This window comes from Furipterus horrens, unplaced genomic scaffold (genome assembly GCF_987537825.1).
Source record: "Furipterus horrens unplaced genomic scaffold, mFurHor1.1.pri manual_scaffold_8, whole genome shotgun sequence".
Taxonomy (NCBI): domain Eukaryota; kingdom Metazoa; phylum Chordata; class Mammalia; order Chiroptera; family Furipteridae; genus Furipterus; species Furipterus horrens.
In genome coordinates this window covers 60626896-60915253 of record NW_028327178.1, presented here as the reverse complement: position 1 = coordinate 60915253, position 288358 = coordinate 60626896, and the positions used below count along the sequence as shown (strand labels likewise).

The window sequence follows — 288358 nt, the reverse complement described above, 5'->3', positions numbered from 1 at the left end:
GTTTTCAAAAATTTATATGGAACCAAAAAAGACCCCGAATAGCAAAAGGAATCTTGAGAAAGAAAGACAAAGTAGGAAGAATCACTATACCTGACATCAAACTACATTACAAGGTCACGGTAATCAAAACAATCCGGTACTGGCATAAGAGCAGACATATAGATCAATGGAACAGAATAAAGAGCCCAGAAATAAACCCAGGCCTCTATGGTCAACTAATATTTGACAAAGGGGGAAGGAGCATAAAATGAAATGAAAATAGCCTTTTTAACAAATGGTGTTGGGAGAACTGGACAGAGACATGTAAAAAAAAAAAAAAAAAAAAAAGACAAAAAGAAACTAGACCATCAACTCACACACCATATACCAGAATAAACTCAAGATGGTTAAAAGACTTAAATGTAAGCCATGACACCATAAAAGTCATAGAGGAAAACAGGCAGTAAAATCTCAATATCCTACACAGCAATATTTTTGCCAATGTATCTCCTAGGGCAAGGGAAATAAAGGAAAAAATAAACATATGAGGCTACTTCAAACTAAAAAGTTTCTGCTCAGTGAAAGGAAACATCAGCAAGATGAAAAGGGAACCAACTATATGGAAAAACTTATTTGACAATGATATCTCGGACTGTGTTTGATCTCCAAAATATATAAAGAACTTATATGGCTCAACAGCAAGAAGACAGACAATTTAATTAAAAAATGGGCAAAGGACATGAACAGACACTTCACCAAGGAGGACATACAGAGGGCTCATAGGCATATGGAAGGATGCTCAACACCACTAGCCATCGCAGAGATGCAAATTAAAACCACAATGAGATACCACTTCACACCCATCCAAATGGCCATCATTAACAAATCAACAAACAACAAGTGCTGGCAAGGATGTGGGGAAAAGGAAACCCTAGAGCACTGTTGGTGGGAATGCAGACTGGTGCAGCCACTGTGGAAAACAGTATGGAATTACCTCAAAAAACTAAAAATGGAAGTGCCTTTAGATCCAGCAATTCCACTACTGCGATTATACTCAAAGTATCCTGAAACACCAATTCAGAAGAACCTATGCACCCCTATGTTCATAGCAGTGCTATTTACAATAGCTAAATGCTGGGAACAGTCTAAGTGCCCATCAGTGGAGGAGTGGATCAAAAAAGTGGTACATTTACACAATGGAATACTATGCAGTGGAAAGAAAGAAGAAACTCCTACTTTTTGTGACAACATGGATGGAAACGGAGAGCATTACACTTAATGAAATAAGCCAGGTGGTGAAAGAAAAATACCATATGATCTCACCTAATATAGGAACCTAATGAACAAAACAAACAATCAAGCAAAATAGAAACAGAGGCACGGAAACAAGGAACAAACTGACAGTGACCAGATGGGGGTGGGGTTGGAGGGGAGAAGAAGGGAAAGAAAGGGAAGGATCTAGTCAAGAAACTAATATAAATAACCCATGGACCTGGACAACAGGGTGAAGATTGACCGTGGAGGCGGGGGGAGTTAGGTGGGACAAGGGAGAGCAATGGGGGAAAACTGGGATAACTGTAATAGAACGACAACTAAAAAAATGAAAAGAAAAAAGAAGTAACCACCAATGAATGCATAAATAAGTGGAACAACAAACCGATGTCTTTCACTCTTCCCCCTCTCCCTCTCTCGCTCTCAATAAATAATAACATTTTAAAGGGTAAATATTAAGGTATGTAGAGTCTGTCTCAATTTTTCAAAACTAGTAAAATTACTAAAAATAATATCACAGCTAGGATATTGCTACTGGTACAATCTACCAATGTTATCCAGATTTCCCCAGTTTCTCTTGTACTTCCAGTACCCTGTTTCTACAAAAGGACTTAAGAAATTATCATGAAGAATGTATATTTTTAAACATAATAAAAATCCTACAATTATTTATAAGCTAATTCTTACAGCTGGAGTCACAACCCACAATTCTCATTGTAAAGATGAGGTTTATAAAAATTGCCCTTGGTCCATATCATAACAAAAAATGCTATTTTAACTGAACACAATTCATCAGTATTTCACCATCTTAACACATAAATCTAAATTCCTGGGGTTCTTTTTTGTTTTTTAACCAAGACGCAAATTTATTTCACCTTAATTATGAACACATTTACACCCTGCTTTTCTTTTTTAATGTCTCATTTATTATAAGGATTTTGCATATTACTTTCCAAGTCATCATAAGTATCCCTTTGTCTAATTACTATGTCGTACACCTGAAGCTAATATAATTTAAAAAGTAAGTTAAAAACAACAACCAAACAAGCAGAAAATAAATATTTCTTTATAAAGGGTGTGGAATATTTCATCCCATGGCCGTATCATAATTCCCATAATTATCCCCTCATGGCTGAACATTTAGCGTGTTTCCAATATTCTTGCTGCAAACTGCTAGAGTGGACAATTTTATTTTCTTCTTTCGGATGATTTCCTCTGGATAATGGGTGGGGTTACTGCTTAAAGATTTTTTAAATTTATTTATGAGAGAGAGAGAGAGAGAGAGAGAGAGAGAGAAAGGGAGAGAAAGGGAGACTGAGACAGAACCCCCTACTTTGGCCTGTCAGGGCGACGTTCTAACCAACTGAGCTACCGGCCAGGTCCACTGCTTAAAGATTTTTGAATATCTTTCTGGCTTTTGACAGTTGCTCCTTGGCACAGGATCATTCTTCGCATTCCCAGTTTCCCGTTAGTCCAGAGCCGTACTCCACAAAGCCGATGGGCTGGCCCCTCCCCCACTACCCCTCCTCCGGCTCTGCTGTTCTACCTTCACCAGCGTGTCTCTGCCCCAGCCCCCGGCGGCTCCTCTCCGTTCAGCGGGATCCTGCTCCTCCTCCCCAGACAGGCTGGTGCCACGCGTCGCAGCGCTTAGTCATCCAGACTCGGCTTTGCTGTAGCCAACGCAATTTAGCACACTGGCACACACCGTCGTTACCTTGGCCTCGAGGTGTCCCGCCGAAGTCCGGAGAAAGATAGACCCTGGGTGGTTTCATTCTCCCCTCTTCCCATCTCTTCCCACCCCCAGCGCTAGGCGGCGCATCTTGATAAATACCCAAAATATTTAAAAAGCGCATTTAAGTTTTTATGCTGATCTTTTACTTTAGTTAGATTCCTCAAAGTTAAATTACAAAACAATTTGCAGCAGGAGCATATGTAATAGGAGGTGGGCAGATATATTTAATAATTATAATAGCAAGTTCATGCATTTATTCAACAAGTTTACTGAGCACCTACTATATGCCTGCCACTGCAGTGAATTAAAGGCAATAAAAGCAATAAAGTACAAAAGGTGTGTTTGAACTAGGGAGGAAAGTCAGGCCAGGGAAGAGGACTAAACGTGAGGCGCGGCTAGAGAGGCCTCCCCGATAAGGCAATAATAATAGATAACATTAATTGGGGATCTACTGCGAGCCAGTGTGCTAGGGCCTCACTTCCGAAAGCCAGTTTAAACTTACGCCACAACGCAATGAGACAGAGACTATCGCTACTCCTACTTGACAAATAAGGTGAGCATAAAGTGCTGACCCGGGGTGCCCGTCACTTAGGATTCTAAGGCCTTCCCCTTCTCCCCCATACCGCGGACCCCTAGCCCCAAGCCTTTTCCCGGCTGGAAGAAGGTTAAAGCCGGACAAAGCCCTACAACTGTAATATGCGCATGCGCGGAGCGCGGAGTGCGCTTGCGCAGACCGCAGGGTTACGTGGCCGGCCGGAAGTGATTTGTGTAGAACGGCCCTCAGACCAGCGCTTGTAGTAGCGGCGGTTCAGCATAAGGCAGCTGTTCTGCGCCCCTGCCGGCACTATCATGCTGAAGAAATTTGACAAGAAGGACGAGGAATCGGGTGAGGGGCCCAGGCCTGAAGTTAGGCTTGGGGAAGGCTGGACCATCGCGCAGGCTCTCAACACCCTCCCTGGGAGCCCTCATTCGGGGCTTCTGTCCTGACCAGAGGCCGAGGCCCAGTGAAGGACAGAGGCTTGTGCGAAGGTCCACGGTTGGTCAATGGCAAGACTCGGAGAGCCCGAGCATGCTCCACTGCCCCCCATTCGTAAGCTGGGACAACGCACGATTCACTGGGTGACCCTGGGCGGGTGACGCGCCCTTTTGGGCTTCAGTTTCCGCATCTGTCAGGGAAGTAGCAGATGTTCCTTTGCCCCTTTCTCTGTTGGATCTCTTGGGGTTCGCCGGGTCTGCATTGGTGCTGGCCAAACTGGGGCGTTCTCTGAGGAACCAGTGTCCTGCGGCTGAGAACCTGGACTCATTTATTTTTTTAGCTAACACTGAGCACTTACTGTGCAGTAGAACAAGTGAGGCACTCACAACCTATGTTGTATTAGAATGGTCACAGGGATAGTGGAGGAGAAAGACATAAACAAAATAATTAATAATAAAGCGTATAGTTAACTATAAATGTGACGTCTACTATGAAGAAATCCTAGTCACTGGGAGATGGTGGTCCCCAGGTGTAATAGGAATTCAGTTAAGTACTATTTGCATAAATGAATATAAGACAATAAATACACTATGAGAGTCACAGAGGGACTGTCCCAGGGTTGTTGGGTGATTGTAAGTGGTTTGGGGTAGAGAACGACCCTTGCAGGAGAGTGATATGATTTATGCACAGGTTGTAGAGTTTTGCTATTCAGAGGAGCTTGAACTTCACTATTGACTAGGCAGACAGTAGGGATATCTGTTGCTTATCTATAGTAGAGTTTTGAGATTTATGGTCACAACTTGTACTCAGCCTTCTCTGTTTTCTGACTGTAGGTGGAGGCTCCAACCCATTCCAGCACCTTGAGAAGAGTGCAGTACTCCAGGAGGCAAGTGTCATTTGCTCCCCTCTATCTTTCATCATAATGTCCCAGATGGATGCTATTGAGATGCTAACACATTCAAAGTGCTGGTATAAAGAACTGGGGAGAAGCCTATTTCTGGAAAGACAGGAAAACTTTGTTCCTGGAGAGAGTTCATTATGGTAACATTTTTGCTGTTCTTTATTTCTTTCTGGTTAACAAGCATTTACTAAGTATATGTTAGTAAATCAGTATATTCCTAACTAATATTTAAATTAAGATTTCAGGAGTTCTTAATAGATGAACTAAAGAAAAAATTCTCCTTGGTTATGAAAGTAAGCTTATCTAAGTACCTCTCAGCTTTTGAATGTGCTTGAAAATAGTCAATGGAAGGGAAATAAACTGGGCTAGAAAGTAATATCCTTGGTCACTTTTTCTTAGGCCCGAGTATTTAATGAAACTCCCATCAACCCTCGGAAATGTGCTCACATTCTCACCAAGATACTTTACCTCATAAACCAGGTAACAGGATGAGGCTGGGGGTAGGGGGGAGAAAACAGTGTTGGGGGATGTTGGAATACACAAGTGAAATAGCCCTTTGGCTATTCAGCAGCCTCTGGTTGTAGCCAAGGGCCCAGTTCTGGGACCCCTCAGTGTCCAACTTTGATGTATTGCTTTTAGTGGAGCCTCTGCAGGGTATGAGGATCTGGCCTGGACTGATCCAACAGGAAGAGCCTTCTGGCTTCTCCATCCCAAGCTCAGACTCTTTTCTTGATTAAAACAGGGAGAGCACCTGGGGGCCACTGAAGCAACTGAGGCCTTTTTTGCGATGACCAAGCTCTTTCAGTCCAATGATGTAAGTGCCCCAACCCCAGCTTTCCTTGAGAGAAGACAGCTGTGACAGGGTGGTGGGAAGGACCAAGGGAAAGTGAACCCACCAGTCAGTGTGGACTGCCTTTGTGTAGTCTAGAGTTTTCTTTTTCTAACCCTCGCCCTCATGCTGGGCTAGAGGTCCTAGGGCTTTTTCCATCTCTTTCCCAGTCCACTCTCCGTCGGATGTGCTACTTGACGATCAAGGAGATGTCTTGCATTGCAGAGGATGTCATCATCGTCACCAGTAGGCAAGTCCTGGGTCTGTGGATGGTTCCTCTGATGGTTCCTCTGATGGTTTCTGTTGATACAGAGGCCATTTTTTCTCATGTGTACTAGACAATGAGACTTCTGATTGACTCCCTCATCCTTCCTTTACTGCTGCCCATCACATGGCAGCCTCCAGAGTGTGCTGTTTTCCTTTTAATTCTTTGGTCTTAGCTTGAGCACAAATCCTTCCGTCCCTTGATTCCTCTTAGTCACCTGAGCCAGCCTGGTACTCTTATAAAGACCTTAGTGGGTACCAAGAGAGAAAACAAGAAAAACAGACATAGAGAATGCAAGGGGTATACAAATAGGCTTCCTTACTAAGTACTGGTTTCTACATTAGGCTGAGTGATTCAAGGGACAGATATGACTAAAGAATAATCCCTGCCCTTAGAAACTGTGGCTTAGTTTTCTTATTGCTTGTTAGTTTCTGGAGGGGTTATGGAGGTGTGTGTCATATATTCATTTGTAAGTTCATTTACACAATATTGATTGTCCATTAGTCCCTATGTTTAGCTCTGGGAATAGAGCAGCAATCAAGACAAACATGGTCTCTGCAACCCCAGAATTTACAGAGAAATAACCAGACAGGCTGTGAGAGCAGACCAGAAGGGCAACCAACTTGAATTTGGATAAGAAAAACTGTCTGAATGGAGTCCTGAAGGAGCAGTGAGAAAGAAGTGGAGGTGAAGGGGTGAGGAGTTCTCCAGGCTAAGAAAACAGCATATACAAATGCCTGGAGAGGAGAGATTGCACAGCCTGTTTGGGGACATTTTTGTTAAAGAGTTTATGCTTGATGGTAATGGTAGTAGGAAGCCTTGGAAATGTTTTAGTAAAAGCAGGTGAGTGACCTGGTCACTTTTGATTTTTATAAAAAAAATCCTCCATCTGGCTGCTTCATAGAATGTGACTTAGATGGGGTAAAAATAGAGAACACTAGTTAGGAGACTTGTGTAGTCCAGGTAAGCGTGGTGCTGGGAGCTATAGAGGAGTGGGTGAGGACTTGGGCATGTGGACAACTTCTTTTCCCCCTGCAGCCTGACAAAGGACATGACTGGGAAAGAAGACAACTACCGGGGCCCTGCAGTGCGAGCCCTCTGCCAGATCACTGATGTGAGTCTCCTGTCCCTACCCAGCCATCTGTCCTTTCCCTGCTTTTCAATTAAGATTCAGTCTCATCCTTTGCATTCTTTAGGTTTTCCCCGTCTGCTGGGCAAAGGAGGTGAAAAGGGGTTCAGTACAAAGGAAACATGTTTGCTTCCTCCTCACCTAACTTCTCCACACCCATACCTGCATTCCTAAAGGTTACTGAGGATTGATTGGGTCCCCTCTTGTCACCTCCTTGTCCCCACAGAGCACCATGCTGCAGGCTATTGAGCGCTACATGAAACAGGCTATCGTGGACAAGGTGCCCAGTGTCTCCAGCTCTGCCCTGGTGTCTTCCCTGGTGTGTAGCTGTAGCCGGGGTCCTGCAGGGCCAGGGGTTGGGACGGTAGGATCAGGAAACTGAAGAGAATATCAGAATTGCTTTCTAGTAGGTAATAAAAAGGGTTTCTGTATCCCCAGATCTGAGAGTCCCACTAACCTTAGTGAAGAGTGCTGGGGAATTCTGAATTGATTGAGGAGAGCAGTTGAATGGCCTTGATCCATCCTTTAGGATGACAGATTGTTGGAGTTTGGGCCTGGGAACAGGAGGATAGGAGCTGTCCTATGCTTGTATGCCATCTCAGAAGACCAGGACAATGGAGAGGGGCCCTGGGCTTTGTCTAAGGAAAGAACCAGGGCCTGGCTGAACTGGGAGTCAGGCCCAGGATATGTGATGGGATGGCTTCTGGCCTGCCTGCCCTTTAATGTACCCTGTTGCCCACAGCACCTGTTGAAGTGCAGCTTTGATGTGGTCAAGCGCTGGGTGAATGAGGCCCAGGAGGCAGCATCCAGTGATAACATCATGGTCCAGGTGAGGTGTGAGTGCAGCAGTGGTATTTAAAAGACTTAGACACAGATGGCATGGCACTGGCCAGTCCGAATGGACTCTCACCGCAGAGATTCTGGTGGTCCTTAGCTGGAGCAGGCTTTGATCCTTTTGTCATTGGATTGTAGGGAGGTTTGGAGGGTTTTGGAGGGGGGTGGTGGCTTGGGTTAGAGACTGCTTATCACCTGGTTCCAAAATATTAAAGTATTTTGATAAACAGCTAAGTATCCTTTTGGGGTATGTGATATAGCAAACCTTGCCCAGGCAGGCAGAAGGCCTTTGCCAAGCTGGCTTTGTTAGTGATGCATGGAAATATCTTAGTGGCACTTTTGTCTGCAGAACTCTTCTTGAGTATTCTAGACCAGGAATTCCTTTTATCTCTGTAGTTCTCAGTTTGCTTGTCTGTAAAATGGGAATGAAAGTTTCTGCCTCACAAAGCTGTGAGGATAAAATGAGACAACATCTATAACATCTGACGCATCTGGTGCATACCTGTAGCCCGTACCTCTGTGTTTATCTCTTTTCTTTCTCCTCACCCTTCGCACTGTTCCCATCTCCAGAGGCAGCTGGGCCCCTCAAAACACTTCCCAGGGTCACAGAAGCTTCTCACATAGAAGGCACCCACAGCCTTCTTAGCACTTCAGTGCCACTCTGGTAAGAAAACAGAAAAGAGTAAAAGGGACAGGAAATAACTTTGTGCACCTTACATCTCTAGAACAGTCCCTGGGTTTCAAGTCATTTAGATCTTGCTTTGCCAGTACCAGCCATGAGTCTGTGGGAAAGTCAGTGGGCTAAGAATATCTACCTGTGTAGGGTTTACCATCATAAGGCTGATATATGAGGTGTCTTCCATGACACCTTACAACACATGTCCATGCTCAGGGCCCAACTCCCTCTTTCCCTTTCTTGTCTAAAGACACTGGGTTTCCTCCCATTCTTTCATCTCTGTGGTGTCTTCTTGTCCCCCTTCACATTTGTATTCATGATGTCTGTCAGGTCTCTTGCCAGAATTGGGGGCAGAACAAGAACTACAGATATACTCATGGCTTGTTGAGGATTGTGTTAGGAGCCATCTGTATACACTGTCTGGGGGACTTGTCTGTGAGGCAGCTACTATGATGCCCATTTTAAAAATGAAAAGGCTAAAGCCCAAAGACATGCAGTGGCCTGCTCAGGGCCACACAGTTAGTAGACCTAGGCCTCACATATTTGTACTCTGCTGCTATTTTCTGTCCACCAGTACCATGCACTGGGGCTTCTATACCATGTGCGTAGGAGTGACCGCCTGGCTGTCAATAAGATGATTAGCAAGTTCACCCGGCATGGCCTCAAGTCTCCCTTTGCCTATTGCATGATGATCCGGGTGGCTAGCAAGCAGCTGGAGGAGGAGGACAGCAGGTAATGGCTCTTGTCTCCCCTCACTAGGTAATTCCTCATTCATTCTGCCATGCTAGGCCATTTCCAACTTCTTACCTCCTGTGTTCTTTTGTAGCCGTGACAGCCCTCTGTTTGACTTCATCGAGAGCTGCTTGCGCAATAAGCATGAGATGGTTGTCTACGAGGCTGCCTCAGCCATTGTCAATCTGCCAGGCTGCAGTGCCAAAGAGCTGGCCCCAGCTGTGTCAGGTTACCAGACATTCCTTCACCCCTTATATCTTTGATTGCTAGAACTAGGCCCTGGGCTAGGGGTCAGAGGAAGAAAGAAAATGCCCTCAAATAGGCTACAGTCTAATGTTAACCCTTTGAGTGCCAACATTGTTGTGAACGACGCTGACAAATTTTCCCAAAAGTGCCAGTGTTGTTCCCAGCAATTTTTTTTTCCTATGGCTATAAATGTAAATAACAATGGAATAATTCGTATTTTATGTTTTGTTCTCTTTTTTTTTGTACCTCAGGTTATATATATTGATATAATTTTTTTCTCATGTTGATCCAAATTTCGAATTACGCATGGCACTCAAAGGGTTAAAAAAAGGAATTAGTACCTAGTAAGCACCTGCTCTGTGCCATGCACTCTACTTGAGCCTCTCTCATGTGTTAACATTTAAGGGGTGGTATACTTTTAGTTCAGTCTTACCAATAAAGAGGTTGGGGCTCTGGTAAGTGGCATAGGTAAGGTTCACATCTGCTGTGCAGCCTGACAGGTAAAAAGTCCTGGTGGAAGAACCCAGGATTTATGAAACCAGTGCATGCACCCGAGGGGCTGAGCTGTCTCAAGTAAAGGAGAAAGCAATTCAGAGGGGTATTTCATAGCGTGGACACTGGAGCCTGATAGTCAGGGTGTAAGTCCAGGCTCTGCCAGTTAGCAGCTGAATGAGCCTGGGCAAGTTGTCCATTCTCTCCATGCTTCACTTTCTCTAGAATGTGAATGGTATCGTGCCTGTTACATAAGGTTATAGTAGTCAATAAACTTGTGTGGTCTATACAAATGGCTTAGAATAGAGATTAGCACCATGGTGAATACAGCAAAAGTATTCTTTGCTGTTATTATGGAGAATCTACCTGCCTCGAGTTTTTTGGATCTAGTCTGAGTGTTCATTGCTTCATTTGTGCTGGTCCCTGTGCTAGGTGTTACTATTTCACTGTATATCAGAAGAGCAAGCATGTGGTGTGCCAAGTGGTTGGTACTGGAAAGGAAAGTGGATACGTTGAGAAGTTAGAAAAGGAGAGGTACTTAGGGGTACTAAGTGTCAGAGAGGGGAAGGGTGTCCTAAGAGGGACAAACCCAGTGAAAAGCCAAGATGTTATGCCAGGAGAGTTTGAGTTGCAGACATTTTGGAATGAATAGACCAGTTTTTCTAATCTCTGTAATAATGGTCTAACCTGGACAGGTAGACAGATTAGGTTCATGTGTGGAGAGAGAAGTCTCCCTCCCTTCTTGGAGATAAAAATACAAGAACTAAATGAATTTACTCACTGATTTGGGTATTCATTCATACTTATTGTATTCCTCATATTTCCAGAATAATGAAAGACATAAATAAATAAGATGGAGCCTTCAAAATAAAAGTTATTTTAAGAAAAACAAATAAATTCTGAAAAAGTGTAAGAGAATAAAAGCCAAGTTATAGAAAGAAACATGGACACCTCAGAAAACAGTTCTGTAGTCATGTTTACTGTTACTCTGCGTGCAGAACTGAGCCCTGATCTTTCTGACAGTGAATGTATAGGGAGGGATACACTGCCTGACATGCACAGGCATAGTTTAGGAACTCAGGCCATTATTTAAACTGGGACTCAGGAAGTTCTGTTGGTTTCTGTATGTGCCTCAGGAGAGAGGAGTGGAGTTGTGCCTCACAGGGATGCACAGCTCAAGCCTGTGGTACAAACAGTCCTGGATTTCAGTCTTGTTTCTACCATTTACTGACTGCTAACCTAGAGTTACTTTAGTTTCTTTACACCCTTGTACCTCAGTCTCCTTATTTATTAAATGGGGAAAATAATTGGCTGCTTCTTCTAATTGTGAGGAAGCAGACAAGACATGACAGCTCCTTAGCATAGTGCCCGGCACACAGCAGATGCTCAGTAAACAGCAGCTCTCATCATTCATGAGACCCATTGGGCTGTCACATGCATTAAGGCCTCTGTGCTCATGGCTCAGGTACCCAGGGAAAGAACTTCCTTGACTGAGGTGGAGGTGCCAGCAGGAAAATGAGCTGAGCAGAGGGTTTGGGTCTGAACAGCCTCAACCCTTGCATCCTTATGATGCCCTGTTTCTGTTCCTCCTCTGTAAGCCTACCTGGGTTTTTCCTAGCTGCCAAGCAGTAAGGGCAGCCTGACACATGGCATCTGTCTCCCACAGTGCTCCAGCTTTTCTGCAGCTCACCCAAGGCAGCCCTCCGCTATGCTGCTGTCCGTACCCTCAATAAGGTAAGGGTCCAGTGGTGGGCAAAAGAGGGGCCTGACCGTCTGAAAGGGTCAGGGGAGGTGACCTGATCCAGCTGGAGGTACTTCCTAATCCCTAACCTTACCTGGATGTGTGTAGCCCCAATTTCAGTTACCTCAAGATGAGTTCATCCAGAGGACTTCTGACCAGCAGTGGAATGACAGAAGTCCTATTTTTTATCTCTTCTTCCTGTCGCCTTTATCTCGTTCCTCCCAAAATAGGTTGCCATGAAGCATCCTTCAGCAGTGACAGCCTGCAATCTGGACCTAGAGAACCTGGTCACAGATTCGAATCGTAGCATTGCCACACTGGCCATCACCACCCTCCTCAAGACTGGCAGTGAGAGCAGCATCGACCGCCTCATGAAGCAGATCTCCTCTTTTATGTCAGAGATCTCAGATGAATTCAAGGTACCAAGGATACCTTGGGAACACCCATAGTCCCCAGAGTCAGGAAGATGCTCTGTGTCCCCTCTCCATGTTCCCTAGTCATTGGGCTAGGGTTGATCTGGGAGCTGTTCAGGCTTGAGGGCTCAGAGAAGGCTGGTACAAAACTGTTCACGGGTTAGGCCTTGGGAGATGTGCATAGTCCTGCCTCTGGTGTTTGTCTACATTGTTCCTTCGTACAGCCAGTTAGCAGGGCATGATTGAGGATCAAGGGAGTAAATGTTGTCAAAGATGCTGCTGCTTTCCAGTTTGGATTGATGTGGTGCCATTGGTCAGTTTGGAAAGGTTATGTCTTAGATGAAGGAAGAGGAAGGTAATGATGGTGACTGCAGACATGTTATGTTTATGGGCACTAGGTGGAGTTATCTGGTAGACATTTGGCAGCACTGAACTCAGACAAGAGACAGAAATCTGGGAGTCAGTGACATAGAAAAGGTGGTTAAAACCATGGGAAGAGATAAGATTGCTGAAGGGATGGGGAGGGGCAAAGGTTGAGAAGGGGATACCCAAAGAGGAGCCAGAAAAGCTGACTGAGGGGAATCTCAAAGGAGTGGGGAGGTGGTGGTGGTGGTAGAAAGAGAAGCAGGGCAGGTGACATGGAGAGGGGGTTTATAGACTTACCTTGAAGTCTGAGTAGCAAAACAGAGTTTGGGGTCCTATAATATGGATCCAGGGCTGTTGGGACTGCTCTGCGTGCCACCCTGCCCTGGATGGGCTCAGGGACTGCATGCTCCCTTTGGGAGGGGATGGAGTTCCTCTTGTTTCCCTGCCCTGTGTCACATCCAGAGCCTTGCCTTGCCTAAGGAAGGACATCATTGGCACTTAGTGAACTGAGTAACTTCACCCTGAAGTGACAGGAGGCTGATGCTTATGCATGTCTGTTTGACTCAGGTGGTGGTTGTCCAGGCCATCAGTGCCCTGTGTCAGAAGTATCCTCGCAAACACGCTGTCCTCATGAACTTCCTGTTTACCATGCTGCGGGAAGAGGTAAGAGTAGGGGGCCAGCAGGGCATGCAAGGGCTCCTGGTGCTGGGAGTGACTTGGCTGCTGGCTCTATGTCAGTTTGCATGTATGCAGATCGACTTGTTAACTGGGCAGATATCCGGTTCCTGTGGTCATTTAAAAACTCCTCATGAACTAACAGATAAGTACGTAGCAGTTACTAGTAATTATAATAGTAACTATAATGACTCAGTACCCTGGCTTTAAAGACACGGTAGGTGCCCTGAGGCAATGCCTGTGCAGATGACAGGAAAACATGTTTTGCACTTGTAGCTAGTGTAGAAATATGCTGGAGCATTCCAGGAGCTCCGGGGGTGGCTGCTTCTGAAACTGTGCTAATATTGTGACATTTGTTCTGTTTTTTATCTTCCTGATGTGAATTAATGATTCACTAACACCACCTTTCTTGGATGTCTCAACAAAACTGGTTAATTTGGAGGAGCAGAAGCGAAGTGTTTGTGGAGTCAGTTTGGTCCCCAGATACTTGATGTGCCTTTGCAGCAGCCCCAGAGTGGCTCTTGGACCAAGGCACTAGAGGAGCCATTGCCTTATGTGGCTTCGGGGTTCCCAAGAATATTGGAAGGGAGGAGAACACTGATGCTTAGGGAGCTTTCAGCTAATGGGCCTGGCACTTTGGAGACACTACGCAGTGTACACAATCTTGTGATCCTCATAATAGGCCTTGTCCATAGACATTACTTTCTCCCTTTAAAAATCAGGGATTTGAGTTTCAGAGACGTGAACTAACCTACCTGTGGTCACCAGACCTATACATGTCTGAGCCAAGATCTGAAACCAGATCTCTCTGTCTCCAAAGGCCATGATTTTCTATTAGATCTCCTTTCCTACCAGCAAAATTCATGGTTCCGTGTAATGGTTGAGTGTAATACCTTCACTTACTAGAGTGCAGCACTTAGGCACTGAGACCTTGTCTTCTAGAAATAGGTCTGTTTCTAGCTTTCTACGAAGAGGCTTGTCATTCTTTAGTTAGGCGGCTGCCAGCAAAACCTTGATGCACTTACTCTGAACTTAGTGCCCACCAGGCTTGCTGACTGGCTATAGAACTGATAAAATAGTGCTTGAAGGTTTACAATGTACCTAGTTATAGCATAGCCTTGTTGAAATGTACAAATGCATCTTATTTATTCTTCAAAATAACATGTGAGATAAACACACTAATGATCCTTATTACGAAGGAGTATGAGGTTCAGTCAAGGAAAGTGGCTCACAGCCATAAAACAAAGTAATCTGAGAACAGGGGCCAGATTTGATCCACAGTTAGGTTTTATTTGGACTGTATAAAGCTTTAAACATTTCAAATTAGTAGCAATTATTTAAAAATCAGGAAAACAACTACCACCACCATTGTAACAGGTTTCCAGTTTCTCCTGAAAAACTTGTCAGATCTGTCAACACAAGGCTGAGTATGATTTCCCTCTTTAGATGGGACAGACACTGGCTGTTGCCCCACTGTTCCTATTCAGTCTGTTTCATGTTGCCAGGTTACATGCCTGGAACCTATAGGCACCTCATTTGACACCTTTGTCATTAAAGTCTAAGTAGCAGCGCATAGGTTTGATCTAGGCTCTTCTGGCTCTCCACTGCCTTTTTTTATTTTTAATTGTGGTAAAACACACATGACAAAATTTACCATCCTAACCATTTTTAAGTACTAAATATATTCACATTGTTGTGCAGCAGATCTCTTTTTTTATCTTGCAAAACTGAAACTCTACCATTCTACTTTCTGTCTCTATGAATTTGACCTCATATAAGTGGAATCAAGCAATATTTGTCATTTTGTGACTGGCTTATTTCATTGAGCATAATGTCTTCAAGTTCCTACCACATTGTGGTGTGTATCAAGATTTCCTTCCTTTTTAAGGCTGAATATTTCACTGCATATGTAGACCACATTTTGTTTATCCATTCATCTGTCAGTGGACACCTGAGTTGCTTCCACCTCTTAGCTATTATGAATAATGCTGTGTGAATATAGGTATACAACTATCTCTTCAAGACCCTGCTTTCATTTCTTTGGGGTAAATACCTATAAGTGGAACTGAGATCATATAGTAGTTATATTTTTTAAAAAATTTTAAGGAACTGCCATACTGTTTGCCGTAGCATCTGCACCACCTATTTTGCCTTTTATCTCAAAGTTAGGAAGAAAATAAAACTCAAACTCTTTCTATTACACCAAATACTGTTAGAACTGGAAAGTGCCCAGCAAATATTCAATCCAAGGTCTTTAGTTTTACACAAAAAGGAGGTTGAATACAGGGGCCAGGTCCTTTGTCTCTAGATTCTGTGTTTGGACCACTGTCTTGGGTCTTAGTTAGACTCTGAGCCTCACAGCTTCTTCTGGAGAGAGCACCTTGTTCAGCCTAACCCCTTCCACTGCAGGGTGGCTTTGAGTATAAGCGGGCCATTGTGGACTGCATCATCAGTATCATTGAGGAGAACTCCGAGAGCAAGGAAACAGGACTGTCACACCTGTGTGAATTCATTGAGGATTGTGAGTTCACTGTGCTGGCCACCCGCATCCTGCATCTCTTGGGCCAGGAGGGGCCCAAGACCAACAACCCCTCCAAGTACATCCGCTTCATCTATAACCGAGTGGTCTTGGAGCATGAGGAGGTCCGGGCAGGTGGGTCTGAGCCAGGGCTGAATTTGAGCTCTTAGCTTGTTGTTAAGTAGACTGCCCTGGCAAAGGGGCCTGAGCCCTAAACGAGGACAGGGCACTTGGTGTTCTTGCCTCACAAGCTCAGTTTTTGAGAATATTGCAAAAGGACCTTAGATACTTTGAGGTCATCTAGTTGAATGGTTCTTAACCCCTATTTCTTTTACTGATTTTTTTTTTTAAGTCTCACTTAAACTGTTTAACTTTATTTTTTTTACAATAGCTGTGAGATGTAATACCATAAAACTTACTCTTTTAAGTGAGTGTGCAATTATCATATTAATTTTAATCTGTTCTTTTCTCCTCATACCCACTGGACAGATTTTCCTCTTTCAGCAAGTCATAATAATGAAGTAATAGTTCATTTTCTCATTGATGTTAATCTAGTGCTTAACTGTGAGTTAAGGCCATTTTGATACAGAAACTGAGAAGCCTGAAGTTGTGGCCAGTTTCTGGGCCCTCATCCTAGTTAATGCTGAAAGTGGCTCCTGGATCCCTAGTTTGGGGCTGCTTTATCCATAAAATAGATGAGAAAGTCAAGGCTGGTTGGTGCCAAGATCCACCCAGAGCCTTGTTGTATTAGCTCTGGTACATCAGCTATATCTTATGTGCTTCATAAACATAGGTGCTGTGAGTGCTCTGGCCAAGTTTGGAGCCCAGAATGAAGAGATGTTACCCAGTATCTTGGTGTTGCTTAAGAGGTAAGTCTAGGCTTGAGGGCCGCTGTTGGGTGATAGAGTTCCCTCAGGCTCAGGCAACTTTCTTCTGTCTGTTTTTAACTATAAAGGGGAGGGAGGGCAGTTATACAACTATGGATTGTAGGGGAAAAATAGAAGACACAGAAGAGCATGACAAACGATATACAAAAATGCCTACACCCAGATGTGACCATTGTTTGAGTTTAAGAAAATATCTATATATGTGTGCGTGTATATATATGTGTGTGTGTGTGTGTGTATGTATATATATACATGATATATATATTTCCTGAGATATAATAGTTGAACCTTATAATTCACCCATTTAAAATGGTAGTTTTTATTATATTCACAGAGTTGTACAGCCATCACTACAATCTAAGTTTAAAAAATTTTTATCACCTCAGAAATAAATTCTATATCCATTATTAGTCATTCTCTACTCCCCTTAATACCCCACCACCGCCAGCCCTAGACAAACAAGCACTAATCTACTTCCTATCTCTATGGACTTGCCTATTTTGGATATTTTATATAAATGCCATCATACAATTTGTGGTCTTGTGTGTGTCTGGCTTCTTCACAGTGTTTTCAAAGTTCATCCTTGTTGCAACATGTACCAGTACTTCTTTCCTTTTTATTGGCTGATATTTCATTGTATGGCTATACCACATTTTATTTATCCATTCATCAGTTCATGGACATTTGGGTTGCTTCTATTTTTTGGTTCTTGTGAATAATGCTACTATGAATATTTGTATATGGATTTTTGTATGGATGTATGTTTTCAGTTCTCTCGAGGGTATAACTCACTAGGAGTGAAATTGCGGGGTCATATTAAATATTTTTTTCACATATGCTGTTGGATACAGGTGATTAGTTGCTTCCCTCATTGGGTGGGCTTTAGGGAGAGGATCCAGGGAATATGATTATGGTCACCTCCCATTAATAAGTTAGATGGCTGGAAACCACATCTGGAGACTGATCTCTCAGAGCTTTAAGAGACCAGCTTTCTCTCACTGCTCTGATGAAGCCCTGCCGGATCCCTTGTGTAACTCCTTTGGGGCTTCAGTCAGATGTACCTTATGTTCTGGCTCCAGGTGTGTGATGGATGATGACAATGAAGTCAGGGACCGAGCCACCTTCTATCTCAATGTCCTGAAGCAGAAGCAGAAGGCCCTCAATGCAGGCTATATCCTAAATGGTGAGCCTTTCCCTGTCTGTCTTTGACTCTATCAGAGCTGCGACCTTCTTTATCACTACAGAGCTGGACAGGGGTAATCTGAGGCAAGACACTTTCTGGACTTTTAATGGCATCCCTGTGAACCCAGGAGACTTTGGATCATGTGGTTCACACCAGTGTGGGAGGATACAGCCCAGTGAATTGAAACCCTAATCCTTAATAAAAAACCTCTGTTTGGCACAGTGCTTTACCCTTTATCAGTCACTCCTGTATGTATGTTCCCCACAGCAATCCTAACAAGGAGGGTGTGGATAAGGAAGTAGAGGCTCAAAGAGTTAAGTGGCTTTCTCAGGATCATACAGTCTAGGGCCTCCGTTTTTCATTGGGGAATTCCTGGTGCTCATTGTGTCATGCGTTCCAAGCAGAGTGACTTCTCTCCTGTTGGCCTCTAGGTTTGACTGTGTCCATTCCCGGTTTGGAGAGGGCTCTACAGCAGTATACACTAGAACCGTCAGAAAAACCTTTTGACCTCAAGTCTGTGCCTCTGGCTACCACGCCCTTGGCTGAACAAAGGACAGGTAACACATGGAGGGTCTACATTGGCTGTGAAGCCACTAAACGTAACCAGGATGGATGAGGTTGTGCTGAGAGGAGGAAATAATACTTTTTGTCTCTGGCTCCAGGAAATGGAGAAACACATAAACACTCTTTCTCACATGTCATATACTCAGGAAATTATAATCCCTAAATAACAGCACCATGTTCAATGTCACACTGCCCTTTTACTGTGCCTCATTAGTGGACTTGTTCACCATGTGTATTTGCTCCTGCAGAAAGCATCTCCATCACAGCAGCCAAGCAGCCTGAGAAAGTGGCAGCTACTCGACAGGAGATCTTCCAGGGTGAGTAGCAGTACTCAGTGGGGCTCTCAGGAACAGGACTCAGCATCCTCAGCTTTGGAGTAGTTGCTCTCAGGGAATCAGAGTAAGAACGGTGTTTATTGGGTCTATTCTGAGCACTGGACCCTAAAAGTGCTTTAGACAGTACATTTGATCCTCATTTGGAGGATATTAGGTCCATTTGGAATCTGAGCAATTCAAAGTTCAAGAGAGAGTAGTTTGTCCAAGGTTGCAAAACAAGAAAGTGAAGGGGCTGGAATTAAGATCCTAATAAAACTGTCTCAGAGCTCTCAGCCTTGATCTGAAGACTCAAACCCCTGGGACCCAGGCCAGTTTAGGATGTCTGTTTCGGCACAGTTGGGGTCTGTAGGCACTGGTACTTTTTCCTGGGTTCCATATGTGTTCAGACTACATTGTATTGTAACATTTTGTTTAAGCATTTGTCTATTCCTCTGGTCTTGCATTTTTAAGGGGCAAGGCTGTATATCTAATTGCCAGACCATTTTGTCCGTGGAATTCCTACCTTCAAGGACTAGCACCTTGCCGTTTCTACTTTCTGGAGGCCACCTACATTCCTTGTGTAGTGACCCCTTCCTCCATCTTCACAGTCAGCAGCATAGCCTCTTCAAATCTGACTCTGACCCTCCTGTCTCCCTCTCATAAGAACTTTTGTGAATACATTGGACCCACCCAGGTAATCCAATATAATCTCCCCATCTCAAGATCTAACGTAATTATATCTGCAAAGCCCCTTTTACCATGTGACAAAATATTTTCACAGGTTCTGGGAATTAGCAATCATTCTGCTACACCTTCTGAGGAAGATTTCTTCTAAGCCACCTAACATTTATTAATCACATGATAAGTTCCAGGAACTTTGCTAGATCTTGACATTTATTGCTTCATTTATCTTCACAACAGCCCTGTAACCAAGAGTATTTTATCTGTTTTATTGATGATAGCTACTAGCAAAATCCTCGGTAGTAAGTGTCAGGTCTAGAAACTTGAGGCCCAGTAAAATGAATTTCCACAAAAAAACACTCTGGTGGCTAATCGTCATGGTAGCCTAAAAGTCCCTCCTAATATCTAAGCTGACTCTTTCTGGGCATCTAGTATGGCCTATCCCTATTTGCCACAGCCAGGTTCCAGCAGTGGGCTGGGTCCTGTTTCCTGCACACTTTTTTAGATATGTTCCTTCACGCTGCAGAGGGCTGAAGCAGTCACATAGACTCTTTGTGGCGAGGAGGAAAGCAAAATAATAACAATTATGCCTACTTTCTGTCTCTGTCCCTGAAAACGAATTGAGTACCTACTAAGTACAGGGCAAAATATCAGACCTCTGGCATCAAGGTACAATTCCTGTCCTTAAGGAGTTCAGTTTAATTGGGAAGACAAATTGAAAGTCTTAGAGCAGTGGTCTTCAGATATCAGTAGGTATCAGAGTCATCTGAGGAACTTGTTAGAAATTCAGATTCCTGGGTCCTAAACCAAGAGATTCTGATTAAGCAGGTTTGTGGAGATGGGTACAGGAATCAGAGTTTTCAATAGACCTTCACCCGTAGGTAATTCTGACACAGGTAATCCATGACCATAGTTTGAGGAATCCTGCCCCTGCTGTAGAACAGGGAAGTGAGCAGCAACTTTAGCCATCACAGATGGACACCGTATGCAGATAGCTGCCAGATGCCTCAATCACCTGGACAGACCAGGATGGGTATCCGTAGGGCTAGGCTTTACCAGATGCCCACAGACCACTCTTAACTTGAGTTTTCTGCAACACTCTGAATCTGAAACATACCTTTTTTTAAAAAAAAATGTATTTTTCAATTATAGTTGACATACAATATTATATTAGTTTCAGGTGTACGATAAAACATTTTTTTATTGGTCATTTGTCTTAGCTGACAAATGTGCAGGACCAGATTATTCTTTTACCTGATTCTGGAGCAGCATTCATCCCATCCTTTTAGTCTTTTCCTACTTTCCATCTTCTTTTAAGAAACTGCTGAGCTTCTGAAGTTGAGGGGGGTCTCCAAATGGATAATGCCTAGAACATTAGGGTATCCCAGTTAGTTTGTTGCTTCTGAGGTCTTTTGTAGACAGAGGGTAAGAGAATATTCATAGTGGGTGGTACAACTTGAGCAAAGTTAGGGAGATGAGAAAATGTATCAGTAAATATATTTAGGAAATAGTAAACAGTTGTGTATGTACATCTACCCATCTCAGTAGGATGAAAGACCTTAAGAATTGGGCATGAGCATTTATTAGAAATCATCACAAGGTGGTTTGGGAATTGAGAAGCTGAGTAAATCTGTGGCCTGTGGTTTTCAGAGCAGTTGGCAGTGGTGCCAGAGTTCCATGAGCTGGGGCCCCTCTTCAAGTCCTCACCTGAGCCTGTGGCCCTCACTGAGTCAGAGACAGAGTATGTGATCCACTGTACCAAACACACCTTCACGGACCACATGGTGTTCCAGGTGAGCAGGGAGGGCTGAGGTCCTGCTGAAGCATCCTGGGACCAGGGAGTGGTTCCAGGTCTGTTGGGTCCTATAGGCTCCCCACTCAGTAAGTTGGTGACCAGGACTGTCACAGCTGGTATGTCTCTTACATCCTTGACTGAGGCCCTTTCTGGCTCCTGAGTGTCAGGATGGAGACAAGGAACCTGAACAGGGTGACCGGGATGGGAGTCAGGTTGGCCCATGGAGTGAGAGGTAGAATCCCCTGCCTCTTCCACTGCAACAGAGCTTAGACCTAAAGCAGTGTCTTAAGTAATCCCTGTATCCCCTGGTCCAGTTTGACTGCACAAACACTCTCAATGACCAGACCTTGGAGAATGTCACAGTGCAGATGGAGCCTACTGAGTCCTATGAGGTGCTTTGCTATGTGCCTGCCCGGAGCCTACCCTACAACCAGCCTGGGACCTGCTATACTCTGGTGGCACTTCCCAAGGAAGACCCCACAGCTGGTGAGTCCCCCTCCAGATACCCTCAGCATCAGAATGGGCTTGACAGCTTGTGCACGAGTCATTTATCTTTATTCAGAGCTTTAACTCCTTGATTTCAGTCCTAAGGAGAAGAATAAGAATGGCTAAGTTCCAGGTACTTTTCATTTTCTCCTCATAGAAGACCTATGAGGATAAGTATTGCCATCCCTATTTATAGATGAAGAACTGAGACTCAGGTTAAATGGCTTGTCTAAGTTCAAGTGCCTGGTAAGAGGCAGAACCCAGGTCTATGTGGTCCTCAATCCAGTACCCTTTTATTATACTATGAAAGAGTACAAAGACAGACACAAACACCAAAGCATCCCAAATCTATTTCTCCCAAGGAAATCACCAGCTGCTTTTTCCGGCCTCTGACAGTGAACCTCTTACTGCTACGTGGATGTAGCCATCCTATGTCTGCTTTCCTCTTCTTCCTTCCCCACAAGAGGAAACATCAAACACATGACTTTACTCTCCTTCAACAAGGTGTTGCCTTCTGTCCAGATTTGTGGGGTTGGATGGCATGTTGCCACTACTGATAATCTGGCAAAGGTCTAGAGAGCCAGCTGTTGTCACCTGCCCTGTGGAGGAGCTCATCCCCTGGAGTAGCTAGGGACATTCTGACCACCCAGCCTTTCTTTCCCACAGTGGCCTGCACATTCAGCTGCATGATGAAGTTCACTGTCAAGGACTGTGACCCCACCACTGGGGAGACCGATGATGAAGGCTATGAGGACGAATATGTGGTGAGAAGCCAGGGTTAGGGGGCTCAGTTTTGTGCCTGAAGCCGAGAGCAGCTCTCCAGAAGCCGACAAGCAGATGTGAAGCATTTTCTTGCTGTTCTGCTCTTTATAGCTCTCTTTGAAAGAAACTTTTTAACTTGAAAAAATGCATGCTAGTGTGTAAAAGAAAACTTAAGAAATATAAAAACAAAGTATAAACCAATATTACCCATAGTTCTTGGGCATTATTTTGGGGTGGGGTGGGGAGTTATATAATTGAGGTCATTCTGTACATTTATAGGTCTTGCTGTTTTCACTTGAAACCATAGTGTATTTTTCCGTGTCATTACAAATACTTCATAAACACAATTTTAATGACTTTAAAATACTCTTAATAGCTATATCATAACTCACTTGATTCCTTTAATATTGGGCATTTGGGATTTCACATTTTTACTCTTTATGAATGCTGCATTAAACATCCCTTTGGGTACAAATTTTTATCTGCATTTCAGATTATTTCCTTAGGATAGATTCCTAGAAGTAGAATAATTGGATCAAAGGGTAAGGATGATTTTAAGACTTTTCTATTCATATTGTCAAATTGCTTTCTATAGAAACTGGATGAGGCTGCATCTGCTAGCCAGTTTTTTTATGCACTGAAACAGCCCTTCCAATTCCACCTTTCTGAGCTTTGGTGGAATCATTTCAGGGTTTGACCATGGGGCAGTGGCTCAGTGCTACCTGAATATAAACCATGAGGCTCAGTTTGGGACTGGAAATTGTTAGAGCCCCAACTAGAGGGCCAGTCATTGAAATACAACTAACATCACTGTTGCGTTGTGTTATCCTAGAACCACTGAGGAAGGGCCTTCCCTGAGCCAACAATGACCCCAATGGGCGGGAACTGTCCTAGGACCAACTGAGCTCCTTGGGATGGCTGGGTCTGAAGCATTGCTTCTATTGTAGGAGCTAAGTCTTACTTATGCACACCTTAAACATCTGCAACAGTTGGGGCTCAGTGAAGATCTGTTGGTTGGTTGAATGAATGGGAAACCTTTATGTACACTTAGTCTAAGATGAGGGTGGTAATTATGTGTCCTGTTCCGAGAACACACAGCTAAGATGGAGGTATGGGTCAAATATATGTCAGACCCAGAGGACACAGCTGAGGTTAAGGGGAGGACCTATAGGAGTGACAGAGCCATAGGAGTCAGACTGCAGTGAGTGCTCTTGTACAGTCCCTGGATCCTTGAGGACTGATTTTAGGCAGACTTCAGAAGGGATGTGATCTTACAGCTAACACCCTCAGGTGGGTACTTGGCTCGAGGTGTTTTCCAAGGGACTACTTGGCTGTGAGCACCTTGAGGACAAGTACCTGGTCACATTGCTGTATGTCCCCAGGGCCTACCACAGTATTCAGCAACCTAGGAAGTAACTGCTCAATGTATTGCAGGAAGGTGTGAGTAGTGAGTTCAGAGCAGAGGCCCAGAGGTGTGCAGAGCATGGGACTCTCTCCACTTGATGTGTGTGCCTAACTCTTAATCTCCCATCTCCCCAGCTGGAAGATCTGGAAGTCACTATAGCTGATCACATCCAAAAGGTCATGAAGCTGAACTTTGAAGCTGCCTGGGATGAGGTAGGAGATGAGTTTGAGAAGGAAGAAACATTCACCTTGTCTACCACCAAGACACTTGAAGGTAAAATCCTTGGCTCATGTTGAAGTACTTTTCATATTCCTTCCCTGACCCTGCTTCCCCTAGGATCCAGGGCCATGTCTACAGCACATACTTCAGATGCCACTTCAGAGCAGGGTTAGGGGATGGGGTAGTTGTGATGGCACAAAGAAGAGACATCTTATGTGACTTAACTAATACAAAGTAATATTGAGTGTAAACTAATTGAATGATGAAATAAAAAAGAAAAAAAAGATATGTAGCTTAATGATATAGGATTTCTCCCTACAGAGGCTGTGGGAAATATTGTGAAATTCCTGGGAATGCACCCTTGTGAGAGGTCAGACAAAGTGCCGGATAACAAGAACACCCACACATTATTCCTGGCCGGTAAGCACCATTTACAGTTGAGAAGGACCTGGGTAGTCTGCAGCCTGGATGCCATTGCATCCTGGACTATGGGCTCCCACTGGGAACACGGGGAGTCCAAATTCATGGTGTTGAAAATTCACAAAGTTAAAAAAAGACCTGAAGTGAAATGTCTCCCTCCTGACCCTTGCTGCCAATCAACCAGTTCCCTTCCAATGGGCAACCATTGTTATTATTACAAATAATCCCAGTGTGTCTTTTCAGTGATATTTTAAAAATATTTTATTTATATTTAGAGAGGAAAAGAGGGAGAAAGAAAGGGAGAGAAACATTGACGTGGGGACCTGGCCCACAACCCAGGCATGTGCCCTGACCGGAATCAAACCAGCAACCTTTTGGTCCACAGGCTGGTGCTCAGTCCACAAATCCACACCACTCAGGGCTCCTTCCACTGCTCAGGTGGTTGCTGCATTGTCCTGTAAACCAAAAGGTCATGTGTTCAATTCCCAGTCAGGGCACATGCCTAGTTTACTGGTTCGTTCTCTGGTCAGGAAGCATACAAGAAGCAACTGACGGGTGTTTCTCTCTTTTTCTCTCTTCCCCTCTCTCTAGGATCAATGAGCATGTCCTTAGGTGAGGATTAAAAACAAAATTTTTATATAAATTTATTTTTTTTGTTTTTCTATTATAGCTGTCCCACTTTTTCCCCCATTGCTCCCCCTGACATAGCCCACCCCTTCTTCCACAGTCCGTGTCCGTGGGTTATTTATACTAGTTCCCTTAAAAAATTTTTTTTAATAAATAAAATTAAAAAATTCAAATATTTATGTACAAATGGTTTTATTTTTCACTTTTAACAGTTCATCTTGGAAATCTTCCCTGTCAACACATAGACTTTCCTGATTTAAAAAAAAATTGTGGTAAAATATACATAACACAGTTCAGTGGCATTAAGCACATTCATATTGTGCAGTTACTGCCATCATCCATCTTCACATCTTTTTTATCTTCCCAAATTGAATCCTTGTTCTTTTTTGTAGCTGCCTCAAATTCCATTGTGTAGATATATCATAATTTTATAGAACCAACCTGTATTAAGGAACATTTAGATTGTTCCAGTCTTTGGCTATTACAAACAATGATACAGTGAATAATCATATAAACACATGTGTACATATACATACATACTTTATTTTGCTTGTGTGCACTGAGGTCAGAGTGTATTTCTCATTTTGATAAATATTTCCCGTTGTCTTCCATAGAAATTGTATGCCTTTCTTCCCATACTCTGGACAGTGCAATGTGTTATCAAACTTGATGACCTTTGCCAGTCTGGGTGCAAAATGCTATCTCAGTATAGTTTTATTTTACATTTCTTGTATATTGAATGACATTAAGCATCTTTGCAAATGTGAAGTACCATTTGTATATATGTCCTGTTTTGTGAGTTGTTTTCATATTCTTTGTCTAATTTTCTAAGAGGAATGGAATTTTAAGCATTCATTATGGAAATTTTTGAATGCCAAAATATTGAATAGTACAGCAAAAATATTGAATATTACAGTGAAATCCCATGTGCTTATCTTTCAACTGCAACAACTACAGCATCTATAGCCCCACTCATTGTCTCCCTCCTGGATTATTTTAAAACAAATTACAAATGTAGCATTATGTATGTAAATCTTTCATATCTGTATGTTCCTGTAAGAGATAATGACCCTTTATTTTAAGGTGGTGGGTGGGGGGGGATACATTTATCAACACCTAACTCATGAACAAAAGGCAGTAGTATTTTTTTGCCGAGTATTTATAAACAGGGTTGGAAGGTAACTCTGCTTCAGTGCCCTGCTCACAGCTGACAGCCCCCAAGCCCATGTTTCCGGCCACAGTGAAGCAACCCAGTCCCCTGGGTCTTGCTGACACCTACTCTGTGGTTTGGTCATGGTGGGGCTGTCCCTTCACCTGTGCTCTTAGATTCATCCAACATGTGTGAGAGCCTCTGTGATACCAAGTAAACCCTTATATGTCCATTAATTCATATGATCTATGGCAGAAGCTTAAAATATGATTAATATTGTCTCTTCCACTTTCTGTTTGAGGATGCTAAAGCTCAGAGAGGCCTTGTGCAAGGCCTCACTCAGGGATTTAAGCCCAGTTTTCCTGTTCCCAGACGTACTTCTGCTTCACTGCCCCGGAGCTGCCTTGATCAGTCGCTGCAAATGCCACTTCAGTATAACATCTGCAGCCCGCTTCTGTCTTACACACCTGTACTTCTCTCTTCCCTTCTAGGTGTGTTCCGGGGTGGTCATGACATCCTGGTGCGTTCCCGGCTGCTTCTTTTGGACACAGTTACAATGCAGGTGACAGCCAGAAGTTCAGAGGAGCTGCCAGTAGACATCATCTTGGCATCTGTGGGCTGAGGCCAGCCTGCGTAGACCCTACTCCTACCCTTTCCCCCCAGCACTGTGCAGAAGTCACACCTTCCTCATATGCCCAGTGGAAACTCCTTCCTAAGCCTCTGTATTCAAAAACAATTAGGAATGATTGGGGTTTTTTTTTTTTTAACTTAAGCCTTTACCCCAGGACTGTTAAGGGGTAACATTTTTTTCTTTTTTTTTAATTTTAAGGACGATTTTAGCTTATACTAGAACTTGTCATCACAAATTAATAAAATGCATGTATCTTGAATTTATCACCAGAGAAACCAGCTTATCCCTATAAATAAATCAGCATGTATTTACTGAATGACTGCTACTTCTGCAGACTCATGTTTAGCAGCTCCACCTTCCCCTTCTGGACTCCCCACCAGCAAGAACCCCACTCTATCCCCTTTGCATCTATAGCCCTTTGACTGCTGTACTTACCATGAGGCAGTACCCTCTCCTACTTATTCATCTCTGTCCAAGCCTCACACCCAGGAACAGGAGCAGCACAGGTTTGCTGAGGGAATGACAGCAGCTAACAGGCTTTGAGTACATGCATTTATTCTTGCATTTTCACAAACACTTCTACGTGGTAGATGGCAGTCCCAAAGGGTTTTGGATTGATGACCATCGGGTCTGAAGTAGAATGTGTGCTGGGGTTTACTTACTCCCACTTCAGTCCAATTCGTGGAATGCACAGAAGACAACAGCCTTTAGAGAGCACTGTTAGCTCCAGATTGAGAAATTCCTGGTTTATGCCCAAGGGAGCAGGCTCAGAGGCCACCTCAGCCAGGTGGTTTACCAACTTTGTGGCTGAAATATACCTAAAAAGCCCATTTTAAAAATCCGGGCCTCACCCTTGGAGATCCAGACTGGGGAGGAGGGATGAAGGTGAGGGCCGTGAGAGGCCTCATTCTGGTGCCCGCTGAAGTTTAGTTTTGTTATATTCATGAAAGGTTTCCTGGTGGTCCAACTTTTTGCCCCAAACTATGAGACAGTTAATAGAGTGTGAAGTAAAGAAAACGTTTTCTGATTTTACCCCTATCATGGCTTGGTTCCCTAGAATTATCTACCATCTCCGCCAGTGCCCTTGGGATGTACCTCGTCCTTGCGGATCCTTCCCTAGCCCCATTCCTTCTCTTTACTTCGGAAGGGCAGTTAACCTCTCGGGGCAGACGAATGTGGAGGAAAGTGGAGGTCCAGCAACCCCTAGTATCAAGGAGTGCCCAAAGGCAACCCTAGTCTTCTGGTGCACTTTATAAGACTGAGATTCCGGGGACGACCTTCCCTCGACGTGATGCCCTTGGGAAAGAAGCCTGAGTTGCAGGGCTTTGGGAACAAGGGAGCCGCCCTCCGCTTGGAGGCGGGGCTACGCTGCGCCGCTGGGGGCGGGGTCCGGGTTGCGGCCTGCGCAGCGCGAGAGCAGGACTGCGGCAGAAGGGCGCTGCGCGAGTGGGCGGACGCGAAGGTGAGGGGGCTCGGGTGGGGGCGTTGGAGCCTTCTGGTGCGGACCGAGGTGGGGCGAGGCGGCATGGAAGCCGGCCGGGGCCAGGACTGAGGTGGAAGTGGGAGTGAGGAGATGTGGGCGGCAGGTGGGTGTCGAAGTCGAGAGGGGCGGTGGGGCTGTTGGCAGGACCCTGGCCCTGGCGCAGAGGGCCCAAGTGGCACCAACGGGCGACCTCGGGGCCACAGTGATGCTGAGACTTGCACCGGGCTTGGGGTGGGTGTTGTAACCTGGGGGGCGACCTAGTACTGGAGAGCAGAGGAGCCACGATGGACAAGGAAGAGGCTGAGTTTAGATACTACCAAGGGCTGGCACCCTCGCGGCCTTGGTTGCCATCGAGATTAGCGGGTGCTCGCTGGTGTGAGACTCTAATTAATCCCAGGAAGTGAGAAAACGAAAGAGGACTGAGGACGAGACAATATGGACAAAAAGAGTCACCCAGAGGAAGGGACTAGTGGCTCAAACCTTCTCCTAATGTTTTGTCATCTAAAGGTTGTGAGAGGCAGCGTGGAAGAATGTGTGGGCGAACATCCTGTCATTTACCTAGAGATGTTCTCACAAGAGCTTGTGCCTATCAGGATCGGCAGGGCCGGCAGCGGCTTCCAGAGTGGCGACACCCTGACAAGTATTGCCCCTCTTATAACAACAGCCCTCAATCAAACAGCCCAGTGCTTCTGTCTCGACTACACTTTGAGAAGGTAAATCACTTTATCTGCCTGGCGTTGTGTTGGTCATCTACTTTACGGTTGACCCTTTGAACAATGCAGAAGGGGTTCGGGTGTAGGGAAGCTTATAACCCTCCCACCCCCGCAAAAGTCTGAAAATCTACATATAACAACTTCTGACTCCAAAAACTTTACTAATAGCCTACAGTTGACCGAAAGCCTTACCAATGACACAAACAGTAATTAACACATTTTCATGTGTTATAAACCGTATTCTTACAATACAGTAAGTTAGGAAAAGAAAGTGTTATTAAGAAAATTATAAGGAAAGTACATTTACAAAAGATCCGCATATAAATGGACCCATGCAGTTCAGACCCGTGTTGTATTTAGTTTGGTGTGTATGCTCAGCCTCTGAGGTGACATTAAAAAAGTCTTTATTTTGCCCACAGTTGAGAACCACTCTGGGCCTCATTGAAATGAGTTTTATTGGTATCTTCTAATCTTGGAAGATGATTCCTTATCCTTCAAGCTCAATTTAAGTGCCTTCTTTATACAAGGTACTACCCATAATGCATGTCAAACTTATATGACCCTTGTATCTGAATACATTTTTTAAGACAGCATTTTTCCAACTTCACTGACCATCAGGGTCATTTGAGTATCTTTAAAAAAAGAAAAAGAAAAAGATTTCCATGTCCCTTACCAGTTGTGCTGAATCAGAATCTCTAGGCCTAAAGCAGAATTAAGACTAGCTTATCCAGAACACCTCTGATGTTCCTTGACAGTTGAAGTTTATATTCTGCTTGTCTTTTTAATATTTTTATGTTTATCTTTTACTAAAGTTAGAAATAGATGTATTTGGTTTGGTTATCAGAAGTTTAATTGCATTCATTGTGTTTATAGTATTTACCTATTGTAATAGTGGAGTGACCAATATATAATCATGTTTTGGTTCTTTGCTTTATTTTTATTACAAGCATATGTGTGATAAAAATGCTTCATTCCAGAAATTAATAGTTTCTCCATGTCTTTTTAAAAATTTAAATATTAAATATCTTTGCTATGTTGGTAAAAACATGATTGTTTCCATGCTGGATTTTTATTCTTTTTGATCCATAATGTTTAAATCGCTTTATAAAGCAGATTATACCACTGCTATATATTCTTCAGAACTCTTGTGATAATGTGGTTGTCAAAAAAGACTCATTCTACATTACAGGGCTCACATTATTTTGAAGTACGCAGACAAATAATATTGACCTTTTTGGTTAAATGAAGCTATTTACATAAAAAAATTTATTCTTGGGCCGTTTAAGAAAGCTTTTTTTTTTTTAATGAGAGGATAATCAAAATAAAATTAATATCAAAGGAAACCTTTACTGAAAGGAAACAATAAAACGTGCTTCAAAAGAAGGTGTCATTTGAAGTGAAAAGAGAGGGATTAGGTGAGTGAGATTTACTCTATTAGCCTTGGTTCTTTTTGTACCACCTCTTTAGAATTATAGAATTACTGTTAGCTGGAAGAAAAATTTGTTTAACAGATGTAAAGGCAGAAGAGCAGAAAGATTGTGACTTGTCCTAGGTTACCCAGTCAGTGATGGATAGAGCTGGGACTGAGCTCTATCTGAGGTCTGAGGTCCAGACCACTGTCCCCACTTCAGTGGATGATTCCCAGGTGGATGCTTCCCAGAATTAGGAATGGGGCAGGTGGAGACCCTAGCAAGTGTAGCCCTCCTTTTCTGTCAGGGATATGAATTTGCTGATTGATATTGTGTTTTGATTCCACATCTCTAATAAATTATATTAAGATTGATAGGGTTTCATAATTTTGATAAATAGTTGAGGTTACATTTTCCCCAAACCTGTAAATTATAAAGCAAAATTAGAATCATTTTGGCAGTTCATTTAACCCATACTATCAACGGCTAGCACATATGAATAGATTGCAACATTTGCATTTGAAACCACTGGTTTGCTAATCGCTTCCTTTTTCATTTATCTACCCCAGGGCTACCAGCTCTTCTGGTCACAGTTCAAAAAGATAGAGGAAAAGATGACTAGTATTGAGCAATATTTTTAGTATTTTGGCTTTGCAGCCACTTTTTATTGATTGTTCCTAGTAGAGGGCAGCCTCACATTTGGGTTTGATTTACAATTATCTGTTGAACACACTCAAGTTAAAGATGATCCCTGTAATTTGTAAGAGTAGGATTTCTCAACTTTGGCACTATTGACATTTTGTGCTGGTAAATTCTTTGCTGTGGGAAGCTGACTTGTGCCTTGTAACATGTTGGGCAGTATCACTGGCCTCTACCCACTAGATGCCAGTGCATCACCTGGTCATAATAATCCAAAACGTCTCCTGATATTGCCATATATTCTCACTAGATGTTGCATGTGCATGTGTGTAACAGAACCCCTGGGCTCTCCGTTTTGAAACAGAACCCACGGGCTGTTTTGTTAGGGGCCCGATTGCCCGCCGCCAGAATCATAACTCTCAATACCAAAATTTAGTGAAAAGAAAAAGAATCGTTATATAGATTTAGATTATTTGCGGATTTCTGCTGTTAAGTCTTATTTTCTTTAAAACACCCACAAACACATAGTTCAGCCTCCCCTTACCAAACCAAGCTAGTTTTAGAAAAGTTAGAGATATCATTTCCCTACTTCTAGACACAGTTCAGCTTTACCAGTAGCTGCCAATCATTCGATTCTGATTGGGGAGGCCTTGTCTGTTATGGTGTCCACCAGCTTTTAATCCAGAACCTTGTGGATTCCCAGCCTTTCCTTTCCAAAACCACAAAGGTATTCCCCTTTCTCCAAGCCGCAAGGTGTTCTCAGAGCTACATGGTGTTCCTTCCTTTTCAAAGCTGCATGGTGTGTGTAGTTAAAATGTCTGCTGCTTATTTTTAAATCCCTGACTGCGTCCTGTGACGCAGTGGGCATAGTACCCAGTTCTGACCATTCACAGAATCTCACGCAGGCTCTGTGCGCTCTTTCCATACCATCCCCCGGTCCAAGACCCCTCTCATCTTCCCAGGCCTTGGATGCATCAAAGCCATTTGTGTAACAAAGACACCAGCCACCAGCCACAGGCATGTGAAGGCATCCTGAAAGCTGCTTCCTTTTCCCCATCCCCCAGCCGCAAACTCGAGGGGGGGGGTTTAGACACCCCCATTCTGTAACATGTGCACACACATACACCTGCAGCAGGTTTTGGTGGTGATAGTGGTAGGGTGGGTGGATGTCAGAATTGCCCTTCATTGAAAACCTCAGGTTTAAAGGTATTGTCTTGCAAATTTCTGATAAGAGATCATTTAGTTGGCCATTAATATAATTTATCTCTTGTATTCTCATTTCTGCTTTGGGCCAGGGTCCCTTCTGCTTAGAAGGCACATTTGATTCTGGAAGAGAAGGTTAGGGTTAGGCTTACAAAGGCCCTGTGTTTTCACACATTCTTTCTTCTTCCTCCTATCCCTGATGAGATGAACACTTGGGTTTATATCTTCTAACATTTCTTCCAGGGTTTTCTTTTTCTTAAGTTACCCTGCACACATACTATTTTTTTTTCTTTTGGCATACAGTTATCAACCAAAAGTTGCTGGTGTCAATTCAGCACCAACAGGAATCCCCAACTTGGGATGTAGTGAAGAAGGAAACTTTATTCAGTGCAAACAGCTCAACTATGACACAGCATGACTATAAAAACACATAACTATTTGGTGGCCCTGAGACCAGGCCCCTCTCCAAGTAGACAGCTCTGCTCTTCTCTGGTCTGCTCTGCTTCACTCCAGCAAGACATCTTCAGTGTTTCATCTTTGATGTTTCAGCTCTAGGAAGGTAAACATAGTGTTCAGTCTTTGGTGGGAAAGGAAAGTGGCTCTCAGAGCCAGAGGGGAGCTAACTTATATAGACAGAAGTAGACAGAAGTCCCTGCCCCTGGTCCCTGATTGATCTGTCCTGATGCAAATGAGGATACCAAATTCTCGCATTTTGGTCCAAAAGCCACTGTTCTGACTGGTCAGAATAGAGCCACTCTGATTGGTGGGTGAAGAAGCTGATGGCTATAGCTGTGCAGCTCTGATGGGATAGGGAAATCAGTCTTATTGGTTGAAATAGGATTCCAGGAACTCATTTATAAGGACTGGCTCAGATGGCAGAAACACAATGCCAGCATGCAGTTCTGTGCAGGAAGCAGGCAGCTTCATGCAGGTTTCTCCCTGAAATGAAGTTTGCATGAGAGGCTCCTGTATAGAAATGGCTGCTAGGCTCTGTTTTTTAAATTTGACTCTATTTAGCCACCCAGAGCCCATCTTAGTATCTTCTCTCTCAGGTTCCACACATATCTAGGCTGCCTCTGTCCTTAGAAGGAAAAATACACACACACATAGTTGATCCTCATTATAGATTCTGTGTTTGCAAATTTGCCTGCTTGCTACATGTATTTGTAACCCCCCAAATAATACCCATGTTCATTCATGGACAGTACAGGTGATGAAAATTTGAGTCACCTGATATACACATTCCCAATTGAGACTGAATAAGATAAAGCTCTTAAAAAACAAACCAAAGAAAAAAAGGAAGTTCTACCTTCTTGTTTTAGCTATTATACTATAAACAAGTGTCCTTTTTGCAATCTATTTAGTGTTATGTTTTTTGCATTTGTGATTTCACTGTTTAAAATTGCCCCCCCCCCCAAATAAACTGTCCCCAAGCATAGACCTAAAGTGTTTGCTGGTAGTATTCCCAAGTGTAAAAAGGTTGTAATATGCCTTACAGAGAAAATACATGTGTTAGATAAACTTCATTCCAGCATAATGTAGTGTGCTGTTGGCCATGAATTCAACATTAATGAATCAACAATATATATGAAATAAAGTGTCTTTAAACAAAAATACACATAAAACAAGGTGATGTATTAATCAGGTAATGAAAATATTGTCACCATAGGCGCATGGGAAACTAGCCCTGTATTTCCCCTAAGAGCAAAACTTCAGTATTCGCAAATTCAGTGTTTGCACCAACATTGTAGAACCTGTCGTGAATAATGAGAATGGACTCTGTGTGTCTGTGTGTGTGTGTGTGTGTGTGTGTGTGTGTGTGTAGAAAGGGGATTGACTAACATGGGCAAGATTTTGAAAGAAACAGGACAGGATCTTATCAAGAGCACAGTGGAGAGATTAGCTTTAAACAAAAGGGAACCCTTCTGAGATACCACTACTGATGATTCCTTCCTTGACTTTTCTCATTCTACTTTTTCTAAGTACTTTTTCTTGGACTCTACTTTCCCCTTCATTTCTCCTTTTCTGTTTTTGTACCCCTGGGTTAAATTCTGTGTTTGATTTACTCCTTAAGAACTTTATCCTAAATTGATTGAAACAAAAACATTAAATAAAAAAATAAAAAAGAAATTTAATGGCTTTACCAGTCACCTTTATAATTCTAAAAATACTAAACTACAGTTTGTATCTATATTCTGTGTCACACATTTTTAAAACAAAACTTTATTGGTAGTTTTCAAATATGTTTACAACAACAATGTTCAAGACGAAGTCATGTCTTCCAGCACAAAGGTTGAATCAACCTGCGCCCACCCCAGGCCTGAGAGTTCCTCCTGAGATGGGGAAAAGTTATAAGAGGGACAGATTTAGGGTTGAATAGGGGCTACCCAATTTTCTATTGGGAGAATAAAGCACAAATGGGGTAAAGGCGTGATAGCTGATAGCTAAGCAGAGTAGTGCCCAGGATTGGGGGGAGGAATCCATGCCACATATTTAAAAAAAAGATTTTATTAATTTTCAGAGAGGGGAAGGGAGGGAGAAAAACATCAATGTGAGAGAGAAACATCAGTTGGCTTCCTCTTGCATGCCCCCAACCAGGGACCTGGCCTGCAACCCAGGCATGTGCCCTGACCAGGAATCAGAGCAACAACCTTTCGATTCATAGGCTGGCGCTCAATCCACTGAGCCACACCAATCAGGGCATGCCACATGTTTTAATGATTCTGCAAGGCAGGTATTCACTCCATTTTGACAGAAAAGGAAAGTTGAGGAGGGTCCAGGAAGTTGAAACTAATCCATCTTCATAAGTAGCAGAGAAGGGATTTTTGAATCAGGGTCTTACAAAGGTCTTATTTTTTCCTCTATACCAGAGGTTGGCAAACTCTGGTCCTCAGACCAAATCTGACCCACTTCCTGTTTTCGTAAATAAGTTTTATTAGAACACAACCACAGTTATTTATTTGTTCTTTGGCTGCTTTCACACTACCAGTGGTGGCAGAGTTCAGTTGCTTGAGTCATTGCAGCAGAGACTATATGGACTCACAAAGCCATAAATATATACTGTATATTTTTGACTATATACTAAAATATATACTATATATTTTAGACTATATATAAAGTCTCTCTACCATGCTGCCTGTCTCCTAAGCTTTAAATCCACACACTTTTGGACATAGTAAATAGCTCTATTTGGATTTTATTCTAGTGACTTCAAATAACCTTTATTATGTTCATCGTAAGTAATTAAGACAAAGCATTGAAGTTTGATTTGTCTCTTCCCTGAAGTCTGGGGTCTCAGCTGAAAAGACTTGGTATCTGGCGCTGGAATCATCTAGAGCAGAAGTCAGAAAACTAGAGCCCTCTGACCATTTTTGTAAATGAAATTTTATGGACCACAACAATGTCCTTTTATTTATCTATTGTATATGTATGCTCTGTCCCTATAACAGCAGTTATAGTTGCAACAGGGACTGTTTGTCCTGCAAAGTATTTAATATCTGGCCTTTTATAAAAACATTTGCCAACATCTAATGTAGAGTCACCTTAAGTCACCTGTCTGGCAGTTGATGTTGGCTCTTAACCTGGACTCTTGACCAGAGTACCCACATATGGCTTCTCTACACAGCCTGGGCTTTTTCACAGCAGGGCAATTTTAGGGTAGTTGAATTTCTTTTTTTTTTTAATGTGTTTTATTGATTATAATATTACATTTGTCCCAATTTCCCTTCCCTCTGCTCCCCTCCACCTGGTGGTCCCCCTCCCTCTAGTTGTCCCCCCCTTTTAGATCATGTCCATTAGTTGTGCATATAGTTCTTCTCAACCTCTGTCTATTCCATTCCCTCCTACCATGATTCTTAATTCCTATATCATCTCCCTCCCTCTCCCCATTCCCCCTCCCTGTTGACCTCCCCCCAATATGTTCCCCGTACCTATAGTTCTTTTTCCACTCTCATTGTCTGTTTAGTTTGCCTTTGTTTCAATTCCCTAGCTTCTGTTGTTTCTTGTGATGCAGTTTTCATTTTAGATTTCATAGTCTTGATCCTCCTTTTTCTAAACCAGTCCCTTTAACATCTCATATAACAGTGGTTTGGATCTAATGAACTCCTTCAGTTTTATTTTGTCCTGGAAACACTTTCTCTGCCCTTCTATTCTGAATGACAGTTTCGCTGGATAGAGTATTCGTGGTTGTAGGTTTTGGATTTTCATTACTTTGAATATTTCTTGCCAGTCCCTTCTTGCCTGCAGGGTCTCCCTTGAGAAGTCAGCTGATAGTCTAATTGGGACCCCTTTGTACATGATTCTTTTCTTCTTTCTTGCTGCTTTTAGGATTCTCTCTTTATCTTTAATTTTTGACATTTTGATTATAATGTGTCTTGGAGTGGTTCTCCCTGGGTCGTTTTTTTGGAATTCTCTGTGCTTCCTGGACCTGTAAGTCTATTTCTTTCCCCAAGTCTGGGAAGTTCTCCTTTATTATATTTTCACTCAATTTTTCAAGTTCTAGTTCATCTTCCTCGCTCTCTGGTAAACCAATGATTCTTATGTTGGGCCTTTTATAGCTGTCCCAGAGGTTTCTGATCCTCTCATCGTTGCTTCCCATTTCCTCTCGCTGCATTGGTTGACTGCTTGTTCCTTCTCCATATTCCGGTTTGTTGAAATGAACTCTGGATTTTTTTTCCTCACCATCTGTCTCGTATGTGGTTTTGTTCCTTTCGTTATGAGTGTTTTTCGCTTCTTTCTCATCTTTTTCCAGATCTTTTGTTAATTCTGTAAGCCACCTGATAACAATGGCCCTGAACTGAGCCTCTGACAGGTTTCTTATTTGTTCATCTGTCAGATTCCTCATCTGTTGCCTGGTGAGCTGTGCCACCGGGATTTCTATAGTTGTCTGCCTCATTTTGACAGATGCGTTTTGTTTTCTTGGGCCGGCAATAGGAGGCAGTGCCTGTGTACTCGTCACAACCCAGTGACCGGCGCCTGTCCGCGACCTATTTCGCAGCCCTGTGGCGCTTTCTTTGGGGGTGGGGGTCCAAGATGGATTCACACAGTTATTCCGCTAGGAGACCGGGATCCGTCCTCCCGCCCCCCCTGGGCCTCACTGTTCAAGGCGATGTGGTGGCTGCTTTCCCCAGCGTTGGGGTCGCGAGCTGCCGGGGGTTCGACTGCAGCCGGGATTGTCTTCCCTGCCACTGGGATTGCTCTCCCTGCCGCTGTCCCTGGTGCAACCACAAACAGCACCGCCCCCTTTCGCTCCCCTTACCTGCCCAAAGGGCGCCGCTGGTTTATAACTTCATACGTTGGGCTTCCGTGTAGTTTTATTTTCTGGAATTTCTAGTTATCCTTTGTTTTGAAGTAGTTGTATTCCTCTCTAGTTGTAGAGGGAGACCGAGCGAGTCCGTCTAAGCCTCCATCTTGGCCGGAAGTCCAGGGTAGTTGAATTTCTTACATGGCAGCAATGTCTGAGCTAATAGGGAGGAAGCTGATAAACCTTTTCTGATTTAACCTTAGACATTATAGTGTCACTTAGACACATTCTGCAAAGTCATATAGACCCCAGCTCTCAATGGGGAAAATGATAAAGATTTGTCGACCATTTTTTTAAACTGCCACAGTCTTGCCACTATTATCAGAAAGTCAACATGTGATCTTTCCCCAAATCAAATCCTTCTTCAGATCTTTTGTTCAATAGTGCCATCATTATTTCAGTCTTTTGGGCCTGAAAACTTAATCATCCCTGTTTTCTTTTAACAATTGCACCACAAATTTATTTTTTTCTATCCTTTGGTTGTCTTTTATTTTCAGTACTGTCGCCAGAGCTACTATATCCTTATCATCAGATCCCTGAGCTATTGTAGTAGAATCCAAAATGCACTCTCTACTACTCATTTCTTCCAACCTATAGCATACTGTACTATGCAGAATAGTATATGTGTGCAGTTTAATCTAGATTTCATCAAATTCTCAAGGGACAAATACCAAAAAAAAGTTGAACAACCATGTGTTTAGTGACCCCAAAACTAATGAATCTAATGGAGATTCATTAGAAGGACTTAGCATATAATGCATATAGTAGTTAAGCTTTATTATATTGAAAGGTTACAAAATAGAATCACCATGGGGACTTCCAGCCAAGATGGAGGTGTAGAGAGATGCGTTGCATCTCCCTCCATAACTAAGAAGGAATACAACTACCTCAAAACTAGAGACAGCCAGAAGATTCAGAAAATCAAGCTGCATGGAAGTCCAACAAACAAAGATATAAAGAAGAAATACTCATCCAGACAGGTAGGAGGGGAAGAGCTTGGGCGGAGAGGACACGGTGTGGTGGTGGCAGCAGTGGCAGCAGCGGCAGGCTGGTGGAAAGCACAGTTACACATTTTAAAAAGTCAGGAGGGACCCCTGGTGTTGCATTCCCAGCTCCTCACCAGACTGCACAGCTCACGGTCCCAGCACTGGGGAAAATAAAGCCTCATTGCTTCTGACTGTGCAAACAAATGGGGGTTGGGGCAGAGGCAGAAACTGCCTTCTCTCAGCAGAGTCCACTTGTTTAAAGGGCCCCCACGGTCCTGGAACATCCACAGACCCACCCACTCTGGGAATGACGACCAGGGCAACAGCTAGAGGGGCACCAGTCCCACATGGAAGTGGGAAAAGTGCCTGGAAAAGGGGCGAGTGCTGGGCAAGCAGCATTGTTCCCTCTCAGACCCCTCCTCCACATATAGCACCACAATGTGGTGAAACAGTTCACCCTGTACTGACGAATTCCTAAGGCTCTACTCCTTACAGCGTAACAGGAGCGACAGCTCTACCTAAAACGCAGAGGCAAACAAACACAGGAGCCTGTCAAGATGAGGAGACAACTTCCGGCCAAGATGGAGGCGTAAACTGACAAGTTCCGTCTCCCTCCACAACTAAGAAGGACTACAACTACCGCAAAACCAGAAATAACAGAAGTTCCAGAAAATAAAGCTACATGGAAGTCCAACATGAAGTTATAAAGGAGTGGTGCTTGTCTGGACAAGTAGGAGGGGCAAAGCCGGGGCAGAGAGGTTAAGCTGTGCTGGCGGCTGCAGCTGCGGCGACAGTGGCAGGATGGCGGCGGGATGGCGGTGGGACAGCGGTAAGCACAGACACCTGTATTTAAGGGGAGGCGAGAAGTGCCTAGGGAGCACCACCAACTACAGGCCAAACCTATCAGCTCTCAGTTCCTACGCCGGGGAAGGCAGACCCCTCAGTGCCTCAGACGGTGAGGGCCAGAGGGCGTGGGGATGGAGGAGGAGACTCCCGGTCTCTCAGCAGAGAGTGAACAGTGGGAATCCATCTTGAACCCCCGCCCCCACACAGAATGCCACTGTGTGGTGAGAAGGGTTGCCCGGTTGTGACGAGTGCACAGAGCTCCATCCCTATAGTGTAGGAGGTGTAGCAGCCCCACCCAGGAAGCAAAGGTAAACACAAAACTGTCAGGATGGCACAAATCATGATAGAGATCCCAATCATGCAGCTGACCAGATAGCAAATACCTAATCTAACAGCTCTGCAGATAGGAAATCTTTCTGAGGCACAGTTCAGAGCTTTGGTTATAAAAATGCATACAGACCTAACAGTAGATCTTAAGCAAGACAGGGAAGGAATGAAGGCTAGCTCTGCTGAAATGAATGAAAACACATACAAAACAAGTGATGAGGGAAAGAAAACCAGGGATCAAATCAACAAATCAGAACATAGGGAAGGAACAAACAGTCAACCAGTGCAGAAAGAGGAAACAAAAAGTGAGGAAAATAAGGACAGGCTCAGAAACCTATGGGACAGCTATAAGCGGGCCAACATCCAAACCATAAGGTTGCCAGAAGGTGAAGAAGAAGAACTAGGAATTGAAAAATTATGTGAAAAAATAATGAAGCATAACTTTCCTAACTTGGGGAAGGAAATAGACTTACAGGTCCAGGAAGCACAGAGAGTTCTGAAAAAAACTGGACCCTGGGAGAACCACACCAAGACACATTATAATCAGAATGTCAAAAATTAAGAATAAAGAGAGAATCTTAAAAGCAGCAAGAGAGAAGAAAAGAATTACATACAAAGGGGTCCCAATAAGACTATCAGCTGATTTCTCAAAAGAAACTCTGCAGGCAAGAAGGGACTGGCAAGAAATATTCAAAGTAATGAAAAGCAAAAACCTACAACCACAATTACTCTATCCAGCAAAGCTGTCATTCAGAATAGAAAGGCAGAGGTGCTTCCAGGACCAAATAAAATTGAAGGAGTTCAGCAGATCCAAACCACTGTTATACGAAATGTTAAAGGGACTTGTTTAGGAGAAAGAGGATCAAAACTATGAACATTAAAATGAAAACTGTATCACAACAACCAACAACAGAAGCTAGGAAATTGAAACAAGGCAAACAGTAGGAAATGAGAGTGGGAAAAAGAATTATAGGTATGGGTAACATTTGGGAGGGAGGTCAGTGGGGAGGGGGAAGAGGGGCAAGGGAGGGTGATGGTACAGGAATTAAGAAGCATAGTAGGAGTGAATGGAGTAGATAGGAAGGTGTTGAGAAAAACTATATGCACAACCAATGGGCACGGACTAAGGTGGTGGGGGACAACGAGGGAAGCGGGTCACTGGGTGGAGGGGAACAAAGGGAAAAGAAATTGGGACAACTGTAACAGCATAATCAATAAAGCATATTTAAAAAAAAGAAACTAAGAGAAAAAATGCAAGTAGGAATCTGGAAAATTTTGTATACCTGCTTTCTTATGTTCTCTCCTTGTGAAGGGACAGACTAAGCACATTGCTTTTCCAGCAATGAAAAATGTAATACGTGTGCAGTTTTTCTGCTCAGGGGAAAACCATTAGAAACTCAGGGCCCCAGGTTTTTATTGGGGGCTGGTCACATAAGCACTCTGCTTAGCAAGTATGAAATTCCAGAATCCTAGAAGGAAAGCAGGTGTTCGGCATAAACCTCATTTTTTGCACAAATTGGTCACAGAAAACCATTCTTAACCGTAAGAGCAAGGTGGGAACACTGGAAATCTTATTTCCCAGATGCTAAACAAAAGCCAATCTTATAAGCAGGCCCTCCTAGAAATAGTATCCTCACACTTTTGTGCACAAAACCACTTCTTGCGTATTCTTGATTTGGTCTCTTTGCTCGTATAACTTCATATCTGGTCTTTCCTCCCGTCTCTTCTCTGTTTAAATCCTATACAGCTTGTGGGATCCAATTCAAGAACCATCTTATCCTACCCCCACCACTTCTGCCCCTTCTAAGGAGCTGATACTTCTCTATTTCATCCCTCACAGATTACTCTCCACAGAACTGCTATGATACTCATTGTATGTACCACTTATATGGCCCTTAGCCTACTATTTTTATGTCTTTGTGGGTTCACATTTTATAGTGTAAGCCCATTGAGGCTAAGCATTTTTTCATATGCCTCCATATTACCCTGTGTATTCCTTAATCACAGCTTGTACCTCATTGTATTATCCTTGTCTATAACCTGCTGGGACTACATAAAGTGCAGAGCCTAGCACTATGTCGCTCCCTTAGTAGGAACCAATTAAGTCTATGCAGGAACAAAACCTCTTTGTATCCCCTACTCTACCCAAGCAGAATCTCTTAGATTTTAATAAATATGATTGCTAAAGAACACAAGTTATATCGTGATAAATCACTAAAATTATTTTCAAGTAGAATCCCTTTTAATAATCTTCTCTCTATTCTTTGTATTTTGATACTAATAGTAATGTGCTAAATTTTGCTTTTTAAATTTCATTATGATCTCCTCACTGAATCTTAACCTTTTTCCATGGCAGGATGCAGACTCATCTGAGCGTATCATTGCTCCCATGCGATGGGGGTTGGTCCCATCTTGGTTCAAAGAAAGCGATCCTTCCAAACTGCAGTTCAACACTAGCAACTGTCGTAGTGATACCATAATGGAGAAACCGTCCTTCAAAGTAGGTAGCTTATCTAGGGAAAAGACCTATTCTGTTCTTTTTTTGAACAGAACTGTTAGTGCCTTGTATACCTGAAAAATAAAATAAGGTTCTCTTTGGAACCTCCCTTAAGGTCCCAAATGTGTTCCCTGTTGTTGAGTTCTGTTTTATTTATTACTGTGTAACAAACTATGCCAAAATTTAACAATTTAAAACAAATCAACTATTTATATTATATTATTTCTTACATTCTGTGGGTTGCCTGGTCTCAAGTGGACAATTTTCACTTGGAAGGTCTTGTGTAGTTATAATCAGATGACAGCTGGGGTTGGATGTCTAAGATGGCTTCTTCACCCACGTGTCTGACACCCCAGTGGGCATGGGTAGAGCAACTGGAAGCCTTTCCATGTGCCTTGCTGGGGGTTGTCAGGGTAGTCAGGATTCTTACATGGCACCTGGCTTACCCAAAGCTCATGATCCAAGACGGCAGGGCAGAAGCTGCAAGGCATTGTGACCTAGCCTTGAAAGTTGCACAGCATCACTTGTATAGTATTCTGTTGGCCCAGCCCAGAATCAGTGTGGGAGAGAACTATATGGGATGTGAATACAGGGATGCATGGTTAATTGGGAGCCAGCTTTGGAGACTAGCTACCATAAGTACCTATTTGTTAGAGAGCTATTGCTGTTGTATACATTGTTTAATCTTTTCAACATCTGTGTGAGTAGTGACTTTATACATATGAAAAGTGAAGTACAGAGGATTTAAATAACTGCTCCAAGGTTACACCTTGATAGAACTTAAGATTTTAACTCGTCCATGAAACATGATTCTATCACTAAGACCGTATCTTACATTTTCTGTCAGGTGCCTCTGGGAAAGGGAAGACGCTGTATTGTTTTAGCAGATGGATTCTATGAGTGGCAGCGATGCCAGAGAACAAGCCAGAGACAGCCGTACTTCATCTACTTCCCCCAAATCAAAATGGAAAAGGTATCATCATCAGCACTTACAGTAAGTATTTAGAAAGGTTCAGAGTAACTAATACAAAGAAGGGCATTTTTTTCTTCCCTCATAGATATATATTTTAAAGATTTTATTTATTTACTTATTTATTTTTAGAGATAGGGGATGGGAGAGAGAAGGAGAGGGAGAGAAACATTGGTGTGTGAGAGAAACATCCTTTGGTTGCCTCTCCCATGCCCCCCATTGGGGATCTGGCATACAACCAAGACATGTGCCCTGACAGTGACTCAATCCACTGAGCCACACCAGGCAGGGCTAGATGTTTTTTTTTTTTTCTTCTTAGATTTCTTTTTTTAATAATAGCTTTATTGAGATATAATTCACCTTTTTAAAGTATGCTAGTCAATGATTTTTTTTTTTTAGTATATTTAAAGTTTTAGAACATTTTTATCACCCCCAAAAGAAACCCTGTATCCATTAGCATTCACTCTTCACTCCCTGCTCCTCCCAACCCTGGCAACCACTTTCTGTCTCTATACAAGATTTGCCTGTTTTGGACATTTCATATATATGGGATCATATAATATGTGGTCTTTTATGTCTGGCTTCTTTTACTCAGTATAATGTTTCTAAGGTTTATGTTGTAGCATGTATCAGTACTTCATTCCATTTTATGGCTAAATAATAGTCCATACCACATTTTTCTTATTCATTTACCAGTTGATGGACACTTGGGTTGTTTCTGCTATTTGACTGTTATGAATTATGCTGCTATGGACATTCATGTACAAGTTTTGGTATGGATATGTGTTTTAATTTCTCTTGAATTTATGCCTGGGAGTGGATTTGCTAGGTTGTATGGTAACTCTATGTTCAACATTTCCCTCATAGAACTTTCATTTTAAGACACATAATAAATTTATCCTGTTCACATAACATTATAAGGAATGTGAAAACAAATCAGCCTTGCTAACATGTTTTTAAAAATTGGATTTATTACTTTGACACTGCTAAAACATTTGCTTTCTCACTGCAGTTTGCTTTGTTAATTGTTCTTCAGATGATGTGATCTCATTTTGGGGACTTCTCATAGTCAATAGTTGCCTCACTCTCAGAAAATTCCCTCTGTAACCAATCTATTAACACACGAATGATTTGTTAGAGGAAAAGATTGTTAAACCTATAAAAATTAATATCTTTTAATTATAATAGTTAAATATTAAACATATACTGTGAGCCAGGTACTCTTTCTAGGAACTTAATGTGTATTTATTTAGTACTTAATAAGCTATATATATTTAAAAAAAGCTATGAAAAAAGTACTGTTGTTCTCATTTCAGGTGAAGAAACTAAGACATAAGAGAAAATGTAAAAACTTGTTCTCCGAGACTCCTATTTTTACTTCACCTAATGACCATTCGTTCATCATACAATGGTTAAAGCTCTTGCTTCTGAGTGGTATGGGCAAGAAACAGGAATGTGTGCTATTTTATAGTAAGAACCAGTGTATGAAGTTGATTGTTTAGGTTTTGGGGAGAGAACTCGAATTAGAATGTTTTCAATCTTATGATCCCCTAACTTGGTGCTTTAACCTTGGTTTACAGAATGAAATTTTTTCATCCCTAATAGTTAATCCTTAATGTGGTTAGTCAGTAATATTCTGTCAGTTGCATTGTTTTGGGGTAAAAGATTGTTAGTTTGTCCAGAGGCAATCATTGTGATGCTTTTTCAGGAGATTTAGCCTTCAAATAATTATTGATCACTTATTTTCCCCACTTAGGGGGTTTCCTGTACTCATGAGCATATCTATCATGAGTGAACGGTATAGGCTAAGGTGGAAGTAGGAGTGGAGATGAAGTTTTCAGAGAGGAAGAAATACCAGTTTAAAGAATTTTTATGGTATCTCTTTTCCCCTTTAATTTCAGTATGCCACTCTTATTTATATTCAGATTAATATTTTTTATTAGGTAAAAAGTCACATAACATAAAATTCACCATTATAAAGTATATAATTCAGGGTTTTTACTATACTCACAATGTTGTGCAACCATAACCATTATCTAAATCCAGAATATATTCATTACCCAAAAAGGAAACCCTGTCCCCACTGAGTAGTCTCTCTCCATTTCTTCCTTCCTCTATCTCTGGCTACCATTAATCTGCTTTTTGTATCTACAAATTTGCCTCTTCCGAACGTTTCGTATAAATAGAATCATACTATATGTGTCTTTTTATGTGTCCAGCCTCTTACCATGATGTTTTTAAAGTTCCTACATATAGCAAATATCAGTATGTCATACCTTTTTATTTCCAAATAATATTCCATTATGTGGATAATACCACATTTTGTTTCTCCATTTATCGGTACATGTGCCTTGTTTCCACATTTTGGCTATTATGAAAAATGCTGCTTTGAACATTGGTATACAACAAGTATTTCTTTGTGTCCTCCTTCAGTTTCTTCCAGAAGTGTATGAGGGTTCTGGTTTTTCTACATACTCGTCAACACTTGTTATTTTCTGGTTGGGGGGTGGTGGTTTATTTTAAAAAAATTTTTTTTTTGCAGTGAAAATAAGTTCATTTTTCAAATACATCAGTTCAAATGGAGTCAGTGCCTATTTTCTGGACACCCAACAACTGTTCCCAAGATGCACCCCTCCCTCCCATCACCCCTCACTGGTCTAGCCATAGCGCCCCCTGGGCACCGTGGAAGATGAGTCCGTGATGAGTGAACCCAGTAATATGCAACTGCTACACTGCATATCACTTCCTATGGTGCAACTTTAATACATTGTAAATGTTCTCAGGAACTTAGAAGCCTGCCATTTAACAGTCTGGACCAGAGGGCTGGAATCATTGCCCTTTTCTTTTTCTTATTTTTTTTTTTTAGGTATATTTTATTGATTATGTTGTTACAGTAGTCCCAATTTTTTTTCTTTGTTTGCCTCTGCCCAGTACCCCTCTTCCCTCCAGCAATCCCACCCCCCTTAGTTCATATCCATGGGTCATGAATATAAGTTCTTTGGCTTCACCCTTTCCTATATTATTATTAACGTCCCCCTGTCTATTTTGCACCAAACGATTATGCTTCTTAACCTCTGCACTATTTCCCCATTTCTCCCCTCGCCCCTCTCAGATGATAACCCTCCAAATGATCCCCATATCTATGATTCTTTCTATTCTGGTTTCCTTAGTTGGATTTTGTTTTTATTTTTTAGATTCAGTTGCTGATAGTTGTGAGTTCGTTGTCTTTATTTTTTTTTATAATACTATTTTTTTATTATTATCTTTCAGATGGTATTTATTTATTTTCATAGTGAAGGGAAGGGAGGGAGAAAGAGAGGGAAATATCATTGTGTGGTTGCCTCTCATGCGCCCCCAACTGGAGACCTGGCGTGCAACCCAGGCATGTGCCCTGGCTGGGAATCGAACCAGCAACACTTGGTTCACAGGCTGATGCTCCACTGAGCAACAGCAGCCAGGGCCGAGTTTGTTGTCATTTTAATGTTCATAATTTTGATCTTTTTTTTGTTTGTTTTTTTAATATGCTTTATTGACTATGTTGTTACAGTTGTCCCAATATCTTTTCCCTTTCTTCTCCTCCACCCTGTGACCACCCCCCCTTCCTCCAGTGTTCCCCTCTTCTCCAGACCATTGGTTGTGCATATAGTTCTTCTCAGCATCTTCCTATCTACTCCACTCCCTCATACTATGCTTCTTAATCCTGGACCATCTCCCTCCCTTTCCTCCCTTCCCCCTCCTTGCTGACCTCCCCCTAATATGTTCCTCATACCTATAATTCTTTTCCCACTCTAGTTGCCTACTTAGTTTGCCTTTGTTTTGGTTCCCTAGCTTCTGTTGGTTGTTTTTGTGATACAGTTTTCATTTTAATGTTCATAGTTTTGATGGTCTTTCTCCTAAACAAGTCCCTTTAACATTTCACATAACAGTGGTTTGGATCTGATGAACTCGTTCAGTTTTATTTTGTCCTGGAAGCACAATCTCTGCCCTTCTATTCTGAATGACAGCTTTGCTGGATAGAGTAATTGTGGTTTTAGGTTTTGCTTTTCATTACTTTGAATATTTTTTGCCAGTCCAATCTTGCCTGCAGAGTTTCTTTTAAGAAATCAGCTGGTAGTCTTATTGGGGCCCCTTTGTACGTGATTCTCATTTCTCTCTTGCTGCTTTTAAGATTCCCTCTTTATCCTTAAGTTTTGACATTTTGATTATGTGTCTTGGTGTGGTTCTCCCTGGGTTCAGTTTTTTTGGAACTCTCTGTGCTTCCTGGACCTGTAAGTCTATTTCCTTCCCCAAGTTAGGAAAGTTATGCTTCATTATTTTTTCACATAATTTTTCAATTCCTAGTTCTTCTTCTTCACCTTCTGACAACCCTATGGTTTGGATGTTGACCCCCTTATAGCTATCCCATAGGTTTCTGAGCCTGTCCTCATTTTCCTCACTTTTCATTTTCTCTTTCTGCACTGGTTGACTGTTTGTTCCTTCTCTATGTTCTGATCTGTTGATTTGATCCCTGGTTTTCTTTCCCTCACCACTAGTTTTGTATGTGTTTTCATTCATTTCAGCAGGGATAGCCTTCATTCTTTCTGTATCTTGTTTAAGATCTGCTGTTAATCTGTAAGCATTTTTATAACCGAAGCTCTGAACTGTGCCTCAGAAAGATTTCCTATCTGCTGAGCCATTAGATTAGGTATTTGCTATCTGGTCAGCTGTGTCACCAGGATCTCTATCATGATCCCTGCCATCCTGACAGTTTTGTGTTTACCTTTGCTTCCTAGGTGGGGCTGTCACACCTCCTACGCTATAGGGGGCGGAGCCCCATGCATTCGTCACAACTGGGTGAACCTTCTCACCACGCTGTGGCATTTTCTGTAGGGGTGGGGGTCCAAGATGGATTCCTGCCATTCACTCTTTGCTGGGAGCCTCCTCCTCCGTCCCCACCCACTCCGGGCCTCACAGTCCAAGGCAATGGGGGTCTGCCTTCCCCGTCCTTGGAATCGCAAGCTGACGATCTGATCTTTAGCCAGGGGTGCTCCCCAGGCACTTCTTGCCTCCCCTTAAATACAGGTGTCAGTGCTTACCGCCATTCTGCCGCTGCTGCCACCACTAGCACAGCTTGATCTCTTGGCCTTGGCTTCGCCCCTCCTACCCATCCAGATGAGCACCACTTCTTTATAACTTCATACTTTAGACTTCTGTTTATTTTCTGGAACTTCTGGTTATTTTTTGTTTTGCAGTAGTTGTATTCCTTCTTAGTTGTGGAGGGAGACGGATCGTGTCAGTCTAGGCCTCCATCTTGGCCAGAAGTTGTCTCCTCTGTTTTTTCTTTAAGTACATTTTATTGATTATGTTGTTACAATAGTCCCTATTTTTACCCCTTTGCTCCCCTCTGCCCAGTATCCCCCTTCTCTCCAGCATCCCACCCCCCCTTATTTCATGTCCATGGATCATGCATCTAAGTTCTTTGGCTTCACCCTTTCCTATATTATTCTTAACTTCCCCTGTCTTATTTAGTACCAACTTATTATGCCTCTTAATCCCTGTACCATTTCCCCATTTCTCCCCCTCCACCCTCCCAGCTGATAACCCTCCAGATGCTCCCCATACCTAAGATTCTATTCCTATTCTGGTTTGCTTAGTTGAATTTTGTTTTTATTTTTTAGATTCAGTAGTTGATAGTTGTCAATTTGTTGTCATTTTAGTGTTCATAGTTTTGATCTTCTTTTTCCTAAGTAAGTTCCTTTGACATTTCATATAATAATAGCTTTACACCTTGTCTGGGAAGCACTTCATCTGCCCTTCCATTCTAAATGATAGCCTTGCTGGATAGCGTAATCCTGGTTGCAGGTTGCCTTTCATCACATTGAATAGTGGTTGCCAGTTCCTTCCTGCCTGCAAAGTGTCCTCTGAGAAATCAGCTGATAGGACTATAGGCACTCCCCTATAGGCAACCCTCTGCCTCTCTCTTGCTGCCTCCAGGACTCTGTCTTTATCTTTCACTTTTGGCATCTCAATCATGATGAGTCCTGGTTTGGTTCCCTGTGGGTCCAGCTCTCCCGGGACCCTCTGTGCTTCCCGGATCTGTACGTCCAACTCCTTCGCAAAATTTGTGAAGTTTTCCTCATTTTTTTCAATTCTTTCTTCCTCATTCTGCACTGGTTGACTTTTTCCTTCCTTTTGTTTCAAATCATTGATTTGCACCTCAGTTTCGTTACCTTCAGCATTGGTTTTGTGTGGATTTTCCTTTGTCTCACTTAGCATAGCCTTCACTTCTCTCATGCGTTTGCCACTCTCAAGCATATCTGTCAAGCCTGTGAACATCTTTATCACCAGTGTTTTGAATTCTGCGTCTGTTAAAAGTTGTCTAATTCTCATCTGTGAGGTTGGCTATCTCCTCGTCAGTTAGTTCTCCCACTGGAACCTTGATCCATTCCCCATTTTGGGCCATACTTTTCTGTCTCCTCATCTTGGCAGGCTCCTGTGTTTGTTTTTCTCTATATCTTAGGTAGAGCTGTTGCACCTGTTATGTTGTAAGAGGCAGCCTGTTTCACCACATTGTGGCGCTGTATGTGGGGGAGGGGTCTGAGAAGTAACAATGCCACTTGGTCAGCACTTGCCCCTTTTCCAGGTACTTCTCTCACTTCTGTGTGGGACTCGCGCCTCTCTAGCTGCTGCCCTGGCCGTCGTTCCCAGAGTGGGTGGGTCTGCGGACATTCTAGGATTGTGGGGTCCCTTTAAACAAGCAGACTCTGCTGAGAGACCTGCATTTTTTGCCTCTGCCCCAACCCCCACTGGTCTGCACAGTAAGAAGCAATGAGGCTTTATTTTCCCTGGTGCTGGGACCGTGAGCTGAGAGGGCCGGTGAGGAGCCTGGAACACTCCCCAGGTGTGCCTCTCGACTTTTTTAAATGTGTGACTGCGCTTTCTGCCAGCCTGCTGCTGCTGCCATTGCTGCCACTGCTGCCGCCACCACACTGCATCCTCTCCACCCCGGCTCCGTGCCTCCTACCTGTCTGGATGAGTGTGTCTTCTTTATATCTTTGTTTGCTGGACTTCCATGTAGTTTGATTTTCTGGAACTTATGGTTATTCTAGTTTTGAGGTAGTTGTATTCGTTCTTAGTTGTGGAGGGAGGCGCAGCGTGTCTGTCTATGCCTCCATCTTGGCTGCAAGTCCTGTTTTTGTTTTCTTTTTAATTATAGCTATCCTTGTGGGAGTGATGTAGTATCTCATTGTGGTTTTCATTTGCATTCTGCTGATGACTAATGACATGTGATCATTTTTTATTGTTCCTGTTGTCCATTTGTGTATCTTCTTTAGGGTACTATCTACTCAAGTTCTTTAAGTTGAATTGTTTGCTTTTTGTTTAGTTGTAAGCCTTTTTATATAGTCTGGCTACTAGAGTTTTTCCAAATATATGATTTGCAAATATTTTCTTTCATTTTATGGGTTGATTTTTTTTTTTTTTTTAAATACTCACTTGAGGACATTTTTTTCATTGCTTTTAGAGAGAGGGGTTGGGGGGGTGAGGGAGAGAGAGAGAAGTACCAATGTGAAAGAGAAATACCAGTTGGTTGTCTCCCAGATGCACCCCAACTGTGTATTGAACCCACTACCTAGATATGTGCTCCTACCAAGAATCAAAAGTGCAGCCTTTAGGTGTGTGGGATGATGTTCCAACCAACTGAGCCACACTTGCCAGGGCTCTGTGAGTTGTCTTTTACAATCCTGATAATGTCCTAAAAACACAAAAGTTTTAAATTTTAATGAAGTCCAGTGTATATGTTTTTTTTATCCTTCATTGTTTGTGCTTGTGGTGTCATATTTAAGATTCCATTGCACCCTGGCCAGGTGGCACAGTTGGTTGGAGAGTCATCCTGTACAACAAAAAGTTGCGGGTTCAATCCCTTGAAGAGATCCAAGATGGCAATGGAGTAAGTGGAAGCTACACTAACCTACTCCCAGGACCAATCTGAAATTACAACTTAATTGTGGGGAAATAATCTGGAATAACCAACTGAACATTAGCTGGAGAAAAGCCATGGACAGACAGAAAAGGCTGCTTCGTCACAACATGACTGGTAGGAAGTGTGGAGATGCAAGAGGGCTGTCTGCGCTTCACTGGGTGTCAGCCGAATGGACAGAGAAACATCTTAGCAGCCATGGGTTCCCCTGAGAAGAGTGGGGTCTAAACACCCAGCTGGGTTTCCCAGCCTACAGCAACAGAGCAGAAGGTAAGATAGCATCCAGCTTTAAAAAATGAAAAGCTGTGGTTTTTTTTTGCTGGTCTGAGAGAAATGGCTGGGGACAAAGAACTCTTAAAGGGACCATGCATGAAAATGTATTGACACCCACTTACCCTGAGCTCCAGAAGAGGGAGGGCAGAATGGACTAGAGATGCTGAAGGAGAATTTCGGATGGTGGCTTTAAGGAGAGAACTGAGGAAACAGCCAACCGGGTCCCACTGCTGATTCATTCCTGATACTGGAGGCAGACCACTCCCCTCCAAGTGGCGTCAGCCTAAGGGGAAGCAAGAGCCCCGGCCACAGGAATTAATCCACCCCTCCCTCGTGCTTAAGCCTGAGGGCTGATCACAGATTGAATAGATTAACAACTAAAGGAGACAGACGAAGGCAGTAGATCTCTGGTAGTTTTGAAGAGGCTGCCTAGGACCAGAATGGGACATATCTGATGCCACCAGGAGCAGATACAGAGAGTAAAGAAAGTGCACCTCTACAACAGTATATAAGAAGTGGCACAAGGAGTGTTCTCAGTCGGCTAGCTGGAGGGAAGGACCCACCAAAGAGCAACACAACAACAACCAAACCCAAGTACAGCCAGACAGCCCAAATAAATGGCATAAAGAGCATCCCAAGAGAATCAAGTTCAGGAGCTAAGGAGACAGCACCACTGAATCCCATAGGTCTCCTACTGCAGAAGGTCACACCATGAAGGCAGGAAGTCAAAGCAGATCAACCCAAGAATTAGAAACAAACAAGAAGAACCACAAAAACGGGGAGACAAAGAAACAAACCCATACGAAGGGAAAGGATGAATCCCCAGAAATAGTGCTAAATGAAATAGAGGTAAGCAAACTATCAGACATGGAATTCAAAATAATTGAATGATTATAGGAAAGTCCAATGAGCTCAGCAAGCTCAAAGAAAACTACAAAGAACTCCAGGGGAACTACAAAGAACTCCATAGACGCTACAAGGAACTTAACTGAGAACTACACCAGCATTAAAGAGGACATGGAAACTATCAACTTGAGCCAGGAGGAAATGAAGAATACAATTTCTGAATTGAGGAACACAGTAGAAGGAATCAAACAAGGTTAGCTGAAGCAGAAGATTGGATCAGTAAGCTGGAGGACAACAGGGAAAAATTCTCAACAGTGCAACAAACGAAAAAAGACTGAAAAAGAATGAAAAGGTTTTAAGAGAGTTGCAGGACAACATGAAACATAATAAAATCCATATCATAGGAATACCAGAAGGAGAAGAGGAGCAAGGGATAGAAAACCTGTTTGAAAAAGTAATGAGAGAAAACTTCCCTAACTTGATGAGAGAAAAAGTCATGCCAAGTCCAGGAAGCACAGAGGGTCCCAATGAAGATGAACCCAAGGAGGGCCACTCCATGACACATAATAATGACAAAACTCAAAGACAGAGAGAGAATCCTAAAAGCAGCAAGAGAGAAACAGCTAATAACATAAAAGGGAACTCTGATAAGGCTATCCTCAGATTTCTCAACAGACACATGACAGGCCAGAAGGGAATGGCAAAAGTATTCCAAGCATTGACAAACAAAGGCCTACAACCAAAACTAGCCTAGCTAGCAAGGCTCTCATTCAAAATGGAAGGTGAAATAAGGGGCTTTCCAGACAAAAGAAAGCTAAAAGAATATATCTCCACCAAACCAGCATTGCAAGAGATGCTAAAGGCTCTGCTTTAAGAAGATAATGAAGAAACAGAGCGACAGAGAGGAACACAAGTACAAAGTGGAAAAATCGCAATGAATAAATACCTGTCAATAATAACCTTAGATGTAAGTGGATTAAATGCACCAATCAAAAGACATAGGGTAGCTGAATGGATTAGAAAGCATGACCCACATATATGCTGTCTACAAGAGACCCACCTCAGAACTAAAGATCTACACAGACTGAAAGTGAAGAGATGGAAAAAATATTTCAAGCAAATGGACATGAAAAAACAAACCTGGGGTAGCAATACTTAGATATAACATATTTCACAACAAAGGACATAAAAAGAGACAAAGAAGGACATTTCATAATACTTAAGGGAACAATCCATCAAGAAGATATAACCCTTATAAACATATATGCACACAACATAGGAGCACCCAAATATATAAGGAAAATCTTGGAGGAATTAAAGAAGGATATAGACAGGAACATGCTCATAGTAGAGGACTTTAACACCCTATTGTCAACAATGGACACAACTTCCAAGCAAAGAAACAACAAAGAAATTGTGATGTTGAACAACACTCTAGATGAAATGAACTTAATCGATATATATAGAACCTTTCACCTCAAAGAAGCAAAATATACATTCTTTTCATGTGCACATGGAACATTGTCGAAGATAGACCACATGGTAAGATATAAAACAAGCCTCAACAAATTCTAGAAAATTGAAATTATATCGAGCATCTTCTCAGACCACAATGACTTGAAACTAGAAACAAATCTCAAGGAAAAAACTCAAAAATATTCAAATTCATCGAGACTTAATAACATGGTATTAAATAATGAATGGGTTAACAATGACATCAAGGAAGAAATGAAAAAGTTTCTGGAAACAAATGAAAATGAACATATAACCTATGGGACACAGCAAAGGCAGTCCTGAGAGGGAAGTTCATAGCAATATAGAATTGTAAAAACCAGCTACGAACAACTATATGACCAGAAATTCTACAATCTGGGTGAAATTGACAAATTTCTGGAAACATATAATCTTCCAAAACTGAATGAAGAATAAGCAGAAAACCTGAATAAACCAATAACAATAAGTGAAATTGAAGCAATAATAAAAATATCCCTAGATCAGATGGCTTCACAGGCGAATTTTAACAAACATTTAGGGAAGAACTAACTCCCATCCTTCTCAAATTACTCCAAAAAATCCAAGAGGAGGGAAGACTCCCAAACTCTTTCTATGAGGCCAGCATTATCCTGATTCCATAACCAGGTCAAGACAGAACAAAGAAAACTACAGATCAGTATTGCTGATGAACATAGATGCTAAAATCCTCAACAAAATATTGGCAAACCAGATCCATCAACACATAAAAAGATCACACACCAAGATCAAGTGGGATTCATCCCAGAGATGCAAGGATGGTCTAATATTTGCAAATCAATAAATGCAATACACCACATAAACAAAATGAAAGACAAAAATCACATGATCATATCAATAGATGATGAAAAAACATTTGATAAAGTTTAGCACCCATTTATGATAAAAAACTGGGAATAGAGGGAGAATACCTCAACATAATAAAGGCCATATATGAGAATTCTGCCACCAATATCATACTCAATGGGCAAAAACTAAAAACATTCCCCTAAGATCAGGTACAAAACAAGGATGTCCATTCTCTCCACTTCTATTCAGCATAGTGTTGGAAAGTTCTAGCCACAACGATCAAACAAGAAAGAGGAATACAAGGCATCCAAATTGGAAAGGAGGAAGTAAAACTGTCATTATTTGTGGATAACATGATAGTGTACATAGAAAACCCTATAGACTCCACCAAAAAATTACTCAACCTAATAAGTGAATTTAGCAAAATAGGAGCGTACAAAGTCAATATTCAGAAATTGAAGGCGTTTATGAAATATCAGAGATAGAAACTAGAAAAAAAGTCTCATTTACTATAGCAACAAGAAAAGTAAAGTACCTAGGAATAAACTTAACCAAGGATGTAAAAGACCTGTACTCGGAAAGCTATGGAACACTGAAGAAGGAAATTAAGGTAGATACAGATAAATGGAAGCATATACCATGTTCGTTGATGGGAAGAATCAATATCATTAAAATGTTCATACTACCCAAAGCAATTTGTAGATTCAATGCAATGCCTATTAAAATACCAACAACATATTTCACAGACCTAGAACAAGTGCTTCAAAAATTTATATGGAACCAAAAATGACCCCAAATAGCCTCAGCAGTCTTGAGAAAGTAGAACAAAGTAGGAGGAATCACAATACCTCATATCAAACCATATTACAAGGCCACTGTAATCAAAACAATCTTGTGTTGGCTTAAGAACAGACAAATGGATCAATGGAGCAGAATAGAGAGCCCAGAAATAAACCCAGGTCTATATGGTCAATTAATATTTGACGAAGGGGGAAGGCTCATAAAATGGAGTGAAGATGGCCTCTTCAACAAATGGTATTGGGAGAACTGGACAGGGACGTACAAAAAAAATGAAACTAGACCACCAGTTTACACCATACACCAGAATAAACTCAAGATGAATCAAAGACTTAAATGTAAGCCGTGACACCATAAAAGTCCTAGAGGAAAGCATAGGCAGCAAAATCTCAGATATCCCATGAAGCAATGTATCTCCCATATATCTCCCAGGGCAAGGGAAATAAACAAATGGGACTACATCAAACTAAAAAGTTTCTGCTCTGCTACAGAAAATATCAGCAAGGTGAAAAGGTACCAACCATACGGGAAAAATATTTGCCAATGACACCTCGGGCAAGGATTTGGTATCCAAAATATATAAAGAACTTATATGACTCAGCTCCAAGAAGACAAACAATCCAATTAAAAAATGGGCAAAGGCCCTACCAGACACTTCTACAAGGAGGATGGATATACACAAGACCCATAGGCATATGAAAGAATGCTCAACATCACTAGCCATCAGAGAGATGCAAATTAAAACCACAATGAGATACCACCTCACACCAATCAGAATGGCCATTAACAAATCAACAAACAGCAAGTGCTTGTGAGGATGGGGAAGAAAGGGAACCTTAGTGTACTGTTGGTGGGAATGCAGACTGGTGCAGCCATTGTGGAAAACACTATGGAATTTCCTCAAAAAACTAAAAATGAAACTGTCTTCTCTATTCCACTGCTAGGATTATACCCAAAAGAATCCTGAAACACCAATTCAAAAGAACCTATACACCCCTCTGTTCATAGCAGTGCCATTTACAATAGCCAAATGCTGGAAACAGCCTACATGCCCATCAGTCAATGAGTAGATTAAAAAACTGTGGTACATTTTACACGAAGGAATTCTATGCAGGAGAGAGAAAGAAGGAACTCCTGCCAGTTACAACAACATGGATGGAACTGGAGAGTATTATGCTTAATGAAATAAGCCAGGTGGCGAAAGAAAAATACCATATGATTCACCTAATACAGGAACCTAAGGAACAAAACAAACGAGCAAAATAGAACCAGAGGCATGGAAACAAGGAACAGACTGAAAGTGACTAGTGGGGAGTGAGCGGGGAAAGGGGGAAAGAAGAAAAAGGGTCTAGTCAGGGAACTAATGTAAATGACCCATGTACATGGACAACAGGGTGGGGATTGACAGTGGAGAGGGGTGAGGTGGGTGGCGCAAGGAAATGCAATGTGGGAAAGATGGGACAACTGTAATAGAACAACAATAAAAAAATGGAAAAAAAATAAGAAATTTTACACTTACCTTCATTTTAGCTATTTCCATGGATCTTCACTTCTTTCTGTGTATCCAGGTTTCTTTCTCTCTGGTATCATATTCCTTCTGCCTAAAGAATTTCCTTTTAATATTTTGTGTAGTGCAGGTCTGCTGGTATGGATTCTACTTTTTTGTTAAATACCATAAAACTTACCCTTTTAAAGCATATATTGGTTTTTAGTTTATTTAGAATGTTGGGCAACCATTATCACTATCCAGCTTCAAAACATTATTCACCCCCTGAAAAACCCATTTCATTATTAGTCACTCCTTGCACCAAGCATCTGGCAACCACTGTCTGCATTTTTTAAAAAGATTTTATATATTTATGTTTAGAGGGAGGAAGAGAGGGAGAGAAACATTGATGTGTGAGAGAAACGTCTATTGGTTGCCTCTTGCACACCTCCTACTAGAGACCTGACCTGCAACCCAGGCATGTACCCTCACCAGGAATTGAACCAGTGATCTTTTGGTTTGCTGGTCAATGCCCAATCCACTGAGCCACACCAGTCAGGGCCCATTATCTGCATTTCTGATAAGTATTTTCACTGTGTTTAGAATTTAGGGTTGTCAGATTTTTTGTTTTTTCTTTCAGCACTTTAAAAAAGCACTCAATTGTTTTTGGCTTTCATAGTTTCTTGAGAAGTCTACTGTAATTTTGGGGTTTGGGTTTTTTTGTTTTTGTTTTTCCTCTGTTTGTAATGTGTACTTCCACCACAACTTTATTCCCCAATGCTTTTTTTTTAAAAGATTTTATTTATTTACTTTTAGAGAAAAGGGAAGGGAGGAAGAAAGAGGAGAGAAACCTCGATTGTTACCTCTCATAGCCCCCGCAACTGGGGACCTGACCCACAGCCCAGGCATGTGTCCTGACTGAGAACCAAACTAGCGAGCTTTCAGTTTGCAGGTGGTGCTCAGTCCACTGAGACTCACCAGCCAGGGGCCCCAGTGCTTTTGAGATATTTTTTAAAGGTTTTCTCTGTGGTTTTCAACAATTTAAATATGATGTGTGTGTGTGTGTGTGTGTGTGTGTGTGTGTGTGTGTGTGTGTGTGTGTGTTTGGCATGTTCTCTGAGCTTCTTGGAGTCTTTCATAATTTTTGGAAAATTCTCAGTCATTATTCAAATATTTCTTTGCCACATTTTATTTTCTTTTTCTGGGATTCTAAATACACATGTGTTAGACAATTTGCTATTGTCCATAGTTTTTGGATGTTCTCTTCTGTATACTTCAATATTTTTTTCTGTGTTTCAGTTTGGAATTTTTATTGACCTGTTATTCTTTCTAATTTTGCCAAAATTCCTTAATTGTTCATGCATGTGGTCTACCTTTTCTACAAGAGCCTTTAACATACTGATTTTACTTACTTTAAATTCCCTAATATTTTCAGCATTTGGGAAATGTAATCTCTTGAGCCTGGTTCTGTTGATTTCTATCTCTTGGGAATTGATTGGCTGTTGTTTTGTTTGTTTGTTATGGCTTTTTAAAAATGTGTCTTGTAATTTTTGATTGTTTGCCATAGTATATAGCACAGAGCCTGAGAGAAATAATATGCCTGGAAATGGATACACTTATCCTTCTATTAGGCCATTAACATGTGAGATTGAGTGGATTATATCAGCTGAACTCGATTTGGATTTTGTTTTTATGATTACCTTTGTTCACCACTGGTTTTAAATTTCTCTGATGTCACCTTGTGTTTAGAGAAAGGGTTGATTTTCCAGAGGGTTTTCCTCAGTAGCACTGTTCCCTTCAGCTATAGTATTTCCCTTTGATCCTGTGCCTTAGAAGGGATCTCCCCATGCTCTTGCCCCTTATCCAGAATTAGACTGCTGTTTCTTGTCACTTGGTGCCACTAATCTGAAGGGGGGTGGAGTATCCTCTCTTGTCTTCATTCAGCCTCAGTTATATGCAGAACTATATCACTAGCTCTTAGGATCCTTTCTCAGTGATCTTGCTCCTTTCCCAGGGGAATAGAGGTTTCTTCTTCTACCCTTCCGTAGCCTCAATGAGTCTTTACCTGTATTTTAGGAGGGATAAGGTTTATTACCCTTCCCCTGACCCCTTAAGACTTTTATTTCTTAGAGGAAAAGTGATCAGGTTAAACTTCATGCCTTTCCTGAAACAGGAGACTCCTTCTGTAGCCATGCACCAGCAAGGAAGGCTTTCTCCAGTCTCCTGCCTGCCCCCAGCCTTTCTTGTGAGCACTTGGGAAGTCTGTGGAGAAGAGTCTGTAAGCTGATGTAAATGCCCTGTTGTCTGTTTTTCCCAGGGATTCTGTCCTCTCAGGCTAGCCCACACTCTGCATTTAGCAATTCAATGATAATTTTATCTGAATTCTTATCTACTGTATGAAGGACTTATCTTCCTCCTGCTGACACTGGTAAGCCAGTGTTTGTGTCTCTTCTCCACTTGGAGGTCCCTGTCTCTCCATAAAGTTCAGACTAATTGGTTGCCCTGTGACCTCAGTTCTCTAATGAATTTTAGAAAAGTTGTGATTTGGTAGATTATCTAGCTTTTTGTGCTATTGTTTATAGTGAATGTGACACTCTTTCTAGCTTTTTGTATTCTAGGCCTTGAACTGAATCTCTGTAGGAATTGGCATGATAAGAAAGGGTGGGAAGGACATTTTGGATAGGGGAATGTTGTTTCAGCAAGACAGTGGAAACAAAATGCATGGTAGCTTCATTTACAAACAGCTAGGTTTGGTTCAGATTAACATAGAAAGCCTGAATGCCTAGTGAAGGTATTAAATTGTATTTTGAAAGCGTTGAAGGAGCCCTAACTCTATATATAGCTTTGATGGGTATTTGCAACCAGCCCTCTTTCCTTTGAAAGGGGAGCTGTTAATAAGGTATGGGCTAAATTACTTCTAAAATGATTACAATGTTCTTAAGTCTGTAGTAGTGCCCAACCTGCATATAGAAGGAGTCTGTTGAGTGTGTAATCTGCCCATGTATTTGTTTCCAGTCTGGCAGCATTGGTGCTGTACACAGTCCTGAGGATTGGGAGAAAGTCTGGGACAACTGGAGGCCGCTAACAATGGCTGGGATCTTTGACTGCTGGGAGCCACCAGAGGGAGGATACTGCCTGTATTCCTACACCATCATCACAGTGGATTCCTGCAAAGGCTTGAATGACATCCACCATAGGCAAGTTAACATTTCTTATCCCTGGGTTCCAAAGGATTCATGGGAGGATTTGTTCTCTTTGCTTTTTAGATAGGTTGCTTTTGGAATCTTAAGTTTCTCCATGTAAAAATGTATACAGTAGGAAACTAAGATAGTTGCTTTGCAAAATACAGTTACAGTCAGGCTATAACGTGACATGCATTCCTAAAAATCACCACATTATGCAAAATTATACAATGAAAACCACAGAACTTATGGGAAAAGTGGGGTTAAGAGGACTACACTTAAAACTTTATCCATGACACATTTAAAAATAATAGAAATTTATTAAAAACGATCACAGTTTTATATATTAAGTTAAGAAATACATAGATACTACAATAAATGTGGTACTTTACCTTAAAAAGACCCAGAGTTTGCTTGTGAAAGCATCAAAAGAGTTGCAGCTTATAATTATTCTGCGAGCTAAGTGTCGCTGGTTCGATCTTCCAGTCAGGGCACATCAGAGAAGGAAATCTCTGACTCCAAAAAACCTCCGCTGCCTTGCGGCATACCTCTTCAGGGGAAAGGCTAAGGGAGTAAACCCCGACAGAAAATCCGGAGCCGGAGTCCCTAAGGCGGTTTGACGTTGTAGTCAACACCGGCAACTCCTGCGGCGCACCTGAAGCCAAGCTGTATTGACTCCGTCTTTCCCTTGGACCCTTCAGCTGCAAAGAGAGGGGGGGTCTGCTGCATGGGCAACAGCAGACCCTCCATATCACCCTGCCCAGGCTCTGTAGCTTCAGCTTCACTGGAGAGGACACTCCAGCGTCATCGCAAGATGTCGATTCAACACGGGAGGAGACAGATACCGTGTCACTCCCGAGTCGGACTGCACAACCATTCTCGGCGGTGCAGATAGACTCTTAAGAAGCTACACCATCGTCTCTCGAGACGGACAGCTGCCGACGGTGTGGAGGAGGGGTCTGAGAGGTAACAATGCCACTTGCTCAGAACTCGACCCCTTTCCAGGAACTTCTCCTGCTTCCCATATGGGACTGGTGCTGCTCTAGCTGTTTCCCTGGCCATGGTTCCCAGAGTGGGTGGGTCTGCAGATGTTCTAGGACCGTAGGGACCCTTTAAAGAAACGGACTCTGCTGAGTGACCGGCAGTTTTTTCCTCCACCCCAACCCCCACTGGTTTGCACAGTCAGAAGCAATCAGGATTTATTTTCACTGGCTCTGGCACCGTGAGCTACATTGTCTGGTCTGGTGCTGGGAGCGCTCCCCAGGTGTCCCTCCCAACTTTTCTTTTTTTAACCTTTTTAAATATGTTTTATTGATTATGCTGTTAAAGTTGTCCCAGTTTCTTTTCCCTCTGCTCCCCTACACCCTGTGACCCCCCCCTCCCTCCAGTTGTCCCCCCACTTAGGCCATGCCCATTTGTTGCACATATAGTTCTTCTCAACATCTGTCTACTCCACTCCCTCCTACTATACTTCTTAATTCTTGCATCATCTTCCTCCATTTCTCCCCTTTCACCTCCCCACTGACCTCCCCCCTATATGTTCCCCATACCTATAATTCTTTTTCCACTTTCCTTGCCTACTTAGTTTGTCTTTGTTTCGATTTCCTAACTTCTGTTGTTGGTTGTTGTGATACAGTTTTCATTTTAATGTTCATAGTTTTGATCCTCCTTCTTCTAAACACATCCCTTTAACATCTCATATAACAGTGGTTTGGATCTAATGAACTCCTTCAGTTTTACTTTGTCCTGGAAGCACTTTCTCTGCCCTTCTATCTTGAATGACAGCTTCGCTGGATAGAGTAATCATGGCTGTAGGTTTTTCATTTTCATTACTATGAATACTTCTTGCCAGTCCCTTCTTGCCTGCAGAGTTTCCTTTGAGAAATTAGCTGATAGTCTAATTGGGATCCCTTTGTACATGATTCTTTTCTTCTCTCTTGCTGCTTTTAAGATTCTCTCTTTATCCTTAATTTTTGACATTTGGTTATAATGTGTCTTGGAGTGGTTCTCCCTGGGTCCAGTTTATCTGAAACTCTCTGTGCTTCCTGGACTTGTAAGTCCATTTCCTTCCCCAAGTTAGGAAAGTTCTGCTTCATTATTTTTTCACATAATTTTTCAGTTTCTAGTTCTTCTTAACCCTCTGGCAATCCTATAATTCGAATGTTCGTTCGCTTATAGCTGTCCCAGAGGTTTCTGAGCCTCTCCTCATATTCCTCACTTTTTGTTTCCTCTTTCTGCAGTTGTTGACTGTTTGTTCCCTCCCTATGTTTCGATTTGTTGATTTGATCCCTGGCTTTCCCTTCCTCACCACTTGTCCTGTATGTATTTTTGTTCATTTCAGCATGACTAGCCTTCATTCCTTCCCTGTCTTGATTAAGTCCCGCTGTTAGGTCTGTAAGCTGCCTTATGACTATAGCTCTGAACTGAGCCTCAGAAAGATTCTCTATTTGTTCATCGGTCAAGTCCCTTATTTGCTTTTTGGTGACCTGCATGATTGGTTTTTCAATTATTAATTCTGCCATTCTGACCATTTTGTTTATCTTTCCTTTTTGTGCGGGGCGCTGTCACACTGTTTACACTATATTGGGCAGAGCCCCATGTACACATCATAACCTGGGAACCTTTCTCACCACACTGGTGCTTTGCGTGGGGTTGTGGGTCCAAGATGCATTTCTGCCATTACTCTACGCTGAGGGACTGGGAGCCTCCTCCTCTGTCCCCACGCCCTCCGGGCCTCACAGTCTGAGGCAATTGGAGTCTACTTCCCCAGCGTTGGAATCGCAAGCTGATGAGTCTGGTCTGCAGCCAGGGTTGGCTCCCAGGCAATTCTCTCCTCCCCCCAAATATGGGTGTCCGCTTACTGGGTCCCACTACTTGTTGCTGCAGCTGCCGCCTCCAGCACAGCTCGCTGTTTCAGCCGTGGCTTCACCACTCCTACCCGTCTGGACGAACATCACTTGTTTATGACTTCATATGTTGGACTTCCATGTAACTTTATTTTCTGTAACTTCTTGTTATTTTTGGTTTTGTGGTAATTGTAGTCCTTCTTAGTTGTGGAGGGAGACAGAACATGTCGGTCTAGGCCTCCATCTTGGCCAGAAGTCTCCACATTACCACATCTTTATCCACTAATCTTTTGATTGGAGCATTTAATCCCTTTACATTTAAAAAAATTATCAATAGGTATGTAGTTATTGCCATTTTATTGTTTTATGATTTTTTTCATGGTTCTCTGTTTCTTATTCTCTTAGTCTATCCTCTTATAAGTTGGTGACTTTCTGCAGTGTTATATTTGTATTCCTTTCTCTTTATTTCTTGTATATCTTTTGTAGATTGTTGGATTGTGGTTACCATGTGCTTCATATATACCAAGCTATGTTTATAACAGTCTAATTTATGTTGATGGTCACTTAAGTTTGAACACATTCTATAATCATTACACATTTTAACAAACCTCTCCATATTTATGTTTTTGTCATCATCTTTTAACTGTTTATGTGTGTTTGTATGTATCCCTTAATTTACTGTTGTAATTACACATGATCTTCCTACCATTTTTTGCCTTTTAACCTTTGTATTAGCTTTAGTGTTGGTTGATCCCTCGCTAATATAATATCTTTGCCTTTGTCAGTGAAAACTGTTTTTCTTTGTGATATCTTCTCATTCATATTTTTTATTAAAAAAAAATTTTAAGTCCCTTTAAAGCCCTGGCCAGGCAGCTCAGTTGGTTAAAGCATCCTCCCAATACACCAAGAATTGCGCATTCAAGCTTTGGCCAAGGCACATATGAGAATCAAACAATGAATACCTAAATAAGTGGAACAAGACTTCCGGCCAAGATGGAGGCCTAGACAGACATGCTGCATCTCCCTCCACAAGTTAGAAGGAATACAACTACCTCAAAACTAGAGACAACCAGAAGTTCCAGAAAATCTAACTGCATGGAAGTCCAACAAAGATATAAAGAAGAAATACTCGGGAGCAGGGGTGGGCTGGGTGGGGGGGAGCATTGGGGGAAAAATGGGACAACTGTAATTGAAAAACCAAAAAATAAAAGGAAAAAAAAGAAAAAGAAATACCCAGAAAGGTAGGGGGGATGGGGCTGTGGTGGAGAGGATGTGGTGTGGTGGTGGCAGCAGCGGCGGCAGCAGCAGGTAGGTGGAAGCGCAGTCACACATTTTAGAAAGTTGGGAGGGACACTTGGGGAGCGTTCCCACCACCAGACCACACCACGCAGCTCACGGTCCCAAGCCGGGGAAAATAAAACCTCATTGCTTCTGACTGTGAAAATCAGTGGGAGTTGGGGTGGAGGAAGAAACTGCCAGTCTCTCAGCAGATTCCACTTGTTTAAAGGGCTCTGACAGTCCTAGAACGTCCGCAGACCCACCCACTCTGTGAACGACAGCCAGGGCAATGGCTAGAGAGATGCCAGTCCCATATGGAAATGGGAGAAATGCCTGGAAAAGGAGCAAGTGCTGAGCAAGTGGCATTGTTACTTCTCAGACCCTTCCCTCACATACAGCACCGCAATGTGGTGAAACAGGTTGCCCTATACTGATGAATACCTAAGGCTCTGCCTCTTACAACATAACAGGTGCTACAGCTCTACTTAAGACACAGAGAGAAACAAACACAGGAGCCTGTCAAGATGAGGAGACAGAGAACTATGGCCCAAAAGGGGAAATGGATCAAGATTCCAGTGGGAGAACTAAACAACAAGGAGATAGCCAACCTCACAGATGAGGAGATAGCCCACCTAACAGACGTAGAATTCAAAACACTGGAGATAAAGATGCCCACAGGCTTGACTGATATGCTTAAGTATGACAAACGCATAAAGGAAGAAGTGAAAGTTATGCTAAATGAAACGAAGAAAGATCCACACAAAACCAATGGTGAAGGGAAGGAAACCGAGGTTCAAATCAATGATTTGGAATATGAGGAAGAAAAAAATAGTCAATCAATACAGAATGAGGAAACAAGAATTTTAAAAAATGAGGAGTGGCTTAGGAACCTCTGGGACAATTTTAAACGTGCCAACATATGGACCATAGGGGTGCCAGAAGGAGATAAGGAAGAGCAAGAAATTGGAAGTTTATGCGAGAAAATAATGAAGGGAAACTCCCCAAATTTGGTGAAGGAAATAGACATACAAGTCCAAGAAGCACAGAGTGTCCCAAAGAAGCTAGACCCAAAAAGAACCACACCAAGACACATCCTAATTAAAATGCAAAAGGTTCAAGATAAAGAGAGAATCTTAAAAGCAGCAAGAGAAAAGCAGAGCGTTACCTGCAAAGGGGTACCTATAAGACTATAAGCTGACTTCTTAAAAGAAACTTTGCAGGCAAGAAGGGGCTGGCAAGAAGTATTCAAGGTGATGAAAAGCAAGGGCTTACAACTAAGATGACTGTATCCAGCAAAGCTATCATTTAGAATGGAAGGGCAGATAAAGTGCTTCCCAGACTAGGTAAAGCTAAAAGAGTTCATCATCACCTAGCCATTATTATATGAAATGTCAGAGCGACTTACTTAATAAAAAGAAGATAAAAACTATGAACATTAAAATGACAACAAACTCACACCTATCAACAACTGAATCTAAAAAAGAAAAACAAAATCCAACCAAGGAAACCAGAATTGGAACAGAATCATAGTATGGGGATCATTTCGAGGGTTATCAGCTAGGAGGTGGAAGGGGGAAATGGGGAAATGGTGCAGGGATCAAGAAGCATAATTGGTTGGTACAAAGTAGACAGAAGGAAGTTAAGAATAATATAGGAAAGGGAGAAGCCAAAGAACTTATATGCAGGATCCATGGACATAAACTAAGAGGGGTGGGATTGCTGGAAGGAAGGGGTGTTCTGGGAAGAGGGGAGCAAAGGGGGAAAAAGTGGGACTATTGTAATGAGTTGGAGCTACCTCCAACGTCCCGGCTCTGTTGGAAACTACTTTGTCCAGCAGAGGTTTCATGACCACAGCAGACCAAATTATCCAGGACACTGTATTTTTTCTGGGGGGTAAGGGAGGTGGCTGTTCCCTCTAGTGGAGAAAGCACATGACCTCTGTTCCTCATGCTTTTTATTCAGAAGAGTATGCATGGGAGATACAAAGTCAAAATTCATAAATCATCAATTAGCATTTAGATGCCTGGATTACAGTCGACAGTTACAGATTACAAGTATCAATATAACGGCATGCTGACCAGTCTGTGTCAGGGTCTATTAAACATCTTGACACCACACTGGCATTAGGTGCAAGGTTTCATATAATCCTTGCTAGATATTGTTTATAGTTAACTAAGAGATAAGAAAAGCAGAGCAAGCTCCAAAATGTAAGAAGCATTCTTTAAATACAGTTCCTATGGAAACCCTCTTGAGTGGCCTTCGGTCCTGTTTGTCACATAGCCTCTGACTATTCTGTTGAGCTTCAGAGGTCTCCTGGGGGGGCCTGGCTCATGGCTTGGGCTACAATTCCTGAAACCACAAGGAACAGTTCCCCATATCTCCCCCTTTTTTGTTTTTTATAACACCTATAGTAGAGAGGCCTGTAAAACTTGCTACTTGCTTTTCTTAAATATGATCATGGGTAAACAGCTTGTAGACACATCGGAGGACACAGAGTATAACAATAACCAGTAAACATCCAGCTGCTTCTTTTATTCATTTATGTAAATTTAGTCCTTGGAACCAGTTTTTAGAGTTAAGCCGTTGAAGATTATTACTTAGGGTTTGAAACACTTTTTGTTCAGCAAGTGGCTTAATGTCCATAAGATGCTGATGGAGTTTAAATTGTAGCCAATCAATTTGGCCTTTAAGATTGGTGGAAAAGGCATTTTGTAGATGATGTGTGTTAGCCCACAAATGCTGGCTAGAGTTCTTTTTTAACAGGGTGACACATAATCTTAAGAATCCAGGGTTGCAGGCAACCTGTTATCAGCTGACCAGGGCATCCTGTCATTCCCCCGCCACAGTAGGGCTGATTCTGTGGCTGACAGTCAAGCTAGGATTTTCTGATTAATATAGGTCTGTAACAGGACATCATAGGGACCAGTCTGTTGTTTAGTCAGCAGCCATTCAGGGCCTTGAGTCTTCCAGGTCTTCAGTAAGATTTGTTCCCCTGGTTGGAGTGGGTGTAGGGGCTTGTCAGGCAGATAGGTAAACCTGTAATGAGTAAACTTGCACAAAATGGTTAATTTACATAATAACTTACAAACCAGACTTTGAGTCTGTAAGACTGTGGAGACACCCAGTTGCAGGGCCTTTGCTGGAATGATAGCATTTTTGATGGTACAAACCTAGGACTTTGTGCATGTAAAGCAGAGACAAGCCTATTTCTGTAATTGGGGAGTTAAACAGTGGCAGCTATTCTTGGTGAGGGTGTTACGAGTGTAGAGTGTCCCCCAGTTCCTGCTTTGAGGCTAGAGAAACAATTTTATTTTTTGAACGCTTACTGCATTCCTTTAATGTGCTTAAAAGTGGGCTGTTTTCATTATCTAGTGACCTTGAAAATTTACACAGAGGCTAGAGAAGGCAGGGAAGATAGCAAGCTTGGCAAGGCTTATTCCTGGGACTACAGCTTCTAGTTTTACTATTTACAATGTTTTAAAAACTTAATGTTGCAGTAGTACTTTGTGGTCGAGGGTGCGGAAGTAATTCCAGCAGATAGAATGCGAGATGGTCAGAGGGCTGCCGCTCGCTTAGGCAGGATCAGCACTGAGCAGAGCAAGCACCTTCCTTTTATTGGATTTTTCAGATATGCTAATTAACTGGGAGGGTCCAGGAATGAGCTCACAGGCACATTCCAGGAATGTTTACAATGTACTTGAAACTTAGAACAGAGGAAGTTCAAAAGGTCAACTGAAGAGAATGCTTCCTGACAAACAAGTCTATATAGCATTCATAGACAGAAAAACAGGAAAACAGAAATCCAATCACTTATTCTTTTAAGGCTAAGGAAAGGATGCACTGTTCAGAAAGCAATTAAGGTTAAACACCATTTGTACTTAGTTTTGTTTGATTTCCTTATCAACATCAGGGAATATGGAGTACTCAGCAAGATTCTTTTTAAGTCACAGGATGTCTTTAAGATCCTGAGGCCTGAGCAGTCAGAGATTGTGGGCACCAGTGAGTCCAGCTCCCTACTCAGATCATTAAACACCTGGGCCGAGAGGCATGTAAACATACCTCAAATTAGAAGTCTTGATTTCCAGCATCAATTTAATATGCTTACTTTTCCTTCTTATTTCTTTTGCACTTTCATTTCTATTTTTGAGTTACCCACTCCAATGTCCTTCCTTCCTATGCCTTGCCAGTCTCTTTCCTTTATTCCTTCTTACCCTTCCTTTACCTTCTTAATTCCTTCTTTTTCCCTCACTTTATTTTTTCCTTCCTTCCCCCTACACAATCCTTCTTAAACTTGCACAGACCATCTACAATTTACTCGGACTTTCTGCAACATACATAATTCTTTTGACCCAACATTCTACAAGAAACATAATTTTTTTTACAACTTGTCTAATTAGGTTGCTAAATTAGTTAGATTCTTTGGGGAGAACTCCATACTTTTTTGTTTTTTAAGAATATTTTTAAAGATATGATGGGCTTTGTAGCCTGATTTATTATCAGTTTTTATTTGCTGTGGTTGGCCTAAGAAATTGAATGCTTTGAGCTAATATGCTTAAATATGCTTGGCTAATTCAGTCAGTAGAGCATGAGACTCTTAATCTCAGGGTCTTGGGTTTGAGCCCCACGTTGGCCACCAGATGAGGCAGAACTGCCTCCAACGCTCCGGCTCGGTTGGAAACTACTCTGTCCAGCAGAGGTTTCATGACCACAGCAGAACAAATCCAGGACACTGTATTTTGTCTGGGGGGTAAAGGAGGTGACTGTTCCCTCTAGTGGAGAAAGTGCAAGACCTCTGTTCCTCATGCTTTTTATTCAGAAGAGTATGCATGGGAGATACAAGGTCAAAATTCATAAATCATCAATTAGCTTTTAGATGCCTGGATTATAGTTGACAGTTACAGGTTACAAGTATCAGTATAAGGGCACGATGACCAGTCTGTGTCAGGGTCTATTAAACATCTTGACACCACACTGGCATTAGGTGTAAGGTTTCATATAGTCCTTGCTAGAGATTGTGTATAGTTAACTAAGAGATAAGAAAAGCAGAGCAAGCTCCAAAATGTAAGAAGCATTCTTTAAATCCAATTCCCATGGAAACCCTCTGAGTGGCCTTTGGTCCTGTTTGCTGCATAGCCTTTCACTGTTCAGTTGAGACTCAGAGGCCTCCCGGGGAAACCTGGCTCATGGTTTGGGCTACAATTCCCGAAACCACAAGGAGCAGTTCCCTTCACTTAACAACATAACCAATAAAATATACTTAGAAAAAAATAATAAGAGAAACAACAAACCATTGTCTCTGTCACTCTTGCTCTCTCTCACAGATCAATAAGGTAAAAAAGAATTTGTTTTTAAGATCTTTAACATTTCCTGTAATATTGGTTTGGTGGTGATGAACTCCTTCAATTTTTTATTCTCTGGAAGCTCTTTATCTATCTGTTCTTTTATTCTAAATAATAGCCTTACTGGGTAGAGTAATCTTGATTGTAGGTTTTTGCTTTTCATCACTTTGAATATTCTGTGACAGTCCCTTCTGGCCTGCAACGTTTCTGTTAAGAAATCAGTTAAGAGTCCTATGGGAATTCCCTTGTATATATCTGTTTTTCTCTTGCTGCTTTTAAGAATCTTTGTTTTTAACCTTTGGCACTTCAGTTATGATGTGTCTTGGTATAGTCCTCTTTGGGTTCATCTTGTTTGGGACTTTCTTTGCTTCCTGAGCTTGTATGTTTATTTCCTTTACTAGGTTAGGGAAATGTTCATTATTTCTTCAAATAGATTTTCAATCCTTTGCTCTTTCTGTTCTCTTTCCGGTATCCCTAAGATGAGAATGTTGTTATACCAGATGTTGTCCCAGAGGTCCCTTAAACAATCCTCATTTTTTAAATTCTTTTTTCCTTTTTGCTGTTCTGATTGGGTGTTTTCTGCTGTCTTATCTTCCAAATCACTGATTCTATCCTCTGCTTCATCTAATCTGCTATTGGTTTCATCTTTTAATGCCTTTTTTTATTGTTGTATTACAGTTTTCCCAGTTTTTCCCCCATTGCTTTCCACTGTCCCATCCATCCCCACTCGCACAGTCAATTCCCCTGTTGTCCATGTCCATGGGCTGTTTATACATGTTCCTTGACTAGACCCTTTTCCTTATTTTCTCTCTTCTCCCCACACCTGCTGCTCTCTGGTCATCTAATGTATTCTTCATTTCCAACTGACCTTTTAAATCTCTTTTTAAATGTTTTTTTTAAATCTCTTCATTAAAGTCCTCACTGACAGTATCTACTCTTCCCCTGTGTTCACTGAGCATCATTATAACCAGTGTTTTGAATTATGCATCTGATAGGTTGCGTGGCTCCATTTAGTTAGTTTATTTATTTATTTTTGAGTTTTGTCCTGTTCTTTCATTTGGGACATGTTTTTTTGTCTCCTCATTTGGGCTGCCTCCCTGTATTTGTTTCTATATATTAGGTAGATCTGCTACATCTCCCAGTCTTGGCAGAGTGGCCTTATAGACTAAGTGTCCTGTGGAGCTCAGTGGCACAGCGTCCATGTTTACCTAAACCAGCTGCTCCAGAGGTGTGCGTTGTGTGGGTTGTGTGTGTTTTTTTATTGTAGTTGACCCTTCATTGCTCTTGGCACATCAGTGAGTGGGGGTTGACTCTCAGGCTGACTGATTGAAGACCATCTGTGACTACAGTGGATGAGCTCTTGAGGGGGTAGGGGGCTGACCCCACAGAGCAGGATTTACTTTAGCAGGGCAGTCATGCCTGATAAGCTTGCCCTTTGTGTGTCTTCTATGGTACTAATTGGGTGCTGCTCTGGTGTTATCTGAAGCCAGCCAGTAGGTGTGTTGATTCTTGGGAGGGACTCTGAGGTAGGCCAAGGTTAGCCATTGTCTATGTCCAGCCTGGTAGGACTTACAAAGTGATTTGCATTTGGTAGCTGCCTACACTGGGCTTGAAGAATCCTAACAGTAGTTATGCTGTGAACCCAGGCCAGCGGTCACTAGTGCCAAGCTTGGGGCCACTTTGCAAGAGGTACAGGGCACGCCAAGACCAGCTGCCGATTGTTTGGGGTTTATAGACTTTTGAGAGATTTTAGGGAAGTCTACCACACGGGCCAGGCCTGTGCATTGGGGAAGGGTCTCAGAGAAACACCAGCGTGGGGCAAGAGCAGCATTACCCAAGTTAATAGAAACTCAGATTTGGCAACTCAGATTTAGCATCTGTCCAGCTGTTTGAGGTGAGGGCTCAACAAAGAAAAAATGTCACCTGCTGGCATTTTAGTCCCAGACATAGCTGTCCCTCCAGCTCTCTCCCTAACATCAGACAGTTCAGTTTCTCCCTGTATGTCCCTGGTGCTTTCAAGCTGCTTTCTCTTCTTTTGAGCTTAGGGCGAGTGTTTGTGAACAAGTGAGTCTATGTGCAGGTCCTTTAAAAGGGTGCCTGGGTCTAGAGTAGGCAGTCCTTCATCTCACCTGGACTGAGTTCTTGCTGATTCTCATAGCCAGCTGTTGTGGTGACTCCTCTACCCAGCACTGCTTCTCAAAGGCTGGGAAGCCCTATGTGGGGCAGGGGGGCCTGGTGTGGGGCTGGGACCCCTTGCTCCTCAGTGGGGGATCTCCACAGTCGAGAAATCCCTTCCTTATTCTTAACCACTACACATGCGTGTGCAGCCTGCTAATTTCCACCCCTGCTGCCATTCTTGAGGAGGCTACTTTATTTCCTTAATCGTGGGAATTCTGTTCAGGTAGCCTTCAGGTGGTTCTCAAGGTGGCCGTTCTAAATTTAGTTATAATTTTGATGTCGTTGTGGAAGGAAGTGACCATAATATTTACCTACTCCCTGTAAAATATTTTTTTAATATGTTCAATTTGTTGAAATGCAAATAATATTAAAACAGATGTTTATGCATTTATCTCCTAAAATCAACTGTACCACTCACCAGTGAAATGTATACCATGTTCTGCATTGGCTTAGGACATTAAAACTGGAGGCTAAACAAAGGATCTTTTCCTAATATCTTCCTGGATACCAGGATTCATCTTACAGCCTCTTTGCTTTCAAAGGCATGGTTTCCTTTTATTCAGAATTATGTGAATAACACTTGCTTCCTGTAAATCAGTCATAGATTGTAAGACTGGAGAATATTGTTGATAACCAAGTTTCCCAGGATCTATTTCTCCTTTAATTCTAGGCCTGGGCATCATAGAAAAGTCACCAGTTTGGTAATGTGTGTACTGGAGTGCACTGGATCCACCCATAATTACTATTCACTGTCTTTGCCATAAAAATTTATAAGCTGCCTCTCCTAGTGTTGAATTTTGTGCCCTGCCAAGTTCTTGTCAGGGACCCTATGGCAGCAATCAGTACGTGAGGCATAGAGGGAGGGCAAACTTTTCCTTATGGCGATTTGTGCTATCAACTGATTCAAGTCTCTCTCCCTTCTCTCCCTACCCTCCCTCAGCCTCTTCTAACCAATGTCTTGACCTCCCTGGTTAGGATGCCTGCCATATTAGATGGAGAAGAAGCAGTCTCTAAATGGCTTGACTTTGGTAAGATCTCAACTCAGGAAGCTCTGAAGTTAATCCACCCCACAGAGAACATCACTTTCCATCCTGTCTCTCCTGTGGTGAACAACTCCCGAAACAATACTCCTGCGTGTCTGGTTCCTGTGGACTTAATGGTCAAAAAGGTAGGGGCCTATACTCTTAACACTTCTTTTTGAGCTTTTCTCTGTCAGTACAGGATTTTTTTAAAGGACATGGCCTTTTACAATCAGAGCTTTAATTTATATCACCCAAAACTCTTTTTTTTTTTTCACAGCAAGAGTAAGCAGAGCAGTGGTTCAAAGCTGGCTGTGCCCTGGCCAGTGTCGCTCAGTTGGTTGGAGCATTGTCCCGTATACCAAAAGGTTGTGGGCTCAGTTCCCAGTCAGGCATATATGTAGGTTGCTGGTTCATATGGGAGACAACCGATAGATGTTTTTGTCTTTCTCCCCCTTCCCCCCTCTCTAAAATCAATAGGAAATATCCTCGGGTGAGGGTTTAAAAAAAAAGCTGGCTGTAACTCAGAGTCCTCAGGAGAGCTCTTTCAAAATGTAAATGCTAGGCCCTATCTACATCTACTGAGTCCAACAGTATTCAGGAGTGAGCTTGGACTTTTCTATCATTAAGAAGCTCTTTAGTGAGTCGGTAATAAGTCAAGTTTGAGGGCTTCTCATCTAGAGGGTGATTGTGAAAAAAATGAAGGAGCCCTTGACCATAATTTTATCTTTGTCTGTAACCAACTATGTGATTTTTGATATCTCCTCTGTACCTCTGCTTTCCAAACCACAAGTTGGAAAAGTTCCAGTCCTTGTTCTTGCTTCAGGACAATTTGAGAACGAACATTTCTGCCATAAACTTTTAACTTCTTAGAATTGGTAAGGGTCCTGAGATGTATTTTAAAGGGAAGTTGAACAAGCAAATGGTCTGCATTGAGGAGGGGAGCTCCAGAGCAAAAAACTAGCCCCTACTGACATTCAGGAAAAAAGTTTAAGAGTCACAACGGTCTTTAGGTGGCATAGAGGAATCTGAAGTAGGACATGCCTCTGAGTGTTCCAAGAATAGGCATCTTAGAATGCCTGAGCACTGTTAAGGATGATGCTTGCAAGAACAGCTATTCCCTCACGCTCCCATTTTTCTTTAAGTTTTTAGTTTTCCACACCCATAGTCGGTGTCATCTTTTTATTTTTTTGGTCTCATTTCTCAGCAAACTCCTGCAACCCTGATACTTTTTTTTATTAGAGGTCTCTAAAAATGATTCATTTTGCACTAGACATTGCCCCACTTCAGCCATGGTCTTTCCCTTAACAGAATTCACATTCTGGAGAGGTGGCATTATGTGAATTCAGAACCTTCAGTTAAGGGTGGGGGTGCAGGTAAGGGAAGCTGAAAAATAGTGCTGGGCAAGAAGAGGCTGTGCAGAAGGGCTCCATGGTATGGAAACAGCCTGTTTAGCCTTAGGCTGAATCCCTAATTCTGGAGGCTGTTTGAAGCTATATCTTCCCAGCTTCATTTCCCAACTCTGCCTGGTCACTGAATTACATTCTTTTTCCTGAGAATGCTTCATTTTCTGCATGTTTGAATTCCTGTCAATGCTCTTCTCTGAATGGCCCCACACACCTCTGCGAAGTCTTTTCTAAGAACTACTCCCTACCCCTAAACCCCTTGGAGCATACTCAGTTGCTCCTCTCTTCCCACTCCTGAGTAGTCGGTCCTGTCTGGCCCTCAGTAACATTTTCTACATCTGAGTCAGCACCTTGTGTCTCTTCCCCTATATCTTCCCTTGGAGTTGTCCTTTTCCCAAAATCTTGAGCTGAGTGGGTTGAGCTTTTTTGTCTTTTTCCTAGGAGCTCAAGACAAGTGGCAGCAGCGAGAAGATGTTGCAGTGGCTGGCCACAAAGTCACCCAAACAGGAAAATCCCAAAACATTCCAAAAGACAGAGTCAGACATGCCCCAATGGTCCAGCCAGTTCCTGCAGAAGAGCCCATTCCCCACCAAGAGAGGCAGTGCTAGACTCCTGGAGCAATGGCTGAAGAAGGAGAAAGAGGAGGAGCCAGTGGCCAAGAGGCCTCACAGCCAGTAATGCAGGGCTTTGAGAGACCAAGGTCATGGTGTGCTGCACTGAATACTATTGCTGATAACAGATTCTTGCATTGTGTGTATATGGATTTGCTTTGGGAGGAGGTATCACAGTGTTACTTAACAGTTGTGGGTTTATGGGGGAGTGGCTATTCCAGCTGTGACCAGGAACCCACAGTGGGGCTATAGATAGCCTGGGAAGGGGAGGATCCACCTCCATCAACTCATAGGGGTTCATTATGCCTGCAGCCTTCTCTTAGTAGGACTGGTGGAGCCTTCCCTCAAAGCTTGACCCTGCTGGCAGTTCTCAGCATCAACCTGACCTGGTGCTGCTAGTAAATTGGCAATTTTCTACTCAGCCTTTGGACTCTTTCAGTCTTTTGGAATTAAGTTCTTAACATGTATTTTTTTCTGAATAAATTATATTTGATATACTGTCTACATTTCAGAAAATGCTATTGGTGGGGTTAGTTCTAGATCTTACTATTTCAGCCTTTCTGTGGACAAAACTGCTTTTTTTGAAAATAAAAGACTAGGTGAAAGAAGATTCTTTGTTGAGTCTCTTCTCTCTCAATCTTGAAAGTTGTCTGAATCCTTTAGCTTAAAACCAGCCTGACTGCATGCCTGTCAAATACAAGGGACTGGAGGGAGAGAGAATAGGGTAGAGGCCAAAACCCTGTCCTTACAAAGGGAGCATAGAGTCTAGGTGAGGAGAAATCCCATAGTCCCAGCCCTTGAAGCCCTACGCAGATCCCCAGCCTCTGGGTAGAGCGCAGGGCACAGAGGACAACTTGGGCTTGCAGTGGAGGTGGGAGCTGACCATCTGCTTGTCCCAGCCTGGTCAGAGACCCTATGATTTGCTGCTACTCCTTGACACTGAACCACTTTATAGTTAGATATGTATTTGGGGTAGTTATCTATTGTCCCTCTACCACACAGACCATTCATTCTATGAAAGCACAGATGCTTTTTCACAGTTTTGTTTTCCCAGTGTTAACAGGTGTGAAAATATTTATTAAACGAATGTGAGCACTTATTACATGCCCCACTTGGTGCTAGGCAAGGAGCCACAGGCATTAACCAGATGTCACACCTGGCAATTAAGCACGTGTGTGAGTGCGACCCAGCCATGGGGCTGTGGTATGTCAGGAATGGACCTTCCCAGGGGTCCCAGGCGAAGGAACCAATGAAATTTTCAGAAGCACCAGGGCTGATCCACTTTTTAACTTTTTGGAGCATTCAGGCCCTGCAGAATGCTGTCCTGTGCAGCTGTGTGGAAGCAGACCCTGAATCTACTGGAGGGTAGGCTGAGCCACTGCCACCCCACCCCGCCCAGGGGTCGAAGTTTTCACCAATCAGGGAAGCTCCAGTGCCTCTTGGCAGGGGTGAGGGGAGGGTGGTCTCTCACTCAAACCCTTGTGGTGACCTCCACCCACCTTGCCTTGTCTCTAAATTTATCTTTAGATCACCATTCCTGTTGAGGAGGCAAGATTAGCCTGGTGGTGGTTAGTACTCAAGAACTCTTCGCTGAAGGTCAGGGGTGCTTTGCTTTCACTGTGGCCTCCAGTTTTGTTTGAGCTGATTTGCATGGAGTTTTGGTGGTTTTACTGAGAGACTTTAAAAATACAAATAATTTACCAGAAGGTTGGCTGTTAGGACTTTTGTCATATTTGCTTCAGGTTTAGTAAACGACAAAAATGAGATTCCCTTTATTTTTCATTACTATCGTCCCACTGTCAGGATTGTGAAACAGTTTGGCAGGGTCTTTTCATTTTAATATGAAAGAATAGAAGGTCCCCAGGAGTATGTTCTTTTTCATTTAGGTTTTTAAACTTTCATCTAAATGTAATGTTAAAAGCACATTCTTATATCTGAGAACATTTTGTGATTTCAGGTTTACATAATGGTATCCTGAACATTTCATTCTGCAATTTTCTATCTGGATCATCAGCTTTACTAGGTATCGCTAATTACTCTCCAAATTTTCACTTATTTCATGAACACGCGAATTCCCATTTTCCCACCTTTTGCCGATAATTAATCTTGCTTACTAGAGCAATGATGGCATATAATCCTGACCTTTGTTTTTAAAGAACAAATCTCAGGAACAAACAGGGAAGCCTTTATCTGCCTGTCTGTGTATAGCCAAGTCAGGCTGGACCATTGGGACAGCCCCAGGATATGGCTGTCTGGCTCCTGGGCAGGGCTCCCAGATGGCAGTCCATCTTTACTCCCCACTCTATGGGTACAGTGACCAGGCTTGATTCTAGGCCTAATTTAGACTGCAGGCCACATTGAGCTCACACATGATTTTGTTTGGCCCATATAGTATTTATTCTTATTTGTGGAAAAATACAGATAACATAAACTTTACCATCTCAATCATTTTTAAATGTACAGTTCAATAGTGTTAACTATATTCACATTATTGTGCAACCAACCTCCAAAACTTTTTCATGTTGCAAAACTGAAAGTTTACCCATTAAACACCAACTCTCTATTTGCCCCTATCTCAAGTGCTGGCAACCACCATTTGACTTTATACCTCTATGAAATTTGGTTAGATATTTCATATAAGTGGATCATACAGTATTTGTCTTTTTGTGTCTGGCTTATTTCAATTAGTATATTGTTCCCAGGATTCATCCATATTGTAGCTTATGTCAGATTTTCTTTCTCTTTTTAAAATCCTCACCCTAGGATATGTTCTTATTGATTTTTTGAGAGAGAAACATCAACGTGAGAGAGAAACATCATTTGCCTTCCGTATGCACCCTGACCAGGAAGTGAACCTGCAACCTAGATATATGCCCTGACCCACAACCTTTTGGTGTATGGGACAATACTCCAATCAACTGAGCCACCTGGCCAGCGTAAAATCTCCTTCCTTTATAAAGCTGAATAATATTCCATTGTAAAGATAGACCACATTTTGTTTATACATTCATCCATCGATGGACGCTTGGGGTGCTTCTACCTTTTGGCTATTGTGAATAATGCTATGAACATGGGTGTACAGGTAACTCTTTGAGACCCTGCTTTCAATTCTTTTTGGTGTGTAACTAGAAGAGGAATTGCTGCCTCATGACTGGTAGAACTGCCTCTGGCCACATCATCCAAGGTCTGATACTTAGGACAGAGATATCAATACCTTGTGCTGAGTGCTGAGACCTCCCAGCAGGTCTCATGCTCAGCACTAAGCCCTACCACGGTAGAAGGACAGTTTCAGCTAGGTTGGTCCACGGCTGTCAATTGGATGAATTGCTGAGGCTGCACAGCCTGGAAAGGGGTCTTTCTAGTGCTGGTAGCACTGTCCTCCAGCCAAGAAGTTGGATCTAGGGACCCAGAAGGTAGGTCTGAGATCCTTAGGAGGTTCACTGGGAGGCAGGGTAGCAGCAGTAGAAAGCACTACACCCAGGGGTATGTGAGGGTTAGAGGCAGGAAAACCTGGAGACCCTGGCCAGATGCAGTGTTCAGGCCCTCCCTGGTTAGATGAGGAAAAGAAATCTTTCTTGGCTGTACTTAATAGATGAAAAAACTGAAGCTTGGGGAGTACTGTCTTGCCCCAGACCAAAAGACCATAATGAAGCTGGGCCCAGAACACTGACCTCAGCCTCCAGGACCTGGTCCCATTAGACCTGCCTCCTGATAAGTGGATGCTGAGAGGTGCACCAGCCTGAGCTGTTGCTATATACCTTGTCCTTTGCTTCCTCACTGCACTGGAATCACCTCCCCCAGGAAGCCCTCCTCCTGGGCCTTGCAGTATAATGTGCCTTCAGTGTTCATCTGGAATTGAGGCTCTGTGAAGCTGAGTCCAAGAGACACAGTAGGTAAATGGTGTATCCTGGGCTCCCCAGCTCCATATAAGGAAGTGAGTGTGGTGTCAAGGCAGAAAATAACCCCCCCAGTCTGAGCACCCACACCAGTAAGAATTTTTGAACTCCTTCCCACTGGGACAGTCATGAGTCTAAGATGATGCCTGTGCAGCCTTCCTCTGAGTGCCTGGTACACACTGAGTGTTCATGTGGGGCTGATTATGGCCATCCATCTTTCAACGTAGGGTGCACGTAAGAGATGTGGGATCCACCCACAGACGTGCAGCTTAGCTGAAGGTCTTAAGTGAGCAAGCTGCAGAGAGGAAGGGAAGGGCCTGTGGGTACAGGGTGGGACACTGAAGAGTAGTTTTGGGGGAAGAGCAATTTGAAGAGATAAGGTCCAGGGTGTGAGCATAGGAGGGTAAAGTGAGTCAAAGGAGTGAGACAGATTGTAAGTGACAGAAACTCAATTCAAATTAGCTTATTTAAAAAGCAATGTATCAGTTCACATGGCACAGGTCTAACTAGCCTCAGGCATGGCTGGATCCAGAGGCTCCATTCATATTCTCAGGCTTCTGTCTCTCTGTTTTTCAGTTCCCATGTTCTGTCTTGGCTCCTTTTTCAGGTGGGCTCTCCCTATATGTTGACTAAGATGGCCACTGGCAACTCTGGCCCCATGCCCCTCCCCTTAGTGGTCCTGGGGGAAAAAACACTCTCAGTAGTTCCCTGAAAAGTCCCAGGACTGATTCTCAGTGAACCCACTAGGATCAAGAACCCATTTCTGACCCAGTCATTGTGGCAAAGTGAACAACTGACTCAACCCTTATTCCCTACATTTTTGGGTCATGTACCATCCCCAGGACTGAAGGGGTCAGACCCCTAGAACAATATGTCCTGAGAATAGGGTAGGTTGGGTCCTCAGAGAAAAAATTAGTGTTCTTTATTTTCAGAGAAGTGAAAGACCTGCCCTGAGGGCTGGTCTACTGGGTGATCCAGTGCTCCTGGAGGAGGCAGCCCTTAGGGTGGAGTAGACAGCAAGCCAGGGACCCAAGCTATCAAGGGAGCAGAGAAGTGAAGACAGGACAGAGCAGTGTCACATCATCAAAGAGGGAGGTCACTGGGAGAGCAAGGAGGTGTGACCAGCCAAGGGAGAATTTTGGTAGGAAATATGGAAAGGTAGTGATGAATAAGGATGACTTGAAGGACATTTGGGGTGCTCTAGTGTTCATGGGATGTCTTCAAAGGAAACAGCAGGGTGGGGGGCTTTGGTTAAGTAAGGCTCCAAAAAGGGGATGGAGCTCAGTGTGAATTGCTAGGCAGGAAGGAGCAGTATGCAATGCAAGTGTCAGGTCCCTGCAGTAGACTTTTCCAACACTCTGAACCCGAGCCACCTGAGAGTTGGTCACAAAGCAAAGTTCCAGGCCCCACATCCAGATTCCAGCTTGGACAATTGGAGGGAGCCCAGGAGGCATCTAGGCTGGGTTTCTGGTTTATGGAAGGGGAGTATAATATGAGGGATCACATTTAACTTATCAGGAACAGCATGCCCTAGAATCCTGAGTAGGCTGAGGACTCTAGCTTCTGTGCTATTCACTGGCTCTGCAGCCATTATGTATGGAACAGGTCATAAACTAGCACAGTAGCCTAGCAGGGCAAGAAGCACATTGCCCCCCCCCCCTCCCCAATCAAAACAGCAAAGTAGAGGATGCTGTTACTGATCAGCAAATGGCTAGGATATGGGCTGGCAGGGTGGGTGAAGCTGTCAGCCCTGGCCCACTACTGTCTCAGTCTGCGACTGTTTCCTGGATGCCCAGTTCCTCAGAACCAAAACAGCCACAGCCAAGTCTAGCATCACATCTTCCCTGCCCTAATGACACTGCTTCCTGCAGTCATCAGTCACATCTCCACACTCAGGTGAGGATCCTATCTTGCACTTTGAACTTATACCTGGGGAACGATGATGTGCTCAGCAGTTATGTCAGTGATAGGAAGTTAGTTTTGCCCACTGCTGTGTCCTTCGGGCCCAACACAGGACAAAGCAGGTGAAACACCAGCACCTGGCTCTGCAGTTCCCTAAGGCAGGAAGCAGTGGGCAGGAACCCCCAAAGGAATATAGAGAGACTTGAAGACAAGAGAGGAGTGGCCACTTGCCCTCGTGGGGTCTGCAGGGTGGTAGGTGGTTGAGAGGTCTGCCCTGTGACCCCACCTTGTATACCAGGGAAAAGTAGTGACTGACACGCCAGGGTCAGGGGTACAAGCAGGCCAGAGGCCCTTCTCCAGTGGTGCTCCCTCCCTTCCCCCAATCCATTGCCCCTCCCCTCTACGTGTAGTCTACATAGGGAGTCAAAAAATCCGCTCCATCTCTTCACCTAACCCCACCTCAGACCTCCCCAACTTTGTACATGTACTACCCACTATTCCAGAACATTCTACAAGTTTTAGGGTTGTCTAAAACCTGTTTTTACAGGGTTGTTTTTTCATAGGAACATGTCAGAACAGGCCTCAGCCTGCTGCCCAACCCTAAGTACAACTATTCTGTATGCTAGACACCAGAGTGTCTCAGGGCTGAGGGTGATTTTCTCCAATTTACCCACACTCCGGATGTATCCCTGTCCTATCAACACTAAGTCACTCAGAATTCAGAACATCCATAAAAATCCCAGCCCAGTGTACCCTTCTAAGAGCCGAGGAGTCCTTACCAGTAAACCTGAACACCACCCTTCCCTCCCGACCGAGGTCACTGTCAGGAACCGAACCAGCCTATCTCCAGCACCTTTACACCTGTGCTTACAGGACAACAGTCCCAAGTATCTTTCTAGGATGAACCACCAGACCCCTAACCTGCAGACTCCTGGGACCCACCATCCCACCCAAGTTTCGTGCCCCCCGCTAGTCCACTCATAAGAAAAATGAGAGTTCAAAAGTTTAAACAATTTATTGTGCCCCCAAATGTGGACGGGATGAAGGGAAAAGCCAGGCAGTACCGAGCGACTGTTTGTCACGCACCCAAAGGCCGGCAGAGTGGAAGGCCTAACAGGGAGAGGTGTGGTGGCTCCGGCCATTCGCGCCTAGGGACGGGTAACCATAACGACAGACATTGCCAAGGCCGTTTCAAAATCCAAAGCAAACGTTAAAAAAAGAAAGAAAGAAAAAGAAAACACACTACCACAGCGGGCGGGGGACGGGAGAGCCGAAGTGGCTCCGGGCCCCTTGCTGCATTGAGAGAAGGTGCAGCAGCCCAGCCCCAGAGTAACCGCGTAAAACTACATACATTTGGGGTACAAAAACCGAACACCCGCCCGACCAGCAAATCGGCGCGCTCACTTGCGGCCTTTTGGCACTTTAGGGACGCTGGGCTTTGCGGCCTTCTTCACCTTGCCTCCGGCCGCAGCCTTCTTAGCCTTGCCGCCTTTGTGCTTCTTGGAGGCGGCGCCCTTCTTGTGCGATGGCTTCTCAGGCTTCTGATCCGAGCGCCGGGGACCCGCCGGGCCCAGGACCGCCTTCTTGGTCTTGTGCACGGCTGCGGTTGGGGTCGTGGCAGCCGCCGAGGCTCCGCGCCGCTCGCCACCGCCTTCAAACTTCTTGCGATTTAGCTTAAAGGAGCCGTTGGCGCCGGTGCCCTTCACCTGCAGGAGTGTGTCGTTCTGCACCAAGGCCTTGATGGAATACTTCAGGTAGGTGCGCCCATTCTGTTGGTCGAACCACGCCACCTTCTTGGCCTCCGTGTAGATCTTGGCCAGCGAGGAGCCGTTGCGCTCGCCCAGCCTGCGAATGGTCTCCACCACCAGCTGGCTGTACTTGCCCGGCTGGTTTTTCTTCTTGTTCTTCCTCTTCTTGGATGAAGACAGCGCCGCCGGGCCGCTAACCTTGGCCGCCTTCTTGGCCGTCCCCTCGGCGGTCGTCAGCGGCAGGGCCTCCTCAAGCTCCACAGACATAGTGGCGAGCGGGTTGGTGGCGGGCCGGACGCAGAAGCCCGGGGGCCGCGCCGGGAAGAGAAAAGCGAGAGGCCGAGGGGATGCCGGGGGGCTTGGGGCGCGCGGCGGCTCCAGGCGGGAGCGGCCGCGGCCGGGCCTGGAGCCAGGCGGCAGGGCTGAGGCGGGGGCCGGGCCGAGGTGGGGGCCGGGCTGGCGGGCGTCCCGAGCCAGGCCTGGGCCGGAGCGAAAGGAAGAACCCAAGCAAAGGACCGGGCCAGAGCGGAAAACCCGCCTGAAGGAGTTGCCGCTGTTGCTAGCACTGCACGCACCGGAGCCCTCTTGCCGTGTGCGCCGCTCTCGGAAGGAAGAAGGCGCCCCACTTCCCTTTTATGGCTCTGTGGCGGACCACGTTGAGAACAACAACAGCCTGGTCCGGAGCCAGCTCCAAGTTGTGCTTTTTGGAACCCCTTCCCTGGCCACTGGCTTCCGGGACCGCGCCTCCACGGTCTCGCTGCGCTTGCCGCTGTGCTCCCTGGGCAGAATCCAAGCCCCATGGGGCAGCGGAGAGGCGGTCTGTGCTTGGGAATGGGCCGGCATTGGAGAACGGAGGGGGTGCACCCTAAGCTGAAGAGAGCGAGACGAGGGTGGGACCACTTTGGAGAAGAATAGCACAGGTCCCGGGGGAGGCCACACGACTGTGAGCTTCCCTGCCGGCAGCCAAGAATGCGCCACGGGCACCCAAGCCCTGACCGCGTCCAGGGACGCCCGGGCTGTCCGCAAGGCCAGCTTTAATTTGTTTGAACTAACACAGGGCACGCCCTCACGTGGTCGGCTGGAGCACTATGATGTGAGCTAGGACTTCGAAACCGCGGCCTGGAAGTGCAGTGTCCCCCTGGGAACATTTTCTTGTCGACCCCCAATCCCCACTGCTGATGCTCCAAGTACCTCATTTTGTGGGTAGCTTCCACCCTCCTCCTGCCCCAAGCCAAATGGCAGGTCCTGGGTGGAGCGCAGTGTGGGTGTGTAAGGCCGCGGGTGAGTTGCTTTTAGTTTCCGGACACACTGCTCCCCTTTTTCTGGGAAGGGAAATTCAGAGTGGGTCCTGGAGAGAGCCCTCGAAGATGTCCTCTAAGGCTGGTGGGCGTGAGCTTAGCTGCACCCAGTATTGAGGATGCGAAGGAGGCGCGTGGGTCAGTCTTGAAGCCAAAGAAGCTTCCGCTTTGAGGAAGCCGAGACCGCGGGGAAACACTTGGGTGAAGAGCTGACACTTTTGGAGTAAGTGGTTTAAGGCCCGGGACCATGGGAGCCAGGGCAGAGGCACAAACAGGAAAGAGTTCCCTAAGACCCAAGCAGAGAGGAGGGGTGTGTGGATAGGAGGCTAGAGAATTAGGGTTCCAGGGTACAAAGAGCTGCAGGCTGTGAGTTCCCCAAAGGGGCCTTCTACCCCAGCAGGTTCCTCTGAGTGGGCGTGGTGGTCCCCTCTTGTCGACTCTCACCCCTTTCATAGCGCTTGCACAGACCCCATTGGCCCTCGAAAGAGCTAGTGCATAAGCCCCAGGAGAGGCCGGGAAAGGTGAAACTGGGTGGCGTTTTTTGAAGTGTGGTGGTGGTTCAGGAGCATGGATCCGTGAAAGGACTTCTGCCGCCCGGGGCAGTGAGTACACGCCATAGGAAAGGAAAGATAATTATAGTTCAGGTTCCTGCCAAGAAAACCAATCCCCTCTGGTAGCAATGAGGAAGCCCCGAATGGAACTATCTGCCGGGTTTCTGAAATTGCTATAGAGCTGAGCCCTGGAGGTGGCACTCGAGAATGGGAATCGTCGTCGGCAGCCGTCCGTCTCGAGAGACGATGGTGTAGCTTCTTAAGAGTCTATCTGCACCGCCGAGAATGGCTGTGCAGTCCGACTCGGGAGTGACACGGTATCTGTCTCCTCCCGTGTTGAATCGACATCTTGCGATGTTGCTGGAGTGTCCTCTCCAGTGAAGCTGAAGCTACAGAGCCTGGGCAGGGTGATATGGAGGGTCTGCTGTTGCCTATGCAGCAGACCCCCCCTCTCTTCGCAGCTGAAGGGTCCAAGGGAAAGACGGAGTCAATACAGCTTGGGTTCAGGTGCGCCGCAGGAGTTGCCGGTGTTGACTACAACGTCAAACCGCCTTAGGGACTCCGGCTCCGGATTTTCTGTCGGGGTTTACTCCCTTAGCCTTTCCCCTGAAGAGGTATGCCGCAAGGCAGCGGAGGTTTTTTGGAGTCAGAGTTTTCCTTCTCTGATGTGCCCTGACTGGAAGATTGAACCAGCGACACTTAGCTCGCAGGCCGACGCTCAATCCACTGAGCCAAACCAGCCAGGGCTCCGAGAATGGGAATGGTTATGCAGATACTGCACTGCTTGAGCAAAGACCTTGAGTTATGAAATACAAGGCGTGTGCTGGCTGGGGTTTGGGGTCCAGGATTCATGGAGGATGAGTGAGAACAGGCAAGATGCAGATATCAAGACCCATAGACAAGTGTCTACCCAGGAGCAGGAGCCTTTCAAGAACGAGCAGAGGGGACACTGGGGCAATAATCCTCTCCAGGTGGGCCAGAGTGCCTAGAGATGGGACGGGAACAGGGACACCCAAAAGAGAGGTGGCCTGAGGAAACCAGGTAGAGAAGAGGTGGCCAGATAACTGGATGAAAGGGGCTTTAGCTTGGCTCTCTGAAAGGTCAGTGGGAGAGCAGAGGGTAATACCCCTGATGGAATCCCAGTGTGGGCAGCAAGGGCACCTCCCAGACTGACATTTGTGCCACTGTCACCAGAGAGAAGGTCGCTGAAAATGTGAATCGAACTGGTGGCAGCAGCATGCCAGGTGAGGTAAAGGGAAGATGTGGGAATGGCAGAAAAGAGAAACTGATCCACTGGAGTCAGAGGAAGAATGGCCAAAGAGGAAGAAAGAAACCAGGTGTCGCTGGTGTCACAGAGGCATAGGAGGAGGGGGTTTGAAGAATGGCGGGCTGATTCGTCGCAGTGCAGCCCGCTCAGAAAGTGCATTTATCACCTGAGTGGACAGGTTCGGCAGAGCTGAAGATACTGTTATTTAACTCAATGTTTTAAAAAACAACCCTAAATTACCTCCAGGATTTAAAAAAAAAAACTCAGATAAAAATGCAGTTCAGACTTCCCTTAAAAAAATCTGATTTGACTTGGATGGGGAGAGAAGGGGTGGGACCTCCTCCAGGAACGAGACTCCCAGAACCTGGTCAGTGAGGAGGTACAGCCATTGTGGGGCAGAGGGAAGGTTCTGGAGCTCTGGCCATGACTGGAGAAGATATCAGTGGAGGTAGGCACAGCAGCCCAGGTCATGGGTAAGGATACAAGACACTGTTCAGAGTCCATGCCAGCCCTGATATACCCCTTGGTCTGCCAGTAGAGGGGGTGCTTTTGCCAAGACGGGGCTTGCTGCCTCGGTATGAGGGCTCAGGAAGACGATAATTCCAGGCTTTGGGAGCTGGCAGGGATCAAGTGGTTTCATCTCACTGGCCTCATTATACAGAAGAAGAAACTGAGGCCTTGAGGAAGGAGTAGTTAAGTGGCCAATCTGGAGGAAGCTCAGAGAAGGTACTCTTTCCCTAGGTGAGCTTATCCAGTCCTGGGACTCCACACATCATCCATAAAATGATGACACTCCCTTTCTGTCTCCGAACCTGATTTCTTTCTCTCTCCTGACCATAGACTCTGGCATCCAGCTGCCTGCTGCCATTTCCACATCTCTTCTGTGTAGTGACGAAAACTACTGATTTTTTCTTGCAAACCTGCTCCTCCCCAAACTTTCACAAACTGTACTAGCTAGAAAGCATATCCCCTCTGATTTCTTTTTTTTCCTCTACCCTCACTCAGCCAGCCCTTCATCAGGTGACCCCGAGTTGGGCCCCACATTCAACCACTTCTCTTCAAGCCACTGTGCTCTCTACCCTTCCACTCTGGCTTCTCTAGTCCTCTCCACACATCAGCAGAGGGAGTGGCTAACAGAAGTCTGATCCTGTGTGTCCTGCCTCAGCTAAAAAGCCTCCAATGAATTTTCATCAAACTTAGGATATATATGCACTCAGCCACACTGGTCTTTTTGTTCCTTACAACTACCCAGGGGGCCTTTGCACTTGCTGTGTGGCTGGCTCCTTTCATTCAGATCTCAATCCATAAATACCTCTTCAGAGCAGCTTTCCCAGCAGCTGTGCTTAAATACCTCCCTAGAATTCCTGTCATCACCCTATTTTCTTCATAGCACTTACCACCTGACCCTATTTTGCCTATTTACTTGAGTACTGGGAGCTCTCTAAGAGCAAGACAGAGTTCCTTGCTAGGCCTCAACCCTGGGCACATCTTGCCTGGCTGCTCATGCAGCACCTGTGCTCCTTTCTGGGCCTGAGGACAACACAGGTTTGCTCGAGAAGCAGCAACAGGAAGGTGGACTGGGAGTCGAGCCTTGCTTGGATTGGACCCTGGCTGTCCCACAGACTCCATTGTGACCCACTACTCCCACCCACACTGCCCAGCCTGGGTTCCTCAGTTTGTGAGGGGTTGGATGTGTGGAGTTTGACCCTTCCAGCTTTGACTGTCTGATTCTGGACTTCTGAACATAGATAGATGTGCTTGAAAGAAGTGAGAACCCACAAGAATACAGCCTGGCTGGAGGATGCCCAGGTGTCAGGCAGGGCACAGTGGGAAGTCGAGAACTGGGACTGCACAGCTGTGGTCTCTGAGTCTTTGTGGGCCTCAGTGTTATCATTTCTGAGAAGGGTATATACACAGGAGCTCATAGAGGCACCTCCACCTGCAAAGGTTTCTGAAAGCCTGGGCAAGAGCCAGGAGATGGGGGTGGGGGACACTGAGGGGTGCTGCAGAAATCACCAGCCCAAGGGACAGGGTTCAGAGGCCCTGCTGCTTTCGGTCCCCTGGCCAGGGAAGGGCCAACTGCTTGGGCCACACTGCTGAGGTTAACAATCTGTCATCCCAAACTGTTTTAAACAGATTGGTTCCAGCCTGTGCTTGGGCTGGGAGGGCAGCAGGGCCTCATTTGGGATTTAAAATGGAAACAGGAATTTAGTGCTTTTTAGCATTTAAGGGGAGACAAAGGGAAATAACCAGACTATGGGAAGGTTGCCTTTAAGATGCAAATGTGTATTTTGAAGCCCTGAATGGGGGACTTGGTTAGGACCCTTGGCCCCATGCCCTGAGGCAGGGTGATGAGCTGAGGGGGGAGCCTGAGGGCCTGAAGAAACCTGGCAGATGAGCCACAGATAAAAGGATCAGATTAAGTTGCTGAGGTTCAGAGGATGCAAAATGCAGAGATTGGGAGGTCCAGCTTCGAGGGAGCCTCATGGCTCCTTCCCAAGTGGGAGTGAAGGTTAAAAGAGATACTGGGCCCCAGTTCTCCAGGGGGACTGAGAAAGGTGCCTGGGATAATGTACTCCCATCCACCTTCCCTTTTCGCACCTGCTAGTGTCCAACCACCCATAACCTAGGATCTAGGGCACCACCAGGAAAGCCGGAGCCCCGCATAAGGTTTTAATATATAGTAGGCATTTTTAAAAGAACGTACTTAGTACTCATTATGGAAGAAACCAGGCCTTGCAGAACTTCACACAGCATCAATACTATTTTTCTTGGAACCACACTAAGGGAGTGCCCTGGCTGGTTTAGCTCAGTGGATTGAGCGTCGGCCTGCGAGCTAAGTGTCGCTGGTTCGATCTTCCAGTCAGGGTACATCAGAGAAGGAAAACTCTGACTCCAAAAAACCTCCGCTACCTTGCGGCATACCTCTTCAGGGGAAAGGCTAAGGGAGTAAACCCCGACAGAAAATCCGGAGCCGGAGTCCCTAAGGCGGTTTGATGTTGTAGTCAACACCGGCAACTCCTGCGGTGCACCTGAACCCAAGCTGTATCGACTCCGTCTTTCCCTTGGACCCTTCAGCTGCGAAGATAGGGTGGGTCTGCTGCATGGGCAACAGCAGACCCTCCATATTACCCTGCCCAGGCTCTGTAGCTTCAGCGTCATCTCAAGATGTCGATTCAACACGGGAGGAGACAGATACCGTGTCACTCCCGAGTCGGACTGCACAGCCATTCTCAGCGGTGCAGATAGACTCTTAAGAAGCTACACCATCGTCTCTCGAGACGGACGGCTGCCGACGACGACGACACTAAGGGAGAGGGGTTTGTGCCTCAGCCCCCAGCTGCCACAGGCCACATACACACATCTACATTATTCAGTCTCAAGGGAGGGCTTCATTCCAGGATGCTGAGTTAAGAGCCCCCAACCCAGAGACAGGACCTGAGGTCCTGAAAGAGTTGTGGACAATTGGAGGTTCGAGCCTGTCAGACTTAGCGAGAACTGTAAGTGGGCTGGCCACTGTGGTGGCACAGGAGGAAAAGGGGGTGGGGGCCCCAACCCAGCCTGGGCCCGGTCCTTGCTGTAAATCACACTGCCTTTCCCTGGGCATTTTTCCTTTTCATTTCTTTAAAAGGTCGTTAGTTTTTTCTTAAAGTTATTCATGGTATAAAACTCAAGTGGTATAGAAGGATGTGACGTGAAAACCAAGTCCCCAGCCTTACTCCCGTTGCCTGGATAGGACTGCAGCTTGTGCTGGGTGTGCAGCCAGACACGCACGCATCTGTGAACAGCACCCTTGTGTTTCTTGCAAAGGGATACAAATGTGCACTTCCGCATCCTGCTTTTGTTTACTCAACTCTGGGCATATCCATCACTTCATCTGGGTGTAACTTGTTCTCTTGAGTAGCTGCAGAGTCCCACAGCTGGTTGTGTCTGAGTTTATTTAACCAGTATGGGCATACAGTGCTAGTATAATGGTGCAAGTACTGTCCTTTCTTTACTGGCCAGAAATGTCTACAGGATTTATCCTTAGCAATAGGGTTTCTCCGTTAATGAGGAATGTTAATTCTTGATGCCCTGTGCCTAGGCTACCCACAGAGCATACACCCTCCTTTCCTCCTACCTGCCTGTGTATCCATCTGAGGCCTGTTTCTACATATCATGCCATCTTGCTGTGAGCACTGAGACCTCAGGATTCGTTTTTCATCCCTTTAATGATTTGTGACTCTACCCAGCTTGGTTTGCCTGTGCTCTCCCCTAGACCCCATTTCAGGTGCTGCCATCACTGCCAAACTCTCAGTGACCTGGCCACCTCCTCCTTTGCCTCATGGTCTTCCTGCTTGTGCCCTACTCCCATTGCCATCTCTTCTGGGCCACTTCATAGTTTCAGTCACCAACCTTTCTTAGGGGGTTTGAAAGCATGTGACTTCATGCCCCCTTTGCAGTTTTTTTGCCGACTTTTCTAACCTCATTTCCCATTCTTCATTCTTCTAGAAGTCAGCCTCTGTCTTCTTTCCTCTGTGCCTCCCCCAGAAGTCTTCCCAGCCCTCAGCATCCTGGAGCACAGAACTAGGGGTTTTGCCCGGCTTACCAGCCTTTGGGCGGCACACAGCCTGGTGCTGGAGCTTAAAAACTTGGACCAGGAGTGAAGGGATAAACTAGAAAATGGCTTCTCCAGGCCCTGCCCTTGAATAATTTGCCAGGCATGAGTCAGGGTAAAAGAGTTCCTGACCTGGGTCATCCTTGGGTGGAACAGTGGACAGGGAAGCTCAGAGGAGTTCAATCATTTAGTAAACATTGAGGAGTAAAGGCCTTGGGAAGAGAGGGAAGCCACACTCTTGCAGCCCAAGAGAGGCTGGCTCCCAGCCCCTACTATGTCTGCCTTCAGGGGATTTCCTTTACTTTAAGGGCTAGGGTCTTCTGGCTACAATCCTGAATGTTCTCCGACCTGAATGCCAGTTTAAAGGCTCAGAAAGAGCACTGGCTTGGCTTCCACTGTAGGGCAAGTATTGTCTTCCAGCCTCAGACCTGTGGTATTAGAGCTTGAAATCTCTTCTCCTTAAGGCCCAAGAAGCTAGGACAGGATCAAGAGACATTCTGATAGGGGGCTCCAGGCAACCAACACAAAACATGACAGCGAAATGATCTTCCAGCATCATCCTGTGCAGTCAACCCTGGGCAGCCTGCTCTGACCACTGCTGCAATAGGATCGCTCTTGGTTGAGATGCAGGGAAGAGAATTTTGGCTTTATCTCTTTCTTCAAAGAGCTTCAGTTTTTGGAGACTGTCTTGCTGGGGAAGAACTGAAAGTCATAAAGGGTGTGGGAACAGCCTAAAGCCCCATGCTCAGTGGACAGAGCTGGTGGGGGGGGGGGGGGGACCATGCAGCATGGTCTACTTGCCAGGAATTGCACATTCCCACGTTGGGGTGTTTATACCTCCACTGTCCAGATGAGGAAACTGAGGCTTAAGAGAGACTGGGTAATATTCCCAATGTTATACAGCCAGGAAAAGATGGCAAAGCATATGATGTTTACCTCATTTTAAAGTCACCCCTCTGCTACACCCCCAGTCACTTTCTAGTATTTTGTTTTATACCACTTAGCACTTTCTGAAGTTAACCTGTTTCATGCCTGTCTCCCCCAATAAAGGAGCGACCCTAACTGCTGCTCAAGGCCCAGCACATAGCAGGTCCTCAATAAATATCTGTTGAATAAATGAGACGGGATTCAAATCCAGCTCTGGCTCGGTATTCTTATGCCTCTCACAACTCTAACCCTACACAGGTCACTTTCTGAAGTTAACCTGTTTCATGCCTGTCTCCCCCAATAAAGGAGCGACCCTAACTGCTGCTCAGGGCCCAGCACATAGCAGGTCCTCAATAAATATCTGTTGAATAAATGAGACGGGATTCAAATCCAGCTCTGGCTCGGTATTCTTATGCCTCTCACAACTCTAACCCTACACAGGTCCTAACTCAAAAGTGTCTGTGTGCTGGGCCCCTAGGCTGCTTGCCAGAGCAGACAGTGGCTCCACAGGGGTCTGACACCGTTGAAAAGCTTAGTGGAAAGCCTACTGATCTTTGCAAGGCTCACAATGTTATTTCATACAGTTGTTCCTTGTCCAGTCTTGGGGATCCTGAAATTCTCTACTGGTCAAGAACGAGTAAACAGCCGACTTGAGAATTTCCTACTGAGATGAGAGGTCCTCAACCTCAAACCAGACTGTTCCCTAACTGCCATTATCTAAGAGGGGCTGGAAGAATTGGGACATCATGTCTACATCAGGTAGGGAGTAGCAAGGGGACTTGCCAGTTCAGGTGGCTGCCAGCACACCTGGCCTGTACTACCATCCTCTTCTATCTGGTCCCCCTACTTCCTCTGCCTTCCTTCCTTCCAGTTCACTCCACTTCTTTCTCCACTTAGATGCAGCCAGAGTAGTCTTTTAAAAAGTGAACCAGAGCCCTGGCCAAGTAGCTCAGTTGGTTAGAGCATCAAACCAATATGCCAAGGTTGTGGGTTTGATCCCGAGTCAGGGCACACACAAAGATGAACTAATGAATGCATAAGTAAGTGGAACAACAAACTGATATTTCCTTCTCTCTCTCTCTCAAAACCAATCAATAAAAATACTTAAAAAAAAAAAAAAAAGTGAACCAGACCTGTTGCCTCCTTACTCGAAACTGTCACTTTATTTCCCTCTCATCAGGTAATAATTCTTTAATGAGGTGGCCCTTGAGAAACTTTGGAACTATTGAGAGGTTCAATGGTTAAGGATCCTCAGACACATCTTGTTGTCCTGTCTGCCCCCAACCTCACCCCCGCATTTCACACAAAGAAGCTGAGGTCCAGAGACGAAGCAACCATTTGGATTATATCCCAAGTCTAATTCCCAGTCTCGTGCTCTTGCCCTACCTGACTCTCTTGTCTGTCCACTTAGCTGAGCACTGGGGAGGGAAAAGCAAGGCCAAACAGCAGCCATAGGCTGGGAACAGGCATTCAGCTCTTGGCCTTCCTTGTTTGGATGCAGAAGACAACCATCAGAAGGCTGTCCAGGCAAGGCCCTAGTTCCACACTTCACTGGGAACAGACCAGGGAGCTGTTTAGACTTAAGAACAGTGAGGAGGAACTAAGCATTCTCCTGACATCTACATTTTAGACCTGCCCATTTTGTGCAATCTGCACCCAGAAGTAAAAGCCTCCAAGTTGGCCTCTTTGTGCCAGATCTTCAAAGAGGCCAAGGTTTTCTCAAAAACCTCATTGGATCCTGCCTGTCCCCTGCTCACTCAGGTGGCTTCCCATCACACAGAATACAATCTAAATATCATCCACAACTCTGAAGACTTGTCAAGGTTTGGGCCTTGCCAACCTTACTTGCATTCCTATCCCACTCCTCTTTGCTGCCTGCCTTTCTGTCCATGCTTGCTGAGCCCAAACTCACTGTGGTACCTTTGTGCTGTTCCCTCTGTAGACCCGCAGGTCCTATCCTTTGTTGCCAATCAAATTAATATCACCTCACCTCCTTAAAGAAGCCATCCCTAAACACCCCATCTGAAGTAGGATTGCCTCTCATGTTTCACCATCACTTTTCCATGTTTTTCTTCATAGCACTTAAAACTACTTGGAAGTTTTTCCATTTTTCCTAGTCTCTCTGTCCCACCCAAAGGTCAGCTTCTCTACTTTATGTATCACCAAATCCTCTGTACCTGGCACACAGAAGATGTTCAATAAACATGTCTGAATAAACGAAACATGAAGGGCCCTAATGGAGTACAGAGATTTGTCATGATCTTTTTTGCCCAATGTGTTGAACTGGGTATCTGGTGAGCCAGGAAGTGAGGATCAAAACAGCATCTTCCCCTGCCTTTCCTACCTGGTATCTTAGGATTGCAGGTGAGCAGCTCACCCTAGTTGAGGACTGAGCATTTGGATGGAGAGGACTTGGTCTACCTTCCCATCCCCGCTTTATGCTCCCCTGCAGAGGGACAGGTGCTCTGCGCTGCGTGAGTGCCTGCTGTGCAATGCTGGTTTGAAGGGTGGCTTGGAATGAACGTTGACAGAACATGCACACTAGGTGTGGCATGAGGAACACCTTTGGGTCCAGAGAACTGAACTGGTTCTCGAGAAGGATGAAATCTTCAATCCTACGGTTAAAAATGACCCGTGATAATGTTCAGTGAGTTAAGAACCAAGGTCAGTCTTTTTGGAGGCCTCTGGGGATATAATGAAAAAGATACATAGTATACATATGAAAGATGTTTAGTGTTGATTCCTAAATATTCTGGACCTCTAAAAGGATAGTTAATCTGTTTCAAGGGGGACTGGTAGCATGTTCCCAGTTATCGCCACTTTTAGCTAAGACCAGAGCCTCTTCAGGATGGGAGGGCTATTCCCCCTATTAGCCCCTGCAGTTTCAATGGTGTACCCCCACATTGCTTAATTCAGTGCTCCTGGGCAAGCAGAAGGCGCAGTCCCTTCCTGGCCTTTTTGCGGCTGCCCTTGCCCAGAGGGGGGGCAGGGCCGGCCTTTCTGTTGGTTGCTTCTCTCCCCTTCACTGGCTAGAGCCTTTTCATCCCCCTTGCCGCACCCACACCACCAACCTCCCAACGGTCAGACCCTGACAAGACAGGCCCCAGGGCTGGCACAGGCTGCGCAGCGGCAGCGCCTTGCCGCCTCTCAGATCACTGGGCTTGGCCAGGGTTCCGCGCAGCAGTTAGGCGTTGGGTGCGCGACCCTCCACCAGCATCTCAGAAGCGGCCTCCCCCACCCAGTCTCGTCTCCATGGAAACCAGCAGGCATCTTGGCACCTGCTTCCCAACTGCAGTGCCGGAGGAGGCGTCCACCGGAGTTGCAAGCCTTGCCGTGAGCCTCAACTGACTCCTTAGATGTTTCTGGGGTCGGTGGGCTGGCGCCTTCAAGATTTGCCAGATCCTAAAAACCACCAGACACGCTTGTTAGCATGCACACTCCCAGGGTACCTTCTCTAAGGAGTGTCAATCGGCTCAGGGAGGGGCGTGGGAATTACCTTGTTTTAAACAAGGTCAAAATTGGGTAGGGTTGGAAAGCCTAGAGAGTGGGATCCTGGGGTAATTTTACTAGTGTCTAGGACCTCCATTAGAGCTTCTCTCCAGGAAGATTCTCTGCCTGAGGCGTTACTAATGTTTCCCTGGAGTGGGGCCTGAAGCTTTGGGAACTGCCTCCCCACCCCCTTAAATTCTAGCCAGGCCATCACAGTTCTGCAAAGTTCTCTTTGATCTCCACCTGGGAGTCTGAAATTACATTCTAGCACCTGCTAGGCCACATCTAAGCCTGCCAAGGAGACCAATTGCTGGTCACCTCACAAGACCCCTGCACAGATTTTCAGATATCCAGAATTCCAAGAGAAGCCAATAAGTTAAAAATATACCTGAAGGCATAATTCCGTGGTGATCTGGCAAAGTGAAAGCTGATGCATACCTGACTTGCCTGCCTCAGAGCCAACAGCTGGCTTCCAGAGTGACCTTTTAACTAGTACCCGACTATTCCTGATGCTGCTTTAAAGGCCTGTGCGGTACGTACCATCAGCTCCTTTGGTTATTATACTGGACGCTGGCGACTGGTGTTTCTCAGACCTGTCTGATCATACCACCACAAGAGACATAGTCACAGGTAGAGCTCCCACACTCCACAAACCTTTCTTGACCATGCTGCCTGTACCTGTCTGGAATGCTTTTCAAATTTTGTCCCAGGAAACAAACAAAAAAGATGAAAGAATTTATTTTTATATGTCCCAGAGTCTACAAACTTGTGAACTGGTGAGCTAAAGGGTAGAGTGGACCCATGAGGGGCAACTAAGGCCAGCCCCAGCTTGTGCCAAACAGAAGGTAGGCCCAGGGCTAGAAGCTATTCTGAAGAGAAGTGGACAGTGTTTGTAAATATGTAATCTTTTTTTTTTTTTTTAAGCACTGGAGCATTCAAAGTTCAGATTAAATTAAAAATTCCAAGTAAAATACATCTGCAGCTCTGGGTTGGCCCACAGGCTGCCTGCCTATTAACAACCCTGGATGTCAGTGCAGATTCAACCCTGTCTGCCCATGACCTTATTGAAAATTAAACAATCCATGTGCTGACCCTCAGACACCGTTCTCTGTATGTGGTTGGTGCCACAAAGATCCCTCCATGTTACTGGGGCTGCCTGCTCCACAAGTCTATGCACACTCTGCTTTACTCAGCTTCTTGACATGGTTCTCCTTCATGAATGCCAGGAAACCTACTGCTCACCGAGCAGTAGCAGCTGGCCAAATATTCTTTACCAAACTGATTCTGGAATCCAACCTGGAAGGAGATGGCCATGAGAAGAGGGAGCCGGCCTGAGGTCCCTCAGTGTCTGGGCCTCTCACCACCACAGGGCATTCTGCACTGCGAGACCACCAGGGTGCTCTTTTCTCCCTTTAACTTTCCACCCCAGATGTGGAAGCTAACTTTCTCCAAGGCCCCGCCTAGCACTACTGAACCTAGAGATCAGAGGAGAAAGCAGCAAAACAGAAACCTGGCAGTGCAGCTCTGCAACTTCCACAGGTCTGGTTCACTCTCAGCTCTGATTCTCCAGCTCGGTGCCAAAAAGCTAGAACTAGTTCTTGGGGTACTTTTTGCCCGGTTTATGTGCTAACTAAAGAACCTGCCTTTTTTTTTTTTATCACCCAGTACGCCACACAGGTGCACCAGTAGTCAGCTCAGGGGCTGCGTTGTTCCAGGGAGCTCTTGCCTACTCCAGATACAGACTTGGCTTCCCAAAGGGATGCAATAGCTGTAATTTCCTCCAGCAACCATATTCATTTGCACACAAATAAGGGGCATGTGAAGAGCAGTTCTGCAGGCTTCCCATCTTGATTTAAAAAGAAAGGATTTCTCATTTCCTACAAAGAAACACAAAACTAGAATAGAAAGAAACCTCTTATCTCTTGCCAACCTGTTATCTCACAAGGCAATGGACGCTGGAATAGTGACTCCAGCTCCTTTTAATAGTTTTTGCAAGGAGCCGTACATGATCTTAGGGAAAAGGCTTTCAGTCTTTCAACAGTGGGTATGATGTTTCCTGTGGGGGTTCTACATGGCTTTTAATATGTTAAGGAAGTTTGCTTCTACAGCAATATGTTTCCGTGTTTTTATCATGAAAGAATGTTGAATTTTTTATATGATTGACATATAACAAGTTTTTTTTCCTTTGTTTTTTAAAAACACAGGAGCCAGGCAGGTAAGTTTTAAATGAGGTGGGTCCTCAATTACTGATCACTACAGGGAATTCAGGAATGAGTAATTGTTGCATTTGCTTCCAATTTTGTAAGAGAGGTTAGAAAACTGAATTTTTTTAAAAATTATTTTTAGAGGGAGAAGGGAGAGAGAGAGAGAGAGAGAGAGAGAGAGAGCAAGAGAGAGAGAGGTTGATTCGTTGCTGCTCATACACACCCTGACCAGGGACTGAACCAGCAACCAAGGCATGTGCCCTGACTGGAATCGAACCGGTGACCCTTTGCCTTGCAGGACAATGCCCAAACAACCGAGCCACACTGGTCAGGGCAGAAAACTGGATTTTGTGTGGTATCTTCCAAATTTAAATATTGATTGGATGTGTGTAGGGTAAGTGGGTCAAAAATCTGTGCAGGATTACAACAGTGGTGGTGGAGGGAGGGTTAGAGGACATTTGAGATCTTTAATTTTTTTTTAAAACCTAAAATTTTCATCTCTTACAACATAACAATGGCCCTCAGACATAAATGTAGCTCAAAATACTTAGGGAAATATTTTTACATCTGTTAAACTCTGGCCACACATTAGAATCACCTGGGGAAGTTTTAAAAGGATACCTGGGCCTCCCAGGCTTTCAGTTGATTCTAATACACAGCCAAGGCTTGAGAGAAATGAACCTTCTCTCAGCCAACTTTCAGCAATCAAGTTGTTTTCTCCTCTTTACAGAAGGAAGTTTGTACCTTAACAACTTTTTGAAGAACTAAAATGAGCCAGGAAAGGGGAAACCCAGCAAGAAGGTAGTGTTAAGAAAGAGAAGTTAAAGTTAATGACAGACATGAGAGCTACTATGCAGATAGGGTATGTTAAGGGCTCTATGTGTCTCTCCCCAAATTCCTGCATTGAAACCCTAAGCCCCGGTACCTCAGAATTCAGACTTTATTTGGAGATAGGTTGTTTAAAGGTGTAATTAAGTTAAAATGCGGTCATATGGGTGGGCCCTAAACTGGACACCATTCTCTGTATGTGGCTGGTGCCACCAAGATCCTTCGTAAGACTAGGAGATTATATATACCTGAAACTAGTATTGTACAACTGTAAATGAAAAATTCAAGTTATTAAAAAAAAAAAAAAAAAGTATTAGGACTGATGTATGAAAGGAGGATCATGTGAAGACATGGAGAGGATGCCCATCTACAAGATAAGGCTCTCAGAAGAAACCAATTCTGCCAACATCTTGATCTCAGACTTCTATCCTCTAAAATTGTGAAAAACATTGTTGTTTAAGCCTGTGGTATTTGAAAAAGCACCCTGGCTGGTTTGGCTCAGTGGATTGAGCGTTGGCCTGCGAGCTAAGTGTCGCTGGTTCGATCTTCCAGTCAGGGCACATCAGAGAAGGAAAACTCTGATTCCAAAAAACCTCCGCTGCCTTGCGGCATACCTCTTCAGGGGAAAGGCTAAGGGAGTAAACCCCGACAGAAAATCCGGAGCCGGAGTCCCTAAGGCGGTTTGACGTTGTAGTCAACACCGGCAACTCCTGCGGCGCACCTGAACCCAAGCTGTATTGACTCCGTCTTTCCCTTGGATCCTTCAGCTGCGAAGAGAGGGGGGGTCTGCTGCATGGGCAACAGCAGACCCTCCATATCACCCTGCCCAGGCTCTGTAGCTTCAGCTTCACTGGAGAGGACACTCCAGCGACATCGCAAGATGTCGATTCAACACGGGAGGAGACAGATACCGTGTCACTCCCGAGTCGGACTGCACAGCCATTCTCGGCGGTGCAGATAGACTCTTAAGAAGCTACACCATCGTCTCTCGAGACAGACGGCTGCCGCCGCCGACGATTTGAAAAAGCAATCCTAACAACTAAGACAAGAGAAGAGCAAATGAAAAGGAACAAGATGGGATCTAGAGGTGATGGTAGCAGAGAACACAGGAAAATGCCTCTAGAAGGTCACCTCATGGTCAGGTACAGAGCTGGCTTCACAATCAAGTTCAAGGTGTGACAATGATCATCAGGGTCACAATGAAGGTAAAAGGGAGGGCAGGTATCAGAGCCAATGTTAAGGTCAATTTTAAGGATAAGATCATTTAATAACTGGAATGGGTCAAAGTATAAATGATGGGCCTGTAACCAAAGGATGGTTAAGATGAGGGTCAACGCCAAGTCTCAAGGTCAAAATGGGTCATTTTCAGTACAGCAGCAGGATCAGTATGAAGGTAAGACTATTTTACAGTCAAGCTGAGAAAGGTGAGGATCATTGTCAGTATTAAGGTAAGGATCTAGAGCAGGGTCAAAGGTTCAAAATGAAAGCAAGACATGCCCATAAATATTCAGGGTCAGAATCAGAGTCAAATTCAAGAAAAACGAATCCAAATCTACTTCCAAGTCAGGGTGGCTCAAGGTAAGGAAGACTTTTAGTGTAAGGAAGAGGCTCATGATGACAATTAAGGCCAAGTTCAAAGTGAAGTTAAAACTTAGGAAAAGTTATAGTCAGGATGCTGCTTAGCGTTAAGGGTCAAATGTCTGAACAAGGCTAAGGATTAGGGCCAGGGTCAAAGTCTTTTATGTTCAGAGCAGCTCGAAATCAGGTCTATCATCAGTGACAGAACAGAGATTCAAGATCAAGGATAAACTTAGGAATAATATAGCCAAGACAATGATCAGGGTGTTTCAGACTGAGGTTAAGATCATGGAAAGTATCAGTGTCAGTGGTTCAGTATCACAGCCAGGGTCAGTTTCAAATTTCAGATAAAGTTCATGGTTATTTCAAGGTCAGGGAATGTTAAGGTCAGGTTCATTTTCAGTGTGCAAGTTCAAGATCAATGAAGTCATATTCAAAGCCAAGTTCAAGATAAGTTAAAAAAGGGGTAGACATAGAACATTAGTGGATCAAGGTCAGGTTCCATGTTAATATCAAAGCTAATCCAAGGTCACTTCAAGGGGATAATGGTCAGGATAGCCAGTACCCGAAGGACAAGACTGGGGTCAAGAAGTTCAAGGTTGAAATTAGTGCCTCACTGTACAACACTGTCAGGATGGAGTCAGAATAAGAATCAATTTTAAGGCCAACTTCAAGATAATCAAATCCAAGGATATGCTCAGCATGGACCTTGGTTAACATGCCAGCACCAGGTTGAAGGTTAGTTTTACACTTGATCTTAGCCAAAAGGCCGAGAAGCGATGAAGGTTAGTTTTAAGGTTAAGTCCAACTTTATTCCAAGGTTGTGGTAAACAGTGTGACATATAGGGTCAATTTCAGGTCAAGCTCAAAATTAAGGCAATTCCCACCAGATGAGTGGATAAAAAAGTTGTGGTACATTTACACAATGGAATACTACACAGCCATAAAAAAGGACCTCTTACCTTTTGTGACAGCGTGGGTGGACCTGGAGACTATTATTATGCTAAGTTAAATAGGCCAGTCAGAGAAAGACAAATACTATATCATCTCACTTATACATGGAATTTAATGAACAAAATAAACTGATGAACAAAATTGAAACACAGGCATGGATACATGGAACAGACTGACAGCTGTCAGAAGACAGGGGGAAGGGATTAGCCAAAGAACATATATGTGTAATTCAAAGACAAGAGATTAGTGATGGCCAAAGAGAAGGGGTGGTGGTGAGGATGGGTGATGGGCAAAGAGTGGCGAAATGGGGACAGCTGTAATAGTGTCAATAAAAATAGTTTTTAAAAAGTTAGGGTAATTAATAAGAAACATGATATTCAGTGAGAGGAGCTGGATCAGGGTCAGGATCAAGGTCAGTTTCATAAGATTAAGTTAAAGGTCATTTCAAACCCACTGTAGGTCAAGATCAGGTTCACGGTAAAGATCCAGTTTCAGGTAAAGTACAACATCAACTTAAAAATAGTATGAGCCCTGACTGGTGTTGCTCAGTGGACTGGGGTGTCATCCTGCAAAGCAAAAGGTCATTGGTTTGATTCCTGGTCAAGGCACATGTCTGGGCACAGTCCTTGGTTGGATTGCGTATGGCAGGTGGCTGAGCAATGTTTCTCACATCAATGTTTCTCTCCCTTTCACCCTCCCTTCCCCTCTCTATAAAAATAATAAAAATCTTCTAAAAATTATGAAAGCATGAAACGTGGTCATAATCAGAATGAGGGTCAGTTTTAGGGTCAAGTTCAAAGTCAGACATGGTTAGAATGAAGAGTTTCAAGGTCATTTTAAGGCCAGAAGTGTGAGTTCCAGGAAGACCTTCATAATCACGAAGGTAAGAGGTTGACAAGTTCCATGATCAAGGTCAGACTGGGGGCAAAATCATGGATTTTTAGAGTGTATCTGGCTGAGCATCAGAGTATGGGTTAGGATTAATGAAACAAGATAAACGTAAACTCAGCAATATAAATTCACCTCAACAGCAATCTTTTACTTAAGAGTTTAAGCCAATCAGGATGAGTATAATTAGCGGTAATGAAAAGAATCCCTATTAGTGTCAGCAGGCTCAGTCTTAATCACTCAATTTATGTAACTTCTCATTGCATGTTTGCGTAAATCAAAATGGACACAAGCAGTGCTACGTATGTTCATCTCTATGGTACATTCTTACTGTGAATAAATTAGTGCTATTGGAAGGCATAATTAATAGTGCAAACAGGCTCAGCCTCAGACATTCTTCTCCAAGCTTAAACATTATATAGCTAGTGTTAACTAACATGAACATAAGCAGCACATTAATCTCAAAGAAATTGTCTTAGAGTTAGGAGGAATTAGGATCAATCTGGATAGAAGTTTGGATAAGAATTCTTCTTGTTAAGGTAAAAGATCTATACTCAGAAAATTTTAAGATACTAAAGAAAGAAACTGAGGAAGATACAAATAAGTGGAAACATATACAGCGATAGCTCGGCTAACGAAGATAATTTGCTCCAGAATCACATCTGTTAGCAAAATCTTCATTAGCTGAAATGTGATTTCCCGTAGGTTTCTATAGAAAATCATTTAATTCGCTCTGGATGCTGCCCATGGAGCATGCACTGTGCTGACACTGGTATGAGAAGTTTCTTTCTGTGGCACTCTGGAAGCCCCTCTCTAGAAGGTCAAAGTGATGGCCCCCTTTCACCTTCTGATATACTATATATCACCATCAAATCCAAAGCAGCTTATGTTATCAGAAGTCTCACTTCTCACTGTCCTGAATGTAAACAACCCAGTTGGGTGGGTGGGTGGGTCTCCCCTATGTGATGTGCTCAGCTCATTTCTTTGTCACACACATACAGACAGAAAAGATAAACTCCTGGAATGGCCCGACTGTTCATGTTTGCTGCTTTATGTTAGCGTCCGCCTCCACTAAAACATTTGTTAGCCGAGTCCAAAAAACAGCAAAAAAAATTCTGTTAGCCAAAAAACGTGTTAGCAGGGTCACTCATTAGCCTAGGTATCACTGTACAGTGTTCATGGACAGGAAGGATTAACATCATTAAAATGTCGATGCTACCCAAAGCAATCTATAGATTCAATGTAATTCCCACTAAAACCAACAGCATATCTCACAGAACTAGAATATTCCAAAATTTTATATGGGACCACAAAAAACCTTAGAAATCTTGAGAAAAAAAGCTGCAGTTGGAGGTACCACACTACCTTGATATCAAACTATACAAGGTCAAAGTAATCAGAAGAGTATGTGACTGGCATAAAGACATATAGATCAATGGAACAAACACACTCCTATATGGTCAATTAATATCTGACAAAGGAGGCAAGAGCATACAATGAAGACCGTCTATTCAATAAATGGCATTGGGAAAACTCAACAGATACGTGCACACACACACAAAGAGTTGGCCAAAAAGTCCATTTGGTTTTTTCTGTAAAAAGACACAATTTTCACCAATAATTTTATTTGCATATTTTAAGTATGTTGGGTCTCTCCCGCGCTGTAGAATGTTGATTGTTCTCAATTAATGCCTTGATTTGATTGCTTTCAACTTCAACTGTCTACCTGACTGTGGAGCATAGTCCATCATGAAATCTCTAGCATGAAACTTTGCAAACTGCTTTTGACATGTTTGATCAGTCACAGCACCTTCTTCATACACTGCACAAATCATTGTTTTGCGTTTCAGTTGCATTTTTACCTTTTTTGAAATAACAAATTATAATATGCCAAAAATGTTGTGTGTTTTCTTCCACCTTCAAAAAATGGCTGCACAAAAATTCACCAATTTTGGTATTTTTTAAAATGCATGCTGATATGACAGCTGTCACCATAAATCTTTTAAAAAATCGTTTCTAATGAAATTAAAGACAACTTAGCACTACTAGAGCCATCTTACAGGAAAAAAAAAAATGAATCTTTTGGCCAACCCCAATAACTAGACAACCAAATTACAACATATACAAGAATAAACTCAAAACGAATTAAAGACTTAAATGTAAATCCTGAAACCATAAAAATCCTAGAATAAATCATAGGCAGTAAAATCTTGGACATATCTTTTTGTTTGTTTACTTATTTACTTATTTAACTGAGAGAGAGAGAGAGAGAGAGAGAGAGAGAGAGAGAACCACTGATTTGTTCTTCCAGTTATTTATGGTTTCACTGCTTGATTCTAGCATGTGCCATGACAGGGAATTGAACCTGCAACCTTGGCATATGGGGATGATGCTCTCACCAACAACTACCCAGCCAGGGCTCAGACATTTATTGTAGCAATATTTTTCTGATATATCTCCTCAGGCGAGGAAAACAAAAGAAAAAATTAAAAAGTGGGACATCATCAAACTGAACAGTTTCTGCACAGCAAAGGAAACAAAATAAAACACAGCCACTGAATGGGTGAACACATTCGCCAGTGATACATAAAAGGGGTTAGTATCCAAATTTATAAAGAACTTACAAAACTCAGCACCAAAACAACAATCCAATTCAAAATTGGCAAAGGACCTGAATACACTTCTCCAAAAAAGGACAAATAACCAATAGACATATGAAAACATGGTCAAGTCATTAATCATCAGAGAAACAAAAATTAAAACCACAATGAGATATCACCTCACACCTACCAGAATAAGCTAGGTGTTGGCAAAAATGTGGAGAAAAGGGAACCCTCGTGCAACAGTTGCTGGGAATGCAGACTGGTACAGCCACTGTGGAAACAGTATGGCGTTTCCCAAAATTAAAAATGGAATTGCCTTATGACCCAGCAATTCCACTTGTGGGAATATATCTGAAGAAACCTGAAACATTAATTCGAAAGAACATACTCACCCCGATTTGACAGCCTCTGTTCCCATGCCCTCCCCACTCCCGCCTGCAGTTGTCTGGGAGTTCCCCATGATAGCGGGGTGCGTCAGGCCAAGCCCCATTTGGCCTTGATGAACCTGTCAGACTTACAGCTGCAAGAAAAACTGAATTCAATACTGTCTTTTTTCTTCCCTCTATAAAACAACCCCCTCCTTCCCTAGGAGTCCAAAGTCGGAGCCATTCTTTCACAGCACGGCTCCCTCCCAGGCTTGCTAATTCCCTCAATAAACTTCTTTTTCTGCTCACTGCGTCTTGATGGTTTTCTGAGTGACTTGGTTCTTACACTATGTTCATTACATTATTTACAATAGCCAAGTAGTTACGTGAATAAAAAAGCAGTGGTACATTAACACAATGAACTACTACTCAGCTGTTTAAAAAAAAAAAGGGAAGGAACTCTTACCTTTTGTGACACCATGGATGGCCCTGGAGATTATTACGCTTAATGAAATAAGGCAGTCAGAGAAAGACAAATACTACATGATTTCCTTTATATGTGGATTCTAATAAACAAAATAGAAACAAACTCACAGATACAGATAGTATAGACTGACAGCTGTCAGATGGGAGGGGGTTTCAGGGAATGGGTGAAAAAGATGAAGGGATTAAATTAAAAAATAAAAGAAGAAAAAGAGAACTGACAGACAAACAGTATGGTGATTGCCAGAGAGAGAGTGGAGGTGGGGGAAGTAGAAGAGGGGAAAGAGGTGATAATTGGTGACAGGAGACTTTGGGTGGTGAATGCACGATGCAATATATGGATGATGTATTATAGAACTTTACATTTGAAACCTGTATAATTTAATTAACCAATGTCGCCCCAATAAATTTTTTTTAAAAGCACTTTGAAATGCTAATTACAGTAATGCTTGTAGTAGACAAATATTCGAAAAGCTCAAAACCCCCTGTATTATTTCATGTGTTTGCATAATATTCATAAGGGTAGCTAAATTACAAATTTCCATAGCAAGGCTAATGCAAAAAAATACTAACTTTGGAAGTTTTTAAGCCTCTCATAACTAAATTTTTTATGTTGAATAAATAATTAGATAGACAGACAGATAGAATGGGGGTGGGGGGAGGAACTCTTTCTGTTACTGAAACCAACTCAGCCCTGGACTCCTCATAGTTTGTTCGAGTAAATGGAGATGAAGGTAAGCACAGCAGTATTGTATTTCACATTCTTACTGTGAGTGAGTTTGGATTAAACTAAGAATTACTATTGAAATGAAACTGTATTAGTACAACAACTTCATTCTCAGACATTCTTCTCAAAAGTAACTTGTTGTTAGAGCAAAGTGAGATGAATGTAAACACAGCAACACACATTCATCTCAATTCACATTCTGACAGGCAGGGCAAATCCAAATGAACCTAAAGGATATCACTGAAAAGAATCATTACTGCTTGGTGAAGCAAATGGACTTTTTTCTCTCAAAAGCGGATGTTTATTGTGAATCTAAGCAGGAATAGTAAAAAGTTACTGTACTGCTGTAGACTTTAGTCTCAGCCATTGCTTCTTATTGTAGATAAACCAAAATTTGATAAACATAGTGTGTATGTGTACAATTTAGGTATACATGATAAAAATCAAGATCAGCCAGATATTGGGCTGATGGGATATTAGGCTGATGAGTCAGAGGTTGGAGAGTAAGGTTGTCCAAGTAGGGTTCAATGTTAATTTCAAGGTCAGGATTATGATTAGGGTCAGTTTTAAGGTCATTTCAAAGGGACCACATTTGTAGGATGACTGTCAGTGACAAGAAGAGGGTGAAGATTAGAGTCCAGTTCAGTGTAGGATCAAGATTAAAACTAAGAGTGAGTTATTACTGGGAACAGGGCCATTTAAAAGGTTACACTCAAGCTTATTTCAAGATAAAGCAAGTTGTTAACATAATCAACAGTTTTAGGATGATGGTCAAGATCAGAAGTCAGGGTCCATAATCTATGTCATGTTCAAGGTTAGGACCAGAGGAACAGATCAAAAAGGAATACTAGTCTGTAGATGTGAGCATTAAGCACCAGGCCCCAAGTTGGAGAGAACTCTTTCTCAAGAAGCCAAACATAACACCAATTAGGCCTAACTTAGGGAGTGGGTGCCAAGAAGACTTAAGCCACACATTCCTAAGTGGGATTGTAGTCATGAGCTTCTAAGAATGCCAATTTTAATGCATGAAGTATGAGCCAAGAGCAGGTACAATGTAAGAAACTACCTGAGGAGCCTGAGAAGTGGAAATGTAGAAAAGTGTAGCAAAATAGAATCCAAGAGCTATGTCAACAGGGCACTTCTGCAAAACCTATACCCACCCACTAACTGGAACGCTCTTATTTCATAAATTGGTTTTAAGTGGCATCTACTCTCTTGCAGTTGGTGGCTTATGTATGCTAGAATACAGGCCACCTGCTGCCAAATCTTCCTCTCCTGCGAAAACTCAGAAATCCAGAATATCTAAGTACTAGCAACTATACCAATTAAAAAACAAAACAACACAAGACAAAGGCTAAGTTACATTCATAGGCTGTACATGGTCCATAGGCCACCAAGAGTTTGTGGTTGCTCCTCTAAAGAGACAATGTGTTGTCCATTCAGGGTCCCCACCCCCTAATACTATAATTACCATAATTAAAAAGACAAAAAACAAAAACAAATTAGGACAGATACTGCAGGGCTGAATATGAGAAAGGTTTTCTGCCTAAAAGTACCACATGTGCCCAGTTATGGAGGGCTCTTTTGCTTAATAAAACACTAGTTATGGTTAGCTAACATGGTGTCTACTGGGCCAATGGTCTGGAAGAAGGAAAAAAGACAGGGCAAAGGCAGATGATCTTTGCTCTTGTTACATTTTATTGGCATCACGCTCATCTCTTTACAGAAGAACTCAGTCCACACCCTAGAATGTAGACCTTTGGAAAAGAGGAAAGTGCTTTGTTAAGCAATCTACAGTGCAGGGGCAGATCCTAGGGAAGGTGCAGAACAGCCAGGGTTCCATACCAAAGTAGCAAGTTGATTAATAATGGGCAATACTGGGGAGTTGATTGGGAAAAGGAGAAAAATGTTTGCTAACCTAAGGATACCACAACCCTGAAAGGAGTGCCTTCTAGAACAAAGGTAAAAATCACTAGGACAGATCTGTTCCAGGAATTTCCTTTTCCTCTTACAAGTAAGATGCTGATCTAATGGGGACTTTCAAAGTGTGGAACAGGAAAAAAAAAAGGGTGGGGGAATAAATGAGAATTTTAACAACAGTCATCAATCTACTGCACACACCACTGTATTATGCAAATCAACCTGGAAAATTTAGATACAGAAGGGAACCAGACAGTTCTCCCCCTGGAGAGATGAAAAGCTTTTTGGCTCTTAAGTCTTTATTAAAAGGCATACTTAATTCTTGTGCCTACTGTACAGAATACTGCCTCTAGCTGAATTTCTGAATTCTGAGTTGCTAACACTGCAATCCAGACAGGGTTCAACCCTCCATCTTACACACCTGCATTACAGGACTTAAACACATAATCCAAGAATTTCTTACACTAATTTATACATTTTTAATTGGTTGCATATATTAACATGTACTATAAGATTCTTTTCTAAGAAGCATTACATAATAAATGGATACTGTAAAAAGATCTGATTAGTTAAAAGTAACAAGCATTAACAGATACATACAAAACTCAGCCTGATCAGACTGGGTGTGAGCCTGTAATGAAGCATGGGGCACCAGCCTTCCCAAGTGATAGCCTTCACAAGAGGGGGGTGGGGATGGGGTAAAAAGATCACAAGACCATTAAAAAATTCAGATAACTAGACAGATTAACCAGTAAACAGTTCTTTCTCCCTGGTGGACAAAAAGAATAAACTTCCAATGCCAACTCTACACCAGAACAATTTCTACAGCTGGCCCATCCTGCTGCCATATGAGGAACTGATGTAGTGGATGGGGGAGCCCTGGTGGAGCCATCACGTTCCTGGGCTGCTGGAGTCTGTCTGCTCGTGTCAGATCTGTATGTGGAGGGGTGAGTGAGTTTGGTGGGGTTTCTTTTGGCAGCTGGATATGAGAGATCACTTCATGTTTTGTCTGAAAGAGGAGAGGGGGTTTGTGTTGAAAGGCCTAAGTGTGTTCTTGGTTTGCAAAGGGCCCTGTGCTCTGCTCTCACTGCCCATTCAGCAACTGCAGCTTTCTGCGGAGGTTTTGGCTCGGTCGTTCTTGTCCAGTTTGATGGGTTCAGGAAATTCATTGTACAGCTCCACCTCCGTTTCCTGAGCAAGGAGAAAGACAAAATGGTTTGTTACTCAGTGCATGGAGAAATTCCTGTGGCACACTTCCACTCAGGCCTAGTGCGCAGGGAGTGGGGACAGACCTAGCAGTTTTAAAGGGAGGGCTCTGGCGGAAGGCATTCAACCCTCAAAGGCTGAGCAACAGGAAGAAAGGCACTGTGATGATTCCAGGACAATGTGAAGAGAAAATTCAGTAGGAAGAGCAGCAATCACTACTGAGCAGTAACGACAGAAGGTGACACATGGTCTGCATCAGATGCAATGTGGTGGCTTGGAGACCACAGCCAGCTCACAGCTGCTTTCAGTATGGTCCACATAGTCGCCAACACTTAAAAAAAAAGTCAGACTTTACATGGCCTGGATTTTTGGCAATTCTTAGTATTTCCACAAGGCAACAGTGAGCTGAAGATGAGTGCTAGGTGCCTCTCTGTCCCAAAACATTCCTCCGGTTCCCTATTTGCCACTCATTTTTCTGGACTTAGGGTCTATTTTCTTTTTAGTCAACAGTTTAGGAGAGTTTTGTTTCCAGATGCTGAACATTTAGAAACCAGCTGTGGATGAATTTTATCACCATCTGTAGTAAGAGATCACAGGAGATAGACTGTGGCAGTTTAGTGTGACTTTTGCTGAATTAACATTTTTCTAGTGAGGAGCAGATTGCTACTTCCTGTTGTAGGAAACAAGTTGTCACTTAAATACTGAGTACCTGTGTGTCAGGAGCTGTTCCAATATTTGCAGATTGAAGCAAATGTCTTTATTTATTAGAAGTTCTCTAGGAAGAATGATTCCATTCATAATAGCTATAGAAGTAAAAATCTCTAGGAATATTGTTTTTAAAAACTAGCCCCCCTTTTCCATATGACACCCCTAACCCTTGCTAACCATTTATCTACTACTTTCTATCTTAATAGAGTTGCCCATTTTGGGCATTTCATTTGATGGATATTTGTTCTGGTTATTTCCACTTTTTGGCTATTATGAATAATGCTGTTATGAACATTTTTGTACAAGCATTTGTGTAAACCTGTTTTAATTTCTCTTGGGTATACACTTAGGAGTAGAATTGTTGGGTCATATGATTACTCTTATGTTCAACTTTTTGAGGAACTGCTTGTTTTCCAAAGCAGCTGTCCCATTTTACATTCCCACGAGCACCTAGGAATACATTTCATATGAAAGGCAAAGGATCTGAAAAATTATAAAATCTTATTGGAGAATGTTACACAAGACCTAAATTAATAGCTGTTACTGACTGTTTGTATCCTTTCAAAATTCATATGTTGAAGTCCTAACCTCCCAGTGTGGCTATATTTGGATTAAGAAAATAATTAAGGTTCTAATGGAATCATAAAGGTTGGGACCTGATCTGACAGGGTTAGTGTATCCTTATAAGATACACCGGAGAGCTAGCAGTGTTCTGTCTCTCCCCACCCTCCTCACCCTCTGCATGTTCACGAAGAGCAAAGGCCATGTGAGGACATGGGGAGAAGGCAGCAGTCTGCAAGAGATGAGGAGAAACAGAATTTGCTGGCACCTTGATTATGGACTTCTGACTTCTAGAATTGAGAGAAATTAAAATATTATTGTTTAAGCCACCCAGTCTGTACTTCGTTATAGCTCCCAAAGGATACTAATACAATAGCTATAATGCAATTCCAATCAGAATTTCAATTAGCTTTTATTTTGGAGGAGGTTAAGGAAAGAAAAAGGTAGAACTAAAATAAAATTCTTAGTTTTAGTCTAAATGGAAGATGCACCAAAACAGCCAGTAAAAAAATATACATAGGCTCTGGCCAGGTGGCTCAGTTGACAGGCTGCGGTTTTGATCCTTGGTTGGGGCACATATGGAAGGCAATTGATATGATTGATATTTCTCTCTTATATGATTATTTCTGTGAGTCTAAAAATCAATAAACATACCCTCAGGTGAGGGTTTAAAACACACACACACACACACACACAGAAATAGTGAGGGGAGACTTGGTCAGATCATACTATAAAGATAGTTAAACTAAGATGGTCCAGGCAAGGAACAGTCACCAGATAAGACTGGGAAGACTGGAAATAGATCCCTATATACATGAATATTTAATATAACAGAGGTAATGTTTCAACCTGGTGGGGGAAATGGTTTATTTAACAACTAGTTAATAATACTTGAAATAACAGGCTATCCCTCTGAAAGAAAAAGGTGAGGCCTTATTTCCTACCATAAGCCAAAATAATATCAGCCGAATTAGACAGCACATTAGATATAGGAAACCCAGAAATTTAAAATGGCATACCTAACTAAAAAATCATTTTAAAAAAGATTTTATCTTTAGAGAGAGGGAAAGAGTGGGAGAGAAACATTGAAGTGTGAGAAAAATATTGACCAGTTGCCCCTCACACGCCTCCAACCAGGGACCCACCACGCAACCCAGGCATGTGCCCTGATTGGTAATTAAAGAGGCAACCCTTCAGTTTGGGGATGATGCCCAACCAACTGAGCCACACTAGTCAGGGCAAAATATTACTTTTTTTCTATGGCCAATGGATACATATATAAATATATGGCCACGACCAGACAGATCAGTTGGTTAGACTGTCATCCCAATACGCCAAGGTTGTAGGTTCTATTTCCCAGTCAGGGCACAGACAAGAATCAACCAAGAAATAAGTGGAACAACAAATCAATGTTTCTTTCTCTCTCTAAAAAATCAATTAAAACTTTGAACTAAGACAGCAGAGTTAGAAAATCACTTGCAGTACAGGTGAAGTTAATTTTAGTTCACAAAGCGCTCATGAGAACTGACAGGTGCTAACTATCTGCAGGAGAGCAAACACAAAGATTGGCAAAGTGTCAGCAGTTACAGAGGATGCCTAGCCCTTGTTGACCGGGGGATAAAAGAAAGAAAACTTGCATTGCTAGCGAAAAATAAAGTATTACTGCCCCTGGGGAAAGCAATCCGGTGTCATCTCTTAAAAATACACATACCTTTCAATCTAACAATCTCACCTCTGAGACTAGCTTGTAGAAATGAAAGCATTACAATAAGGCCATAGAGAGAACAATATTCCAAGAGAAAAACTCTAACGGTGATGGCAGTAAACTCCCCATACATATTTAGTTTTACATGTAATTAGGAAAAATACACTAGGTGTGAGGGTGGGTTAAAGGCAGAAGGAAAGGGGGAAAGCTAAAAGGACTGAAGTCTGCATCCTGGTCAGTTCCTTCCCATTGTATCAGTGTTTCTCAGTGGGGGTCTCCTGAAATTTTGGGTGAATCAATTCTTTGGGTAGGGCTGTCCCTTTTCATTATGCAACCCCTGGTGCATCCCCCAGTCCTGGGAAGAACCTATTCCAAATATCTCCAGGCCTACAGTTCCAGATGCCCTATCCCACTGAGAATTGCCATCTTCTATACACTGTTTCCTGGAGCGAGCAGAACTCACTTGGCCTTTTACAACCACTCTGTGCTCCCTTTGCATCCCCAAAGAGCACCTTACCTCTGACACCCCCTCAACCCGTGTCTGATTATCACAGACGACTGACAATGCCTTATAACTTGCCTTAACTCACTGGCTCTAACAGAGCTGCTAAATCCAAAAAGCCTTCAACTCACACATGCCTACAAGTACCTTTTTTGTCTGTGAACAACACAAGAAAGAAAATACAGGAAAAAAAAAATTTTTTTTTTAAAAATATGGAACGCTTCACGAATTTGCGTGTCATCCTTGCGCAGGGGCCATGCTAATCTTCTCTGTATCGTTCCAATTTTAGTATATGTGCTGCCGAAGCGAGCACAGGAAAATTTTATTCAATACAATTCCTAGAGCTTCTGGTTAACTTTCTGATGACAAAAGTAAGTCCTTCTCATTTAATATGTATAACCACTGTGCAAAGTTGGTATTCTCATTTTACAGATGAGGGGATGAAAGCTCATAATACGATTTTTTTAAAAGTAATCTGACCAGGGACCTCCTAATGGACTGATCTCCTTAGCATGCAAAGAAAATAAGAACATGCCCAAACAACGGCAGCCTCAGCTGAAGTCTTCACTGCCTCTGCATCATTCAGTTTATTCACCAACAAGTGGAATTTCTAAAAGCTTTAATAGAATGTGTCATTACCTTCCCAGATAACCATACAGGTTTTCTGGCTACATGGAAAAGAAAGTCAGCTAGAAAAGAAAATAATAAGAAGGAAAGCAGGTAGGGGCTGGGTCAATGGTCAATCACCACAGGGAGCCAGACAGCTTCCAGAGACCCACCTGTTTAAGTGCATTCCGTGCAATTGTCTGGAACGCCTGCTCCACGTTGATGGCCTCCTTGGCACTGGTTTCAAAGTAGGGAATGTTGTTTTTGCTGTAGCACCAGGCCTGTGCTCGTTTCGTGGCCACCTGGAAGAGGAAGCAGGGTGCATATGGGCTTGTATTAGAAGCAGCTAGCCAGGCGTGTAAACCAGCTGGAGCAGCAGCAGCGCAAGACCAACATGGTGCCAGAAGTAGTGACCAGGAGGGAGAACGAGACACAGGGTGATGCTGGCTATAGGGATCCAGTGACAACATGAGAGGTACTAGCTTTATACAAGATTGCACCATGCGCTAAGTATAAGCTAGTCATTCTTGGCTCAGGAGAGGTTTTGGAAATGTGTACTGACTATACAGTTTGTTCAAGGAATTTTTGTTGAAAAAGATGATCCTACAATAGAAGATTCTTATAGAAAGCAAGTTGAAATAGAGCACAAAAGTATATGTCTGAAATCTTGGATACTGCAGGAACAGAACAATTTATAGCAATGAGGGATTTGTACAAGAAAAATGGACAAGGCTTTGCATTAGTTTATTTCAGCACAGCACGGTCCACATTTAATGATTTGCAAGATCTGAGAGAACAGAGTCTTTGAGTTAAAGACAGTGATGATGTTCCAATGATTCTCGCTGGTAATAAGTGTGACTTGGAAGATCAAAGAGTCGTAGGAAAGGAACAAGGTCAAAATCTAGCAAGACAATGGAACAACTGTGCATTCTTAGAATCCTCTGCAAAATCAAAAATAAATGATGAGATCTTTTATGACCTAGTGTGGCAAATTAGCAGAAAAACTCTATTGCCTAGGAAGGCACGCAGAAAGTCATCATGTTAGCTGCTTTAATATACTAAATGCATTGTTGCTCTGGGCCAGGTCTGAAAAACTGTTGCCCTATTCAACTGTGCCAGCATTCCAACTTTGTTAAACTTACCAACATCTTAAATGGACTTTCCGTGACAGTACCGTTTAAGAGGCGGATGAAAGCTTCTACATCAGTTTGTACCTTCTAATCACTTTCCAGTTTCACAAGAGAGATTTTTACTTATATAATAGTCCTCGAGTATGCAGCTGGTAAGACCAGAAGCTATAATCCAGTATTACTAAGAGTCATTTTCATCCACCATTGTTGGACATGTATGAAAATGGTGCACTGTATGCTTTAACATGCCCCATACTTTGTATTGGAGAGTACAATAATGTAAATCCTAAAAGCACCACTATTTTAGCATAAAAAAGAAAGTCTAAAGAGCTCTTATACAGATTACTCTAGATAACTTTGCTTCTTTGATACTTGTAGCTTATTGTAATTTTTTTTAAAGAAAATCAAAGTCATTGTCATCGTATTGTATAAATAAACACTTTGAGTAACACAGCTATACAGGTTTTTTAATTTTTAAAAGACCTGTGGAGACAGTGATCTCTTTAAAATATGATAGTGCTTTCAGTATAATGTCTTAAAGATGTTGCCTTTAATATCTGTTGGGAAGGAAATATCCATATTTTTCAAATCTCATATGTTTCCTTTTATGTTTACATAGGGAACAGTGTTTGTCGTAGGTACAGTGGGGGCTTACAACAAGAAGTATATATTTTCGAACTATTAACAAAATATTAACAAATTGTTAATGACTTAACAACTTTGTAAAGCATTTTCAGGCTTCTCCAGCCATAGATTGTCACTATGAATCTCTTGCTTGCTCATGTGTAAGTGTATCTGCAATACCAAATATATAGATTTAGTATATAGTGACTATTTCACATGTGTAACGTTTTGGTTGAGATGTTAAATGGTGGATGAGTGCTGTGGATGTGAATGTGGGAGGTAATTTTAATCATGTGTAATTGCTCATAAGGCCTAAGTTGCAGTAACGATGGCTGTTTTAACAACCCAACAGGGAGCCACAGTATTTAAATTGACCAACCTAATGTTACAACTACTCAGACATTGTCAAATGTAAACTAAAAGCCTTAATTGGAGTGGTGCAATTTTGTATAACTTAGCATCAGTAGTTCAATAAATTTGGATTGCCATGCAAAGGCTTGCTTTATTTAAAAACAAACAAACAAAAAAAGAAGTAGCGAGCACTGACTCAATCCTTCCCAGGAAGAATTATCATCCCTAGTATACAGGTAGTGCAGGTGAAAAAACAAACTTCAGGGATAAGGGTATGCAGCTGGGAGGGGATAAGAGAGACCTGCAGACATGTCCAAGGTCACCCTGCTGGCTATGCTGAGCACAGGTAGGAGTCAAACCCAAAGCTCATTCTCTGTCTACAACCCATAGCTTTTGACCCTCAGCTACACATAAAAGTAGCTTGTGAAGAGAATTAACAAGCCAGCCCAGGAAGAAATGAATTGTCTCTCCTGGGACCTCAGAGGTCCTAGCACAGGAAATGCCTGACAGCTTGGTCTTGAGGTTTGCAATTTCTTCCCCACTACTGTTAATGTTACCTCACCTGCACCACACACCTAAGTGCCAAGGAATTATGCAGCTCTCCACAACACTCACATATCCTAATTCCTTCCCCTACCCCCAGTCCATTTTCAGGTATGAGACCAGGACTAAGTCACTTAGGAAGGGAAGAAAAAGAGATCAATGGTTGGAAACAAACCGAGCTATAATTAAGAAACAGTCTATGTTCTCAAGAGAAATGCAGTTGCAAGTAAACCAGAGTAATTTTACTCAAAGAAATCTTCTGCACCTATGAAGATCCAAGTGTTGGAGAGCACTTGAGATGACAAGATCTAATTCCCTCCATTCAGGTGCAAAAAGGGAACTAAAGCTCAGAAGGCAATGGCAACAGCCCAATGTCAGAGCCAGCTGGGGACAGCACAGGGACTTAAACTGGGTCACCTGGGCCCTGGTCCTTAGAGACTGCTGGCCTGAAGGGAGTCCACACTCCCACGTGCGCCCTCTAAAGCCATTCCAGGCTTCACACAGAACCCTTCAAATTCACATGGAAACTTAGAAGTAGGTGTCTCTCAAGGAGAGGAAAATAACAGCAGGACAGCTAGAAAGCCATTTTCCAGGCTCTTCCTGGGTATCATGCATGGCTTTCACGTGCACTGTTATCTGACCCCAGAGTGTTCTCATTCTATGACTGAAGATTCAAATTCTAAGAAATATTCCCAAGTTAAGGGTTCATGAGCCAGGCCTTAAATTTAGTTCTGCCTTTAAATACAAAAGGACCAAAATGCAAAATACCATAAGGAATCAAGTCAAATTGTTTCACTGTTACACACCAAGAGGGGTGGCCAGTACAGAGAGCACCACAGAATGGACTTGTTGCTTTGCTGGCATGACTTTAAAGGAACACCACTGCAGACATCACTGTCCCTGTTCTATCACAGGGGAAGCCAAAATAGTATGCCTTTACCAAGATACAGAGCAAGACTCTATTTCCAAAGGCTGAGCAGGTAACTCATTAGCTATCCATTCCACTACTCTCACCATGGGGGCACACACAGACATATTGAGTATTGGTCCTTAAGGCATGTGGCTTTATTATGCTAAATCAAAGCTAAAACAGCACCTGTCAACCCAAACTTAGCCGTCACTTTTAAAAGAAGGCCTTTTCTATGATTCAACATATATAACCTACATGAGTGTAGGTTTACAAGTATCCACATTTATAATCCCCACCAACTTCACCACTTACTTGTCTGTTTTCAAGGTCAATCTTGTTTCCCAACACCACGAAAGGAAAGTTTTCAGGATCCCGGGGACTGGCCTGGATGAGAAACTCATCTCTCCAACTATCAAGGGTTTTGAATGTGTTGGGGGCAGTCACATCAAATACCAGAACACAGCAGTCTGCACCTCTGTAGAAAGCCACACCAAGAGACTGGAACCGTTCCTGTCCTGCTGTGTCCCAGATCTGTGAGAGACAAAACATTTATTCCTTGGGATCAGAGCATGCCAGGGGAAATGAGATGGATTATGGGGCCAGTCAAAGAAAAGTGACTTCAGAATTCAGGAAACAGATATCACCATCAGAGTATCCAAAACAACCCTGACAAATAGCATGTGTCTATGAGAGGTGACACTGAGTATAAACTCAGAAAAATTTTAAATCTTAATCCAGGTGGTGATTGCATGGTAGATATTTATGTAAAATTCACACTATGAACAACATTTATGTATTCTGGAAACTTTCTGGGAGGGGGTGATGGATATATAGGGAGGTGATTTTTCACTCCCAACACAGTCATCCTTGATATATGACAATTGCATTGCCTTATTTTTTTCAACAGGCTGTAGGCTCTCCGTGTGACTAAATCCAATGCTTATGATGCAAGAGCCAGTGGGATCAACCCGCTTGAATCTTGTATTTGTCCAGAGGGACAACAGGAGGGTTGCTGTAGTCCTTCTGTTACCCCTCCGGGCCAATGAAGCACATCATGGTCCCACAGCACAGCAGCCACTTGGAACCTGCCCTGTTGGGGCTGACAGTCCTGATGCATTCATAATTCAATTTATTAAACACTGTTCAATCAGCCCCTGAAAGTATGTGGAGTCACACGACCATGGGAATTTCTTTAAGCCACACAACAGCAGGAAAAATTTTCCAACAGCACCATTTGAGAGGGAGAGAGGGAAGCAAGGAGAAAGAGAAGGAAGGAGGAAGGGAGGAATAGAGCAAGCTTCCCCTGTGCGTAAGGCAGCACTTAACCTGCACTAACCGCCTTTTAGATCTGCAACGGCCTGAAGGGAAACCACTGGATATTAAGGTTTCTTTCAGAGTTGCCTGTTGTCATCTGTCCAGTGCATACTATTATGGATTATTAACATTTTCTCCTGGTCTATGGTTTATTTTTTTAATTTTGGGAATCTTGTTAATCAGATGTTTTATTTTGTTTTGTTTTTTAAAATATGCTTTATTGATTATGCTGTTACAGTTGTCCCAATTTCTTTAGCCTTTCTTCCCCTCCACCCAGTGATAGCCCTCCCTCCACTAGTCCCCCACCCTTACTCCATGCCCACTGGTTGTGCATATAGTTCTTCTCAACATCTTCCTGTCTACTCCACTCCCTCCTACTATGCTTCTTAATTCCTGGACCATCTCCCTCCCTTTCACCCCTTCCCCCTCCCTGCTGACCTCCCCCCAATATGTTCCCCATACCTATAAATCTTTTTCCACTCTCGCTGCCAACTTAGTTTGCCTTTGATTCCCTAGCTTCTGTTGTTGGTTGTTGTAATACAGATTTCATTTTAATGTTCATAGTTTTGATCCTCTTTCTCCTAAACAAGTCCATTTAACATTTCATATAAGAGTGGTTTGGATCTGATGAACTCCTTCAGTTTTACTTTGTCCTGGAAGCACTTTCTCTGCCCTTCTATTCTGAATGACAGCTTCGCTGGATAGAGTAATCGTGGCTGTAGGTTTTTGCTTTTCATTATTTTGAATATTTCTTGTCAGTCCCTTCTTGCCTACAGAGTTCCTTTGAGAAAACATCTGTTAAGTCTTATTCGGACCCCTCTGTACATAATTCTCTTCTCTCTTGCTGCTTTTAAGATTCTATCTTTATCCTTAATTTTTGACAATCTGATTGCAATGTGTCTTGGTGTGGGGTTCTCCCTGGGTCCAGATTTTTTGGAACTCTCTGTGCTTCCTGGACCTGTAATTCTATCTCTTTCCCCAAATTAGGGAAGTTCTGCTTCACTATTATTATTTTTTTTTCTTGTATTTTATTTTTTAATTAAATTTTATTGTTTTTCCATCACAGTTGTCCCATCCCACCCCCCCCCCCCCACCTAGTCCACCCCTTCTCCAAGTCTTCCCCATGTTCATGGGCTATTCACAATAGTTTCTCCACTTGACCCCGCCCCCATTCACCCTTTCTCCCCCGCCTGCCCCCATAACTGTTTTTCTGCTCCTTGTTCAATTTTGTTCATTTGTGTTATTCACCAGTCTCCCCTATTAGGTGATATCATATAGTATTTTTCTTTCACTGCCTGGCATATTTCACTAAGCATAATTCTCTCGTTCCATCCATGTTGTCGCAAACGGTAGGAGTTCCTTCTTTCTTTCTGCTCCGTAGTATTCCATTGTGTAAATGTATCACAGTTTTTTTAACCCACTCATCTACAGATGGCACCTAGGCTGTTTCGAGCACTTGGTTACTGTAAAGAGTGCTGCTATGAACATAGGGGTGCACAGGTTCTTTTGAACTGGGGTTTCAGGATTTTTCGCCTATAGGCCTAGCACTGGAATAGCTGGTTCAAAAGGCAGTTACATTTTTAGTTTTTTGAGGTAATTCCATACTGTTTTCCATAGTGGCTGCACCAGTCTGCATTCCCACCAACACTACACTACGGTTCATGTTTTTCCACATACTCACCAGCACCTGTTGTTTGCTGATAACGGCCATTCTGACTGGTTGTAAAGTGGTATCTCATTGTGGTTTTTATTTGTGTCTCTCTTATAACTAGTGATGTTGAGCATTCTTTCATATGTCTATGAAAGACATAGTGTATCCTTTCATATGTGTATCCTCATTGGAGAAGTGTTTGTTCAGGTCCTTCAACCATTTTTTAATTGGGCTGTTTGTCTTCTTGGTGTTGAGATGTGTAAGTTCTTTATATATTTTAGAGATCAATCCCTTGTCTGAGGTATCATTGGCAAATATATTTTCCCGTATGATTGGTTCCCCTTTCATCCTGCTGATGTTTTCTTTTGCTGTGCAGAAATTCTTTAGTTTGATGTAGTCCCATTTGCTTATTCTTTCCTTTATTTCCCTTGCCTTAGGAGTTGTATTGGTGAAAATATTGCTACGTGGGATATCTGAAATTTTCCTGCCCTATGTTTTCTTCTAGGACTTTTATGGTGTCACAGCTTGCATTTAAGTCTTTGATACATCTTGAGTTTATTCTGGTGTGTGGTTTAAGTTGGGGATCTAGTTTCATTTTTTTGCACATCCCTGTCCAGTTCTCCCAGCACCATTTGTTAAAAAGGCTATTCTCACTCCATTTTATGTTCCTTCCCCCTTTATCGAATATTAGTTGACCATACAGACCTAGTTTTATTTCTAGGCTCTCTATTCTGTTCCATTGATCCCTGTGTCTGTTCTTATGCCAGTACCAGGCTGTCTTGATCACAGTGGCTTTGTAGTAGAGTTTGATGTCAGGTACTGTGATTCCTCCTACTGCGTTCTTCTGTCTCAAGATTGCTGTGGCTCTTCGGGGTCTCTTTTGGTTCCATGTAAGTTTTTGAAGTATTTGGTCTAGGTCTGTGAAATATGGCACTGGTATTTTAATAGGGATTGTGTTGAATCTATAGATTGCTTTAGGTAGTATGGACATTTTAATGATGTTGATTTTTCCATCCATGAACATGGTATATGCTTCCATTTATTTGTATCTTTCTTAATTTCTTTCTTCAGTGTTATGTAGTTTTCCAAGTACAGGTCTTTTACTTCCTTGGTAAAGTTTATTTCTAGGTACTTTATTTTTCTTGTTGGTATGGTAAGTGGGATTTTTCTTTTAGTTTCTATCTCTGAGATTTTATTGTTGGTGTACAGAAATGCCTTAGATTCCTGTATGTTTACTTTGTACCCTGCTATTTTACCAAATTCACTTATCATGTCAAGTAGTTTATTAATGGAGTCTATAGGGTTTTCTATGTACACTATCATGTCATCTGCAAATAATGAGTTTTACTTCTTCTTTTCCAATTTGGATGTCTTTTGTTTCTTTTTCTTGTCTGATTACTGTGGCTAAAACCTCCAACACTGTGTTGAATAGTAGTGGAGTGGACAATCTTGTCTCGTTCCTGATCTCAGGGGAATGCTTTCAATTTTTGTCCACTGAATATGATGTTGGCTTCAGTTTTCTCCTTTATTATGTTGAGGTATGCTCCCTCTAGTCCCATTTTGCTGAGTATTTTAATCATAAATGGGTGATGTACTTTATCAAATGTTTTTTCAGCATCTATAGATATGATCATGTGGTTTTTGTCTTTCATTTTGTTTATGTGGTGTATTACATTTATTGATTTGTGAATATTAAACCATCCTTGCATCCCTGAGATGAACCCACTTGATCATGGTGTATGATCTTTTTAATGTGTTGCTGGATCCTGTTTGCCAATATTTTGTTGAGGATGTTAGCATCTATGTACATCAGCAATATTGGCCTGTAGTTTTCTTTCTTGTTGTGTCTTGACCTGGTTTTGGTAATACAGGCTTCATAGAAAGGGTTTGGGAGTTTTCCCTCTTCTGGGATTTTTTGGAATAGTTTGAGAAGCATAGGCGTTAGTTCTTCCCTAAATGTTTTGTAAAATTCACCCGTGAAGCCATCCGGTCCAGGGCTTTTGTGTGCAGAAGTTTTTTGATTACTGTTTCAATTTCACTTTTTGTTATTGATCTGTTCAGGTTTTCTACTTCTTGATTCAGTTTTGGGAGATTATATATTTCCAGAAATTCATCCATTTCATCTAGGTTGTCAGTTTCTTGCCATACAGTTATTTGTAGTAATTTCTTACAATCCTTTGTACTTCTCTGACATTGGTTGTGATTTCTACTCTTTCCTTTCCGGTTTTGTTTATTTGGGTCTTCTCTCTTTTTTTTCTGATGAGCCTGGCTAAAGGCTTGTCAATTATGTTTATCTTTTAAAGAACCAGCTCCTACTATTATCTTTTGAGTTGTTTGTTTACTCTCTTAGTCATTTAATTCTGCTGATATTGATGATTTCCTTCCTTCTACTCGTCCTGGGCTTTGTTTGTTGTTGTTGTTCTAGTTGTTGTAGCTGTAGGGTTAGATATTTTATTTGGGATTCATCTATCCTTTTCAAGTAGGCCTGTATTGCTTCCTATGAACTTTCCTCTCAGGACTACTTTTGCTGTGTCCCATAGGTTTTGGGTTGTTGTGTGTTCATTATCATTAGTTTCCAGGAACTTCTTGATTTCTTCCTTGACGTCGTTGTTAACCCATTCATTATTTAATGTCATGTTATTCATTCTCCATGAGTTTGAATGTCTTTGACTTTTTCCTTGAGGTTAGTTTCTAGTTTAAAGGCATTGTGATTTGAGAAGATGCCTGATATAATTTCAATTTTCTTGAATTTGTTGAGGCTTGTTTTGTATCCTACCATGTGGTCTATCTTTGAAAATGTTCCATGTGCATTTGAAAAGAATGTATATTTTGCTTCTTTGGGGTGAAAAGTTCTATACACAGTAGTCCCTCTCTATATTGTGGTTCACTTATCATGGCCACACTGTATCGTGGGATTTTTAAAAATATTTATCACGGATTTTTCGCTATATTGCTGGATTTTGCAGTACTGTATACGTATGTTGTTAAAGTTACGTAGGTTTAAGAGTAAAATAAACATAAGGTTCCTACTTCACGAACTTCCACCTATCACGGGGAGGGGGGTGTATGTGTCTAGAACGTAATACCCCCGATAAGTGAGGGAATACTGTATATCAATTAAGTCCATTTGATCTAGTGTGTTGTTCAATGCCTAAATATCCTTGGTGTTTCTTTGCTTTCAAGATCTGCCCATTGATGACAGTGGGGTGTTAAAGTCCTCTACTATGAGTGTGTTGCTACTGATATCCTTCTTGTAGTCTTCTAGAATTTTCCTTATATATTGGGGGGCTCCTATGTTGGGTGCATATATATTTATAAGGGTTATATCTTCTTGAAGGATTATTCCATTCAGTATTATGAAATGCCCTTCTTTGTCTCTTTTTATGGCCTTTGCTGTGAAATCTGTTTTGTCTGATATAAGTATTGCTACCCCAGCTTTTTTCACATGTCCATTTGCCTGGAATATTTTTTTTCTATCCCTTCACTTTCAGTCTGTGTAAATCTTCTGTTTTGAGGTATGTCTGTTGTAGAAAGCATATATGTGGGTCATGTTTTCATATCCATTCTGCTACCCTATGTCTTTGTAATTCCCCTGGAGTTTGTGTAGTTTCCTTTGATTTTGTCAAGTTCATTCAGCTTCCTTATAACCATTGTTTTGAATTCCATGTCTGATATAGGCTGTTTGCTTCTGTGTCATCTAGCTCTCTTTCCGGGGATTTCTCTTTTCTTTTCATTGGAAGGTTGTTACTGTGTCTCCCCATGTTGGATGCTTCTTGTTTGTTTTCGTTTCTTGGATTTATCTGCTTGATTTCCTGCTTTCGTGGTATGAGATTCTGTATAGGACACCTGGGAGATTCAGTGGTGCAGTCTCTTTGATCTCCTGAGCTTGATGCTCTTGGGATGTCCTTTATGTCATTTGTTTAAGCTGTCCGGATATATTTCAGTTACTCTTTCGTGGAACCTTCCCTCTGGCTAGTTGATTGAGAGTCACTCTGCCCACCTTGTCTTGAGTCTTTTGTGGAGATGTTGTTAAAACATAAACACACAACCCAAGCAAGAAACCCACACCCTCAAAAATATCCCCCACCCACAATCACACTATCATTAGTAAAGGAGCCTGTATTAATATAGATGTAAAGAGGTTAAGACTATTACACTATATGAAAAACTGATAGAGTTGTTTTAACTGATAGAATGATTTTCTGAGAGGGAAGATGGTAGAATAATAGTATCAACAAGTAGGGTCAAGGCTATGCGAGACAGTAAATAGTATTTACACTGTATGCTGAAAAAGGGAGGGAAGAATGCAGAATGAAATGAGAAAGTGGAAGTGTATAGTATTAAGTTTATATAGCAATTATAGGCTATATACTTAGTGCGAGAGGAAGGATAAACAAATAAAAAATTAAAGAAGAAGAATAGGAGGGAGAGAAGGTAGGAAACAGATTAAAGAAAGATTTTTTTTTCCAGTACAACTTTTGGGTGCTGCCCTTCTTGTTCTGGATCCACCCCTGGTCAAAATTCCATGAGTTTCAAATAGTCTATCCCCACTTGTCCTGCGTGGCACCCTCCAGCATTCCTCAGGCTTGTCTAGCAACGCTGTTCTGCTGGCAAGCCAGTACGCAAACCCCTAGTCCGTGCCCAGCCTTGGGTCCTGTCTCTGCTCCTTCTCCAAAAAATTATGTGTAGCCTCCAAGCTGCAGCACCGGGCTGCATTCCTGGCTGGCAGCGCCTTATTGTACACCGGTGCATACCGCTTGTCTGTCTGGGGTCCCTACCAAGTCTAAATTTCCACCACAGCTTTCCTGTATGGGCCCCTCTCCATGGCTCAGTTCCATTTTTTTGTTTGGTGGAGCTGTGATGTGAGCACCCGCCTAGGGCGCAGGGTTGCCAGACCAGGCAGTCCCCACTTAAACTCAGTTCATACAGTTTCTCACAGTCCGGGCTGTTCGCTGTCTTCCTACAACTCCGTCTGTTTCAACGAAATCTTCGATGACTCCCTCCGGGACTTTGCTGGTCCTAGTACCTATTGCAGGGGGAAGTTTCTAAGCAAGTACTGGCTAAAGGGCTGGTCTGCAGCTGCCCCTTTCGGGTGTGGTGCGGCAGAGGTGCTGGGCTCAGGGGCCCAGCAGCTGTTTTGAGAGCGCAGGCCGAGCTTTCTGCCCTCTTTCACGCTGCTTCTACACCCTGTTCCCTGTTGCGCTATCTGAAATCTGCACTCATTCACTCCTCTCTGTGTTTGTACTCCAAGTACTTTTGCAATGGAGCAAGCAGACAACACTGCTACCTACTCTGCCGCCGTCTTCCTCACTCTCCCTTGCTTCATTATTTTTTCACAATTTTTCAATTTCTGCTTCTTTATCTTCTGGCAACCCTATGATTTGGATGTTGGCCCGCTTATAGCTGTCCCATAGGTTTCTGAGCCTTTCCTCATTTTTCTCACTTTTTGTTTCCTCTTTCTGCACTGGTCGACTGTTCCTTCCCTATGTTCCGATGTGTTGAATTGATCCCTGGTTTTCCTTCCCTCACCACTTGTTTCATATGTGTTTTAGTTCATTTCAGCAGGACTAGCCTTCATTTCTTCCCCATCTTGTTTAAAATCCACTTGCTGTTAGGTCTATAACCTTTCTTATAACCAGAGCTCTGAACTGTGCCTCAGAAAGATTTTCTATCTGCTGGTCTGATAGATCAGATATTTGCTGTCTGGTCAGCTGTGTGACTGAGATCTCTATCATGCTCCCTGCCATGCTAACAGTTTGTGTTTACCTTTGGTTTCTGGGCGAGGCTGTCACACCTCCTACCCTATAGGGGCTGGATCCTCGTGCACTCGTCACTACCAGGCAACTCTTCTCGCCACGCTGTGGCGCTTTGTGTGGGGTTGGCGGTCCAAGATGGATTCCTGCCGTTCACTCTCCACTGAGAGACCGGGAGCCTCCTCCTTCGTCCCCATGCCCTCCAGCCCTCACAGTCTGAGGTAATCACAAGCTGACAGGTTTGTCTGCAGCCAGTGGTGCTCCGCAGGCGCTTCTCGCCTCCCCTTAAATACAAGTGTCTGTGCTTACTGCCATCCTGCTGCCATACCCGCAGCTGCCGCCGCCAGCACAGCTTGACATCTCCACCCCAGCTTCGCCCCTCCTACCCATCTAGATGAGCACCACTTGTTTATAACTTTCTATGTTGGACTTCCATGTAGCTTTATTTTTTGGAACTTCTGGTTATTTCTGGTTTTGCGGTAGTTTTAGTCCTTCTCAGTTGTGGAGCAGATGGAGCGTGTCAGTCTAGGCCTCCATATTGGCTTTCCAGAAGTCCAGATGTTTTATTTAATCCGGTCTCCTACCAATCTTTACGACTTTTGCTTTCTCTAATTTTAAAACCTAAGGTAAAAAAACTCTCTATTTTCATATTTTAAAGTTTTCATTTTATATTTTTGCTATCCAGGTCTTGAGCCCTCTGGCTACTCCCCACCTAAATGGAAAGACACTGACCCAACGTTGTTGACTGTGTAACTCCTCCTCCCTTCCCTAGCCTTCTTCAAAGTCCACTCTCAATTCAGTGTCTAGCTAGTTGTGCCCTCTCCTGTGCCCTCTGCTCCCTTGATCTGTATATCTGTGACAATGTCATACCACTTAAATCACTATGGCTTCACAGTAAGTTAAGTTTAAATTTTTCATTTTAGTTGACTTCATTCTAATGTTTAATACTGATTGGTTTCTAACTTCTAGAACACCACAAATATAAAAATTCAACAACAGTCACTAATCTTCCTCTATACATTACACAGTTCCAATCCTAGTTTCCTTACACTAGTTTGGAAGTTATTAGGGTCATTAGTTCTAAAAATAGACATATGCATACTATTAAAATTTATTTTCTTACTTCAGACCTTCCCTTCTTCCTAAAGTACATCCTTTAAAATTTTCACTACTAGAACTTAATGATGCATACGTTCACTCTTGGAAGACATTTTCAGTATGAAGAGAATACTACGCTGACAGTTTCTTTGAGAATATAGTCTATTAACTGTTGAGTTCCATAGTTACTGTTGACAGTCAAAAGAAATGCAGAGCAATTCAAGATAATCTTTTCCTCTGGCTGCTTTCAAATGTGTCTTTTTTTCTTTTTCTTCTTCCCCATCATTATGATTCATGTAGATTTCTTTTTTATTTATCCTTTTTTGGAATTCAGTCTTCCAAAATCTGTGGATTGGTGCCATATCAGTTCCGGAAAATTCTCGGTAAATACTATCTTTGATCTATCCTCTTTCTTTTGAGATTGATTAAAAATAGATCCGGTCCTGGCTGGTGTGGCTCAGTTAGTTGGAGCATCCTCTGGTAAACTGAAAGGTGGTGGGTTCGATTCCCAGTCAGGGAACATGCCTAGGTTACAAATTCAGGCACATATAAGAGGCAGCTGATCAATGTTCTCTCTCTTACATGATGTTTCTTTCCTTCTCTCTCTCTCTCTCTCTCCCACCCTTCCCCTCTCTCTAAAAATCAATAAGCATGCCCTCAGGTGAGGATAAAAAACCAAAAAAAAAAAAAAAAAAAAAAAAAAAAAAAAAAAAAAAGGGTCTTAAAAAAATCATTAGACAGTCTGATCTACACAATGAATCCAGTTTTTGCTCCTCTTTCATATTTCCCACCATTCTTCTTGCTTTCAGTTCTCTTCTGGTGTATCTTATCTACTGCTAAGAATCTCTGAATTTCCAATTTTGTGGTTATTTTATTTCATTTTTAGGAGTTCTAATAACCTATGTGACTTATTAGTTTTTTTTCTCTGCAGATATATTAAATTGCTTTATTTCTTTCAAAAACAACAACAACAACAACACTCTGAAATCACCACTTCCACTGGTTCTTTCCTGCTTTCTTATTTGGATTATCTTTTATTGTAAGCTGCTAAAAGCTCTTGAATAATATATGAGGATTTCTCAAGATCTAGGATAATGATGATGCCTTTGTCCAGAGATGATGGTTTTCATTTACTTCTAGTCTTTTAAACTGGCTGCAAAAGGAGAAGGGCCAGCCTTTTGTTTCAGTCTCTCAGGAGCACATTCTCTTTCCCACTCTTCCCAGAATCCACCCAGTGCCCTGTGGTTCTCTAGATGGTGTTTACTCTGGAAGTATAGCACTCCAGGATCCCAGATTAGCAGTGTGTGTGGAACTCTAGTATAAATGGCCCCTAACCCTGAAGGGGCCAGACTCTGACTTCAGAATCAGCCCACATGACTAGCAAAACCACAGCTTGGTTCTCCCAGGTCTGTTTCTCCTGGTATAGGAAGCAGCATACACATGTAAAATCTTCAGGTGGTATTTTACCCCTAGCACCTAAAGTTATTCCATTCCTTCCTGCCTTTTATTGCTGTTGAGAACTCATCCATTTAATTGTTGTTCTTTTATAAGTAATCTGCCTTTTCTCTTTAGTTGTTCTTATGATTTTGCTTTTTGGTGTTCTGCAGTTTGGAGTTTTCTTCAAGGTAATCTACTCATCTCTTACAGTTTGCTCTTTTCTTCAACTCCCTTTAATCTGCAGTGTACCTGTTCATTTCATTTATTTTAGTGACTATTTTTTCTATTTCTTGAAGTTCTAACTTTTCCATATCCTCATTTTTTTTTAACAGTATCTCTTTTGATTATGGTTTCAAATTCCTTTTACAAAAATCTCTAGTCATTGTGAACATATTCTGTGGTACATTACTTCCCCATGTGGCTATGAGCTTATCTTCTGCCCATGGGTTATAAGTGTCCCTACAGGATAATCTTATTTTTGTTTTTTCCAGGAGTGGCAGGGTTTATTTTAAGTTCTTCCAGACAAGGATTTCTGTGCAGAGTTTAAATTCAGAATACGCATATGAGCATAGTGGGACTGAGATTCTTCAAAAAGGATGCAAAGCCCCAAGCCTATACTTACTTCACACACAAACTTTGTCACTTTCTTTGGTCGAGGTATTCGGTCCTGTTTTTTTATATCTTTCCAAGGTCCTAAACAAGTATGTGTGTGTGCAAGTGTGTCCAAGGCATTCCTCAGTTCTAGTTCCCCCACTTTGTGCAGTCACATCTCTTATCTCTGCAATTGATAAAACTCAAATCTTTGTTATAAATTTGCAAATCACCATGGCAGGAGCCCCTCAGTTTATCACTAACTTTCAGTTCCCTTTTCTTTCCTATAATCTGGAAATATCTTTTTCTCAAGCTTGGCTTCTTTAAACGTTAGTTACATTTTGAACATTTCTATGTGTCTATGTGTGTGTGTGGGTGGGAAGGGGTGGGGGTCAGGATGGGAGATCCAGAATAACTGTGTCCTGAATGTGTGAGTCAAGAAAAGTGTGAGGTCATTTCCCTCTGTGAGCATGTCACAGATGGAGATTAACATATGTAAAAACTTCTACCTGTAACCTGTATCATTCAAACATTTCAGTGAATCTGGTGCTAGCTAGGACTACATGGAATAAGAATTGTTAGAGACTTAGTCACTCAGGGATGTCATTTTAATATGGAAAGGTGCATATGTGACAGAGGCCTCGCTGGAAGCAGAGTCATGTGCACATTATTTGGAAGAAATGGCCGGAATGAAGAACATTTTGTTGCTAGAATGTGAAGGCTTTCAAAACGCCATATAAGGAGTCTGTGTTTTATTCTAACTGTTGAAAGGAAAGCCCCTGAAATACTAAGCTGATACATGAAAAAACAAAAAAACATTGGCTTAACAGACACACAACTTTGGTGGCTACAGATAAGCTAGATTAAAAGAAGCCAGAAAAACAGTGAAACTATTTAATGATTGCTGTAAGAACCTAGGAGAGACACAAAGGTCTTGTTTGTTTGTTTGTTTTTTACCTAAAGCACTTGGCAAGGGTATTAAGAAAAGTAAATTAAACATTCTGGAGACATAAGTAAGGACCTGTAGGTTGCTAAATTTAGCAAACACAACAAAACAAACAGAAAACAGAAAGTACTGGTAAATTTTTATTATGTGTCATGCTATATTTAGAACTTACTTGATTTGATGTCTTGTATTTTATCTGGCGATTCTACCTATAGCCAACTATCCATGAAAATAACAGTGAGATTTGAAGAAGAGGGAGGGAAAATGCATAAACATGAAAGAAAGGGTTTGGACTCAAAGAGCTAACAAGGCTTGGTTAGCCAAGTTGAGACGTGTGCTTACCTGCATTGTAACTAATCTGTCATCCACCATCACCTCCTTTGTCAGAAAGTCTGCTCCTATTGTGGCTTTGTATTGATTACTGAATTTCTTGTTCACATACTGGTTCATGAGTGATGTCTTACCAACTCTGAAATTGAAGAAAACCCGCAAGTATAAATCAACTAAGGGAATGAAACTGATTCTGATACTTGCAACTCTGAAGGGACCTGCCTGTTGTGAGGAATGAGGAACTGAACTCACAACAGAGGGCAGACAGCAAAATTCCTAGCATTATTCATTTGAGGTTATAATTTCTCTTGGGATAAAAACACAGTGTACACATGTGAGCTAGATGTTAAAAGCTGCTTGTAAGTTTTGGTATAGGAAAGTCACTAGGTAGACCTTTTTTTTTTCCTTCCAGAAAAATGCCTGCAAATACTCTAAAACATCCCTGCTGTCTTGGGTCTTTCCCCATGTATAGTGGTTGCTAATAAGTCCAAGAAAGAAACAGCAAGAGAAACCCACTGGCTTCAGGAGATAAATACAAAATTCAGCCAACTTGCTTCTTCAAAGTTTCAAATTTAAAACAAAAAAAGCACCAGTATTCCACCACACCAAAATCTACCTCAAAGTATGCTCCTCCAGAGATGTTTTTCAGTAAGAGAATTAAAACAAGAGATAATGTGTGATTTTTCTGGTGATGAGGTTAGTTCTGGGCAGGCTGAATATAATGCAAAAAGCCTTCGGCATGGCCAATAACATCACTTTTCTTTCCCACAAAGGAGCACACTCATTTTCATATGCAGATGACCTGAAAGTACAGATATAGCCTAAGGCAGAGTTCTCTAACAAAGGCCACCTGAATCAGCTTCCAGGGAAGCGGTTGGGAAATCTATAATTTAACAAGGGCCTGGTAATTCTTTTCCAGTAAGTATGGATAACACAGGCCTAAAAGCAGTACCCAACAACAAACCAGAATCACTAGAAGAGTGGGTGTATGTGAGTGAGTGGGAGAGAGAAGGAGGGATGGAAGGAAAAAGTGAGAGAGAATGAAAGTAAGCAGTGCCAACTAGGTTTAGCCCACTGGTCTGGGCAAATGCTAACTTTTAAAAGGCTCCTCAGGTGATTTATAAAACAGGGAGGGTAGAAAAATCACTACATTTTTAAAGGAAGGGCAGAGATCTTTGGAATGGGGAGGTACGCCTGCATTTATTATTATTATTTTATTTTTTAAAATATGTAGCTTTCATAGGTCACTTCAGAAGCCAAATCTAAAAAGCCTCCCACAGAATCTTAGCAGCTACTGAAGAGTTTATGGCAGATCTCAGATCAAAACCTAGTTCTCTAGTCCCAGGCTCTTTCAAATATAGACCTAAAACAGGCATACCAATAGGAGAATACTGCACAACATACCTCAAACCCACATCTGATAGGCACAATGCCAACAGTAACAAGTCTATATATACAGGAGTCACTCAACTAACCAGCTTCGAAAAAAGGGATTCCATGAAAGGACAACTGTAATTGAAAAACCAAAATAAATTAAAAAAAAAAAAGGGGGGGGGGGGATTCCATGAAATTATTATTAGCTGAGTTCAAACAACTAATCATGCCAAAAATCAGAGAACATAGGGATATAAAGTATAACAAGGAATAATTCAAATTTCTGCCCTGCCCCAAAACAGTAGGGAGACCGAGGGCCCTACTGTCTCCACAATCAGAGAAGTAGCAAATGTCAGCACGGAGGGCATGGGTTCCAAGGACATGAGTTTAAATCCAAGCCAATTTGTTAGTGCAAATTTATGAAAAACACTTACCCAGAATCTCCCAGGATGATGACTTTCAGCAACACTTTCTTCCTAGAGGTCATCCTTCAAACTAAAATAAGAAATAAGAAAGCCCTGTAAGGAGGATGGAAACACCAAGGTGAACCACTTGCTGTGGCACAAACATCTAACTGCCCCTAGAGAACTATGCCCTGAGCCTTCCTGCTGGCTATTTCCCTACAATCTATGGGCTATTATAGAGAGCATTATCAATCATTAGAATTATGGATCCCAAAGTGAGGCAAAAGAGCTTGGCAGGGCCATCCTACCCCTGGGAGTCATCTGAGAGAACTGACTGTCCTGCTGGGATGTGGGATTCATCTGGGTTAATGCAGCAATTTTCAATCTTTTTCATCTGCTGGCAAGCATAAACAAATAACTAAAATTGTGCAGCACACAAAAAAATATATATTTCTGCCAATATGACCCCCCCCAAAAGTATAATTTTGATTCATTCACACTGGATAGTTATTATTGTGTTGGCTGTTGTCATTTTTTATTTGACAATCTAAGGGAAAAGAGGTCAGTGCTGCTGACTAAATAGTCAGATATTGCATGTTTTAAAAATTCTCAGAGTATACTGGTTGAAAATCGCTGGGTTAATGCTCCAATTTGCTCAGCTCCACCCTAGTTTCCTCAGGTCTCTGCTCACATACCACTTCTTCTGAGAGGTGATCACTTTATCTAAAGTAGCACACTCCTCATTTGCCCTCTAGCCCTTTATTCTGCCTTATTTTTCTTCAGAGCACTTACCACTACTTGACATTTTAATGTATTATTTTGTCTTCTAATAATCTCTGTGAAGATATGTTTTATTTCCCACTGTATCTCCAGTGCCAAGCAGATAATTATTATCAAATATTGGGGTAGTTCATGAATAATACTTGACTTTGAAGCTCTTGGAACCAACTTTTTCCAGGATATCTTTCAGGTAGCCCTCCATACCCTTCACCCTTTGCTTAATGCTCTTGCCAACTGGCCACACCATGATCTGTTTTACTTAATCAATGCAGGGCTCCTGTCTTAGTTACCTCTTAGTCCCCAGAGCCTGACTCAGTGACTTCAGAAAATGAGCGGCTTTCAGAAAAGTAGAGTCCTAAATTCTGGACCCCAATGTGAGTGAGTTATCTAAAGACTGTTAGAGAAGCACTCCTCCTCAGAGAACTGGAATCCTCAATAGGAATCTTGTGTTCTCTAGAATCCGGAATTGAACATTAATGCCTGACATTATCATCAGCAGACACTGAAATAGCCAGGGCACAAGTAACAAAGCAACATCCAACTCCTGCCTTTAGTAGAGCTGGGGAAAATAAGTGTTTCTACATAAACAGGTAAGGAGTAGGTTCAAAACAGCCTGGTGTTATTATTCTATAGTTTGGAAGAACAAAATAGCTAAAAATGAGTCTCAGAAAAGCTACTTCTTAGTTTCAACTTTAACACTCGGCTTCCTTAAGGATGAGGCTGATAGTTCTGCCTATAGTGGAAGAGACTTAATAATGAAATTCTGATCCCAGACTACCTAAATTTTTATTCTTGTTTTGCTATCTGCTATGTGACCTTAGGCAAGTCATGTAAGTTCTCTGGTGGGATAGGAATAGGGATAGTAGTTCCTATGTCCTGAATGAGTAAAATGCTCAGAATAATGACTAAAATACAGTGGTTAGTAAATATTGGCTGCTATCATTTTTAATGTGTGCCAAATACAGAGATGAATAAATAACAGAACAGAGTACAGAGGTAATGAGAGAACCAATAGATGACAGAGAATAGGCAAGGTAATCAAGCTACACTTTGCTGTTTCCAGATGCTTGGCTGTCAACTGCTCTCTTTCGACAAGTAGTATTGCACCAAAGATCACAAACTGAAAGGAAATATTAGACCTGACTACCACTCCATAGAGCAGGGTTAGATAACAAGCCCTATTGTTACAGAAACAGGGGTGTTCCAAAAAACCCCAGAGTTTGAGGCTGGGGGATGGGGAGAAGGAAGCAGCTTTTAGAATGCCTCCACATGCCTGAGGCTGGTGGCTAGTGTCTTTTTTATGCAAAATGGCTTTAATGCATCCAAAGCCTCAGGTAGATGTGAGGGGTCTTGGACTGGGGGATGGTATGGAAAAGGCAAACAGAGCCTGCGTGAGGTTCTGTGAATGGTCAGAACTGGTTACCGCACCCACTGCATCAGAGGACGTAGTCAGGGATTTAAAAATAAATGGCAGACATTTTAGCCAGGCTGACTGTGCGGATTTGACTAAGGCTGAGGCTGACCATGTGAATTTAACGGGGACTGACGGTGCAGTTTTAAGGAAGGGACGCACCTTGCTGCTTTGAAAAGGAACAGACTGACCATGTGGATTACAAAAGGACTAACTATACAGTTTACAAGGAGGCCGAGAATCCACGAGGTTCTGGATTAAAAGCTGGTGGACCCCGTGACACAGACGAGGTCTCCCCAATCAGGATTGAATGATTGGCAGCTACTGGTAAAGCTGACTGTGTTTGGAAAGTAGGGAAAGGGTTTCTCTGACTTTTCTAAAACTATTCTGGTTTGGTAGGGGGGAGGCAAGGATATGTTTTTATGGGTGTTTTAAAGAACATTAGACTTAACAACAGAAATCCGCAAATAACTAAATCTATATAACTGTTAAATAAACAATTCTTTTTCTTTTCACTAAGCTCTGGTATTGAGAGTTATAATTTTGGCGGTGGGCAATCGGGCCCCTAACTAAAGAGCCCGTGGGTTTGTTTTCAATTGGAGCAGCCCAGGGGTTCTGTAACACTATTACTGAAAGTGTTATTTTCCGTGGCTTCAGAAACAGTGTGGGAACAGGTCCATACCAGAGGCAGCTTACTAGCACTTAAACCAGGCCCCAACATCTACCTCGAGGTTCAAGCTGTTTTGGTGCCAAAGCCTCATTCCTGATCTATGAAGACACCATATCTTATTCCCCCAGCATTTTTCTATAAAGCTCCCACTTATGCTAGTTAGAAGGCAGTACTGAACAAGAGTTGTGCAAAGCCTATTTCCTTTAGGCTTCCATCATGTCTAGGTTTTTTTGTTTTTCCTATCAGCAAAACTCAGAGATAGTTCATGTCCTGTTCCAGACCATCACAATACAACAAATATCACAATAAAGGGAGTCACACCAATTTTCTGGTTTCCCAGTGAATATAAAAGTTATGTCTTCACTCTACTGTAGTCTAGAAGTGTGCGATAGCATTATGTCTAAAAAACGGTGTAAATATGACACCTTAATTAAAACTACTTTACTGCTGAAAGAAAATCATCATCTGAGCCTTGAGTCATAATCTTTTTGATGAAAGGTTGACAGCTGATGACTGATAGGGGTGGTAGTTGCTGAAGGCTGAGGTGGCTCTGGAAATTTCTCAAAATAGAACAATGAAATTTGCTGCATTGATTGTTCCTTTCACAAAGATTTCTCTGCAGCATGTGATACTGTTTGATAGCATTTTACCTGCAGAACTTCTTTCAAAATTGGAGTCAGTCCTCTCAGACCCTGCTATTACTTTATGAACTAAGTTTATGTAATATTCTAAATCCTTTGTTGTCATGTCAACATTCTTCTTAGCAACTTCACCAGAAGTACATTCCATCTCAAGAAACCACTTTCCTTGCTGATCCATAAGAAGCAACTCCTCATCCATTTAAGTTATATCACGAGACTGAAGAAGTCAGTCATGTCTTCAGGCTCCACTTGTAATTCTAGTTCTCTTGCTGTTTCCACCACATTTGGTTACTTACGCAACTGGAGTCTTGAACCCCTGTAAGTCATCTATGAGGGTTGGCATCAGCTTCTTCCGAAGTCCTGTTAATGTCGATATTTTGACCTCTTCCCATGAATCATGAAAATTCTTATTGGAATCTATAATTAAAACTCCTTTCCAGAAAATTTTCAGTTTACTTTCCCCAGATCCATCAGAGGAATCAATATCTATGGCAGCTATAGCCTTACAAAATATAAGACTTGAAAGTTAAAATTACTCCTGATTCATGTCGTCGTCGTCGTCGTCGGCAGCCGTCCGTCTCGAGAGACGATGGTGTAGCTTCTTCAGAGTCTATCTGCACCGCCAAGAATGGCTGTGCAGTCCGACTCGGGAGTGACATGGTATCTGTCTCCTCCCGTGTTGAATCGACATCTTGCGATGACGCTGAAGCTACAGAGCCTGGGCAGGGTGATATGGAGGGTCTGCTGTTGCCCATGCAGCAGACCCCCCCTCTCTTCGCAGCTGAAGGGTCCAAGGGAAAGACGGAGTCGATACAGCTTGGGTTCAGGTGCGCCGCAGGAGTTGCCGGTGTTGACTACAACGTCAAACCGCCTTAGGGACTCCGGCTCCGGATTTTCTGTCGGGGTTTACTCCCTTAGCCTTTCCCCTGAAGAGGTATGCCGCAAGGCAGCGGAGGTTTTTTGGAGTCAAGAGTTTTCCTTCTCTGATGTACCCTGACTGGAAGATCGAACCAGCGACACTTAGCTCGCAGGCCGACGCTCAATCCACTGAGCTAAACCAGCCAGGGCTCCTGATTCATGTACTACACAATGAATGCTATGTTAGCAGGCATGAAAACAACATTAATCTTGTTGTACATCTCTTGAGTGCACTGTCAATGGGCAATAATATTTAGAAAGGAACCTTTTTTTCTGAGCAGTAGGTCTCAATAGTGGGCTTAAAAGTAAACCATGTTATAAAGAGGTGTACTGTCACCCAGGCTTCCCCCCACCCCCATTTATAGAACACAGGCAGAATAGATTAGCATAATTCTTTTTTTTTCTTTTTTATTGTTGTTCTATTACAGTTGTCCCAATTCCCCAACCCCACCCCCATAGTTCTATTAGCATAATTCTTAAGGGCCCTGGGAATTATACAATGGTAAGTGAGCAATATCTTCAAGTTTGTCATCAGCTGCATACACCCTTAACAACAGGCTGCCTGAAGCTTGAAAGTCAGACACTGACTTCTCCTCTTGGCATCTTCTTCCAATATGAGGCTATTTCATCTACAATGAAAATCTCTTTAGTATGGCCACCTTCATTAGCCTAGCTAAATCTTCTGCATAATTTGATGAAGCTTCTACATCAGCACTTGCTGCTACACCTTGCACTTTTAAGTTACGGAGATGGCTTCTTTCCTTAAACCTCGTCTGCAGCTTCCTCACTTCTCTCAACCTTCACAGAACTGTTCTGGATTAGGCTCTCTTGGCTTAAGGGAATATTGGGGCTGGTTTGATGTTCTATCCAGACCACTAAAAATTTCTCCCCGTCAACCATAGGCTGTTTTGTCTTCTTATCATTCATGTGTTCACTGGAGTAGCACTTTTCACCTTCAAGTTTTTCTTTCCATTTACAACTTGACTGGCACAACAGGCTGAGCTTTTGACCTATTTCAGCTTTCAGATATACCTTCCTCACTGAGCTTAATCCTTTGTAGCTTTTGATTGAAAGTGAGAGATGTGTGCCACTTCCTTGAACACTTAGAAGCCAGGGTTATTAATTGGCCTAATTTTCATAGGAGAGGGAAAGGTGGGGGAACGGCTGGCACTGGAGCAGTAAGAACACACACACATTTACTGATTACATTCACCCTCTTAAATGGGCACATTCTGTAGTGTTCCGCCCCAAACACAATATTAACAAAGATCGTCGTCGGCAGCCGTCCGTCTCGAGAGACGATGGTGTAGCTTCTTAAGAGTCTATCTGCACCGCCGAGAATGGCTGTGCAGTCCAACTCGGGAGTGACACGGTATCTGTCTCCTCCCGTGTTGAATCGACATCTTGTGATGACGCTGGAGTGTCCTCTCCAGTGAAGCTGAAGCTACAGAGCCTGGGCAGGGTGATATGGAGGGTCTGCTGTTGCCCATGCAGCAGACCCCCCCTCTCTTCGCAGCTGAAGGGTCCAAGGGAAAGACGGAGTCGATACAGCTTGGGTTCAGGTGCGCCGCAGGAGTTGCCGGTGTTGACTACAACGTCAAACCGCCTTAGGGACTCCGGCTCCGGATTTTCTGTCGGGGTTTACTCCCTTAGCCTTTCCCCTGAAGAGGTATGCCGCAAGGCAGCGGAGGTTTTTTGGAGTCAGAGTTTTCCTTCTCTGATGTGCCCTGACTGGAAGATCGAACCAGCGACACTTAGCTCGCAGGCCGACGCTCAATCCACTGAGCCAAACCAGCCGGTAACAAAGATCAATGATCACACAAATCACCATAACAAATATAATAATGAAAAATTTTTGGAATATTGGGAGAATTACCAAAATGTAACAGACATGAAGTGAGCAAATGATGTTGGGAAAATAGCTCCGACAGACTTGCTCAAAGCAGGGTTACCACATAATATTTAAGAAAGTCACTAATTTTGAGAAGAGGAAAAGGGATTTCCGTAACTTGGTTTAGTACAGTTCACTGGTGTACCTAGTATGGTTCACTAGTGTACCAAGTTATTTAATAATACTAGAAAGAAAGCAAACAAGAAATACATAAGCCCCTAGCCCTGCATGACAGATTTCATGTTTGTTTACTTTTGCCTTTCTGCTCAGACAGGCTGCAGGCTTGTCTGTATAGCCTTCTGGTCAGGCTGACCCTCTTTGGACAGCAGAGGAACCTCTTTCCTCATCTGCAAACCCCATCATAGTAATCCCAGAAACTACCTGAGCATGCGGAGAAGAAGTCCTGTAAGTCCCCACTACAGCAGTTGTACAGCATCAGCACACAATCTGGTATCTTGTTCCTTCCACATTTTAATTTAGGGCTTGCTAAACATTGGGAGATTGTTGCAAATGGTACTCAGTAGCCGATGGGAAGAAATTCCACCAGGACATCAATGGCTTTAAATTGGTAACAGTTAAAAGCTACGTTTTAGTACCTATTCTCCAGGATAAAGAATGGGACACTTGTTTCTATAAAAAATTTACGAAAAAAAAAAAAACTCACACAGCCTTTGCCACAAGAAGCTGTCCAAGCTTCAGAGTCATTAAAATCTCCACCGACAGTTTTTCCTTTCTGTTACCCATTTCCATCACCATCATGGATTTCTTTTTAAATCCTACAAAGTTAGAAATTTCCAACAAGAAAACAGTCCCCTAATGCAGAGGCCACTTCTTTTTACAGGAGAACATGAAGCAGGCAGAGCAGAAAGAAAAAGTTGTTGACCGCTGTTCCTTAGAAATGAACATTTTAGATAACATCCATTAATCTGGTTATGTGTAAGTATCTTCTAAAACCTTTCTAGAATAAGTTATATTCCGAACACATTTTCTTCTTTCTGCTATCAAACCAAATTTCATCAGTGTGCCTTAGAATGAATTCCTTGGAAGAACAGGTATTTGGGGGGACAAACATCCACAGGATTCAATATGCTGAATATTTAAGAGAGCAGACAAAAACCTCAGAATTTGGGGGACAGGACTCAGTGGAGCACAGCCACTTCCCTGAGAGATACTTAGGTTCTTAGGTGTGCAAATAATGATGGTCACTCCACCAAGGGGATGGAAGGGGTTTGACCATAGAATGGTGAGAAAGAGCTTACAGGGCCTGCACAAGATTCTGTATATGTCCAGGACCGGTCACCACACTGACTGCATCACAGATTGTGGTCAGGGTTTTAAAATAAGTAGGCATCCATTTGGGTGGAAAAGGGCCATGCAGTTGGAAAAAGAGCAAAGGCACCCCATCAGCCCGCCATGAGGTCGGTCAAGTGTGTAAGAAGGTGCCACATGGTTCTGAATTAAAAGCTGAAAAATGTGACACAGGCGGTACCTCCCCAATCAGGCACAGGTGAATGGGAGCTGCTGAAAAAGCTAAGCTGTGAACTTCTGCTTTTCTGAAAGGGTACCTCTGACTGATGTATTTTGAAACTGGCCTGGTTTGGCAGGGAGGACAATGTTTTTGAGTGTTTTCAAGGGAGTGGGACTTAATGGCAAAAACCCACCATTAATCTAAATCTGTATAACCTTTAAATAAACAAGTCCTTTCCTTTTTTCACCAAACTCTGGTATTGGGGGTCATGCTTTTTGGTGGCAGGCAATCAAGCCCCTCATAACCAAACAGCCTGAGGTTCTGTTTCAAACTGATTCTTTCCCTTAAGTATATTTCTTGTATAATAAATCAAAACAAAGACTTTCCCTCCATTAGCATGCTTCTCTGAAGCAGAGAAGCCAACTGGCCATACAGGCAGACACAATAAGTAAACACCAAGCAAGTAAAGTCAGAAAATACTGTTCAAGGGTATGGGCTGGGCAGGGCTAGTGAGGGCAGAAAAGGCCTGACAGAGAATGCAAAGGGATATGCAGCAAGAAGGGCAATGAGAACAAAGGACTGGTGCAGGAAAAATGAGAAGAGCAGGGAAGGGATAGTTTGGGGTCAGTGGGCCATTTCAAAGTCTAGATTTTTGGAGGTAAAACAATTTTGCATGGTGATCAGAAACATACAATGACTAGACAAGTAGAGGTGAGGCTCTATATATAGGGAGTTGCAGTATCAAAGGGTAGAAAGCAAAGTTTTTGTAAAGCCATAAAGATAACAGTGTAAAATGCAGGGAATTAAACTGAACTCAGTGTTAATCATATCCAAGGTCACAAACCAATTAAGTGACAGAGCTGGAATTACCAGGTGTCAGTGGAGGCTCAGTATGTTAACCATGCAATTCTGCAATACCAGCTCTCACTGCAGAGGGATTTCTGATTCACCAGGGCTGGGAGCAGTTCTCCATTAAGCATTTTAAAAGATTTTATTTATTTATTTTTTAGAGAGAAGGGAAGGGAGTGAGAAAGAGAGAAAGAAAAATATTGATGTGTGAGAGAAACATCAATCAGTTGCCTCTCACTTGCCCCCAACTGGTGAACTGGCCTGCAACCCTGGCATGTGCCCTGACCGGGAATCGAACAAGTGGCCTTTTAGTTTGCAGGCCAGTGTTCAGTCCACTAAGCCACACTAACCAGGGCTATTAGGCATTTTTAAAAGTTCCCTCTGGTGACAGAGGCAAACACAAAAGGTTTGGAAACCACTGACTGGGGTCTTAACTGCTGTTCTGATTTACATGTGTGTCTTGACACAACATTGTAATGATGACACTAAATATCTGAATATATGCTAATGGTCTGATAAGGCTGGGACAGTTAAACCAACTGATTTTCTGTAGTCCATTAACATTTTTACTTGCGTGGTATTTCCAGGTTGCCTACCTATGAACAGCTAGATTTCTTTTCTTCATTACTTTACAAAGTGTTTCCCTCTGAGATTTCCAGTATCCACCTGACACCATACACACTGCTATTGACTATATATTCTCTATGCTGTACTTCACGTCGCTGTGAACAGCTAAATCTTAACCAAAAAGTTGACTTTTGTGCTGTCCTGTCCCCCATTCACCACCTCCAATTAAACTGTAGTCAAATTTTGGTTCTCAAATGTAACCCATCCCAAACAATTTGGTTCTCGACCAAGTTGTTCAAGGAAAAAATGTCTCAGCTTTCAGACAAAACTTTGCTTATCGACCCGACAACCCTTTAATGCTGATACCTATATGATCCATCACACACCTCCAAGAAGACACACAAAGGAGAGAATGCGTGAGTATGAATCAGTTTACCGCTAAACCCCCTGTTTGTTAACATCCCAAGAAACTGTGCTGTGAATATTTTCGTATTATTATTAAATGCGTACAGTAAGTCACTGTGGGTCCAAGAAGGTCAGTAATAGCAGCAAAGTAGAAAGGAAAGTTGTGAGAACGAAAGAGTGTAAAAAAAGCAGTAACTGCAAAGTATGATAGAGGTGTTTATGTGTCTGATCTGGCTGCCGAATAAGGCATGTTGAAATAGACAATTAGTGTAATTTGAAAACATAAAGAGGCCATCAAGAGTGCTGATGTTACTAAGGGTGTGAAAGTGCTCACAAAACAATGATCACAGACAACGAACAGAAAAATTGATTTGAATAAATAAATGAAAAGCGGGTAGTTGGTGATAGTATTTCAGAGGCAATGAAAATTGAAGCCTCTGTTTGTCTACCATTCTGCAAACTGCAAGTTCTCAAGAAAAAGGATGTCATGAAAAGCAAGTTAAATGTGATATGGAGGGCTAATAGCAAAGCTTGGGTAATCAGGCAAAAAGAATTTTTTTTAATCCTCACCTGAGGACACTTTTTTTTTCATTCTTTTTTTAGAGAGAGGAAGTGAGAGAGAGAAACATCTATGAGAGAGAGAAACGTCAACTGATTATTTCACATACATGCCCAGACCAGGGATTGAACCTGCAACCTAGGTATGTGCCCTGACCAGGACTCAAGCCCATAACCTTTCAGTTACAGGATGACTCTCCAACTGGCCAGGTCCAGGCAACTTTTTACTGAGTGGATTCATGAAGTGTTTGCCCCAAGTGTGAAGAAATACCTCTGTGAAAAACAACTGCCACTCAGGGCACTTCTTATAATGGACAATGCTCCTGCCCACCCTCCAGGCTTGGAGGCCGAGTTGGTGGAGGTGTACAGCTTCATTACTGTTAGGTTCTTGCCACCCAACACAATTCCTCTCATCCAGCTCATGGACCAGCAGGTCATTTTTAATTTTAAGAAACTACACAACAGCACTGTTTCAAAGGTGTTTTGAAGTGAACTCTGAAACTAATTTAACCCTCAGGGAAGTCTACAAGGAACATTTTAATATCTTCACTTGCTTGAGATTCATAGACAAAGTGGAGGGGTGGGGGGGAACAGGGGCAGGGCGGAGAGCGTCTTCCAGGACCATGCAATCAGCCTGGAAGAAATTGTGACCTGAGTCTATTGTTGAGAGACACTGAGAAATCTGAGGATTAGTCTGTGTCTGTTGTGGAGCATACTGGACTTGGAGGTGGTTGATGATGATGTGGAGGAGTTGGTGGAGGAGTTGGTGGTCTGAGCTGACCACAAAGGAACTTAACAAGACCTTCTTCAGAGGGGGCAGCAACAGATGGCAGCTGAAAAGCTCTCTTCAGAGGAGGAGTAAAAGAGGATATTCCTACTCCACTAGTCGAGGAAATGCTTGGGAAATAGGAGGAAATGCAAAGTTTTATTGAAAAATATCACCCTGACAAAAAGTAGCAAACCATGCAATAAACTTGTTTAATGACAATGCAGGGTTTCGCTTCAGGCAAGTGTTAAAACACAGGCAAAAACAAACAACATTGGATTGGTTTTTAGTGAGACAAGAGGCCCAATGAGCCTGAAGCAAGTTATGGTGGAACAAAGAGACAAAAGAAAGAACCCCAAAAGAACAGCTACCTGATGGTTTTATGGAAGGGAACTCCCCTTCCAATCAATAACATCCCTCCATCCCTCCGCTCCATATTTATTTTTTACTGTACATTTAATTTCCTTTTTGTCAAATTTTCATTTCTATTTCATGTCCTTTCTGTTTTTAAATGTTTACAGATTAAACAGTGCATCTGACATGTACTGTATATAAGAAAGGTTAAAACAGGGAATCATTTGGGGATCTGGAACAAATTAATTCAATTTACATTACATACTGAATTGTAAAAAATTCAGGTAAGTACAAAAGAATGAAGCAAAGACAAAAAAGCCACTCACAATTAGCATCAGTTTTCCTGCAAATGGCTGAGATAATACTGTTTGTAACTTAGCAGTCTATTTTTTCTACATTAAATAGCTTCCCATTTTATTAACATTGAGATTCCACTCCTTTTCTTGTTATTAAGCATGCAGTTGTTTTTAATTATGATGATAAACAATGTATATAATCTCACAGATGTGTTATTTTACTCAGCAAAACAGTATAAATATTGCGAAGGCTCTTGAAATATATTGACAAGTTATTTTCTAGAATAACTTTCACCCATACCAGCAATGAACTAGTATTTTCATTTCACCATACCCCAGTTATCACTAGCACAGATCATTGTTAATCACATACAGATATACCTCACACATTGCGAGTTCAGTTCCAGACAACTGCAAAACAGCAAGTGTCTCAATAAAGTGAGTTAATCATTGCCAGTACAGGGTCTTGCCTTCAATTTGTCAGTGAGGCACAATAATGAGGTATGCCTGTAGCTAGAAATAAGGGTCAACCAGTTCCATCTGTATTTCTTGTAATAGCAGAGTCAAACATTTTAACCATGTATCTCTCAGTTGTCTTGATGGTCTTTGCCTATTTTACCTACCAGAATGTGACTTACTATACCATCTAAATACAGCATTGGGAAGGAAGCATCACGGAGATGCAGGTTTCAGAAGTAGTAAGTAGGCTTCTAAGCAGATTCAGAAGTACCATTCTAAAATTTAACTAGCATGAAACTTCTTCCCATTTTCTTCCAAGATTCTATGCTCCATCCCTGAACATTAGAGAAGAACCACCTTGCCTTTTAACACAGATGAACTTCGGGGCTCAGACAGAGGTAGGTGAGCAACACTGGCTAAAAAGGTTTTGGAGAAGGTTACAGGGGAGAGACTGGGAAGGCATCTGAAATCACATACTACTACTGTGCTGGCTGTCAAGCTAAACAGTAGTGCCTGTTGTAAATAGATCTTTTTTCTAACCTTAAAACGGAGGAATCGGATTAGTGTCTTAGGTCCCAAACATGCATGAAATAGCAAGAAATAAACACTACTTACTGAACATGCTCTATTCTAGGTATTGCACCACAGACTTTACTAATTTCATTCATTTAATCCTCACATATAAGCCCAGAAGGTTGAATTCTCATTTAACAAATGAGAAAAAAGAAGCTCATAGGGGGTCACTGGATTTCTAAACATACAGTATTCCCTCACTAATCGTGGGTATTACGCTCCAGACACCCCCACGAAGTAGGAACCTTACATTTATTCTACACTCTTAAACCTACGTAACTTTAACAACATATGTATACAGTACCGCAAAATCCCGCGATATAACAGAAAATCCACGATAAATAATTAAATATATTTTTAAAAGTCATGCGATACAGTGAGGCTGCGATGGTGAACTGCGATATAGCAAGGGACTACTGTACTCAGATATAAGATTGGAGCCCAGGACTGATTACAAAGACCCTTATTTCAGCCACTACACTGGGCTGATCATCAAGGCCAAAAAAGGCATTTCATGTTTCAAAATAAAACAGAGGGTGAGATGGAGTGCACAGACAGAACAAGACTGGTAACTGAGGCTGAGTGATGGTTGCACAAGGTTCATAACACTGTTCTCACTACTTTTGTACATATTTGAGACTTTTACATAATAGTTGTAAGTGCAATTTACATTTACAATTACTTTTGACAAACTAGGAATATTTGTAAGAAAAATAAAAGTGTATATGTTTATCTTCATTAATAAAAATATTTCTGACAAATTTTTATGGCAAATGTATCCAAGATTAAGGCTTCACAATCACCTCTAGTAATTTGTGATAATCAGCCTCTAGTTAGAGGGAAAGTAAGACTGTTTAGTCTTGCCACTATAGAAATCTGAGGTTAGAAACGCCTAGCATGTATCTTCTATTAATAATTTTAATAAAAACCGGTAACTTCTTTTAACATTGGTTTGAGAGAGAAAGGGAGAAATAAATAATATGAATTTGGATCCCTGTCCCAGAGAAGCTTAACATGAAAACAGAAAAGCCGGGGTAAGAGTAGAATTTTCAACAAATATCATCCAGCCAATGCCAACTGGCAAAAAGGCATTGCACAATGATTCTAGAATAGCAGGAGATAGCTATAAAATGTCACAAGGAGAATAAAAAACTTTCAATATCACCTCCAAACCAGGAGGTGGAACAATGGCAGTTATGCTGGTTACAGAAAATAGATTTGCCTGATGGGCACAGGAAACAGCACAAGAAAAGAAAGACTAGACACACAGGAGACTTCCAGCCAAGAGGGAGGCCTAGATGGACACGCTCTGTCTGTCTCCACAACTAAGAAGGAATACAACTATCACAAAACCAGAAATAACCAGAAGTTCCAGAGAATAAATGGAAGGCCAATGTATGAAGTTATAAAGAAGTGGTGCTTGTCCAGATGGGTAGGAGGGGCGAAGCCAGGGTGGAAAGGTGAGCTGTGCTGGCAGCAGCGGCAGCAGTGACAGCAGTGGGACAGCGGTAAGCAAAGACACCCATATTTAAGGGGAGGTGAGAAGCACCTGGGGAGCACCCCCAGCTGCAGACCAGACCTGTCAGCTTGCGATTCCAACACCAGGGAAGGCAGAACCCCACTGCCTCAAACTGTGAGGGCCACAGGGCGTGGGGACGGAGGATAAGGTTCCCAGTCTCTCAGCGAAGAGTAAGCAGCAAAAATCCATCTTGGACACCCACCCCCAAAGAAAACGCCACAGCGTGGTGAGAAAGGTCGCCTGGTTGTGATGAGTGCAGGGGGCTCCGGTCCCTATAGTGTAGGTGTGACAGCCCCGCCCAGGAAGCAAAACAAAACTGTCAGGATGGCACAGATCATGATAGAGATCCTGGTGATGCAGCTGACCAGACAGCAAATATCTAATCTAATGAAACAGCAGATATGAAATTTTTCTGAGGTTATAAAAATGTGTATAGATATAACAGCAGATCTTAAACAGGACAGGGAAAGAATGAAGGCTAGTCCTGCAAAAATGAACAAAAACGCATACGAAACTAGTTGTGAGGTGAAGAAAACCAGGGGTCAAATCAATAAATCGGAACATAGGGACGGAACAGTCAACTGGTGCGGAAAAAGGAAACAAAAAGTGAGGAAAATGAGGACAGGCTTAGAAACCAATGGGACAGCTATAAGTTGGCCAATATCCGAATCATAAGGTTGCCAGATGTGAAGAAAAACTAGAAATTGAAAAATTATGTGAAAAAATAATGAAGCAAAACTTCCTTAACTTGGGGAAGGAAATGGAATTACAGGTCCAGGAAGCACAGAGAGTTCCAGAAAAACTGGACCAAGGGAGAACCACACCAAGACACATTGCAATCAAATTGTCAAAAATTAAGGATAAAGAGAGAATCTTAAAAGCAGCAAGAGAGAAGAAAAGAATTATGTACAAAGGGGTCCCAATTAGACTATCAGCTAATTTCTCAAAAGAAACTCTGCAGGCAAGGGACTTGTTTACGAGAAAGAGGATCAAAACTATGAACATTAAAATGAAAACTGTATCACAAAAACCAACAACAGAAACTAGGGAACTGAAACAAAGGCAAACTAAGTAGACAGCGAGTGTGGGAAAAGAATTATAGGTATGAGGAACATTTTGGGGGGAGGTCAGCCGGTGGGGTAAAGGGGGAAAGAAAGGGAGATGGTACAGGAATTAAGAAGCATAGTAGGAGGGAGTGGACAGGAAGATGTTGAGAAGAACTATATGCACAACCAATGGGCATGGACTAAGGGGATGGACAACTGGAAGGAGGGGTGTCACTGGGTGGAGGGGAACAAAGGAAAAAGAAATTGGGACAATTGTAACAGCATAATCAATAAAGCATATTTAAAAAAAAAAGAAAAGAAAGACTAGCTACACAGAGGCCTAAGCCCAAACAGACCAGTTTTGATGTATGTAAGCTCTCATCACCAACTGCTTTTCTTGAATGTTCCCTATGTGCATGTCTCCAGGCTAAGCAGTAAAAAAATATATATATATGTATATATATATATATATATTTTTTTTTTACTGATTTTAGAGAACAAGAATAGAGAAACATCAATGTGAGAGACAAATACCAACTTGTTGCCTCCCGTACATGCCCCAAAAAGGGACTGACCCCCTGAAACCTAGGCATGTGCCCTGAATGGGAATCGAACCAGCAACCTTTCAGTTCACAGAATGATGCCCCGATGAATTAAGCCACACAGCCAGGGCAAGGCTAAGCATTTTATCTGTATTCATCTCATCTGGGGAAGCTTGAAGGTTAAGACAGCTTAGTGTTACATATGGGATAATTTAAGGATGTTCAGTGTGTCCTTTGGGATGGGAGCTAAAGTGTGGCCAATGGTTAGCAAATGTAAATACTACTAGAAAGAGGAAAAAGGGTGGGATGTGACAGACTGGCTTGAGTTAAAAATAAAAATGGCTTCTAAGTTCTAAGTCCTGGGGAGAGGCAAGAGAAATATCACTGAATAATGTTTTGAAAGCTACAGAATTAAAACCAAAGTCATAATTTCAAACTGTAGCAAAGATGTCCCACCAATAAGAAAACAAGAAAGATTAAACTGGAGCTGTGTGGAAACTCCACAATCAGATGGTACAGAAACCAAATGAAGGTAACAAGAAAGTGAAGGAATCAAAATGTAGAAAGCCACAGTCATACACTTTCCAGGAGTACCTAGAGCAGGAGAACAGGGCCTTGCAGAAAGCAAGCAGCTCAGTCTGGGCAAGGGGTCAGGAGTGGAAAGACCACCAGTATGGCAAGGAAGAACAAGATGAGTTCATGGCTTTGACAAAGCTATTTATATGGAATCATAGTCATTTGGGGAGAGCACAGGGTAGTGTTGGTGTTCTAGAAATTGATATAGGATTAGACTAGAAAGCAATTGGTCAGGATAATCACTACCTTTGAATGTACAGCAGACATTTAGACAAGGAAGCCAGAATCTTCCTTTTAATATTTAAGTAGCCTTAGCCTTATTTTTATTATTCTGTTCTCCATTAGGTCACCTAGAGCACTTTCAATTGCCCTTCAACTGGCTATGCAATGCGACTATGTTTCAGAATAATCCTAAAGTCTTAAATCTAGGTTCTATACTCCCAGAGCACCAAGGTTTGTATGTAGTTTTTTTTTTTTTACTCCCTTCAAGTCAATTACCCTCTTGACTTCCCCAGAGCCCAAGACACACTGAAGCCTTCCTTCCATCAGCTTCCATTACATTCTCCTTCACTGTCTTGGGCAGCTGAAGCTCTACAAGGCCATCTCAATCCTAGGCTCAGTAGGAGAGGTGGGGCAGGAGTCAAGAAGGCCATACCCCCTTTTGTTCTTTTGACAGCATAGAAGCCTGTGGGCAGTGTAGACCTGGAAGACAACATCAAAAAGACTATCTCCACTTCTACTACCATACCCAAAAGGAACTCCACTATCGAATAATGGCCTTTTAACAGAGCTCTGTTGAGAAGTCATTATCTTGCCTGCCATGGATGTTGAGGGAGTAATTCACTGCTACAGCAGAGAAGAGGCTGCTATAAATTTCAGGCAAGGATGACTGCACCAAAGTGAGAGGAAATGGAGGCATTTTGGGGTTTGAAGTAGATAGACAACATTAAGTGATGGACTGGATTGGGAAGGATACAGGAAATAAGGAAAATGCCAAGGAAGTCACCTAGGTTTATGTCTAATACAACCAAAAGGGTCTTAAGTTAGGGAATCCTAAAAAGAGCCAGGAGTTTGTTTTTTTTTTTTTTTAAGGGAATGATATTTCAGTTAGACATGCTAAGTTTGAAGTGATCTTGACAAAGATATGGTCTTTACTCAATTAAGTATGTGTTTTATTTGGTTAATGCTCAAAATCTTTATAAATGGTAAATGTTGAGTGGAGGACAGATATTGACCAAAATATAGATGTCATAAGGACCTGAGTAAGAGTTACCTTTCACAGTAGGAAAAAACCCCAGTAAAAGTACAGATATTGTGGGTGGGGCAAAGCTATGACCAACCTACAGTAGAATCTGCCAAAAGAGGGAGCCCACATCTGAGACATAGATGGCTGGGGGCTTGTGGAAATTCTTGTCTTGCTGAAGCAGTTTGTACTCTGGAAAATCCCAGGGCCCCCTTTTAACATACTAAATCGTAACTACTGATGCTGGAAATCAAGACTCCTGATTTGAGGTATGTTCCCATGCCTCTCGGTTCAGGTGTTTAATGATCCCAGCAGCGAGCTGGACTCGCTGAAGCTGACAGTCTCTGACTGCTCAGGCCTCAGGGTCTTAAGACATCCTGTGACTTAAAAAGAATCTTGCTAAGTACTCCATCTTCCCTGATGTTGATAAGGAAACCAAACAAAACTAAGCACAAATGGTGTTCAACCTTGATTGCTTTCTGTTAATGTTTAAGAAACAGTGCATCCGTTCCATAGCCTTGAAAGAATAGATGATTGACTTTATAGAAGCTATATATACTTATCAGAAAGTGTTCTCCTTAGTTAATACCTTAAGCTTCCTCTGTTGTGAGTTTCAAGCAAATCATTGTACATTGTAATCATTCTTGGAATGTGCCTGTGAGCTCATTCTTTACCCTCCCTATTGATTAGCATATCTGTAAAATCCAATAAAAGGAAGGTGCTTGCTCAGTGCTGATCTTGTCTGAGCCTGTAGCAGCCCTCTGTCCGTCCCATTCTGTCTGCTGGAATTACTTCCGCGCCCTCGACCACAAAGTACTATAACAACTACCTGTTTATCTGCCTATCACCCAACTGGGAGCAGAGGAAGAGGCAAGTTCTCCACAAAGGCAGTCTTATCCACCCGAGCCCCCAATTCCAGCAGTGCCTGTCACATGTGAGGGCCTGATAAACAACTACTGCTCAGATAGTGTACATGCCCAGAGTGCTGCTCCTGAGTGTTGTCTTCTAGGCTCAAACCAGGTCTAATGAGTTTAAGTTTCTTAGCACAACGCTGGCTCTTATTCAAATGAAGACTTTAAGCCTCTTGCCTACCATGACACCTCATATGTATCACTTAGCAGGAAAGGCTGACTGACATTTCTGGCCAGGGCAAAGCTTCTGAAGCAGACACAGAATTAAGTGTTGCCTGTGCTCTAACTTAAAAGGTAGGGCCAGTACTTCCTTTATCTATGATCCTTTAGCAGTAAAGGTAGAAGGGAGTAAGCAAAATCTAAAAGGATTATGCAATAAAAGAAATGCTTTGGCACCTTTTTCTCACCAAGTTCCAGTAATTTTTTTAAAGTATATTTTATGGATTATATTGTTACAATAGTTCCAATTTTTTCCCCTTTGTTCCCCTTGGTTTCAGTAATTTTTGTGTAAAGCTCTTCATCTTACTGGAGTCTATCAGGGCAAAAAGGCAAATCGGTGTATGTTCACACCAAGGAGTGGCTAGACATTAGAATGCCCAGTTACTCTTTTTGTTACCATAAGCAGAATTTACTGCCATTTAGCAGTACTATCCCTTAGGCCTAGTCCAAGCAGATTAAGTGGCACTATCAGGTGTGACCTTTTTGCATACTGATTGCAAAGCAGTAGAAAGGAAGCAGACATCAAGCTTCCCCACCCATATGGGCATCAGCTTCTGTCACAAGGGAGAACTGTTCTGGTATATGCAATGCTGTCCACTCGGCTAGGACTTAAATGGCACTCTTCCTTAGAACTTAAGGCTTATTGACACAGAAAAGTGAGGTAATTTGTCTAAGGCCACATATGTGGACCCAGGATTTGAATCAGGCAGTCCAGCTCCAAAGTTCTTGCTCTTAAACTACAGTATGTCTTTCAACAAGAATCACACTGGCTGCTTCTCCAACATTCAAATGTTCAACTGGGCATTTAAGTGCAAGGTACCAGGCCATGTTCTCTTTTATAGTTCTGCTTTGACTGTACCATTCAAATTTGCTTAAGGAAATTGAGATCACAGACCTGCACTAAAGATAAGCAGGAGATATTCTCAAACTCTCGGGGAGATGGTTAAATGGTTATGCTGAATACGAGGGAGAGAAAGATGGCTAGAAATGGCTCCAAAAGGCAATTTAAAGCCAATCCTCAGAGGGAAGTGCTGGAGAAGCAGAGAGACCATAGGCTTCAGGGTCGAATCCCAACTCAAACGCACCCAGGTATGTAAACTTAAACATGCCTCTGCTTTCATGTGAAAAATGAGGATCCTCTACAAATGAGATACTCCTGGAGAAAGCTCCTAGCATTCCAAGTGGTGCATGAAATACATTCAATGATTATAACAGGAGAACTTCTCTAACTTTGCTGAAAAACTTGATCCTAGTCAACAAGTATTATTTCACCTTTCAAACCTCATTACTGTACTCTCTCACACTAACCATATGATATATGCTATATCCATATGTCAACTCAATGAAATGTGCCTTCACTCCTAGAGATATTACTAATACATATCACACATTGACTCATCATGTACACCTGAAATCATAGTGTATCAACATGATGCATATGTTAGCAAGCATTCCAGTGATGCATATGTTAGCAAGCATTTCAGTGGAGTCATATTTAGCATAAGACTCTTGTCATTTGAGGAAGATATATATGGGCAATGCCAATAGTAGAAAAAGCAGAAATGAGAAGTAGGCACTGGATCACTAAGTGACTTTACTCCCATATACCAGTCTGAATTCTTACCTCTGCTTCTATTGTTTTTTAGTGACAGTTATAGGCACATGAGCACTAAGACTATGGGTTACCACTCACATGAATTTAACCCATGTTGGTTATACCACCTCAGACTAAAATATCTGAAGTTCTGACATCTTCTGTGCCTCACTTAATCATACTTAAATGCATCCAATCACATGTTTCCATTTAATTCAGGAACAGTGGACACTAACCATAAACTAAAAGGTAAGGACACCTATCTCAGTTCAAATACTTGCTGAGTGCCCATTAAGTATCAGTTACTAGGCTGGATGTTGGCGGTTGACCTACAAAAGAAAACAGCAAATACTTTCTTTACTTCAAAAAGAGGTAATCATAAATCTCTATACTAAACAAAGCATTCTGTTTTATAGCTCTCAAAGTGTTAAACTGGAAACCTCAGGGGCCAAATTCAGCTGTCTACTTCAAGACCTTACAGGTCAAGGGCTCCTATGGGAATGAGGCTGGATCCACACCCACATGTGGTGGATAAAAACTGGCTTCAGAGGTGCCCTCTGAGGAGTGAAGGGTACCAGCCAAACAACTAGTTGTCCCACTCCCCACTCACTCCCAGCCACCGTGCAAGGTTCCGGTGCTAGGAAGAGAAATCCCCCATAACTGCTGGCTGTGAAAACCAGTGGGGATTAAGGCTGAGGGAGACAGAGGGCTCTGGAGTCCCAGGCAGTTTCTCTTAAGGGGCCCACACTCAGGCTTACTTGAAATCACTTGTTTTGAGCTCCAAAGCTGGGTCGGGTGCTCAAAAGGCACCAGAGATATACAGGGAGGAACTGAATTGTCCTGCATGAAGGTGAGAGCCAGGGCATAGGCAGCTTTCCCCCAGACAGAAGTAATGGCAAAGGCCATCTGATGAGCCCTCCCCACACTACAGAGCTGTCAAGTCCTTCCCATACCTGAGACTCCATCAACATGGTTCACAATGTTCACCCCATCCTGGAGATTCCCTGAGTTTCCACCCCAACCAACTTTCAGGCCCACCCCAGCTGTTTCCAGTGGCTTATCCATATGAATAACCAGTTTTGGCTTATGCTTCAGATGTTCCTAAAATCTCTCAAACAAGCAGCGTTTGGCCTCAGTGTGCTGCATACCTCTCACTAAGTGGTCCCAGGGTCAGGACTAGCAACAGCAAGCCTTGGGTCACAGCTTGGCCTCGTTCGGGCACCTCCAAGATGAGCACAAGTTGTAGTCATCTGCAGATCACTTTGTAGCTTATGCTGGGTTGCCCCAGGTGGAACACAAGCAGTGGCTGACCTTGGCTTGACCTTCTTCTTTAAGAAGATCAAAAACATGAAATATGAATAATAAAATATATGAATTTATTTTAATTTAAGGACCATAATAGGTCCTTAAAACTCATTTAATATCGATTCTTTATCAGAAGTGATACTTCTTCCACAACAGTGATACATCACCTAGTTTCTGCCTGAACACTTAAAAGAGTTATGATGACCCACCTCTTCGGCAGTGTTTCACTTTCAGAAGCTGCAAAGTGACTTAAGAGACATCCAGTCTCTCCATCACCAATACAAAGTTTCTCTTTGATTTTTTTCAAAGCCTCTCAATGCAACATGGCTTCTAGATCCCTTACCTTCCTAGTTGTCCACCTAACTGGTTTAGATTCAGTATACCTATTAAAATATTTGCATCTTTGCACAAGTACCATCCGTAAAGTATGTCAATGCCATAATAATTTACCCAAGTACAAAAAAAGGATAACTGAGAATTTTACAAATCTATAAAAACTTAGCTTTGAAGTTCTGAATTGCTCACATAGGTACAATCAGCCTTAATTGTCATTATAATTACCCAGAAAATGTACTGATATTGGCTTAAGCTTCCCTATAATGCCAATCCTTGATTAGTCTAGACCATGCATTCTCAGCAGGGGTGATATTAACAATGATTAGTGGCCCTCTAGAAGCCACATTATATAAATGGATGTACAGGGTATATTTGTGGTACTAAAATTTCATTGAGGCAGCCCTGACTGGGTGGCTAAGTAGGTTTGGTGTATAGGTCGTCCTATACACCAAAAGGTTGCAGGTTCAATCCCCAGTAAAGGCACATACCTAGGTGCATATGGAAGGCAACTGATCAACATTCCTTTCTCTCTCCCCGCCCCTTCCTCTCTCTCTAAAATCAATAAACATATTCTTAGGTGAGGATTTTTTTTTTAAATTTCATTGAGGCAGGAAAGGCAATTAAGGAGGAAAAGTCTAAAAAGGCACAGGGGGGCAGAAGGAAGATACTATAATGAAAAAAGGCTCAGTGAGAAATGTTGATCTGGACCTATGCTGACTTACATAGTAGTTACTAGGCAGTTGACTATTTAAATGAAATTAAATAAAGTCAAATAAGATTTTCTCAGTCATACTAGCCACATTTAATGTGTTCAGTAGCCATATGTGGCTAGCCCCTACCATAGTACACAGTGCAGAGAAAGGACATTTCCATCCTCACAGAAAGTTTTATTCTATAGTACTGGTCTAAACAATCCTGAAGTATTTTACTAGGATTACTATGTAGTCCTCAAGCATATCACATCTCAATTTATGGCCAGTATTTATTGCACTGCTAACTATCTAGTTCACCTTTTTCCACTCTTAAAAAATTATTTAAAATGTTTTAAATTTATTGATTTCAGGGGGAGGGAGAGAGAGAAACTGATTTGCTGTTTCACTTATTCATGCTTTCATTGGTTGATTCTTCTTTTTTGAGATTTTATTTATTTATTTTTAAAGAGAAGGGAAGGGAGGAGGAAAGAGAGGGGGAGAAACATCAATGTGAGAGAGAAATATCAATCAGTTGCCTGTCATACGTGCCCCAACTGGGGACTGAACTCACAACCCAGGTATGTATCCTGACTGGGAATCACAGCAGCAACCTTTTGCTTTGCAGACAATACCCAGCCAATTGAGCCACACCAGTCAGGATTATTACTTCATTCTTGTATGTGCCCTGACCAAAAAACAAACCTGCAACCTTGGCATATTAGTGTAACAAAGCAGGGGAGTGGTCCCCAAAGTCCCCACAGTTCATGTTTTGGGGGATGGGGAAAGAAGATAATACAGCTTCTTAAGGTATTTTGCCTATCTATGGCAAGCTGATAGCTAGACAGTAGCTATGCAGCAGCCCAGGGCACAAGGGTAGATGATGGGCTTAAGATACATTTCATAACAATAAAGTATGGTACTACAGGTGAGCATTTAAAATTAGGGAGGGCCATGAAGATGGGGAGAGAAGCCCCATAGTCTGAAAGGGGTAGACAGGACTAGACGTGTGAAAGGGGGAAGCCAAGTGGTTTGGAGAGAGTCCGCCACGAGGTCTGGAGTAAGAAAAAGGAGACCCACTGGGAAACCTGCCTGGAGAACACTGCGGCACGGATGATGAGTCTGGAATTGTGGGAACCTGCCTAATCAATTATAGATTAGTTGGAGGCCTGAAATTCAAAGTGATGAAAAGCAAAGACCTACAACCAAGATTACTCTGTCCAGCAAAGCTATCAGCTAGAACTGTAAGAAACAAGGACACAGTGACTCCCAAACCAGTAGAAACTCATTAGTAACACAGGGCAAATGTAATTAGAGGGTCTTAAGGGACATCCTGAAGGGGGAAAGATAGTCAATATCAGACAAAGGGAAAATGGGAGAAGGTAGTTGACAGTATTAACATATTTACAAATCACAATAGGGGCATTTAGATAATCGCTTCAGAGTAACCAGTGATGGAGAAACAGGGAGAAGGAGAGGGGACGGGCAGCTAATCACATTAGGGAGGCGGAGCTAAACACATTACTATAAAACCAGTTTTCTCCATCTACTTGGGGCGCACATTCTCCTGGCTGAGGGTGCACCCGATTCTGCAGACTCGTGAATAAACACCTCACTTTGCTGCTCAAGTCCTGTGTCCCAGTTTTTATTGTGAGCGTTTCTCACAGAATGGAAGAGCAGATAAAGTGCTTCCCAGACAAGGTAAAGCTAAAGTTCATCATCATCAAGCCATTATTATATGAAATGTTAAAGAGACACATTTAAGAAAAAAAGATCAAAACTATGAACAGTAAAATGACAACAAACTCACAACTATCAACAAAACCTAAAAAATAAAAACAAAAACTAAGCACACCAGAACAGGAAAAGAATCATAGGTATGGGATCATTTGGAGGGTTATCAGCTGGGAGGGGGAAGGGGGAGAAAGGGAAAAGCAGTGCAGGGATCAAGAAGCTTAACTGGTAGGAACAAAATAAGGGGATGTTAAGGATAGTATAAGAAAGGGTGAAGCCAAAGACCCATGCACAAACCATGGACATGAAGTAAGGGGGGAATTGCTAGAGGGAAGATGGGTATTAGGAGGATGGAGGCAAAGGGAAAAACATGGAGACAACTGTAACAGCATAATCAATAAAATATACTTTTAAAAAAAATGAAATATTGTCAACAATATAAGATGGTACATTAAGGACCAGAATCTGATTGAACTGATCAACAGAAGAGGATTTATAGATTATGTGCTGAGTAAGGTAAAGTTATGAAGACTTAAAATCCTTCTCTGATTAGGTGCTAGTGGCAGTGATGTTTAGAAACTGTATGCAATTTTGTAAGAGTCCCATTATTTTATTCTTAAAGTATTCTAATTAGAACCACAGTGCATTGAGATGTTTCATAATGTTAGATTTATATTCCAAAACAATTTCTTCCTGATCACTCCCTGAAACAAAATGCCAAAGTAAAGGAAATCAAGTCAGGTAAATGATAACTTTTCTGGATCCTAAAAATAAATAAATAAATAGAATAAATAAAATCCTTTTAAATATAAAAACATATACTTTCTATTCTAAGATTTTTCATCATTATTTATATCTCATTTACATCAACCTGACGTTAAAATGCATCTAGTAAAATATCATAAAATCCTATCTTCTTTAGCCAAAATGATTTCAAAACTATGTATTTCTCATTTGTATAACTTTGAGTCACCTGAGTATCACCCCAACTTTTATCACTGACTGGAGTTCTTGAGATTAACTGCAGTACGGTGGTGGTATTTTACTAGCTTTAGGACCATAAAATTGGCATATCAAATTACCCTGTCAGCCCAACACTGAAATAATGCCTAATTCTGAGAACTAGATATAAGCCTTGTTACAAAAATTAAAAAAAAAAAAATAACTGTCTCCACTTCAAATTATTTTTAAGCTCCAAAACAAGTATAGCAAATAATGCAAAATGCAGTATCATGCTTGTTCAAGTTAAGATGATAAAAAGCTTAACCACCACCATTCATGGGATATATGACCCAGTGCTCTGAAATAGGTAAGCCCAGGTAATGTTGCACTGTACTGCCACTAAGAAATAAGCAATGTAGTTGAAGAGGCAAAGGGAGTTATATTAGATGAAAAGCAAATGTTTCCTTTTCCCTTCTAGTGCAGAAAGGGTGAAGACTAATAAATACAGATTAAACCAGACCTGACCAAGACAAAAAGGTGCAAGTTAAGGTGGGTTGGAGAGCCTCACCAACACAGGCAGCCTACTAATCCCCATCTTAACACAAGCTGTGGCCAAAGACGAGGGTATAAATGTCCAGGTTGCATTAGTGACACTTCTCTTCTCCAGCCCTCCTGTTATGTGTTCCCAATCAACAGGCCCCAACCAGACTTTCCCTGTATGGCAGCCCACCCTTCATTTTTAAATGAAGGGCATTAGAAGGATTATCTCAATGGCTGCTATGTCTCCAGGGTATCCAAGAACCTTTTAGTCCAAAACATGTGCTAGCTGGGAGACTGTCTTGTTTCTTCAAAAATATAAACTTCAATTTCAACTCCTCACCATCATATCACCCCAACCTCCCTAACTCTTCAAAGAATAAGATCAAAGGAAACAAAAACTGTGGCTATACAGCAATTATCTATCTTGGACCTTAGAAGGCAGGGGAAAGGGAGTTACCCCTAGGAGAAATACAAGTTAGAGCAGCAAACTCTGGCAACATTTAAGGGTCTACAGACTTCTAACCTTTGAGTAACTTCTTCCAAGTCAGATACTTGAGATACAAGAATACTAAAAGTCTGTCAATTAGTCAAAAAGGCTAAGGCTCAGTGGCTATCATCCTCAGATCAGATATTCGAAGCAAAAAATGCTTCCAAATACATCAGCTTTAAAATAAAGATCCTGCCCTGATGGGTGTAGCTCATTTGGTTGGGCATTGTTCCACAAAGCAAAAGGTCACTGGTTCGATTTCCAATCAAGACATATGCCTGGCTGCATCCCGGTCCCCAGTCTGGGCACGTGTGAGAGGCAACCCATCCATGTTTCCCTCACATGTCAATGTTTCCCTCCCTCTCTCTCTAAGAATAAATAAGTAAAATATTTAAGAAATAAATGTCATATCACCTCAGCAAAATACATTAGTTGATTAAGTGTAATATGTAACCACTGGGGCTTTAATTCACGAAGCATCCCGATCAAAAACATTTTAAGCAAATATTTAAAATATTTTAAAAATTTAATATGAAAAAAGTACAGAGAACAGTACTATAAACTCTCACTCTGTGAGAAAACTTCAAATTAAAAATAGCAACAAAAAAAATTTTTAAATAGCATAGAATGTTTTCCAATGTAACAAAACTTCATTACACAGACAAAATTCTAGAGCACTTCCTTTTGTGACTATAACCTTTCATTACCCTTAAAAAACTGTAAGTTGCAGAGAACTGATGGTAGACCAGACGACTCCTGTCTAGGGGTATGCAAATGGATTCTACCCAATATCCTTCCCCTGTGGAAAATGGTTTGTGTCCATCTGCATGTTCCTTTCAACATTAATGACTTACATGTACGCCTGATCCTTACTGGTAGTAACACTATTTTCCCCCCTACTTTCCTCAATTAGTGAGTTAAACAAGATTTTTTTTTTAAAAAAAGATTTTATTTATTTTTAGAGAGAGGGTAAAGGAGGGAGAAAGGAAGAGAAATAATGTGTGGTTGCCTCTTGCGCACCCCCAACTGGGGACCTGGCACACGGCCCATGCACGTGCCCTTGACTGGGAATGGAACTGGCGACTCTTTGGTTCACAGGCCAGCACTCAATCCACTGAATCATACCAGCCAGGGCGAAAACAAGACCTCTGACACGTGTTCATTTCATATTTAAGTGACAGTCATAATCTCACCTTTTCTTGAAAATTATCTTTTAACAACACCCATCACCTAGTTTAGACCGCTAACATTTCCAACAGTTTTGTTTTTTTTTTAAGTATAGCTGATATACAACATATTAGTCATACTATTAGTTTCAGGTATGCCCTGGCTGGTTTAGCTCAGTGGATTGAGCGTCGGCCTGCGAGCTAAGTGTCGCTGGTTCGATCTTCCAGTCAGGGTACATCAGAGAAGGAAAACTCTGACTCCAAAAAACCTCCGCTGCCTTGCGGCATACCTCTTCAGGGGAAAGGCTAAGGGAGTAAACCCCGACAGAAAATCCGGAGCCGGAGTCCCTAAGGCGGTTTGACGTTGTAGTCAACACCGGCAACTCCTGCGGTGCACCTGAACCCAAGCTGTATTGACTCGTCTTTCCCTTGGACCCTTCAGCTGCGAAGAGAGGGGGGGGTCTGCTGCATGGGCAACAGCAGACCCTCCATATTACCCTGCCCAGGCTCTGTAGCTTCAGCGTCATCACAAGATGTCGATTCAACCCGGGAGGAGACAGATACCATGTCACTCCCGAGTCGGACTGCACAGCCATTCTCGGCGGTGCAGATAGACTCTTAAGAAGCTACACCATCGTCTCTCGAGACGGACGGCTGCCGACGACGACTATTAGTTTCAGGTGTGGAATACAGTAATTTGACATTTTTATACCTTACAATATAAACACCCCAATAATTCTAGTAACCATCTGTCACCATGCAAACTTATCACAACGTAATTGACTATATTCCCCTTCACCTTTATAACCCATCCCCCAAGCCTCTCCCCTCTGGCAACAATCTCTTTGGTCTCTATTTCCATGAGTCTGTTTTTGTTTTGTTGTTTGTTTTTTTAGGTTCCACTGTAAGTGGAACCATACAGTATCTGTCCTTCTCTGATTTACTTCACTTTACATGGACACTCTAAGTCCTTCCATGTTGTCACAAATGGCAAGATTTTGTTCTTTTCTATTGCTACATAATATTCCATTGTATGTATGTATATACACACACACACACACCATATCTTAATCCACTCATCTATCAATGGACACCTTGGTTGTTTTCATATCTTGGCTACTGTAAATAATGCGGCAATGAACATACGGCAGCATATATCTTTTCAAATTCGTGTTTTTGTTTTCTTTGAGGAATCCCTGTGCACTATTGGTGGGACTGAAATTGGTGCAGTTTTAGCATGTTTGGTCCATCTTCAGAGGGTTTAGTCTTACAAGATTCCAAATAGTCTAAAGCTGGTCACACAAAGGCTGCTTGGCATGCTATGGCCTTCAGGGGTGTTACTAATACTCTTCCCTCAAAGTGGCTCCTATCTGTTTCTTACTCAGATTCAATAGGAACTTTAGGATAATAGACCAGCCAAAGGGCTTGGGAACTAAGAACTTTGAAGGTGACTGAAGTTTAAACATGTAAAAATACACAACTTTTTATAAATTTCAAGTTTTGGGGGGTCCTCCCTCATACATACACAGATTCCATTTTTATAAAACATCAGAAAATTCAAACTAGAAAGTAAGTCAGTTGTTGCCAGGGGATGGGTAGGAAAGGAGCAGCAGGCAGGAGAATGGAATTACAAAAGGGTATTAGGAGACTTGGAGAGTAATAAATTTGTTCACTACCTTGATTGTGGCAATGATTTCAGATACATACATATGAGGTCTGTCTAGAAGGTATCCAGCCATGTAATATAAAAAAGAGATATTTACTGAAGAAGATACCACTCAGTTCCTCAAGGAACACTGTACATAGGACAGTGACGCCTCAGTTCCCTTCAAAGTAGACACGTTGAGACCTCACACAGTTCTCCAGTTGCCATCAGCTGCCCCACTGCATTTCCTGAATCTCATCCACCTGATGCATGGGCAGGTGCATTGTCATGATGAAGCTGCCAATCACCAGTTGCCCATAGCTTGGCCTTCTGAATCATCCAAATAGTTTTCGCAGAGGAATGTTTAAGCTTAATGCAAAATTTGATGCAGCCTTGTTGCTCTACTCACTCATTTTGAATGCTACATCCACACAGTACACATGCTCACTCAATGGCGTCTACTGCCCCAGTGACATCATTGTTCATGCATTTGCATTCTAGCCACTCTCCTTGGCTGCAGAAAGATGTCATGCAAACTGTTCTTGCTATATTAATAATGGTTGGACATTTTCTGGACAGACCTTGTGTATCAAAACTCAAAATGTATAGTATAAACATGTACAGTTTATAGTACAACAATTATACCTCATTTAGGCTGTTCTGTTTTTTTAAAGGGTAGTCAGAGGGTCTGCAGATATATAAGAGGATGACATGAAAGAAACAGTGACCTGTGTTGTTTCAGTTCAGAATACCAAATCTGGATTCCACTTGAGTCTTTTCTCTTTTCTTCCTTCTTCCTTCTCCTTTTTCTTCTTCCTCTCCCTCTCCCTTTCTCCATCCTCTTCCTCCTCCTCCTCCTCCTCCTTAGGGTTAAGATAGCACATTTATTTTATTTTGGCTCGTAAACAACAGAAACACTTAAGGCTTTTCTTAATTATCTACTGCACACTCATCTGTCATGCGACGACTGCCACTCTACTCTGGCCTGCTTTGCTATTACAGAGCGTTAGCTACCGAAGTCAGAGCTCCATGGGCTAACTCTTCCAGCTATCTCAGTGTGGTCCCATCTCCCTTTTGAAGCTACCACAGCAAAGGTCTAGCTATTTGTTCACCATATCCATCTTCCCTTTCTACCTTAACCAGCCTCTCCAGACTCTCTTAGACCCCAGCTGTGACTCGAACCCAAAAATTCCTGATTAGACTAGAGAGAAACGCCTGAATGAAGGAAAAAAATCAATCCATAGTAGGGGCTAGAACTACTCAGTTCCTCAATGAAATTATTTGAATGCCAACATGCAGAGTGGTTAAGCAGTGCCAGGCACCGGACATTAAGGATGAAGCAAGAGATGGTCTCAGACAAGTCAGACCCAGATGTAAATCAAAAGAAAAGCAGAACCCACTTTGCACTCATGAGGACGGCTATAACCAATGTGAAAGATGAGTAGTGCATTGACAGCCTTGACTGCATATCATGTTTCACTGCACACCTGTAATAAACAGCTCCTCCAGCCACAGCTTTCTCATTGTGCCAAATTCAGTTGCTTTCCAGTGCTCTAGATTTTCCTATCTCTGACTTGGCCAGTGACACTATTTTTAACTGGAATAATCTTCCTGCTCCTCCTCACCATCCTTGCTTCTCACTCTTACCCACCTACTCTTCCTAACCCCATTTCAAATAACACCTCCTGAAATGAAATCTGTCTTCAGTTTGTCTTTCTACCTATACATGCACAAATGCCAAAAATTAACATTAACTCTGACGCATCCCACTGAATACAGAGACTCAAACACGGTAAACTCAGTATAAAATAAATTAATGTTTGCCAAACTGCATTACTCCATAGGACAGAATCTGAACCAGCTGTTCAACAAACAAGTTTTAAATCAATGAAACAGAATAACTATCAGTTGCTCAATAACAGAATAGGATTCACCAAGAAGCACTGGGTAAACACTGTCATGCGAAGCAGATAATAGGTAGTTCATCAGGGCAGCAAGTATAGTATCGGACTAAATGTACTACATAATTCCTTTCTGGCTTCATGATTTTATAATCAGCTATCAAAAATGTTACAATGCATAAATTCTAAAGGACAAGATTATTTCATTAAAGATGAATACCTCCTACAATTTCTCACTCAGAAAAATCTGTAATTAAGAGAAAATAATGTAGGATGCCTTTTTCATAGGAATTGTACTAGAAGGAAAAACTTGCTAACAGATGAATGTTGAGAAAGCATATAAAAGGAATGACTGAAATAGGAAAAAAATCATTTTGCAACCCTTAATAAAAGCAAAATATTGAGGTGAAGATCATCTGTGACACTCATACAATAGGTGAAAGGTGAAAAGTAGGGAACTAAAGATAAAGATCCACATGACATCAAAATATCACCCCACAGAGACTTCCGGCCAAGACGGAGGCTTAGATTGGCACGTTCTGTCTCCTTCCACAACTAAGAAGGAATACAACTACCACAAAACCAGAAATAACCAGCGTTCCAGAAAATAAAGCTACATGGAAGTCCAACGTATGAAGTTATAAACAAGTGGTGCTCATCCAGACGGGTAGGAGGGGCGAAGGCGGGGCGGAGAGATCAAGCTGTGTTGGTGGCGGCAGCTGCAGCAACAGGCTGCAGAACTGCAATAAGCACAGACACCCCCGTATTTAATGGGAGGCGAGAAGCGCCAGGGCAGCACCCCAAGCTGCAGACCAAACCGATCAGCTCGCGTTTCCAACGCCGGGGAAGGCAGACCCCCATTGCCTTGGACTGTGAGGGCCAGAGGGTGTGGGGATGGAGGAGGAGGCTTCTGGTCTCTCAGTGGAGAGTAACGGCGGGAATCCATCTTGGACCCCCACCCCACACAAAGCGGCACAGTGTGGTGAGAAGGGTCGCCCAGTAGAGACAAGTGCATAGGGCTCTGCCACCAATAGCATAGGAGATGTGACAGCCCCGCCCAAGAAGGAAAGATAAACGAAAACGGACAGGATGGCAGGAATCATAATTGAAATACCAATCATGCAGCTGACCAGAAAGCAAATACGTGAATTAACCAATGAACAAATAGATAATCCTTCTGAGGCTTAGTTCAGACCTATAGTCTTAAGGCAGCTTACAAAATTAACAAAAGATATTGAACAAGACGGGGAAGGAATGAAGGCTAGTCATGCTGAAATGAACAAAAACACATACAAGTGGTGAGGAAAGGAAAACCAGGGATCAAATTAACAAATCGGAACAGAGGGAAGGAACAAACAGTCAACCAGTGCAGAAAGAGGAAACAAAAAGTGAGGAATATGAGGAGAGGCTCAGAAACCTCTGGGACAGCTGTAAGTGAACGAACATCCGAATTATAGGGTTGCCAGAAGGTGAAGAAGAACTAGAAATTGAAAAATTATGTGAAAAAATAATGAAGCAGAACTTCCCTAACTTGGGAAAGGAAATAGACTTACAGGTCCAGGAAGCACAGAGAGTTCCAGAAAAAAACTGGACCCAGGGAGAACCACACTAAAACACATTGCAATCAAATTGTCAAAAATTAAATATAAAGAGGAAATCTTAAAAGCAGTAAGAAAGAAGAAAAGAATTACGTACAAAGGGGTCCCAATTAGACTATCAGCTGATTTCTCAAAAGAAACTCTGCAGGCAAGAAGGGACTGGCAAGAAATATTCAAAGTAATGAAAAGCAAAAACCTGCAGCCACAATTACTCTATCCAGCGAAGCTGTCATTCAGAATAGAAGGGCAGAGAAAGTGCTTCCCGGACAAAGTAAAACTGAAGGAGTTCATTAGATCCAAACCACTGTTACATGAGATGTTAAAGGGACTTGTTTAGAAGGAGGATCAAAACTATGAACATTAAAATGAAAACTGTATCACAACAACCAACAACAGAAGCTAGGGAATCGAAACAAAGGCAAACTAAGAAGGCAACGAGAGTGGAAAAAGAATTATAGGTATGGGGATCATATTGGGGGGAGGTCACCGGAGAGGGGTAAGGGGGAAAAGGCAGGGAGATGATGCAGGAATTAAGAAGCATAGCAGGAGGGAATGGAGTAGATAGGGAGATGTTGAGAAGAACTATATGCACAACCAATGGGGTGGACAACTGGAAGCCGGAGAGGCCAATGGGTGGAGGGGAGCAGAGGGAAAAGAAATTGGGACAATTGTAACAGCACAATCAATAAAAAATTTTTTTTTAAATTCACCCCACAGACCACTTGCTAATAACAGCAGTGACCATCTTAATAAACAAGTCACGTGCAGCTTAACAATGGAGATACATTCTGAGAAATGTGTTCTTAGGCGATTTCATCATTGTTTGAATATCATAAGAATGTATCTACCTAAAGACAGATGGATATTCTGGGATCTACTATCTCTAGAAAAGACTCTGACAATGCTGGAGTGTTAGGGTTCTCCAGAGAAACAGAAGCAACAAAACCATCAGGATGAAGGAACAAACTAACAGATCTGTTGACATCATAATAAAAGCCCATGTTTTGCCAGTTACCTTCAAGTGAAATTTAAAATCTGTTGTTAAAAATAAACTTCATATATGTGTTTATATATATACACATATTTAGGAAAACATCTGACATCCCAGGCCAATTGACACATACAATTAACCACCACACCAGGGTAGATATCAAAATCCACTTGAGGTTTCAGATAATATGGGGAACTGTAATGCTCAAGCACAAGTCCAGCTCTTTAGACTGAGGAAAAAGTACTCAAGAACAGAATGTCAAGTTTGAAATAACTTTGCTTCTATTTCAAAGGTTACATTATTGAAGAGTAGGTTTAAAGGGACTCAAACTGTACTTGCAAGATTTTGGCAAAATAAAGATCCACCTGCCTCACAAAATCACCAAGCACAGCCTGCTTCAGATAATAAGATTTAAGGATATCACTGATACACAGTAACTGATGAGGGACATTCACTACCACCCTAAAAAGGAAAAGGGACAAACACTCCATAACTGCTAGGTAAAGTTCTGTGCTTTTCCACCATACCACACTGCATTTTTGAACACACTAACAGCTGGTGTCACAGAGTTAACAGTTTTATTTCTCTTTAGTTTATACAATTGCTTTTAGAATAGACGTTCTCAGTTCCCCATTTTACTACTATGAAATCCCATTCAAGGTCAGAGATCTGTCAGTTAGGAAGCAGTTTGGCTTTTATTTGAGAGGAAGAGTTTGTTTGAAAAGAAGATACTAATTTTAACCTCCCTCATTTATAAGAACATCACACAGTGGTGCAACCTTCATTCACCAAAATCTATTTCCAGAACTTTTTCCATCACAGCAAACTTTATACAAATTAAAACAATAACTGCCTATTACCTGCTTCCCCTGCTTTTGGTAATATCTATCCTAGTTGCTGACTACATGAACTTACCTTTTCTAAATAGGTCATGTAAGTGAGATCACACAGTATTCGTTTGTGTTCATCATGTTGCAGCATACATCAGAACTTCATTCATGTGGTGAATTAATATGCCATTGTATATACACCATTTTGCTTATCCATTTATCTGCTGGACAGGTGGGTTGTTTCTACCTTTTGACTGTTGTGAATAACTGCTCTGAACAATAGTGTATGAGTATCTGTTTAACCCTTTGAGTGCCAACGCTGCTGTGAGCGACGCTGACAAGTTTTCCCAAAAGTGCCAGCATTGCTCCCAGAGACTTTTTTCCCAATGGCTATAAATGTAAATTACAATGGAATAATTCATATTTTATGTTTTGTTCTTTTTTTTGTACCTCAGGTTATAATATATTGATATAACTTTTTCTCATGTTGATACAAATTTCAAATTTTTATGCTTGTTCAAATACTGACATATTGTTATTTTTACTTATTTTAAAGGGTCCTTTTAATATCATTTATCTTTGCAATAACCTTCAAAACTCTATGCAGTGTGCCTTATAAGGAAGCTTTTGTTAATGGACATTTTCATTGCTTCACGGTATAGCGTTAGCATTTTTTCTGGTGCCTCAGCAGAGTAGGTTTATTGCTCTCGCGACGGAAACGCGGAGAGTCCTTGGGACATTTGATCACCGCATATGGAGATAGGAACCTGAGTATGAACATGATATAGAGTGGGGGACCTCGATGAGGAAACATTGTTTACTGAGGAAATGCGAAGTGCTGCATCTTAGATCCATTTCACCAGCACCGGAATCACAGAGCGTCCTTGAAACATCTGACCCCCTCATCTGGAGATACAAGGACCTGATATCTTCTGACAATGAGTCAGCCCTTCTGAATGAGGGGAAAGTTATTTACTGTGGAAATGCAAAGTGCTGCATTGGCTCTCAGGGTATCCCTCTAGTAGGCTGTAAACACAATGAAGGATAGTCTCTCTCTGCACTGGGGCAGATTCGGATGTCACCACTGCCAGACGGTATTTGCGGTAAATGCGCACTTTCTTCTGCTTTGAATAAAAAGTATCAAAAGTTGGTATCTTCTGGGTGAAGAAGCAATATTCTTATCATACTAAAGAGGATCATTCTTTTGCGCTGCAAGAGCAAGACTACTTTTCAGAGTCGTAGATGAAGAAAAGGATTCAGTTGAACTTTAGCCAGGGAGTGATCTTATACGATTCTTACAGCCATTATTCATTTATTTTGTGCTCGTGCTTTTTTTATATTGGAAAGACATTTATAGAAAAACTGAAAATGAGTGCCCCAATGAAGACAAAGGAAACTTTGCGTGAAGAAATTTCTATATTCATCAGCGATGAATCAAGTGACAACTATTTTGTGATAAGTGATCTTGAAAGCAGTGCATCTGAAGATGAAGTAAGTGAAGATGAAACTGAACCACCTTCTTCTGAAAGTGATGCTAGTGAAAGCTGTTGGGCTGAGGATGCAAATGGGCAGGACACAACACAACTTCAACATCAGTTTGCAGAGCTTCCAGGTTTGAAGCATGCCCCACTGACTGATTCTAAGCCAATTGCTTATTTTCATCTCTTCTTTACCGAAGTGCTGCTGAAGCTGATGGTCACCAAAACCAACAGATATGCACAACAGTACCTTCAGTCACACAAAAGCTTATCCCCTAATTCTAGAGTGAGTTCTTAGAAACCAACGACAGTTGCAGAAATAAAAGCTTTTATAGCTTGTATACTGAACATGGGCATAGTTACTAAACCAAGCATGTACAGCTACTGGTCGAAAAAGAGATCTTTGTCAACTCCTTGGTTCTGGCACATGTTCTCTCGTAACCGATTTCAGTTATTGCTGAGATTTTTCTATCTTGTAGACAATTCCAAAATCCCCACTCCTGATGATCCATCTTATAACCCATGTGCTAAATTTCAGCCAAGAGTTGATCAAGCCAATCATATCTTTTGGCATTACTATACTCCCCACCAACAATTGAGCACTGATGAGAGGTTTAGTTGGTACCAAAAGTCACAGCAGATTATTGCAGTACTTGCCAAATAAACATCATCATCACTGGGGAGTAAAATTTTGGATGATGTGTGATGCAGTCTCAAATTACTGTCTTGTATTCTATGCTTACCTTGGAGCAAAACGTAATACAGACAAAGATGATGTGAAAAAACATGGTTTGGCCTACACTGTAGTAATTAAATTGCTTACCATAGGAAATTATACGAATAAAGGTTACCATATCTTTTGAGACAATTTTTTTTTAGTTCTATTCCCCTGGTTAGGTATCTCTACTCAGCAAGGACGTATGCATTACAGGAAAACTTCGTAGGAATCGAAAATTTCTCCCTTACCAGATTCCACAAAAGTTCAATGTAGGAGAGGTAAGATTTTTTAGAAACACCTTCCTGTTACTGTGTGGGTTTAGGGAAAAGAAAACTCAAAGAAAGCAGGCATTGCTCCTTAGCTCTTATTCAGGTCCAACAGTGTCGAACATAGCATCAAAAAGAAATACGTTCCCAGTCAGGGCACATGACTAGGTTGCACGTCAAGTCCCCAGCTGGGGGCGCGAGTGAGAGGCAACCACACAGTGATGTTTTTCTCCCTCTTTCTTCCTTCCCCTCTCTCTAAAAATAAAAAACAAACATATTATTTTTTTAAAAGAAAGAAATATGACACCAATTTCCAAGTCAGATATCATATTGGAATACAACCAATACATAGGAGGCATAGACATGTCTGATATGATGCTTTACGTGTATCTGGATGAAAGAACAACATTAAAGTATTGGAAGAAGGTTGTGTTCAATATATTATCAAGAACGCTGCTGAATGCATACATTCTTCATAAGGAAAATTTTTTAGATGGGAACAAACCAATGTCTCGACTGAACTTCAACACCTCCAAGAGCTTGCCAAAGAATAGCAAATCCAGCAATGAAGAAAATCCACCAGGCCCCTCTCATGTATATGGCGTAAAGACGTTGCCAGAAAGAAAGCTAAGATTGTGTAAGGAATGCTCAACACCAGAAAGAAAAATCAGGTCGAGAACAGTACGTGTGAGATGTGACAAAGGGCTGCACCCAAGATGTGTCAACAGCCACAAATGTTAATATATAAACATTTTACTATTATTGTATTGTTTTTGCATTTCATTTTTGTTTATAAACTGTTTTTTACTGTTGATATCTATTGATATGTTTCTAGTGTGAATGCTGCTTGTATTCATTTTTTTGTACTTTATCAATTTTTTTTCAAAAATTTATGCAATATTTGGCATACTTCTTGCTTATTATCCATGTTGGTATAATACGTTTTTTCAAATTATAATCATAGGTTTTATATTATGCCATATATTTCAAAAGCCATATTGAAGGAAATAATTCATTTTTTCTAAAATAATTGTTATAATAATTTTAATGCAATAAATTTTCTGCTATATTGTGTCCAAGAACACTGCTTACAAAAGAAGTGTATTTACTATATGTCGTGAAATTTTCAGCAAATTATTATGAATAATAATGTTTTTATAAACATTTTTCATAAACTCTGCATTTCTCAGCAGAACAGCTTGGCATTTCTCACACGAATTTTAGCAATTATGCATGGCACTCAAAGGAGTAAGATCCTATTTTCAAAGCTTTGGGGTATATACATAAAAACAAACTTGCCAGTACAAATGGTAATTATAAAAGTTTTCAAGGAACAAACAAATGGCTTTCCACAGCACCAGCACCATTTTACATGTCCACCAACAATACAAAACAGTTCCAATTTTTCTACATCCTTGCCAACATGTTTTGGTTTTTGTATTTTATTAATAGTCATCAGTCAATGTGAAGTGGTATCTCATTTGTTGACTTGTATTTTCCTGGTGACTAAGTGCTGTTGTGCATTTTTCATATGTACATTGTCTCTGGAGAAATACCTCTTCAGCCCTAACCAGTGTGGCTCAATTGGTTGGGTGTTGAACCACAAAGGGTCACTGGTTTAATGTCCAATCGGGTCACATACCCACGTTGTGGGTTCAGCCCAGGTTTGGTCCCTGGTCAGGGGTGCATGTGAGAGGCAGCCATAGATGTTTCTCACTTCAATGTTTCTCTCCCTCCCTTCCCCTCTCCCTAAAAGTAAAATGAAGAAATGTCTATTCAGGTCCTATGCCCACTTTTAATAGGGTTGCTTGTCAACTGTTGTTGAATTGGAGTTCTTAAAAAATTCTGAATATGAGGATCCACTACTTCCCAAGTGCCTCCTCCACCACGGTGACCTTAAGTCACCTGTGCCACCTGCTGAAGCTGGCCCTTCAGTGTGGGGCCCTGGCAGTGCCAGGCCAGGCCAGCACCATGTGTGCGTCCTGCGATGACGAGCACTGTGCTCAGTCCATGCATGAGTTCTCAGCCAAGGACATTGATGGGCACATGGTTAGCCTGGTTTTCTCATTTATTTTTTCTAAAAAAAATTTTGTAGGTATGCTTAGTTAGAATTGTTAGTAAAGTCAGCATAGTTAGTATAATTATTTAGAATACTATAGTTGATTAGTACCAGGGTTTTTGTGTGCATTGTCACCAACATGGCCTTGCCCTGAGACAAAACAAACATAAACTACACTCAGCGTGTCGACCTGCACACCCGATATGCTCGGTGGGGTTTACAGATCCTGGCTTTCCCTTGCAGCCCGTTCGGGAGGTAGTGCCATCAAATGAACTTCACCAAGTTCCTCATTGACAAGAATGGTTGCATGGTGAAGCAGTATGGTCCCATTTAAAAGCCCCTGATCATAGATAAGGAGCTGCCCTGCTACCTGTAGCTCCACAAAGTGTGTACCACCCATTCAAGTCCACCAACTATGCCCCTCGGAGCGTTCCACCTGGTATCCACGACAGTCTAAAAAGCAGTCCACTGGTGGGGCCCTCAGAACCTGATGTGCAATCCTGCTGGAGAAAGGCCCTCAGCCAGACCTGGCTCAGAACTTGGCATCCCCAACCCCTGTCTTGTGGGAATAAAAGACACAAACTGAAAAAACAAATAAATAAAAATCAAAATTTTGAATATTATTATCAAGTGTTTTCTTTCATTGTATGGGTTTCTTTTTTACTCTCCTTGATAGTGTCCTTTGAAGCACAAAAGTTTTTATTTTTATATAGTATAATTTACCTATTTTTTTGTCATTGCCTATGCCTTTGGTTTCATACCCACAATAATTCAGTGCCAAATCCACTGTCAAGAAAAACTTCCCCTATGCTTTCTTCTAAAAGTTTCCTAGTGTAACTATCAAAACTTTAGGTATTTGATTAAATTTTATTTATTTTTTTGTATACGGTGATAAGTAAGGGTCCAACTCATTCTTTACCAGGTGGATCTTTTCCCAGCACCACTACCATTTGCTGAAGACACTGTGACCTTTCACCACTGAAAAGACTTGGCACCTTTATCAAAATTCACTTGACCATGTATATGAAGATTATTTTGGGGTTCTATATTCTATTTCATTGGTCTACACATGTATCCTTATGCAAGTACCACATTGTTTTGATTACTGTAGCTACTGTAGTAAGGTTTAAAATCAGGAAATGGAAGACCATGAACTGTTTTGAGCTTTCAAGACTGTTCTGACTACACAGGGTCCCATGATTTTAGGACCAGTTTTTCTATTTATGCAAAAAAGTAATTGGGATTTTGATAAGGATAATGCCATCCTTAAAATAACCTATGAACACCTCATATCTTTCCATTTAATTTCTTTCAAAAATATTTTAGTCTTTTACTCACCAAGTTATATTTACTCCTAAGTACGTATTTTATTCTTTTTGGTGCCAAGGAATTGTTTTCTTAATTTCCTACTTGGATTGTTCTTTAGTATATATAAATACAACTGGTTTTCTGTGTATTCATTTTCTATCTTGCAACTTTGCCAAAATAGTTTATTAGCACTACTAAGTTTTTACTGTTTTTACAGTACAAAATCTTCTGCATGCTCTACATATAAGATCATGTAATCCACAAGAAAAATCATTTTACTCCTTCCTTTCCAATCTGAATGACTTTTACTTCTTTTTCTTGCAGAAGTGCTCTGCCTAGAGCTTCCAATACTATGTTGAACAGAAGTGGTGAATGTGGGCATCCTTGCCTTTTTCCTGATCTTAAGACACAAAGCTATCAGTCTGTCATCATTAAGTATAATGTTTACTGTGAGTTATGGCTTTTATGATGTTGAGGTAATTTCCTTCAATTCCTTATGTTGAGATTTTTTATCATGAAAGGGTGCTGAATTTTGTCAAATGCTTTTTATGCACCAAAAGAGACAATCCTGGTCTTTTCCCTCCATTCTGTTAATGTGGTATATTATACCGATCACTTTGTAAATGTGAAACCATCCTAGCATTCTAAAAATAAATCCCTCTTAGTCATGGTATATATAATCCTTTTATATGCTACTGAATTTGATTTGCTGGTATTTCTCTCAAGACTATGGCATTGTTCTTACGCGATACTTCTCTGTAGTATTCTTTTTTGGAGTGTTTGTCTGGCTTTGGTATCAGAGTAGTGCTGGCCTCATAGAGTGAGTTCGGAAGTGTTCCCCATCTTCGATTTCTGAGAAGAATTTAAGGACTGGTGTTAGTTCTTTAAATATTTTGTCAGAATTTACCAGTAAAGCCATCAGGTCCAAGGCTTTTTCTTGGTCAGGAGGTTTTTGATAGCTGATACAATATGATTTTCTATTTCATACTAAATCACTTTCCTTTTTAATTAATTTATATATATTTTTAAGATTTCATTTATTTTTAGAGAGAGCGGGTAAGAGAAAGGAAGGGAGAGAAACATCAATGTGTGGTTGCCTCTCACGCTCCTCCAACTAGGGACCTGGCCTACAACCCAGGCATGTGCCCTGACTGGGAATCAAACCTGAGACCCTTTGGTTCACAGACCTGCACTCAAATCCACTGAGCCACACCAGCCAGGGCTCTTTCTTTAATGATGAACTATATTTAAGTAAAAAGACTCTTCCAATCATGTCACCTAGAGCTCATTTCACCCACTGTTCTCTTTGGCCACCAGTTTTCTTGTCTCTCTCTTCAGCAATGGTGAGGCAGATACCCTTTCCACAGGGAAGGTAAATCCAGTTACTTTTGCCAATAACAAAAATGTTGGACAGCTGTGTGACCTGAGGACACAGTTAGAAAGGGGAAGGAAGGGAGATGGAGAGAAACATCACTATGAAAGAGGAACATCAATCAGTTCACACACACACACACACACACACACACACACACACACACACACACCCCACCCCCAAATGCAGACTAAACTCACAACCTAGGCATGATCCCCTGACTGGGAATCGAACCTGTGAACCTTGGGTCCATGGGACAATGCTCCAACCAACTGAGCCACAGCAACCAGGGCACCACCAGCATCTTTCGCATGAACTACATCAAGAAAAACAGGGTGTCCCAATCTGTTGGTTATCATGCCAATTCTTCCTAGGTTAACGCCTCCAGTCACCAACAGAGGTTACCAGTGTCAAACTTGAAGAGACTAGTTTAGATAGTTTGTGTCAGTTTCATCCAGATTATCCAATTTGTTGGTATACAAATGTTCACAGATCTCCTTTCTTGTTTCTTGCTATAGAATCAGTAGCAACATCCCACTTTCATTTCTAATTTTATTAATATAAACCTTCCTTTTATTCCCTTAGTCAATCTAGCTTAAGGTCTGTCTGTTCTAATGTTTATTATTTCCTTTCCTTCTACTATGTTTGGGTTTAGTTTGTTCTTCTAGTTCCTTAAAAGTTAGATTGTTAATGTGAGATCTTTTTAAATGTTGCTATAAATCTTCCTCATCCTTTAGCACTGTTTTGCTGTGTCCTGTTTTATTATTCTATGTTTTCATTTTATTTGTCTCTTAAGGATTTTTATTTTTTAAGCATGTTTTATTGGTTATGCTGTTACAGGTGTCTCAATTTTCTCCCGTTGCCTCCCTCTGCCCGGTACAACCCTTCCTTCCAGCAGCGCCCCCCTCCCACCTTGGTTCATGTCCATTGGTCGTGCATATAAGTTCTTTGGCTTTTCCCTTTCTTATATTGTTCTTAACATCCCCCTATCTTGTACCTACCAATTATGCTTCTTAATCCCCGCACCATTTTACTCTCTTCTCCCTCTACCTCATCCAAGCTGATAACCCTTCAAATGATCTCCATACCTATGATTCTATTCCTGTTCTCGTTGTTTTTCTTAATTTTTTTTTTTTAGATTCAGTTGTTGATAGTTGTGAGTTTGTTATCATTTTAATGTTCATAGTTTTTATCTTTTTCTCAAATAAATCCCTTAATATTTCATGTAATAATGGCTGGTGATGATCAATTCCTTTAGCTTTAACCTTGCCTGGGAAGCATTTTATCTACCCTTTCATTCTAAATGATAGCTTTGCTAGATACAGTAATCTTGGTTGTAGGTCCTTGCTGTTCAACACTATGAATACTTCTTGCCTACAGTTTCTTTTGAGATACCAGCTGATAGTCTCCTATTTTTAAATTTCCCCTGTGGTTTCTTCTTTGGCCCATTGGTTCTTTAAGAGTGTGCAAATATCCACAAATTGTGTCTTCTGCAATTTTCCTCTTGATTTCTAACTTCATCTCCTTGTCACTGGAAAACTTACTTTGTACGATATCTACCTTTTAAAATTTATTCAGACTTAAACTGAATCCTAACATATGGTCTATTCTGGAGAATGTCCATGTCCACTTGAGAAGAATATATTGGGTTGGCCAAAAAGTCTGTATGGTTTTTCCGTAAAATAGAAGACTTATTCTTCCTATTCACCGATAACTGTACTGATTTGGATATTTTGAGTATGTTGGCTATCTCCCGCTATTGATTTCTAGTGGGTATAGGCCAGGGGTGCTGCTAAACATCTTCCAATGCATAAGACAGCCCCACAGCAAAGAACTATTTGGCCAAAATGTCTACAGTACCAAGAAACTTCACAAACAACTCTGACAAATTCGATTAGTCACAGCACATTCTTCATATACTACACTAACCTTTTTTGCATTTCAGTTGCATTTTTACCTTTCTCGAAATAATAAAGCATAATATGCCAAAAATATTGTGTATCTCCTTCGATCTTCAATATTAAAATGGCTGCACAAAAATTCACCAGTTTTGGTAAGTTTTTTTAAATGCACGCTGACATGACAGCTGTCACAGTACAATATAATAAAATTGGGTCGAATGAAGTTAAAGACACCAAGCTCTATTAGAGCCATCATATGGAAAAACTAAACAAATTTTTTGGCCAACCCAATATATTCCGTTGTTGCGTAGGGTGGTCCTGTGTATATCTGTTAAGATATAATTGTTTGTTTTATTGTGTTCTTCAAGTCCTCTATTTCCTCATCCATCTTCTTTTTGGTGCAATTTGTATGTTTTATAAAAGTATTTCCCTTCAGTTGTTAATTACTGTTTCATATATTTTTGATGGCCTGTCATTTGGGTGTGCAAATATCACTGCTTTTTCTTCTTACTGTAATGAACCTTTTATTAATATATAATGTATTTGTCTCTTGTAAGCTTCTGTTTTAAAGTCAATTTTGTCTGAAGTTGGTACCATCACCGCTGCTCTTTTAATGACTATCTGCCAGCATTATTTTTTCCATCCTTTTTTGTTCAGCCTATTGTGTCTGCGGATTTAAAGTTATTCTCTTATATATAGCAAATATATCATGTTTTTCTATCCAATCTATCAATCTGTTTCTTGACTGTTTAATCCATTTACATTTAAAGTAATTACTGATAAAGAAGAGCTTCTATCTTTGCTGTTTGCTTTCTATATGCCTTACATCTTTTCTGTCCCACACTGTATGTATAGCTGTCTTCTTTTGCCTTTAGTTGATTTTTTATAGTGAAATATTTTAATTACCTTCTCATTTTCTTTTGTGTATATTCTATAGCTATTTTCTTTCTGGTTACCCTGAGATTACATTTGAGTATAATACCAGCTTAATTTCAATAACATAAAACCTCTAATACTACAGTTCTGACCCCACCCACTTATTACAAAAGCACATCTTTATGCATGTGTCCAAAAATAAAGAACATTAGTCTCTCAAATCAAGGAGAGTCACAAACCAATATTACAATAGCTTTAATAGTCATCGTGTATTGACACTTAGCTAAGATCTTTATTTTTTCATAAGGCTTTCATTTACTGTCCAATGTCCTTTCATTACAACCTAAAGGACCTTCATGTAGGGCAGGTCTGTTGATAAAGAACTCTCTCAGCTATGGTTCATTTGGGAATGTCTTAATGTCTTCCTCATTTCTGAAGGACAGTTTTGCCAGATATAGGATTCTTGGTTGACAGCTTTTTTCCTTCAATACTTTGAATACATGAACCCACAGCCCTCAGGCCTCCAAGGTTTCTGATGCGATCATGTTCATGAACTTATGGGCAAATTTATGATGAGGGCTATCTTACTCTTAGCTTTATGGATTTTAACAAATGCCTTATTCTGTCTTATGCAACAGAACATTTTTCTACAGTACTGTGATATCAGTTAAGTTGTAGCATAATTTGAGGCCAGAGTTTGAGTAAAATATTTTACATGTAGAGACTGTAAGGTTTTAAAAGGCTAGAAATTGTTATAGATTTTCAAATTATAAATAAAAAAATCATGAAAGACCGTATAGATTTTAATTTCTAATAATATAAATACTTAATATCCCATATAAACAAAAAGCTCTTTGGGATCTTTTGGGGAGTGGGGATAAAGGAGTCTGAAGAGTGAAATGTGCAAAAAACATGTTGGTTTATCCCATCACGATTGGTGCTTTTCTTGCTCTGACCTTAGATGGTACCTTTTGTTTTTAATTTTTAAGAATTTACTTATTCATTTTAGAAAGAGGGGAAGGGAAGGAGAGAGGGAGAGAAACATGTGCAAGAGAAGCATAAATTAGTTGCCTCTTGCATGCCCCCAACTGGGGACCTGGCCCACAACCCAGGCATGTGCCCTGACTGGGAATTGAACCGGCGACCTATAAAGCTGCCATTTGTGATGGAGTTACAAGAAACTCCTATATAAGATCCTGGTTGGACTAAATGAAGTCTTCGGTGTTTACAGCCCAGGAAGCTATTTATGGTGACCTGCTAGACTTGAACCAGTCAGCTTTTCTTTTCTCGATTTTCTTTTTTCTCTTTATTATTTTTTTCTTTATTATTCCTTTTACTTATTTTTGTTTTATTTTTATATTCATTTTTCTCAACTTTTCTGGTTTTATCATTTATTTTCTCTCAAAAAATTTTTGTTAGTATGCTTAGTTAGAATTGTTAGTGTAGTCAGCATAGTTAGTATATTTAGAATACTATAGTTGATTAGCATGGTTAGTAAGCACAGTTAGCACTGTTAGTGACATTAGCAGGTCACCATGTTACAGGGTCTTGCGGCCATTGTCAGCTGACAAAGTGTTTCATATTGACAATTACAAGCGTCTGAATACCATTAGTCAGGGAAAACACTGTCAAGTTGAAGTTGGCCCAGCACTTCCTGACTCTGACAGGTGGCTGTCAAGGTCATTAAGAATCAGCAGATATCCAGCCTCCAAGGACTTCTGCATGAAGTCCATTGCATAAAGGCCTTGAATTGCCCTACTAAATAAGTTCTTTGAGGTGACTGACACTGAGAAAAAATCCCTAATTACAAAGTACAATAGCAAAGGAGACATACTTAATTATTTACAGCAACGGCCCCCAACTTTTTTGGCACCAGGGACCTGTTTTGTGGAAAGAGGAGTGGGGAGATGGAGGTGGAGCTCAGATACGCCTTGCTCTCCCGCTGTGGATGGGGGATGGGGGTGGGCGGAGTTTCACTCACTTGCCCACTGTGGTTGGGGGGAGACAGGAGGCGGAGCTCAGGCAAGCTTCCCTCATGGCTGAGTTCAAAACGGGCCAAAGACCAGGGGTTGGGGATCCCTGATTTATAAAACCACAGCCATTATGACCAATGAGGTCCAAAGCAAATTCTGGAAGCTGGTACTGACTGTGTGCAGTACTGCCACCAGAAGAACATCATCCATAGGGACCTGAAGCAAGAGGACATGATTTCTGCTGCTGAGATGAATTTAAGAATTGCAGACTTTAGCTTCCACAATGACTTTATTGGCTATAAGCTAAACACATTCTGTGGCAGCCCCTCGTTAAGCTGCCCCAAAACTCTCTCAGAGCCAAAACTATGATGGTCCCACAGTAGATGTGTGCAGCCTGGGAGTTGTTCTGTACTTGGTGGTCACTGGGAACCTGTCTTTTGTAGGAGAGAAGTTTGGGAGCTGCAGCAGCAGATACTGAGTGGGCACTACCACATCTTCATGTGTTTAGAGTGTGAAAGTCTCATATAAATTGATGACTGCTGACCCAAGTGCCAGAGGAACTTTACAAGAAATAATGCGAGACCCATGACTAAAACATGGACCTAAAAGAGGACTTAGACATACTTAGCTTTCCTGTAATGACATGAACCCCTAGGTGAGAGAGGTGATGGTGACCATGGGCTTTGAGTGGGACCAGATCCAGGACATTAACAAGCAGGGGGAAGGCAGAATGACGGCCACATACCTGACCCTGAGTTCCAAGAAACCCAAGGTGAAGAACCATATCAGCATAGTAAGGCCCTACCTTTCCCCTGACCCAAATAGCTGCAGTCTTTCCACAATCACAAGGCTCAGCCAGAGGTCTCTGCACACGCAGTACAACGCAGCTATAGTGAGCATGCTATTCCTACCTGGTTCTGGGCTGGAAATCAGCAGCCTGAGGAGGACCAGGAATTCAGGGCAGAAGGAGAAAGAGTCTGCTAGTCCCCTAAACAATGCTGGAGTTGAGGATCGCCACCCCCAGACTAGCCCACAGCATAGTCCTGGGGCCTCCACTCCATCCACAGCATCAGTCACAACAGCATCAAGAGTGAAGCCCCAAGGGGAGGAAATGCTACCAGGGTGTGTCTACCACAAAAACTCACGCCAGGGTGGATAGTCGAATCATCTGATCCGCCCCGCCCCCTGCACCCGCTGCCACTGTCAGTGGTTGCCTAGAAAGTACCTGAATGTAATTTTTAAAATTGTGGATGGTCAAGGTAGGGTCATAACCTAAGAGTCTGGGGTGGTATAGGCACGCTCACTGTATTTTAAATGGAGAGCAAGAAGAAGCTGAGCTCCAGAGAGCCACTACATGGTGTGGGAGATCAGCAAGAGGCTGGACGCAAACACGTGCAGGTGGGAGTAGTGTAAGAAGTACATGCTGTGTGTGAAGGACCCAAGGTAAAAGGACAGGTTCCAGCAGATGTTTGATCCTCTGCACAGGATTAAACTCAGGTATGTATCCAGCCATCTACCTCTGTGGCCTTCACAGGCATTGTATTCAAAATACCTAGTGAGCTTAGAAGATGGCCTTGAGCCCCATGTGGGACAAAGAGAGGTTGCCCTAGCTACAGGTTAACCCCTCACCCCTCACCTGGGAGACACTTCAAAGACTGGACTGTTTTTCCTGGGGCCCTTATCCTCTCCCTTGTTTTTCTCTATCTTTTCCTCCATGTTTGTGGGGGAAGAAGGCAGTTCTGATAAAATACTTGGTTCTTCCAGATCTTTTAATAAACTTGATGCTCCAGAAAAATGTATCAGATAATGTTTTGCACCCTTCCTGCACAGAATTAGGGCTGTGCTTCCTCCAGTTTGAGAAAAAAGTGTAGTGATAATAGTATTTTGACTTAATCAGAACAACTAAATGGAAAAATTACACAAGAGAATTATTATGGGAACTCCCAACAGCAATGAATGTGGTTCTGAAGGGCAAAGGACTTGTGAACCACACCACAAGGCAGAAAGACAAAACTCTATGTTACCTTCCTACACTCCCATTACCTAACATTTTCAGAAGGACCAAGGGAGACTTTTGGTCCTGTGGCCTGTGTTAATTACAACCAAAAGGTCCACAAAGTTCTGTTAATTAGACTGTGTGTGGAGTCATAGACTTGGCATGAGTCTGTGACCCAAAGCAGCTCAAGGTGTCACTTACCTGTACAGCTGAGTTTCTGCCTATAAAGTGTGAGCTGGGCCTTTCCACTGCGCATTCTACTTTTCTACAGCAGTGGTATAGAGCAGTTCCACTAAAAGGCCTGACTCCACACATGGGCTGTTCAGCCAGGGGGAGGTTCCAGGGGAGCTCCATAGTAAGCCCGACTTCCCAGGGGGACAAGAGGATGATTCATGGTAAGAGTCAGCAACCCAGAGGAACAGAGGAAATGGCAGAAAGGTGGCACTGAAAAGGAGAGTTCCGGGCTCCCAGAGCCTAGTACTTCCATTTTAGGCGGTACTTTCTGTTTCAGACGTCCAGCAGTGAGCTTCCGTGTGGGCTCCTAAGGAGCCTCAGTGTCCAGAGGGCCTCACTAGTAGTACAAGCTGTAACAGGAGAGTTTAAGCCACTTATACACAAAGTAATCAGTGATAAAGGAAGGATTTATTTCTGCCATTTATGGATTTTTTTTCTATATTTTTATGTACCATTTTTATTCCCTCTTCTTTTCTGTACATTTATTATTTTCTTAGTGGTTACTTAGGAAATTACAATTAATACCTAAAACTTTTAATAACACAGTTTAAATAATATCAACTTAGTTTCAATAGTATACACTCTGTCCTGGCCAGTGTGGCTCCCTTGGTTGGAGTGTCATCCCATGAACTGAAAAAGTTGCAAGTTCAATTCCCAGTCACGGCACATGTCTATGCTGTAGGTTCGGTCCGCAGTTCAGGGCACATAAAACAGGCAACTGATTGTTGTTTATCTCTCACATAAATATTTCTCTCCCTCCCTCTCCCTTCTATCCCCCCCTCTCTAAAATACATAAGAATATCCTTGGGGAAGATAAAAAGAGTGCATTCTGCTCATTCTTTTTTTTTTTTTTATTCTCACCTGAGGATATGTTTATTGATTTGAGAGAGAGTGGAGGAGGTGGAAAGAGCGAAAACAACATCGAGGTGAGAAACCTAGGTAGGTGCCATGACCAGGAATAGAACTCACAACCTTTTGGTGTACAGAACCAGGTTCCAAAACAATAAGCCACCAGCCAGGGCTACACTCTACTCTTATACATCTCTGGTCCTTATTGCTTTACGTTATTACAGGTTACATCTGCAAAAATTGTGTGCTTAAGGTAAACATAACTTTTATGTTTTATCATATAAGAAAAAAAGACAAAAAAGGACAATATTGGCTTTTATACCTACCAGTGTAATTAATTTTACCAGTATTATTTCTTCTTATAGCTTTGAGACAGTGTGAACATCTTTTCATTTCAGACTCAAGACTTTAAGGAATTCAACTTCCAGCCAAGATAAGAAGCATAGGTAGACACGTTTCACCTCCCTCCACAACCATAAGAAGGTATACAAATACTTCAAAACTAAAAACAACCATAACTACCAGAAAATCAAACTGCATGTAAGTCTAACAAACAAAATATAAAGAAGTAATACTCATCCAGACAGGTAGGAGGGGCAGAGCCAGGGTGGAGAGGACACGGTGTGGTGGCGGTGGTGATGGTGGTGGTGGTGGTGGTGGCGGCGGCAGCAAGGTAGTGGCCGTGGCTGGCTAGCGGAAAGCGAAGTCATATGTTATAAAAGTCTGAGGGACTCCTGGGGAGCAACCCCAGCCCCAGACCAGACTGCATAGCTCACTGTTCTAGCGTCAGGGAAAATAAAGCCTCATTGCTTCTGACTTAAAAAACAAGTATGGGGTTAGGGTGGTGGAAGAAACGACTGGTCTCTCATCAGAGTCTGTTTGTTTAGAGGATCCCCATGGTCCTAGAACATCTGTAAACCCATCTACCCCGGGAACCACAATGAGGACAACAGCTAGAGGTGTGCCAGTCCCATATGGGAAGTGGGAGAAGTGCCTGGAAAAGGAGTGAGTGCTGAGCAAGTGGCATTGTTCCCTCTCAGACCCCTCCCCCACATATAGCACCACAACGTGGTGAAATGGGTCGCCCTGCACTGACGAATACCTAAGGCTCTGCCCCTTACACCATAACAGGTGCAAAAGCTCTACCTAAGACACAGAGGGAAAAAGGAAGAGAAAGAAATTGAAAGCTTATGTGAAAAAATAATGAAGGAAAACCTCCCAAATTTGGCAAGGGAAATAGACATACAAGTCCCAGAAGCACAGAGTCCGAAACAAGTGACCCAAAGAGGACCACACCAAGACACACTATAATTAAAATGCAAAGCTTAAAGATAAAGAGAATCCTAAAAGCAGCAGAAAAAAAGAAGAGTTACCTACAAAGGGGCTTCTATAAGACTATCAGCTGATTTCTCAAAAGAAACTCCAGTTAAGAAGGGACTGGCAAGTAGTATTCAAAGTGATGAAAAGCAAGGACCTACAACCAAGATGACTCTATCCAGCAAAGCTATCATTTAGAACAGAAGGGCAGATAAAATGCTTCCCAGAAAAAGGCTAAAGGAGTTCATCATCACCAAGCCCTTACTATATGAAATGTTAAAGGGACACAGTTAAGAAAAAGAATATCAAAACTATGAACAGTAAAATGACAACAGATTCACAACTATCAACAAATGACTCTAACATGGACAACGGGAAGGGATATGATTGTGGGAGAGGGGGTGGGTTGGGTGGGGGAGAGAAATTGGGGGAAAAGGGGACAACTGTAATTGAAAAACCAAAATTAAAAAATTAAAAAATAAAATAAAAAAAAATAAAAACAAATGACTCTAAAAACAAACTAAGCAAACAACTAGAACAAGAAGAGAACCATAGATATGGAGATCATATGGAGGGTTATCAGGAGGGAGGGGGAAGGAGGACAATGGGGGAATATATGCAGGGATCAAGAAGCATAACTGGTAGGTGCAAAATAGACAGGGAGGCATTAAGAATAGTAAAGTAAATGAAGAAGCCAAAGAACCTGCATGCATGGCCCATGGACATGACCTAAGTCATGCTGAAGGAACGGGTGGTACCAGATAGAGGAGGCAAAGGGGGGAAAAATGGGACAACTGTAATGGCATAATCAATAAAATATACTTAAAAAAAAAAAAAGTGGTGGTTGAAAAGGAGCATGATACAATATACTTCAAGGGTCTTTATTCTGGGAACAAATGCCCAGTGCTCTGAAGCTGCAGCTGGATTTAAAACTTCTAACTCTGTGCCTAGCACACATCAGGAACTTGAATGTTTCCTAAAATATTCAGCTTCCTTTATCGTGGTAGAAACTCCTTTCTGGAAGCATATCTAAGAAAAGATACAAACATGCAGGGAAAGTACTTAGCTCTCACTCCTGAAACCTTCTGTCTCTAAAACATGCTATTTTTAAGGCAATTAATTTCTATCACTAGGTTAGGACAGGAATTACAATTTTTGGAAAATTGATGTTCAAACAGCCAGCTATTTTCAACAAACAAGTCCATCCTGCAAAAATAACCAAACTATAGGGGAAGTTGAGAACTTTTATATTGCCAAAAATTGATACAAACTAGGGTAGCATAATGTGCCAGAACGCCCAGGTATATTTGCTTAATGCTGTTTTTCAGGTGTTGGCCCCTCTTTCTCTATCACCAACTCTACTGAGCTTGCCCAAATCCACCCTGCAAGCCTGTCAAATAGCCACAGCCATCATCTTAGACCAAGCTTGCACACATTATACTGTGCTATTTTGGATGTAAATCCTTTCAACCAGAATAAACACCCTTGTATTTTTTTGTCATTTCCATTCAAATATTTAAATATGAAGAGATTATCAAGATGAAATAGTTAATGTGAAAATGAGAGCTTTTAGCCACATCACAGTACTACTTACCCAAGCTCTTAAATAACATGACTAAAAAAAATGCAAAGCCCGCTACACTTGAAATCACCCAAGTAGTATTGTATATAATGCTAGTTTTCCTCCTGTATTGAGTCCCAATTATTTCTCAAGGCCTACCACCATCTCAAATCAATCACTGCCAGGAAGACTGCCTGCTTCTAGGTCCTGCCATGAAAACCCAAGTGGGAGTAAAGCTGCCCCTACTTCAAAATACATATTCAAAACACATAAATACATACCAGGTAGATTTACATGTATTATTAGTGAACATTCTGAAATGTAAATGTTTTTAAAAAGTAGAATACATAACAAAGTACACTCTTGTGTCTATTAGCTTCCATCCTATGAAAATTTTCATAAGTCAAAGCCAAGCAAATTTATGGGTTCACTATGATCTCTACGTGGGAGACTGAAATGGGACAAAGACTTGTTTTCAAGGTTTCCTTTTATACAACTGGGTTTATCACAAAAATGAACATTCAGAAGCCCGCTGACAAATCTTTTTTCATACTTCATCATCACTCTTTGTAGGTGGATCTTCACATGTCACACAGCCAAACGGAAAAATTCTTCCAGGACACGAACTTAGTTCTTTGGCATTTCCCTAGCACAGCACACAGCAAAATGCATCCTTTGGGTGCCTGCATGTTCAGCTGAGTATACTTTTACTTTTAAGTTCTCTACGAAATCAGTGGGAAGCAAAAAAACAAAACAAAACAAAAAAACCTACTTTTCAGATTTTTACATACATTGTTTGATTCAGCCTGTGAAAAATCGCATGTGAAGTTATTCATTAACTGTGTATACCATCTACCCAAGGAAGGGCTATGTTACAGAGGTGGCCAAGATGAGCTCCTCCCCTCCCCTCCCTCCCTCACAAGAGGAACCTTTTCAATACTACTGTAGGGGCACCAAATATTCCCTGTAAAAAGTTTCAAAGGTCTGCTAAATATGTAAATATGTAGGGGCTTCAAATGTTCTTTGTAAGAAGTAGAAAGGACTTGCTATAAAGGCCTTGGAAAAAGGAATGTAAGAAGGAGTGTTATAGCAATTAGTGATTTACAAGCTAAAAGCACCTCAGCCTCTATCACCTCCCATTTGCTTGCTTGTGTCTGGTTTATAACATTTGTGAAGGTTGTGCTTTGCAGAATGTCTAGCCCTTTGAAGATAAATTGCTTCACAGGGAGTTCATCCCTGGCTGAAGAGCTATGCTGCCGTCGAAGATAAACTTTAGCCTTGCGAATTTCTGTTCCTGTTACTGCCAAGACATTCCTGCAGTCCTGCCCAGCCCCCTCTTCCTAAGGCTGTTTCCCGCCAAAGAAGAAACAAAGAGACTGCACCAGTATAAAAACCCAGCTTTTAGACTCCATTGTAGGTTGGAGCATGTTAGAGACCAGCTCAGGGTCTGCCCAACTCCTGGCCATCATTAAAAATCCTTTGCTTACTTTATACACCGCTTCAGAGTGTTCAATCTCGCCTATTTAGCCGTAACATTTTTTGGAGGCCCCAGCGAGATGCCTCTGTAAAGCGGTGCCGCCTTCGGTGAGCCCCTGGGGCTTCGTGCGGTCCCATGTGTCTAGCTGACATGTGGCAGGACAGCAGCCGCAAGCTCTGGTTGGGAGCAATTCCCTGCGCCTTCAGGAGACACTCGGGAGCTGCTGGAGGCCCTGACGGCCCAGTCTAGAGTAAGCAAAGGACAGAGGACAGCCTTGGCGACAGGTGAGTGGCAACCCATTTGGGCAGCTGACTTGGGCCACTGCCACTGAGACTTGGTCTCTTTTGTCCTCTGGACGCAGAGGTACATATTCCCGAACAGGGAATTTGTTGAAGCCGGCTCGGCTAGCTTCGTTTGGATCATATAGAGCTCTTTTGGTTTGGGGTTGTGCTGCCTGTAGCCGAGGCTGTTCGTCTAATCTCAGAAGCCTAGGCGGGGTTTGGGTGGGATTGTTTAACCTCTGAGTGAATGTGTGAGTGAATGTTAAGGTTAAAGTTAAAAAGTCATCTCTTCCTTTTGCATGACTCCATGGACGGACTCTAGCCTCGCAGGAGGAGGCCGAGCGGGCATTTGTTTGGTTTCCTTTGGGAGCTTCCAGCCCGTGTTTGTCTGCGCTGTGAAGGGGGAATTGCTCCTGTGCCTTGTGTTCCTGCTCCTAATTGTAATCCAAATTAAGTGCATGTTTGTAGCAGTCACCTTAGCCAACATAAGGGGATGCCAGTCTAAGCCTGCACCCACAGTTCTTGACTGTGTGCTCCGGAATTTACCCAAATTCTGAGGACAAAACCCCTTCATGATCTCTGACACCCTGGAAACATTTTGTAGGTCAGAGTGGCCTGCTTTTGGGGTCGGATAGTCCCCCCTTTGGGGGTACTTTAAATCTAAATATTATAAAATGGTGTCGCTCGGGGAGCAAAAATGCAACAAGGAGAAGGGAAAGGGTTATTGAGGGAAGCAGTGAGGCAGGAGGGAGCTGTGCCCTGAAAGAGTGGCTCCTGCTCTACACTTCTAAGAGAAAAGTTTTGTTTTGTTTTTTTTTAAGAAGAAAAAAAAAAGGCATTATCTTGCAGATGGCTAGTCAAGGCCAAACAAACCTGGGTTAGTTTAACATATTCTGTAATCTGGGAAGGCCCCTGGCTCCCAGCTCAAATAGCTATCTCTCAAACAGCTGCAGGCGCAGGAGAGGGGGGTGGGGAACATGCAAACCAAGGCTATCAATATGGGCAGTGTCACAGAAAAAAGCCTAGGACCCTCTGTGCTGTCTCCCGCTGCCTTGTAGCCCTGACCAGAAGGATGAGGCTCCTTAAAAAGTTTCCCCAGAGAAACTGCTTGCAGCATTTCTTTCCACCCCAGGTAAATTCTAGCAATTCAATTTGCATCTGAATACTCCCTGCTAGAGCTGCTGGAAGGGGCAATGTTAAATTTGCCAGCCAAGCGGCTGCCCATCTAATCCCCTTGCTACAGGTTACAGAAACAGCAGGATGTCTGTCTCTCCAACACGAAGGGAAAAAAGAAGTGACACTTTTAAAACTCAGGCCGCTCTTCAAACCGGTGCAAGCTGCTTGGGTGCCAATCAGCAACACCTCTAAAGCTGTAACTAAAGGGCCCTCAATCTCCTTGCAGCTTCAGCAGGGGGAATATGCCTATATCTTAAGGAAAAGTGTTGTTACACATGAATAAAACTAATGCCCATTCTAGACATACTCTTCAATAGAAAAGAAAGAAAAATAATCAGGTGGGCTGCTATAAGAATATACAAAAGCAAGCATCCTCCTGGTCAGAGAACTGTCCTGGCCAAACAAAAGGTTCCCAATATAAATCCTAAATGGAATAGTAATAGGCCAAATAGAACAACAACAAAAAAAAACTTCTCAGGAAAGCTCAAAAGTGTATGTTAGAAAAGAGGAGAAGCAGAAACTTCAAAAAGCTGCAGGATATCTCTGCAAATCTAGGAAATTTTAGCTGCCAAATCGTCGGCAGCCGTCCGTCTCGAGAGACGATGGTGTAGCTTCTTAAGAGTCTATCTGCACCGCCGAGAACGGCTGTGCAGTCCGACTCGGGAGTGACACGGTATCTGTCTCCTCCCATGTTGAATCGACATCTTGCGATGACGCTGGAGTGTCCTCTCCAGTGAAGCTGAAGCTACAGAGCCTGGGCAGGGTGATATGGAGGGTCTGCTGTTGCCCATGCAGCAGACCCCCCCTCTCTTCGCAGCTGAAGGATCCAAGGGAAAGACAGAGTCAATACAGCTTGGCTTCAGGTGCGCCGCAGGAGTTGCCGGTGTTGACTACAACGTCAAACCGCCTTAGGGACTCCAGCTCCTGATTTTCTGTCGGGGTTTACTCCCTTAGCCTTTCCCCTGAAGAGGTATGCCGCAAGGCAGCGGAGGTTTTTTGGAATCAGAGTTTTCCTTCTCTGATGTGCCCTGACTGGAAATCGAACCAGGGACACTTAGCTCGCAGGCCGACGCTCAATCCACTGAGCCAAACCAGCCAGGGACAGCTGCCAAATACTAAATTTAAATATAGTCCTTTACTGTGTAAAAAAGAACAAGGATTGGAAGCATGTTATAGTTTATATATTTAAATATATAGAAAGTTTGTGAATGTTGCAGAAGGTCTGTAAAAAGTTGTAATAATAAAAAAAAAATTGTGAAAGTTTTTAAACCTAGGAAAAGGAAACCTCAATTACTTATGGTCTAATTGTATGGTTACTGTACTTTGTATTTGCATTGGCCATATGCTCTAAAAGGAAAACTTAGGTTTCCCAAGGAAATTTAAAACTTCACATTAAAAAAAAAAAAGGAAACCAGGAAAAGTGTAAGGCATGTAAATGCAAAGGTTTGCTAAGTTTATAAAGGTTAAAAAAAAAATTGTATGGTTTTAATAATGAAAAGTATAAGACATGGAAATTAATTTTACTAAATATTAAAAGAACAAAAATTTTCCTTCAGACTGTATATTTTTCTCCCTACCTAATCCTTCCAAAATTCGGCAATTTGAAAAAGTAAGTAATAACATTAGGTTTCTTTGCATAAAATTAAGAAGACCAGTTGTAAATAAAGGTATTGTTAACCAAGACTTTGACTGGAATGACATGCCTAAAGGAGGCATGCTTAGGCTCTGGTTGCTAACAGAAATCCCTAAGGAACTGGATTTAACTTTTGAAGCTAAGAAAAGACCATGAAAAAAAGGCCTGACACCTTAATTGGTTGTGCAGTTTATGGCAGTCTTTCCAGGTGTGAGAAACGCTCACAATAAAAACTGGGACACAGGACTTAAGCCGTAAAACCAGGCCTTTAAGTATTCACGAGTCTGCAGAGCCGGGCACACCCTCACAGCCAGGAGAATGTGTGCGCCAAGTAGACAAAGGAAACTGGTTTTATAGTCTTAGCTTCCCCACCCTGAAATTGCCACCCTAAAGTGATTATCTTCCTTGCCCTAAAGTGAGAGCGATTAGCTTCCCCGCCCTAACGCAATTAGCTCCCCCTCCCCTCTCCTTCTTCCCCGTTTCTCCATTACTGGTTACTCTGGAGTTACAATCTAACACGGTTATCTAAATGCCCCTTCTGTGGTTTGTAGATATGCCAGTGCTGTCAGCTCCCTTCTCAGAGATCCTCTAATTACATTTGCCCTTCGTTACTAATGACTTTTTAACTGGTTTGGGAGTCACTATGTCCTTATTCCTAACACAGGGAAGGAACGAAGGTTGCTTTCCTGAAAAATGGCTAGAAGAAACCTCAAGGCACAATGGAAAATCCAAAAAAACTTGGAAAAAACAGGTGTTTACAGGCAAGGCTGAATGGCAGGTGTGTGGCTCAGCTTCTGTGCCCTAATGGGCAGACTGTCAGCATGAAGGTTCCTTGTATAAGTTCCAGCAAAGCAGACTTAAAGATCATGTGTGATCAATCACTGCTCTTGCTGTGTTTATGCAAATAAACAGGCTAAATTAAAATTGGACTTAATACAGTCCCTTTAATAACAAGGAGGGTAATCTTAAGGAGAAAAATCATGACTCAAGGAAAATGACAATGCTCAGTAGCAGAGTAAACTAGTGCAGCTAACTATCTATAAAGTTTATTTTCATTTAAAGTTTGTTTTCACTTAAAAGTTAAACCAGGTCTATGACATTATCAAAGATGCTTAATTTACAGGCAAAAGGAATGTCAAGTGCCTTGCAACTAAATGTCTTACTGTTACAGAAACAGGGGTGTTCCAAAAATCCCCAGAGTTTGAGGCTGGGGAATGGGGAGAAGGAAGCAGCTTTTAGAATGCCTCCACATGCTTGAGGCTGGTGGCTAGTGTCTTTTTTTATGCAAAATGGCTTTAATGCATCCAAAGCCTCAGATAGATGGGAGGGGACTTGGACCAGGGGATGGTATGGAGAAAGCACATAGAGCCTGTGTGAGGTTCTGTGAATGGTCAGAACTGGTTACCGCACCCACTGCATCAGAGGATGTAGTCAGGGATTTAAAAATAAGTGGCAGACATTTTAGCCAGGCTGACTGTGCGGATTTGACTGAGGCTGAGGCTGACCATGTGGATTACAAAATGTTACAGAAACAAGGGAGTCCAAAAACAAACCCCAGAGTTTGTGGCTGGGAGACAGGCAGCAGGAAGCAGCTTTCAGGATGCCCTTGCATGCCTGGAGCTAGTGCCTGGATACATTGTTGCAAAGATCCACTTTACTTCCAAGACTCAGGAAGATTGGGAGGGATCTTGGACTGTGGGCTGGTATGGAAGAAGCAGACAGAGCCTACGTAGGGTTCTGTGAATGGTCAGGACGGTTTGCAACACCCACTGCGGGAGAGGACGCAGGAAAAGAGAGGAGGCAGGGGAGAAGAGAGAAGCAGCTGCGGACATTTTGGGCTGGCTCTGGCTCTAGGAGGCTCTGTCTCTCAGGCTCTCTCTGGCCCTCACCCCCTCACTCTCTGGCTCTTGTGGGCTCCCTCCATCTGGCTTGGAGAAGGGATCTCCAGGCTGCTTTAAGAAGGGGCTCTTGCCAGGCTGCTTTGAGAAGGAGAGGAGATCCATGCGGTTTGCAGGAAGAAGGCAGTTTACAAGGAGGCTGAGAATCCAGGCGGTCCTGCATTGAGAGCTGGAGGGCACAACAGCAAAGAAAGGACCTCCCCAATCAGAACTGAGTGATTGGCAGCTGCTGGTAAAGCTGAACTGTGCCTAGGAAGTAGGGAAATGGTGTTTCTGACTTTCCTAAGACTGGCCAGGTCTGGGAGGGGATGGCAGGACTTTGTGTAAATAAACAATTCTTTTTCTTTTCACCAAACTCTGGTATTCAGAGTTATGATTCTGGCGGCGGGCAATCAGGCCCCTAACTAAACAGCCCGTGGGTTCTGTATCAATCGGAGCAGCCCAAGGGTTCTGTTACAAAAGGACCAACTATGCAGTTTGCAAGGAGGCTGAGAAAACACGAGGTTCTGGATTAAAAGCTGGTGGACCCCATAACACAGACGAGGTCTCCCCAATCAGGATTGAATGATTGGCAGCTACTGGTAAAGCTGAACTGTGTTTGGAAAGTAGGGAAAGGGTTTCTCTGACTTTTCTAAAACTATTCTGGTTTGGTAGGGGGGAGGCAAGGATATGTTTTTATGGGTGTTTTAAAGAACATAAGACTTAACAACAGAAATCCGCAAATAACTAAATCTATATAACTGTTAAATAAACAATTCTTTTTCTTTTCACTAAGCTCTGGTATTGAGAGTTATAATTTTTGCGGTGGGCAATGGGGCCCCTAACTAAAGAGCCCGTGGGTTTGTTTTCAATTGGAGCAGCCCAGTGGTTCTGTAACATTACTAATAAGACAGTCTCTTAAATTAAAAGACTAGTTTGTTAATTATGTTATGTAAATTAACATGTGTGTTCTTTCTGTTTTCATAGTGCATAAGCCTATGATCTCATTACCTGAGTGATTGTACTTATAGGCCTCACTTAAGAAGCCCATCTGCATTGCCGCCTCCTAAGACTCAATGGTTTGGCTGAACTAAATGGTTGGGTTGGTAAAGTATGGGGTGGTCTATAGGCTTCACTTTAAAACTGTTTTTTCTCTTTTCTATCCTAATGGCTTGGACAAAAAGGGCCTAGGGGTCTGAGAGGGGGGAAACCTAAAATATTCCCCTCAGCCCTAACTAAGTATAGTGGACAAAAGGGTTTTGGATAGGTGTGACATGCCCTGCACACCTTCCTCCAAAGAAGCCATTTCTTTTCCTAATGTAGGACATTGAAAAATTAATCCCTACCTTTTGTCATGGTGGTTGTAGGTTAAATTATGCCCTTTAACCCTATTGCCAAATCTGTTGCCTCCAGAATATGACAAGAATGCCAACTTGTCCAACAGTGCCAGCCCTTGGAAACTGAGCATGCCGCTGCCCAGGACAGCCAACTGACCTGGACGCTGCAAAATCCTTCCCCATGAGGGAGGGCCACACTCCCCTACTCCCCCACTTTTATTAGAAATTCCTAGACCCAAGTGTAGGTAGGACGATGACCATATTCAGCTTGAAGCAGCTAGAAAAGCATGAGACCTTCGCCCGTTGTCCTCTTATAAAATAAGGTCTTAAGTCTAAGAGGGGGAATTATACAGGGGCTTCAGCCATTCCTTATAAGAAAAAAACAAAACTGGGAATTAGGCTAATTCCTCCCAAGTATACTGCACCACACTGAAAAAAGGGTAAGACAAAAATAAGTAAAGTGCCATAAAATTTTCTATCATTTAAATGTAGCTCTTTTTTAGTTGGGCATTTCCTTAATTGCTATTAATCTTTGACTAGTTTTCAAAGCTATAAAACTTATTTTAATCAGTTCCTAGTTAATTTAATGTTTCCATAAGGGTCTGGAAATTCGTTTCCCACCATCTCGCTGACATTCCATTTGCTCTTATTAATCATTGAATCTACAATGCATGGCACACAGCAAGTGCTTAACAAATGTCTGCTAAACTGAATTTTAAATATTTGTTTTAGGTCTGTAAATTACGTTGCTGGTATTTTAATAGGAATTGCATTAAATCTATAAATCGCTTTAGGTAACATGAACATTTTAATAATGTTAATTCTTCCCACCCATGAACATAGTATGCTTCCATTTATTTGTATCTTAATTTCTTTCTTCAGGGTTGTGTAGTTTTCCGAGTGCAGGTCTTTTGCCTCTTTGGTTAAGTTTATCCCTGGGTACTCTTGTTTTTCTTGTTTTCCTTTTTTTTCTGGTTTCTATCTCTAATGTTTTATTGTTGGTATATAGAAACGCTTTTCATTTCTGAATATTAACTTTGTGCCCTGCTATTTTGTCAAATTCACTTATTAGGTCAAGTAGTTTCTTCGTGAAGTCTGTAAGGTTTTCTATGTATACTATCATGTCTTCTGCAAGTGGTAACAGTTCTATCTTCCTTTCCAATTTGAATGCCTTTTATTTCTTCTTGTCTAATTGCTGTGGTTAAAACTTCCTTTTCATCATAAGTAAGTGTTGTACTTTACTGAATGCCTTTTCAGCATCTATTAATATAATCATGTGGTTTTTGTCTTTCATTTTGTTATGCAGTGTACTACATTTACTAATTTTTGAATATTAAACCATCCTTGCATCCGTGGGATAAATCCCACTTAATCATAATATATAATCTTTTTAACGTTTGACTAAATCTGGTTTGCCTACATTCTATTAAGCATTTTAGCATCTATGTTTATCAGTAATTTGGGTTGTAGTTTTCTTTCTTTATTGTGTCTTGACCTAGTTTTGGAATTAGGGTAATACTAGCTTCATTTAAAAAGTGTAAAAGTTAATTCTTCTCTATAAATGTTTTGTAAAATTCACCCATAAAGCTATCCAATCTTTTGTGTGCTGGCAGTTTTTTTGGCTATTTTTTCAATTTCACTCTTTGTTATCAGTCTGTTCAGGCTTCCTACTTCTTAATCCTGTTTTGAAAAACTATATGTTTCTAAAACTTTGTCCATTTTACCTAGGTTGTCAAGTTTCTTGCCATATAGTTATAATTTCTTATAATCCTTTGTATTTCTGTGTTATCAGTCATAATATCTCCTCTTTTGTTTCTAATTTTGTTTATTTAGGTGCTTTTTTTCTTAATAAGTCTAGAACCAGCTCCTGCTTTTGTTAATCTTTTAAATTGCTTGTTTAGTCTCAGTGTCATTTAATTCTGCTCTAATCTTAATAATTTCCTTCCTTCTACTTGCTCTAAGCTTTATAATTGTTATTCTAGTTCTCATAGCTGTGGAATTAAATTTTTATTTAAAGTTCTTCTATCCTCTTTGGGTAGGCCTGTATTGCTATGGACTTTCCTCTCAAAAACTGCTTTTGCTGTGTCCCATTGGTTTTCGGCTGTTGTATACTCATTATCATTTGTTTCCAGAAACTTCTTAATTTCTTTCTTGCAGCTCCTGAAAGCTAGCATTACAAATACCCAACTCCTTATCCTTGCTACTAAGCCCCTCCTGAAAACCAAGGTTTAAAAACCCTACTTATAGTCCCTAGACATCCCTAATAGGTTTAGTCCAGGGACTAGAGGAGGGATTATGTAGGGGCACCAAATATTCCCTGTAAAAAGTTTCAAAGGTCTGCTAAATATGTAAATATATAGGGGCTTCAAATGTTCTTTGTAAGAAGTAGAAAGGACTTGCTAAAAGGCCTTGGAAAAAGAAATGTAAAAAGGAGTGTTATAACAATTAGTGATTTACAAGCTAAAAGCACCTCAGCCTCTATCACCTCCCATTTGCTTGCTTGTGTCTGGTTTATAACATTTGTGAAGGTTGTGCTTTGCAGAATGTCTAGCCCTTTGAAGATAAATTGCTTCACAGGGAGTTCATCCCTGGCTGAAGAGCTATGCTGCCGCCGGAGATAACCTTACAGCCTTGCGAATTTCTGTTCCTGTTACTGCCAAGACATTCCTGTAGTCCTGCCCAGCCCCCTCTTCCTAAGGCTGTTTCCCGCCAAAGAAGAAACAAAGAGACTGCACCGGTATAAAAACCCAGCGTTTAGACTCCATTGTAGGTTGGAGCATGTTAAAGACCTGCTCAGGGTCTGCCCAACTCCTGGCCATTATTAAAAATCCTTTGCTTAACTTTATACACCGCTTCAGAGTGTTTAATCTCACCTATGTATCCGTAACACTACCTCTCCTCTCATCTGGGTTAACAAAACCTGGCCACAGGGTTCCAACCTTCACACAGTGGTAGATGCTCTCTACAACTCCAGATAACTTTATGGTTTCATGGAATAGCAAATCACAGAAGACTGCCATTTGGCAGTGGCAAATGATCAGTCACATGTAGACAGGATTTCATACAACATGCAGAAATGATTAGCTATAGCTTTATAAGATAACAAGAGGAAAAAAGAAAGGAAGAATTGGCTGACCAAGTGTACTTTTATTCTAAGTGGCAATTATTTTTCCCAATTCAGGTTGCTAACTTTCCTTCAACAGCCCTGAAAATAAAGACTGGCCTAACTGTCCACTCTTTTTTTTTTTTTTTTTTTCCAGATTTAATGTGTTTTATTGATTAAAATATTACATTTGTGCCAATTTCCCTTCCCTCTGCTCCCCTCCACCCGGTGGCCCCCCTCCCTCCAGTTGTCCCCCCCTTTTAGATTATGTTCATTAGTTGTGCATAGAGTTCCTCCCAACCTCTCTCCGTCTATTCCATTCCCTCCTACCATGATCCCCAATTCCTATATCATCTCCCTCCCTCTCCCCACTCCCCCTCCCTATTGACCTCCCCCCAATATGCTTCCCGTATCCACAGTTCCTTTTCCACTCTCGTTGCCTGTTTAGTTTGCCTTTGTTTCATCTCCCTAGCTTCTGTTTTTTAAACCAGTCCCTTTAACATCTCATATAACAGTGGTTTGGACCTAATGAACTCTTTCAGTTTTATTTTGTCCTGGAAACACTTTCTCTGTCCTTCTATTCTGAATGACAATTTCGCTGGATAGAGTATTCGTGGTTGTAGGTTTTGGATTTTCATTACTTTGAATATTTCTTGCCAGTCCCTTCTTGCCTGTAGGGTCTCCCTTGAGAAGTCCGCTGATAGTCTAATTGGGACCCCTTTGTACATAATTCTTTTCTTCTCTCTTGCTGCTTTTAAGATTCTCTCTTTATCTTTAATTTTTGACATTTTGATTATAATGTGTCTTGGAGTGGTTCTCCCTGGGTCCAGTCTCTTGGGAACTCTCCTTGCTTCCTGGACCTGCAAGTCTATTCCCTTCCCCAAGTCTGGGAAGTTCTCCTTTATTATATTTTCACTCAATTTTTCAAGTTCTAGTTCATCTTCCTCGCTCTCTGGCAAACCAATGATTCTTATGTTGGGCCTTTTATAGCTGTCCCAGAGGTTTCTGATCCTCTCATTGTTGCTTCCCATTTCCTCTCTCTGCATTGGTTGACTGCTTGTTCCTTCTCCATATTCCAGTTTGTTGAAATGAACTCTGGATTTTTTTTCCTCACCATCTGTCTCGTATGTGGTTTTGTTCCTTTCGTTATGAATGTTTTTCGCTTCTTTCTTATCTTTTTCCTGCTCTTTTGTGAATTTTGTAAGCCACCTGATAACAATGGCCCAGAACTGAGCCTCTGACAGGTTTCTTATCTGTTCATGTCAGGTTCTCTATCTGTTGCCTGGTGAGCTGTGCTACCGGGATTTCTATAGTTGTCTGCCTCATTTTGACAGATGCATTTTGTTTTCTTGGGCCGGCTGTAAGGGGCAGTGCCTGTGTACGCGTCACAATTCAGCGACTGGCACCTGTCTGCGACCTATTTCGCAGCCCTGTGGTGCTTTCTTTGGGGGCGGGGGTCCAAGATGGATTCACACAGTTATTCAGCTAGGAGACCGGGATCCGTCCTCCCGCCCCCCTGGGCCTCACTGTTCAAGGCGATGCGGCGGCCGCTCTCCCCAGCGCCGGGGTCGCGCACCGCCAGGGGCTGGACCGCAGCCGGGATTCCTCGCCGCCCCGCCGCTCCGCAAACAGCGCTGCCCTCTTTAACTCTTACCTGCCCAAATGGCACCGCTGGTTTATAACTTCATATGTTGGGCTTCCGTGTAGTTTTATTTTCTGGAATTTCTAGTTATCCTTTGCTTTGAAGTAGTTGTATTCCTCTCTAGTTGTAGAGGGAGACCTAGTGTGTCCGTCTAAGCCTCCATCTTGTCCGGAAGTCTTAACTGTCCACTCTTTATTTGTGGAAATTAATTTACTCGTTATCTGTTACAACTGACTGATAAAAACAAACATTTTTAATGCATGCCTAGCCTGGGAATTCCTATGAGATCTGCTATTAACAATCTTCCACCAGGAGTAACAAATCTAATTTGTCAAAGTTAAACAAGAACAATTAACAGTAAAAATCCAAAGTAAGCCCTGGCTGCTATGGCTCAGTGGATTGAGCATCTGCCTGTGAGCCAAGCGTCGCTGGTTCGATTCCCAGTCAGGGCATATTACTAGGTTGCACGTCAGGTCCCCAGTTGGGGGCGCAAGTGAGAGGCAACCACACAGTGATGTTTCTCTCTCCCTCTCTTTCTCCTTTCCCCTCTCTCTAAAAACAAATAAATTACTAAAAAAAAAAAAAAAAAAATCCAAAGTAAATGTTTATGTTCAAGTACTTCAGGGAATCCAAAAAAAGGCAAAACATGAAATTCTTTAAAAAGCTTCATGAAGGGGAGCAAGGGGGAGAAAATTGGAACTGTTGTAACAATATAATCAATAATAAAAAATAAAAAAAATAAAAAAAGCTTCATGAACATAAAACCTAATACTTGTGCTTCTGCCACCATGGCATCTTGCACGGTTGTCGGCATTTTTCTCTCTCTGCACTCCCTCTCTCTTGTGCCTGGAGCTCCAGCATGGGATGTTGGATCTAGGTAAGTGTTGGATTTTTCCTCTTGGCGTTCACACTCAAGTAACTTCACCATGAATGTGGCACAGAAGTATCGGCATTGACTACAACTCCCACGCTGCATCATCCTGCATCCCTCTACTGGCACCAGGTCTCTCTGGGTGTGAGTCTCAGGTTGCCTTGGGGAGGCAGACTCTACTTGGAAAAATGTCCCTGCAAATCTGGTGAAGTTCTGTGTCTAAGGGTACAAATACAGAAAGTGCAGGGACAAACACAGTGTTGAATGCTCAAAAAGAAATAGGGTAATGTGATGTAGGCCTTCTGAGACATCTAAACAGATCTGAATGATAAGGAGCCACCTCTTTGAAAAGCCTGGGCAAAAACATTCCAAACAAAAGGATGTTGGAGGAAAATGATGAAGACCACTGTGGCTGGGTCCGGAGGTTTAAGGGGGAAAATGGCTGAAGATAACAGTCATGGAGCACCTATTATAATCCTGACACTAAATGCTGTTTATTCATTATCTAATCTGCATTAGAACCATAGGTGGTAGATACTGTTATAGTCCCCATTTACAGCTGAGGAAACTGAGATTGTAAGGAGGTTAAGTGACTTAAGCTTTTAAAAAGGTCACTGGATTCAGTGTGGAAAATGATTAGGAAAGAAGCTATAGTGGAAGAAGTGGGGCAGGTTAGGTTTTTAAAGTAGGTAAGTAATGATGATGGCACGAACAAGGATGATAGCAGAGATGAAATGTGCACAGATTTGAGATATTCACATGTACAATCAACAGGATTCACTGATGGATTTTTTTCAGGTGAGGGAAAGGAGAAATTCAAAGATGACTCCTATGTGTGGGCAGAACAATGGCAAGTAGTTGGCAGTGCCAAAAGAAAAAAGAAAAACACACAAACAAAACAAAATCTAATAACTTGCTTTCCAAAATATTTTTCAACCGATTACCACAAAGTAGGATTAAAAGATATGTACCACCCCCAGCTGGTGGCTCAGTTGGAGCGTCGTCCTATAGAGTAGTCACTCTCTATATCGTGGTTCACTTATCGCAGCCTCACTGTATCGTGGGATTTAAAAAAACATTGTATTTAATTATTTATCACGGATGTTCCACTATATCGCAGGATTTTGCAGTACTGTATACATATGTTGTTAAAGTTACGTAGTTTAAGAGTAAAATAAATGTAAGGTTCCTACTTCGTGGGGGGGTCTAGAAAGTAATACCCACGATAAGTGAGGTAATACTATTCACCATAAATTGTGGGTTTGATACCCAGTCAGGGTACATACAGGACACAACCAATCAATATTTCTCTCTCAAATCAATGTTTCTTTCTCTATCCCTTACCCCTCTCTAAAATCAATAAATATATCCTTAGGTGAGGATTTTTAAAAAAAGGTAAGATATGTACCAATGCCCCACCAACCCAAGAATCCTGGGGATCAGGAACCAGGTTTACTACTGTTTATGGCACTACTGCCTTGCACGAGGCTTGGGACATGGTAGATGCTCAATAAAACCTACTGAGCAATTATACAGTATTTGCCCCAGATGCAGGAGGAGTAAGGAGAAGAGATTTTGCTTCTTGCTTCTGCCAGGGTGCCTTAAAAGAGCCTTCATCTAAATTTCTTTATGAATGGGTCTACCAGACAAACTGATTAAAAGGACCAGAACAAGGGGTAGAAAGAACACCAATAAATGTTTTATATTTTTTCTTAACTTTATTTTTCAATTACAGTTTACATTAAGCCCTAGCTGGTGTGGCTCAGTGGATTGAGTGCCAGTCTGTAAACCAAGAAGTCGCCAATCTGATTCCCAGTCAGGGCACATGCCTGGGTTGCGGGCGAGGTCCCCAGTTTGGGGGCATACGAGAGGCAACCAATGTTATCTCCCACATCGATGTCTCTCTCCCTTTCTTTCCCCCTCACTAAAATATAAATAAATCTTTAAAAAAGAGAGAGAGAAAAGTTGGAATAAGTAATTTGTTCATTTTAGAGGATAGCTACACAATGGTAAATAATTACAAAGCCATAAAAACAGTATGTACAAACAAGATGTCTAGTATATATAGCAAAATATTTGAAAAGCAAGTTACAAAAAAGTATGTGCTGATACCATTTAAATATTAAAATGTAAGTTCAGAAGTATAGTTAATAAATTACCCATGACACTGTGTTGTAATCTTGAAAAAATAAGATTACTCAAAAGGACCATAGAGAACTATTTAAGACTTCTATACTGCTTCTGTAAATTAGAATCCAGTCCATTTTAGGAAACTAACAACCTAACAATGAGGTCACCCTTTGCCCCTCACAAAAAGTAAATGAGCAGGACTTACTGTAGGTAAGAGCTTTTGAAATGGCCAAAAGGGACCTTTAAGTTTTTGATGGTGTCATCTTGACAGTTAGGATATTGCAAAAACCACTGTAGTATGACCAAGAGCCATAGAAGTGGAAACATAAAAGGACCTTTATGATAGCTGATCCACTACTTCCATTTTTCAGAAGTGGAAACTGAAGTTTTGTAATTCATGAGAGGTATACTGTATCCCTGCTTTAAAAAGCCTATGCGATCCTATAGCTTCTAGTAAACTAACTTCCCTTTTACCACCTTCAAAATTTTTTTTATTTCTAAAGATTTATTTTTAGAGAGGGAAAGGGAGGAGGAGGAGGAGAGAAACACTGATCAGTTGCCTCTCATACACACCCCAACCGGGGACCAGGCCCACAACCCAGGCAATGTGCTCCAATCGGGAATTGAACCAGACACCTTTTTTTTTGTAATTGATTATGCTATTACAGTTGTCCTAATTTTTCCCACTTTGCTCCCCTTCACGAAGCAAACTCCCATTCCCTCCGGTGAACCCCCTTCCTTTGTTCATGTGCTGTGTCATGCATAAAAATTCTTGGGCAACTCCATTTCCTACACTTGCTCTTAACATCCCCCTGCCTATTCTCTAACTACCAATTTTTACTTCTTAATACCTTCACCTTTCCCCCCATTCTCCCAGAATACCCACCCCACTGTCCACCATCCCAATGTTCTCCATATCTATGATTCTGTTTCTGTTCTGCTGGTTTGCTTAAGTGTTTTTTTTTTTTTAGATTCAATTGTTGATAGTTATGTGCTTACTGCCATTTTAATGTTCTTCACTTTGATCTTCTTTTTCTTAAGTAAGTCCTTTGACATTTCATATAATAATAGCTTGGTGGTGATAAACTCCTTTAGCTTTGCCTTGTCTGGGAAGCACTTTATCTACCTTTCCATTCTAAATGATAGCTTTGCTGGACAGAGTAATCTTGATTGCAGGTCCCTGCTTTTCATCACTTTGAATACTTCTTGCCAGTCCCTTCTCGCCTGCAAAGATTCTTTTGCGAAATCAGCTGACAGTCTAATGGGAACTGTTTTGCAGCTAATTATCTGCTTTTTCCATGCTACTTTTAAGATTCGCTCTTCATCTTTAACCTTTGGCATTTTAATTATGATGTGTCTTGATGTGGTCCTCTTTACATCCATCTTGTTTGGGACTCTGTGCTTTCTGGACTTGTATGTCCATTTCCTTCACCATATTAGGGTATTATATTTTTTGAGGCAATTTTAAATGGGATTGCTTTTTAAATTTCTCTTTCTGATAGTTTGTTATTGGTATATTAAAATGCAACCATTTTCTAAATATTAGTTTTGTATCCTGCTACTTAATTCATTTTGGTGGAATATTTAGGGTTCTCTATATATAATATCATGTCATTTGAAAATCATTTTAGTTTTACTTCCTCTTTCCCAATCTGGATGCCTTTTATTTCTTTTTCTTGTCTGAGTGCTATAGCTACTAGGACTCCCAACACTATGTTGAATGAAGGTGGTAAAAGTGCCTTTTTCACGAAGGTGGCACCCAATATGAAGGAAGCCCCTGCTCCTCCCAAAGCCAAAGCCAAGGCAGAGCCTTTGAAGTCAAAGAAAGCAGTGCTAAAATGCATCCACAGCCACAAAAAAAAGGGGGGGGGGGGCGCGGGAAGGAAGGAAGGAAGAAAGAAAATCTGCATGTCACCCACCTTCCGTAAGACACTGCAGCTCGAAAGGCAGCTTAAATATCCTCAGAAGAGCACCCCCAGGAGAAACAAGCTTGACCACTATGCTATCATCAAGTTCCCCCTCACAACCAAGTCAGTCATGAAGACGACAGAAGACAAAAATACACTTGTGTTCACTATGGATGTCAAGGCCAACAAGCACCAGATAAAACAGGCTGTAAAGAAGCTCTATGACATTGACATGGCCAAAGTCAACACCCTGATCAGCCCTGATGGAGAGAAGAAGACACATGTTCAACTGGCTCCACACTATGAGGCTTTGAATGTTGCCAACAAAATTGGGATCATCTTGACTGAGTCCAGCTGGCTAATTCTAACTATAAAAATGTTATACTTGAAAAAAAAGGGGGGGGGGTGAAAGTGGACATTCTTATCTTATTCCTTTTCAGCTTTTCACCACTGAGTATAATGTTAGCTGTGGGTTTTGTCATATACAGCCTTTATTTTGTTGGCACATGTTCCCTCTACTCCCACTTTGCTGAGTTTTAGCATAAATGGATGTTGGATTTTGTCAAATGCTTTTTCTACATCTATTGTTATGATCTTTATCCTTCATTTAGTTTATGTGGTGTGTCACATAGTTGCTTTCGGAATACTGAAAAACTTACATCCCAGGAATAAATCCCACCTGATCAAGGTATGTGATTTTTAAAAACGTATTGCTGATTTTGGTTTGCTAATACATTCTTGAGAATTTTTGCATCTCTGTTCACCAGAGATTTTTGATGCTATTATTTTCTTTTTTGTAATGTCTTTAATTTTGGTACCAGGGTAATGCTGGCTCCATATAATGAGCTTTGGAGCCTTCCCTCCAAATAATAGGCATAATTCTTCTTTGAATGTTTGGTAAAATTCACCTGTGAAGCCTTCTGGTCCAGAATTTTTGCTTCTTGGGGAGGTTTTTGATTACTGATCCAACTCCATTAGTAAGTACCTTTCTGTTCAGATTTTGTTTCTTCTTGATTCAGTCTTGGAAAATTGTGTGTTTTGAGAAATGTATACATTTCCTCCACTTGTCCAATTTGTTGGGAAGTAATTGTTCATAATACTCATAATTTTTTATATTTTTGTAATGTCAGTTGTCACTTCTCTTTCACTTCTTCAAATAGGTTGAATCAAAAACGTTCTTATACTTGATGCAGTCCCAGAGGTCCCTTAAACTATCCTCATTTTTTAAAATTCTTTTTTCTTTTTGCTATTTCCTGCTACCTTGTCTTCCAACCCAATTCAATCCTCTGGTTCATCTAATCTGCTGTTAATTCCATCTGATGTATTCTTCATTATAGTCACTGTATTCTAACTGGTTTTTTATAGTTTCTATTTTTATTTCTTTGCATAACTGATAGATTGCTTGCCTCCATTTCATTTAGTTCTTTTTCTGGAGTTTAGTTCTTGTTCTTTCAATTGGGAAATATTTGTCTCCTCATTTTGGATGCTTTCCTGCGTTTCTATGTACTATACAGATGTGCTACATCACCCAGGCTCGGCACAGTGAACTTATGTAGTAGGTATCCTGTAGCACCCAGTGCCCCAGTTGCCCTGGTCAACTGAGCCAGCTGCTCCAGGGGTGTCCCTTGTATGGGTTGTGTGTGCTCTCCTATTACAGTTGAACCTTGACTGCTGCTGGTTTGTCAGTGGGTGGAAATGGCCCTCAGGCTGATGTGCCGTGAGGAGTGGCTGAGACTACAGCTGATGAGCTGTTCTGTTGGAGCTGACCGCATGGAGCAGGAATCATTCTAGCATGGCTCTGGTGCCTGTTGAGTCCACCCTTTCGCTGTGTCATTTTTGGAGCTAATTGGGTGGTGCTCTGTTTTGGTTTAAAGCAGGCCGCTTAGGTGTGTTGGTTCCAGCACTTCTTGGGAGGGGCTCCACTGCAGGCCCAGATCAGCTGTTGCCTGTTTCTGACCCAGGGATTCCTGGTAGGAGGTACAAAGCGATCTATGGTTTGTAACTACTGGTGTTAGGCTGCAAACTGCCACCAGCTGTAACTAGTGCTAGGGTTGGGGACACTTAATAAAAGATACAAGCATACTGAGGCCAGTTGCTGCTTGTTTGGGGTTTGTGGACATTTGAGATTTTAGGCAAATCCACAGCAGGGTACAAGGTCAGCCACTTGTAAGAAACAACCACTGAAGTAGGCTGGGGCCACTGCGTGAGTTAGGTGGGGTCTCAGTGAAATCATCAGGGTGGGGCAAGAAGAGCAAAGGTGTTAGGCAATTTACTGGAGACTCAAGATTTGATACCCTCCTGGGCATGCAGGCTGGGTGGTGGGAGAGCTCAACAAAGGAACAAGAGTGTCTGCCAGGAGCTCAGTCCAGGAAAGGACTTCCCCTTCCCTGGTACTTTTCGAAACGCTGCCCCCCTTTGCTAGAGCATTGGACCATAGTGAGTCTGTGTGCAGGCCCTTTAAGAGGGCATTTCAGTGTACAGCAGTCCTCCATCTCACTCTGATATAATCTCCACTGATTTTAACAACCAGATGTTCTAGGGACTCCTCTTCCCTGGCTAGGAAGCCTGGTGTGGGGCTGGAATCCCTTGTTCCTCAGTGGGGATCTCCACAGCCAAGGTATCTCTCCTGACTTTTAACTGCCACTCATGGGGATAGAAGCCCCTTCTGTATCTCTACCCCTTCTACCTATCTTGAGGTGGCTTCTTTATATCCTTAGTTATAAGAGTTCTGTTGTTAACCTAGTCTTCAGGTGGTTCTCTAGGGTAGTTTTTCTATAATTTCGTTGCCATTTTGATGCAATCATGAAAAGAGGCAAGCATGACATTTACTTACTCTGCTGTCTTGACTGATTTCAAATAATGTGAGGAATTTACAGATAAAGTGTAGTATGCAAAAGGTAAGTAAAACAACTCAGGGCAACACATACAGGATGTGCATCAAGAAGGCCAAAGCCAGAAAGACAAGTTAGTTTGTGGAGGCCACAACCAAAGGGGTATGAAAAAACATCCAGTTTGGTGGACAGGTGTTTAAAAAAAGAGCCACCCAGCCCAAAATGTAGCCACTTGTACTAAGCCCCAAATCACCAAACCAAGAAATACCTGACTTACAGTTTTAGCTTCCCCCAGCAATAGAATCTTAAACTAGTCAATATGGAATTACCTGTTCAGCACTAGTGAGTTAATCTCCTTGACAGACTACTGCCATATCCTAATTAACAGTTACCTCACCAAATAATCTTCTCTTTTCTAGTTTACTTCCTTGACCTATCTCTCTTCCTTATAAAAGTCATTTTGTACAGCTCTTCAGAGCTCCATTCTATCTGCTAGATGAAACTTTGAATACAACCAAGATGATCTTTAAAAGTTATTCAGTTGATTTTTGTTTTTTAACACAGTAAATGAATAGGACTCATGAGTACTATGTGATAGCACTTTACAAAAAGGATATCGGAGGAAAGGGATTGAGGAACCAGTAAAAACACAGTAAGTTTTTTTAACCCTCTCCTGGGGATACGTTGATTTTACAGAAAGAGGAAGGAAGAAAGAAACATCGATGCAAGAGATAAACATCAATCAGCCACATCCCATACAAACCCCAACTGGGGATCGAACCCATAATCCTCTGGTGTATGGAACTATGCTCCAATCAAGCCACCTGGCCAGGGCAAAAGGCAGTAGTAAATCTTATATGACTCCAACATTGAAATTGTGGAAAGCAAGAGAGGGCTCAGGCTCAATCATTTCATTCACACTTACTTCATGCAAAAGGTATTTCACCAGGCTGGTGTGGCTCAGCGGACTGAGTGCTGGCCTATGAGCCAAGTGTCTCTGGTTTGATTCCCAGTTAGGGCACATGACTAGGTTGCACGTCAGGTTCCCAGTTGGGGGCGCGAGTGAGAGGCAACCACACAGTGATGTTTCTCTCCCTCCCTTTCTCCTTTCCCCTCTCTCTAAAAAATAAAATAAAATAAACAAATAAATTATTTAAAAGAAATCAATTTCTTAGGATAGAATGGTGTTGATGAGTAGCCTGGTATCTTTCTTACATTTAAATCACCAGCCAAGCCCTGGCTGGGTAGCACAGTTGGTTACAGCATTGTCCTAATACAACTGCAGTTGTGGGTTTAATCCCTAGTCAGGAATCATACAAGAATCAACCAATGAATGCACATGTAAATGGAACAACAAAAATCAATGTTTGTCACTCTCTCTCCAATCAATAAATAAAAAATAAAAGCAAATTACCAGCCAACTAGTACCATTTCCCCCAACATTTCCAACTCTGCAGGAGCAAGACATTCCAATAGCTTTTTACACTTTGTCAAGACAGCCAGCAATATTCCATATTGTGGCTGCTCATTCACCTAGAGTAAGAATGATGTAAAGCCCCTAGAAACCCATGCTAAACATGCTGCATAAGCAGAAAATAAACCTGTGCAGTTACCCACCATTTTAAGATTATTTGTTACCACAAAATAACCTAGCCTAGTCAGTCAGATAATGCTTGAAAATCCACTACCTGGAAATTTACATTTCAAAAGAAACATAAGAGTCAAAGCATCCTTCTTTAAAAAACAAAAACAAAAAACTTAAAACTGAAAAATAAATTTTACGTAGAGGACACTATTCTTCCTATTCTTCTCACCACTATTAGGGTTAAAGAAATCTGCCAAATGAGTGTGTGAGTCCCAGTCCCACTACTCCAACTCCGGGACTCCACAGTATTGAGCAGGGCCTTTCAGGCCATTCTGTAATCTGAAAAAAAGATGGTGAAAACTCAAATTGATTAGTTTGAACTTTGAACTGAAGCTTATATAGGCTAACAGTTGAGCTCTATAAAATGTAAAAGATTGTTTATATATATACTTTGTTTCAGGTATCACATTCATGTGGGGAGGGGAAAAACTAAGGCAACTTTCATAAAGAAACAAGTTCCTTGGAAAGCAATTTTTGTTAAGAGGACTTTGCAGCCCATATCAATAGATTGAGTAGGATGCTCCTACTGTTCTCAAGCTTTCTAAATGCAGGTACCAAATCAAGATTTAAGAGTCTTTTAATAAGAGGCCAGGATGACAGTGCCTTCTCCCCCCACCCCCCACCACTTTTTTACTATGACAGACGGGAAAGCAGATACCTAATAAAACAGTTACACAGAACTATTTTCAATAGTTTAAAGCTTTTGCTATCAACCCTAGATCATCTCAGACATTTACCCACTAAAACACACTGCCCATAAATTACTATGAGGAGCCCACATGGGCTGGCTGGCTGGCTAAAGGAAAACCAAACTAACTGCTCTCTTCCTCCATCCCATCCCCCAAACTAGCTCCCACACTTTTTTTTTTAAGTATATTTTAATTATGTTGTTACAGTAGTCCCAATTTTTTTCCCTTTGCTCTCCTCCACCCAGTACCCCCCCTTCCCTACAGCAATCCCACACCCTTAGTTCATGTCTATGGGTCGTGCAGTAAGTTCTTTGGGTTCACCCTTTCCTATTTTATTCTTAACTCTCCCCCCTGTCTCTTTTGTACCAACCAATTATGCCTCTTAATCTCTGCACCATTTCCCCATTTCTTCCCCTACCTCCTCACAGCTGATAAACCTCCAAATGATCCCCATACCTATGATTCTGTTCCTATTCTAGTTTGCTTAATTGAATTTTGTTTTTATTTTTTAGATTCAGTTGTTGACAGTTCTGAGTTCATTGTGATATTAATGTTCATAGTTTCAATCCTTTTCTTAAATAAGTCCCTTTAACATTTCTTATAATAATGGCTTGGTGATGATGAACTCCTGTAGCTCTACCTTGTCTGGGAATCACTTTATCCGCCCTTCTATTCTAAATGAAAGCTTTACTGGATAGGGTAATCTTGGTTGTATGTCTTTGCTTTTCATCACATTGAATACTTCTTGCCTGCAAAGTTTCTTTTGAGAAATCCACCAATAGTCTTATAGGAACCCCTTTGTAGGTAACTCTGCTCTTCTCTTGCTGCTTTTAAGATTCCCTCTTTATCTTGAACCTTTGGCATTTTAATTAAGATGTGTCGTGGTGTGGTCCTTTTTGGGTCTAGCTTGTTTGGGACTCTGTGCTTCTTGGACTGGTATGTCTTATTTCCTTCGTCAAATTTGGAAAGTTTTGTTTCATTATTTTTTCACATAAGCTTTCAATTTCTTGCTCTTCCTCTTCTCCTTCTGGTACCCCTATGATTTGGATGTTGGCACATTTAAAGCTGTCCCAGCTGTTCCTAAGCCTGTCACATTTTTTTCAATTCTTGTTTCCTCATCCTGTACTGGTTGACTGTTTTTTTCTTCCTTATATTCCAAATCATTGATTTGAAGCCCGGTTTCCTTCCCTTCACCGTTGGTTTTGTGTGGATTTTCCTTTGTTTCATTTAGTATAGCCTTCACTTCTTCCCTTATGCATCTGCTGTACTTAGGCATATCTTTCAAGCCTGTGAGTATCTTTATCACCAGTGTCTTGAACTCTACGTCTGTTAGATTGGCTATCTCCTCGTATGTTAGGTTGGCTATCTCATCGCTTAGTTCTCCCACTGGAACCTTGATCCATTCCTTGTTTTGGGTCATACTTCTGTCTCCTCATCCCGGCAAGGCTCCTGTGTTTGTTTGCTCTGTGTCACACCGATTATGTTGTAAGGGGCAGAGCCTTAGTTATTTGTCAGTATAGGGCGACCTGTTTCACTACACTGTGGCGTTGTATGTGGGTGAGGGGTCTAAGAGGGAACAACGCCACTTGCTCAGCACTCGCCCCTTTTCCAGGCACTTCTCCCACTTCCGTATGGGACTGGTGCCTTTAGCTGATACCCTGGCTGTAATTCCCAGAGTGGGTGGGTCTGCGGACATTCTAGACCGTAGAAGCCCTTTAAATAAGCAGACTCTACTAAAAGACCAGCAGTTTCTTCCTCCGCTCCAACCCCCACTGGTTTTCACTTTCAGAAGCAATGAGGCTTTGTTTTCCCTGGTGTTGGAACTATGAGCTGTGTGGTCTGGTCTTGAGCTGGGAGCACTCTCTAGGTATCCGTCCCTGCTTTTTAAAACATGTGACTGCTTTCTGCCAGCCTGCTGCCGCTGCTGCCAACACCACACTCATCCTCTCCACCCTGGCTCTGCCCCTCCTCTCTCTCTGGATATGTATTTCTTCTTTATATCTTTGTTTGTTGGACTTCCATGCAGCTCCATTTTCTGGAACTTCTGGTTGTCTCTAGTTTTGAGATAGTTGTATTCCTTCTTAGTTATGGAGGGAGACGAAGGGTGTCTGTCTAGGCCTCCATCTTGGCCGGAAGTCCAGCTCCTACTCTTTTAACTTATAACCTGTACTAAAGGCACTGCTGAGGAAGCACATCTTTGACGGTTTAAGCACAATATTTTTACTTCAGCCTATCCCCACCAATCTCTAGATATATTTCTTTAGATAAATTATAAGAAACATCAAAACCATTATTGATCCATATTAGGACACCAAAACCTATCCTGTCCTAGCATTATCCAGTGAAATATCACTTTGGCTGATACTTTTAAATATCAACCATTTAACATGGCATTCAAGTGCCTATCCTCCCCTCCCTCCCCCAATTTGGTCCCCACACATACAGTTATTCCCAAATTGGAAATACTGCAGTCCCTTCATCTGTCTTACCATTTCCCTACCTCCATTCAATTGCTATGCCTTCCCTCCAACTGTAATGACTTTCCCAAGTCTCCCTTCCAAATAAATTTATCCTGTAACATTTTCTTTAAGCTATTTTTATGACTCTTACCTGCCTTGTCTTCACAATTACTAAACCTCCAGTGCTTTTTATTTTATACACTGCCAGCAGTGTTTTCTTACAGCACACAATAAAAATCTGTCAGATGGATACAGAACATATAGTTTATCATTCAGGAAAGCTACACATACTAATCACTGGCTTAGAAGCATAACTGATATGCTACAAATAGTAACTTATTGTCCAAAGTTAGAACTGGAAAATATCTTTTAAGTTGACTAACATTTCAAGATCCATTCTAGAATAATGATTTATCCCTGCCCTCAAGATGTTAGAATGGGGGAGAGTCAAAGTCATGTAATAATATTCCAACCAGAAAAGAAAAAGCAAACCCTAATATCTAAATTATTAGTCAAAACATGCAAAAGAGAATTACTTCTATCATATGTGTTACGGAATACATACTCAAGTGTCAGACTTAAAAGAATTTGAATGAAAGCACTGTCTACTATGGCTAGGTTTATACCCCACAGATGATATTTTGATGTCAATAACACCACTAGAAATGGATCCAGCTTACAAAGGCAAAAATTAATACACAAGAGCAACTATGAAGGGCTAATAGTTCATCAGACTGAAGCCATTTTTTTTCTTTTTCTTTAAGATTTTATTTATTTTTAGAGAGAGGGAAAGGAGGGAGAAAAGAAGGGAGACAAACATTGATCAGTTGCTTCTCATATGCACCACAACCAGGGGCTGAATTCGCAACCCAAGCATGTGCCCTGACTGGGAATTGTTTGGGATAAAGAAGCAAGCCAGTGACTCTTAAACCAGTAGGAGATAATTAACAGATGAATCATGGAAAGGGGGCAAGGAAATGACAGCTCCTCACACATCTCTGGGATCAAAAAGAGGAAGATTGTTGTCACTAAACACAGAGAAATGGAAAGACTTAGCTAGATAACTTCCACAAGTAAATTGGAGATAGACCTATAACTAGATAACCCTTACTAAATCACACCCTGAGTTAAGTAGTTAATGGCGTTAAGATTGTGAACCCTAATTAACCAGTAATGGAGAAACGGGGGAGAAGGAGAGGGGAGGGGGGGCTAATCTCATTAGTATAAAACCAGTTTTCTTTGACTACTTTGCACACACATTCTCCTGGATGAGGGTGCACCTGACTCTGCAGACTTGTGAATTAAAAGGCCTCACTTTGCTGCTCAAGTCTTGTGTCCCGGTGTTTTATTGTGAGCGTTTCTCACAGATTCGAGCCAGCAACCTTTTTGATTTGCAGATTGTAAGAAACAAGGACATAGTGACTCCCAAACCAGTACAAAATCAGCAATAACAAAGGGCAAATGAAATTAAAGGGTCTCTGAGAGGGGAGTTGACAGCACTGGCATATCTACAAATCACAATAGAGGCATTTAGACAACCGTGTTAGATTGTAACTCTGGAGTAACCAGTAATGGAGAAACAGGGAAGAAGGAGAGGGGAGGGGGAAGCTAATTGCGTTAGGGTGGGGAAGCTAATCGCTCTCAATTTTAGGGCAAGGAAGATAATCACTTTAGGGTGGCAATTTCAGGGTGAGGAAGCTAAGACTATAAAACCAGTTTCCTTTGTCTACTTGGCGCGAACATTCTCCTGGCTAACATTCTCCTGGCTGTGAGGGTGCGCCCGGCTCTGCAGGCTCGTGAATAAAGGCCTCGCTTTACTGCTCAAGTCCTGTGTCCCAGTTTTTATTGTGAGCGTTTCTCACAAGATGGGCACTCAATCCATTGAGCCACACCAGTCAGGGAAAGCCATTCTGCTTTTCTAAACCCAAATGGATTTCAGAAGCGTTTACTCTCAAACTATAACAAATTTTGCTCCAATGAAAACCTTCCCACACTCTCAAGGACTGTCTATGCTGGTACTGAATGGAGGCATGAAGAAACAGGCTCCCACCAGAGGAACAAAAACAAGAGACAGAAAATAACAAGTTAGCAAAGATGTGGGATATGTGGAACTCTCATACACTGCTGGTGGGAGGGTAAATTGGTACAACTTTAGAAAATTAGAAACAACTACCAAAGCGAAATAATACTGTTATGGGCTGAACTCTGTCCCCCAAATTCCGTATGTGTAAGTCCTAACCCCCAATACCTCAGAATGTGACTGTAGTATTTGGAGATAGAGACTTTAAAGGAGATTAAGATTAGGTCATGAGGGTGAGCCCTAATCAAAATGATTAATGTCTTTGTAAGATACAGAGATTACAACACAGACATTTATAGAGAATATGAAAACACTGGTAGAAAACAGCCATCTGCAAGCCAAAAAGAAAGGCTTCTAAAGAAACCAACCCTGCCAACACCAGAATTATGGAAGAACTAATTTTCATTGTTTAAGCCACCCAGTCTGCGGTATTTGTTACTATAGCCCTAGCAAAAGAATACAGATACGCAGCCTAAACCTCGGCTTTCCACACCTCTACATTAACCTAATGGAAATGTGTACTCATACAGCTTTATTTGCAACAGTAATAAATTACACACTACTAAAATGCCCATTAATAAGTTAATAAGTACATTATAGTATATTACTGAGCAATAAAAATGGAGTTACATCTACACTCAACACAAAATCTCACAAACAATATTGCGTCACAGAAAACAGATGCAGAAGAGTACACAGTGTATGATTCCATTTATACAAAGTCCAAATTAGGCAAAATTAATAGTGTTAAAATTCAGCAGACTTATTACCCTGGGAGGAGAGGATGAAAATGACTTGAAGGAGGCACAAGGGGGCTTTGAGTTTATGGAAATGGTTCAAGTTCCTTATTTGTCTGTTTTTATGAATGTATGTTCTACTTTAAAGTTTACTAATATACAGAAATGACAAATTACTTAAAAATAAAAGCAACATTCTACTTCTTCAGTGTCACCATGGCAAATAAACCTTACTCTGAAAGTGGATGCATGAGGTTATTTACCTATTGTCATTAAATATTTGAAAAATACAGCTAGTCACATGATCCCAAGGAGATAATCTCCAGCTTTTCATCACTGAGTATTTATCAGAAGTCCTAAAGGTTCGATCTTCCAGTCAGGGCACATCAGAGAAGGAAAACTCTGACTCCAAAAAACCTCCGCTGCCTTGCGGCATACCTCTTCAGGGGAAAGGCTAAGGGAGTAAACCCCGACAGAAAATCCGGAGCCGGAGTCCCTAAGGCGGTTCGACGTTGTAGTCAACACCGGCAACTCCTGCGGCGCACCTGAAGCCAAGCTGTATTGACTCCGTCTTTCCCTTGGACCCTTCAGCTGCGAAGAGAGGGGGGGTCTGCTGCATGGGCAATAGCAGACCCTCCATATCACCCTGCCCAGGCTCTGTAGCTTCAGCTTCACTGGAGAGGACACTCCAGCGTCATCGCAAGATGTCAATTCAACACGGGAGGAGACAGATACCGTGTCACTCCTGAGTCGGACTGCACAGCCATTCTTGGCGGTGCAGATAGACTTTTAAGAAGCTACACCATTGCCTCTCGAGACGGATGGGCATGGGCAACAGCAGACCCTCCATATCACCCTGCCCAGGCTCTGTAGCTTCAGCTCCACTGGAGAGGACACTCCAGCGTCATCGCAAGATGTCGATTCAACACGGGAGGAGACAGATACCGTGTCACTCCTGAGTCGGACTGCACAACCATTCTCGGAGGTGCAGATAGACTCTTAAGAAGCTACACCATCGTCTCTCGAGACGGATGGCTGCCGATGACGACGACGACGACCTAAAGGTCAAAGGATCCAAGAGTCTCCAGTCCCCTCCCCAGTTAAATTTTCATACCATATTTTTTATTCAATTTCATTAAAGAAAACTATTAAAGTATATATTCATAGGAAGAAATTAACCAGTTTATACCTTGGTCTTCCTCTACGTAGTGAACCTAATTTTTCTTTTTTTTACTTCTATATTTTTCCTATCTTTCCCTCCCCCTAAGAACTGACAGATTTAATAATCAGCAAAAGAGAAATGTCATTTAAATAATAGTGGGAGAAAGATACACTTTTTATAAGCAGTCAAATATTGAGGACTTTATCGTAATCGTGTATAATCAAAAAAGCAGGATGGTGCTTCAGGAAGACCATGAGCTAGGCGGACTTAGATTAGCATTCTAGTAGCCGGGCCACCTGAGTACCCAGCCTCAGCTATCTCAGACACAGTTGCAGTGAGCATTAAATGAAATCCTATGCAAATTTAAGCACTACACAAATATTAAAAAAGCATCTAAAGATAAGTATTGTGTAGAAAGATTTCTACAAAACATTAATGGTCTTTAACAACCATCAAATGAATGTCACCGGTGAGAGAATTTAAGAATGGCTCTTAACCTGTGGGCTGCCCAGATGACCCAGAATTATTTCAGGGCTCCCGAGTGCACAGAGAATTGCTAGTAGACTGATTAAATACCATATACCACGGTCTTTCCATAAAAAGTACTATCATTAATATAACAAGAACAATTTGTGTGACATCAACGTAACCTGGCAGCCAAGGAGAGTAGACTGGAATGTGCAGGTGTGAACAATGACGCCTTTACTGTACTAGTCAGTGGGGGTGGTAGGCGCCATTGAGTGAGCCTGTGTACTGTGTGGTCATTGCATTCAAAATGACTGAGCAAGTAGAGCAATAAATCTAAATCAAATTTTGCATTAAGCTTGAACATTCCTCCATGGAAACTGTTTGGATTAGGAAGGCAGCAGCTATGAGCAACCGGTAACTGGCAGCTTCATCACAACAACACATCTCCTCATGCATCATGACTCAAGCAGAGTTTTTTTAGTGAGACATCAAATCACCCAGGCGACTCAGCCCCCCTACAGCCCAGATTGGCACCCTGGGACTTCAGGCTTTTCCCAAAACTATAATCACCTTTGAAAGGGAAGAGATTTCAGACCTCTGAGGAGATTCAGGAAAATACGGCGGGGCAGCTGAGAACTGTGTGAGATCCCAAGGTGTCTACATTAAAGGGAACTGAGGTGTCAATGTTCCTTGTACCTTGTATCTTCTTCATTTAATGTCTCTATTTTTTATATTACATGGCTGGATAGCTTCTGGACAGATATTGTATAACAGGCACTATTTTTCATAAAGTTTATGTTGTTACCATAGGGTTATTTTAAAGGTTAATTTATAACAGTCTTGCCATGTATTCTCAAATAACTCAAAATAAAAGGTTTGCCCCTTTTAAAGGAGAGGGAGCTAGAACAGTTGTGGGAGGTTTGTCAAATGGAAACAAAACTTTTTAAATTGCATAAAAAGACTGAAGACCAATGATATAGCTATTTACTTTCAATGTAATCTTTAAAAATTTTTAAGAAACATAGATCAATGGAACAAAATAGAGCCAAGAAATAAACCCTTGTCTCTATGGTCAATTAATACTTGACAAAGAAGGAATGAGCACACAATGGAGTAAAAATAGCCTCTTCAATAAATGGTGTTGGGAGAATTGGACTGGTTCATTAAAAAAAGAAAAAGAAACTAGACCACCAATTTACACCATACACCAGAATAAACTCAAAATGGATAAAAAAGTTAAATGTAAGTTGTGACACCATAGAAGTCCTAGAGGAAAACAAAGGCAGTAAAATTTCAGATATCCCACGTAGCAGTATTTTTGCCGATATGCCTCTTAGGGCAAGGGACATAAAAAGGAAAAAATAAACAAATGGGACTACATCGAATTAAAAAGCTTCTGCACAGCTAAAGAAACCATCATCAAAATGAAAAGGGAACCAATAGTATGGGAGAATGTATCTGCCAATGATACAATGGACAAGAGTTTGATCTCCAAAAACATAAAGAACTCATATGACTCAACACCAGTAAGACAAAAAATCCAATTAAATAGTGGGCAAAGAACTGATTAGACACATCTCCAAGAAGGACATACAGATGGCCCATAGACATATGAAAAGATGCTCAACATAACTAGCCATCAGAGATGCAAATTAAAACCACAATGAGATATCACCTCATACCTGTCAGAATGGCCATCATTAATAAATAGCAAACAGCAAGTGCTGGCGAGGATGTGGAGAAAAGGGAACCCTAGTGCACTGTTGGTGGTAATGAAGACTGGTGCAGCCACTGTGGAAAACAGTATGGAATTTCTTCAAAAAACTAAAAATGGAATTGCCTTTTGACCCCGTGATTCTGCTGCTGGGAATATACCCTAAGAACCCCAAATCACCAATTCAAAAGAACCTATGCACCCCTATGTTCATAGCAGCATTACTTATAATAACCAAGTGCTCGAAACAGCCTAAGTGCCCATCAGTAAATTAGTGGATCAAAATACGTGGTACATTTATACAACGGAATATTATGCAACAGAAAGCAGGAAGAAACTCCTGCCTTTTGTGACAGCATGGACGGGAACAGGAGATCATGCTAAGGGAAATAAGCCAGTTGGTGAAAGACAAATATGATCTCACCTATAAGAGGAACAAAATTAACTAGCAGAATAGAAACACAAGCATGGAAACATAGAACAAACTGACAGTGACCAGAGGGGCGGGGAGGGGGATAATGGTGGGAAGAAGGGGAAGTGATTAGTCAAAAAACATACATGACTGACCCGCGGTCAGGAACAACAGTGTGGGAAGTGACTGTGGGAGCAGGCAGGGTAATGGGTGGAGTAGGGCAAAGTTGGAAAAATTGGGACAACTGTAAGAGAGTAACTAAAAATATTTCAATTACAGTTTACATTCAATATTATTCCGCATTAATTTCAGATGAGCCACAATGTAATTTTTCAAGGATTCCTGAACTGAGCTGGATAACCCCAGGAAAGCCAGTAGTAAGAAGCAAGCCATCTTTACTTGAAAGAGAAGGGAAAACAGAAGCTCCTTCACTGTATCTGGCAGCAGTCACACAAGTGCATTTAAGAGTCAAGCAAGGTTACAGAATTCCTAACATTGCCCGGGTGCCAAGGTCTCCCTTAACATGCTTATGCTTCCTCAGATTTGCTCTGTATTGACATAAAGCAGTCCTAGGCGACCAGTAAATGGACAGAAGAATCAGTCAGACTGATCTTCACAGCAGTGATGACATCACCAAAACAGAGAGCCCTAGTGAAGCCTTGAGGTCCCCTGCATTAAGTACTGCATCTTCAGGCAAATGAGCAAGGTCAATTCTGTATGTCACCCCTAGAACCAACACCCAAGTTCTCTGCCTTCCCTAAAGAGACATTTTGCAAGTAGCTATTCTTAAATTTAATTTTGAAATCACAGACTGGAGTACTAAAATTGAAACTAGTCAGAAAAACTGCTAAAAAGCCTGTTCTGGTTTACCCCACCACATCACTTTTATCACAATCACCATTAAAAAGTTTTAAAACATAAATGCAAACTACTTTTCTGTATTAACACATATGTGGGAAGGAAAAAGCAGAAAACAGAGGGAAGATGTGAAGTGAAATAACTGTAAGATATGGACACACTGCAGAATGTTGCTGCAGCAAACTGCATATAGCATAGAGATCTATTTGATAGCATTAACAGATAAGTGTTCAATAACACAGAGGAATGAATGCCTGAGAATACAATGACAATGTTACATGGGAAGTAAGAGTGAACAGAAAATCAGTAGCTACAAAATGGAAGGTAGCAGTTAATTTCTGGAGTTTCAGTCTCCTTCAGAGCATGACATCAGTACCAAGGGGAACCATTCTTTAGTCTTACTAGGAGGACTCTTCTCCTTACTTACCTGGAAGACCTTGCCTATAACTCCTGTATAAATCCAGTATCTGGTCAATGCTGAATTACACAGATGGAACATTAGATAATTAATCACAGGAATAACGGTAAATATGTCAAAGCCCAGAGAGGAACAGTACATAAGAATATTGTCACACGTGTGTGGTCTGGGGTCTGGATTTGCTACATCTTTTCACAAAATGGTTAATGGTCAAATGTAAGGGCAAATGTGTTACTAGTGTAGACCTCTTTGGAGATTTATTCAAAGCTAATCAAATAACCAAAACCTTTTTGCTTCACTTGGCTGTGAGCTCAGGAATTGAATTCAAGGACACACTTTGCTATAAAGCAATGCTCTTTGATTATAAAATTTAGGGGCAAAAATCAAATAAAAATAAAAATACTGTCCCAAAGCACCTTTGAAGTTCTGTCTTAAACTTTGTGCTCCTTTCAGTGCAAGGATCTTCATTTAAGAAATATGACTGACTGTTTGGCTAGGTCTAGGCCTTTCTTTATGCTTTTTTAGAGTAAACTGATATGCTGTACGTGCTCAAATGAAAAGTTTTAAATGAGTTATCATTTGCTCTTAAAAACTCTTATCACGTTCAGTATTGTACAGGGATTTCCCTGATTTATACAGGAGTTTCCCCAATTCTCTAACCATGTTAGAACGAAACTGTGTTGTAAAAGTACCGTGTTATATGGGGGTTTCCCTAATTTCTAACCATGTTAGAGCGAAGCCATGTTATAGAAGTACCGTGTTATACAGGGGTATCTGTATATCTCTTTGGTTTCCAAAAGAATAGGCACTTGTCTCTTCCTTGTGACTTAAGCAGCTTATTAGCTTTATGATTTCTCATCCATGGAATAATAATCTATTAGTATCTTTCTCTCTTCAGACTTGGGAGAGCTTGTTCAGATTTGAGTCTAAAAGCTGGAAAGTAAGTTGTAAGTACTTCTGAAGATACTGTCGAAGCTTAAGCTTAGTACTCAAACCCTGTGGTATTCTAACTTTTTTTAACTTTGCTACCCAGTCTAATGTATTTACAAGAGGGGACCCAAAAAATAGAATTTATTAATTAAAAAATGTGTATTTATTCTTACAAGTTTAAACTTCAGTCACCGTTAGAGTACTCTATTTGGTGCAGTACACCTATTGAGACGTTTTTTTCCACTGTTCAAAAGTTTTTAAACTCAATTTGGATGCCTTTTAGTGCTTGTGCTGTTACCCCCCTCCCGCCCCCCACCTCTTCCACGTTGGCAAAATATTTCCCTTTAAGTATTGTTTTCATCTAGGGAAACAAGAGTCCTTCAGTGTGAGATCAGGTGAATAGGAAGGGTGGGGCATGAGGGTCCTGCCATTTTTGTTCAAAGGCTGCTGAACACTCAAGTGCAGTATTCGCAGGTACACTTGTGAATTGCCCATCATGAAATGGGCAAACGTGTTGAAAGATTCTTCAAAAAAATTCAGTGAATCTGAATGTAGCCTCTCACAACAACAGCTGCTACACTGATAAAGATGGGTTTCTAGAACACTCACCTAGCAGGAGAAGCCTGTACTACGAGGGAGGCCCTCCGGAAGATAATTGGTTGTTTTTTGGGGGGTGGGGGGGGGTTGCATCCCTCCCCTAAGTAGTATGTATGGTAACCTTAAGTAATATGGAAATGTAGAGCAGTAATGATAAGCACCTTTTCATTTATTCATCAATTGTTTCCAGTTTCTACTGTGTATCAGTCATTGCTAGATGTTGACCCAGGTAGACAGGCATTTTTCCTATCCACAAGAAATTGAAAAATGGTGAGTGATCATGGCCAGGCGTTCTGTTGTGGAACGGCTTGGTGGTAGAACTTGAGGCTTTTGGAAAGAGGAGTTGTTTCTGATCTCTGTAAGTGAATCCATGGTTATCCAGTCTGCTGTTCTCGCTAACTTAAAGGCTTTGTTTATTTTAGCAACATCTGTATGGTTTGCTCTTGAAGAGAGCATGGAAGAGAATATTGCAGTTTCTAATTGATCATGGTTTTTGAAGAATAACCTTCAACAATAAACTTGTTTCTCCTTTTGCTCTGGTGGCATTTTCTTGTTGACACAGGAGGTAGTTCATGTCCTAGCTGTTGCAGTGCTCTTTGAACAAAGGCACATTTGGCATGCTGGATTTTTATCTTCAGCTGAAGAAAAAAATTTAACGTAGTGCCTTCCAGGCACAGTACCTGTGTCATCCTAGATAGAACCTGTGTCACCCATCTCCCACAACTGTTCTGGCTTCTTCTAAGGTTTTATTTATTTATTTGCAGAGAGAGGGGATGGGAGGGAGAGAGAGAAGGAGAGAAATATCGATTTGTGAGAGAAACATCTGTCAGCTGCCTCTTGCACCCCACCAACTAGGACCTGGCCTGCAACCCAGGTGTGTGTCCTGATGGGAATCAAACTGGCAACCTTTTGGTTTGCAGTCCAGCACTCAGTCAATTGAGTCACACTATCCAGGACTGGCTCCCTCTTCTTTAAAGGGGATTTGAATTTGCATTTATGGTAGAACTACATGCATAAACAAACAGAAAGGTGGAATGTAGGAGACGACACTAAAAATATATATATTTTTTTAAACATTTATATTTATAGAAAGGGGAAGGGAGGGAGAAAATAAGGGAGAGAAACATCAATGTGTGGCTGCCTCTTGTGTGCCCCCAACTGGGGACCTGGCCTGCAACCCAGGCACGTGCCCTGACGGAATCAAGCTGGCGACCCGTTGGTTCGCAGTCCGGTGCTCAACCCACTGAGCCACACCAGCCAGAGGTTTTTTTGTTTTTAGTTGTTGTTGTTGTTGTTGTTGTTTTTCTTTAGTATATCACTCCTGGTAATTTTTAGCAACAACTTGGGGCAGTATTTTTATTTTTATTTGATTTTTGCCCCTAAATCTTATAATCAAAGAGCATTGCTTTATAGTAAAGTGTGTCCTTGAATTCAACTCCTGAGCTCACAGCCAAGTGAAGCAAAAAGGTTTTGGTTATTTGATTAGCTTTGAATAAATCTCCAAAGAGGTCTACACTAGTAACACATTTGCTAAATGATCTCTCAGCTAAAAGCAAGCAATCTAAAAATAACAGAATTTTTGCAAAAAAAATCAGGATAATGCTGAAGAAAGTTCAGAGGATGAAGATATCTTGTCAAAAAAATGCATTCGGTTAATGGAGCTTAGTAGTGATGATGAAAACATTACTTAATTCATATTAATATGTAATACTTTTAATGAAAATTGCTTTAATAAAGATATTTTCTCTTAATTACAAAAATATAATAGTATGTTTTTAAAATTTTTGGAAACTAACCCCCCTTTTTGTACTAGTTCTTAGTTTCGTATAACAGATTCGAATAACACGGCATTTGTTAGGAACCTTAACAAACGTGTTATATGGGGGTTACCTGTAGCATTTTCAACAGGAAGAACCAACTGGCTAGACATTATGTACCAAGGCTGTAGGAAAGATTGACATGGCAGGATTGCCAGGCCTATCTCATTTGACAAAAGATTTAGGTAACAAAACTTTTCAAACCTCAAGTACTTTGCTAGCATTCTAGAACTCATAATTTACTGGCATTACACTACAAAAAGATGTGTTAAAAGTCACAACCGAAATCGGAATATCTTAAGGCTTTATGGTAGAACTAATGTTACCAAAGCAGGCTTTCAAATGACATCACTAGGAAAGAAAGGAGGCATAGAGAGGGAGAGGGGCAGGTGCCCAAAGATAAATCACAAGCCTCAGGGGCATCTGAAAGCAATACAACCCAGAGAGTATAGTGCTCTGGAATCTGACTGCCTGGGCTTGAATCTCAGCTCCATAATTTACTAGCTGTGAGACTTTAAGACAAATGACTTAACCTCTGTTCTCTGATTTCCCTATCTATAAACAGGCACAATAATACTACTTCATAATGGCTGCTCAGAGAATTAAATATAATCTGTGCGAAGGTCTTGCAACACTGCCCAGCATACTCTTAAGTGCACGAATGTTTGCCATTATTATTCAAGTTTCCCAATTTTAGGTACCATTATGCAAGTAAGAGGCTCCTGACGCAAGTGGTATTCAAACACAGTTCTAAAGCCAACTACAATCTTCCTCCCAGCAAGTTTGAAAACTTCTTTCAAAATTTACCTTAACATGTTTATGATAAAACGTTCCCTGCCTCCCAGCCAGAGGCGTGTCACATGTACACAAGTGTTTGAGGCCAGCCCCGTGCATGTGACCTGACTCACCGCCTAGATTCAGTTGCTGTCACGGAACTTCAAGCACTAAAAGCGTCAGGCTGTTCAAATGAAGACAGATGGGAACGTAACTTAGACGTGGGCGATTTGATCAGTGCCCGCGAGAATGGTGGCGCCTGGGTCGCGACCCCCGACACCACAGTTGGGGATCGGACCCGACGCCCTCCGGCTCCCTGCTCCAAGAAAAGCAACCGCCTAGCGCGTTCCGCCACGGGCACAGGGCTCCCAGTGCCCTGCGGCCGGCGGCCACACAAGTCAGGAAATCTTCCCATGTCTCCGGTCTTGACACCACGAGTAAATAAGGTGTCGGTGACCACAGGCCCCGGGTCGGCAACCCGGCCAGAGGTCACAGCCGGCGACCTCTTAACTCTCCCTGCTCCTGGGCCCTGAGCGACGCGGCCTTTCCCCGCGAGGCCCCTGCCGGACCCAGAGCCTGCCCAAGAAGGGAATGACGCGAGGCCTTGGCGGCCGAGAAGCTGAAGAGGGGGATGGGACCAGGCAGCCTGCGGGCTGGGCCTGCTGCTTACCTCGGCCGCTCCGCTGGGGGCACCGGGCCGGGAGTGTCTCGAGAGCTCCCGCGAAGGAGGAGACGCAAGAGAGGCAGGGACAGAGAAGCCCAAGCTCCGATTCCAGCCGCTTCTTCGGCGCCAACACCCCAGCTCCAGTGCAGCCGCCGCCTCGCGCTTTATGGCCAAGTCTCCGGCTCTGCTCCCACTTCCGCCACCGCCACCGCCCCGAGCGGAAGTGCCTGTCACGAGGAGCTCGACGTCAAGGTTGCGAGGGAGGAGCCCCGCCTCACCCCCGCGTCACGTTCAGGCCTGTGCCTCAGGCCTGGGCTTGAATGACGCTGGCTCTAGGAAAAGGCTTTCCTTGGGAGAAATCTCTGAGTAGTGGGAGACAGGACAGTGTTTATTTCACAAACTCACAAACTTACAGCGGACTAAAGGAAGAGCATCCATATTTCCTGAGCATCTACTGTAAACGTGTATTACATTTTTGGATAGTTTCTATTTGTCCTTAGTCTAACCACTTGAAAGATTTTCACTGTTTTGCATATAGGAAACTGAAACCCATCACAGGTCCCTTGACCTAGCTCACACAGTAAGTGTCTATATCATTTATTTGAATTCCAGCTTCCTCCCCTCCACTAAAGGTCCCCTGTAGATTTTTCTGTATTCCACTTAGTGTAACCTTCATTTCTTCCTTTATATTGTTGCTGTACTCAATGGGTTCTTTGGGCATCTAATCACCAGTGTTTTAGAACGCTGCATCTGATAGGTTGGTTATCTCCGTTTTGTTTAGTTCTTTTTCTGGGGTTTTGTTCTCTTCTTTCATTTGGGCCATATTTCTTTGCCTCCTCAATTTGTCATCCTCCCTGTGTTTGTTAGGTAGAGCTGCTTTGACTCCCTGTCTTAGTAGTGTGACCTATTATAGAAAAAGCACCTGTAAATTGTGTGAGGTGGAGCCTTAGGGACTACTGTATTGCTTACTTGTGTACTTATCGTCATCTCCCCCACCAGAATAGCAGTTCCATAAGAGTGGGGATTTTTGTCTGTTTCATTCACTGCTATATCCCCAATTCCTAGAAGAGTGCTGGAACACAGTGAGTGCTCAATGAGTACCGTTTACAAAGTACAGTAGTCCCTCTCTATATTGCAGTTCACTTATCGTGGCCTCAGTGTATCACAGGATTTTTAAAAATATTGTATTTAATTATTTATCGCGGATTTTTCGCAATGTTGCGGGACTTTGTGGTACTGTATACGTATATTGTTAAAGTTAGGTAGGTTTAAGAGTAGAATAAATGTAAGGTTCCTACTTTGCGGGGGGGCTCTGGAACGTAATACCCACGATAAGTGAGGGAATGCTGTAATCAGGAATTTGGAAATTGTCTCAAAGGCAAAGAATTATGATCATTCCACCCCATTCTGCAGCCATTCAAAATGCTAGGTTAGAAGATAAAGTAGCAACTAAAAAACACAAGAAAAAGTACAGCACAAAAACAAAAAGAGATTTTTGAACCCCTAGTCTTCTAAGAAGCAGACTGAGAAGTCTATTCAGATGCAAATATACTGTTTCTTATAGGAAAGAAAGAAGGACTCAGAAGAAACTCAAGAGCCAAGAGGATGGATTCAACAGCTGCAGAGAATCATTCCCATGAAGCAGGATTAGACCTTAATCAAAGAATTGACAATATGGGTCTAACTGGATTTCAGAATTGCTATTACCCAGTAGTAGCTACTTCACTCCCGTTTTTCCCCTTTTTGTACAGAAGGGTATGCTCCGGTTATCTTATGTTTGTCAACTCTGTTGGGACTGTAGAGAGCATATTAACATGTCTGTAGCTCACAGGTCTTCAGATCAAGTGGAATAGTACTCAAGAAGCTGTTCCTGAGGAATCATAGTTGAAGAGCCTCATCACACCTGGACCTGATTTACATGATAATATCCATTATGAACCAATGATGTACTTCGAAGATACTTTCTGGGTCCTTGGGAAGAATTGATCATATTTTATATATGAAATATAAATAATTTGTGTCCAGAAGCTGGACTATGATATATTAAAGATGGCAGGACATACTTTGCTTTTTTTTTTTTTTTTTAATGTGAAATCTACTTCCTTTCCTTTTGAATTTGGGTTGGCCTTACTTACCTGTTTGACCAAGAGAATGTAGCAGAAGTGATAACTTGTGATTTCAACTGCTGGGTTGTAAGATGCCTTACATCTTTTGCTCAGAATTCTTGAAATATCCAGGCTATAGAAGCTCCTCCTCAGAAACCACCCTCCATGCTGTGAGAAGTCCAAACCATGTTTAGGTATTCTTATCAACAGCCCCAGTTGCGCCCCCAGTAGGCAGCCGGCATCTACTGCCAGCCATGTATATGAGCCATTGGAATGTCCAGCCATGTTGATCTTCAAAAACTCCAGATCTAACTAGAAGCTGCCTGTGATCACATAAGAGGCCCCAGTGAGAACTATCCAACTGATCCCAGCCAACGTACAGAACCAAGAAATAGTAATACATTTTGCTGTAAGTCACTATACATATGAGTTGCTTTGTTACACAGCAATAGATAACTAGAATAGCGTCAAAATGAAAGGGAAAGGAACAGTTATATAAAACATCTTTATTAGAACAGGTTTGGGGGGTGCAATGGAGATATATCTCACAGAATTTTTAGCTAGGGGAATGACAAAATCACAGTTTTAAGAGTCCTCTACTAGATTTGACCGGTGTTGCTAAGTTTGTTGGGCATCATCCCACAAACTGAAAGGTTGCCTGTACAATTCCTGGTCAGGGCACATGCCTGGGATGCAGGTTTGGTCCTTGGTCAGAGAGTGTATAACAGGCAATGGATCAGTGTTTCTCTCTCACATTGATGTTTCTTTCCCTCTCTTCGCTTTCTCTAAAAATAAATTTAAAACATCTTTTTTTTTTTAAGAGTCCTCTAGAAGCTTGGTGTGCTCCTGGAGGTGAGAGAGGAGGAAGCCTAAGCTGGGGTTGTATGTGAAGCTTGGTGAAGAGGGGGTGGCAGGAATTGTGACTTATTTTTTAAAGTATATTTTATTAATTATGTTGTTACAGTAGTTTCAATTTTTCCCCCTTTACACCCCTCTGCCCAGTGCCCCCTTCCCTCCAGCAATCCCACCCCCCTTAGTTCATGTCCATGGGTCATGCATATACATTCTTTGGTTTTACCCTTTCCTATAGTATTCTTAACTTCCCCCTGTCTATTTTGTATTTACCAACTATGCTTCTTAATCCATGCACCATTTCCCCATTTCTCCCCCTTCCCTCTCCCAGCTGATAACCTTCCGAGTGATCCCCATACCTATGATTCTGTTCCTATTCTGGTTTGCTTAGTTGGATTTTGTTTTTATTTTTTTATGTTCAGTTGTTGATAGTTGTGAGTTTGTTGTCATTTAATGTTCATAATTTTGATCTTCTTTTTCTTAAGTAAGTCCTTTGACATTTCATATAATAATAGCTTGGTGGTGATAAACTCCTTTAGCTTTGCCTTGTCTGGGAAGCACTTTATCTACCCTTCCATTCTAAATGATAGCTTTGCTGGATGTAGTAATCTTGGTTGTAGGTCCTTGCTTTTCATCACCTTGAATACTTCTTGCCAGTCCCTTCTTGCCTGCAAGGTTTCTTTTGAGAAATCAACTGATAGTCTCATAGGTACCCCTTTGTCAGTAACTCTCTGCTTTTCCTTTGCTACTTTTAAGATACCCTCTTTATCTTGAACCTTTGGCATTTTAATTAAGATGTATCTTGTTGTGGTCCTTTTTGGGTCTAGCTTGTTTGGGACTCTGTGTACTTCCTGGACTTGTATTTCTATTTCCTTCACCAAGTATGGGAAGTTTTCCTTTATTATTTTCTCACATAAATTTTCAATTTCTTGCTTTTCCTTCTCTCCTTCTGGCACCCCTATGGTTTGGATGTTGGCATGTTTAAAGTTGTCCAAGAGGTTTCTAAGACTCTTCTCATTTTTTCAATTCTTGTTTCCTCATTCTGTATTGGTTGACTGTTGTTTTCCTCCTTATGTTCCAAATCATTGATTTGAACCCTGGTTTTCTTCCCTTCACCATTGGTTCTGTGTGGATTTTCCTTTGTTTCATTTAGCATAGCCTTCACTTCTTCCCTTATGCGTTTGCCATACTTAAGCATATCTGTCGAGCCTGTGAGTATCTTTATCACCAGTGTTTCGAACTCTTCATCTATTAGGTTGGCTATCTCCTCATTTGTTCAGTTGGCTATCTCCTTGTTGCTTAGTTCTCTCACTGGAACCTTGATTCATTCCCCCTTTTGGGCCATATTGCTCTGTCTCCTCATCTTGACAGGCTCCTGTGTTTGTTTGCCTCTGTGTCTTAGGTAGAGTTGTTACTCCTGTTACATTATAAGGGGTGGAGCCTAAGGTTTCTCATCAGTTGAAAGCAACCTGTTTCAACACATTGTGGCGCTGTATGTGGGGGAGGAGTCTGAGAGGGAACAATGTCGCTTGCTCAGCACTCGCCCCTTTTCCAGGCACTTCTCCCACTTCCGTATGGGACTGGTGTCTCTATTTGTTGCCCTGGCTGTTGTTCCCAGAGTGGGTGTGTCTGCGGATGTTCTAGGCCTGCGGGGGTTCTTTAAACAAGTGGACTCTGCTGAGAGACCAGCAGTTTCTTCCTCCACCCCAACCCCCACTGGTTTGCACAGTCAGAAGCAATGAGGCTTTTTTTTCCCTGGTGCTGGGATTGTGAGCTGCATGGTCTGGTCTGGTGCTAGGTGTGCTCCCCAGGTGTCCCTCCTGACTTTTAAAAATGTATGACTGCACTTTCCGGCAGCCTGCTACTGCCACCACTGCCGCTGCCACCACACCGCATCCTCTCTGCCCCAGCTCCGCCCCTCCTACCTGTCTGGATGAATATTTCTTCTTTATATCTTTGTTTGTTGGACTTCCATCCAGCTCGATTTTCTGGAACTTCTTGTTGTCTCTAATTTTGAGGTAGTTGTATTCCTTCTTAGTTGTGGAGGGAGATGCAGCATGTCTGTCTAGGCCTCCATCTTTGCCAAGGTATTGTGACTTACTGATCCATGCATACTATTCTCTTGAGAAAGCTGGTCACATCAATGGAACATGAATGGGACCTGGTGCTATTTATATAAGCTTGAGGGGTCAGAGGAGAGAGAGAGAAGGTTGGATCCTGGAAGGAGGGGCAGGTTGAAGGAGGTTAGGAGTTAGGATTTCAGGTCTGGAAATACCGACTCAGAGGACCTCCACGGGACATTTAAGTTGAAATGTGCTGGAGACCATTAGTTATACTGGGCTGAGGCAAACATGGGATAGTTAGGTATCTAGGTCCCTCAAAGTATTCTGGGCCAAAAGAAGATATTTGAGAGTAGTAATGGGTATGGATGTTAATAAAATAAGCCATGGAAAAAGTGTAGAAGTACTTCATTTTTTCAATATATATTTATTAAGAATAAATTATGTGCTAGGCATTGTTAGATGTTGATGATACAAGAAAAACAAAGCCTTGGGTCTCAGGATCCTTACTATATTGTGTGGTAAATAACACATAATTAAACACACACACATAAATGAGATTTTAATTCAGATTTCCATCAAAGTGGAACTGTGATATAGCCTGTCAATGGAATTATATACAACTATAAAAAATAATGAGGAGTTCCAGCCAAGATAGAGGCATAAGTGGACATGCTTCACTTCCTTGTACAACCATTAAGGATTACAACTTCCTCAAAACAAAGAAAACAACCAGAACTGCCAGAAAATTGAACTGTATGAAAGTCCAACAACCAGAGATTTAAAGGGGAAGTGTTCATCCAGATATGTAGGAGAGGAAGAGCCAAGGAACTGGGGTAGAGAGGACGCATGTGGTGGTTGGCAGTGGTGGCAAAGCAGAGGCTGCAGCCGGCTGGCTGAACGAGTGGTCCCAAGTTATAAAAGCCAGAAGGGACACCTGGGGGCTATTCCAGGCCCAGGCTAGACCACGAAGCTCATGGTTCCAGCACTAGGAAAATAAAGCATCATTGATTCTGGATGTGAAAACCATAAGGGGTTGGGGTGGCAGAAGAAACTGCCCATCTCCCAGGAGAATCCAGTTAGAGGGCCACCACAATCCTAGAACATAGGCAAACCCACGCACTCTGGGAATCATCACTAGGGCAATAGCTAGAGGGGCACAAGTCGCATATGGGAAGCAGCTGAAGTGACAGAAAACAGGGCAAGTGTTGAGCAAGTAGCATTGTTCCCTCTCTGACCTGTCTGCCACATACAGCCTCACAAAGCAGTGAACCCAGTTGCCCAGCACTGATGAATACCTAAACCTCTGCCCCTTATAATGCAACAGGTGTGGCAACTCTACCTAATACAGAGGCAAACACAGGAAGGCTGCCAAGTTGAGACAGGGAAATGTGACCCAAATGAAAAAACAAATCAAAATTCCAGAAAAAGAACTAAGTGAAAGGGAGATAGTTAACCTGTTATAGGCAGAGTTCAAAACACTGGTAATAAGAATGCTCAGAGAAATGATTGAGTACATCCACAAAATAAAGGAAGAAGGGAAGGTTATACAAAGTGAAATGAAGAAAATATATAGGGGACCAACAGTGATGGGAAGGAATCTGAGATTAAAATAAACTGTTTTGAACATAAAGAAGAAATAAACATTCTACCAGAACAAAATGAAGAAACAAGAATTAAAAAAAAAAAAAATGAGGGTTTAAGAAGACTCTGGGACATCTCCAAAAGTGCCAACATCTGAATCATAGGGGTGCCAGAGGAGAAGAGGAAGAGCAAGAAACTGAAAACTTATTTGAAAAAAAGTGGAGAAAAACTTCCCTAATTTGGCAAAGGAAATAGACATACAAGTTCAGGAAGGACAGAGAGTTCCAAACAAGTTAGACACAAAGAGGATTACACCAAGACATGTCATAATTAAAATGCCAAAGGTTCAAGATAAAGAGAGAATCTTCAAAGCAGCAAGAGAAAGAAGAGAGTTACCTATAAAGGAACTCCCATAAGTCTATCAGCTGATTTTTCAAAAGAAACTTTGCAGTCAAGAAGGGACTAGCAAGAAGTATCCAACGTGATGAAAAGTAAGGATCTACAACCAAGATTACCCTACCAAGCAAAGCTAGCATTTGAATAAAAGGGCAGATAAAGTGCTTCCCAGACAAGGCAAAGCTAAAGGAGTTCATTATCACCAAGCCCTTATTATATGAAATGTTACAGGGACTTAATTAAGAAAAAGAAGATCAAAACTATGAACATCAAAATGACAACAAACTCACAACTATCAACTACTGAATCTAAAAAACAAAACAAACTAAGCAAACAACCAGAATAGAAACAGAATCATAGGTATGGGGATCATTTTGAGGGTTAGCAGCAAAGGGGAAGGGGGAGAAAGGGGAAATGGTGCGGGTATCAAGAAGCATAATTGGTAGGAACAAAACAGACAGAGGGATGTTAAGAATAGTCTAGGAAACGGTGAAGCCAAAGAACTTACATGCACAACCCAAAGACATGAACTAAGGGGGTATTACTGGTGGGAGTGGGGTGCTTGGTAGAGGGGGACAAAGGGGGAAGAATTGGGACAACTGTAATAGCATAATCAATAAAATATTACCTAAAAAATAATGAGAAAATTATCCATGTATTGATATGGGAATATCTCCAAGATATATTATTAAGTGATAAAGTAAGATACAGAAAAGTATATACCCTATGTTTCCTTATTTGAAAATAGAGTGAGGGTAGAATAGAATTACTTAAACAAGTAAAAAATGTGATTAACTGGTATATCAATGAAGACAATCAGACAAGTCAGAATATGAAATTAATGGTAGGGATTAGATTTCACACAATTGTCAGAGTTGGTAGAAAGTCTATGTAGGCCGTTGTTTCTCTGTTCAATGTTGAGGCCAACACCAGTAACTACAGGTCAGCTAGACCAGCAGTCAAGAAGAAAAGCTGGATGTTGATGAGTACAATTATACACTGGATTCCATGAGGATAATTAGAACCCACATGGACCAGTTGGAGCCCAAGTCTGTCTATCATCACCTCCAACTTCTGTCCTATGCATGAGTGGCCTGCAGCAAAATCTGGTGCTTGCACATATGCTTGGCCAGAATTCAGAGAAGCTGAAGGGGAGAGGTCTGATGAGGATTGGAGAAGACATGGGTCTGGATGCCGTCCCAACCCAACAAAACCAGCAGACAGACCAGTGACACCATGAACTAGCTGCTTCAGCGCCCAGCACCCTGCATGATTTTCAGAGTGTAAACAATATGACTGCTGTTTACTTTTGCCTTCCAAATCTCATGCAAAGATCTCATGTAACTAACATGAATATAGATCCAAAAAGAGAAGAGAATTCTGGGAAATGTAGCCATAGCTTAATTGATGCACAACGAAGCCACCATACCTGATGTATGAGATAGGGGTGGGAGCTAGATTTTCAGTGCATATCTTTTATACTATCTCTAAGTTTTACCCATGAGTTGGTATTAATTATCAAATATTTAAATTATAAAATCCATAAAGTGATAAGTGGGAAGCAGATGATAAGATGGTATTATGGACCCAGTGATGGAAGTTGGAGGAGAGATAATATTAGAAACAGGTGGCAAGAAAGGCTTTCTGAGGAGATGACATTTGAGCAGAGACCCATTGACAAGATGGAGCCAGCCTGTTGAGAATACCTGAGCAAAAATGTCACAGGTAGAGGGAACAGCAAGGGCAAAACCAAGTGTAGAAACAAAGTGTCCTGCCCTGGCTGGTGTAGCTCAGTTGGTTTGAGCATCATTCCACGCACTAAAAAGTTGCAGGTTCGATTCACAGTCAGAGCACATACCTAGGTTGCAGGTTTGACTCCCAGTTGGGGCACATAGAAGGAGGCAACCGCTCAATGTTTCTCACATCAATGTTCTCCCCCCCCCCCCTTTCCTCTCTCTCTCTCTAAAAGCAATGGAAAACTGTTTGTGGGTGAGGATTAAAGAAAAAAACAACAAGAAACAAAGTGTTCTGTTCAAGGAGTGGAAAGAGGTAGGTGAGGTGGAAAAATGGACAGAACTAAATCATATGAGGTCTCATAGTGTTACTGAACAGGTGACCCGACCTTAAGCAGGTATGCCTAAAGCCAGCTAGTAGTGTATGGGTTCTTGTCTTTGTGTGCAGAAGATTCCACAACACAAGTCTAGGTGACTATGAGGATACATTTATAAAGTTCAGGATAGTAAAACAATGAATGGCTTAGTATAGAAGACGCAACAGGAGAGCCTAGGCTGGGCTGCCTTAGCTCACTGGGAAGTCATAGAAAAGGGGACCATGGGAACAGGTTAAGGGGATTAGCCTGGGACAAGCTGCCAGCTGCCCATTGCTTTAGAGTTTAGGAGTCACATGGCTGTGGGGAAAGAAATGGAGGAAGAAGGGAAAGGGAATGGTGCATGCTGATCTCCAGAGGGAGAGGGTGAATGCTGGGTCCTTTGTCTTGAGGCTTTTATCTCTTTCTTGCAGGTAGGAATCAGGGGAGGTCCCAGGGAAAGTTTTCTGTACAATCTTCATCAGTTCTCCAGGTGTGCTCTTTAAGGGTCATGGTTTCCTCTGATTAGTCTGTGACAGGGCAGGGGGTCTTTAGTCATTGCAGTTGGTTCTGGTGTTGCGCACCTGGTTTTGCTATTTTTCTGGGCCTGGAGCTGAAATACAACTGAGGCCTAGATATTATCTCTTGGAAGGAAAGGCCAGGGCAAGAAAGGTTACTCAGGAACCAAGGTCCTTGTTTCCCGTTTTGCTCGCTGCCCGGCACTCAGGGCCTTGGTGACCATCTGCACCTGGCTATAAATTTCCTGGTCATTGTGTTCAGCTATCTCAGTTTCCCTATTCCACTTGCCAATGAATTTTCCTAGTTTCTTACTATCCTGTCTCAGTAGGTCATGGTAGTACCTCTGAAATACATACCACATATGATAAGTTTTAGGAATAAGACCTGGGTTCTGGGAATCTAGGCCTGGTTTTAGCAAGACCCCACAGTAACTGCTGGTGTCAGGAACTGCCTAACCTCAAATAAATCTGCTGCCCCCACAGTACTGCCATTGCCAGTGACTGCCTATGCCCTTCAAAGGTATCCTTATGTGCCGACAGGAATTTAGCAACTTCTCTGTTCTCAGAATCAACTCTCCCTCCCTCACCCCTAGCCTGCCAATTCCCTGCCCCCCTTTAAAAAGCCCTGCCTTGCTATCGTTTGAGGCTGATGCCATTTTTGATCTCAGCCTGCCTGTTGCAGCTAGCCAAATAAATCTTTTAAACTAATGGCCTATTCTCCTGTTGTTCCTCTTCTCACTCTGTCAAACCTAACAATAAGAAACCCTGGAAGGTTTTAATCAGAAAGAACGTGTATGCGTCTATGTGAGATGTATCTCCCTTCACAGGTCACTTGCAATGCAGTACCTTTCCTGGCTACCACCCTCTCTTCTCCGGTGCCCACAGTAGGCCCTGCCACAGCCTCATGACACAGTTTGCTTGATGTCAGTTTATTTGTTTTTGGTCCAGGCTGGGGGGCTTGTCAAGGACTAGCACCTGCTGGTTTGCCTCAATGTCCCCAGCACCCTACTGGGTATTGACAAACCTCACCACCAGGACTGAACAATTCAGAGCAGAGGAAAATGTTGAATTAATTCTCTCTGACATGACTTTACATGATATATTAAGTTCTCTAGGGTTTGTTATTTAAACATGGCTGGTTTTGCTCAAGGGTTCTTCCTTTGATAGTTTTTATTAATTCACTGGCTGGTTGTCCCTCCACATCTCCTCTAGTCTTCCCTTCTTAGAACTTCCTCTGACCCCCAACACCCAGCCTGAGCCCCTGTGCCCTTGAGAAACTCACTTGAGCTCTTTGGACCTCACTTTCCTCATTCTAAAACAATGTTAATAACCCCAGCTCCCTGAGTTATTGAGAGAATCAGACATGAAAATAATTTGAGAGTGCTCCATCATATGTGGGGAAATGATTGAAGTTACATATTAGTGACTGGGGGAGATCAATCTCAGGTGGTGGCTTAAGACACTTTTCTGCTAGATTTTGTAAAGGAAACAAAGATTCATTTATTCATTCAAAAGTAATCAGTCCTCAGCTTCCAGGACAATCCTAGGGACACAGAGATGAACGTCCCACAGTTCCTATGCTACAGGAGGTCCCAGATATGTGCATATGGCTGGGGGTGCCCACAAAAAGAGAACTACATATCATTGTATATCCTCTTCCTCTTTCCACAACACAAGCCACAGTCTACTTTCCAGAGCCTTTCTGCACACAAGGCTACACTGTAGCCCTTAGCTCACAGTGACTCTTTCAGGAATGGGCACTTGACCCGCCCCATGGCAATTAGGGTCAATAACTCTCAAATCTATGTTTTGTTCTTTGTTTGTTTGTTTGTTTGGATGGATGGTGGAAAGAGGCAGATCTGTTGGGAAAAAAATGATTTTTCTTTGTGAAGAAAGAATAACACATGTCTAGAATTTCTTGGAAACTTCTTGTCACTTTGAGGGCAGAGAGTGAAGCTAAAATCAAAACAGAAGAAAACAAAGAATTGGTGAGGAACATGTCTTAGTGATGAAATTTGAGGAACTTGTATCCAGTAGTACTTGAATCCACTAGCATCCCTCTATCCCCCATTTTCCTCCACTCCATCTCCACCCTACCCTCCAGACTTGACCACTTGCTTAATGGAAATTCACAGCCACACTCAGAAGCTAGTTTCAGGAGTTGCTGCAGCAGCTTCATGGCCTCAGGACTCACAAAGCCTTTGGCTCTCCTAGTGACTCCCCAAAAGAGTTAGGGAATACAGCCCAGAAATGTGGGGACTGAATATCCCCATGGGTAAAACATGACCAATGGAACTCAGGATTGGGGAGCAGTGGTGGTGTTACAGAACCCCTGGGCTGCTCCAGTTGAAAACAAACCCACGGGCTCTTTAGTTAGGGGCCCGATTGCCCGCCGCCAAAATTATAACTCTCAATACCAGAGTTTGGTGAAAAGAAAAAGAATTGTTTATTTAACAGTTATATAGATTTAGTTATTTGTGGATTTCTGTTGTTAAGTCTTATGCTCTTTAAAATACCCACAAACACATATCCTTGCCTCCCCCCCTTCCAAACCAGGCTAGTTTTCGGAAAGTCAGAGAAACTGTTTCCCTACTTTCCAAACACAGTTCAGCTTTACCAGCAGCTGCCAATCATTCAATCCTGATTGGGGAGGTCCTTTCTGTGCTGTGGTGCCCTCCAGCTCTCAATGCAGGACTGCCTGGATTCTCAGCCTCCTTGCAAACTGCCTTCTTCCTGCAAACCGCGCAGATCTCCTCTCCTTCTCAAAACCGCATGGCGAGAGCCTCTTAAAGCAGCCCGGAGACCCCTTCTCCAAGCCACATGGAGAAGGCCCCTTCACCAAGCCACGTGGAGGGAGCACACGGGAGAGCGAGAGAGCGAGAGCCCGAGAGCGCGAGCGCGAGTGAGAGCCCGAGTCAGAGCGCCAGAGCGAGAGCCAGAGTGCCAGTGAGAGCCAGAGCCCGAACGAGAGCTTGAGAGAGTCCCAGAGTGAGAGCACAAGCGAGAGTCAGAGCGCCAGAGCCAGAGCCAGAGCCGGAACGAGAGCTTGAGAGACCCCGCTAAAATGTCTGCAGCTGCTTATATATCCCTGACTGCGTCATCTGACGCAGTGGGCGTTGCAAACAGTTCTGACCATTCACAGACCCTTACGTAGGCTCTGTGTGCTTTCCATACCATTCCCTGGTTCAAGACTCCTCCCATCTGCCTGAGGCTTTGGATGCATTAAAGCCATTTGCATAAGAAAGACAGTAGCCACCAGCCTCAGGCATGTGGAAGCATTTGAAAAGCTGCTTACTTCTCCCCATCCCCCAGCAGCAAACTCTGGGGATTTTTGGACTCCCCTGTTTCTGTAACAGTGGGGCTGAGAGGTATAGTCCCTGCCTTTATCTTTCCCCAGTGGACTGTTCTATATGGCCTCCGTGGAAATAACTTATGGATCTAAAGTTGTCAGAATTAGCAAGTAAAAATATTCATACTAAAATTTTGTGTTCATCTGGTATTCAGATTGAGCTGGGCATCCTGTGTTGATCTAGCAGCTCTGTGTGTTACCCAACAACCAGTTGTATTTGCTGAGACTCTGTGGCTAGGTAGTGTGATAACACACTACCTTGCATTTGTTTTCCCTTCTACCCTCTGTTCTTTCCTCACTTCTCTTTTCCCTTAACCCTGGTTGCCAGTACTGAATTCCACAATATAAGTGGCAGTATGATAAGTTGATCTCAGGTTCTGTTTTCTAGGGAGCCAAGCTAAGACAAGGAAGTTCAAGTCACTTTATCACTTACATCCAAAACAGTCCTGATGAAAATTGAGCCTCAGTTCCCTTTTCTGTGGAATGAGGATGACAATTCCTGCTCATTGACAGCCTAGAATAGATAAAGAGATTGAATGACTTTATGAAAGAGGAAGTGGTAACACTAGAGCTGATAGGTCACAGCAGACACCCCAGAAGACAGGAGATTGAGTCCCAGAGCTGCCCTTGCCACAGTGAGTTAATGGGGCTGGGACATGAGGTTGCTATTCCCTCAGCAGCTGTGGATTCTTCCATATTCTCTCACATGGGTGATGTCTCCCCTGGCTCTACTTTATCAGTCCACTGCATTTAATTGTTTCAGACTTTGCACTTCAGATTAACAACCACCAGGAAGCCCTGCTTCCACTCAATCATTCTTTCTATAGTGTGAATTGAAGCCCTCCTCTGATTCCATTTTGACAATGCTGTGGTTCATCCTGCCTTTATCTAGGCAACACATGCCCCTCCCTGTGTGCACCTCTGATCCCCTTTGTGTAGAATGGCCCTGGCCCTCAAGGCCTTATATTATCTGGCCTTGCCTATTTTTTATTTTTTTATTCATTCAGCAAGCCTAGCTTGAGCACTTACTGTGTGGCAGGCACTGTTCTGAGCACTGAGAGAGAGTAGTAAACAAAACAGACAAAAATCCCTATTTTCATGGAACTTACATTCTAGTGGCAGACACAGAAAATAAATATAGATAAGTAAAAAATATAGTAAAGTAGATGGTGGTAAGTTTGATGAAAGAAAAACAAAAAACAGGGAATTGGGGTGGCTAATGATCCTGCCCCCATATAGTTTTACTCTCTCTCCCCTGATCAAGCCATTCCCACCCACTGGCCTTCTTCCTGTTCTCAGATGTATTTATATTGTTCCTGTCTTTGCCCTTCTAGTTCTTCAGTTTCAGCCATTCCACGCCCCTCCCCAACCCCCTATTCCTATGATCTTTACATGGCTGAATCCTTCTTACCATTTGAGTCTTAATTCAAATGACATTACAGGGAGGCCTTCCTGGCTCACCCTGTCTAATGCTATTTCCCAGTTAATTTTTTATCCTATATCCTTGTTACATTGTAGCATTTCTCCTTACCACCTCTCTCAGAAATGATCCTCTGTAATTATGCTTGCCTATTCATTGTTTCTCCCCCTAGAATTTTAGCTTCATTAGAGTAGGGACCTTTTCTATTTGGTCTGCTGCTGTAATTCCAATGCCTGGAACAGTGCCTAAGACATTATAGGTACTCAGTGAATATTTCTTGAATGACTGGTAAATTCATTGCTTTCCAGTTCCCCTTACTCCTCTTCTTTCATGTAAAGAACTTACATTTTTTATTCAAGACTAGCCTAGCTAGTATATATGAATCAAAATACCATTACAAGAGAGAGATGGGAAGATGCTATAATTTTAGCATTGAAGATAGAAGGGTCCAGGAGCCAAAGAATGAAGTTGACTTCCAGAAGTTGGAATAGAAGAGGAAACAGATTCTCCTTTAGAAACTTCAGAAGAAACTCAGCTCTGCCGACATCTAAATTTTAACCCAGTAATACTCACTGGGATTTCTGACAATTGTAAGATAATAAATCTGTGTTGCTTTTAAACCAATACCCCCACACCAATATAATACTGTATTATACAAAGTAACACTAGCTGCTATAACAAACAAGCCTCCAAATTAATTAGATCTCAAACAAAATAGAAGCAAGTGGTTTTCCTCCAGACACTGACTTGGAGTACCAGACTTTCCACCTTGTCGCAGCACCATTCCCAAGGGCTTTTTCGTTGTCTAAATATAGCTAGTGGCAGAGGGAGAACTTTGTGGAAATGGCACATACTCTTTGCAAATGCCTTGGTGTGGAAGTGACACATGTCACTTCTGCTCACATTATTTTGGCAGAACTAGTTGTATTGCTCACCTGGGTGCAAGAGGATGTGGAAAGCGGTAACTGGGTTAGGTAGCTGACTTCCCGCAACAGCTTTATGCTATGTGAGGGAGAGAATAAACTTAGGTGAGCAGCTTTTTGGCTATAAATGCAACCTGATAAAAGCTAAAGGAAACAAAGGAGTAGGGTATTTCAGAAGAGGCAGCTGATGTAGTCAAGGAGACAAGAGTAGACAAGGAAGGCTTCCCAGAGAAGGCAGTGGTGAGGTGACTCATAAAAGATAAATAAGTCAACTGTGCAAAGAAAGAAGAAGGTTACTGCTAGCAGAGGGACAGCTATGTGCAAAGGTTTGGAGAAAAGAGAGAAGAGGGGGAGCAATGAGGGAAAAAGTGGGACAACTTGTAATAGAAAAATAATTAATTTAAAAAAAGAAAAGAAAAGAGAGAGCATGTCATAACTCATTCCTGAAATTGCCGATGGTTCAAGTGTTCTAAGAGAACAGTTAGAGGGAAGGAAGCAGGAGCAGTAAGAAACACTAAGCAGAAGGACTAGGTCATGATAGCTCATGAATGCCTTTGATCCAAGTGTTGACAGGGCCTTTTCCTGTTTCCTGGTATTGGTAATAGAGACCAAAATTGAGGACAAAGCACTGAGAACCTCACATTTATGGAGGATTAAGGACATCTGCTATGATTGGGGCAGTAATAGGCTCTGCCTCAGGAGTGTACAAAGAAGTGGTAGGACTGGTCCTACCACAATTACTCATCCTCCTCTCCCCAACCTCATATGAGCACAAGTTTGGGAAGAGATGAGAGAAGGAATCATGTAGTCATAGGTCCTTTGAGAATTGTTGGTTTGCTTTTTTTTTTTCTTTTCTACATCATCACCAAGGTGAGCCAGTTTTATGAAAGTTTAAAAAATATCAAAATTACCTCAAAACTTGACAGCTAAAAACAAAAAGCATTTATTATCTTATGGTTTCTGTGGGTAATGAATCCATGAGTAACTTAGCTGGGTGTATCCGGTTCAGATTATCTCAAAAGACTACAGTCAACATGTTGGCTGAAGCTACAGTCATTTCAAGGCTTGAATGGAGAAGGATCCACTTTGAAGCTCACTTGTGTGGCTGCTGGCAGTTAGTCCTTAACTCTGCAGTAGCTGGTGTCTAGAGACATTCGTTCCTCACTACATGGGACATCCATAGAGCTGCTCACAACATGGCAGCCAGATTCCCCAGGACAAGGAATGCAAATAAGAGAAAGAGAGGTGGAGTATCCAGTATGGAAGGCACGTTTTTTAAATAACTTAATATAAAAAAAGACATCCCTTCCCTTAGGCTGTAAATCTGGCCCACACCAAAGGGGAAGACAAGGGTGTAAATACCAGAAAGTGAGAGTCATGGGGGTCATTTTAGAAGATGCCTACCCAACTCTTACACAAAACATTATTTTGTAACCTATTCATTTTTTAATTATTTGAGATATAATCCATACAACACAAAATTTACCATCCACCAGTTTTAAAGTTTCAAGTCAGTGGTTTTTAGAATATTCATAAAGCTGTGAAAATATTATCACTTATTCCAGAACATTTCATCACTGCATAAAGAAATTCTATGCCCATTAGCAGTTCCTTCTGACTCCCCACATCCCCAGCTCGTGGCAACCATTAATCTACTTTCTGTCTCCATAGATTTGCCTATTCTGGATATTACATATAAATACAAGACCAATATATTACATATATATGTATGCATATGAATTGCCTGTACCATGTAGCCTTTTGTTTTTGGCTTCTTAGCAATGTTGTTTTCAAGGTGCCTTCATGTTGTAGCATTATTAGTACTCATTCTTTTTTATAACAAAAAATATTTTATTGTATGAATATACCACATTTTGTTTATCCATTTATCAGTTGATGGACATTTGGATTGTTTTTCTTTTTTGACTGTTATGAATCATGCTGCTGCTAATCAACACTCATGTACAAGATTTTTGTGAATGTATGTTTTAAACTATTTGGGGTATAAACCTGGCTGATCATTTGGCAACTCTGTATTTAACTTTTTGAGGAACTGTCAAACTATTCTCCAAACCTGCTGCATCACTTTATATAAGAGTTTTGATTCCTTGACATCCTAGCCAACACTTGTTACTTCTTTTCTTTTTACTATAACCATCCTAGTGGGTGTGGTTTTTTATTATGATGATTTGCATTTTCCTAATGACTAATGATGTTGAGTGTTTTTTCACACGTTTATTTGCCTTTTGTATACCTATTCAAATCCTTTGTCCATTTTTTAAAATTATTGATTTGAGAGAGAGAGAGAGGAAGGGAAGGAGGGAGAGAGAAAGATAAAAAGAGTGTGTGAGAGAGAGAAATGGACAGACATTGATCTGTTGTTCACTTATTTATGCATCCATTGATTGACTTTTTAAAAAAATAATTTATTTGTTTGCTTGTTTGTTTTTAGAGAGAGGGGAAAGGAGAAAGAGAGGGAGAGAAACATCACTGTGTGGTTGCCTCTCACTGGCACCCCCAACCTAGTCATGTGCCCTGACTGGGAATTGAACCAGTGACACTTCGTTCACAGGCCAATGCTCAATCCACTGAGCCACAGCAGCCAGGGCTTTGGTTGACTCTTGTATGTTCCCTGAGCAGGATTTGAATCCACAACCTTGGCATATCGGGGACAATGCTCTAATCAACTGAGCTACCCAGCCAGGGTCCTTTGTCCATTTTTAAAATTGGGTCGTCTTTTATTATTGAGTTGTAAGTGTTCATATGTTCTGGGTAATTGATCCTTAGTTGATATATGATTTGCAAATATTTTCTCTCATTATGTGGTTGCCTTTTTACTTTTTTGACAATATTCTTTGACACCCAAAGTTTTAAATTTTGATGAAGTCCAATTAAATTTTTCATTGGTTGTTTGTGGTTTACATGTCATTTGTAAGGAACCATTGTATAACCCAACAACATGAAGGTTTACATCTATATTTTCCTCTAAGAGTTTTGTAGTTTTAGCATTTACATTTAGGTCTTGGATCCATTTTGAATTAATTTTTGTGTATGATATAAGGTAGGGATCCAACTTCATTTGTTTGCAGTTGTCCCAGTACTATTGGTTGAAAAGATGATTCTATCCCCATTAAATGTGCTTGGCATCCTTGCTAAAATTAATTGACTATAGATGAATGCTTTATTTCTAGACTCTATCAACCTGTGTATCGATTTTGATGGCTGGTAATTTTTCTGTTCCTCATTTTTTTCTTAAATATTTTTTTATTATTCAATTATAGTTGACATTCAATATTGTATTTGTTTTAGATGTACAACATATTGATTAGACATTTATGTAACTTACTGGTCACCCCCATAAATCTAATATCCAACACTTTATTTATTTATTTGTTTGTTTGTTTGTTTGTTTTTGCCTTTTAGTTATTTTTATTACTCATAAAAAGCTTCATTTTTATTTCGCTTTCTGACTCTGTGCTGTGCCTTCAATACTTTCACAACAATTTTCTGCTCCTCAGTAGGAAAAGCATGCTTGATCCTGTCACAGACACATTTAGCATACATGGGTCCACCATAGGCTCTGCTGACATGTTTTTTCGTTTTAGACAACCTCATTAGAATTTTAGGTCTTACAGCATGAACTCTGTGAAGTCAGCCTGGGCACATGCCACATGCAGACTTTGGTGCTTTCCCGACCTTTTTGGATAAAAGATAAACAATTCTATTGCCAGGGGTTCGGGACAGCCTAGTTTTGTTAAGAGGCTGTATTGTAGGACAGCCCCCAGCAGTATGTCAAACGCTGGACCATTGTGAATGCCTAATGACACTCTTCCCAGAAGAGCAACATCATACATATTTATAACAATTTTGTTTATCTGAAATTCACATTCTACCAGGTACCTGTGTCTTTAAAAAAATTTTCCACTACAGTTTAGATTTAATATGATTTTGTACTAGTTTCACAGGTACAGCATAATGATTAGGCAATCATATACTTTACAATATAATATTATTGACTATATTATCTATGCTATACTTTAAATCCCATGACTAATTTGTAACTACCAATTTGTACTGCTTAATGCTTCCCCCTTTTTCACTCATCCCCCCCACACCCACTCCCATCTGACAACCATCAAAATGTTCTCTGTATCTGAGTTTATTTATGTTTTGATTGTTCATTTACTTTGTTTAGTAGATTCCAGGTATAAGTGAAATCATATGACATTTGTCTTCCTCTTTCTGACTTATTTCACTCAGCACAATATCCTCTAATTCCATTCATGCAGTTCCAGATGGCAGAATTTCATTCTCTTTTACGGCCAAGTCATCGTCGTCGTCGTCGGCAGCCGTCCGTCTCGAGAGACGATGGCGTAGCTTCTTGAGAGTCTATCTGCACCGCCGAGAATGGCTGTGCAGTCCGATTCGGGAGTGACAATCCCTGCCGCACTTGGTACAGGTGAAGGCAGATGGCTGTTGTTGCTGCTGCTGATGCTGCTTCCGCCGCAATCTTTTCTGGACTGCCTCCTCGTTGCGCGCAGCCTCCGCGCGTGACGTACCTTGCCTGACCGCGAGCCTCCAGGCTAGGCTGTCGTCTGCTTGAACTTCCCATGTGTTGAGATTGATGGAGCATTGTGTCATGTCCTTTTTGCAGATGTCTTTGAACCGCAGTTTTGGGCGCCCTGTCATCCTCTTGCCTTCTGCTAGCTCGCCGTAGAGGAGGTCTTTGGGGATACGGCCTACATCCATTCTTTTGACATGGCCTAGCCACCTGAGGCGTCTCTCGCTAAGAACTGCATGCAAACTGCTCATATTGGCTCGCTTCAGCACCTCGGTGCTGGGGACCTTATCCTGCCAGGCGACATGCAGGACGCGTCGCAGGCACCTCATGTGGAAGCTGTTGAGTTTCCTTTCGTGCCTTGCGTAGGTGGTCCACGTCTCGCTGCCAAGTCATATTCCATTGTATATATGCATCCCTTCTTCTTTATTCATTTGGTGCTGGTGGAAGTTGGGCCCTTGAGGTGTCACAGGGAGACCTACAAGGGAGGATGAGGTCTGGTGATAAGATTTATTTGTGGCACCAGATGCAAAATCCAAGGAGTGTCCCTGGGTTTCCAGTGTCCCAACTCTGTCCATCCCATCATGGAAAAAGTACAGTCTTGCCTTCAGTAGGACCATAAATAGGGCCAGTGTCCAGATATTTTGAACCATGCCAAAGTTAGTCCAGTCCAGCCTTTCTCACCATCTGGCTAGCTTATTTTTGGTGCTTCTCCTCAGTGGGGTCCATGTTCAGAGTATACATAGCCACTGGGGCCACAGGCTGCTGCTAGTCTCATGTGGTTGCTATGGAGAGAGAATTTGTGAACAAATGGGGTGAGCTTATGCTACCAGGAGAGAGGGGAAGAGAAGAGGGGGAGGAGGGGCTTCTTTGTTAAGCCGATTATCTCCAGCTTGGGACAAACCAAGTGCTTTTTCAAAATAACCAATCAACTTCCCAAGCTTTCACAGGCTTTTGATGCATCCACCCCCCAATAAGTCAATTTTCTAGATCTTCTGGGGTTGTGTCTCTTATCCAGTCTGATCCCTTCTCCCAGTGATCTGCAGGAAATGAACCAGTGGTTCACTAGGGATTTTGTGAAGCTGCAACTTCCTAGAGAAGCAAGCAGGTTTATGCTTTCTAGTTGATTATGCTTAATAATGTCTGATTTCCTTTGCTCCCTTCCTTTATCAATAGTTATGCTAACACAGTCATCTACTGATGAACATTTAGGTTGCTTTCATATCTGCCTATTGTAAACAATGCTGCAATGAAAATATGGATGCATGTACTTTTTTAAAAGATTTTATTTATTTACTTTTTAGAGAGAGGGACAGGGAGGGATAAACAAGGGGAGAAACATCGGTGTATGACAGATACATCAATTGGTTGCCTTTTGCATGCCCCCAACTGGGGACCTGGCCCACAACCCAGGCATGTACCCTGATTGGGAATCAAACTGGTGACCTTTTGTTTGCAGGCCAGCACTCAATCCACTGAGCCACAACAGCCAGGGCCGTATATATCTTTTTAAATTAATGTGTTGTTGTTTTTTTAATAGTTTATTTTTTATTGTATTTTTTTCATTACCATTTCCCACCCTTATATCCTCTTCCACCTCCACACACCCTGTTTTGAGTTTCTTTGGGTAAATACCCAGAAGTAGAATTGCTGGGTCCTTCTTTGTCTCTTGTTATAGGCTTCATTTTAAAGTTTTTAAGATTTATTTCTATTTGCATGAAATATATTTTTCCACTTCTCTACTTTCATTTCTGAGTGTCTTATGATGTGAAATGAATCTCTTTATAAACAGCATATGTAAGGCTCTTGTTTTCTTATCCATTCAGCCACCCTATGTCTTTTGATTGGATCATTTAATCCATTTATATTTAAATTTTTTAAATTTATTTATTTATTTATTTTTAGAGACAGGGGAAGAGAGGGAGAAGGAGAAGGAGTAAAACATCAGTGTAAGAGAATCATTAATCTGTTGCCTCTTGCATACCCCCAACAAAGAACCTGGTCTGCAACCCTGGCATGTGCCCTGACAGGGAATCAAACTGGTGACCTTTCAGTTTGCAGGCTGGCACTCAACCCACTGAGCTACACCAGCCAGTGTTACATTTAAATTTGATAGTTAATTTTTAAAAAGTATGTAGTTACTGGGAACCACCAGGGCTGCCCAGCCCAGCACTTCTGGCTGCACCATATAGGGGCAGCTGTGGATGGCTCAACAGCTGTGAGATACTGGGGCAGAGAGAGAAGGCCTGGGAGGTGCAGGCCCTAGAAACTGCACAGAGGGAGCAGGCCCACTATAGGCTGAAGATCTCAGGAGGCAGTAGGGACAGCACTCTGCCACCACCATTACTGTATCACTGCAGGGCCCTTCCCTGCGCCATCTGGGAAGGATCCAGTGAGAAATTTTGTATGAAACTACCAGAGGCTTGGGAAGGTGGAGGCCAGCCTTGACCATGAGAGATTGTGATTCTTGGGGAGGGAGAGCACATAGAAAATAGGGTCCCAGGGACTGGTGCTTCAGTATGGGGGCCACACAAAGACTCTTTTGGAAGGAGAGCTGAGGCAAGACCCAAGACTCAGCAGGGTCCCTGGGCTTACATGCCTGCACGTGGACACAGTGTCTCTACTAAACAAAAACTCAGAGGGCTATAGTGCACTGCAGGACCAGTAGGAGGGACCCAACGGAGGTACCCAACCCAGCAGGACCAGTGGGAGGGACCCAACTCAGCGCGGCTCAGAACAGAGTGCTGTTATAAGAGGAGAGTTCTGCGGAGCCACCAGCAAGATAGTGGCTGCTGCAGGACTAGGTGGCAGGAGCCAAATGCTGGAGTTTTGAAGCATCTAGCTAGATCTCCTCACAGACAGGTGCGCCCACCATCCACCTGCGGGATCTCAGGCTCAGGAGTATGCTGATGGGAACATTTTCACAGGGGAAAGAAAGAAAAGCTCTGAAACGGCCCTTTGCCGGACACCAAGAGCTACACAGTTCCCGGGGCCCTGATCTACTAAACCCAGTAGAGAAGAGAGAATAGACAGGTGCAACAAGGTACAAACTTGTCCCCTACATAGCTTTTTTTTTTTTTTAAGTATATTTTATTGATTATGTTGTTACAGTAATTCCAAATTTTTTCCCCTTTCCTCCCCTCTGCCCAGTACCCTCCTTCCCTCCAGCAATCCCACCCCCCTTAGTTCATGTCCATCGGTCATGCATATAAGTTCTTTGGCTTCACCCTTTCCTATATTATTCTTAACTTCCCCTTATTTTGTACCAATCAATTATACTTCTTAATCCCTGCACCATATCCCCACTTCTCCCTCTCCCCACTCCCAGCTAATAACCCTCCAAATGATCCCCACATATGATTCTGTTCCTGTTCTTGTTGTTTGCTTAGTTTGCTTCAGTTTATATTTTTTAGATTCAGTTTTGATAGTTGTGAGTTTGTTGTCATTTTAGTGTTTTAAGTGTAAATATTTCCCTGTCTTAACCTGGTCTTCATTCCTTACTCTCAGTATCCTTTCTCCTTCTATCCTCTCCTCCTTCTTATCCCAGGCCCAGCTATATAAATCTTAGCTCATTTGTTGTTGAGAGTGTTGAGGTGGATCTTTTTCTCCAATTAGGTCTCTATTAATTGTTTTATGTATAATTTTATGATTGTTATTTTTTCTTCTTTTTCTCCCACTGAAATATATATATATATATATACCTGATGCTATATGCTTCTCTTCTCTTATTCCATTCCATCTTCCCTCCTCCCTTTTTTACTTGCATTGTAAAATTTTACTTTCTTTTTTTCTTTGCCTCGTATCTATTACACACTCTTATTATTCCTCCTCCATCTACAATCACAAAATCACTTTTCTCTCAGTCATTTCATATTTGTTTTTCCTTTCTTATAATAGTCATAATCTCTTTAAACATTTATTAATATTGCTTACTTGTAGCTCATAAGGTGGTTGTCAGTTGTGGGTCTCTTTTCTGAGCTGTTTGGTTTTGCTCTGGCAGCATCTGTGCAACAGTATTCAACGCTTGGTGGGCAGAGTGAATGTCAGTCAGCCAGAGGAAAGGACCCACCAAACAACAACCCAACAACACCTGAAACTCAATTACAACCAGAGAGCCCACATCAATGGCATAAAGGGCAGCCCAAGAGCATCAAAGTCAGGAACTCAATGGAACTACACCACTCACTCCACAGGACTCCTAACAGAAAATCACTCTTTGAAGACAGAGAAGCAAAGCAGACCAATCTAATATGCAGAAACAAACAAAAAGAGTCACCAAAAATGGGGAGACCAAGAAACAACCACCACTCAAAAGGAAAGGAAGAATCCCAAGGAAGACTGTTAAATGAAATTGAGGCAAGCAAACTATCAGACTTTGAGTTCAAAATAATGGTTATAAGGAAGCTCAAGGAGATCAGTGAGAAATACAAAGAATTCCAGGGAAGCTACAAGGAATTTATTGCAAACTACACATGCCTGAAAAAGGACATAGAAAATATCAATAAGAGACAGGAGGAAATGAATAATACAATTGCTGAAATGAAGAACACAGTAGACGAATTAAAGGCAGGCTAGATGAAGGAGAGAATCAGATCAGGAAGCTGGAGTATAAAGTAGAAAAAAATTCCCAGACAGAGCAATAAAATGAAAAAAAGGCTCAAAAAGAATGAAGAGTAATTAAGAGAGATGCAGAACAACATGAAACACAATAAAATACGTATATTAGGGATACCAGAAGGATAAAAAGAGGAGCAAGGGATACAACACTTGTTTGAAAAAGTAATGACAGAAAACTTCCCTAACTTGATGTGAGAAGAAAGTCACACAAGTTCAGGAGGCACAGAGGGTCCCAATCAAGATGAACCCAAAGAAGCCTACTCCAAGACACATCATAATTAAAATTCCAAAATTCAAAGACAAGGAATAATCTTAAAGACAAGAGCAAAATAGCTAATTAACATACAAGGGAGCTCTGAAAAGGCTATCAGAAGATTTCTCAACAGAAGCAACAGGCCAGAAGGGAAAGGCAAAAAAATATTCCAAGCAATGAAAATCAAAGGCTTGCAACCAAGACTACTCGACCCAGCAAGGCTCTCATTCAAAATGGAAGGCAAAATAAGGAGTTACTTAGACAAAAGAAGGCTGAAAGAAGACACCTCCACCAAACCAGCATTGCAAGACATGCTAAAGAGACTGCTTTAAGAAGATGAAGAAAGAGAGAGAAAGAGAGGAGAATACTGGTATAAAGGTAAAAAATGTTATTGAACAAGTACCTATCAATAATAACCTTAAATGTAAATGGATTAACTGCTCCAATCAAAAGACATGGAGTAGTTAAATGTATAAGAAGACATGACACACACCCCCCAACCCAGGCCCTGGCTGATGTGGCTCAGTGGATTGAGCACTGGCCTGTGAAACAAAGGGTCCCCGGTTTGATTCCAAGTCAGGGCACAAGCCTGGGTTGCAGGACAGGTCCCCAGTTGGGGGCACATTAGAGCCAACCACACGCTGATGTTTCTTTCCCTTTCTCCCTTCCTTCCCCTCTCTCTAAAAATAAATAAATAAAATCTTTAAAAAAAAGAAAGAAAGAAAATATGAGCCACATATAGGTGGTCTACAAGAGATCCAACTCAGAACAAAAGATCTACACAGACTGAAGGTGAAGGAATGGAAAAAAGTATTCCAAGCAAATGGACATGAAAAAAAAAAAAAAAAGCTGGGGTAGCAATACTTATATCAGACACAATGGACTTCAAAACAAAGGCCATAAGAGAGATGGAGAAGGACACTTCATAATACTTAAGGGAACAATCCATCAAAAGGATATAACCCTTGTAAGTATACATGCACCCTACACAGGATCACCCAAAGATATAAGAAAAATCTTGGAAGACTTCAAAAAGAATATTGACAGCACCACACTTATAGTATGGGCACTTTAACACCCCAATATCAACAGTGGATAGATCTTCCAAACCAAGAATCAAGAAGGATGCCATGGCACTGAATAACATTCTAGGTCAAATGGACTTAATTGATATATACAGAACCTTTCACCCCAAAGAAGCAAAATAAACATCCTTTCCAAATGCACATGGAACATTCTCAAAAATATCCACATTGTAGAATACAAAACGAATTCAAAAAATTGAAATTATATAAAGCATTTTCTCAGATCATAATGGCTTGAAACTAAAAACCAACTCAAGGAAAAAATTCAAAAACATTCAAATTCATAGAAACTGAATAACATGTTATTAAACAATAAAAAATTAATAATAAGATCAAGGAATATATTTAAAAGTTTCTGAAAGCAAAGAAAAATGAACACACATCATCCCAAAACATTTGGGACACAGCAAAAGCAGTCCTGAGAAGGAAGTTCATAGCAATACAGGCCTACCTAAAAAAGAAAGAAAAATTTTAAATGAACAACCTAACCCTATGTCAGTGAGAACTTGAGGAACATGTAGTCTCCAACAGGCTACCTAAGCCCAGACTGGTACATGATCTGACACAACCAGGGACAGGTCCAGGAAGTGCATATCAATCTAAGAAGCAGAAACAAACAAGAGGTGTCACAAAATGGGGAGACAGAGAAACAACCCCCCATCAAAAGGAAAGGAGGAATCCCCAGAAAGAGTGCTAAATGAAATAGAGAAAAGGAAACTATCAGAAATGCAATTCAAAATATGGAGTATAGGGAAGCTCAATGAGCTCAGCGAGCTCAAAGAAAACTACAAAGAACTCCAGGGAAATTACAAGGAACTTATTGAGAATTACACCAGCATGAAAAAGGACATAGAAGCTATCAATAAGAGCCAGGAGGAAATGAAGAATACAGCTTCTGAATTGAAGAACACAGTAGAAGAAATTAAAAGCAGGCTAGAGGAAGCAGAAGATTGGATTGGAAAGCTGGAGGACAACATAGAAAAAATTTCCAGAAGTGCAACAATAACAACAAAAAAGTCTGAAAAAGAATAAAGAAGTTTTAAGAGAGCGGCAGGACAACATGAAATGTAATAATATCTGTATCATAGAAATACCAGAAGGAGAAGAAGAGGAACAAGGGATAGAAAATCTGTTTGAAAAAGTAATGACAGAAAACTTCCCTAATTTGATGAGGAAAAAAGTCACTCAAGTCCAGGAAGCAAGAGGAGGCCAATGAAGATGAACCCAAACAGGCCCACTCCAAGAAACATCATAATGAAAATGGCAAAATTCAAAGACAAAGAGAGAATCATAAAAGGAGCAAGAGAGAAACAGCTAATAACATACAAGGGAGCTCTGATATGGTTATCATCAGATTTCTCAACAGAAACACTACAGGCCAGAAGGGAATGGCAAAAAGTACTCCAAGCAATAAACAACAAAGGCCTACAACCAAGACTACTCTATCCAGCAAGGCTCTCATTCAAAATGAAAAGTGAAATAAGTGTTTTCAAGACAAAAAAAAAAAAGGTTAAAAGAATACATCTCCACCAAACCAGCATTGCAAGAGATGCTAAAAGGTCTGCTTTAAGAAGATGAAGGAACAGAGAGAGAGAGAGAGAGAGAGAGAGAGAGAGAGAGAGAGAGAGAGAAAGGAACACAGGTACGAAGGGGAAAAATGACAATGAATAGGTACCTATCAATAATAACCTTCAATGTAAATGGATTAAATGCACCAATTAAAAGACATAGGGTAGCTGAATGAATTAGAAATCATGACCCACATATATGCTCTTCTACAAGAGACCCACCTCAGAACTAAAGATCTACACAGACTGAAAGTGAAGGGATGGAAAAAAATATTTCAGGCAAATGTACATAAAAAAAAAGTTGGGGTAGCAATACTTACATCAACCAAAACAGATTTCACAGCAAAGGCCATAAAGAGAGAAAAAGAAGGACATTTCATAATACTTAAGGGAACAATCCATCAAGAAGAATAACCCTGGTAAACATATATGCACCCAACATAGGAGCACCCAAATATATAAGGAAAATCTTGAAGGATTACAAGAAGGATATTGACAGCAACACAGTCTTAGTAGGGGACTTTATCACCCCGTTGTCAACAATGGACAGATCTTCAAAGCAAAGGAACACCAAGGATATTGAGACATTGAACAACACTCTAGATCAAATGGACTTTATTGATATATATAGAACTTTTCACCTCAGAGGAGCAAAATATAATTCTTTTCAAGTGCATATGGAACATTTTCAAAGATAGATCACATGGTAGGACACAAAACAAGCCTCAACAAATTCAAGAAAATTGAAATTATATCAAGCATCTTCTCAGATCACAATGCCTTAAAACTGGAAATCGACCTCAAGGAAAAAAACTCAAAGACATTCAAACTCATAGAGAATGAATAACATATTATTAAATAATGAATGAGTTAACAATGACATCAAGGAAGAAATCAAAAAGTTTCTAGAAACAAATGATAATGAACACACAACAACCCAAAACCTATGGGACACAGCAAAAGCAGTCCTGAGAGGAAAGTTCATAGCAATACAGGCCTACCTATAAGGGATAGAAGAATCTCAAATAAAAAATATAACCCTATAGCTACAAGAACTAGAGGAACAATAACAAAGCCCAGAGAGAGTAAAAGGAAGGAAATCATCAAGATCAGAGTAGAATTAAATGACATAGAGACTAAACAAGCAAATCAAAAGATCAATAAAACCAGTATCTTGTTCTTTGAAAAGACAAACAAAATCAACAAGCCTTTAACCAGACTCATCAAGAAAAAAGAAAGAGGACCCAAATAAACAAAATCAGAAATGAAGGAGAAATCACAACTGATAACCACAGAAGTACAAAGGATTTTAAGAAATTACTATGAATAACTGTATCACAAGAAATTTGACAACCTAGATGAAATGGACAAATTTCTGGAAACATAATCTTCCAAAACTGAATCAAGAAGAAGCAGAAAGCCTAAGCAGAATGATAACAACTAGTGAAATTGAAGTAGTAATAAAAAACCTTCCGGCACACAAAAGCCCTGGACTCGATGGCTTCATAGGTGAATTTTACAAAACATTTAGGGAAGAACTAACACCTACCCTTCTCAAATTATTCCAAAAATCCAAGAAGAGGGAAGACTCCCAAACTCTAACTATGAAGCCAGTATTACCCTAATTCCAAAACCAGGTCAAGACACAGCAAACAAAGAAAGAAAACTACAGGCCAATATTCCTGATGAACACAGATGCTAAAATCCTCAACAAAATATTGACAAACTAGATCCAGGAACACATTTAGAAGATCATACACCATGATCAAGTGGGATTCATCACAGGGATGCAAGGATAGTTTAATATTTGCAAATCAGTAAATGTAATGCACCACATAAACAAAATGAAAGACAAAAACCACATGATAATATCAATAGATGCTGAAAAAGCATTTGATAAAGTACATCACCCATTTATGATGAAAACTCTCAGCAAAATGGGAATACAGGGAGCATACCTCAACATAATAAAGGCCATATACTAGAAACCTGAAGCCAAGATCATACTCAATGGCAAAAACTGAAAGCATTTCCCCTCAGATCAGGAATAAGAAAAGGATATTCACTCTCTCCACTCCTATTCAACATAGTCTTGGAAGTTCTAGCAACAGCAATCAGGCAAGAAAAAGAAATAAAAGGCCTCCAAATTGGAAAAGAGGATGTAAAATTGTCATTATTGCAGATGACATGATAGTGTACATAAAAACCCCTACAGATTCTACGAAAAAACTACTCGACCTAATAAGTGAATTTGGCAAAATAACAGGGTACAAAGTCAATATTCAGAAATTGAAGGCATTTTTGTGCACCAACAATAAAATATCAGAAATAGAAACTAGAAAAAAAAATCCCATTTGAAATAGCAACAAGAAAAATAAAGTACCTAGGAATAAACTTAACCAAGGAGGTAAAAGACCTGTACTTGAAAAACTACATAACACTGAAGAAAGAAATTAAGGAAGATACAAATAAATGGAAGCATATACCATGTTCATGCATGGGAAGAATCAACATCATTAAAATGTTCATACTACCCAAAGCAATTTATAGATTCAATGAAACCTCTATTAAAATACCAGGGACATATTTCGCAGACCTAGAACAAATACTCCAAAAATTCATATGGAACCAAAAAAGACCACGAATAGCCAAAGCAATCTTAAGACAGAAGAACACAGTAGGAAGAATCACAATACCTGATACCAAACTGTACTGCAAGACCGCTGTAATCAAAGCAGTCTGGTACTGGCATAAGAACAGACATATAGATTAATGGAACAGAATAGAAAGCCCAGAAATAAACCCAGGTCTATATGGTCAATTACTATTTGACAAATGGGGGAAGGAACATGAAATGCAATGAGAAGAGCCTCTTCAACAAATGGTGCTGGGAGAACTGGACAGGGACGTGCAAAAAAATGAAACTAGACTACCAATTTACATTATACACTAGAATAAACTCAAGATGGATCCAAGACTTAAATGTAAGCCACAATACCATAAACATCCTAGAGGAAAACGTAGGCAGGAAGATTTCAGATATCCCATATAGCAATATTTTCACTGATATATCTCCTATAGCAAGGGATATAAAGAAAAGAATCAACAAATGGGACTAAAACAAATTAAAAAGCTTCTGTATAGCTAAAGAAAACATCAGCAAAATAAAAAGGAAACCAACTCTATTGGAAACATATTTACCAATGATACTTCAGACAAGAGTTTGATCTTCAAAATATATAAAAAACTCATAAGACTCAACACCAGGAAGACAAATAATCCCATTTAAAATGGGCAAAGGACCTGAACAGACTCTTCTCCAAGGACATACAGAGGGCCCATAGGCATATGAAAGGATGTTCAACATCACTAGCCATCAGAGAGATGCAAATTAAAACCACAATGAGATAACACCTCACACCAGTCAGAATGGCCATCATTAACAAATCAACAACCAACAGGTGCTTGTGAGGATGGGGTAAAAAAGGGAACCCTAATGCACTGTTGGTGGGAATGCAGACTGGTGCAGCCACTGTGGAAAACAGTATGGAATTTCCTCCAAAAACAAAAAATAAAACTGCCTCTTGATCCAGCAATTCCACTGCTGGGATTATACCATAAGAATCCTGAAACACCAATTCAAAAGAACCTATGCACCTCTTTGTTCATAGCAGCATTATTTATGATAGCCAAGTGCTATAAACAGCCTAAGTGCCCATCAGTAAATGAGTGGATAAAAAAACTGTGGTACATTTACACAATAGAATACTATGAAGCAGAAATAAAGAAGGAATTCCTACTTTTCACAACAGCATGGATGGAACTGGAGAGTATCATGCTAAGTGAAATAAGGCAGGTGGTGAAAGACAAATAACATATGATCTCACCTGTAATTGGAACTTAATGAACAAAACAACAAACTAGCAAAGTAGAACTAGAGACATGGAAATAAAGAACAAACTGACAGTGACCAGAGGGGAGTGGGGATGGGGAAAGAAGGGAAAGGTCTAGTCAAGGAACAAGTATAAAGGATCCATGGGCATGAACAAAAGGGTGGGGATTGACTGTGAGAGCAGGAGTGGGGTGGAGTGGGTGGGACAGGGGAGTGCAATGATGGGAAAATGGGACAACTGTATCTGAACAACAATAAAAAAATATGTAGTTACTGTCATTTTATTATTCATATTTCCACCACCACCCCCCTTCTTCTTAAAGAAGTCATTTTAACATTTCTTGTAATACTGGTTTGGTGATGTTGAACTCCTTTATTTTTTTTCTTGTCTGGGAAGTTCTTTATCTGTCCTTAAATTGTGGATGATAGCCTTGCTGGGTAGATTAATCTTGGTTGTAGGTCCCTGCTTCACACTCACCCACAATCTCCACTGGCTTTTTTTTTTTTTTTTTAGAATATGCATAATGGGAATGAGTTTTTTTTTTCTTTAAATGTTTTATTTATTTATTTTTGGACAGAGGGGTGGGAAGGGATAAAAAGAGGGAAAGGAATATCAATGTGTGGTTGTGTCTTGTGCACCCCCAAATGGGGACCTGGCCTACAACCCAAGCATGTGCCTGACTGGGAATCGAACCATTGACACTTTGGTTCACAGGCTGGCACTCAGTCCCCTGAGCCACACCAGTCAGGGCTCTGCTGGCTTTTATAGCCAGAAACTATGGGGACTTATCTTCCTAATATTGAAACCCCTGGGCTCAGGAACCCCAGAACAGGGACCCCTTGCTTTTCAAGAAGGTGGTGGTGGAAGGTACTTCTGTAGCCAAGATATCCCTCCCATATTTTAATTTTTAAAAAATTTCAAAAACAGTTTATAGCCATTATTATTTTGTATTAAGTGTATAGTGTAGTGGTTAGACAATCATATACTTTACAAAGTGGTCCCCTCAATATTTCGAATACCTACCTGGCATCATACATAGTTATTACAATATTATTGACTATATTTCCTATGCTGTGCTTTACATCTTTATGACTCTTTCATGACTAGTAATTTGTACTTTTAAAAAAATTTACAAAGGTGTTTATTTGTTTCAAATAATCTAAGCTGCTCATTTTGTCAGATAAAAAATTAGAAGTGTCTTAAAAATTTCAAAAATGGAATAAACCTTGTTGCAGCCATCTGAAAAAAAATGAATTAGAAGTGAAGAATGGCTTACATTTTTAAATAGATATCCATTTTGTTCCTAGTTCCAGAAAAACAAAGTAAATATAAGCAATTTGTACATCTTGCTGGTGAACTAACATAATTCCCTAATTCCCTGACCCTTTGATTTCCCCATCCTTTCCAATTATATTTTGGCCACTGGCCACAGGAGTGGAGTGGAGTGGAGCAGAGTGGAGTTCAGGCTTTGTAGAGATGTTATGGCTATTTGGTGTGATAATCAGTTTTATTGCTTGCCCTTACAGTTTACTCCCATTACTGCAAACATAGTCATAGCTTAAGCCCTAAATCTGAAGGAGTCACTGTCAGCTTTTTTTGCTTAGGCATTACTAGGGATCTGTTTGGTAGGGAGACTAGTCGAGAAGGGAGTTAGGAGCCTGAAGCCAAGTTTAAATAAAAATAAAATGAGATGAAAATGCTAGATCGGTCCACATAAGGAATGACCTCACACTGGTATTGGGCATTTTACATGTGTGTGGATGTCCTTGAACTTAGATACCAGAAAGGCAATTCCAACTTCAAAATAGTAAGATCTTTCGGCAATGGGCTAATTACTTTAAAAGAAAAAAAACAAATAGATTCACTTTAGAGATCTTGCAGTTGGATAATTTGTCCCACAATATTTTTTAAAATTGATTTTAGAGAGAAGTGAAGTTGGGGAGAAGGGAGAGAGAGAGAGAGAGAAAGAAAAAGAGAAGAGGGGCAGAAACATTGATTAGTTGTTCCACTTATTTACACATTCATTGGTTGATTCTTGTATGTGCCCTGACTGGGCGTCCAACCCACAACCCTGGTGTACTGGACTACAATAATTTTTATTAAATTTAAGTGCTTGAAGTGGGTTACCAAGAGTTAACAAGGGAACTGTTAACAGCCAGATCATAAAACCAGGAAGGTCCATTTAGAGTTACTGGATTTTTCTGATTGTCCCAAATGTAAACAAACAAATTAAATTAAAAAATGAAAAAGGAAGCAAACAAAAACTGGGAACCAGAAAGATGAACTCAACAAACTCCCTTGACCAGGGTGGCAGGGAAGAACTTGTTAAATTTGGATTTCCAGAGTATGGAGCAAATACTTGACCTGAGTGCAGCCTGGAGGGCAACATAGGAATTCTTTCCCTCCCTACCATGTATAATTTCATAGTTGCCTCCCATTTATAGAAAGTGCTACTAATTTTTTTTTTTTAGAGAGTGATTCAAAGTCTTTTTTTTTTACCATAGATAATTTTAAGTCAATTGGAAATATAAGTAGTCATACAATGTAAACATTGTAACAGGAGTTATGGAATGCCTAAAGTTTGAGATATAGAGGGTAAGCAAAAATTGTCCTAGCTTCCCATATATGCAGTATCTACAGTTCTCTGAGGACAATGGGCAATAGGAGCCAAGTGATGCCATTACTATTGGACAAGTTTCCATATTTTACCTAAACAGAGACAGATGACCCTGACCTACTTTCATGAAATTTGAGAAAAATGACCTGAGGTGGGCCCCTTCATGTCCAGATTTGAAGTGGATTGGGGACCAATGAAACACACCAGAAAATCTTGTTTCTCTCCTCCCCCAAATACAATGTATGTGAAGGTGCTGATTCTAATTTAGATCCTGGTTATGTATTGTTAAGTCTTAAGTTGTGCTTCATGAATTGTAGCACTGGCAGTTGCTTTGTAGAATGTTGCATATTAAGCTGCAGCCTGCCTGACAACAAATATTGGAGAAAAGAGATTTTTAAAATTAGTTTGATGAAACATTGCCTTTTAAGAACTTGAACAAAGGACTACCTCCTGAGCTTTTGCAGAAAGACCCTCCCTAATGATCCTCCAAAGGAATATTTGGTAAGCTAATAGTTTTGAGGTTACAATTTATTTGAATGTTCCATTGACATTTTGGATAATGTAAAAAAGCATTGTGATTAATAGCACTAACAAAATTTATAAATCAAAAAATTATAAGTATTCAAACACCTAAGTTTTGCTGGCAAAGGTAAAACTTATCCCTGAGAACATACCAATTAACTCCTGCCCCAGGCCAAAATAACAACAATAATAATACAAATAATAGTAATAATAATAGTAATAACCCTACAATCCCAAAACTGAATCCAAAATGTGTAATTTAAAAAAAATAGGTTAAGTTCCAGCCAAGATGGAGAGGTAGGTAGACACACTTCACCTCCTTGGACGACCATAAGAAGGATCACAACTAACTTAAATATAAAAAATGACCAGAACTGCCTGAAAATTGAACTGTATGGAAGTCTGACAATGAAGGATTTAAAGAGGAAATATTCATTCAGATGGGTAGGAAGGATGGAGCCAGGGAACCAGGGTGGAGAGGATGTGGTGTGGCAGTGGCAAGTCGGGAGCAATGCTGTGGCAGTAGCTGGAAGAATGGGAAGTCTCACATTCACCTGTGATAGATAAAAATTGGAAGGGACACCTGCGAAGTGATCCCAGCCCTAAGCCAGACCGCATAGCAAAGGGTTCCAGCGCTGGGAAAATAAAACCTCATAGCTTCTTGTGAAAATTAGTGGAGATTGGGGAAGCAGAAGAAACTTCCATATATTAGGAGAGTCCATTTAGAAGGCCCCCTTGGTCCTAGAACACACACAAACCCACCCACTCTGGGAACCACCACCAGGGTAGCAGCTAAAGGGATGTTGCATATGGGAAATGGACGAAATGACTGGAAAAGAGGAGAGTGCCAAACAAGTGGCATTGTTCCTTTCTGACCCCTCCCCACATACAGTGCCACAAAGTAGTGAAGTGGGTCACCCCACACTGATGAATACAAAAGGCTCTGCCCCTTACAATGTAATAGGTGCACCTACAAAGTAAGTCAAAGCAGTTCTACCTATTAGACAGAAACAAACACAGGGAGGCTGCCAAATTGAGACAGATAAATATGGCCCAAATGAAAGAACAGATCAAAACTTCAGAAAAAGAGCTAAGCAAAATGGAGATAGCCAACCTATCAAATGCAGAGTTCAAAACACTGGTGAAAAGAATGCTCAGAGAATTCACTGAGTATGGTGACTGCATAAGGGAAGAAATGAAGGCTGCACTAACTGAAATAAAGAACAATCCACAGGAAACCAATAGTAAAGGGAAGAAGCCAGAGTTCAAATCAATGAATTGGAACATAAGGAAGAGACAAACAGTCAAAAAGTACAGAATGAAGAAACAAAAATTCAAAAAAACAAAAAACAAAAACAAGCAAAGAATAAGAAGACTCTAGGACATCTCCATAAGTGCCAACATTCAAGTCATAAGGATGTCAGAAGGAGAACAGAAAGAGCAAGAAATTGAAAATTTATTTTTATTTTTAATTTTATTTATTTGTTTATTTGATTTTCAGAGAGAGGGCAAGAGAAGGAAAAAGAGATGGAGAAAAACATTGACATATTGCCTATTGCATGCCCCCAACTGGGGACCTTGTCTGTAACACAGGGATGTGCCCTGACTGGGAATTGAACTGGTGACCACTCAGTTTGCAGGCTGGCACTCAATCCGCTGAACCACACCAGCCAGGGTGAAAACTTATTTTAAAAAATGAAAGAAAACTAATTGACAAATGAAATAGACATACAAGTCCAGGAAGCACAGAGAGTCCCAAACAAGTTGGACCCAAGAAGGACCACACCAAGACATATCATAATTAAAATGCCAAATGTTGAAGATAGAGAATCTTTATTTAAGTGTATTTTATTGATTATGCTGTTACAGTTGTTTCAATTTTTTCCCTTTGCTCCCCTAGACCCAGTAACACTCTTCCTCCAGCAATACCATGCTCCTTACTTTATGTCCATGAGTTGTGCATGTAAGTTCTTTAGCTTCACCCTTTCCTATACTATCTTTAACACCTCCCGATTTTGTACCTACCAATTACGCTTCTTAATCCCTGCACCATTTCTCCAGTCTCCCTCTTCCCACTCCCAGCTGATAACCCTTCAAATGACTCCCATATCTATGATTCTGTTCCTATTCTGGTTGTTTGCTTAGCTTGTTTTTGTTTTTATTTTTTAGATTCTGTTGACAGTTGTAAGTTTATTGTCATTTTACTGTTCATAGTTTTGTCTTCTTCTTTTTCTTAAATAAGTCCCTTTAACATTTCACATAATAATGGCTTGGTGATGATGGACTCCTTTAGCTTTACCTTGTCTGGGAAGCACTTTATTTGCCCCTCCATTCTAAATGATAGCTTTGCTGGATGGAGTAATCCTGGTTGTAGATCCTTGCTTTTCATCACTTTGGATACTTCTTGCCAGCCCTTTCTTGCCTGCACTGTTTCTTTTGAGAAATCAGCTGGCAGTGTTGTAGAGACACTCTTCTATTCTCTTGCTGCTTTTTAAGATTCTTTATCTTTAACCTTTGGCATTTTAATTATGATGTGTCTTGGTGTGGTCCTTTTTAGGTCCAACTCGTTTGGGACTCCATGTTTCATGGGCTTGTATGTCTATTTTTTCACCAAATTTGGAAAGTTTTCCTTCATTATTTTTTCACATGTTTTCAATTTCTTGCTCTTCCTCTTCTCTTTCTGGCACCCCTATGATTCAGATGTCGGTATGTTTAAACTTGCCTTAAAAATTCCTAAGCCTCTCCTCTTTTTTTTTCTTTTTCAGTTCTTGTTTCTTCATTCTGTACTGGTTGAATGTTTATTTCCTTCTTATGTCCAAACCATTGATTTGAACCCCAGCTTCCTTCCCTTCACCATTGGGATTGTGTGGATTTTCCTTTGTTTCATTTAGTATAGCCATCACTTCTTCCCTTATGAGTTTACCATACTCAATCATATCTGTCACATTGGTGAGCATTGTTATCACCAGTGTTTTGAATTCTGTGTCTGTTAGGTTGGCTATCTCCTCATTGTGTAGTTCTCCCACTGGATCTTGATCTGCTCCCTCGTTTGGGCCATACTTCTCTGTCTACTTAACTTGACAGCCTTCTGTGTCTGCCTCTGTGTCATAGGTAGAGCTGTCACACCTGTTAAATTGTAAGGGGTGGAGCGTTAGGTATTTGTCAGTGCAGGGCGACCTGTTTCACCACGTTGTGGCACTATATATATGGGAGGGGCCTGAAAGGAAACAATGCCACTTACTCAGCAATCACTCCTTTCCCAGGCACTTCTCCTGCTTCCCATATGGAACTGGCACCCCTCTAGCTATTGCCCTGGTTCTGGTTCCCAGAGTGTGTGGGTTTGCAGACATTCTAGGACCACAGGTGCTCTTCAAGAAAACAGACTCTGCTGAGAGACCAGCAGTTTCTTACCACCACCCCAACCCTTACTGGTTTTCAGTCAGAAGCAATGAGGCTTTATTTTCCCTGATGCTGAAATCGTGAGCTGCATGGTCTAGTCTGGGGTTGGCAGTGCTTCCCAGGTGTCCCTCCTGGATTTTATAATGTATGACTGTGCTTTCTTCCAGCTTGACACAGTCACTGCCTTGCTGCTGCTGCCACCACTGCCTGTATCACCTCACCAGGTTCTCTCTATCCTGGCTGCACCCCTTCTACCTGTCTGGATGAGTATTAATTCTTTATATCTTTGTTTGTTGGACATCCATACAGTTAGATTTTCTGGTAGTTCTGGTTGCTTTTAGTTTTACTCCTTATGATGATGATGAATGGAGGTGAAGTGTGTCTACTTATCCCTCCATCTTGGCCAGAAGTCCCTAAGAGAGAATCTTAAAAGCATCAAGAGAAAGGAAGAGAGTTACCTACAAAGGGGTTCCCTTAAGGCTATCAGCTGATTTTTCAAAGGAAACTACAGAAAGAAGAGACTGGTAAGAAGTATTTAAAGTGATGAAAAGCAAGGATCTACAACCAAGATTACTCTATCCAGCAAAGCGATCATTTTAATGGAAAAGCAGATAATGTGTTTCCCAGACAAGGTAAAGCTAAAGGAAGTCATCATCACCAAGCCATTATTATATGAAATGTTAGAGACTTATTTAAGAAAAAGAAGATCAGTCCTGGCTGGTGTGGCTCAGTGGATTGAGCACCTTCCTGTGAACCAAAGAGTCACCAGTTTAATTCGCAGCCAGGGCACATGCCTGGGTTGTGGTCCAGGTTACCGCTGGCGGCATGTGATAGGCAACTGATCTATGTTTCTCTCACACGTCAATGTTTCTTTCCCCCTCTTTCTCCCTTCTTTCCCCTCTGTCTAAAAATAAGTAAGTAAAATTTCTAAAAAAAAAAAAAAAAAAAAAAGAAGAAAGAAAAAAAAGAAAGAAAAAAGATAAAAAATATGAACAGTAAAATGAAAAGAAACTTACTACTATCAACAACTGAATCTAAAAAACAAACAACTAGAACATGAACAGTATCATAGGCATGGATATCATATGAACAGTTATCAGTGGGGTGGGAGAAAGGGGAGAATGGGGTAAATGGTGCAAGGATTAAGAAGCATAATTGGTAGGTACAAAACAAACAGGGGGATGTTAAGAATAGTAAAGGAAATGGAGAACCAAAGAACTCATATGCACAACCCATTAACATAAACTAAGTGTGGGGGGGATTTCTGGAGGGAAATGGAGTACCAATTGGGGGCGGGGAGGGAAAAAATTGGGACAACTGTAATAACATAATCAATAAATATACTTATAAAATAAATAGGGTTTCAAGCCCATAGTTAAAGAGTTCACCAGGCTTTTAAGTTGGAAGTTTAAAAAGTCTCAGTTTCTCAAAATATCTTTCAATCAAGAACATAGAAACTAAGGTAATGCTGATTCTTAAGGGTACAAACAGCTTGTGAATGGAATAGTTCACCACAAAGGTGCTTGTTTCCAGTCATTTTTGACTGTACTATGACTTTTTTATTTTTTATTCTTTATTTTATTTTATTTTGTATATTTTATTATGTTATTACAATAGTTCCAATTTATCCTCCTTTTCTCCCCTCCGCCCAGTATCCCCATCCCCCCAACAATCCCACCCCCCTTAGTTCATGTCCATGGGTTGTGCATACCAGTTCTTTGGCTTCACCATTTCCTATATTCTTTTTTTAATTAATTAATTAATTATAACAATAAAAAATAACAATTCCCTCCTCTCAACTTAAGACCCTTTATAATCTTATAAAGGACAATGGTCGAAGGTCTTGTGCTCCTCTAGCTGTTTCAAGCTGGACATGGTCATTGTCCTACCTATCCTTGGGTCCAGAAATCCTTAATAAGAGCGGGGACATGGAAGGGAGGGTGGCCTTCCTACATGGGGAAGAATCTTTCAGACTCCAGGTCAGTTGGCTGTCCCCGAACCACAGCATGCTGGTTTAACAGGCTGGCATCCTTGTTGTATTCTGGGGGCAACAGATTTGGCAACAGGGTTAAAAGACATCATTCAATTCATAACCACTTAATGACAAAAGGCAGGGATTAATTTTTCAATGTCCCATATTAGGGGGAAAAAAAAAAGGTCTTTGGAGGAAGGTGTGCGAGGCATGTCACACCTGTCCAAAACCATTTTGTCCACTATACTTAGTTTGGGCTGAGGGGAATATTTTAGGTTTTCCTACTCTCAAACCTCTGGGCCCTTTCTGTCCAAGCCTTTAGGATAGAAAAGAGAAACCAGCTTTAAAGTGAAGCCCACAGACCACCCCATACTTCACCAACCCAGCTGCTTACTTCAGCCAAACCATTGAGTCTCAGGAGGCAGCAATGCAGACAGGATTAAGTGAGGCCTATATGTACAGACAATCACTTAGGTAATAAGATCATAGGTTTATGCCCTATGAAAACAGAACACACATGTTAATAAATGCAACATAACCCACAAACCAGTCTCTATATCTGCAACACTCTCTTATTGGAAAGACATCCAGTTTCAAGGCATTTGACATTCTTCTTTCCTGTAAATTAAGTATCATTGATGATTTCATAGACCTAGTTTAACTTTCAAATGAAAACAAACTTTAAGTGAAAATAAACTTTATAGACACAGTTAGCTGCACTACTTTATAGTCTACCAATGAGCATTGTGGTTTTCCCTGAATCGTGATTTTTCTCCTTAAGATTACCCTCTTTGTCATTAAAAGGACCACATTAAGTCCAGTTTTAATTTATCCTGTTCATTTGCATAAACACAACAAGAGCAGCAAATGATCACATATGATCTTTAAGTCTGCTTTGTTGGAACTTACATGAGGAACTTTTAGGGTGACTTTCAGTCTGCCCTTCAGGGCACACAACTGAGCCACATGCCTGCCATTCAGCCTTGCCTGTAAGCACCTGTCTTTTCCAGGTCCTTCGGGTTTTCAATTGTGCTTTAAGGTCCCTTCTAGCCATCTTTCAGGAAAGCAACCTTTGTTCCTTCCCTGGAAAAATTGCCATGAACCACACAACCAACCAAGATACCAGGCCTTTTTTCTCATGGGCCTTTATTACCTTTGAAAGTCAATCCCAGTTCCTCGGGGCTTTTTGGTAACAACCAGAGCCTAAGCATGTCTCCTTTAGGTATGGCATTCCAGTCAAATGCATGGTCAACAAAATCTCTATTAACAACTTGTATTATTAGTTCTATGCAAAGAACCTTATGTCATTGCTTACTTCTTCAGAATGCCAAATTCTGGAGGAATCAGGTAGGGAGAAAAATATACAATGTGAAGGAAAATCCTTGTTCTTCTAATATTCACTAAAATTGCATTTCCATACTTTACATTTTCTTTTGTTCACTGTCCTACATGTGTGGCTTTTTTTAGTTTGTTTTTCTATTATAGTTGTCCCACTATTTTCCCTATTGCTTCCCCGCACCCAGCCCACCCCTTCTCCACAGTCAGTCCCCACCCAGTTGTCCATGTCCATGGGTCATTTATACATGTTCTTTGACTAAACCCTTCCCATTCTTACCTCCCTTCTCTTCCTCCCCCTCCCTCCTTGTCACTGTTAATCTACTTCTTGTTTACATACCTCTGGTTCAGTTTTGCTCATTTGTTTGTGTTGTTCATTAGTCTGCTCTAATAGGTGATAGCATAAGTTATTTTTCTTTCATTGCCTGGCTTATTTCGCTAAGCATAATTCTCTCTAGTTCCATCCATGTTGTTGCAAATGGTAGAAGTTCCTTCTTTCTTTCTGCTACATAGTATTCCATTGTGTAGATGTACCACAGTTTTCTGATCCACTCATCTACAGATGGGCACCTAGGCTGTTTCCAGCACTTGGCTATTGTATACAGCGCTGCTATGAGCATAGGGGTGCATAGGTTCTTTTGAATTAGTGTTTCAGGATTCTTCAGATATAATCCTAGCAATGGAATCACTGGTTCAAAAGGAATTCCATTTTTAGTTTTTTGAGAAAATTCCACACTGTATACAAAATGCAATAGAAGCCTAGAACAGGAGTTTTCCCAGGGGGTAAGAGAAAGCTTCTAAGAAGAGGCAATCCTAATTTATCTGGTAGAAAATGCAAGAAAGAACATTCGAGAAAAAGGGAGCCTCTTGAGCAAAGACATTGACGGTTGGAAATACCCTGTAATTCAATTGAACACAGGGTGGATGGATTGGATAAGTGACTAGTTATGAGGCTGATCAGTTGGGCCTGGGTCTTACAGAGGAAGATTCTTCATTTGTCCAACTTTGGTGAGTATGGTGAACTGGTCTCATCATCCATTCCAACCTTCTAATGTGCCTTCACATGCTGCAGAGGCTAGAAAGCTGAAAACTACATTTCCCTGACTTCCTTGTCGATAGAATTTAGCATAAGAGTTACTTTTACTAGATGATGCAGCTAGGGGTGAGGTGGGGGCCATCTTTTTGCTCCCTGATTTTAAATGCTGGCTAGCATGGCCAGGGAGACATTAGGTTGTAGCAGCAATTCATCTTTGTGGAAGCTAAAATCAATTAACTTGCAGCAGTAGCAAAGGTTTCTTATACGGTATTCCCTCACTTATCATGGAAATTACCTTCTAGGTCACCCCGCGATAGGTGAAAATCCGAAAAGTAGGAACTTTACATTTATTTTAGTATTTATATATATTTTAAGGCTTTATAAATCCTTCCCACACACTTATAAACCGTTCCCACTCCCTTAACTTTTCCCACACCGTTATTAACCTTTTCTACAGTTTTATAAACACAACTTATGTTCTTACACATATTCTACATTCTTAAACCTACGTACCTTTAACAACATACGTATACAGTACCGCAAAATCCTGCAATATAGCGAAAAACCCACGATAATTAAACATAATATTTTTAAAAATCTCGTGATATAATTAGGTTGCGAAAAGTGAACTGTGATATAGAGAGGGACTACTGAATCTGGATCACAGTTCTGTTACAGTCTCCCGACTCCTCCCTTCCTGTACTTCCACAGTTCTGCTGTATTGTACTGGGTGCATTCTTGCAGCCCACCCAGAGCCAGTCCTCTAGGCCTTCCAATGATTTTGTAAACATCTAATCACATGTATTAAATCCCCTTCTAATTAAAACAGCTAGAACATCTCTGTTTCCTGTAACTGAACACTAATTAATGCAGAGGCTACATGGTTGGAACTGACTATCCAACTGCATACCACTTCAAACATGGCTCTAATTCAGGCTCTGGCTCACATTCTGAAGAGCCTGTTGCTGTCATGTGGACCCCTACCACCAGAAAGCTCCCCTGACCTGGTCTGCTGCAGTTGCAAGAGAATAGGCCACTTCTAAGGGCAAGTTAGGGCAAGCATAAACACAGCCTTCTCTGCAGGGATCCTGCTTCTGACATATCTGGCCCGCCCTTTCACACCGAAAGGTAGGGGCTGTAAAATCTTCACCATGATTCAGGCCAGTTGAATGTTTGCAACAATGTACTGAATCATTTAAAATACCTATCATCACAGAGATCTGGGGCCTCTTTCGTTTCCCTACAAGCAAAGCCATGGAGGTTAAATCAGAGACTGTGGGGGCAGGGTAATGGAGGGTTATTGGTGGTGGTGTGGATGCAGAGAAGAAGCAAAAAGCATTCTGCCCATATGTTACCCCCCAGTGGTATACACATTAAACACTTTTAATTTTAATTATTGTCTAATTATTTTAAATAGAGTAGGAAAACGTAATACATAAAATAAACCTAATTATGGGAACAATATTTCTTCAGGACATGGTCACATTTACAAAGCAAGAACAATGAGGGGAAATTATTAGGTAAATAAGAGAACTGGCATGAAGCTATGGTCAAAACCATGCATGTAACATGCCAATTCCTAAGATCTGGGAAGTCCATCACAGGATCACATCTAGTACTTGTGACAATTGTAGAATTTTTTGTCCCCACTTTTAGAATGGAGAGTGAGTGTCAGAAAATTGAAATGATCTCAGTTAATGACAAAACCAGTCTTCATTCATGGCCCATACCTTCTTCACCCTATCCCCAACCCACCTTATTTGTCATACTTGTATATGAACTCTGACACCTACCATGGTCACCTAACAGATTCCGGTTCTCCTCTGATGGGGCTGGTCTATTGCAGAGAGAGTTCAAGAGATGTGTTAGGTCTTTGGCGTGGGCACCCAACTTAGTTACCTCTGCTAGGGTGCAGGTTGGAAGAAAGTAGCTGTCTTCAGATTCAGAAGCAGAGAGGAGGAAAGAGCCTGTCTGGGTTATAATCTATATCCCAGGAAAACAAAACAGTGCAGCAGAAATGGCTTGGGGCCTGGGATGCTGGTTGAGCACAGGCTAGGTTTCTTCTTAAAAGCCAATGATTAACGTGGCCCCAGGAGCCAGGGTCAGAGCTGTTCAAGGGAGCAAATGGAAGAGGGGTAATTCCAAGCCAGGTTTCCTTAGAAGCCAGTGGCCATTGATATGCCATTTGGACCAGAGGTTTCAAATGTTGTCCTAGTGCAGAGGTCACCAGCAGGAAAGAAGTTCTTTTGGGCATGGCTGTAACAGGCCCACCACTCATGCTCCACATCAAACAACTACATTTTATGTTGTAGGTTTCTAGAAACAGTTTGGGAAATATTATCCTAGTATCCTCTAGCCCTCAGGTTTGAATAAAGCTTGCATAGCCTCCTATAGCCACTGGCTCTGAAGATAGCCAGGACAGAAATGGATGAGATGGAGGAGGAGAAGAATGGCAAGTGCTGAAAGAGGGACGAGGTGAGGAGGAAGGATCGTGGGTCCCATTAGCTGGCCTTTATCAAGCCCTCTTCTAAAGTGCTTCCTGGTCATTCCCCTGCCTAACTTAAAAAAAGAAAATATTGGTTTTGAAGGGGAGCAGAATAAGCCATCCCAAAATGTACCACGTTGGCATGTGGATTATTTTTAGCTGAAGGCAATCAAGACCCAGCAGACAAAGAAAAATGTTTACCTCTCCATTAACTGTCTAAAAGAATTTAGATAGGGGGACTGGCCCACAAGAGAGCTATTACAAAGAATAAATTTTTATCTGAAAGACCTACCTGGGAAGGGCAAACATCTGCTCTTCTTATATTCCTATGCATTGCCTTCTCTTTTGAAGCACTAGGCCCCTCTCACATTCCTTAGCTCAGGATGGCATATAAGCCTCAACTGTCTGACTGCCTTTGGGTCTCATATTTTTATGGGGCTCCTGTATATATGAAATTAAATGTTTTTCTCCTGTTAATAGGTTTTATGTCAATTTAATTATTAGACCAGTAAAGAACCTAGAATGAAAGCTTGAACCTCTCCTACAGTTTCAAAGCATCTCCCCACAATTACTTATTAATTAAAAGACAGTAACTTCAGAAAAATATGGTGGACTTTTACCTTAACCAAATGATCACACTTAAAATTAGCAACATTAGGATAAAGTAACATCACAGACTTCCTGGTAAGATGAACTGAGACGGACACAATATCAGATACAGTATTTCTGCCCCAAAATGCAAAGCCTTGATCTAATAAAAAGGAAATATCAGGCAGATGCAAATTGAAAAATAGCCTACAAAATAACTGACCTATGCTCTTTAAAAATATCATCAAGGTCAGCCCTGCCTGGTGTGGCTGGTTGATTGGAGTGTCCTCTCATAACCAAAAGGTTGTGAGTTTGATCCCTGGTCTGGGCGCAAGCAATCCCAGATCCCAGTACATATGGCAGGCAACCAATTGATGCTCCTTTCTCCTATCAATGTTTTTCTCTCTTACTTCCACTTTCCCATCCTCTATCTAAAAGCAATGAAAAAGTGTCATGTCCTCAGGTGAGGAACACACACACACACACACACACACACACACACACACACACACACACACACAGTCAAACAAGACAAAGAAAGGCTAAGAAATTGTTCCAGATTAAAAGACTAAAGGGACATGAAACAAAAGGAAATGCACAATCTTGGATTAGATCTTGAATCAGGAAAAAAAAATGCCATAAAGAACATTATTGTGCCAATGGAAGAACTTGAATATGGGCTGTGAACTAGATAACAGTATTGTATCAATGTTAAATTTACAGATTTTAATAATTATACTCGGGTTTTGTAACAGAATGCCTTTGTTCTTATGAAATAAACTGTGAAGTGTAAAGATGTTTTCAATTTACTCTCAAGTTGTTTAGAAAGAGAGGGAATGATAAAGAAAAAAATTACATAAATAATATATGCTCAAGACAAATAACAGAGAGATTATAAAGGAAAGGTAAAAATCTCTCCCATACCATCTATTGCCGCCTCCCAGACAGACATAAGCCTTATCTTTTACATCCCTCTCTGTGCTCAAATAATCATCATATACACAAATGTATGGCTTGTTGGATTTTGGTCTCTGTTTTAAAATGGGATCATAGGTCCTGGCTGGTGTGGTTTAGTGAATTGAGCACTCAGTTCCCAGTTAGGGTACATGCTTGGGTTGTAAGCCAGGTCCACAGTTGAGGGTGTGCGAGAGGCAACCAATCGAAGTTCCTCTCGCAAATGGATGTTTCTCTCCCTTTCTTTCTCTTTCCCTTCCCCTCTTTCTAAAAAATAAGATCTTAAATAAAAATAAAAATGGGGTCATAGGTTACATGTTATTCTGCAATTTCATTTTTAAAAGTTTTTAGTTTTTAAAATCAAAGCAATACATGCATATGGTTAAAAAAAATAGTACTTGAAGCAATTTAATAGAAGCCCACTGTCTCGCCCCTTCCTGACCCTAAGGTTGCTTTCTAGAGAAGTCATTCTTTGTTTTTCTGATAGTTACTTCTGTAACTCTAAATAATATGCTTATCCTGCTGTTTCTGTATAGGAATGATACATTGATTTCCTGCTGTGTGAGGATTTAATTCACTTACAGCCTGTTCTCCCCCACTCTTTCCAATAGAGGTTTTTCACTGTTTTTTGTCCTTCTAACTTCAGGTTTTGTGATTTTATTTCTTGTTCTAGCAACTCTAGACAGTATCCAATTTTGTAAGATATGGTGTTGTGGAAACCAATGCAGATTCTTTGTGTCTGGCAATTGGGAGAATATATGAGGCAAGGTTGGAATCCCTGACATTTCCTTTATTGCAGACATTATACTATTCACACGTGTGCCTCCTTTACTTGCCACCGCTTGGCGCTGCTGCTGCTCAGTGTTCACTGGCACTCACTGCCACTCGCCATTCGCTTGCTGCCTGCTGCCCCCTGCCCCCACACTCCCAGGGGGTTCCTGCCCCTTATATATTATGCATAGACAAAGCCAGCTACTAGTCAAAATATGACATCAATGTTTATATAACTGTGAGTGCGCTGTGCATGCCAATCTAATTATTATCTCTAAGCAGCCTACACCTGAGCATCTGGGGTGAGGTAGCCTTACAGACTCTATTGTCCTTACATATGGCTATTCTGGCACCTACTCTTTTCTTCACCTCATTCTCCCACCTCTTTACTTCTTTATCTGTGATTTTGATTTCACACCATCAAACATGGTAATATCTATGTTTTGTTCTGTAATCATAATTGTCTTCCTTAATGATTCTATAGGCGGACTCTAAATGTTGAAAAATCAATAAATAAGGCCCTGGCTGGGTACCTCAGTTGGTTAGAATGTGACCAAGATTGTGGATTCCAGTCAAGGCACATACAAGAAACAACCACTGATTGCATAAATAAATGGAACAAAAAATCAGTGTTTCTTTCTCTCTCTCTCCCTTTCTCTTTCTCTCTAAAATCAGTCTTTCAAAAATCAATAAATATTGGTCATATGATTAGGGCTATATAAATATTACCTGCACAACCAAACAGTGTACTATGGTTACATTTCCTTTCTTGGGCAGCCTTTGATTTTTCCTCAGATTCAAATTCTTTTTTTCCTTTCTATTTAAAAAAAAATTCTCTTTGTTCAAATTCTTAACAGTATGTCAAACGTCTTCCATTTTTTATATTTTTTAAAAATAATATTTTATTGATCATGCTATTACTGTTGGCCCAATTTTTCACCCTTTGTCTTCCTCCACCCAGCACCCCCCATTCCCTCAGGCAGTCCCCTCATCATTGTTCATGTCCATGGGTCATAGATTCTTTGGCTACTCCATCTCCTATACTGTACTTTACATCCCCATGGCTATTCTGTAACTACTTGTTTGTACTTCTTAATCCCCTCACCTTTTCACCCATTCCTCTATACCCCCTCCCCATCTGGCAAACATCAGAACATTCTCTGTATCCAAAATTTTCTGTTCTTCTTGTTTGCTTAGTTTGCTTTTTAGATTCAATTGTGATACATATTTATTGTCATTTTGTTTATAGTTTTGATCTTATTCTTATTCTTAAATAAGTCCCTTTAAAATTTCATATAATAATGGTTTGCTGATGATGAACTCCTTTAGTTTTTCTTGTCTGGAAAGCTCTTTACTTGTCCTTTGATTCTAAATGATAGCTTTGCTAGGTAGAGCAATCTTGGCTGTAGATTCCTGCTTTTCATGACTTTGAATATTTCTTGCCAATAACTTCTAAACTGCAAAGTTTCTTTTGAGAAATCAGCTGACATTCTTATGGATCCCGTAGGTAACTAACTGCCTTTTTTTTTTTTTTTCTTGCTGCTTTTAAGATTCTCTCTTTAAGCCCTGGTTGGTGTTGCTCAGTGGATTGAGCACAGGTCTGGGAACCAAAAGGTCTCCTGTTTGATTCTCAGTCAGGGCACATGTCTGGGTTGCTGGCCAGGTCCCTGGTTGGAGGAATGCAAGAGGTAACCTATCTCTCCCACATTGATGTTTCTCCCCCTTTCCTTCTCCCTCCCTTACAATCTCTCTAAAAATAAATAAATGAAATCCTTTGAAAAAAAATTCTCTCTTTATCTTTAACCTTTGCATCCATCTTGTTTGGTGACTCTCTGTGCTTCCTGGACTTGCATGTGTATTTCCTTCACCAAATTAGGAAAGTTACCTTTCATTATTTTTTCAAATAGATTTCCAATTTCTTGCTCTTTCTCTTCTTCTTCTGGAATCCCTATCATGGGAATGTTGGACTGCATGAAGTTGTCCTGGAGGCTGCTTACACTCTTCTTGTTTTTTGGATTCTTTTTTCTTCTTGTTCTGATCAATCGTTTTTTGCTTCTTTATGTTCCAAATCATTGACTTGATTCTCAGCTTCATCCACTCTACTGTTGTTTCCCTATAAATTGTTCTTTATTTTAATTAGTGTATTCTTCATTTCTGACTGGATCTTTTTTATGTTGTTGAGGTCCTACCTAAGTTCCTTGAGCATCCTTTTCTTTCCCCCTTGAGCATCCTTATGACCAGTGTTTTGAATTCTGCATCTTATAGCTTGCTTATCTACATTTTGTTTCATTCTTTTTCAGGAGTTTTGATCTGTACTTCCATTTGAGCCATGTTTCTTTGCTCCTTTTGGCAGCCTCCCTCTGTTTGTTTCTATGTATTAGGTAAAGCTGCTTTTTGACTCCCTAAGTAGGGTGGTCTAATGTAGTAGGTGTCCAGAACAATCCAGTGGGATAGCCTCCCCATCACCCAAGCTGGGTACTTGAGGTACGCCCTTCATGTGGGCTGAGTACACCCCCCTCTTTGTGGTTGAGCCTTGATTGTTGTTGGAATGTCAACTGGTGGGATTTACCCAGGCCAGTCAGCTGCAGGGACTGGCTGCGACCACTGACAACCAACCTCCACCCTCCATGAAGGATCAGCTGTGTGGGGATATGGTAGTGGTGCTTTGATGTAGAGGTGTGTTATTTCTTTTTACCACCATTAGACACTAAAAAAAATGTAAACATATGCAATAGGCACTTCATATTAAGTACTAAAGTATGAGGAATAAGCCTCAGAAACAGTGGCTAATGTCTCTGAGTGAGAGGCATTGAAAGATGCTCCAAAGAGGTAACTGTGAGCTGAAACAGTGCAGGTGGCTATTGGGAAGGGAGTGTCTCTGCAAATGGCCCACAGGCCATATCTGCCTGGTGTGGAGGCCTTGCCACTTTCCCAATGGAGACAGGAAGCCTGAGGTTCTGAAGCCAGTAGACCTGCCACCCCTCTAACTTCTCCTTGTAGGCTTCTGTGTTAACTGTCATCCTGTGGCAGCCTGCTTCTTCCCCTTGACCAGAGAAGTTCTCTTGCCTCTGAGTGCAGTATTCCTTAACCCTGAGGTTAAAATACTACTGAATTAAGAACATTTATTGAGTACCTACTGTATGCCCTGCATAAAGTGCTTTGCATACATAATTTCTAATTACTATTTTCATGGTCACCCCTGAAAAGGTTTTGTGATTCTAATCTTACTCATCAGGAGACTGAAGTCCTGAAAGATTAAGTAACTTAAAGATACACAATAAAAAGCTAAATTCCTATCTGTATTCAGAATATTTTAAGTCCCTAAAGAAAGAAATTGAAGAAGATACAAATAAATGGAAGCATAAACTGTGTTCATGGGTAGGAAGAATTAACATCATTAAAATGTCCATACTACCCAAAGTAATCTATACATTCAATGCAATTCCTATCAAGATACCAATAAGATTTCACAGAACTAGAAGAAATATTCCAAAACTTTATATGGAACCACAAAAGACCCCAAATAGCCAAAGCAATCCTGAGAAAGAAGAACAAAGTTGGAGGAATCACGCTATCTGATATCAAACTATACTACAAGGACATAGTAATCAAAACAGAATGGTAATGGCATATGAACAGACATATTGATCAATGGAACAGAACAGAGAGCCCAGAAATAAACCCATGCCTTTGTCATCAATTAATAATTGACATAGGAGGCAAGAACATACAATGGGATAAAGATGGTATATTCAATAAATAATATTGAGAAAATTGGACAGATGCGTGCAAAAAAAAAAGAAGATAGACAGTAGACCACCCTCTTACACCATACTACAAAAAAACCTCAATGTGTATTAAAGATGTAAATGTGAGTCTTAAAACCATAAAAATTCTAGAAAAGGACTTCTGGCCAAGATGGAGGCCTAGACAGACATGCTGAGTCTTCCTATAAAACTAAAAAGGAACACAACTACCTCAAAACTAGAGACAACCAGAAGTTCCAGAAAATCAAGCTGCATAGAGGTCCAACAAAGATATAAGGAAGAAATACTCATTCAGACAGGTAGGAGGGGCGGAGCCAGGGCGGAGAGGATGAGTGTGGTGGTGTCAGCAGCAGCGGTGGCAGTGGCAGGTCGGTGGAAAGCACAGTCACACATTTTAAAAAGTAGAGAGGGACACCTGGGGAACATTCTCAGCACCAGACCAGACCACACAGCTCTAGTTTCCAGAGCTGGGGAAAATAAAGCCGCATTGCTTATGATTGTGCAAACCAGTGAGGGTTGGGGCAGAAGAAAATTCTGGTCTCTCAGGAAAGTCTGCTTGTTTAAAGGGCCCCCACAGTCCTAGAACGTCCGCAGACACACCCACTCTGGGAACGACAGCCAGGGCAACAGCTAGAGAGGTGCCAGTCCCATAAAGGAAGTAGCGAAGTGCCTGGGAAATGGGGGAGTGCTGAGCAAGCAGCACTGTTTCCCCTCAGAGCCCCCCCCACACACACAGTGCCACAACGTAGTGAAATTGGTCGCCCTGTACTGCCAAACACTTAAGGCTCTGCCCCTCACAATATAACAGGTGCAACAGCTCTACCTAAGACACAGAGGCAAAAAACATAGGAGCTTGTCTAGATAAGGAGACAAAGAAATATGTCCCAAAAGAAGGAACGGATCAAAGTTCCAGTGGGAGAACAAGGAGATAGCCAACCTAACAGATGAAGAGGTAGCCAATCTAACAGATGTCGAGTTCAAAAAACTGGTGATAAAGGTGCTTACAGGCTTGACAGATATGCTTGAATATGGCAAACACATAGGGAAGAAGTGAAGGCTATGCTAAATGAAATAAAGGAAAATCCACATGAAACCAATGGTGAAGGGAAGGAAACCGGGGTTCGAATCAATGATTTGGAACATAAGGAAGAAAAAAACAGTTAACCAGTACAGAATGAGGAAACAAGAATTGAAAAAAAATGAGGAGAGGCTTAGGAACCTGTGGGACAACTTTAAACATACTGACATCCGAATCACAGGGGTGCCAGAAGGAGAAAAGGAAGAGCAAGAAATTGAAAGCTTACGTGAGAATATAATGAAGGGAAACTTCCAAAATTTGGCAAAAGAAAGAGACATACAAGTCCAGGAAGCACAGAGTCCCAAAGAAGCTAGACCCAAGGAGGACCACAACAAGACACATCATAATTAAAATGCCAAAGGTTCAAGATAAAGAGAGGATCTTAAAAGCAGCAAAAGAAAAGCAGAAAGTTACCTACAAAGGGGTGCCTATAAGACTCAGCTGATTTCTCAAAAGAAACTTTGCAGGCAAGAAGGGGCTGGCAAGAAGCATTCAAAGTGATGAAAGCAAGGACCTACAACCAAGATTACTCTATCCAGCAAAGCTCTCATTTAGAATGGAAGGGCAGATAAAGTGCTTCCCAGACAAGGTAAAGCTAAAGGAGTTCATCATCACCAAGCCATTATTATACGAAATGTCAAAGGAACTTACTTAAGAAAAAGAAGATCAAAATTATGAACATTAAAATGACAACAAACTCACAACTCTCAACAACTGAATCTAAAACATAAAAACAAAATCCAACTAAGCAAATCAGAATAGAAACAGAATCATAGGTATGGGAATTATTGGATGGCTATCAGCTAGGAGGATGAAGGGGAAGAAATGGGGAAATGATGCAGGGATTAAGAAGCTTAATTTGTTGGTACAAAATAGATAGGGGGAAGTTAATAATAATATAGGAAAGGGCAAAGCCAAAGAACTTATATGCATGACCCTTGAACATGAACTAAGGGGGTGGGACTGCTGGAAGAAGGGGGGTACTGGGCAGAGGGGAGCAAAGGGAAAAAAATTGGGACTACTGTAACAACATAATCAATAAAATATACTAAAAAATATTCTAGAAAAAGATATTCACAGAGCAGGTGGCTCAGTTGGTTGGGCATTGTTCCACAAACCGAAGGGTCATGGGTTCGATTTCCTGGTTAGGGCACATGCCTAGGTTGAGGACTTGGTCCCAGTTGGGTCACATATGAAAGCCAACCAACCAATGTTTCTCTCTCACATCGATGTTTCTCTCCCTTTTTTCCTCTCTTCCCCTCTCTCTAAAATCAATAACCATGTCCTTGGGTGAGGATTAAAACAAAGAAGCTAAATTACTTCCATTATACACATGGATTCCAAGATGATAAAAATAACAAAACAAGCCTAGAGCAACTAGCATATTTTTAAAGTACCCCCCCCCCAACTATCAGAGGCAAAAATGTACAGTATCAGGCAACTCAGGGTTGACCAAAAATAATAATTGCTAATATTTTTTGAGCATAAGATCCAGGTTAGGAACTTTGCTGAACTCTAATTACATTACCACATGTAATACATCCAATAACCTAGAGTGTTATGTGTAAGAGTGTCCACTTGTCAGTGCCTGACACACTAGTAAGGGCTCAGCAATGTCAGTTGCTTCAGGATGGAGAATACTTCTTTTGTAATCTTAACGCGGGTTCGGCTGCCTGCCAAGGGAAGCCAAACTCATGAGACAGGTGTTGGTTCAAAAGGAAATAAATTTATTTAACTGCAGCAACCTGTGTGAACAGTGGACTCCCTTTTCAAAGACCATCCCCTCTTCCCGCTCAAGCCAGCTGCTTTGCTTTCTAGCAATGGCAAGTTATTCCTCTGAAAAGATGGGCTCTCATTAATTTCACCTTGTTATTTTCTGGTTTTATGGATAGAGATAGGAAAAATATTTTTTGTCTACATGAGTCAGTTTGAGGGTAATAAGAACCCCCATTCTGCCCACCTCTAAATCATTGGGAGGGAATAACCCTTAACTAGGTACCATGGGGTATCAACCCCAAACGGCTCCCAGAAGAGCCTGCGCAGAAGCACCCAGCTGTGAACAGCACCTTTCTTCCTGCAACCTAACACCAAGCGGAAGGCCCAGCTCTCCCCTGAGGTGCGGGCGGGTTCGGCCAGGGGCGGACAACCTCCACGACCAAACGCGCTTCCTTTTCCCCGCATGCGTGGGCACCCGCCCCTGGGGGCCGCCATCTTGTACTTCTTGCCGTGGGGGCCGCCATCTTATAATTCTTGCCACATACTCCGTCAAGAAAGACACCTGTTAGCTTCGCGGCAGCCATCATTTTCAAGAAGCCTGAGCTGCAATTACTGCGCACTTATTACTGCATTTCCCAGAAAGGGAAAAGCGTCTCTGCGGTCCTTACCATCAGAAATGGAACAGTTATCTTGTACGGCAAACCCTTCCATTCTCGGGTGGGGTCTGTGATGGAAAAGGGGAGGTGCGAACCAGCAAATGCGACTCTCATGCCCTCTGGTGGCGGGAGCAGCGATCCCAGCTTTGACTTGTTAGAGGATTCTGCTTCCGGGTCTGGTTGGGCGGGGCCTTGACCTCGGCTTGGTCCGCTGGTGAACGCCTAAGTAGAATGAGGGTAACTTGGAAGTCAGGCGAAAGCGATGGTGCGTGGCGCCTCGTGGGGATGTGTTTCCTAAAAGAATGCGTGGTCTGTTAAACCTCGTCACCACGCGGTGAGGCACGTATTCATGTTACCGTTTACAGCTGAGGAAAGAGGCTCATGCTCCTTGCCCACTCTGCGAAACCCTGGCAGTGATGGGGTCAGAAGCCCGCTTCCCCACTTTCTGTAAAATCTGGGAGATTTTAGCGAGGATTGAGTTTTCAGTGCTCGGTTGTTAATTATATTAAGTTTCTTCTCCAAAGAAGTCAGACCACACAGACTTGCCTCTGACCTGTGGCTAGTGACGAGTTGTCATGGTGATGGCGTTCTGGTTCCTCTGACTGCCAGGAACTTGCCTGAGGTTGGGCAGTCCCTGGAAGGCAGTTCCGGCACTCTCTCAGGAGTCTGGCAGTTTTGGCCTATCCTGGAGGGTTCCTACTTGTCAGAGTATTCCTTCATAAGGAGAGGGACTAACTACATTTTGTATTCACACTTCCATGAGCCGTAGTCGTCGTCGTCGGCAGCCGTCCGTCTCGAGAGACGATGGTGTAGCTTCTTAAGAGTCTATCTGCACCGCCGAGAATGGCTGTGCAGTCCGACTCGGGAGTGACACGGTATCTGTCTCCTCCCGTGTTGAATCGACATCTTGCGATGACGCTGAAGCTACAGAGCCTGGGCAGGGTGATATGGAGGGTCTGCTGTTGCCCATGCAGCAGACCCCCCCTCTCTTCGCAGCTGAAGGGTCCAAGGGAAAGACGGAGTCAATACAGCTTGGCTTCAGGTGCGCCGCAGGAGTTGCCGGTGTTGACTACAACATCAAACCGCCTTAGGGACTCCGGCTCCGGATTTTCTGTCAGGGTTTACTCCCTTAGCCCTTCCCCTGAAGAGGTATGCCGCAAGGCAGCGGAGGTTTTTTGGAGTCAGAGTTTTCCTTCTCTGATGTGCCCTGACTGGAAGATGGAACCAGGGACACTTAGCTCGCAGGCCGACGCTCAATCCACTGAGCTAAACCAGCCAGGGCAGGAGCCGTAGTACCAATTTCTTAAATAAGAAGTTGCAGATAAACAGTGATTTGAAGAATCCAGAAAACATTACCTGTTCTAACTGCTTCAAACAATCAATCAGGCCACCTTCAATTCCATCAGGATTGTTTCCTGCTTCTGGAAATTGGGTGCATTCCATGTCTTCAGAAGTGCAAAAATACCTTCACATCTGTTATCAGTTTGTTACAGAAACAGGGGAGTCCAAAAATCCCCAGAGTTTGCAGCTGGGGGATGGGGAAAAGGAAGCAGATTTTCAGAATGCCTCCACATGCCTGAGGCTGGTGGCTAGTGTCTTTTTTTATGCAAAATGGCTTTAATGCATCCAAAGCCTCAGGTAGATGGGAGGGGACTTGGACCAGGGGATGGTATGAAGAAAGCACACAGAGCCTACGTGGGGTTCTGTGAATGGTCAGAACTGGTTACCTCACCCACTGCATCAGAGGACATAGTCAGGGATTTAAAAATAAGCGGCAGACATTTTAGCCAGGCTGACTATGTGGATTTGACTGAGGCTGAGGCTGACTATGTGAATTTAACTGGGACTGACTATGCAGTTTTAAGGAAGGGACATACCTTGCTGCTTTGAAAAGGAACAGACTGACCATGTGGATTACAGAAGGACTAACTATACAGTTTACAAGGAGGCCGAGAATCCACGAGGTTCTGGATTAAAAGCTGGTGGACCCCATAACACAGACGAGGTCTCCCCAATCAGGATTGAATGATTGGCAGATGCTGGTAAAGCTGAACTGTGTTTGGAAAGTAGGGAAAGGGTTTCTCTAACTTTTCTAAAACTAGCCTGGTTTGGTAGGGGGGAGGCAAGTATATGTGTTTATGGGTGTTTTAAAGAATATAAGACTTAACAACAGAAATCCGCAAATAACTAAATCTATATAACTGTTAAATAAATTATTCTTTTTCTTTTCACTAAGCTCTGGTATTGAGAGTTATAATTTTGGCGGCGGGCAATGGGGCCCCTAACTAAAGAGCCCGTGGGTTTGTTTTCAATTGGAGCAGCCCAGGGGTTCTGTAACATTATTACTTTCCACAGACCTTCTGCAACATTTACAAACTTTCTAAATACCTTTTGTTTTTTTTATATTTAACCATGTTAGAAACAAGGACATAGTGACTCCCAAACCAGTAAAAAGTCATTAGTAACAAAGGGCAAATGTAATTAAAGGGTCTTAAGGGCAAATGTAATTAGAGGGTCTCTGAGAAGGGAGCTGACAGCACTGGCATATCTACAAACCACAGAAGGGGCATTTAGATAACCGTGTTAGATTGTAACTCCGGAGTAACCAGTAATGGAGAAACGAGGAAGAAGGAGAGGGGAGGGGGAGCTAATTGCGTTAGGGCGGGGAAGCTCATCGCTCTCACTTTAGGGCAAGGAAGATAATCACTTTAGGGTGGCAATTTTAGAGTGGAGAAGATAATCACTTTAGGGTGGCAATTTCAGGGTGGAAAAGATAATCACTTTAGGGTGGCAATTTCAGGGTGGGGAAGCTAAGACTATAAAACCAGTTTCCTTTGTCTACTTGGCGCACACATTCTCCTGGCTGTGAGGGTGCACCCGGCTCTGCAGACTCGTGAATAAAGGCCTCGTTTTACTGCTCAAGTCCTGTGTCCCAGTTTTTATTGTGAGCGTTTCTCACAACAATAACATGCTTTCAATCCATGTTCTTTTCCAAACTGTGAAGGACTATACTCAAACAGTATTTGGCAGCTAAAAGTTCCTATATTTGCAGAGATATTCTGCAGCTTTTTGAAGTTTTTGCTTCTCCTCCTCTTTCTAACGTACACTTTAGAGCTTTCCTGAGGAGTTTTTCAATTGTTCCATCTGGCTCATTCATTTACCTTCTGCAATTTTTTTTTTTACAAATATCTGGCCAGCCTTTGCTACAAAGGTGACTTTTTTAAGAGTCCCTGCCCTACAGTGTTCTCTGGATTTAGACCAGAATACTTTCTCATCTGGTTCCTGAGCCTCTGTAGAAACGCTGATGGAGTTTTTTCTCTTTCTTGCTGTATTCTGAATGCCTTGGAGACATTCTGTGCTCTGGAGAATGGACTCCTTGATTCCCCTGATGATGAGACTCCCAAGGTTTCTCATCTGGGCCCTATCCTCTGGCCTGTTATTATCCCATCTAGGATCTATATTGGGAAACTTGTTTGGCCAGTACAATTCCCAGACCAGGAGGATGCTTGTTTTTCCACATTCTTATAGCAGCCTGTATGATTATTCCTCTTCCTTCCCCACTGAAGAGGATGTCTAGAATGAACATTAGTTCCATTCATGTGTAACTACACTCTTTCTTAAGATATAGGCATGTCCCCCCTGCTGAAGTAGTGAGGAGGTTGAGGGCCCTTCAGTTACAGCCCTAGAGGTGGTGTTGATTGGCAGCCAAACCACTACCACAGCCACTTGTACCACAGTTTGAAGAAAAGCGGCCTGAGTTTTAAAGATGTCACCCGTTTTTTTTTTTCCTTCTCTCTGTGTTGGAGAGGCAGACATCTGCTGTTTTTGTAACATGTAGCAAGTTAATTATCCTATTGTTCTCAGGACCTAGTAGCTTCTTAGGGGATTAGATGGCAGCTTGGCTAGCAAATTTAACATTGTCCCTCCTTGCAGGTCTAGCAGGGAGTTGTCGTCGTCGGCAGCCGTCCGTCTCGAGAGACGATGGTGTAGCTTCTTAAGAGTCTATCTGCACCGCCGAGAATGGTTGTGCAGTCCAACTCGGGAGTGACACGGTATCTGTCTCCTCCCGTGTTGAATCGACATCTTACGATGTCGCTGGAGTGTCCTCTCCAGTGAAGCTGAAGCTACAGAGCCTGGGCAGGGTGATATGGAGGGTCTGCTGTTGCCCATGCAGCAGACTCCCCCTCTCTTCGCAGCTGAAGGGTCCAAGGGAAAGACGGAGTCGATACAGCTTGGGTTCAGGTGCACCGCAGGAGTTGCCGGTGTTGACTACAACATCAAACCGCCTTAGGGACTCCGGCTCCGGATTTTCTGTCGGGGTTTACTCCCTTAGCCTTTCCCCTGAAGAGGTATGCCGCAAGGCAGCGGAGGTTTTTTGGAGTCAGAGTTTTCCTTCTCTGATGTGCCCTGACTGGAAGATGGAACCAGGGACACTTAGCTCGCAGGCCGACGCTCAATCCACTGAGCCAAACCAGCCAGGGGCTAGCAGGGAGTATTCAGATGCAAATTGAATTGCTAGAAGTTACCTGGGGTGGAAAGAAATGCTGCAAGCAATTTATTTGGGGGAAATTCTCAAGGTCTTGTTTGTATTGCTCTAATTCCTTAGAGTAAATTTCTGCCTGTGCCTGGCCTGATCTGTCTTGTACTGTCTGTCTGCGGTGGCTCTGCCTGGTTGGCCACCAGCAGTCCAGGGCTGTAAGGCAACGGGAGACAGGAAAGAGGGTCCCAGGCTTTATCTTCCTTTTTCTTCTTTTTAAATTTTTTTATTTTTACAGGGAAGAGACCTGCGGATATGCTGGTAGGTGCTGACCAGCGGAGAGCACATTCCCTCTCTTCCTTAAAAGCTGATACCTGATTACTCACATATAAGGCCAGAAAATAGATTTCCCCTTAATGGGTTCTTTTGGCCAAAGGAGACAACAATATTTTACCATTTTCTGTTCTTCCTTATTCTGGGTCTGGGGATCTTCTCCCCAATAACCCTGCCATGAGCTCAACCTCCCATACTGGAAATTTGTCACCCACAGCCTATGAACTCAATGCCCCCATACCGGAAGTTTTTTTGTCCACGCCCTCTACATTCTCCCTAATTGACTATTGGGCAGGATGTCCGTGGGGCCTTCGTGACTCCACTCCATTTCCCTAGGCCTAGAATTTTTCTTTTCCATCCTCAGTCGATTCCTATAGCTGAATCCTATTGTGTTCTCAACCTCCTTTACCAGAATTTTATTGAACACAGACCCTGTGAGCTCAATCACCCTATACCAGAGAATTCCTGCTCATGCCCTGTATACACAACCCCCCTTACCGGAAGTTTCTTGTATACAGTCCTGTGTGCTCAACCCTCTTACCAGAGACATTGCACACAGCCCAAGACGCTTCAACTGTCTCTGGCCATTTCCTTCGCGAGAGAACGGAACTATGGATCGGGACTCCACACTCGCTTAGTATCTTGAGATACATCCCAGCCACACACACATTCTACTCCCCGAGGATGCCCAATCACTAAGACAGTACTTAAGTTCAATTTTTGTACCTTGGCCCATGCATGAGGTTGTCTGTTTGCCGCGGTGTTTGCTTTTTCTCTCTTTTCCTTTTAGTTACCCCCTGTGTCGATCCACTGCTGTCCCAACAAGAAGTCTGGGGTCGTTTCTGGACACTGTGAGGCAGGTGGGCTCTGGGTTGAGTGAGCCACCCCAAAATGGGTAGGAGGCATCTCCCCACCTTGGCTCAGAGCCCCCTCCCGCACACAGGTGGAGGTTCCCGGGCAAGCCCCTGAATTGTGAGAAATGCTCACAATAAAACACCAGGACATATGACTTGAGCAGTAACTGAGGCAGTTGTTTATTCACAGATCTGCAGCTCTGGGTGCAGCCTGAAAGCCAAATCAAGGTGCGCTCCGAAAGGATGCAGCTGGCTGTTTTTATCCTAACGCGAGTAAAGTACCCCCTTTCCCCTCCTCCGTTTTTCCATGCTGGATACTCCGGAGTTACAATCTAATGCGATTAACTAAATTAACTGAGGGTGATAATTAACTCAGGGTGATCTGGTTATAGGTCTGTCTCCAGCTCTTTGAAATTTTCCTATCTTGCTTGCTGGGCTGTCTAGCTACATGTTCTCATTTCCTGGAGTTTGGTGAGGAATATCTCCCCCTCTTTGATGTCAGATATCTTTGTCCTCAGAAGCATTTGTGCTGATCTGCGGAATGCCCCCTTTCTGACTTGTAAGTGTGCTGATACTGTTAACTCTGGCTCGGAGACCCCCTGATTCAAGATTTAATTACATTTGTCCTTTGCTGCTAATTATTTTCTACTGGTTTGGGAGTCACCATTTCCTTGCCCTTTAAAAACTCATGCAAAACTCAAGAAATGGACTTGGAGACATAGGGCACAGTGAAAGCGAGGCTTTAATGTAAGCCTTGCAAGATGGGGTGTCTGTCTAGTATGCAGGCAGGCACACCCAGTGGTGGTATGGTGGAGGTTTTTATTCCCTAAAGCAGGGCAGGGTGTCCCTTTCCCAATTTCATCATTGGTTGAGTATTCTAGGAGGTACAATCTTTCTGACTGTGTCTGAAAAAATGATTGGCTATTCCCTCCTCTCTTTGTTCTTGAAGGCAATCATGGCAAGTTGGAAGTCTTCAGCCCTTGCCATGACCTCTTTCATGGATCCTGTTCCCTCTTTGTTCTCCAGTTTCCTTGGAGACCCTAACTGACACCCTGCCATTGAGCAAGTCTGCTATGCTGTTTTCCATTAACTATACTACCCTGAAAATAGACCATTAATGTCTCTATTCCTTACAGTACCACACCAAGTCCTGACTCTATTGGAACAAAAAGGATGGTATTGACTAACAACAGGACACATGGGGAAATATCAGGTCATTCTGCTGGACAATCTGAATGTCATCTTGCAGACTACCACAACCCTGAACCCAGCCACCCTACTCCTGGGTATGGAGGAGTACTAAGCCTTTCAGCATGTAAGGGACAGGTAAAAGTGACACTCAAACGGGTAAAAAATGAGTAGCAGCAAAAGAGTAATGTAATCTTAAACAACTTTAATTTAGAAATAGAGGGGCTGGAGACATAAACAAAGATAACCCAGAGTGTGAGAGGCACCATTATGGAATATTAATCACCTGGGAATTATACATGGTCAACAAGTTAAGGAAACTTATTCATAAGTTAATTACTACCCTTAGTTGATTTAGTCAATTATGTTAGATTGTAACTCCGGAGTATCCAGTAGGAAAAAATGGAGAGGAAGGGCAGGGGGAGAAAAGGGAATGTTCTACTTGCATTAGGATACAAACAGCCAGTTGTGGCGTGCACTTTTGAATTGGCTTTTGGCTGCACCCAGAGCTTCAGATCTGTGAATAAACAACTGTCCTGGTGATTTATTGTAAGCATTTCTCATAAGCATGATTGCTTGGAAATTATTGACCAAGTTTATTCTAGCAAGCCAGATCTGCTGGACCAGCCACTGGCAGCACCAGACTGGGAACTGTGTGCAGATGAAAGTAGCTTAATGGGCAATGGCCAGTGATGAACTGCATATGTGGTAGTCACCACAGACAAGGTAAAAGAAGCCCAAGCCCTCACTGGGAAGCTCAGCACAAAAGGCTGAACTAATAGCCTTTACAAGAGCCTTAACACTGTCCTAAGGGAAGAAGGTTAACATATACACAGACTCCAGATATGCCTTCATGGTAGTTCATGCCCATGGAGCAATATGGAGGAAGAGAGGACTTTTAACCTCAAACAACGAGGATGTTAAACATGCAGAAGAAATTTTACAGTTGCTAGAGGCAGTAAATCTACTGGACTAGGTCACCATAATGCACTGCCCATGAGACCAGAGAGAGTTTTCAAACAGGTCAGGGTAACCAAGCTGTTGATAAAGCAGCAAAACAGGCAGCCAGAGAGCCACAATGTTTAGGGGTTTTGGTTCCTCATCTGGACTTCTCAAAGTTTAAACCTCATTACACAGAATAGGATGAGGAATAAGCCTATGAATGGGGATTCACTAACACTGAACCCAATTCTATGTGGAAGGTTAATGCCCATGGTATGATTTTACTTCCTAAGTCTCTAGTGTTACAGAGTGAAAGGGGGTTCTTTCACATTGTGCCTTGGTGTAAAACCCAACAATTAGTGTTGAGGAAAACAGGTCTTTATTTACAATATTCCAGCCTGGGGAGGACAGTGAGCACTTCAGCTCAGAGCCTTGTTTTCCCATGGGACCCAGCACTTCCCTTGCTCCCCAAAAGGTTAGAAGCCAAAAACATGCTCAGAAGTTCCCCATTCCTTATCTGTCAGCTCTTTTCTTTAGGATCTGAGGTACGATGTCATCAGCCTCCATATAACAGTCCAGGAAAACATGTGCTGTGTTGCACTGGATCACGCATGGTTCTCTCTCTGCCCTTTCAAAGATGCATGAATCTCTTTCTTCTAAAACTGCATGGTGTTCTCTTTCTACCTACTTGCAAACTATGTGGAGTTCCCTCTCAAAGCTACATAGTTATTCTACTTCCTTGCAAACTGCGTGGGTCTCCCCCGCCCCCCCCCCCCCAAAAAAAACAGCTGATGCCGTATTTTTAAATCTCTGACCATGGCCTGTGACGCAGTGGGCATAACTGGTTTTGACCATTCACAGAACCTTGTGTAGAACCTGTATGCTCTTTCCTCACCATTCCATGGTCAAAACTCCTCCCATTTCCTTGACGCGTTGGAAGAACTAAAGCCATTTGCATAACTAAGACACTAGCTACCAGCTATAGATATACAAAAGCATCTTGAAAGCTGGCCCCTTCCCCTATCCCCCAACTGCAGGCTCTGGGGAATTTTGGGGGGGGGGACCTGCTCTGTAACACTAGTGTATCCCATCCTCAAACACTTACATGAAGGGACCCATTAGGGAAGGAATGTTTTAATGAACTTCATTAGGCCATATTTAAAAGGCCCTTATTTACAAAGGACTGTTAAAAGGATCACTCGAGCCTGTCAAATATGTGCCAAGAGCAATCCTAAAACAGAGCATGTCCCAATGGAAAAGGAAGTACAATATAAAGGAATGTGTCCATTTGAGCATTAGCAGGTAGACTTCACACAAACGCCTAAAATCAGGGGGAATTTCAAATTTCTATTAGTCTTTGCGGATGCTTTTTCTCTATAGGTAGAGGCGTACCCTACTAGAAATGAGAAGGCAACTGAGGTGGCAAGACTGTTACTTAAAGAAATAATTCCTAGGTTTGGACTTCCTCACAGCATTTAAAGTGATAATGGATCATCGTTCACGTCAGAGGTCTCCCAGAAAGTTGGACAGGCATTACAAATACAATGGAAATTGCATGCATCTTGGAGACCTCAATCTATGCGAAAGACTGAGAAAGTGAGCCATATAATAAAGAAGATCCCGGCAAAAGTGTGCCAGGAAATACATTTACAATGGGACCAGGTACTTCCCATTGCTTTGCACAGAATTAGGATGGCACCCAGAAGTGGGCTTAAATTGAGCCCTTTTGAAATAGTTTATGGGAGACCCCCCAGATCTCTAGTTTAGGAATATCTCTTCTAGATTGGAATTCAAGGAAAGAATTAAGCAATATGTACAACATTTAGGATAAACACTAATCATTTTGCACAAGTTTGCTCATTTCAGGTCTGCCTACCATCTGACAAGCTCCTGCACCTGTGCGGGCCAAGGTACGGAGTCTTACTGAGGACCTGGAAGATTCGGGGCCCTGAACTGCTAGCCACTGGCTGAGCAATGGATTGGTCTTTACGATGATCTGTTGACAATGGATTCTTCCCTGAAGCTGATGGGACTCAAGCCCTGGATCCACCACACATGGGTAAAAAGGGCACTGCCTGAGGAGGATGCAGACTCTGCTGTGATTGATGATGAAAGGGAAAGCTGGGTCTGTGCTCCAGAAGATTTGCAATTTCTCTTGGGAAAGACAGTGAACCCAAACACAGGATAACAATGTTTCTGTTACTTTATTCATATGCTTGAAAATCTAGGATTTTTAGCTGCTAAATACTGAGCTTGAGTATGGCCCTTCACAGTGTAAAAAAGAACAAAAATGGAAAGTGTATTATGGTTAAGTCTGAATGGGTACATATATGAAAAGGTTGTGAAAGCTTTTTGTTTATTTATTTATTCTTTCTTTTTTTTTGATGGGAGAGCACAAATGCAGTCACCCACTAACTACTGTGGGGAACTGCTCCTTGTGGTTTAGGGAATTGTAGCCCTGGCCATGAGCCTGACTTGCCCTCCCCCCAACCCCCCAGTTGTCTTTAAGTCTCAACAAAAGGCTGCACAGGAGACATAACCGAAAACCACTCAAAGGGTTCCCATGGGAATTGGATTTAAAGAATGCTTATTATGCTTTGAAACTTGCTCTGCTTTTCTTATCTCTTAATGTAATGTAAACAATCTCTAGCAAGGGATGTATGGAACCTTGCACCTAAGGCCATTGTGGTGTCAAGATGTTTAATAGACCCTGACACAGACTGGTCGCTGTGCCCTCTGTACTGGTACTTGTAATCTGTTATTGTCAACTGTAATCCAAGCACCTAAAAGCTATTGATGATTTACAAATTTTGACCTTGTATCTCCCGTGTGTATCCTTCTCAATAAAAGGCATGAGGGATGGAGGTCTGATTGCTGTTCTCCCCTATAGAGAGCAGCCACCTCCCTACCCCCCAGACATAATATAGTGTCCTGGATAGATTTGTTTCCCTGTGGTCATGAAACCTCTGCTGAACAGAGTAGTTTCCAACCAAGCCTAGGGCGTTGGAGGCAACTCTGCCTCATCTGGCACCTGGACGAGGGGCACTCAAGAGAAGTGATGCCTGGAATGGCTGTGGGGCCAAGAGCCAGACCACAGACAACCACACTGCACAAGTGGGAATTTTGGCACCTCTGCCCACAGTAAGAACCTGCAGCCCCCAGGCTCTTTCTGGAAAAGGCTGCCTGTGTGGTTAAGTTAGGGAAGGGAGGATTTTTCTTTCTGCCACTCTCTCTGGCAGGGGTTTTGGTTTTGCTTTTGTCTCCTCTCATTTACTAAAGAACCATTTTGGCGTCTCTTGTTCAATAAATCACCACAAAACTGCAAGCACGGGTTGAGCACTTAAAAGCAGATAGGGTGCTCACCACTAGAAGGCTCCCATGACAGGATAAGCTGGTACACGGACCGGGTTAGAGCACCAGGCTCCTGCTAGCCACAAGCCAAAGTCCGTGCAACATCAGGAACACAGTCACACGCACTCACTGCCCAACCCTGTGGCATCTCCCCTCCAATAGGATTTTATGAGTGAGAGAAGCTTTAAACCAGAAACAGGATTTATATGAGGGCTCTGGCGATGACCAAGCTATGAAGATAAGAGGCACTTCCTCCCTCTGGCCCAAATTTTCAGGTGTCCCTACATGAGTTGGGACCTAGCAGAGGTGTCTGGGGTCAATCCCTGAGACACATAGGGGCCTCGCTGGACATTCCATTCACAGTAATATAATTCTTGGCTGGTCCGGGGACGTGCAAAGTTCAGCACTCTGAACCCTTCCAGTTGTTTTAAGACCACTGGGAGAGAAACCAAGACACACAAGAGAGGTAGGGATGACCAAGGCATGACACTCTTTGGAGCCCTCTTCACAAGCAGCACACTTTGACCCACTACACTAATTAACCCCTAGTTACAGTCAGGAAAATTACTGGTCCACTTTAAACAATAGGCAGGGAGAGGGGCAAAACCAAGACTGACAAAAAGGGATCCACTACCCACAAAAAATGGGATCAGGATTATCCAAAGAACAAGAACTTTATTTTTGGTTGCTACAGCAACTGGTAAAAGAAACTGGATGTCAAACTAAGGAAAAGCATCTGATTAACTTACTGCAAACTGTTAAGGAACATTGTCCCTGGTTTCCAGATAAGGGCTCATTTGATTTACAGATTTGGTAAAAGGTTGGAGAAAAACTAGTGGCTTCAGGAAAATGGGGCTTCTGTTGGGCCTCAGAACTTAGTTGACTTGGAGCACAGTTAGAACAGCTTTAGCTCCTATTCATACATAAAAACTTCCAATTCAGGAAGAATCAGATACAGACAGGGACTCCTCCGATAAAGAGGAAGGAGCAGGAAGAGATAAGAATCCGCCCTCGTGGGATTGGTCTGAGGACAAGTTATTGGGAGATTTATTTCACACTCCCTCAGTCCCTTCAGCACCATTGTATCCTCCGGTGCAACTGGTAAATCCGGCTTTTGCCAACTCTAACATGCATACCACTACCAGTATGCAACATTGCCTTAAAGAAGCCGCTAAGGCAAGAGACCTAGAAGCTTTATTGGCTTTTCCCATTATTTCACGGAACTGGCAGCAGCCTTATCATGAGCCAGGGACTTTTGAAATTTATAAGGATTTAAAGCAAAGTATTAAGAGACAATGGACTCCAGTCCCCATACACTCTGGGGCTGTTAAATGCTATGCTTGAGGGCTTTCGTGTGGCCTCCTGTGACTGACAGGCTTTAGCTAGAACTCTTCTCATGTCTGCACAATTTACTGTTTGGCATTTGGAGTATACTAACATGCTTCCACCAAGCAGAGGAAAATGCTAGGACTGAAAATCTAGTGCAGCTTGATATGCTGTTGGGAGTGAATCAATTTGAAACCCTGAGTAACAAGCAGCTTTAAATCCTCAAACTTTTGCTCTCAAAGCTTTAAGAGCTGTTCAGGGAAACTGGCAGGGGGGCGCAGGCTCCAGCGCCCTGAACCACAACAGGAGCCCTCAAGGCCCCAGCAATCAAATGTTTTGGACTCAGGGCAGTGCTGAGTCACAGACCTATGCACAGCCACCAGGGGGAGAGCAGGGCTGGACTTGGTCACCACCTAAACAATGAACTCTTAAAGAACAAGATTGCAATTCTGTTGCTCGTACCGGAGTATGGAGACCTTTACCTAAAGAATATGTAGGTTTAATAATTGATCAATCTAGCCTTACTGTTAAGGGTGTTATTACTCAACCAGGAGTTATTGACTCTGGTTTTTGATAGAGAAATCAAAGTTATGATACAAGCCACAGGCTATTATATCATACCTGCTAACACCTGCATAGCCCAGCTTATACTTCTCCCTTATACTGTGCCTGCAACTCAGAATGTTAAAGGAGAAAATAAAGGCTTTGGCAGCACTGATAACCAATCTGTTTTTTGGGCTGCCTCTATTAAACTACAAAAGCCACTTCTAGAAGTAAAAATTAAAGACCAAACCTTCCAAGGACTGTTGGATACTGGGGCTGACGTCTCTGTCACATCCAGCCAATTTTGGCCACTCAATTGGCCCCTAAAGGAGACTTAACTATTACTGAAATAGGAGGTGTCTCACAGCCTAAAAGAAGTGCG

General features: G+C 42.0%; 5 protein-coding genes, 1 non-coding gene and 3 pseudogenes across 7 annotated transcripts; 5 read left to right on the top strand and 4 right to left on the bottom strand.

Annotated features, from left to right (window-relative positions):
- Positions 1 to 3727: 3727 nt before the first annotated feature.
- Positions 3728 to 27034, top strand: COPG1 (coat protein complex I subunit gamma 1). 2 transcript variants are annotated; one of them, XM_090285924.1, is made up of 24 exons: positions 3728 to 3869; positions 4793 to 4845; positions 5260 to 5340; positions 5603 to 5674; positions 5860 to 5939; positions 6993 to 7068; positions 7310 to 7402; positions 7826 to 7912; positions 9168 to 9325; positions 9420 to 9553; positions 11730 to 11797; positions 12035 to 12223; positions 13151 to 13246; positions 15668 to 15911; positions 16570 to 16645; positions 17743 to 17846; positions 18278 to 18403; positions 18659 to 18727; positions 21056 to 21198; positions 21515 to 21686; positions 22353 to 22450; positions 23988 to 24126; positions 24394 to 24492; positions 26761 to 27034. In XM_090285924.1, the coding sequence occupies exons 1-24, from the start codon at positions 3833 to 3835 to the stop codon at positions 26889 to 26891; spliced, it is 2625 nt and encodes an 874-aa protein (XP_090142050.1). In that variant the 5' UTR covers positions 3728 to 3832; the 3' UTR covers positions 26892 to 27034. The 2 variants fall into 2 exon arrangements, with proteins under 2 accessions (XP_090142050.1, XP_090142051.1); XM_090285925.1 differs by lacking the exon at positions 24394 to 24492.
- Positions 27035 to 28466: 1432 nt separating this feature from the next.
- HMCES (5-hydroxymethylcytosine binding, ES cell specific) lies at positions 28467 to 75421 on the top strand. Its single transcript, XM_090285946.1, has 7 exons — positions 28467 to 28486; positions 28891 to 29096; positions 42165 to 42308; positions 43153 to 43299; positions 59970 to 60151; positions 72753 to 72945; positions 74644 to 75421. Exons 1-7 carry the CDS (start codon positions 28474 to 28476, stop codon positions 74878 to 74880), a joined length of 1122 nt encoding a protein of 373 aa, XP_090142072.1. The 5' UTR covers positions 28467 to 28473; the 3' UTR covers positions 74881 to 75421.
- A 6186-nt stretch (positions 75422 to 81607) lies between these two features.
- H1-10 (H1.10 linker histone) lies at positions 81608 to 83110 on the bottom strand. The gene has a single exon (XM_090285942.1). It carries the CDS (start codon positions 82624 to 82626, stop codon positions 82012 to 82014), a length of 615 nt encoding a protein of 204 aa, XP_090142068.1. The 5' UTR covers positions 82627 to 83110; the 3' UTR covers positions 81608 to 82011.
- Positions 83111 to 106793: 23683 nt separating this feature from the next.
- LOC150003019 (ras-related protein Rab-7a) lies at positions 106794 to 221014 on the bottom strand. The gene is made up of 6 exons (XM_090285941.1): positions 220806 to 221014; positions 130813 to 130873; positions 129017 to 129143; positions 116197 to 116415; positions 112500 to 112628; positions 106794 to 108229 (listed from the first exon to the last, which is right to left on the bottom strand). The coding sequence occupies exons 2-6, from the start codon at positions 130863 to 130865 to the stop codon at positions 108134 to 108136; spliced, it is 624 nt and encodes a 207-aa protein (XP_090142067.1). The 5' UTR covers positions 130866 to 130873; positions 220806 to 221014; the 3' UTR covers positions 106794 to 108133.
- Positions 111927 to 112033, bottom strand: LOC150003023 (U6 spliceosomal RNA). Its single transcript, XR_016512909.1, has one exon. It is a non-coding gene; the product is annotated as a U6 spliceosomal RNA (small nuclear RNA).
- LOC150003022 (ras-related protein Rap-1b pseudogene) lies at positions 112721 to 113380 on the top strand (annotated as a pseudogene).
- On the top strand, positions 169561 to 170099 carry LOC150003021 (phospholipid hydroperoxide glutathione peroxidase GPX4-like; annotated as a pseudogene).
- Positions 200351 to 220668, top strand: LOC150003020 (uncharacterized). The gene is made up of 2 exons (XM_090285014.1): positions 200351 to 200897; positions 220277 to 220668. The coding sequence occupies exons 1-2, from the start codon at positions 200351 to 200353 to the stop codon at positions 220666 to 220668; spliced, it is 939 nt and encodes a 312-aa protein (XP_090141140.1).
- Positions 221015 to 239524: 18510 nt separating the features above from the next.
- Positions 239525 to 239900, bottom strand: LOC150003018 (large ribosomal subunit protein eL34 pseudogene; annotated as a pseudogene).
- Positions 239901 to 288358: the final 48458 nt, after the last annotated feature.

Bases quoted from the DNA above. Each gene is read 5' to 3' on its own strand.
- LOC150003019 (XM_090285941.1), bottom strand. From the start codon at position 130,865: ATGACCTCTAGGAAGAAAGTGTTGCTGAAAGTCATCATCCTGGGAGAT. The intron at 129,144-130,812 runs GTAAGTGTTTTT...CTTCAATTTCAG, and splicing joins ATCATCCTGGGAGATTCTGG to AGTTGGTAAGACATCACTCA. The intron at 116,416-129,016 runs GTAAGCACACGT...TGTCTCTCACAG, and splicing joins ACAGATTAGTTACAATGCAG to ATCTGGGACACAGCAGGACA.
- LOC150003020 (XM_090285014.1), top strand. From the start codon at position 200,351: ATGTTGAATGAAGGTGGTAAAAGTGCCTTTTTCACGAAGGTGGCACCC. The intron at 200,898-220,276 runs GCTGGCTAATTC...CTCACCGCCTAG, and splicing joins GATCATCTTGACTGAGTCCA to ATTCAGTTGCTGTCACGGAA.
- HMCES (XM_090285946.1), top strand. The intron at 42,309-43,152 runs GTAGGTAGCTTA...ATTTTCTGTCAG, and splicing joins TGGAGAAACCGTCCTTCAAA to GTGCCTCTGGGAAAGGGAAG. The intron at 72,946-74,643 runs GTAGGGGCCTAT...TCTTTTTCCTAG, and splicing joins TGGACTTAATGGTCAAAAAG to GAGCTCAAGACAAGTGGCAG.
- COPG1 (XM_090285924.1), top strand. From the start codon at position 3,833: ATGCTGAAGAAATTTGACAAGAAGGACGAGGAATCGG. The intron at 16,646-17,742 runs GTAAGTCTAGGC...TTCTGGCTCCAG, and splicing joins ATCTTGGTGTTGCTTAAGAG to GTGTGTGATGGATGATGACA. The intron at 22,451-23,987 runs GTGAGAAGCCAG...CCATCTCCCCAG, and splicing joins GCTATGAGGACGAATATGTG to CTGGAAGATCTGGAAGTCAC.
- H1-10 (XM_090285942.1), bottom strand. From the start codon at position 82,626: ATGTCTGTGGAGCTTGAGGAGGCCCTGCCGCTGACGACCGCCGAGGGG.